The 276,122-nt window shown below is 64.9% G+C and overlaps 3 protein-coding genes across 7 annotated transcripts; 1 reads left to right on the plus strand and 2 right to left on the minus strand.

The window, feature by feature from the left end:
• Window positions 1-17,601: 17,601 nt before the first annotated feature.
• FADD (Fas associated via death domain) lies at window positions 17,602-27,055 on the minus strand. Its single transcript, XM_045854930.1, has 2 exons — window positions 26,586-27,055; window positions 17,602-23,329 (listed from the first exon to the last, which is right to left on the minus strand). The coding sequence occupies exons 1-2, from the start codon at window positions 26,869-26,871 to the stop codon at window positions 22,980-22,982; spliced, it is 636 nt and encodes a 211-aa protein (XP_045710886.1). The 5' UTR covers window positions 26,872-27,055; the 3' UTR covers window positions 17,602-22,979.
• Window positions 27,056-32,179: 5,124 nt separating this feature from the next.
• Window positions 32,180-174,651, minus strand: ANO1 (anoctamin 1). Of its 5 annotated transcripts, none has more exons than XM_045855236.1 (27): window positions 174,503-174,651; window positions 102,588-102,760; window positions 96,084-96,416; window positions 85,637-85,735; window positions 84,540-84,691; window positions 83,034-83,088; window positions 79,998-80,049; window positions 77,684-77,749; window positions 77,124-77,179; window positions 72,912-72,953; window positions 69,341-69,405; window positions 68,413-68,547; window positions 64,576-64,736; window positions 59,767-59,849; window positions 57,739-57,750; window positions 57,085-57,156; window positions 53,776-53,850; window positions 50,118-50,319; window positions 49,811-49,922; window positions 48,769-48,826; window positions 46,469-46,569; window positions 45,720-45,859; window positions 43,761-43,913; window positions 38,597-38,649; window positions 36,958-37,142; window positions 33,981-34,086; window positions 32,180-33,821 (listed from the first exon to the last, which is right to left on the minus strand). In XM_045855236.1, exons 1-27 carry the CDS (start codon window positions 174,534-174,536, stop codon window positions 33,579-33,581), a joined length of 3,018 nt encoding a protein of 1,005 aa, XP_045711192.1. In that variant the 5' UTR covers window positions 174,537-174,651; the 3' UTR covers window positions 32,180-33,578. The 5 variants fall into 5 exon arrangements, with proteins under 5 accessions (XP_045711192.1, XP_045711196.1, XP_045711191.1 ...); XM_045855240.1 differs by lacking the exon at window positions 174,503-174,651 and adding an exon at window positions 170,269-170,346; XM_045855235.1 differs by lacking the exon at window positions 174,503-174,651 and adding an exon at window positions 160,287-160,658.
• A 78,821-nt stretch (window positions 174,652-253,472) lies between these two features.
• FGF3 (fibroblast growth factor 3) lies at window positions 253,473-259,677 on the plus strand. The gene is made up of 3 exons (XM_045854735.1): window positions 253,473-253,689; window positions 255,821-255,924; window positions 259,318-259,677. Exons 1-3 carry the CDS (start codon window positions 253,473-253,475, stop codon window positions 259,675-259,677), a joined length of 681 nt encoding a protein of 226 aa, XP_045710691.1.
• Window positions 259,678-276,122: the final 16,445 nt, after the last annotated feature.

The raw sequence follows: 276,122 nt of genomic DNA on the forward strand, positions 1-276,122 counted from the left end.
AGTAGGGTCTTTGTCTGGAGCGGCTGGTTGTCAGTCTTCACTGCCGAGGCCAAGTTTATTGGGAATCCAAGTTGTATCACTCTGTGTGAAAAAAAAATTGAAAAAGGCCCTGGCTAGTGTAGCTCAGTGGATTGAGCTCAAGCTGTGAACCAAAGCATTGCAGGTTCGATTCCCAGTTGGGGCACATGCCTGGGTTGTAGGCCATGGGCCCCCAGCAACCGCACATTGATGTTTCTCTCTCTCTCTCTTTCTCCCTCCCTTCCCTCTCTAAAAATAAATGAATAAAATCTTTTTAAAAAGTTTAAAAATAGAAACATTCCTTTAAAAAAATTGAAAAAGCTGGAAAACTTTTTTTTGAGATGGGAGCGTGCAAGAGTCTGCTAATCGCGCAGCTCCACCGAGTCCCCCGGGTGGGCAGTCTGAGCCGCAGACACTCATGGGCCCGTCCTGGAGGCGGGAGTCTGAGACCCGGGTGTCTCAGGGCTGGTTGCTCCCGAGGCCCCTCTCCTGGGCATGCGGACGGCCGTCCCCTCCCCGTGTCCCCACACAGCCGTCCCCCCGTGCGTGTCTATGTCCTGATGTCCTCTGCTGGTGAGGACCCCCGCCGCAAAGCACTAGAACCCACCCCAGTGACCTCATGTGACCTTTGTCACCTCTTTCAAGACCTCGGCTCCACCTGCAGTCATCTTCTGAGGTCCTGGGGGTCAGGACGCCAACCTGTGACCTTAGGGGACACAGTTCGCCCGTCGCAGCCTCCCCAGTGTCCCTGGCTGACTGGGGCGCAGACACACCTGCATTCCCCCTTCAGTGCGAACGTCCTACCACACGGCCGCTGTCCACGCGGACGTCGGACCGGCCACAGCTGGAGCGGAGGGAGGCTCAGGGCCCACGGAATGCACTTGACCTCTCCAAGAGAGAACGTGTTTGAGAACGAGTCTGAAGACACTCCGGCGGGCTGTGGATTCTCAGATCTCCATTCCCGAGTTCTGCCTGCCGCTGCCCCGCGTACGGACTCGCTGGACTCGGGTCTTCGCCCCGCGTCCCTAAACCTGGGAGCTGGTGGTGGTGACGATGCGACGTGCGTGCAGCTGGCAGCAGACGCCCTCGCCCTGGCCACGGGCTCTCCCTAACTGGGAGTGTCACCGCTGTGCTCAGGGAGGAGCCGCTGGCTCCTGGGGCTTTGCGGGTTTTCCACGCGTCGTGTGCTTATGGCAGGCCAGTGGCGGTGAACTTAGGTCAAAATTATTGGGTGGGTCAGACCAAAAAAGAAAAAGAAAAACGTCCCCACCTATGAGGTGACCTTAATTCCCAGGAACGGAGCCTGGGCGGCCTGTGCTGGCCATCCCACCGGACACCCTCTCTCCCCCCACCTGCCCTTCCCCCCCCCCCCCGCCTCCCACCTTTCCCTGCTTCCCAGCACCCACTCTCGATGAACCTTCTCCTGCACCTGCGGTGACAAATGACGGCCCACAGCTGGGCGGGGACTGATGAGAACGCCGTCACCGTCCCCTCCAGCCCAGCCTTCTCAGGACCGGCTGGCTGGGACTCGGGAGAAAGAAGGATCCATGCCGTGGGCTTCGTGGGCAGTGGGGGGCGGGGATTTTTACATTTGGATCGGAATATTCAGCTCTGAGTAATGCACCCCTGAGTCGGGCCAGGCTACGGCAGCCTCCACGGGTGCCGGGAAGCGGGGGACACGGGCGGGGCCAGGGGTGCGGCGAGGAGAACGAGGCTGCAGCTCCTCCGGGGAGGAGGAGTCAAGGGCCAGCCAGCACCGATGCAGAGTGGACTCTGCCCAGAGTGGCAGGGAGACCCATGGCGGCGCTCCCGAGGCCGATTTCTGAGAAAGGTCTCGGAGGAGTGGCCGGGCGGGCTCCGGGAGCACAAACGCTGGGAGCCACGCGCTCCAGCCTCGAGGCTCGTGGGGGTGCCTTTCCTGTCCAGGCGCTGTGCTGGGGAGTTCCGGCGGGATGAGACCGTGTGTGCCCTCTTTTGGGGGGATCCCCAGGAGCTCCCCACCTCGGGAAGTGGGAGAGGGGGTCCTCCGCACCGAGGACCAGAGCCGGCCCTCCCCAAGGTGTGGGCCCTGAGAGGTTCTGGCAGGTGTGGACGAGGGGCCAGCAGGCCGTCGGTCCCTCCATCTGCCCGTCTGTCCTGCTCTCCTTCCAGGCAGGGGCTCCGTCACCACGTGCTGCCGCCAGAGCCTCCTGGAGCCCGCTCCAGGAGACGGCCTGCGACAGCGTCGGCCCCGCGCTCTCAGCGGCCACAGGGAAGGTCCTTGGAGCTCGCCCGGCGCCTCCCTGGGACCCGGCCCTCCCCGCAGGCTCTTTTGCACCGGCCGACACGGCCCGGATCTCCCTGGCGGGACCTCATTCTTTCCATCGCAATGATCTCTGGAGGGCCAACAAGAAAGAGGGAACAGGACAGGCAGGCTCCCGGGGAGGAGATAAGCTTCCAACAAGCAATTACCTGTCCGTCTTTAATTACAGGGCGAGACGGGCCCCAGAGCCGAGGCCGGGAGGAGCGCTGACGGTAGCCGGTAGCCGACCTCCCGCACTGGGCCCTGTGCAGGGGGCTGGTCTCTGGGGGAGGGGAGGGCCACCTTGGGGGTGGGGGTGCTGTGCATGGCAGGTGCTCGCCGCATGGTAACGCGCCTGCCCAGGCTCCCGAGAAAGCTTCCAGCAGCCCACAGACACCCTTCTCCTCCACCGCACTGAGCGGCCGGGAGAGCAGTGCCAGGAACGCCCCCACCCTGCAGGGGCCCAAACTTCTTCTTAAGTTCATCAACCTTCTCCCGAGAGCCGGCACCGTCAGCCCCGACACAGCCCCTGCAGCGTCTCACTCCTGGTTGGTGCAGCATGCGCACCGGCCTCCGCGGTCCCCGACGTCCTTCGTCCTGTTCCCGTGCTCCTGTCCCTCCGTCCTCGGGGTCGGCGGCTCCTCGCGTGGCCGTGGCCCGCAGGGCTCCTCCGTCTGGGTCCCCATCTCTGCGTGACCCAAGGGCCCGTAGAGCGAGCCAGGCCCAGCTCCCTCGCCTCCGCCAAGCTGGGTTCCGGTCCAAACACAAACGGGACGTCTGGTGTGGTCAGGGTCCCTCCGGCCTGTTTCCCTGCATTTCTGTCTCAGGCGCTGTTGCCCTCCCAGGGGAAGGACCCCAGTGACCGTTTGCTTCTGCCGCCAAAGTCATCTGTTGGCTGTGAACTTGCTGGCCCAGAGAGTTACTGTGTCATTCATGAAGGCCGCCGACCTAGGAGGGGCCTGAACGTTGAAATCAAGCATCCCGATCACTCGGAAACTTTAGAGCACCTTCCTCTCTGCAGAGAGTAAAAGGGGTCCCCCAAACACACGGCCACGTCCTGACCCCTGGGACCTGGGGGGCAGTCTTGTTTGGCGCGAGGGTCTGCGCTGGCCTGGTCAAGTTCCGGTGTCCAGGGGAGAGGCCCTGCCTGGACCCAGGGCCGGCCCTGCCCAGAATGGCTGGGTCCTTACAAAGAGAGAAGAGAACACACACATGTGTACACACACGCACACGCACACACGAGAGGACGGGTGTGTGGAGACGGAGGCAGAGGTTGGGGTGACGCAGCCGTGGGCCCAGGGGCGCCCGGGGTTTTGTCGACTGCCAGAAGCCGGGAGGGGCAGGCCTGGGGTCTCCCTCCTCCTCCAGCAGGGGCCGGCCCAGCCTGCACCGTGAACTCGGACTTCCAGCCTCCCAGAACTGGGAGCAAACCCGTGCCTGGTCACACCAATCATCGTGTTTGTCCCAGAAACAGACACTCTCTAACACACTTACACACTTACACACGGAACCCGTGCCCCATGTTACCCTCCTGTGTCCACTCCGAAACCACCGAGCAGCTGGCATGAAGCAGGAGGCACCCAGGGAGAGGGGACAATAGAGGCAGGACCGGGGGGCCCGGGTCCCTGTGGGGTGGGGTGTCAGGGTGCGCTGGGTCCTCGGTGATCGGCCCCGGCGTGCTGTGCTTCTTCAGCGCGCGCCGGCGCGTGGGCACCCTGCTGTCCTGTCATCACTTCCACCTCTGCTCCTCGGTCGGGATGAGGCATTGCATACGGAAACGTTCGTTAAAGAGCACACGGCACTCGGGGGTGGTGTCCTGCACGCTCTGGCCCGTGGCCGGGCTAGGTCTCCAAAGCTCCCTGAGCCTCAGTTTCCTCACTGGTCCCGTGGGGGTCAGTGACGGTGCCCACTCCCAGCAGGGGACAGATGGGAGCCTCTGGCTGAGGTGACCGTGCCCACCGTGGAGAGCGGCACCCAGCACGCCACCGGTCCTTGCAAGGGGTTCAGGAGCTTTGGGTGAGGTAGAGAGAGATCGGCCCTTTCTGCCTTTTCTGTCCTGCCATGTTAACACCTTCTCTCAACGTGACTTACACCTTCCGGCAAACACCTTGAGCCCAGATGAGGGCCGGCCACGCTGCTTTGGCTCCAAGTCTGGAAGGCTCATGGCACGGTGTCTCCATCCCCGTGAGTGGCCGAGAAACAGGTTCCCTCGCCCTCTGCCCCGTTTCCGGCCCGGTGCTGTTAGCTCTGGACGCCGGAGCCGGAGAAGCGCTGCTGTGGCCCCACCCGCGGGGCCCTTTCCTCCCCGTGGTGCTTTCTGACACTCGTCCCCGGCAGAGGCTGGCATCTGCGGAAGGGCAGGGGAGGCCAAGGGGCCGCCACCGCAGCTCAAGGACAAGCCCAGCTGCCGGGAAAGCTGCCCCCACACGCCGGCTGAGTCAGACCACGCTCCCCCGGCTTCTGACACACTTGGAACCAAACCTCGGCGCGCTGGGCCCCGCGCCAGCCGGCCCTCTCCGGGGCCCTCAGCCCCGCCAAGCTGGTTCCTGCCCCAGGGCCTTCACACTTGCTGACCCCCCGGGCCCAGAACTCTCAGGGCTGGCTCTTCTTGCAGCTGACGTCGCTCAGTCACTGGGTTCTCAGGCCATAAAGCCACCTCTCCTGGGGGGTCACCCTGCCAGGCAGCCCCTCCCCACTGGGCCCCCTCTCTGGGGGGGTCACCCTGCCAGGCAGCCCCTCCCACCTGGCCTGCCTCTCCTGGGGGGGTCACCCTGCCAGGCAGCCCCTCCCCACTGGGCCCCTCTCCTGGGGGGGGTCACCCTGCCAGACAGCCCCTTCAGCCTGGCCCCCTGCATGGGAGCTCTGTGCTCTGTGCTCTGCTCCTCGTTGGCCTTGGTCCCGTGGGAAAGGGAGAAGCCAGGAGCCTGGGGCAGCAGCGGGGCAGTGCGCTGGGTCCTGGGAGGGGAGGGAGGGAGAGGCAGCCAGGCAAACCACAGTCCGGCCACGGCAAGCCCACCGCGTTCTGTGAGGCCAGGCAACAGGGTGGGAAGGCACTGTCTCCGGCCCCGGGGCAGGGGGGAAGCAGGGCAGCCTTCCTGGAAGAAGCAACGCTGAAGGAAGGACAGAAAGAATGAGAGTCTGTTGTTGTGTGGGGAGAGGGAGGCAGGAGGGGCCGGGCCGGGGGCAGGGAGGCGTGTGTTCGCTGAGGCTGGGGTGACCTCTCCGCCCTTCGCCCCTCATCCCCGAGACCTGGGGGCTGCAACGGGCTCTGCCCTCAGACGGACACTAAGCAAGAGGGAGGAGGGGGCGCCCCCACTCCGGCCCCTTCTCTGGGGCACTCTGAGACCAGCAGAGGGCCCCTCTCTTCCCACAGCCCAGCCTGCAGCAGACTCCCCGCCTGCTCAGCTCCCAGGGAGCGCAGGTGAGGGCCAGGTGCCACGGCCCCCGCCCCCGCCATGGGGCCCGGCAGCAGCCTGCGAGGGATAACAGGCTTCAGTCGCTCATGAGAAAGATAACACAGACCTCCAATAAAAACGGAAAAAAAACCCAGAACACCTCCCCGCTGGCGCAGGTGAGCCAGGAAGTGTGTGCTTTCTGCCAGACAAAGCACAGGAGGACACACGGGGAGACGGCCACCTGCCGCCGTGGAGACAGGGGTCGCAGCGGCGAGCTGAAGGCCCCGAGGGCGGCCGGAAGCCCCCCGACCTGGAAGAGGCAGGAAGGATTCTCCCCTCGAACCCGTGAGAGAGCGTGGCCCCGCGGACACCTGGAACTAGGACTTCGGGTCTGCAGAGCTCCAGGGGAACGACTTTCTGTGGCTTCCAGGCGCCCAGTTTGCGGTCCCTGGTCACGGCAGCCTGAGGACACTCACCCAGGCCCCGGGGGGCACCCCACCACCACCCCACCCATCTCCTGAGCTTCACACCTGTGCTCCCACCTGCCTGCCACACAGCGCCCCTCCCTCGAGATCCGTCCCCACCGTGGGCCCCCCAGCCGCCCGAGCCTGGCCACCACCCAGTCCTCCCCGCCTCTCCCCCCGCCCCCCCCAGTGACTCAGCCCCAACCTGCTCTCGGAGACCAAACAGAGTAACCAGGTGCGACTCTGGTAACTTGATGGGACGTTCAAAATAAATAAACACACGGAAGGGTGACAGGCACTCCGGGAACAATGGGGGAAACCTGGCACAGACGGGGCAGCCCTGCCGCTCCCGCGGGACTCCCAGCGTGGGTGACACCGGTCCTGTGCTGACGGAGGAAACACCCCGATCCCAGGGGGTGCAGCGCAGGACCCGGGGACAAAGCGTCTCCGTGTCTGTGGTTCGCTGTCACGCGGTTCAGCGGAGGAAGGTCTCCCTGTCCCGCTGTCTGTCCGGGGAGGGAGCCGCGCTGGTGCCCCTGGGCCCCAGGAGGACACGGCGGTCAGCGACCCTCCCTCCAGAGTCTCAGCTGGATGCGGCCGTCAGGACCAGTCTTTCGGTCTGTCCCGTTCTTCTGGCCCCGGGCCCATGCCCTGCCCCAGACTGCCCCACCCCACCTGCCGGGGTCCACCTGGCTTCCCTGCGCGTCACTGCTGGCCCTCCACTCCAGCCACCCCGCCCTCCCCGCGGCCAGACTCCTCTCCCCCAAACCTGAGCGTGGTCTGCTTCTCCTGACTCGAAGCGCTCTGGGCCCGTGCGTGCTCAGAACACAGTTCAGATCCCTCCAAGGCCCAGAGGCCTCTGCTGCCTCTCCCGGCCTGCACTGCTCTTAGCCTCATGCTCAGCACACGCTCTGAGCTCCGTCCACTTACGTTGTTACCTCCTCCCCATCCCAGGGAGCGCACCCCACCCCCATCATCTCCCGCCCGGTCCCCCTGCAGGTCTCCACCGAGATGCCTCATTTCCGTGGGTCACGTGGGTGCCCTGGGGAGCATGTCTGTTCTGCACACCACCCGCCAAAGCTCAGGTGCTGGAGAGTCAACTCTTTTTTTTTTATATATTTTATTGATTATGCTATTACAGTTGTCCCATTTCCCCCCTTCACTCCCCTCCACGCTATACACCCCCTCCCACCCACATTCCCCACTTTAGTTCATGTCCATGTGTCATAAGTTCTTTGGCTTCTACATTTCCCATACTATTCTTGCCCTCCCCCTGTCTATTTTCTACCTACCGTCTATGCTACTTATTCTCTGTACCTTTTCCCCCTCTCTCCTCCTCCCACTCCCCTGCTGATAACCCTCCATGTGATCTCCATTTCTGTGGTTCTGTTCCTGTTTTAGTTGTTTGCTTAGTTTCTTTTGTTTTTGTTTTAGGTGTGGTTGCTAATAATTGTGAGTTTGCTGTCCTTTTACTATACATGTTTTTTTTTCTTCTTTTCTTAGACAAGTCCCTTTAACATTTCATAAAATAAGGGCTTGGTGATGATGAACTCCTTTGACTTGATCTTATCTGAGAAGCACTTGGTCTGCCCTTCCATTCTAAATGAAAGCTTTGCTGGATAGAGCAATCTTGGATGTAGGTCCTTGTCTTTCATGACTTGGAATACTTCTTTCCAGCCCCTTCTTGCCTATAAGGTCTCTTTTGAGAAATCAGCTGACAGTCTGATGGGAACTCCTTTGTAGGTAACTGTCTCCTTATCTCTTGCTGCTTCTAGGATTCTCTCCTTCATTTTTACCTTGGCTAATGTAATGATGATGTGCCTTGGTGTGTTTCTTCTTGGGTCCAACCTCTTTGGGGCTCTCTGAGCTTCCTGGACTTCCTGGAAGTCTATTTCCTTTGCCAGATTGGGGAAGTTCTCCTTTATTATGTGTTCAAATAAGTTTTCCACTTGCTGCTCTTCCTCTTCTCCTTCTGGTACCCTTATAATTCAGATATTGGAACATCTAAAGATGTCCTGGAGGTTTCTAAGCTTCTCCTTGTTTTTTTTGGAATTCTTATTTCTCCATTCTTTTCTGTTTGGTTGTTTCTTTCTTCCTTCTGGTCCACTCTATTGTGTTGAGTCCCAGTTTCCTTCCCATCACTATTGGTTCCCTGTGCATTTTCCCTCATTTCTCTTATCGTAGCCTGCATTTGTTCATCTAATTTACAACCAAAATCAACCAATTCTGTGAGCTTCCTGATCACCAATGTTTTGAACCGTGCATCTGATAGGTTGGCTATCTCTCGGTCGCTTAAAATGATGGGTTCTGGGGTTTTGATTTGTTCTTCTGTTTGAGCCATCTCTCTCTCTCTCTCTCTCTCTCTCTCTCTCTCTTTTTGGTCTGGTCGCACCTGTTACAGTAAGGGGCGGAGCTTTAGGTGTTCACCAGGGCAGGGCACCCCAGTTGCTGGGTTGTGACAGTCTATGTGGGGGTTGGGTCGAGAGGGAACAATGGTAGTTGCTCCATTCTCCGTGGGACCTCAGTCCCCTCTGCTGCTTCCCCCAAGCAAACTGGGCCCCTCTGGTGCCAATTCCCGTGTGGGTGGGCTTGTGCACGCCGTGGGACCCTCCAAGGACTTCCCCTGTGAGGCTGGGTGTCTCTCCCTGCGCCTCAACTCCCACAGGTGACCTCAATCAGCGTCCCGAGGCTCTATCTCCCAGCGCTGGGATCCTGGGTGTATGCACTGCCTTGCTTTACAATCACTACCTCACTGGGTCTGCCGGTTGCCACCCCTGGGCCGGGGTCTGCCAGCTGTCACCTGCGCACTCAGGGTCCACCCACTGTGGTCTGGCGTGCCCCAGATGCCTTACGCGCCCGGTCCCACCACTCTCTGCGCTGAGACCCGCGCCCGGCTGCTCGTCTCCGCCCCTCCTACTGATCTGGATGAACGGGTCTAATTCAACTTCTTGGTTGTCCGACTTCTATTCAAATTAGTTTTCTGTCATTTCTGGATGTTGTTCTGTTTCTAAATTGTTGTGGTCCCTATTTTGGTTGTGTGTGGAGGTGCGGTGCATCCACCTATGCCTCCATCTTGGCCGGAAGTCCGAGAGTCAACTCTTTGATGGCGTCTCTCTCCCACCTGACAGCTGTCTCCATGAGGGGAAGGGCTGGGACAGTATTGTCATTATCTCCTACCCACCCTGGCAGAGGACATGGCACATGGTGAGTGTGTAATATATAACTGATGAGTGGATGACTGTTGGGGTTGGATGTATGGATGGATGGGTGGTGGATGGGGGGGTGGATGGATGGGTGGTGGATGGATGGGTGGATGGATGGGTGGATGGATGATGGATAGATAAATGGATGGGTGGATGGGTGGTTGGATGGATGGGTAGATGGATGGGTGGATGGATGGATGGATGGGTGGATGGATGGGTGGGTAGATGGATGGGTGGGTGGATGGGTGGGATGGATGATGGATGGATGGGTGGGTGGATGGGTGGTTGGATGGATGGGTAGATGGATGGGTGGATGGATGGATGGATGGGTGGATGGATGGGTGGGTAGATGGATGGGTGGGTGGATGGGTGGGATGGATGATGGATGGATGGGTGAGTGGATGGGTGGGATGGATGATGGATGGATGGGTGGGTGGATGATGGATGGGTGGGTGGATGGGTGGTTAGATGGATGGGTGGGATGGACAGATGGATGATGGATGGATGGATGGGTGGGATGGATGATGGATGGATGGGTGGGTGGATGGGTGGGATGGACAGATGGATGATGGATGGATGGATGGGTGGGTGTGTGGATGCTACAGCACAAACGAAGCTGCCGTGAGGACGTGGGGCAGGGGTAAGTCAAGGCGGTTTGCTGGAGGGGCTGAGAGGGCAGCGTGTTGGCGACAGCTGTCATTCACTGTGCTTTTCCTCTTCCCTGGGCCCCAGACCCGGCGCTCTACGGGCGTTACCCCCTCACCCCCACGGCAGCCCTCAGTGTGAGACCTCTTCCCCTCTCCTAAGTCCCCTTCATTGCTAACTGTTATTGTATTAAAAAGTGTAAGTAAGTAACGCTTGTTGATGCAGCGTTTAAAAGGTGCAGCGAAAGTACGCTGTCCCCAGGGCTGAACCCCGGCCTGGTATGGACACAGGAGGAGCTCAGTGAAACGCACTGAGCTGAGCAGGTCTCCCTCAAAGAGACTGAGGCCACATCAGAGTGTGTCACCAGAGCCCTCCCCTGCAGAGCCACCCTCTGAGCTGAGGGGGAGGGTGGGGTGCATGGGCCGGCATGGGCGGCAGGTGCGGGGACGCAGATGAAGGCTCGGAGGCAGGAGAGTCCTGGCACATCCTGGGTACAGGGAGGAATCTGGCCAGAGCGGAGGGTTGTGTCAGAAAATACGGTGAAGCTGCCCTGGCTGGCGTGGCTCAGTGGGTTGGACACCGTCCCTCAAAGCAAAAGGCCGCCGGTTCGATTCCCAGTCAGGGCACATGACTGGGCTGCCAGATCTGTCCCCCCAATGGGGTGTGTGCAAGAGGCAACTGGTTGGTGTTTCTCTCCCCGCTTCCCCTCTCTCTAAAAAAATAAATAAAATCTTTAACAGAGAAAAGAAAGTGTGGTGAGGCTGAAGCTGGCACCAAGGCCTCAAACACCAGGCTGGGGAGCGGGCAGCAGAAAGGGCAGGTGGGTCGTTGGGGGCCTGGGGGGCGGCAGGCCCGGGGAAGAGGAGAGACCTGACGTGGCGGAGGGGGGAGCAGGCCGCAGCTGCACCGGACTGGGCCCGATGCGCTCTCAGACCACCATGGCGTCCGCCCCTACTTCCCACCACCCTTCCTTACCAACTCCTGTCTCCCAGAAAGAATGGGTCCCCCGCTGGACGCTGGGCCCAGGGGAGAGGGGACGGAGAGGTGGCTCCAGGCCAGCAGGGCCGGTGCTCTGGCGGGAGCCTGGGGAGCAGCCTGTATCCTAACACCCTGTGTGGTCCGCCCCCGGGACTGCAGCGCCGGGGGACGCAGGCGGCAGCGGTGAGGAGGGCACCGGGCACCAAAGAGCGTTGGGTCTCCTGGTGAGAGAGCCGTTCCCTTTCCAATTGTCCATCAGTCCTGAACAAACTGAGATTCCGAGTCGGGCTAATGAGGACTAGTGCTTTTATTTGATTTTGTTCTTTTAAACAAGAGCAGGTCTCGGGTTCAGAGCCTTCAAGGGCGGCAGAATCTAGCAATAGTTTCAGAATAATACTCTTTTCACAGCATTTTTTGTTACAGTTATCTCCTCCTTACTGCCAGTGACACTGTGTTTCAGCTGGTATTAGGTTGGTGGTTAAGTGTCTGAATCCCCAAATCACAGTGGTTTCTGTGGGAGATTATGTCCTTCAGACAAATGCACTCCTGCGGTAAGCCTTCCAAGGGCTGGGAGAGGCTCCGTGATCTAGGCTCCTTCTATCTTGTTGCTTTATCTCTCATGGTGCAATATAGCTGCCAGTGCTCCAGCTCACATGCATGCATTCCAGCCAAAAGGAAGGAAGGAAGGAGATGCTGAAGAGCACATCTCTCTCCCTTCAAGAATACCTGTAGGAAGTTCTGAATGGCACTTCTACTCACATGCAGAACTTGGCCATCAAATGGCCAACCCTGGCTTCAAGGGAAGTTGGGCAACAGCCTGGGTTCCGGGCAGCCGTCCGCTCATCCAAAACTCAGGGATCTCAGGTAGAGCAAGAAGGCGTAAACAGCTGCTGGGGACACTAGCAAGTCTGCCACGAGCTGCCTTCCTGTCCTGGTGGAGACATCAACTCCCGTGTTGCAGTGCAACGTTAAGTCAGGAAAGGGCATCACTTTAGAGGAAAAGCTAAGTCAATAAAAGGACAGGTGGCCCTCCGCCGGCCCTGGGCTCTCTGACGTGCGGGAAGCGTGCCGTGACGGCACAGAAACACAAAAGATAACAGGAGGACCCGGGCGGGGTGGGGTCAGACTGCATTGTTAGGATGAGATTCAGGCCCCGGGGGGAGAGGGGGTTGGAGCAGGAGAGCCCCGAGGCCCCAGAGGAGACACAGAAAGGGCCCCACCGAGCCAGGCCGTGAGCTGGGAGGCCGGAAGTGTGGGGAGAGGGGGAAGGTGGACCATCTGCCTGCCAGGCGGGGCCCAGCAACAGGCCCCCCCAGGAAAGCTTGTCAGGTCCGGGGAGGAGGGTCCTGCCACTTCTGTTTGCTTTGGGGGGCGGAGAACAACATGAGGTTTAGGAAAGATTTGGAGCCCAGGTGGTGGAGGGAAAGGTGGAAGAGGTCAAAGGTCACAGGGTCAGAGGCCACTGCGAGGCACCAAGCCCGCAGGGGTGAATGAGGGTGTGGACAAAGCCCTGACCAGGGCCCGGGGCTCACGTTGTTGTCTGCATTGTCGCCCACACCCTCCCGTGAGGACAGAGCAGCAAACCGCCACCCGTCTGTCCCCGCTGGGCAGCGAGAGGAAGCTGCTCCCCGGGGTCTGGGGCTCGTGGGCGCAAGGGCGGATGCACACGGGGGTCCGACTGCCCCCTGCCCTGCGCCCGGAACACAGCCGCGTGGCCCCGAAGCATGAGAGAGTGCGTCAGCGAGCGAGGGAAGGAATGGTGAAGGGTCGTTCTCCCGTCTCCGTCTCCGTGCGCAAACGTCCTCCAGCAAGAGTCTCCTGGAACCGGTCACCCCTCCCTCCCTCCCTCCGCGGGCAGCTCCTGGTGGGGAGCCTTTGCTTTTCCCAAAATAAAAGGGCGTGGGGACCGGAAGTGTGGCTCTCCGGCTCCGCCCTGGCGGCTCCGGGCGGGAAGCCAGCAGCCGGGCTCCTTTCCAGCGCCGGCCGGCCGGCCGTGCTCTCGCCGGAGCACCACGAGCCTTATTTAGCTGGGGGATCGCTGCTCGCCTGGCCACCCGTGTGGGCGACTGCCCGTCGGTGGTGAGACGGGACAGCCTCCCTGGGAGTCCCAGCCGGACAGGGTGTGGGCGGGGCTGGGCCGGGCTCCTCCCGACACCGCAAGCTGGGCCGCGCTCCGGGCCTGCTGCACCTGGGCCTGCTGCACCTGTCGGGGAGCCAGAAGGTCCTGCGGGGGCGGCCCCGGACTGCCCTCTCCCGCCTCCTGCTGCGAGGCCCCGCCCCTCGTCAGACGCCTCTGCCCCTCTCCCTCCTTTCCCGTCAGAAATGGGGAACTAGCTCCTCTAACCACAGTTCAAGGTTCCTGCGGGGCTAAGGCAGGAGGCGGGTCCTCAGGGTGTGTAAATACCCCAGCCTTGAAGAACACAGCCGCGTTCTGCCTAGGTGGTGTCTTTCCCCTTGAAACAGCCCTTTCAAGTTCAAGTACAACGCTTAGGAATCTAGCTGCTGTTTTTTGTGTGGTTTTTTTTTTAGAAATTATTTATTTCTTGAATTGGCCCTATTATCATTTTCAAGCATAGTGAGGCTTTTTTTTTAAGATTTCATTTTATTTTATTTTTAGAGAGGGAAGAGAGGGAGAGAGAGAGAGAGAGAGAGAGAGAGAGAAACATCAATGTGCGGTTGCTGGGGGTCATGGCCTGCAACCCAGGCATGTGCCCTGACTGAGAATCGAACCTGCGACAATTTGGTTCGCAGCCCGCGCTCAATCCACTGAGCTACGCCAGCCTGGGCTTAGCTGCTGTTTTGTTTTCTCATTTTCTGACGAACAAGCATGGTCACTAGGCCTCTAACAAGACGAGCCACACACTTCGGCGTGTCCTCGTCCCACCTAAGATCTGCTGCCGACCCTTTCTGTCTAGGAGATGAAACGCAGGCCTTTCCTTCTCTCCCAGGCTGCAAATGTTCTCCCGAACCCACCTGGGCCCAGCCCCCCTCCTCTGCTTCCTTCGCCCCCCACCACCACCAGCCCTCCACTTCCATGCCCCCTGGCCTTTGCACCTGCTGTTGTCTGTGCTGGAGCTGCTCGCCATCTGGCGAACTCCTACGTATCCTGGGAAACCCCACGGAAAAGGCCCCTTCTCTGCAGCCCGTTCGGTGCCCTGGAAATTGCACAGGCCTTGGAGCCGGAGGCGGGGGGTCCAGGCCTCTCCCCGCCTTGTGCTCTGATGCATGACTTCAGCTCTCGGGACTCCGGTTTCTTCACCTGTCACTCATTACCTGGAGCTCCGGAATGTCAGGTACCGCACTGGACTCATCCCCGGTCCTCTCCTTCCTCCCGGATGCCTAAGGCAGTCGCTGTCCCACGAAAGTAGTATGTCAGCAGTGAACTTCCTGGTGTTTCAAGTTCTGCACTTTGTCCCCGCCGCGGCCCTGGGGGAAGGTGGGGCTCCCCGACTTTACTCACAGGAAACGCGGGGTGGGGGTTCCACACCAACAGGCAGGGCCGCGTCCCTCGTGTGGGACCCAGCACTGGGCGCAGTGTGAGGGCCCAGCTGTGGGACTCTGTGTGTCAGAGGCGGCCTGAGGCCACACCCCCGCCTTCCCCGAGAGCCAGCCCAGCCCAGCCGCTGGGAGAAAGGGAGGTGAGTCACGCCCCCATTTGTTTTACAAATTAGGAGACAGAATCTCTCAGATTAACCAGAAAACAAAACCAAACCCAAAAACCCAAATCCACCATTCACGTCATTCCCAGCCGGGGATGGGGTGGGGGGGGTCGGGGCCGGCTTGAAAGGCAGGGCTCAGCCCTGGGCATTCTGCGAGGCCCCAGAGGCCCAGCCCCCCCGGGAGACATGCCCACCCTGCTCCCCGAGCTTTGAGGTGGCCAGCTGGCCTGGGAGTTGTCCTCTCGGGGCCAGAGCCCCAGGGGACCACCGGGAGACTCGGGAGCCAGCGAGCCCCTCCCGCTCTCGGCCCTGGGCCCCCCCCATCCCGACCACTCGGCCGTCCTGAGGCCAGGCAGGCCAGGCTGGTGCCCCGGGCGATTCGTCCACTTCACAGCGGGCGAGGGAGCGGTTGGTCTGCCTCGGGCAGTCGTGGGGGGACAGTTTCCGGCCTCCACGCGGGACTGGGTCGGACTGTCTGGGCGTGGGTCTCAGCCTCCTGCGGTTTGAACACATTTCCAAAGGGTCTTCCTCGGAGGGGGAGGTGCCCCTGCTCCCTGCTCCCCGGCCAACCCTCACGCCAGCCCTGCGGACGCCCCTGCGTGCCCACTGGGCCCCTCCCGTTCCGTGTCACCAGAACCGAGCACCCCTTTATGGGCTGTCCCCCTGCCCACACCGGCCCCTAGGCCCCCTTCGCAGGACACCATCACCTCCCGGGAACCTCTCCGCACCTGTCCCCCTCTCTCTCCCTGTCGTGCATGCCTGGCCCCATAGCCCGGGGCCCGTTCCTGCTCTTCCCCCACCAGCGCCCGCTATCCCACCCACCTGGGCCCCTCCCGCACCCCCACCCGGCCCATTCCAGTCCCACTCTTCCTCCGGCTTCCACTGTCGCTCCTCCAGGCCCCCTGCAGCCAGAGCAGCTCCTGGAAGACGCAAATCTGATCCCACCGCCCCCAACCCGTGTCTCCTCAGGGCCTTCCCCTGGCTCCTGGGACAAAAGCGAATCCACGGCAGGTTCTGGCTCCAAAACACAGGCCCATAGCTAAGCAAAGGTGGGCGTGGCCGGCGCCGCCACAGAGCGAGCTGCGCAAGGGTGGCAGACTGCTGGCTTGCGGGCGGCACCTACCAGGGAGCCGCGAGGCTGGCCCTGCCACTAGCCACCAGCGGCCCAGGCGATGGTGTCGCCCGAAGCCCAGCCCGAGTCCTGGGCAGGGTGGGTGCGTCCGCCCTGGGCAGCGAGGGCGGGCTCCAGGCTAGAACGTCTCAGGCGTGTGTCTCGTGATCACGGGACAGGAAGCCGCCGGAAGAGCAAGACGCCTCGGCCACCCGGCGATGCCGGTCCCTGGCCTCTGCTGCCCGCCCCAGGAATGTCCCAGGGTTGGTGGGGCGACCCCGGGGACAGAAGAGGCTGACGCGGCCTCGCTTGTGTGCCTGCGGTCTGCCTGTGAGCGAGTCACGGGGTCCTCACGGCCCCCCGGGAGGGGCGTGCCAGGAGCGTCTGTTTTGCAGGCGACACCACGTAGCTGCTACGTGGCAGAGCTGGGCTGGAACCCGGGTGTTTGGCCCCGGAGCCGGCCACACCTCGGGGCTGCAGCTCTCTGGGAGTCCCTTAGGTCTGCCTCGTTCCTTGATGTCCATCGTCTCCGCGGGGCCCCCACCGCTCAGCTACTCGAGGTCTGGTCTGTGCCGAGAAAGGTGAGTCAGGCCCCCGGTCTCGCCGACCCACGCACAGGGATTCCTTTCTTCCCACAGCCTTGGGGGCTCGGTCCGGGCTGCAGACACCACCGGCGGGGCCCGGTGACCGAGGAGTCTCCTTATGCAAAAGCTGACAGGGCTGCCGGCCAGGCCTGGGTCACGTGCTGGCTTCCCCCCTCCCCGAGGGCTCCCCAGAGCCTCCGGAGGTCTCCGGGAACACACACGGGAGAGGTATGTGCCCCCCCCCAGGTGAGCTGTAACGGTGCATGGGCAGGCTGTGTAAAACAGGACGTCCCTCGGGAAGTTAAAATGATTACAGTGAGGGACCTTTACAACCTGCCGGTCACTCACCACGCCGCATCTCAGCAGCCGGGGAGAGGGAGGGTCTTACCAGGTGACTAAGGTTGGGGAGATAGGGCTCCCCTGCGGGGCCACCCAGCGAGAGGAAGGTGACGTGGGCAGTCCCAGGCTGAGCCCTATGCTAGCAGTCTACTGAATGAATGTGAGGGTGGATGGGTAAATGGTGGATGGATGGATGGATGGATGGATGGGTGGCTGGCTGGCTGGCTGGCTGGCTGCGTGGTTAGATGGGTGGACAGAGATGGAGCATACAGCTCAGATACCCGAGCAAAGAGATGCCTGCACCACCGTGTGGCATGAAGGGCAGGCTCTGGGTCTTGGTCACCATGGGGAGTGCTGGCTGGGGCACTGGGCCTTGGTGGGTGGCGGCCTGCCCACACCCGCCCAGCAGGAACTCACACCCTGACCAGTGCACTGGGGATTCCAAAACCCTTGGGTGCCCCACCCCCACCCGGGACACCCAGGCCTGGCCCTCCAGTCTTGGAGTTTGTTTCTTCGCCCGCACATCTGCAGGGCGGGGCCGGACTGGGCAGGAGGGGCCGCCGGCTGGCAGCGAGGTCAGGCAAGGCCGCTGTCAGACTTTGGGAGGAAGGGGAGGCAACAGCTTGGGCAGGTGGCCGGCGTCGCTCCTGGGCATCAGGATGCTGCGGGCCGGCCAGGGTTGACCCCGAGGGGTCCGGGAGCACGTGCAGCGAGGCTCCTCCCGCGGGCAACCCCTCCGGACGCCGAGACTCGGACTCAGGCGGCAGTGAGGAGCGAGGCTTCGCCCCCGAGGGTGCGGCTGCGGCCGCCTTGGTGCGTTTGGACGTAAGGCCGGGTGGCGAATGCGCGTAACCCTCGCGAACTACAAGACATCAGTAAAACTGCCAGTTAGAGAGAGACGCCTATAAAATGAATACAATTTCCTTACTTTTAGAGATTTCATTTATTTAGAAAGGAAGGGAGGAAGAGACAGAAGCATCCGCGTGTGGCTGCCTCGCATGTGCCCCCAGCTGGGGACCTGGCCCGCAGCCCGGGCCTGTGCCCCGACCGGGAGCTGAATAGATGACCTTTCGGTTCACAGGCCGGGGACTGCGACCACGTCTGACGGGTCCTAGCACCTTCTCCAGACACTGCACACGTATCCCTTTGTGGTTCAGTCGTGTCTCTATCCTTCTTGCAATAACAAAGCAAAATGTGATGAAACTGTTCAGTATTCTTCCATCTTCAGTGCTAATGGCCACACAAAAATTGACCATTTTTTAGGAGTTTTTAAAAGGCACCCTGGTATAACAAAGACAATATTGAAGAAAGTATGGCATTTTTGTACAAAAATGCCATAACAATGTCATCAACAATGAAACAGCAGAAACAGAAATTAGGGGGGAAAAAATCCCATTTGTAATTCCATTGCAACAAGAAAAATAAAAGACCTGGGAATAAACCCAACGAAGGAGGCGAAAGCAGGACTCAGAAAACTACACAACACTGAAGAGAGACGTTAAGGAGGACACAGATAACTGGAAGCATATACCGTGTTCATGTATTGGAAGAATTAACATCGTCGAAATGTCCATGTAGCTCAAAGCAACTTGTAGATTCAGTGTAATTCCTATGAAGGCACCCATGGTACATTTCACAGAGATAAGATAAACACTTCAAACATTCACGGGGACCCCGGGACGGCCCCGAAGAGCCTCAGCGATTCTGAGGAACAGGACGCAGCGGGAGGGAGCACTACACCCGACACCGGACCGCATCGCAAGGCCGCCGTGGCTGACACAGCCCGGGGCTGGAGTAAGAACGGACACGGGGACCTCGGGGACAGAACAGAGAGCCCAGAGACAAACCCAGGTCCCTACGGTTGACCGGCGTGTGACAAAGTGGCACGAACACACAGTGCAGCACGAGTAGCCTCTTGAACAAATGGTGCTGGGAGGGCCGGGCAGCTCCGTGCAAACAAAGGCAACTGCACCACCAGCCCGCACTGTCTATGAGAAGAAACTCGGTGTAGGAAAGGCTGCAACAGGACCCGCGGCACGGTAAGTCCTGGAGGGGACACAGGCTGGGAAGCCTCCGACACCCTGTGCAGTGGTCTTCTCACGGCCACGTGCCCTGCAGCAAGCAAATAAAGCTTCAAGGCTAAAGAAAACGTCAGCAAAATGACAAGGGTCGACTGTATGGGAATATATATTTGCCAACGATGCCTCAGACAAAGGCTCCATCTGCAAAATATAGAAAGAACTCACACGACTCCACTCCAGGAAGACAGACAATCCAATTAAAAAATGGGCAAAGGACCCGGACAGACACTTCTCCGGAGGGGACACAGAGAGGGCCCGAGCCACATGAAGGGAGGCTCAGTGTCACTAGCCACCAGAGATGCACAATTAAACCACGACGAGATACCGCTTCACAGCAGGGAGAACGGCCATCACAGACAAATGAACCTCTCCACATGCAGTGGAAAGGACGGGGAGACCGGGAACCCCAGTGCGCCGCCGGCGGGCAGCCGCTGTGGGAGACAGTATGGAACTTCCTCAAAGCACGAAAGTTTCAACTGCCTCTTGTGCCAGTGATCCCGGGGACCGGGCTGTACCCCAAGAGCCCCGAAACACCAACTTAGAAGAACCTGTGTGCCCTAGTGTTCATAGAAGCATTAATTGGAGTTTTGGAAACAACCCAAGCCCACATCAGTAATTTAGTGGGTAAAAAAACCTGCGGTACATGTGCACACAGCGGAATGCTATGCTGCAGAAAGGAGGGGCTCCCGCCCTTTGCGGGGAGCTCTTGGAGACAGCTGCATGGGACCGGAGAGCATTGCACTAAGTGAAGTATTCCAGGCTTGTGCTCTCACTGTAAGTGGAGCCTCACCAACAAAACGAACAAGAGTGTAAAACAGAACCAGAGACGTGGAAATAAAGAAACGGACAGTGACCGGAGGGGAACGGGGAGAGGGGGTAATGGGGGAAAGAGGGGAAGGGTCAAGTCAAGGTGCACGTGTGAAGGCCCCACGGACGAGGACAGCGTGGTGGGGTGGGCGGCCAGGGGAGAGTTGGGGGGGGGGAGATGGGGACGGCCACGCTTGAACAACTGAGTGGGCGCACGAGGACGTGGCAGCAGCCCAGCACACGCTAATAAGACTGTCCTGAACCCAGCTGAAGACCGCCGAGAGCCATGAGCCTCACAGAGAAACAAAACGGACTTTTTGGTCGACCTGATGTGACCTTTCTGCCACGTTTAAATGTCCCTGAGCACGCCCATGACACTGTGCGGCTGTCCCACCCTCGGCACGTGAGTTTGGTGGGACAAAGCTGTCCCCTCGTGCCTACACCGTCATCAGGCAGCTTTGGGACACTGGGGGCCTTGGGCCTGCCTGGTGCTGGGGTGACGCGAAGGGTCCAAGATAGTTTTCTGTTCAACCCAGGAGAGCTGCAGCCACACGTCACGTGGCTCCCTCTGGGAGGACCCCACGCCCCCACTGAATCGGCCTGCATTCTTTGGTGACAATGCAGTGGGTAAATGTGTGACTTTTTTTCGAAGACTTTTTTTGAGAGAGGCAGGGGCGGCGGGGGAGCGGGAGAGAAACATCAGTGTGTGGCTGCCTCCCACACACCCCCTGGCAGGGACCTGGCCCCCAACCCAGGCCTGTGCCCTGGCTGGGAACCCAACGCATGACCCTTTGGTTCGCAGGCTGGCGCCTGGCCCGCTGAGCCACACAGGCCGGGGCATGCGTGACTCCTGCCGGTGTCTTCATCGAATCAGATTCAATGCTGAGGACTGCTCTGACGGGAACAGGTTTCAACTGCAGATGCTCCTGGCACCAGACAAGTCCTGCCTCTGTGCCCATGCACGGAGGGCCCCGGCGTGCTCGCCCGTCTGGTCCCAGAAGCGACACGCACAGCGATGCTGGAGCCAGCATCAGGACTCAGAGCAGTGATCGTGGAAATAACCCGAAACAAAACATGTGCGGACAGCGTGTGGTTCTGAGGACGCAGTCAGGGGTCTGCAGGCTGGGTCCAAGGGGTGGGCGGGGCAGAGAAGGGCAGAGCCTGGGTGGCCCAGGGAGGTGGTGAAGCTCATTCCCAGGGGGGACAGGCTGTGGGAAGATGTGCACTCTGGCCCACGGGGTCTGAGTGCTGTGGCCGCGGCGCACAAATTCACCCGGACCGCAGGACACTCTCTGAGTGAGAGGGGGCCCGACCCCCGCCTGGACCGGCCTTTGTTGCTTTTCTGGGCACGTGACATGCAGGCTGGTCCTCATTTACTATGCACGGGTTCGCTTTAGGTGGCTACCTTTTACAGATAACAAAGGAAAGGATGTTGGTAATTACTTCAAAGAGAAGAATGCTGCAGCTCAAGGGGAAAGGTGGTTGAACTGGTTACACTCCATACTTGGGAGGTTTAGCAGATTTTAAGAAGTGACTTTAAAGATACGCAGTAGACCTTTGCTGCCTCCATCCAGGGTGAGGGAGCTTTAGCCAAAGCAAGCCTCATAGCAGCCCAGGCCCAATGCAGGCCTGGCTCCCCACGGGAGAACCAATCCTCCGTGGGTTTGGGTCCTGTGTGGTGAATCACTCCCCACAGGTTTTTTGCATCAGGCTGGGCTCCATTTGCCACGCCATGTGGTTCAGTTACCTGTAGGAAGACGCTGGTGAGGTAGTTGTGAGCGGAGGAGCTGGTGCTGCGGTGCCTGGGCCGGCCGGCCCTGGTCTGTGTCTCACACGGCTGGGCAGACACAGAGCCTGCCCTCCAGGGCCCACGTCTCAGCCCCTGGCACTTGGGACTATGCTCTCGCACAGTAAAAGGCCTTGCACAGTGACCAGTACAGAGCTGGGCACCCCAGGAAAGGCGCGGCAGAACCAGGGGCCTGGGGCTGGGCACCCGGAGAGGAGAGGTGCTTCACGAGGGGGGGGTCAAGAGAGGCGCCCCATGCCCCACGGCGGGGCACGGCTGCGGAGGCGCACCAGGGGTCGGCGGCCCGTGACCCCGGCAGGTGCCGGGAGATGGGGAAGAGGACTGAGGCCAGGGAGCGGGCAGGAGATGGAACAGACGAGGCTCCCACGAGTGCTGGTGACCCTGGAGACGGGGCGACACACAGAGCCCCGTGTGGGACCGCAGAGCAGGGCCGCCTGGGGCGTGGGGGGCTGGGGGCCCTGGGGGGCGGCGGGCAGAGGGCGACGGAGCTGACCCCGCGCGCCGGGAGCACTGGGCCCGCTGCCCCCCCCCATCAGAACCAGAAACACCATCCCTCTGATGGGACATCGGGCACGTGGGTCCCCAGGGAGACGACACTGAGGACACGCCACCTGGGAGCAGCCTCCGGGTCATGGGCAGGGAGGCGCTCCGTGCCGCAGGGCAGTTCAGACCTGAGACGAGAGGCGACCGACTCCGGGGACCTCGAAGCGCGGCAACGGCCTCCGACCAGCCTCCGGGCGCGACGCCACGGCTTGTGTTTAAGGCACCGAGGAGCAAGGAGTCGTGGGTTTGGGGGGCACCTAGTGTGGCTGGAAGCTCCCTGGGTGTGGACACAAGCCCAGAGGCCAGGCCAGGCCACGGCCCCGGGCCTGACTCGGAAGCCCGCCCGCCCGCCCTCCGGCCCGTGTCCGAGCACACAGCGGGTCGGCGGACATGGGAAGGCCAGCGGGCCTGTCGTCAGCGGACGGTGGTCTGAGCCTTCCCCGTGTGCCGCGTGTCTTCCCGTGCTCGTCCTTCTCTCCTGGAGCCGGGCCGCCACGCTGGCCCTGCTCACACGGGCCTCCCAGTCTGGCCCGGGGCCGTCATGGGGGAGCCCCCCGCCACCCGTGGGGGCCGGTGGAGTAGGTGCAGGTGTCTGTCCGGCTGGGAGCCCCCATCTCCAGGGGGCAGTTTCTCCTGCTCGTTCACCCCACCCGACGGCTGACTCAGGGGCCTGCAGCTGCCCGGGGCTGGGCCCCGCCAGGCCCTGGAGCACGGGTGGGGGGCACGTTCTCGCCCCCCACCTCCCGGATCCTGCAGCTCAAGATGAAAGCTTTGGTCACGTGGGATTAGGTCACATGGTGGGTGATGAGAGGCTGCTCCAGGGGGCTGGAGAGGGGGGTCCCGGGGCGGCAGTGCCCGCCGAGGGCAGGCCTGGCGTACGCCGCGCGTGGCGCCGGGGGACAGGCCGCCGGAGCAGCTGGCAGCCGAGCTGGGGCGGAGCCCCGGGCGGGGACCGTGCGTCGTCATCAAAGGAGCCTCTGTCAGAGCGCCTGGCCGACCCCGTGGCGGGAACTGGAGCCCAGCTGTGCAGAGGCCCGTCGTCCCCGGGGAGAAGGGCGGCAGGGTCAGGAGGAGGCCCCTGGGACAGGCGCGTCCGAGTCCCACGACTCGAGGGACACGGTGCCGCTGCCACTCTCACTCCGGAGGCTCCGGGCCTGCTGCTCCTCTTCGACGAGATCCGCCACGAGGTTCAGGCGGCTGGCCCGCAGCGCCTGCACCAGGTGGGACACCTCGGCCTGTCCCCGCGCCGCTCGCTTCCAGACCCTCAGCGACTCCCGCACCTGCTCCACCAGGTTCCGTGGGTACTTCACCTCGATGGCGTCGATCTTGGGGTCGGGCACCTTCAGCTGGCGCGCCAGTCTCTTCCAGTCCTTGCCCACGTGGTCACATATGATGTCGAAGGCCGCCTGGAAGTCTAGGGGGAGAGAGAGCAACGGGGTTCGCTGGGGGCTTGGGAGGCCCCTGGGGGGATGGCCCGCTGACACCCGAGGGCTGGGGCGGGCTGCAGGGGAGCTCCCTGCTTAGGGCCGGGAACCGAGGGAGGGGCTGGGAGAGCCCGAAGGGAGGAAAGGGGGCTGCTCCCCTGCCCGGAACTGTGGCCCCGAAAGGACACGCCCACGCCACGTCCCCGGAGCCATGCGTGTTATCAGAAGAAGGTCTCTGCCGATGTGAGTGAGTTGAGGATCTCGAGAACAGGTCGTCCTGGGTTACATGGGCGGGACCTAAACCCAGCGGCACGTGTCCCCATAGGACAGACACAGAAGCCTCGTGACTACGGAGGCAGAGACTGAAGTGATGGGGCCACAGCCAAGACGCCTGGAGCCCCCACCCCAGAAGCTGGACGAGGCAGGGGGGACCCCACCTCACCCCCTACCCTCCCAGGGAGTGTGGCCCTGGGACCCCGGTTTCCGACTCTGGCCCCGACCAGCTGTGAGCGCTTTAAGCCACCGAGTGTGCGGTGACTCCCACAGCATCCCCGAGAAACTGACACGCGCCCCAACGCTCATTTGGGGAGCTGCCCTGACTGACCACCAGTGTCCGGCCCCGGCCACCACGCCCTCGTCTGCTGAAGGCACTCCGAGGTCGGCGAGCTGGGGCGGCAGAGCACGACGGGCCGTCTCCAGAACGGGAGAGGGGAGAGCGGAGGGCAGAGACGATGCTCGGAGTGCCCCTGCTGGAGGGCTGGGGGGCCCCGGCTACAGGCCACCGAGGCGCTGTCAGCCGTGCACCCACCCCGGAGCCCCGACGGCCCTGGGAGGCGGTCGCTTGTGTTACTACGACCGTGTGTACCAATAAGGGAACTGAGCACAGAGAGAGCCAGTGATTCCCCTGAGGACACACAGCCAGACAATGGCAGAGCCAGGGTGCAAAACCCTGACGGTCTGGTGCCCCGGCCCGCTCTGGATCCATCACTATGCTACAGCGCCTTCTGGAAGAGTAATAACAAACCACCCCTGACGCCCCATTCCTGCTCTTAACCTTCTGGCGCGCTCCCCCCGACACACAGTAACTACATGGACAGAAACCAGGCACACGCTCGAGCCCCTGAACTGCTCCCCGGGTCCTGCAGACCCCTCCTCAGTGTGCCCAGCGAGCACCCCCCCCCCGGACAGCCTTGAAAACACACGTCCCACGTGGCCTTCCGTCTGTCTGCTCTCCGGCAGAGCCACGCCTTCAGCCTGCCACCAAGGAGCGCCAGCTCTTATGGAGTGACACCACGGTGTCACGTTTATCTCCTTTTTGGGTTCAGTGACCCAATGACCAATTCCAGGCCACAGCCTGAAGAGTGTAAGGGGCGCCCCCAAGGTATCTCCTACCCTCCCGCCCCCGGGCTCTGAGAACACGGCTGGTGACCCAGGAACCCTGCTGGAGTCAGGTCTCACTCTTGCTCCCGGACGCTGCCGCAGGCCCCGGGTGCAGGTGGCGGGTGGGGTGGGAGTGGGGTGCCTGCGAGCTGCCCGCTGCGGGAATCTCACGTTTACTCCAGGACGCTGCTGCAGGCCCCGGGTGCAGGTGGCGAGGTGGGGGTGGGGTGCCTGCGAGCTGCCCGCTGCAGGAAGCTGCTATAGAACGCACTTGACCAGAGACAAAACAGAAACGGGAGGACACTTCATAATCCTGAAGGGAAGAATCCATCAAGAAAACATGAATGTTGTAAACATAAATGCACCCAACACAGGAGCACCCACATATAGAAGGAAAATCTCAGGAGACAGCAACACGCCTATACTAGGGGACTTTAGCACCCCACTGTCAACGATGAACAGATCTTCCAAACAAAATATCAACTAGGATATCGTGGAACTGAACTACGTGTTAGATCAAATGGAGTTAGCAGATATATATATATATAGAACCTTCATTCTAAAGAAGCAAAATACACATTCTTTTCAAATGCACACGGAACATTTTCAAAGGTAGACCCCATGATAGGACCCAAAACAAGCCTCAACACATTCCAGAAAACTGAAATCATATCAAGCATTTTCTCGGACCACAAGGGACTGGAACTAAAGACCAACCTCAAGGGAAAATGTTAAAAAATATTCAAACTCATGGAGACAGAACAGCACGCTATTGAACAATGAACGGGTTAACAATCAGATCAAGGAAGAAATCCAGGAGTGTCTGGAAACAAATGAAAATGAACTCACAACAGTTCTATACCTTCGGGACACAGCGAAGGCAGAGCTGAGAGGGAAGTTCATAGTGACCCAGGCCCACCTAAAGAAGATGGAAACATTTCATACAAACAGCCAACCCCGCAGCTACAGGAACCGGGGGAACAGCAACGAAGACAGCCCAGCGCGAGCAGAAGGAAGGAAATAACCAAGATCAGAGCTGAAGTAGGTGACCCAGAGACTAAAAGCACAATTCTAAGGATCAGTCAATCCAGGAGCTGGTTCTTTGAAAACATAAACAAAATCGACAAGACTTTACCCAGATTTAAAAAAGAAAAAAAAAAAAAAGAACGGACTTGATCGGAGGAACAGTGTTGTCCCTAATACCACCCGTTGGAGGCCACCCTGCCTCGCTCCGACCCCAGGGATCCGTTAGTGACCGGCTCCGCAAGCCGGTCAATATCCCTTCCAGCCAGTCCTCTCGCCTGTAAAAGGGGAACAATGACAAAAGATAGTCTGTAACGAACGAGGTTATTGCGAAAACCAAGCGTGCACCGCGCTTCAGACAGGGGCTGCAGGCGCAGGCCACGCATCCTCGTGATTCACTATCATCCTGGTTCTCCGAGGGCGGCGCCGGCCAAGGGCACTAGCTCCCGGGCGGCCCGCGGGCGTCGCGGCAGCCCCGGGCCGGGCCGCGCCACTCCTCTCCACCCAGAGGTCGGCAACGCGTTCCGCTTCCGGGTACTTTCTCATTTGCTTAGACGGAGTGGGGAGGGGAGAAAACGCGGGGCCTGGGACCTGGCGTGAGCTCACGGTTCTGAGGTTGGACTCTCCCACGGGTCACCGGGGGTGTTGAAAACAATCCCAAACTCGACCTTGGCAAAGGCTCGCTGCCTGGCAGACTCCCAAACGCAACCGCTGGGCAAACTGGCTCCGCCTCCCCCAGTTCCAGTCCTGGCCCGTGTCCCGCCCCGCCGCCCCCCGCCCCCGGCCCGGCCCCCAGCACAGCCCCTGTCCCCACCCTGGTCCCGTCCCCCGTCCCGCGCCCACCTTGCTCATCTGTCCTCGCTGCGATCTCCGCGCCCGCCTCGAAGTCGTCCAGGAGCCGCAGCAGGTCCCGGCGCCGCAGGGAGGTGAGCAGTTCGCGCAGCCGCTCGGGGTTCTCGCGGTCCAGGTCGTTCTGCTCGAGCAGCAAGGAGAAGAGGTCGATGCCGCTCTGCACGCGCTCCAGCTTCCTCTTGCCCAGGCGATCCTGGCACAGGAACTTGAGGTCGCTCAGCTCGCTGGACGACAGGCGGGTGGACACCGAGTGCAGCAGCACCAGGAACGGGTCCATGGCAGCGGGCGACGGCGGCCAGCTGGCGGGCGCGAACCCGGCTCTGCGCCAGCTGCCCCAGCCCGCCACGCCCGGCCCGGCCCGGCCCGCCGCCCGCTCCCAGATCAGCGCGGCGGGGATTGCCCCGGTTCCCTCTTATCAAGTCCTTCCTACCCCGCCACCGGAAGTTCGCGTCAGGCCTGGACATCCGGCGCCTCGCGAGGACTCCGAGACTCGCGCATGCGCCCGGAGCCTGACCGTAGCCATTTCCGCCTGGGAGGCGCGCGGTCGCCGCCAGGGGGCGCGGCAGGCAGGGTACCGGCGCGGGGCTGGGACGGCCTCTGCGCCTGCGCCCTCCGGACCCTCTCCCAACCGACCGGAACCCGTTTGTCCCGAGAGCGCCCGGCTGGCTGGGCGGGCCTGCGTTTTCCGGGAAATGTAGCAGTAAGGATGCTGATAATAAATGCTTTCGTTTGTGAACATTTGTGATGATTCATGTCCTGTAGTGCCCCCTGGACACGTGGTCGGAAAAGATGACTCAGGCTTATTTAGGTATTGAAGTTTAATTGATAATTGATTTTTTAAAGTCGTAGTCACTGATGCTTTGAATGCTTTTCAACGTTTATTGAGAGCTTACTGAGTGCCAGGCAGTAGGTGCTGGGGCCAATTCGGCAAGTCCCCGCCGGCCAGAGCTTAGTCATCAGTGCACCAGCTTCCGAAACAGATCAAGTGCAGCGTGCCCGAAGTCAGCGCGGCCAGGGCCCGGAGGGGAGGGGAGGGGAGGGGAGGGGTGAGCAGGTGGGCTCGCCGGGGCAGGTGCCGGGGGTGAGGGGCAGGGTGTGTGCTGGGCAGGGCACTGCGGGAGCAGGGCAGAGACGCAGAGCAGGGCCGAGGTTCCAGGAGCAGCGGGGGGGTGGGGGGGCAGCAGGTGTGCGGGCAAGGACGCAGGGGGAGGCTGGGGATGGATTAGGAGGGGCCTCACACGCCAGGGTGGAGCCCTTGCAGAGTGTGAGTGGAGGAGCAAAGGCGTCTGAGTTACCTTTATATATATATATATATATTTTAAATTGAGAGATAATTCATACCCCATGTATCTCACCCTTTTAAAGTGTACAATTCCCTGTTTTTCAGCATATTGCTAAGGTTGTCCAACCCTCACCATTAGCTAATTTTAGCACATTTTCATCACCCCAAGTAGGAACCTGGTACCCACTAGCGGTCACTTCCTTTCCCCCTCCTTCCCCCAGCCCCTGGCAACTGCTTTTACTTCCTGTCTCTTTGAATTGGACTCTCCCGGACAGTTCCTGTAACGGACCATCCACCACGTGGCCTTTTGAGCCTGGGTTCCTTTCATCGAGCAGGATGTCTTCAAGGTTCACCCCCGACGTAGCAGGTGTTGGCGCTTCGCTCCTTGTCACGGACGACAGTCTTCCATCGCCCGGATGGAGCGCACGTGCTCTTCGGTCGTCGGCTGGTGGGCGGGCCTTTCGGTCGTTCCCACCTTTCGGCCACTGAGCGTAGTAGCAGTGCTGCCGGGAACTCCGAGTAGGAGGAAGGAATCACTCCGCCTCGGGAAAGAATCCACCGACTTCACGTTCGTCCCGACGAGGGAGGAGGGTGCCGGGGCCGAGCGCAGCAGAGGGGAGGAGGAGCGGGCGGCCGTCGCTCCATCCGGGGTGGTGGGGGTGCTGGCGAGGTTTGAAGGATGCCGTGGGCACGGGCTGACCTGGGGAAGGTGCGGGCGGGCGGGCGGGTTTGGGGGAGGACCCGTGAGAGATGCTGGCTGGACAGCGGCTGCACCGGGTGAGGGTTTGGAGCGGAGCCCTGGGCAGAGATGCGCCCTGGAGAGTACTCCGCGGACCGATGGTGCGCGTCCTGGCCCATTTTACCTACGTCAACCTGATGGGGCCGAGGGCGCCCTGAGAGCCGGTAAAGCATTTCTGGGTGTGTCTGCGAGGGTGTTTTGGGAAGAGATTGGTATTTGAACCGGTAGACAGAGTCAAGCAGATGCACTCCCCCCAGTTTCGGTGGAGGGTCCCCATAGAACTAAAAGGTGGTGGCAGGGGGAATCGCGCTCTCTCTCGGCTTGAGCTGCCCTCGGCCCCAACGGCGGCCCTGGTTCCCGGATTTGGGACTCAGACTGGGACTCGCACTGCTTGCCCCCAGCTTTCCCACCTGCAGACTCAGACCGAACGGCACCAGGGGCTTTCCCGGTTCCCCAGCGAGCTGGTGGCAGGGGGAGGGACTTCCTGGCTTCCCTAACCACGCCGGCCACTTGCGATAACAGGTCTCCCTGTTCAGGTCTCCGGTGTCCCACTGGTTCTGTCTCTCTGGAGCGCCTGGACGCAGGCCGTGTTGAGTCACTATGGAGGGAGGGCAGAAAGACGAGGGGACCGGGGGCTGAGCCCTGGGGGTGTCCACGCACATGACTTGTCTGCGAAAGTGTCTGTTCAAGTCCTCTGCCCCCTTTTATTTTATTTAAAGGTTTTATTTACTTACGTGTAGAGAGAGGGGAAGGGAGGAGAAAGAGAGAGAGAGAAACATCGATGTGGGGGAGAGAAACATTGATGGGTTGCCTCTCGCCTGCACCCCAACGGGGGGCTGAACGACAACCCAGGCCTGTGCCCTGACTGGGAATCAAACCCGCGGCCTTCTGGTTTGCGGACGATGCCCAGCCCACCGAGGCACCCGGCCGGGGCCCTCTGCCCATTTTTAGTTGGGTTGCTTGCCTTTCTGTTGCTGAGTTGAAGGGGTTCTTTGTGTGTCCTGGACGTGAACCCCGTGTCAGACACCGGAGGGGCCGTCCCACTATCCGGGCCACACCCTTTGGTGCACAAATGTGTGACGTTCTGACGGAGTCCGGGGTGGGTGTTTTTGCGTCCCTGAGCACGTGTCTTCACGGGGAGACGGGGTGCCACGTTGTTGTGCTGGTTTCGTGGGTGCACACTGGCCTTGTGTGTGCAGCTGATCAGCAGTTTCTTTTCCTTTCTTTTTCTCTGGGGAGCGTCTCCGCGCTCTTTTGGTTTTCCTCTTCCCGTTAGTTCCTCTCCCTGTTTGTCTCAGTCACTCTCACGCGCGATGGCTCTGGGCTTGGCTTGGGGCAGAGTTTTTTTCTGCAGAAAAAGTCTCCGTGCTGAGGCACGGGGGTGTACGGTTGCTGGGATAATGCTCGCCCCGCCCCCCGCCACCATGCCAGCGTCCAGATCCCCACACCTGGGACTAGGTTCGCTTCCCTGGCGGAAGCGGCCTCGCGGGTGTGATGAGAGGAAGGATTTGGGGCTGGGGGGTTCCTCTGGCCTAGTCCCAGGACGCGCGTGGGAGGGGCTCCCCACCACGCTGGCCGGAAGGTTGCATGGAGGGGCCCAGCCCTGCACCCGGCACCCGGACGCTCGCCCAGCGAGACCCGTGTCAGACCTTTCCCCCACGGAACTGGAAGTTGATAAACGCGTGTCGTTCTAAGTCACTACCCTCGTGGCCGTTTGCCACGTCAGCAAACGGAAAGCCGGCCCTGGCCGCCTGGCCGGGGCTTTTCCGGGTGCTTTCCTCCCGGCGCGCAGCTCTCACGGGCCGCCAGCAGAGGGCAGCAACGCCCCGCGAGCCAAACCAGAGACGGGCACCCCAGCGGCTGGGGCTGGCTGGTGGGATCGGCACAGCCGGTGGGGACCCTGGTTGCAGTTGCGGGGGAGGGGGCTGACCAGAAGGGAGCACCAGCGGAGGCTCCTGAGGTGCCGCGACGCTCTGCTTGAGTCCTGGCTACAGAGCGCTGTTTTTTTTTGTTGTTGTTTTTTTGCTCCTTGGAAGTTGTACATTTAAGAGAGTTTTCTGTGTGTTATACTTCCATAAAAGTGGCTGGGGGGGGCAGAGAGGGTAGGGATGGGGTGCACAGTGAAGGGGACACAGTGAATAAGTAACGGCAGAGCGGGGGGAGCCAGGCCTCAGTTTGGAAGGCTGCCTTTCTCCCAGGCACGTCCTGCAGGACCCCGGGCAGCCGGGCAGCCGGGGTGCGATGCCCGAGCTGGTCCAGGCCAGGGTCCCCCGGGGCTGAGCTCCTCCGCCCAGTGCTGTGGGGGGCATAGGGGTGGGCTGCTTGCTGTGGGCGCACTGGGTAGGGGCACGCCGCCTTTCCTTCCACGTGCCCCCCAACCTCCCTCCCCAGCACGCTGCCAGCTCAAACCCAAGGTCCACTCGGCCCAAAAGTGGAACAGGTCAGTCATCTGTCTGTCCGTCATCCTCCCACCCCCTTACCCATTGGGGACTGAACCCGCAGCCTTTCGGTGTTTGGGGTGACGCTCTAGCCAGCGGAGCCACCGGCCAGGGCCTGCCTGCCGCCCCCCTGTGGATGTTGAGTGACTGAATGTCCATACCGGTCTCCGTACGGTCTTGTCTTAGATGCTCAGGAGCCTTGTGATGTGGGGCACCTCCCCTCCCTGGCTCTGACCCTGTCTCCTCACCTCCCAAGCGGGGCGGAGGGTCCCCCTGTGAGCCCTCAGGCTTCTGGGAGGACCCAGGAGGGGAAAGGGCTCCGTGGACACAGGCCCCAGGTGCCGCCCTTGGCTTGGGACCAAGGACTCCGTGAGTAAGCAGAACGCGGGGAGCTTGCGGGTTGCTGAGGGTTTCCCGGGGACGGAGGCGTGCGGGCACGAGGGGGCGCCCGAGGCTCACTGCTGGTTGGCAGGGCTCTGGAGGTGGGCCACCTCAGCTAGCCACCCAGGCACCCGGGAGGCCAGTGTCCCCAGCTGACAGGGCTGTGCGGCCTGAGGTCCCTTCACGTGTCCCTCCTTCCAGGACATTCTGGTGATCCCACCGGGTGGTGGTGTGGAAACGAGTGCCCCCACCTTACTGGTGACTCTGGGTTGTCCCCAAAAGTCTTGGGGGGAAGTTTAGCTCCATGAAACCCCAGGACTGCTCTGGTGGGTGGGCAGGGGCGGGGCCCAGAGCTGGGGCTCAGGGAAGAGGCTGCTGGGAAGGTGTGACAACCCCCGCCCCAACACACGTGTACACATTCACGCACACATGCACAGACACAGGCACATGCGAACACACAAGCACACACAGAGACTCAGAGGAGGTGTCGGGAACATGCAGAACACTTCAGGTGTCTGTCATCCAGGGAAAGGGATGCCTGCAGGCCCCTCCTGGATCTGCAGCTCCACCTGCCAGGGGCTTGGGGACCCTGGGGACAGCCTCGGGAGCTTCCTGGGGCAGACTTGGGGCGTGTTCAGGGGAGGAAAGCGTCGCGCATCCAGATTTATCCGAGGGGGGCACGTCCGGCCACGGCCCTCTGGGTCTGTGCACATGCACTTGAAAAAAAATGCTTTTCACGAGAGGATTTTTGGTAATCACCTAAGTTTTAATACAACATTCAGATACAAAACCCCGTCTCGTCTGGGACGGCTTCCTGCACGGGAGAACCGAGGCGCCGGGTCGCGGGCTGCGGCCGACCCCACAGGGCGCCCTCGGACTTGGAGCGCAGCCGTGTGCTCGCGGGCGGGCGTGTCGGCGTCAGGGCCACCACACCTGGGGACAGACCCGGCCGCCTCCTTCCTGCCCGCGCCGCGGAAGCAGCTCGCTCCTCGTCTCCCTGGGCGCCCCCCGACGCCTCAGGGCCGTATTTCAGGTTAGTCTGACGGCGGCCGCCGGTTCCCGTCACCCGCCTCACCCGCGAGACCTGTTCGCACAAGCTTTTAAAAATCATAATTGTCCAACAGTAACATTCCTGTAAGTAAAAATATAGAGAAGAGTTACCAAAATAGAAGCCTTTATTAATAAAAATCTTTGGTAGTAACAGGATTTTAAATTCCTCTCAGTGGTATTTGGTTAACTAAAAAAAAAAAAATGAGACGTTCCTTCCACCTTTGAGCTACAGAAAAAGAGAAAAAAACAAAAACCAACCCTCAAATCCACCGTAGAATCGATTTAAAAAGACGACTCAATAAATATCCTAGAGCTGCAAATGCACCCCGGACGCCCAAGACTCCTAGAAACCTCTGTCTTCCCTGGAAGGGCCCGGGGGACCCCTCACTGTCAGCCCGGCTTTGCCCCCCCCCCCCAGGAACCCCAGCAGTGGGGCGGTCAGCTCACTGCGGTGGGGAGGGGTGTGGCCGGCGGCAGGGACCCCACCGGCGCCGCTCCCACGCCCTCTGACAGCCAGGCGTCCTCTCCTTCTGACCAGAGGGACTGGTGGGCCCAGAACCCGCGGAGAAGACGGTGAAAGCTGGCCCGCCTCTCTGACCCAGAGGCAGGCGGGGCCTCTGGGGGCTGGTCTCCGCGGCTCCGGCCTCCCCCGCCTCTCCGGCCTCCCTCCCGTCGCACCAGTGCGCGCCCAGGGCCCCTGAACGCCGGTGGCATCGGTTGGGCACCAGGAGGACCCGAGAGGGTGGCCCTGCTCACCGGTCCCCGTGGAGGAGACCCAGGGTCCCCAGAGCTGCCTCTGCCAAGCCCCGCCCCTGCTGTGTGTCGCCACCCCATCCCCAGCAATCATTCTGATTAACCTTGAAAAGTAAAGATAAAAAAATTCCCTGCATAATGGTTTTGTGCAAAAAACATGGGGGAGGGAGGGAAACAGAGGAAAGACCAAAAAAAATAAAAAATAAAAAAAGGTTGTCCTATCAGAAGGTGGTCTTCAAGGTTTGCTGCAAACCCAGAAGCCACTGGGTGTGGAGGGGGCGGGCGCCGCCTGCCCGGGAGAGGTGTCCATCGGTCGGCCGGTTGGTCGGGGCGCGGCGCCGCTACAGGGCGCCCGCGTGGTGCTCGGGGCCGGCCAGGCCGACTCTGGGGCTGTGGTTGTTGAGCGGCTCGTCCTTGGCGGGGTCCCTCTCCATCCACGTGTCCAGGAGCTGCTGCTTGCCCTGCTCCTCCCGCATGAACAGCTCCACCATCAGCACCTTCTCCTTGTGGATCTGCTGGCTGATGTCCTTGGGGATGTCGGGGATGACCCAGTCCACGAAGTCGCTCATGAACATGACCAGGTTCTGCGGGGAGAGGCGGCACGTGGTGGCGGGAGGGCGGGCCCCGGAGCATGCCCCGCACCGCGCTCAGAGCAGGCCCTGCGGCCCGACCCCTGCGGCGGCCGCCGGCTGCAGCCTCCCAGACCCCCTAAGCCCCCCGCTCCTGCCTGGGGCCCGTTGTACCTGGAAGACAATGACGAAGGCCAGCCGTGCCGCCAGGACGGCCCAGAAGTCCTTGGAGATGTCGTACTTGTGTTCCGACCACGGGGGCTCACGGTAATCCTTGTACCTGCAGGTGCCGGCAGGAGTTGGGGGTCTGTGAGGGGGCCCTGGGGTTCTGCGCGGTGCCTGGGGGCTGCTGACCGCCGGCAGGGCCTCAGCCGGGACAGCTGTCCCCGGGGGACAGGGAGTCTCTCTCCGTGTCGGAGGGAGGCGGCCAGGAGCCCGAGGGGCCTTGTGGAAAACGACCCCAGGAAGAGTCCTGTGGAAGTGGGCTCTGGGACCGTGTGGTGAACCCCTTTATCTAAAAAGAAGTCCCGCCCGGAACCCCCAGTGGGCCACACGGAGCAAGTGGGACTTCCCTGGCGGAACTGGTGTGGGGTTCCCTAGGCCCGGCCCCCCTGAATCCCAGGCCAGCCCTGCTGCCCACAAAGCTGCGGACGGGGTCCCCTGGACCCAGTCTGAGAGCCACCCGTCTGGTCTCCCCGCTATTTGTGGGGGAAACTACTGGAAAAAGCTAAACATTTTCTCAGCGAGGTCTGTGGAAGAAGCTAAACAGGCCATCCGTGTGGTCAGGGCCTGTCTGGCACCTGCCCCAGGGGCGTGGTGTCCTGGGCACCCCTCTGCTGCAACCTCTTGGCCCCTATGCCCTATCTCTGCACAGGGCCAGCCCACCCCCCTCCCGAGCGCTCAGGCTCAGATGCTGCCCAGAGACACCAGCTCCCTCCCACCCTCTCCCAGGGCCCCGACCGTGCACCCAGTGGGGCTGTGAACATGATTTTACTGTCTGTCCGCCCCGCCACCAGAGGGAGCACTGGCGGACTCCTAGGAGCCTCAGGTCTCCATCCCCTTCCTCCTCCACAGGGGGGCCACAGAGGCCCAGGGCGGAGCCCAAGGTCCTGTCCCACCTAGGCCCACCCGACTGCTCCTTGAATTCGGGGGGATGCTTGGGTTTAAGGGGACTGAGCCCCCCTCTGCCTTGGAAAAGCTGTGCGAATCAACCCCCGGTTCCTGGTGTGGGGCCGCAGGGACGTTCCCGCTGGTCCCTGAGAAGTTACCGCCCAGCAGGGAGACCAGGAGGGGCGGTGCCTGGCTCCGTGGGCGCAGCAGCCCCTGCCTAGACCCAGGACCGGCCACCGCCGGCCTCTCTGGGCCTCTATCGACATTCTCTCCCTCCTTCCCTCCTCGGGCATCTACTGAGCAGCTGCCGTGTGCCAGGGCCCAACCCAGGGTGCGATTCCGAAGGGGACACACAGCCCGGGCCCCTCCCCCACACGGCTTCACGTCTGGACTGAGCTGGACGGGAGGCCGAGCTGCCAACCCCGGAGACGTGACTGGGCTGGGGACACGTGCCCGGTGCCAGCTGCCAGCAACAAGCAGGTTGCGCAGCCGGAGCTCCGAGGGGAGCTGGCGGCCCGTGCCCTCCCGGCGTCAGACGCCACACGCATGCGCCCTCCCTCTTCCTCCTGCGCTCACGGCCTGCTGCGGCGGCGGGAGGCGGCGAAGTGCGTGGGTCACCCGGCAAACTCCTACGCATCCCGCAAAGCCCGCTTACGGGCCCGATGCCACCCCCGTACTGTCCTCTATCAGAGAGGACCGTATTTTTTTTTCCTTGCTTAGCTCCCCTCGGCCACCCGCCGGCTCACCCGGGCAGGGGATAACGTCCTCTCTGGGGGCGGCTGCGGGCGCGCCACGAGACCAGGCCCGTTTCAGTGCAGGGACGAACGGCAGCCAGCAGCGCCCCCGCTTGGCCAGCTCCCTCACACCCACTGCCCCAGGCCAGGCTGGGCGCGGGGCCCGCCGCCAGCTCCTCTCGGCGGAGCGGGGCAGACGCAGGCGCGGCCGCTGGAGGGCGCTCACACACCTGCAGCAGGTGATCGCGGTGATCACAGCCAAAGGGCGGGGGAGGGGAGGCCCTGGCTGAAAGCGGGTTCCCAGGAGCAGGGCAGTCTGGCTCATGGTCTCCCACCGCCCTGCGGGGTGGGAGCCACAAGACCCCTAACGCCCTGGGTTGTTGGCCTCTTCCGGTGTGGCCAGCGCACCCCAACCGACACGTGGGGCGGGGAGCTGCTTTCCTAGCCGAGGCCTGCGACCCGGCGCCTGCTCTCAGAGCCCCCAGCTGACCCTGGACACATCGGCCGGACACTCCTGAGGGGGCTTCTGATGAGAGGGCCCTACACCCCCAGCCTTCCTTCTTCCTAGTCACGCTTCCCCTGGAACTCACTTCTAGTTCAGCAGGCCGAGCTGAGTGTGTTCTTCGTGCCTCGTTCACACCGTACAAAGGTGTCGGTGCACCTGCCTGTGGTGGGACCTCTGGAAGGGACTACTGCCCCTCCCCAGGCCGCCAGGCCCCAACACCCAGCCCTCCCCCAGGGGACCGGACGGAGGGTTGGAGCGGGTCCTCCTGCCATTCCCGGGTTTACACGTCCACCTACATGTATGTTCACCTGCGGGCCCCTCCCTGACACAGGACACGTGGGCCACCACGTCACTGTTCTCTGGTTAGTCGGGCCCGCTGGGAGTGTCTGCTGTTGCCACGCCATCAGTGCTACCCACAGAGCCCAGTAGACTCGGTCCTGGGACCTTTGCCCTGACGACCGAGAGAGACATTTTTGCCACTGGGCTTGCTTGCTGTGTGCAGAGCTGCTGGGGGAACTCTGTGCCCCTCCCCCAAATGATGCCAGCGTGCAGGAAGCCAAGCTGGGAGGCAGCACCTCCATGGAGCCTGATGGCACACAGCACCTGGATCCAGCTGTGCCTGAGGCTATGCCGGGTTTCTTAGTTAAAGGAATGGATAGATCAGCTCCTACCCCCACCCAAGGACCTTTTTTCTGGAAGATGGAGCTGTTCTGTGGCTTGCCCCGAGAGAGCCCCACCTGAGCCCGGCTCTCCCAGGAAGCCGGCGCACGCAGCCCCCACCCCACCCCCTGGAGGGCGGTACCTGCAGATGTGCACCTCGTAGCCCAGGTCCAGCGGGTCGTTGGGCGCCGTGCCCTCCTGGAAGTCGCTGACGTTGAAGGAGGACAGGGTGTGGCTGACGAAGCCATGCATGGTCCCGTTCTTGCTGTACATGTACAGGTACACCAGGCGGGGGATGAAGTCGGACGTGAAGGAGATCACGAACGCCTGGGCAGGGACAGCGGGGGACGGCGGGTGAGTTGCCATGAGGTCGCGTGCCCAGCAAACACGCGAACAGTGTGTGTGGGGGGTGCTCCTGTCGGCCACTGCGGCAGCCTGGGGAGCTGGGGACACGGGGCCCCTGAGCGGGGAGGAACGCTGGCAGCCGTCTACCGGCTGTGTGGCCCTGGGCGAGTCACCCAACCTCTCTGTGCCTCCGTGTTCTCCTCCTCACACGGGGCTAACAACGCCCACTGTGCAGCCCTCGGGCCTCGCTTTCCTGGTTTGTGTGAGAGGGAGGGCGGGGGCGGGCAGGGCTCTGTCGAGGGAGCTTGGACCCCGCCCAGCGTGGGGCCGCTGTCAGCACAGGGACCCGGGGCCTCACACCCGGGGGTGCAGCCCGGCTCCGCCCCTTTGTGGGCGCGTCACCGGACCTCTGCACCTCGGCTGCCTGGCCTGCAACGTGGGGCAGTAACTCCCAGCCCCCGAAAGCTGCATGCCCACTAGTGGGCGGGTGCACTGTAGGCGTGACTCAGGGGGGCCTGCAACGTTCTAGATGCTCAATAAATGGTAGCAGCCGGCATTACCACTGTGGCTGGGCCCGAGAGTCCCCGCCTCTGGGCTGAGCGTCACATCCTGGGCACTGGGGACCGAGTCCCACGGCCTCGCTGTGACCCTGACCTGTCTGTCCCACAAGGAGCCGCCTGCCCATATGCCAAGTGTCAGCTCCGGGGGCTCGGGCTCAGCCCGTGGGTGGAGGAGGTGTCCTAGGGCGGCACTCGGGGCACACCATGGCTGCCTAGGGCTCTTGCACCCGGGACACAGCCTTGGGGGCTGAAGCAGCTGGTGGGGGCCCACCAGACAGAGCTCGACCCAGGGGGTCCAGGCCCTGGCAGTCAGGGGGACCTCGACAGGAGGTGGTCTGCTGTGACAGAGGGCTGTGACGCCCCTAACCTGCAGGTCAGAGGTGGGGGGTGGTGGCAGAAGTGGGGGCAGCCATGTCCCCAGCCAGCTAGGCGTGTGTGTGTGTGTGTGTGTGTGTGTGTTGGGGGCGGGTGGTGCTGTCAGGTTCCTCCCCTCCCTCTGTCTCAGCGTTTCCCGAAGAGGAAAATTAACTTTTAAAAAAAGAGCAGAACCCTTGCCTACCAGGGATCTCTCTCAACGTCTGTCTATCCCTTGTTCATTCTCAGGACTCCGCCGGGGAGAGAGTGGCCTTAGGGGTCAAGGTGGGCATGGTGGAGAATTTTGCCCCAGGTGGTAGAAAAGGGCCGAGGACAGCTTGCTATTCCCGCCCAGAGCTCCCCACGACCCTCAGTACGACCAAGGGACATTTCTGAAGGGGACACGCTCGTGCCGCCTTCGGCCATACCGCGTGGGAGGCAGAGGCCCCTCCGGTACCCCGGAACGGGGGGCTGGCTGCCCGGCGGCTGAGCCCGGGGTCCCGACGGCCCGAGGTCACTCACGTTGATGATGACGGCGAGCTTCCCCACGCCTCGGAGGATGTTGTACCAGATCCCTGGGGAGAGAGAAGCAGGGCGCTGAGGGCCCCCCGCCGCGGGCGGGGCGGACGCCTGGCCGGTCCCGGAGCCCATGGCGGCTCGGGCGAGCCCGTCGGCTGTCCGTAAGCCGTCGCAGCTCCCAGCGGAGGTGCTTGGAAGCGGCCGGTCCCCAGGTGGCCCCGAACAGTCCCCCGTGAGCCTGTTTATAATACTAATTGGCTCAGGTGGTGCCTTTTGTCTAGAAAGACAAAGATTCAACTTGGAGGTGGCTCCTGCCCCGAAGGGGCCATGTGAGGGTGGTGGCGCCCGGGCCCAGGACGTTTGGGGCCCAGAACGGTTCCCCAGCCCTCTTTCTGTCCCCGTACTCAGGGACAGGCCGGAAGTAGCGGTCAGCGAGCAGAGCCACGGGGTCTCGTCCTGGGCGCGCTGACGTGGCAGCAGTGGGGTGCAGGCCGTTTGCTGCGGCACCTGAGCCCGGGTGAGCGCCTGGAGAACTGCAGGTCCCTCCACGGGGCTCCTCAGCAGCCGGGCCCAGGGCGGGAGCCCCTTAGCCGAGGGCCGGAGCAGGCTCTGCTTGTCAGGGCCTTGATGTGTGTGTGACTCCAGGGAAGGGCCAGCACCCCGCCTGACCCCTCCGCACCCTCACGGAGTCTTATCAGCCCCGTCACCGAACCAGATCTGGGCGGGACAACCCGCCTTCCCAGAAAGGGTGCGAGAGGGCCGGGGCCCGTTAAGGTGTTACTGTCATTGCTCGGAAACAAGGCGGGCGGGGCACCTCCGCCCCCGGTGGAGGCTGCGTCCCGCCAGGGGAGCGGTGAGCCCCAGGGCGCCTCCCGGGCCCTGTTCTGGGGGTGCACGCGGGTGGTCTGCAGGGACCCATGTTCAGGCCCACGTGGCCCGGAAGTTCGAAACCACGGGTAGCAGCCGAGGTCGGCGTGCGAGGTGCTGGGTTCTCACGCCCCCGCCCCCGCCGATGAAGGTGCCGGGGCAGCCGCACCCCGTGCCCGTGCCCGAGCGGGCAACCACGCCGTGCCACGTGAGCGCTGAGCCAACCCGAGAAAACAGTTCACGTGGTTTCCCGCTGGTGGGAACCGTCACGTGGCTCGTGGCCGGGAGAGCAGTCCTCAGGCACGCGGCCCACCTGCGGGGCCCACCTGCGGGGTCCGAGCTGCAGACTCGCGGTGCGGGGCCACAGGTGAGCCCGGGCGCCGTGAGGGCTCCCGTGGGAGGGAGCGCCTGCACTCGGCACGAGGAGACGGGTCTGTGGCTGGGCCAGGTGGCCGCCCAACCCACCAAGCAAAGTGATGGGGGGCTCAAATGTTGGAAACATTTTAGTGTCAGGTGAGAGCCAACAAGCTGAGGAATCGATGCATGGAAAAGCTTTTGTTCCAGGAACTGGAGGTGGGGCCCACCCTGACCCCGAGATTGTGCCTCCGGAGCTCGGGCGCGCCCTGGAGACGGACTCGGACTCAGAGCCGCTGCGCCCCGGGGGGAGCCTGCCCCAGCCCAGGGCACAGGGGACCCAACGCTGCAGCAGTTATCCGACTACCGTATTCTTCAGACCGTAAGACGCACTAGGTTTTAGAAGAGGAAACATAGGGGAAAAGTCTTTGAAGCAAAAGATGTGGAACGATCTTTAATAACATACATCACATAATATTTCACCAATGTAAATGTAAACAGAACTCAACAGCAGCATTAACCACCGTCATTCCTCCCAAATTTGGGGGGGGGGAAGGCATCTTATAGTCTGAAAAATACGGTAACTTCTCCCCTGCGTTCCGAACCCCTCACCCTCACCTACACTTCTCTTCTCCTTGTCAAAAGGGTTGGCTCAAAACGGAGCTCAGGGCGGTCCGCTCGGGTGCAAGCCCGCCCTCTCCTCACGCCGCCACCACCCAAGTAAAAGCGCCCGTGGAGAGTCAACCCTGTCTCTTCTTATGGGGTCTGGCAGGTGCCGGGCAGGCTGGTCACTGGCTTTCCTGGGTTCAAAGGGCACGGCAGGGACTGGGGTGGGCCCGTGAGGGTCCCCCGGAGCTGGGGGCTCAGCCTGTCCCACGAGGGCCGCCGGTGCTCACGGGGTGGCCGGTGGTCCTGGGCGTGATGCCTGCTCCGGGACCTCAGGGCTGGACCCCAGAGCAGCCCCCCTTGCCGGTTACTGGACTGCACACTCCTCGGGGGCGGGGGGCGTTGCTCCGAGGGCGTCCGGGAACCGGGACAGGGGGGCGGAGGGCGACGGTCATGGGGGGAACCTCTCAGGGGAGAAGCCTCCTTCAAGGCGCCACCCCCCCACCCAGGGACGCTGAGCCCTGTTCCCAAGAAGACGGCGGGCGGTGCTGAGTGCGGGGCACGGGGCGTGGGCACAGGCCTGTTCCCCGGGGGGCGGGGGGAGGCGCTGCAGAAGGAGGCTGAGGGCAGGAAGCACGCTAATCCCGTGTCCAGGGTCAGGGCCGGGAAGCCGCAGCTGGTTCCCACGCACGCACGGGAGCACAGGGCTGGGTCCCCGCGGGGACTCGCCACACCCCTCTCTCCGTGCCCAGGCAGGGCCCTCGGGTCTGTGTGGCAGAACTTCCCCCTGCCGCCCCGCCCCTCCCGGGCAGGTCTCGGGGGCCACCGGGTCCCCTGGGGCCCCGCACAGGTCACGGGAGGAACACAAAAGCCTCTTCTAGAAAAGGTCACGGCGAAGGGGCCGCAAACAAACGGGGACGGGGGCGGGGGGGCAGACCGGGCCTTCAGCCGACCGTACAGGAAGTGGGAACCGAGGGCCGAGCTGCCAGGCCCGGGGGGAACACGGGCAGCCCCGCGCCGGACCCCCGGGGACGTGCGTGCCCGCCCGGCTCGAGGCGGGAACACGGCCACCCTGGACTGTGCGGGCGACAGGCCGCCCCGGCTCCCCTCACTCTGGTGGGTTCGCAAGTTGTAGGATGTGGCCGCAGGGGACAGTGAGGGCTTTGCCAGGCACACGGTGCCAAAGCAAACCGTGGACCTGCCCGGGGCCTCCGGGTGCCCGAGAATTGGGCCTTTGTGAGGCTGGAGTGACAGGTGGACATGCTCTTTTCCTGGCTGCCCGGGGCCCGGAGCTCCGGGTTTCCTGGGGACGGTCCGGGGCGTGTCCGGCAGCCAGCAGCTGTCCCTCTCCCGGCCTCGGGTGCAGCGACCCTCTGCTCACAGCGGTGTGCGGCCCGGGGGTCCCAGCTCGGCTCTGTCGCCCACCCAGCCTCAGCCTTCCCGTCTGGAGAGTGGGACCCAGGAGCTGCCCTGCGTGTCACTGCGCTCCTCCGTGGGCCGGACAGCAGCCACCCGGGAGAGGCTCAGCGCCAGAGCCGGGCCACCCTCGGAGAAGCCCGCCACCACGCCAGCTAGGTCTCCAGGGAGCTGTGCCCGGGCGGCCCGTGAGCCAGTTCTGGCTTCTGACAGTTTAAGGGGCGAGATGGCAATGTGAGACACCCGGCCACTCGGACGCGAGGAAGTGGCCTCTGGGTCCTCAGGGACTGGAACCCCTGGGGCCTCGCAGGCAGGTGCGCGGAGCCCCGGCCCACGTGTGGGGGACGGGCCGAGGGTCAGCAGGGCCAGAAGGGCGCAGAGGGCCCGCCTGACCGCCGTTTGCAGTCGCACACAGAACGGCACAGGGACGTCCCGGGCGGGGGGAGCCGAAGTCCCCAAACACAGGGCGGCGGCCGCCCCGCTTGAGTCCCGGCCCCGACACCGCTCTCCGGGAAAAGCCGGGCCCTCTGGCCTCGCCCGGACCCCACAGCTTGAATGCGGGGCTGGCGTGAACCAGGCGAGGTCGCCGGGAGAGGACCGCGTTTGAGCTGTGGTGATGGCGGTTTCCTACAGTTCCATCTCGCCGCCGACCACACGCGTGACGGAAGCTGGACTCCACGGCATCCCGGGGGGGTGGGGGACGGTGGGGGTGGGGGTTCTGGCTGCCATGGGTCGGCCAGCAGAGGCCAAGGCTGGGGCCAAGGAGCCTCCCGCTGACGCGGGGCTGCGGACGGGGATGGGATGGCCGGAGGGGCCTTTCCAGAGGCCGCCCCCAGACCCGGGGCTGCGGGAACGCCGGCGTGGCAGCCCGACCCGGAGAGACCCTAACACTGAGCCCATGTGTGAGCGCCCTCTCCCCCACGTGACTCGATCTCTGTGGGTGCCGCGAGCTTCCCGCACCACCGCTGTGTGAGCCAGCAGATAAAACGTGGTTGTGATTCTCTGTCTCATTTCACGATAAAAATCCCAATACCTTTTTTTTCCACCCTGAACACTGGGTCCCCGTTTAAGTGGATTGACTTTAAGACGAGACGGGCAGGGTGCCTGTTGGGGTGAGCTGGCCCTGAGCCCTGTCACTCGATGCCCGCACCTCCCTCACCACGCCCAGATGGACCAGCACCCACATCTGCTTGAATGCTGCTGGTGACAGGGAGCTCACCGCTCCACAAGGAAGTCTGCTCCCCTGTTGACACCTCTGACCATGAGGAAGTTATCCCCCGCCCCGTGCTGCCGTGACGCATGGCCTCCCCCCAACCCCTCGTCCACATGGATGAGGAAGGAGCCCCCCAATGGCCTGGGTTGGAAAGCCCGGCCGCCCCACTGCCCGGGCCCCTGGGGGTGCTGCTCTTCCTTTGCTTTTCTCCCCCCACAAACATTCAACGATTAAATGGCTCCTGGTGGGGAAGGCGCTTGTTAAGCAGCTGACGAACAGGAGCCTCCCCATTGGTCTGGCTCTGTGCTTGGGGAGCCGGGGGGCGGGCCAAGCGGGGCGAGGGCAGTGGGCACACAAACGCCCTGTGTGCGTGGGGAGGGACGTGGAGGACCCTCCGGCGGCCAGGGCGGCTTGTGGGCCTCCTGGGGCAGTGGGTGGTGGGACAGACATCAGGACCCTAGCCCAAATATTCTGGTGGCTGACACATCTCGGGGGTTAGGAGCTCGGGGTGGGGGCGAAGGAGCTGCGGGGCGTTGCACCACTCCGCCCCCAGTCCCCGAGTCCCCGTCCAGGCGAGGTGCAGCGAGGAGCCGTGGGGACCCCATGCCGGCTCCTGCTCTGCTGGCTCCGGCTCCGGCGCTCGCGGCCACAGAGCAGGGTCCTTCTCCCAAGCCCAGCGCGCGCTCAGAACCCGCCCCGCGGGTCACTCACCGATGTCCTTGGCCCTGACGGCCACCGGCCGGCGCAGCTCGGTGACGAACTTCTTGGCGTCCAAGCGGATCTCGATGATGTTGTTCAGCAGCGCGAACAGCGGGGCCAGGGGGAAGGACGCCACGAACAGGGTGACGAAGCCGAACTGGATGACTGCGGGGGGGGCTGTGTCAGCAGGCAGGCTCTGCGCCCGCTCCCCCCGCACCGTGGGGCCTCCCGCACAGTGGTGGCCCCACCCCCGTGTGCTGAGCCCTGTGGCGGCCTGACCTGGGTCCGGCTGGCGCCCTGCCTCCCGTGTGCTCCCTGCACACGCGTGGGGCGGCGACCCCGGCCGGGAGGGGCCTGGGGAGGAGGACGCACGTTTTGCCTGCCTCGCCCTGGGACGCTTGCACGGCGGGCGTGAACTCACATATCACACACCCGGTCTCAGCACGCAACACAGAACAGTACTGACTGTGAACTGCGGCCGGAAAATGACCCAAATCGGCACTGGGGAGCAAGCCCCGAGGACAGCGAGGCCCAGCCCCCGTCGCCCGTGTCCGGGTGGGGCGGCACCTCGCAGGGGCCCCTCACACTCCCGCCGCCCAGAGGTTCCTGGGCTCGGCGTCCGGCCAGCGTCTCCCTGGGTGCCCAGCGTTCCTTCCCTCAGGCCCCGGCCGCCGGGCAGGGACCACCGTCCCGGACAAGGTCGCCCGCGCCCCACCCCCCTTCTCCGTGTCCTTGTCCCAGGCAGGGCACCTCTGCGGCTTCTGTGCCTGGGATATGTGGCCCCGGCACCGGGCCGGCGACCAGGAGGGGACAGGAACAGGTCGCCAAGCAGAGCCGAGCGGGGCGGCTGGCTCGGGAAGTGGCCAGCAGGCCCCGTCCATGGGGCCCCGTGCCAGGCGGTAAACAAGGAAGTGACAGAATGTCACCCTGTGCCTGGTCAGCTGAGTGTGACCACTGCCAGCACAGTGGGTGGGGTGTCCGTGTGGCCTCTGGGCTGCGGGGGGTGTCTGCGGACGCCGGTCCCCTCTGAAGGCTCCGGGGGTGACAGGGGCCCTCGGATCAGCTCAGCAGGCTCAGAGGGGTGGGGGGGGCACGGGGATGGGAGGGCGGCCGGAGCCTGGGGGGGGCACTCCTGGTCCGGCCTTTGCTTCCCGCGCATGGGTGCCTGTGCGGGCCACGGGCCCAGCCGGGTCGGCCTCGAGGCGGAGACAGGTGGCAGCCGTGGCGGGGTGGCAGCCGTCGGGCCCAGGCTGCACCCTGGTGCTCGGGTGAGGGAGGGAGGTCTGGAACCCTCAGACGGGGGCTCCCGGAGCGGATGCCCCCGGCCACCGTGGACGGCTTGTTTTCAATGCCAGTTCCCTGGCCCATCCCTGGTGGCGTCCACTCGGGGACTCCCCTTTCCCTTAGCCGTTCACTCGGCAAACACGCATTGAGCGCCCACTGTATACCCGGGCCTGCTCTATGTGTGTGTGTGTGTGGGGGGGTACGCTAGAAAGGAACAAGGTGAGCGGATGACGTCACATGGTGAAGGGACACAGAGCGGGGAGGGGGGAGCGCAGCAGCTGTGCGGGGGAGGGGCCGCCCTCTCCGAGCTGTGGGCAGCGGAGGCCCCAGTGGGCAGGGAGGCCCCAGTGGGCAGGGAGGCCGCACTGGGGCGGCGGATACTCTGAGCAGAGCCCTGGGAGAGGGAGGGAGGAGTCGGGCAGGTGTGAGGAGCGAGCGCTCCCGGCACGGCCAGTGTGAGGGCAGCGGCCACCGGGTCTGGCAGGGGGGCCCTGTGTGGCCGGGCGGAGGGACAGGGCGGGGGGACAGGGGACAGAGTCAGAAGGGCCCCCCCCAGGGGGGGGCTGCCCTGTGGCTGCACCTGGCTTCTTCCCAGTGGCCCCTTGCTCTGCCCCTGGACACGGGCGGTCCCCGGGCCCCGCCCCCTGGTGTGGGAGGCCCCCCGCCCCCCGGCCAGGCCGCACTCACTCATCTCCATGTACTCGGGCGTGAGGCCCGCGAAGGGCTCCAGCGTGAAGTCCACCTCGTACCGCTGCTTCCGCTTCGCATGCTCGTCCGACGGGCTCTGCTGCCGCAGCCTCAGCGAGCGGATGAGCTTCTTCATCTTCCTGGAGGAGACCCGCGCCCCTCAGGCAGCCGCCCCGGTGGGTGGGTTCCGGGGGCGCGGGTCTGTGCCAGGCGCCGGGGCACCCTGGGTGGTCGCACCGGCCTCGACGGCTCCGGCCGTGAGCCCCGCTGCCCTCTGCCCAGAGGCAGGGGGCGAGAGTCGTCACCGTGCTTGTGACACGAGGAAACAGAGGCGCAGGGAGGGTGACAGCCACCTCACCTCGCGGGGAGGCCCCGCGGGGGTCGGCCGGCCGGGCCCAGGTGCACTCTGGGAGGCCGGCAGGGGAAGTGGAGCAGGGAGAACCGCCCCAGCTGTCCCTGGCCCCAGAGGGCCGGCTGCCTGGACGAGGGACGGGGCCGCGGTTCCTGAGGGGAGCCGGTGTCCCCCCCGCCAACCACAGGAGGTGGCACATGGATCTGGGGTGCCCACTGGTGCCCCCCGCATCCTTGGCCGGTTGGGCGCAGAGTCACCGGCCCCTTCCCCCCACGGCGGGGTGGCTGCTGCCCCGGCCTCCCCTCTGTCCTCGCCTCCTCCCTGTGCCTGGGGCCCCCCTTCCGGTCCAGGCCCCGCCCCCCGCCCCCCAGCCCCGCGTGGCGGGGCGGCGACTCACGGGATGCCGATCTCGAACAGGTTGTTCTGGATGAGCTGCTTGCCCAGCATGATGATGCTGAGCTGGATGCAGAGCTCCATCAGGCAGCCCCCCGGGGCGCACTGCGGGGTGGGCGGGAGGCAGGCGCGTGAGTCCGTGGACCCCAGGGGTCATGGCCGCAGCCCCCAGGGAGGGGAGCCCAGCCCTCATGGCGGGGGGGGGGCGGGGCTGGAATGTGTCCTGACAGAGACAGGCCCACGTGCCCATCCCGGCACCTCAGAACGGGGCCTCGTTCAGACCCGGGGTCTTGGAGGATGTGAGCCAGTCACGGTGAGGCCCTCCTGGGCGGAGTGGGCTCAGCCCCCCTGACCGGTGTCCTCATAACAGGGGGGTCGAACTCCTTGTCACCGGGGGCCACATCAGCCTCGCGGTCGCCTCCAAAGGGCCGAATGTAACTTTAGGGCTGTGTACACGTAACTACCCTTAACAGTTAAGCGAGAGCTCAGCGCTGCCGCCGGGCAGAAACAAGGTGGAGGGCCGGATTCAGCCCATGGGCCTTGTGTCTGCCGCCTGTGCCTTATAAGTCTTAAGAGAAACAAGCACCCACCCCTGGCTGATGAGGCTCAGTGGTTTCAGGGCCGGCCTGAGAACCAAAGGGTTGCCGGTTTGATTCCCAGTCAGGGCACATGCCTGGGTTGCTGGCCAGGTCCCCGGTAGGGGGTGTTCAAGAGGCAACCACACATGGATGTTTCTCTCTCTCTTTCTCCCTCCCTTCCCCTCTCTCTAAAAGTAAATAAATGAATAGTTCTAAAAAAGAGAGCAGCAGGCACCCAGAGGAGAAGGCCAGAGTGATGTATCTACGTGCAAGGGAGCGCCTAGGGCTGCCCCGGCCATCAGGAGCGGGGGCGTGGCCTGGCAGAAGCCTGCCCATGACTTTGGCGGGGGGTGGGGGGGGCATGCAGCCCTGCGGACCCCTTGACTTTGGACTTCAGGCCTCCGCAACCGCGAGAGGATTGGTTCTGCAGTTCTGAGCTGCCGGGGGGGGGGGGCGGGGGGGGCGGGGGGGCGCAGTTTCTGTCTCGGCCCTCCAGGGAGCCGACGCCCTGGCGGCGGGCTGCGGGGCTGGGACCAGGCTCACCGGGAGGGGGCGGCGCCCAGGCCAGTGCCCTGCCCGTCCCCTGTGCCGGCTGCCGGTCCGCAGAGCCCGCTCGGCCACAGCAGGCTGGGGCTCGCGTGGTTGGCAGCCTTTGTGGTGGGACAGCCGGCCACGCTCTAAGCCTAGTGCCCCCGTCCTTGGGGGGGGGCCCGGGGGGCCTCAGGCTTGTGTGGCTGGGCAGGTATGATGGGGGAGAAGCTGAACTCGCTTGAGATCACAGAACTCGGGGTTACACGGGGTGACGCCCTGAGGACAGACGACCCCTCTCCGAGTCCCTAGCAAATCGTTTCATATTGTTGCCTGAAAGTTCATCTTAGAGAGCCGTCATCTCATGAGGAAAAAAACGATGGTACCCTTCACTCTGTTCTACAAAGGCATGTCCCCAACCTCTCCGAACGCCAGAGTCTGGCAGGGCACCGTCTACGTAAATGGCGCGTCACCACGAGGCAGTGTTTGCTGGGTTTTGGTGACACGGGGACAAGGCCCGTGTCTTGGGAAGTTTGGGGCCCAGCACTCATGTGGAACCTCCGGGCCGCGCCCCAAGCGGCTAGACTGCCCTGCCTGTGCCTGAGGCCCACCCGGTCCTCTCTCCCTGGGGCCACAGGGTCTTTATCGGGAAGACCCGGCCCCTTCCTTTCCGATAAGCTGACTTATTCTGGGAGCTGGAAACGCCCCCCGGTTCCTGAGACCGGAGCTGCCGCCGGCTCTGCAGCCCTGGCTCGGGCCGGGACTCGGTGCGGTGGCGGGCGGCGGGCGCCCTGACCAGGCCCGCGGTGGCCGGAGTGCTGCGTAGGGGCCCGAGGTCACCGGCACGGTGTCGGGGGGGCGGGGGGAGTGGGCATTTCAATGTTCAAGTTAAAAAGAGGTGTCTGGGTTGAGTTTTCTCCTTCTCTGAACTGGAGAGAAAACACGGAAAGGCTAACGGAAGAGGGAAAAAACCTGCCGTCATTGTTCCCGTTCACTGACTGGGGAGCCCGTCTCCTCCGGGGGACTCCGGTGGGGCCACACCTAGCACCCCGAGAGCGGCCCGCCCTGCGGGGGAGGCGGGGGGAGTTCCCACGGGAAGGGAGGGGACGCTGCCCCGATAAGGAGTCGGCGGGCGGCCCCGTGGGCTGAGGGGACGGAGCGGGAGGTCAGGGCGGCGTGGCGCGGCGGGCAGCCTCACCTCTTCCATGCGGAAGGACCGGAAAATGTAGACGTAGTCGCCGGGGCGTCCCACGAACCTGTGTGGGCAGGGAGGGGGTCAGAGGGCGGAGGCCGGCGCGGGGCACCCCAGGGTGGGGGCGAGCCGAGCTGCACGTCCCGGAGTGGGGGCCTTGAACGGGCCTTTCCCTGCCCTTTCGATGGCTAAAGCCCGACCTCGGCATTTTCTGTGGGTGCTCACGTGGGTCCCAAACCCACACGGGGTGAGATGTGCTAGAGGAAACCAAGCAGCGGAGGAGTGGGGTGCAGACGGAGGGAGCCCGGGAAGGGACTAAGGCCAAGCTTCTGGAGTGCAGACCAGCCACCCACCCTGGCAGGACCGCCGAACCCTGGGGAGCCAGGACAGGCTGGGGTGGGGCTGGCCCTGGGGCCGCCTCTCTGCTTCCCGAGGGGTGTGTGGGGTGGGGGGCCCTCGGGGGGCCCTCCTTGTCACGGGTGCTCTCGGGGACCTGGGCCCTGGGCCGGGCTCTGGGGCCCTGGGGAGGGAGAGAGGGAGGGCAGCTGTGGGTCTCGTGCATCATGTGACGCCGAGGACGGAGCCTGCGGCAGGGGTTCTGGGTCAGACCCGCCAGCCCCAGCCGGCGGGTGGCCGGGAGCCTTAGTGGGGGGCCCTGGGCCCCGCCAAGCCCAGGGTGGGGGTGCAGGCACGGGGTCAGCCTGCCGCCAGCATGGAACAACAAGCCGGTCAGCAGATACACTGCTTACGCCCTCTCCCCTCCTGAGTCGTCCTGGCCCACTGTGGGAGCACCTGGGGCTCGCTGCCTGGGGTCCCCCTGCCCACCAGGGTCCTTGCTCCCCGGGGTCCCTGCTGCCTGGAGCCCCCACAGGAGCTCGGACCCTTACAGGGCTCGGCGGCCGTGAGAGCCACACGGACGGCTCAGTCCTGGGCCGGGGTGCCCCCACCTGTGTGCAGGACCCAGGGAGGGGAGCACCCCCCCTCTGTGGGCGAGGGGGCACCGGGGAGAGGGAGAGGCCGTGAGGTTCCGCAGCAGGGCGGTGCCTACCGGCCCTTGAAGAAGGCCACGTAGAAGATAGGGGTGTAGGAGTTGACGAACTTCAGCAGGAAAGCCTTGAAGATCAGCCTCTCCTCGAAGCTCTTCTCGGTCTTGGGGACCTCTGGAAGGAGTGAGACGCGCGCTGCTGAGGGCCCCGCTGGCCCCTCCTCTCAGCTCGCGCCGGGGCGGGGCTTGGCGGGGGCGGGGCTTGGCGGGGGCGGGGCGAGTGGCTAGCCCAGGGCCCCACGGCGGGAGGGGGCCGACTCGGAGCTGCCCCGGGCCACCCTGGGGGCCGGGCGGGGGGGCAGGCACTCACCGATCTTGGTGAGCCACCGGGCTATGCAGCCGTACACCTCGTCCAGGAGGATGATGACCACCAGGTTGATGATGACCGCGGTGGCCGTGACCGTGACCCGGATGTTGGACCGCACGGACGGGGAGGAGTTCATGGCTAGGGCGGCGGCCGTGGAGATTCTGTAGATGATGACGCCGAGGACGATGGCGAAGGTCACCGCTATCTGCAGAGAGCGGGGGGGGGGGGCGGGGGACGCCTTGGCAGGGACACTCGGGTCTCCCCGGACCACCCCTTCGGCTCCCCCGGCCCGGCCCTGCCCCCTCAGCTTCAGAGCGGGGCGACCGTTTGCTGTGTCCCCCGCCACACGCCGGGGCTCTGTGGCATCGACGTCCGGGGCATGGACGGGGGACTCGTGTCCGTGTTACAGAAGACACTGAGCGTCAGAGCGGCCAGCTAACCAGGCCGGGTCACCCAGCCCCGGCGCTGGGACTGGCCAGCTCCGTGCGATGGAGGGGGGCCACAGTGTGGGGGCGTCTCCCCCAGCCTGGTGACGCGGCGGAGCGGTGACAGTCTCGGGTGGGGTGCAGATTGATTAAAGGAGGCACTGGGGGTGGGTGTGAGGCGGTCCCCCCCAGGGCGGCGCTGCCACAGGCCTGCCTGGGACGGGCAGGTCGGGCCCCTCCTCTCAGCCTCTGCGGGGCCACCAGCACCCTTGCCCCCAGGAGCGAGCCTCTCATGTTGTCAGACCCCCTGACGGGCTGGATGGTTCCGTCCCACTCGGGCTGGTGGGTGCCTGCGAGACGGGCGGGGGCCAGCGGCGATGACAGGTCTGACCCGTGTGCGGCCTTCTGTCGGCCTGGGCACCTGCCCCGTTTGCTCGGAGACCCCAGCTCGGCGGGAAGAGCCCGTCCTCGCCCCGCCCCCGCCCCAGGAGTGAGGCCACCTGCGAACCCCAGCCCCAAGGACACACCGCGGGGTGCAGGCTCCACCCTCTTTCCCGCCCCCTGCCGGCTCCACCCTCTTCCCCGCCCTCGGCCCCGCCCTCTCCCCCGCCCCCCGCCGGCCCCACCCTCTTCCCCGCCCCCTGCCGGCCCCACCCTCTTCCCCTCCCCCTGCCGGCTCCACCCTCTTCCCCGCCCTCTCCCCCGCCCCTGCCGGCCCCGCCCTCTCCCCCGCCCCCTGCCGGCTCCGCCCTCTTCCCCGCCCCCCCTGCCGGCTCCGCCCTCTTCCCCGCCCCCCTGCCGGCTCCGCCCCCTTCCCCACGCCCTCTTCCCCGCCCCCCCTGCCGGCTCCGCCCCCTTCCCCACGCCCTCCCAGTGCCCGAGTCCTCACACGCCGGCTCCCGTTAAGGGTGCGGCAGGCAGGCCCCATCCCTGCCGGGAAGGTGCCGCGAGGCTCTGGGGACAGCCCTGGGGCGGCACGGGGACCCGCTGTGCGTCCTCGCAGCTCGGAGAGGCTGCGGGTGGCTCCCCCCACGGGGGCCCTGCGGCCATCGGACGTGACCTAGGACAGCTCTTGTTCTGAGCTTCGGGCCAGTGGCTCTGCTCCTGCTGGTGCCAGCAGGGTGGCCACATCCTGCCCCAGGGAAGGTCCCCGGCCACACCACGCCCTGTGGAGGGGCGGCCGTGCTGAGGTGCGGGTGCCGCTCCCCGCCGGCCCTGGGAGCCAGGCTTTCCTCGGAAACCCTTGGCCCCGGCCCAGGGGCCCCTCCCAGGGGAGACGCCGCCCCGGCCCGGGAGATGGAGGTGCAGACAGGGCGGCTGGCCCGCAGGGTGACTCAGCCCGGCCCCCCTCGCCCAGCCGGAGGGCTGGCGAGTGCCCATGGCATTCCTGGGTACGATTCCCCCTGGATGGAAAGAGCCGCCAGGGCCAGGGTTTGGCTGGTGCATTCGCCCCGGTGTCTGAACCGGGAATACGGGGGCACGTGGTCGGCGTGCAGCCATGGCTCGGTCAGTGAATGGGGCTCCTGAGCGCAGGACGAAACTCACGGATGGGTCTGCCGGGGTCGCCAGCACATCAGGCGCCGGCCCCTTCCCTACCCACTCTCTGCCTTCGCTGGGAGTAACCACGTGCCCAGGTCCCGGCTTCCCTGGAGCTAGGGGTGGCCACAGGAAAGGGTCCGACCAGTGAGAGGCAGGCGAGGTTGTGGGCAGGCCTTCTGGAAAGTGCCTTCAGCGAGGGGCTGCCTCTACCAGCATTGTCTCCTTCCCCTTGGCCCTAACCCTTCCGCCTGGCTGGAAAGTGGAGGTGATGTTGGAGGTGGAGCAGCCGTGTTGTGACCACGAGGAGGCACGGGGTAGGTGGGAAGAAGGTCAGAGGAACCGGGGTCCCTCAGCAGCACAGAGCTGCCAGACCAGCCCTACCCTGTCCGCCTCCTCCCTTGGTATCACGTGAGGAACCTGAAACTCCTTGAAGGGACGAGGCAGTGACGTGTCACCCTCGGGCTCCTTGCAGTGGTGCAGAAGGGGGCCCAGCCGGCCCCCCGCCTCCTGCCACCCCTCACTGGTCCTTCTGCACGGGCACTGCTGCTCTGCCAGGCGCCTGTGTCTCCCGTTTCCCACGGGCATCCCCCGTGAGGTGAGCCCTGGGGGCTCTGGGGGGTACCACGTCTGCCTGCAGGGGACGCTCCTGGGCGTAAGAGGCGTGTGCTCCGGGGCCCTCAGGACCAGCCTGGGCCCACTCACAACAGGGGCCCCATCGAGTTGGCTCCCTGGCCTCGGGGGTCCCCACCCTGGGTTTCTGTACAGTAGCCGAGATCCCCCTCTTATGGTGTGTAAGAGCACGAGGGGAAGCGGAGTCTTTACCCTTCCTCCGATTACTCGGGTGAGGGGGCCTGCCCTCACCCCAGCCTGGAAAACCAAGACGAGCCCCGGCTCCCCGGCTCCAAGTTCAAACAGAGCCGTGGGCTCTGGGCAGACGGCCCTGCTGGCACCTGGCCCCGACACCTGCTGGCTGGTGGTCTGGGGAGAGGCCAGACCTTCAGGCCTCAGTTTCCTCCCCAGCTGCAGGGGGTGCTGCCGGGACAGGCAGGTCGTGAGGACGCAGGGAGATGCCCCCCAGGGGGCCCTCAGCCCACAGCAGGGCCCCGGGGGCCGGGAGCTGGGTCACAGGGCTGGGGCCGTGCAAGACTCTAACAGAAAGCTCCAGGCTGGATGCAGGGACAGCTGTCTCTTCAATGACCACAGGTGGCCCTGGCCTCTTGGGGGAGGGCGAGAGGAAGCACAGCTGGCCAGGGGCGGAGGCCTGTCCCCATCGGGCTAGAGCCCCACAGAGAGCTGAGGTGTGGCCGGTGCCTTCTGATCAGCGGCCCCGAGCCACGGCCCGAAGTCCCCCGGGAGGCATCGTCCTGACGTTGGTCCTATCTGTGCGTTATTTATTGATGTGTAGTCATTCTCTGTAAAAGCGTCTCAGCTTTGGCTGAAGCGCTATCTGGGACCTCTGGGTTCGAGTGACCTGTCACTTAAACGTGCCACGAAAGGCGTACATCAGGGGCCCCACGATGTCACCTCAGGGACCCCAGGGCACGTGGAGCCACCTCGGGGGGGGGCCACTGGGGAACCCTGGCTCCTTCCCATTCTCAGGGCACTGTCCTATGTGAGTACACCTGCCACGGCAATGGCCGATCCCCAGGCAGGTGTGGGTTCCCCAGGGTCCTCGAGCCGGGCCTTCTGGAACTTACCATGAAGATAATGGACACCAGGTTGGTGAGGTAGGCCGGGAAGCGGTCTCTCCAGGTCAGCTTCACCTTGTCGGTCTGCAACAGGAGACAGCTCGGGGTCATCGAGGGAGCCGCCATGGTGGGGAGGAGGGTGTGTGTGCACATGAACTTGGATGTACTTAGAAACACCCTAAAAAAACACGGGCGGGCGACGAGAGAATGCAACCATCCGGGGTTCGAAGGAACGGTGGGGTTCTCGTCACCGGGGGAAAGAGGTGCTGGGGTAACAGCAGTGACAGCCGTTTGAAAATGGGAGTCCTCGCCCTGGTTGGTGTAGCTCAGTGGACTGAACACAGGCTATGAACCAGGGGGTCGCCGGTTCGGTTCCCGGTCGGGGCACATGCCTGGGTTGCAGGCCAGGTCCCCAGTGGGGTGTGTGCAACAGGCAACCACACAATGATGTATTTCTCTCTCTCTTTCTCCTTCCCTACCCCTCTCTAAAAAGAAATAAATAAAATCTTTAATAAATAAATAAAAAATAAAAATGGGAGTTCTTGGTGTTGCGATAGTAATAATGCCACGCAGCCATGCCCCTGAGTCAGATCGTTAGACCCCGTTGGCGATAAGCCTGCCTCTGGCATCCATGTATTTGGAGGGAAGTCTCGCCTCTAAGGCGAGGAGACCCAGGGCGCCTCACCCTCCGCCCCCCAGGCCGCGGCAGCTGTGTCTCCTCGGCAGCGCGAGTGGAAACGAGCAACCCGAACGAGTCCAAAGGCGGCCGAGGCGCCACCTGGTCCGCAGGCTCCCTGCGTCCGGAGGAACCTTAAGCAGAAGCTAGTCCCTGACCTGGGACGGTTCCAGAACCGGGTGGGGGTTTAAGTGGGACAGTGCAAGTACTGGGTCAGAGAATGCTGCCGAGGACATGACCCCGAGGCCCGCTGGTTCCGGGCGGGCGGCATGCGTGTCCACCAGGAGACCCGGCCCGCTGGCAGGCGGTGGTGACCAGCACGGCTGGCAAGCTCCCCCGCCCCGCGGCCCGCCGCCATGCAGTGACGCCTCCGCGTGCCCAGCAGCGGGCTGGGGGCGGCGGGGAGGCAGGGAAGCCTGGTGGTGAGCGTCAACAACACACAACAGGCAGCGTGTGTCCGGGGGAACGCAGCGGACTGGGCGTCGCCAGCGGTCGGGAGCGGCATCGCCCCGGAGCAGAAAAGTACCAATTTCACCCCCGCCATGGCGGTCTTAACCCTCTGCTTCCATTTGTTGGTTGACTCCTCCGGAGCATTCCGGTGCTTCTGGGGAGGGGGAGGGAACAAGAGAGCACCATGGGGTGAGGCGCGACCGCGCCGCAGGCCACCGTCGCCCCCTTCCTTGGCGTGCCGGCTGCCAAGGCTGATCCGGGTTCTGGGCGTTTTAAACCAGGGCTGGCAGAGCCCCACGGCCCAACAGACAGGCTGTGACACAGGTGAGGGGAGCAGCAGACGGACCAGGTCTCCGTGGAGACCCCGCGGGCTCCGTCAGGCCCACGCTCCAGCCGGCCAGCCGCTGGGACTCCAGACGGGGTTCGTTTACGCAGAGACGCCGGGTGTGCCGAGCACTGGGTGCCACCACAGAGGAAGCCACATTGTCCCGGGTCGTACATTCACGTACCAGTGACGGGGTGGGTTGATTTTACCAAAGGAATCGGTGCCCCAGCTGGGGGAAGTGGAAACCATCAAGCCAAAGAAATGGAGGAGAAAAGGAAGGGCGTGGCCTCCACAGGTGGGCGGGGCCTGGGGGCTGCACAGCCTGCAGAAGTGACCCCATACCCTGTGGCTCCCACGCGAGCAAGGGCCTCTGGGCAAAGCCACGAGGCAGACTGACCGGGCGTCCGAGGGGCCCTCCCGGCACAGCCACCCAGACCCGCTGCTGGGGCCTCGTAAGTCCCTGGTCTGCAGCGAAGGGACACGCACCGCTCAGCCTTTGCTCCCCCCGGGGAGGGGGGCAACGCCTTCCACGCTCACACCCAGCGGTGCCGCTGCGAAGCCACGGGGAGGGCCGTCCCTGGGCCACACATCTCGACACACGCGTGGGGCTGAGGATGCCTTGCCGAGCACGCAGTGGGGCTCCCAGGCCTGGGTAGCCTCGGCTGCCCCTCAGGAGGGGACGCAAGGCCCGGAAGGACACAAAGCCACACAATGGCTGCTCGGGAGCGGGGGGCAGCGCACACTGGTGCATGCACGCCTGCTGGTCTGTTACATGGAAAAGACACTCTTCTGATTTGGGGCGATGACCCGCTTCTGTGGCTGTTCTCTTTGCACCCCTGAGCCCCGCTCGGACTTAGAGTGTGCGTTCAGAGAAATGCACCCCCTCGCTGGCTGCAGGAAGGCTCAACTGAGCCCGAGACGGGCATTTTGGTGCACCTGCCTTACCCCCTAGGTGGGGAGCTGGTGATTGCGGCCCCCAGACACTAGGAACCAGCCAATGCTGTCCACAGGACACAGAGTGACAAGGCAAGATAAACCCAGGGGACTGTCCTGACCGGCCACAGAGGCCGAGGGCAGAGGGGACAGCGGACGCTGGAGCCCGGGCGGGCACCCTCCGCACCCCCAGCCTTCCAGCACCGAGGCGCACTGCCCCAGCCGCCGTCAGGCGCCCGCCAGCCAGCCAGGGCTCTCGGGCTCCCTGCCGGGCCCGGGGCCCGCACCAACCCCTCCAGACAGTCAACGCCTCTAGAGGCCTGTGAGAGCTCAGGCTGCTCACGGGACACCGCCGACTCGAAGGACAGGTTCGGGGAGAAAGAGAGGCATTTCATACCCAAAGTGGCAGGCCTCGCCGGCATCACGCACACACACACGGCACCTCTCGCCCTCGCTCTCCCTGTCTGAGAGTCACCCAAGGACCGGGCCGTGGGTGCGGGGGCCCTGGCTGGGCAGACCCTCCCGTGCCGCCAACATGGGACGCCGCGGGTGGCCACAGCGAGGGCCAAGGGCACCGTGGAACAGCAGCAGAGCCGCCCCCCCCGCCGGTTCTGGGGGTGACGGGCTGGCTGAACAGGCAGGACAGATGGAGAAGGCAGGGCTGCAGGAGCTTGGGCCAATCACGGTCTGCGGCCAGACCTGGCTTCCTCTCGTTTTTACAAATACAGCTTTACGGGAACACGCCGGGCCCGCTCGTGTCCCCGCTGTCTGGGGCTGCTCTCGAGCCGCGGCGGCGGCGGTCACTAGCTGTGACCGGGGCCTGCCGAGTCTAAACGTTTGCTGCCCGGCGCCCGGAGGCCGGCTCCCTGTCCCGCCGGTGGACGGCCACCCAGAGCCTCACTGCGGGGGAGGCGACCCGCAGCGGGCACCGCACCTCTTTGTCCTTGGACTCCTTTCTCAGCGACTTCTGCAGAACCCGGGCTTCGTACTCGGCTCTGGGATGGCCCTGTGAGGGAGAGCGAGGCCGTCGTGAGTTTGGGATGCTCGGTCCACACGCCCGCCCTGGGCACCCTTTGGGGCCGGTTCACGGCTGGCTGGTCGTCCCGTTCCCAATGCAGAGCCCGCCGTGCATGGTCTGGGCGGCAGGGTGCCCCTTGTCCGGGACCCCGGCCCCTTGGGGAGCCCGCAGAACCGGGCTCTGGGAGCTGGGGGCAGGGCGGTGGGCGCCCCGCGGCCCGCTTTCCCGCCGTGAACCCCCAGCTGTGAACCGGCCCCGAGTGTGTTCCGTCAGGAGCCGTGTGGGGGTCAGGAGAGACGGCAGTAAGTGTCAGCAAGCGCGGCAGACCACCAGAGGCGCCAGGCCCCCGGGGGCGGCCAGAGAGGGTCAGCGAGAGGCGCTGGAACGGAAGAACGGGGTTAAGAGGGGCCCGAGGGTGGGCGAAGCGGAGACCCGGCCGGCAGGGGCGCTGCGGGGGCTGAGCCGCAGAGAGAGAGACAGAGAGAGAGAGATGGCGAGTGCGCCCGAAGGTCCCGCTCCCTGGGGGACAGGCTGTGGGAGAAGACAGGGGGGTGACAAAAAGTTCCAAACCTTCACCGCCTCCTTCGGGGAACCAGAAACGTGGGAACAAAAAAACAAAAAAACTGTGTTACTTGCGTTGCTTGTTATGAGACAGGCCGCACCCTGCAACGAGACTTTCTCGTGAACCCGGACGGAACTGACCGACATGAGTGGACAAGGGGCCCTCGGGCCCGAGACCCGCCAGTGGGCGTGGCTACCTTGGTGTGACCGTGCGGTGGGTTTTGTGGCTCAGGGATTTTGGAAACTCCCGGGCGAGTGCTGCGCGAACTGCCTCCACCTGTGCGGGCCGAAGGGCACACAGGCCGAGCGGAGGCGGGGGGGCACACGGGTCCCCCACCCCGCTCCCAGGGCCAACGGCTGGGCCTCCAGCTTCGTGCACAGGCTGCCTTTCCGACTCCAGGCTCCTCCCCCAAAGGGCCCCCGGTCAGCCACCCTGAGGTGGTGGGGACACTCGCCTTGAGGACTGTGTTCAGTGCCCTTGGCCTCGTGCCCAGGGAATGCAATCGCCTGCCACCCCAAAGTCAAGTGCCCGGTCGGGGGCAGGGCGAGGAGCTCACGGGATGGGTCCCCCATGGCCTCAACAACTGGGACCGGCCCCTCCCCGCAGCGGTCCCCAGCCACAGGGACATCACGGGAGGGACCTTCTAAACCTCCTTCTACCATGAAATGACCAACTGCTTTTTGTCGTGTTGGAATTTCCTCGCTGACCCACGAGGCAGGAACCTGCCCCGGGGCTAGCTGACCCAGACTCCGCCTCGGGGGGGGGGGCCAGGAGGCCCGCCGCCCGGCTCACCCCGGAGAGCTGCGCGTCCAGAACGGGCTGCACGGGTCTTGGTGTCGCCATGTGTGACAGGGGACACTGTGACCCCTGCGGAAGAGGGCTGAGCCCAGAGGCGCCGGCCGAGTGACCGGCCACGGGGTGGGGGGGCGCTTGCCAGTGCCGGGCCCTCCCTGATCTAAGTGCACGCTCTCCGCTGACCCGCTGAGACCCCTCCGGCTCTCCGCAGGGAGAGCGATCCCACTGTCCGCACTGGAGAAGTGAGGACACCGAGGCACAGAGAGGTTAAGCAACTGGCCCCAGGTCACACAGCACAGGCAAGGCAGAATCAGGATGCAGCCCAGCAGCCCGGCGCCCTGAGGCCCCCGCCGCCCAACCACCCCTGCCACCCGGCCCCGAGTGCGGAGCCTTGTCCAGTGGAACCCATGCCCCTCACCCCCCAACAGTGTTGTCAGCCTGGTGCCTGCGTGCCAGCCTCTCCGATGGCACTGGGGTTGGCTGGAGCGTGGCCCGCAGCCTCAGGAGAGAGAGCCCTGCACGGGGCAGGGTGGGGGGTGCACCCGGAATGTACAAAACACGAAGGGAGAGACGGTCACATTCCAGTGGAAACCCACGAGGGCTTATAAAAGAGGTGAGGCATCTGATACAATGTAGCGGCGAGCAGCGTGGCCACACCTCACAGCTGGACTCTGCGCGGCTGGCTGTGGGGACTGTCCCCATCATCCCCACTCATCCCAGGACGGGCAAGGCCGGGAGCCCCGCGGAGAGGGCTCACCACTGTCCTGGGGCCCTGGGTCCTGACCGCCCCTCCTGGGGCGGCCGGTTCTCCCCCCTCCCCCCATTAGGAAAGGCTCTGCTCTGTCCGGTTCCCAGTGGTGCCGAGTCACTGGCTCTGAGGAGCGCGGCTTTGGCACCGGGGCAAGGGCTCCGGGCCGCTGTGGCCTCCTGAGCGGTGGTGATTCCCTCCCAGACCCCCCCCCCCGGCCTCCCCCGGATTCGATGAGGTCAGGGTGGTGAGCCATCCCGGGCCGCTCGAGTGGGCGGCGTGTCCCTGTGAGCAGGGAGATCGGAAACACTCGGACGGACATCAAACGGTCGCCCCGGCAACCCAGGGTGAGTCAACCGCCAGGGCGGTGAACGGAGGGAGCAGCCCGGCCTGGGCGCCAGGGCTGCGGGCTTCCTCTCAGGATGTGGGGGGGGCCCGGGAGGTCGTGGGGTGCGGGGCAGGGGAGGGCTCCAGGGAGGTGCCGCCCGCTCACCTCCTCCTCCTCGAAGCCGGTGAGGTCCCAGCGGTAGTTGAGCCGCATCTGCTTCCGTTTCCAGTGCTCCATGAAGGTGGCGGCTGCGGGTGGGTGGCGTGGGAGGAGGGAAAACCACAGAGTCAGGGGCTGGGGAGCCCCAGAACCCTGGCACGCTCCTCCCCCGCACCGTGTGCTGAGTGAGGGTGACAACGTGCCAGACTGAGAACGTCACACGAATCAGCCCCTCCAGGCCCCCGCCCCCCACACCGCCACCACCCCAAGGCAGAGATGGCCACGGTCCCATTTGATGGATAAGGACACCGAAGCTCACAGAAATCTCGTCCTCGCTGTGGGTACTCCTCCAGCTGGTGCAGGGCCAGACAGGCCAGTCCCACAGCCTGTGCTATTAACTGTCCTGTTCTGTTGATCCTGGGGACCCCCCCGGGGCACAGGTGGGGGTCCTTCACTCAGAAAGTGTGAGGGGTGGGCCCAGGCCATTCACTCAAGCTCCACACGCACGCCGCTACATCCTGACTTGTGTCCCCCACAGACTAAATGCGGCTTAAACGCCGCCTCCTCCAGGAAGCCTCTGGTCATCCTCCTCAGCATCAGAAGGGAGCTGACTCCTCTAGGAACCTCTCCTGCTCACGGCGTCCACGCTGCCTTCCACCGAGACCCCTGCCCCACGCCCAGTGGCCCTTCCGGTGTGGGGGGGCAGGGGCGGGGCCTCATTCCCCGGGACCCCAGCGCACAGCCCAGCGCCCGGCACGGGCAGGAGCTCCGTCGACAGCCCTCACGGGAGGAGCCAATGGCTTCTCTGAGCGCCCCGCCTGCTCGTGGAGCGGCCCCAGGCCGCACCCTGTACCACGAAACTCCTCCCCAGCGGCGGCCGGGGGGGCGGAAGGGTGGGTGTCCTCAAGTTAGAGCCCGGGGGTCTCGTGCTGTCACGTGCCGGGCACGATCAGACAGCTGTCACACGAGAGTGGATCTCACTTCAACCTGCCAGTGCCCCGGGGGCGGAGGCACCCTCCACTCTCCGGGTCACAGAGGAGGAGACTGAGGCTCGGAGCAGACGTAAGGCCTTGCCCCATAAGGGGCGGCGTCAAGTCTCGGAGCAACAGGGACAGGCCTCGCTGTGCGTCCACCGCCGCCCACCGGAAAGCAGAGAGGACGGGCCGGGCGGTGCGGGCAGTCTGTCCGAGTCCCCCCTGGGCTTCTCGGGGCGTGGGCCTGGGACGCGGTGCCAGGCTCCCCTGGGGAGCTTGTTGAAGCACAGGTTCCCGGCCCCACGGACGGAGTCACTCATCAGGTGTGCTGGCTGCCCACCCTCCAGGCGCGCCCTCCCCGTGCCCTGGGGCCCTGCCTGGACCTGTCCGCTCTGCGCTGTGCCTGGGCCTGGCGCTGGTGTCCCTAACCCTGGCTGCCTCTCCTCACTGGCCACTGAACCCCTCTCCTGAGCCCCTCCCCTGAACGCTGCCGCCGTGACCTTGGCGAGACCTTGTAGGATCCATGAGATGCCCTTGGCTGGGCCTTCCAGCCACTTCTGACTCCAGGAGGGTCATCGGAGCCTCTCAGCCGGCCCCGACCCCCTGGTGACCCTGGGGGCGGGTGGGGCTCAGTCACTGGGACTCCTCCAGGGCCAGGGCCAGGGCCACGGCCTCCTTACAGTGCAGCCCCGGAGTGGGGGACCGGCTCCTTGTGCAGAGGCTCCCAGCGGTCAGCCGCCTGCCCAGCACGTGGCCCTCTTCTCGGAGTCGAGAGCGGGCAGGTGTCGACTCACCCCGGACGCGTGTCGGCTCGTGAGCCTGCCCCGGCCCTTTAACTCCGGCAGAGAGCCCCTGTCCCTCTGTCCCCACCGAGCTCAGGGTGACTCAACCAGGCCGCCTGTCCACTGCACTGGGCCCCGGGGAGGGGTCTCAGTCGTGGCCCTGCCGTTTCCTGGAAGCCGGGACCGCCTTTCTCCGGCTTCCGGCAGCGGGGCTCGGACCAGGCCACCTCCCTTGTTCCGCGCCAACCGCCCGGCGGTGGAGAAACCCCTTGCTATGCCACAGTGTCAGACAGCTGATCCCGTGGGACAACTCGGGGTGGGGGGGTTGTCCTTGCTCCACGTGACACCTCCTTTGAGGCCTTGAAATGTCACACGTTCTGGACAGCAGGGAGCTGGGGTCTCTGGGGACGGAGGGCCAGCCCCGGGGGGGACGGGGTAGGGAGCCAGACCCCTCCCCCGCCACCGCGGAGTGGGAGCGAGGTACAGCAGCGGCTGCGGGCCCTGCTGCTGGGGACACAGCCCGCTCCCCTCCCGGCAGCCACGGGCGTGGGGCCGCTCCCCGGCCCCGTGCGGACAGCGATGCTGGCAGTGGGGGGACAGAGAGAGAGGGGACGTGTGGGTGCCGGAGCACCAGCGGGGAGGGGACCCCTGAGAAGGTAAGGAGCGAGCACTCGAGCACGGGATGGAGAAAGCCCACACGACGGTCTCTGCTAATTACGTCTGACGTCTGACGTCTGACGGCGGCGGGAGTGAACGCCCGGGGCAGAGGGGCCGTCCCCCCCCCCCCCCGCGCAGGGGCTGCCGGGAAGCGGCAGGCACACCTCTCAGCCCAGCAGGCTCTTCCCCGCCGCTCCTGTCCTGAGGCGCAACAACCCCTTTTGCCTAAAGGAAGTGCTCCACGGGAGTGGTGCGGCTCTTTTGGTATTTTTCACCCCCAAGGGGTAACGTGTAGACTGCCCCTGCACTTGACTCTGACAGCCGGGCGCGTCTGTGGCTCCCCGGCCGGCAGGGGACCTGGAGGAGGCCCGGGGGGGGGGGGAGCGCAGGGAGACAGCTTGGCCTTCGCCCCCCTGGAGCGCGGGGTGCGGGGTGGAACCGTTGATTTTTCTCCCGAGGATGGGACTGTGGGTAAGGGCTGGCCAGCGTCTCTGAGGGTGTGCCGTGGCACCGCTCTGCACACAGTAGGTACTCAATAAAGAAGTGTGTCTCGAGCACACTGGCCACAGGGAACGGGCCGCAGCGGGTTTGACGAGTTTCACTGAATTCCCGCGGTGCTGGCTGGAGAGCAGCGTTCCTGCTGGGCGCCCCTCACTGCTGGCTCTGGGTGACTCTCTGTGCCCCGGGGGGCACAGACCCAGGCCTGCGTGGGGAGGTGTGACCTTGGGCGCATCCCTTAACCTCTCGGGGCTTCCGTGTCTGCCTCGGAGAACATGAACGGAGCCACCCCCACCTGCCCCTTGCACACGGCGTGGGCTCACTGGGATGAGCTGTCAGAGCCCCGGCCAGGGGCGGGCATACACGCAGTCCCCAGCGCAGGCTCCGGAGGGGAGGGCAGGCGTAGTGGGGACACAGGAGGGAGCTAGTCCTGCCCATACGTGAGGTGGCCCCGTCTGGAAGGGGCCAGGCAGGCGTGAGGTGGAGTGTGGCCACAGCCGGCGAGACTCACCAGTGGAGGGAGCGGGGCCCAGCGGGGGAGGACCTGGGGGTGGGGGGGAGCAGGCACTGGGGTTGCGTCTCGCTCTGCCTCTTATTAGTGGGGTCGGCTTGGGAAAGCTGCCTCCCTGTGTGCACCTGCCAACCGGGGTCACGAAGATGTCACCTCCTATAGCCACTGGGGGGACGGGTGGGCCACCCCCGCGGGGCACTTACAGCGGCGCCCGGCACACAGCGGGGGCCCCACTTGCTGAGGCCGGTGCTCTTTTGTGAAGGGAAAGTCACGTGGTCCACGGAGGGCCCCGGACACGGGGTGGGGGGCTCCATCCGGGCTCTGGTTTCCCAGGGTCTTGGCTGCTCTCCCACGCTCAGAAAGCAAGCACTCATGGAACGGACCTACCGGCCAGCTCAGCGTCATGGCCAGCTCCCGGCGAGGCCCCAGGGATGGCCCGGCGGGGACGCACCCGAGGTCCCCAGCCAGCCTGTGAGGGGCGCTACTACTCTCTCCACTGGATGGGGAGGGGGAACCTGGGGCCTGGGGAGTAGAAGCCCCTTTGCCAGAGGTCCCGCAGCTGCAGGGGACAGCGTGGGAGCAACCCCCGGGTCTGGCTGGGGGACGGGCACGGCCCTGCGCACGGCCAACCCAGCTGAGCCCGCCAAGCGGCTCGGCCGGAGGTCCACACTGCACTGTGGGCCCGTGCCCGGCCGGGGGCCCTGCCAGTTAGGGCGGGGCACCCCGAGGCCTCAGCTGGGCCTCCTGGGCCCAGATCAGAGGGGGGCGGGCGGTACAGGGAGTGCTGCCTGGGGAAATGGGGGCTCGGTTCCTGGACCGGACCTCTCAGTCCATGCCTCCGAGGTGCTGAGGGACCCCAGGCACCCCAGGGGCCTCCGAGGGGCACCCAGAGCCTAAGGGATACTCTGCAAGGACCTGCTGAGACACGTGCCCGGGGTCAGCTCAGGTCAGGGAGGAAGGCAGGGCCCCAGGCCCTCCCTGTTCCAAGCGGCCGCCTTCCTGGGCCTGCAGGTCCTGGTCCCGGGAAACAGGTCTGTGTCTAAGAGCAAGGCACCCACCCCCCCCAGGCGTTGGACCGGGGGCTCCCGGCTGGGTCGGGGCAGCTGTCTGCATGCGCAACCCAGCTGCGACCCTGGGGACCACAGGGAAACGGGACTGTGTCCATGCCCCCCTCCCCGTGCATCCCCGGCACACGCTGCCGGTGGTCCTCCCGAGATGGAAACTAGGGGCCCGCCCCACGGCGCCTCCTCGGCCCCCGCGGCCCGGCGGGTGGGCGGGCGGGTGCTCCGCTCACCCCAGAGGACCATCAGGATGGGGAAGAACTCCCCCCAGAGGGCCATGAGGATGGGGAAGAACTCACCCCAGAGGGCCATGAGGATGGGGAAGAACTCACCCCAGAGGGCCATGAAGATGGAGAAGAAGACGGTGGCCGGGTTGTCGAAGAGGTGGCTGGCCCGGGCCGTGGCGCAGGCCGAGCTCATCTTCCAGTAGCTGCAGGTCTTGTCGCACAGCGGGCACATGGTGATGTTGTGGGACTGGTCGCACATCTCCTTGCTGGAAGACAGGGGGCGCTGAGAGTCCCGGGCGGGGACCTGCGGGGATTCCAGGGTCCACAAGGACGGGGGACGCCTCCCAGGAGGGGTGCCGGGGTGAGGAGAAGTGCTGGGCCCGAGCGGGGGGGGCCGGCGGGAGCCCCTTGGTCCCCACCACGGTGGACGCAGCCATGGCCACACCCTCCTCTCCGCCCAGGGCCAGCCTCAGAGCCCCGCCACGTGCGCCCTCACATGGGGCCCCACGCTCGGTCTCACGCTCGGCTCTACTGCCTCAAAAGCCTTCGTGACTTTGGAACAATGGTCCTGCTGCCGCTGCAGCCAGGCCTGGGCGGGACCCGCCCAGAGCTGCCACGTGGCCAGAGAGCGGCCGGTGGGCGAGCGGTCCCCTCCGAGGCGAACCCCTGGGCTGCGGCACCCACAGCCTGCTCTGGGGGCCCCTCTAGGAGAAGCCGGGGTCCCGGCCAGCCTCCCTCGGATGACCGGGTGCCGTCATGGCTCGTGCGGTGCCGTCAGCAAGGGCTGTGCCAGGCCCCGGAACGGAGAGGAAAGGAAGCAGGGTGCAAGGACGTCGCGCCTCCCCGAGCCCCCGCCGTGTGCCGGGCACCACGCGGTCTCCGCCTGTGCCCTCGGGGACACTGCGGGGTTGGGGCGGACCGGTCCGTGAGCTACAGGGGTGGCAGACACGGACTCCCTCCCGGGCAAGGGCCGGGCCGCTGTGGATGGGCGGAGGAGGGGGCTCCGTGGACCCGGAGGCTCGGCTCCTGCCCACCCCCAACACTGGGGCTCTGCCCTGCTGACACGGAGAACCACCCCCACACAAGGCCATGGGCTGGGCGAGCAGCAGCCTGAGCCTGGCTTGGAACAGCTTCGGGACTCACGGTCCCCCTTTCTCGGGTGAGGACGCAGCCCAGAGAGGGTGGGCCACTCGCTCGGGGCCACACAGCGGAGCAGGGACCGAGCCCCCGGTCTCCGTGTTCTCGAAGCCCGGGGGGCTGCACGGCCCGTCTGCTGCTCTGAGGCCGCGGGAGGGCTCCCTGCTGAGCCCAGGAGACCCCAGGGCCCCGGCCAGGCCCTTGAACCCCAAGCTGCTTCTCCTTCTGGAAGACGAGGGGAGGGGTCAGAACGAGGCCCCCCCAGCTCCGGCCCGCCCAGCTCACCCTCCGGACTTGTGGACTTGGGCGACACTTGGCACCAGCAAGGACCCCAGGCAGGAGCGCCCACTCCCTGGTGGCGGGGGGTGGTGGTCACCTGGGAGAAGCCTGGTTGGTGGGGGGCGGGGGTGTTGTTTTGTTTGTTTGTTGGTTTGTAATTTCTGGTGCCTGACTCGACGCGCAGGACCGCGCCCGGCCCACGACGGTCGGTGTTTGGGGACATCTGCTGACCGGCTCCGGGGGCCTGGTTCTGCCCTTGCGGCTGCTTATTCAAAACTGTGCAGTGGATGGCGGGCGAGGCTGATGGCCCGGAGCCCCTGGGGAACCGTGTGTGTGTGAGTGAGTGTGTGCGAGTGAGCGTGCGAGTGAGTGTGCGAGTGCGCATGAGAGTGCGCAGACGTGAGGGCCGGGTGTGTGCTGGCGGTGCAACGTGGAACCAACCAGCTCTGACTGGCATCTCGGCTCCAGCGCTGGGGGTCTCCGTGCCCTCGGGCCTTGGTGTCCCCATCTGCACCCGAGGGTGCTGACAGCGGAGTGTGCCCAGGTTACCGCTTGTGGGGAGGGTCACCCAGAATGCGCGTGAAGCCAGGCGCCACGCTGCCATTACGGGGATGAAGGCACCTGGCGGCTGCCGGCATTTCAGGACAGGAGGCCCAGAAGCCTCCCGGAGGGTTCACCTCTCGCCCTTCCCCGCCTGAGCTTCCTGTCCCCCGGGGCCCCCTCCTGGGGGGCGGGAGGACCAAGTGTGTGAGGGCCCCGGGGCCCGCACCTCGGCCACCGTGAGCCCCGCGGCTGCCAACGGCCTCCTCCCTGCCTGTGCGGATGCCAGCCAGACAAAAAGCCTTTTTTTCTGCTGGTTTGAAACCCTCTGCCTCCCCCTCCACCGCCGTCAGCCAAGATAAAGACAAGGAGCGGACGGCCTGCTCCTTGGAGCTGGCGGAGGGGCGGGTCAGACTCCCAGGGGAAGGACACCTCCCTCGGCTCCGAGACGCCAGCCGGGCAGGGCCTGCGGTCGGACGGGCCTCAGGGCCGCCCAGGAAGTGCTGTCTACCTCTCCAGTGGGATGGGAGGCGGTGCCCCGGCTGGGGACCCCACGCCTCCCTGGGCAGTCCCTGGGCTGCAGCTGCTGGCTCTGCCCCCTGCCCCCTGCCACGGGAGGTGGGGAGGTGCAGCCCCCAGCGGCTACCAGGGGGACCTGGAGGCTCCCCACCTTCCGCCGGCCGTGCCCCTCGGGGTGCAGCCCCAACCAGGCCCAGGCCACAGTCCCGCCCAAGCACAGTGACCTCACCTCACATTCACAAACAGAGGGACAAGCTTTCTCCCGCCTGCGCCCAAAATAGCCCCGGAGGGGACCTTAGCCAGATTCCTTCAGCGTCGGGTTCTGAGTGGGCGGAATATTTTAGGTGTTGTTCATGCATTAAAACACTATTTACGCGGAGGTTCCCCGGGTACGGCCTTCTGCACTGCAGGTCCCGACGAGCCAGCCTGCCCGTCAGGGGGACACTCCCTGGCTCTCCTCGGGCCGGAACGGGGACGCCTTTTCAGAGTCATGGCTCTGCTCTGGAGACGCGGGCCGACCTGACGTCTCAGGACTTCTCCCGAGACACGGGCAGCTCCCGCCGGGCGGGGCCAGCGGGCCCCCACCCCTGTAAACGCGGGTTTGCCCGTGGGCGCAGGGGCCAGCAGCCCTCCCACACCATGCACTGATCTTGGGGTCGGCGGGGGCAGGTCGAGGGGACAGCTAAGGAAGGATGGGGGGCGTCCACGCGCTCGAAGACAGCGTCCTCCAAGCTCCTGTGGCCTGACTCACGCCCTGGCCGCCATCTGGGGAGACTCGCACCCCTGCACGAGGCCGGCCTGCTTCCCGGGGCCCCAGGCCCGTGCCAGCCCCGGGTGGCCGGCCAGCCCGAGGCCACGCTCTGTGTCCAGGGCCTGCTCTGCGGGGCTGGGGGATGGAGTCCCCCGACTCAGGCTTCTGAATGTCACTCGTCTGGCTTCCTGGCCCCACAAGGAGGCAGTGAATTTCCCCATCGCGCAATTACTGAGAACACGAAGAGGGGAAAGACTTCAGAGGATGAGACGGGGCTGGGCGTCTGTGCTGTCTGCTTTCGACAAGAAAACGTCCCCTTGGGCAGGGGTCCCCAGCCTCGGGGCCTCGGACCCGGGCCGGGCAGGGCCCGTCAGGAACCTGGCCACGCGGCAGGAGGTGCGCGTGAGTGGGACGCGCTGGATTCATCCCGAAACCCTCCCTGACCCTCGGTCCGTGGAAGAACTCTCTCCCACGAAACTGCTCCCTGGTGCCACAACGGCTGGGCGCCGCTGCTGCCCGAGGGTGTCTGTGCCAGAAAAGGAAACCCACCCTTCCAGTGGCACGAGGCGCCTCGCTCTGGGCCCCTCGCAGGGGGCCCCTGGTCCTGACCGCACGAGCCGGCCTGCTGAGTCCGGTCCAAGCTGAGCGCGAGGGCCGGAGGCCTGCCACCCGGTACGAGGGGGAGTGGGGTGCGCCCGGGGACAGGGCCCGCCTACCTGGGGATGTTGTCATCCACAGTGGCGCATCCGTACAGGAACACGATGACGCCGACCACGGAGGCCGGGATGAGCATCTGGGTGTACACGCCCAGCCAGGCGAAGTACAGGCCGATCTTCTCCCCGAAGTACTTCCTGTGTCACGGGGCACAGCCAAGCAGAGACACATGTGCTCTCAGGCTGCGCCTGTGGGGAAGCGAGTCCCGTCCCCTCCTTCCCAGCTCCCCCCGCCAAGGAGCAGCTCGAGTCGGGGAGGCCCCCGGTTCTCTGGACCAAGCAGCAGGGAGTGGGTGGGGCTCTGAGCCGACCGTCAAGTTTGGGGGCGCTCTCTGCTTCTCCTACGCCCGCCCCCCTCGCCTGCACCCCGGAAGGTGGTTTGTGGCGCCCATGCCGGTGGGCAGGAGGGACGGCCTGGGAGGCTGCCCGCTCCCTTCCAAGCCCGGCTCAGCTCCGGACGGCAGGGGCCGGGAGAGCGCACCGCCCCGCTCCCTCAGCGCGCCTGGCACCGTGACGGGTTTACGTGAATTTTCACGGGCTGAGTCCCCAGTGGACACACATTCCTCAGCCTGGGCCTTCCCCGCCGCTGCCCTCCGGACAGAGGGCCTCTGCGAGGGGACACTTTCTGAGGCAGCTCTTTCCTGCTCTTGACCAGCAACTGGAGAGCCCTGCCGGTGGCCCCGCTGGGTCCAGCCGGGCTGCTCATGGAGGAGGGGGAGCTGGCCCGTGGGACGAGGGGCCCACCCTCCGGTCAGTGGGAATAAACTGCTTAAACTGGGGCCGCCGGGCCTGCTGGGAGCACCAGAGTCCCCCGCACAAGCTCCTCAAGTTCAAGCGGGTTCCCGGGGACCGGGCAGTCAGCGCCGCTGGAGCGCGCGGGGACACGGGTCCCAGCGACGCCCACAGCTGGGGCCGGGCCTCCCCATCTCACCTGACCAGGTCGATGGGCTGGTACTTGTAGAAGACCCCGTAGCTCGCCCACTCTTCGTACAGGAGCTGGGGGGAGAGCGGGCGGTGAGCCGCAGGTGACCTCACGCAGCCCCGGCTCCCACCCCAGGACACGGCCGCGCCGGTGCTCCCAGCTGGAGCGGCCCTGCGGGTTCCTTCCATGAACTCGCACTGGGGGTCGGCCGAGGGCCCGGGCCCGGGCCCGTGCCGGGCGCTGGGCGCGCTCGGCAGACCCAGCCCTGAGCCCTGGCCTCCTGTTCTGGTCGGGGGACGGGGACATGGAAAACCTGGGCCCCCGAGAAGCCGCCCTCGGTGGGCACGCAGCCCGCACCGCAGGAGGCCGGCGAGGCGGCGGTAGCGGCAGCTCCCTGAACAAGAACGCGCCTGCGTTCCTGGATCCAGGGCCCTCACCCCCGAGCCTCATCTCCTCCTTGACACTGGAGGACGCTGTCCTCCCTGCCTGGCACAGAGGACAGCCGGCAGAGCTCACGCACAGGAGGGGGCTCTGTGACAGGCAGGGGGCTGGTCCCGAGAAGGGGCGAGAAGCCCGCAGCGCCCTCCGTAAACGGGGGCGGCTCAGCCAAGCCACCCAGCCTCGGTGGGATCGCACAGCACCTCCCCAAAAGCCCAAGGGCCCTGGCTGTCCCTGCGGCTTCCTCCCCGAGACAGACGTCAGGTCGCTGATTCGTGTCACAGACAGGCTGAGGGTGCACGGGACGGAGGGAGGGAGGGAGGGAGGGAGGGGCAGGGCAGTCCCGGGAGGGGCAGGGAGAGGGAGGACTGGACTGGGAAGGGAGGGCACGGGGTGGGTGGGGGGAGAAGCCACGAGAGCCTCCCGCGGGCATGGCCATGTCACACCGGTCACCGTGTTCCCAGAACCGCTCAGGGGGTCTGGCCCACGGCAGGAAGGCCACCACCCACTGACAGCTGTGACAAATGGGGGTGTACCCGGCTTTCTACCTAAGCCCCTTCTCCGCGGCCAAATCTTCTTCCCGCCAAGGACAGACCACCAATCACGTCATTACCATTGCCACAATTCTGGGGGGGGGCCTTTCACCTGGCGAGGGGGCTGGGACACGCCAGGGCCCCGGGTGGGCCCAGTCACAGTGACCCAGGGCCTCCCAGCGCCCAGCCCTCTGCGTGATCTCGGCTCAGCCGGCCAGTGTCCCTCCTGCCCGGACCCGCACTGGGGACCCACGCTGGGCACCGACGCCGTCCTTAACGGCTGTGCACATGCCGGCCCCCAGCCGCGTTTCCCCAGAACAGAGGCCCCAGGAAGGACAGGTTCGTCTGGACTATGTCTTCCCTGATACCTTGACCGAGGCCTGGGGCGGATGACAGGTTTCCAGTAAGGAACTGTTAGAGAGAGGGAGGGAGGGAGGGAGGAAGGGAGGGAGAGGAAGGAAGGGAGGGAGGGAGGGAGGGAGGGAGGGAGGGGGCTGGACCCAGGGCCCATGGCTCTCGGGCCAGCCCAGGACGCACCAGCTGCGTCCACACCCAAAGGAGGCGGCGGGGCTCGGAGGGGGGGCTGCACCCATCCCTCAGCGCGGGCCCTGCCGGCCTCTGCTCGTGCCCTGCTCCCCCAGCGCAGCACGGGGCCCGGGCCTGCGCATCCCCCTTTCTGTCCTGGCCCCGGGGTCGGGCTGCTGGGGCGCCTGCCCCGGACGGGGTGCCCTGACTCTCGCTAGAGCGGCAGGACACTCAGAGACAGGTCGGGTCAGGTGGGGGCATCGTGGGAGAAGGAGAGGTTCTCGAAGGCTCTGAGTCAGGACTCAGACACCCGTCTAGGGTGCCCTCCCTCGCTCCCTGCCTCCCTTCTGTCCCTCATTCCATGCGTCCCTCTGCCTGAACTTCCGTCTGTCCATCCATCCACCTGCCCATCCACCCACCTGCCCATCCATCCACCCCCCCACCCATCTGATAGTCCCCGACCAGCCCCACGGGCCAGGCCTTGAGCTCACTGCCGGGACACACCGTTAGAGGGGGGGCGGGCAGAGCTCCAGGCAGGGGGCCCCCGGGAGGGGGGTGACCCTGGCCCTGTGTATGCTGGCCGGGTGCTCAGCAGTGACGAGCGTGCGGTTCTGGGGGGTAAGGCACCGCTTTACCCCCCAGGGGGCGGTCCTGGCACTGACGTGCCCACCGGCGGAGTGGACTCCGGATGAGCACGGCGGCCGCTGTGGCTGGGGCACGGGGATCGGGCGGGGCCTGGGCCGGAGGGGCCGGGACCTGAAGGGTGGACCCGGGCCAGAAGGGGGTCGCTGGGGCCACCGGGGAGCAATGAGAGAGAGGCCTCGGAGGGCCAGGCCGGGCCCGTGGAGGGGCCGGGGGAGCTCCGCAAGTCATCAGGGTCTCCGACGCATGCCAGGGGTGCCACGAAAAAGAACCAAATATGCGATTCCGTGCTAACCCCGATAGCATCTTCAGCTGGGTGCCCGGGCGGGCAAGTTGTGTCAGGTACCAGAGGTTTGAAACCGCGGACAGAGGGCTGGAGGGAGGCGGGAATGGAGGGCATTCCGGCCCCTGCGACCTGGGACAAGGCCCCCATTGTGCGGACCCTGGGGAGGCGCCTCTGCCCACCACCTTGGAAGGGCCCGCTCCTGGGGGCGAGGGGCAGGACTCAGGGCTGAAAGAGACGCAGGGCCCGGGGTGGGGGGCCGCTCCCCGAGGGGAGGGAGGTCTGAGCTTGTCTGGGGAGCCCAGGGGAGGGGTAAGAGATGAGGGTCTGGGCGTGGGCGCATGTGCAGGGTGGCAGGACAGAACCTTCCAGAGCAGGACGTCCAACCGGGGCCCGCAGGCCGCATGCGGCTCAGGGCGGCTGTGAATGCGGCCCCCAACGCAAAGTCGCCAATTTACTTAAAACGTGATGAGATTTTTCTTGCGATTATGTGTCGCAATGTATTTAATGTGGTGCCCCGAGACGCCAAAGGTCGGACACCCCTGTTCTGAAGTGTGGAGGGCAGGAGGAGAAGTGGCTGTGGGGGGGAGATGCTTACACGGGGGGGTGGAGGAACAGAACTTTCTGGAAAGCCCAGGGGCTGGGATCAGGAACACCCACGGCATCGCCTGGCGTTGCCCGAAGGCCTCAGGCTCAGCAACTGGTCCGCGAGGAAGGGTTCCAGGCCAAGTGAGTTTGGGAAGCACTGGGCTGACCACCACCCAGCAGTTTCGCCGGGGTGCCGCTGGGGGCTGGGGCTCTCGGGGCAGGGGGTCCCCAAGTTCAGTGGCCCAGCGGCAGGGCAGGATTGGACTCCGGCAAAGACGGCTGGAGTGCCTGTCCCGGTTAAGATGGTTACGATGCCGGGTCCGGTGGCCTCTGGGGGCACACACCATGCACAACCACCCGCCGCAGCCGCCACTGCCGAGAATCAGAGGCGCACACCCACCGACCGCACGGAGCTCCCCGACGCTCTCCCTCACACCTGGGAGCAGACGCCCGGGACCCCGGTGCCCCTTGTGTGGCCCGCCCTGAGCGCCCAGTCCCGCTGCCCCTCCCGCGGCCCCGGGGGCCCTGCAGGCGCCCCCAGAGCACCTCCTCGCCCTCCGGGGCCACTCACCTTCCTGTCGTTGAACCCCACGTTCTCGCCTTCGTAGTCACCCTGTTGGGAAGGAGAGAAGGCACAGTCTCACCCAAGGGAGCTCTCTCACGGCTGACTCCCTCCCGTTCCTGGCATTTCCAAAGGAGCGCCGCAGCAGTGACATGGTTAGGATGACCCTGGGACGCCAGGGCCTGTGGCGCAGCAGGCGGGCCCAGCCCGCCCCCTCAGAGCAGGTCCTCTGAGCCGCCGGCCCACCCGTGTGCCCTGCCCCACCTGCCCCAGAGGCAGAGCCTGGGAAAGGACCCTGGCTGGTGGTCCTCGGGACGGCCTCTGGGGCGGGAGGGTCCCACTCTGCCGGGCGTTCCCGGTGCCCCATTCCCAGTGCCCCGTCCAGGGGGTGCCCCCTTCACTCTCAGGTGTCCCAGGAGGGGCGGCAAATGACGTGGTCCCTGCACACGGACACCGGTGGGCCCAGGTCTCCCATTTCACAGACGGGAACAGTGAGGCTCGCTGACTTGGCTGAGGGCAGGAGGCTGGATTTGATCCGACCTGGGACTCAGGTCCCGTCTCCAAGTCATCAGAAGAGGAGGGTCTAAGGGCCGAGAGTGAGTCCCACGCACCAGCGCTGACACCCGAGACTGAGTGGCGGCCTCAGGAGAGGGGTCCTGGGAGCGCCTGGTGGGACTGGCCCTGAGGCTCGCGGGGCGGACGAAGCTCGGAGGCCTCTCGGGGTCTGTCCGCTGCCCGTCCCACTCGCCAGCTCCTTCCACGACCCTGGAAGCCCCTCCAGCCCCCTCTGGGTGGGGAGGGCCTGGCCGCCAGCCCAGCAGCCCGATGCCCTGGCCTCGGGATGCAGATGCCCCGAGGACAGTTGAGACAATTTCCTCCGGAGTCTGCAAAGAGCCCCCTGCCCCCAGCTGGCCTCTGACCCTGTCCCGCGGTTCTGCTCGTGGCTGAGACAGCCGCAGGGACCCGGCAGCACCTCCTCTAGGCAGAGGCCAGTTAGCAGGCAACCGTGGGTGGGGGGTAGGTGCCCACCAGGAGGGAAGCCCAAACACTGCCGAGCGGACAACTGAAATGCCAAAGTCCTTCGCCTGGAGCGGACTCGCTGATCCCGGAGCCCTCCCAGTGGTCCCGCTCTGAGCACACGCCGTCTCGGCGGGTGTCCTGGGGCCAGAATCAGCACCCAAACCTTATCGACACCTGTTCTCGCTGAATGAATGGCTGAGTGAGTGAATGGCTGAGTGAGTGAATGGCTGAGTGAGTGGATGGATGGGTGAGTGGATGGATGAGTGAGTGGATGGATGGGTGGGTGGATGGGTGGATGGATGGGAGAGTGGATGGATGGGTGAGTGGATGGATGGATGGGAGAGTGGGTGGATGAGTGAGTGAATGGATGGGTGGGTGAGTGGATGGATGGGTGGGTGAGTGGATGGATGGGTGGATGGATGGGTGAGTGGATGGATGGGAGAGTGGATGGATGGGTGAGTGGATGGATGGGAGAGTGGATGGATGGGTGAGTGGATGGATGAGTGAGTGGATGGATGGGTGAGTGGATGGATGGGAGAGTGGATGGATGGGTGAGTGGATGGATGGAAGAGTGGATGGATGGGTGAGTGGATGGATGGGAGAGTGGATGGATGGGTGAGTGGATGGATGAGTGAGTGGATGGATGAGTGAGTGGATGGGTGGGTGGATGGATGGGAGAGTGGATGGATGAGTGAGTGGATGGATGGATGGGAGAGTGGATGGATGGGTGGGAGAGTGGATGGATGAGTGAGTGAATGGATGGGTGGGTGAGTGGATGGATGGGTGGATGGATGGGTGAGTGGATGGGAGAGTGGATGGATGGGTGAGTGGATGGATGGGAGAGTGGATGGATGGGTGAGTGGATGGATGAGTGAGTGGATGGATGGGTGAGTGGATGGATGGGTGAGTGGATGGATGGGAGAGTGGATGGATGGATGAGTGGATGGATGGATGAGTGAGTGAATGGATGAGTGAGTGAATGGATGGGAGAGTGGATGGATGGGTGAGTGAATGGATACGTGAGTAAGTGAATGCAGGTCAACCCGGGGGCAGAGGGTGGTGAGCAGAGACGTCAGACAACGCAGCGGTGAGTGACACGGGGGACCGGAGATTCGGAGCCAGGGTTACACAGCGCCCGCGCAGCGCCCTACGCCGCCAACCAGGGGCGAGGGTGCGCCCTCGCTGTGGGCAGCGTTCTCTGTGGAAGAGCACAGGGCGCACCTGGCCCGGCTCAGGGTGACGTGTGAACATCGGTGTCAGTACGTAAGGACACGGGTGTCCCCCGATGGCATGGAAAATTCACGGAGGTGAAATTCTGCATTTCCTCAGGACTCCCCAAGTCCATAATCTGTCTGGAAGGAACCCAGGGGTCTGGGGTCGGGGCTCCGCTCCTCGGCTGTCCGCCCCAGCGGCTCCTGCCTCGGTTTCCCCGCCTGTGAGGTGGGAGCAGCCTGCGTAAACTGCACACAGGCTCGGCGACTGGCCCAATGTGGCGAAGATGAGAGGGGGGCGCACTCGGCCTCCAGGGACAGAGGCGCAGTGCGGGGTCAGAGGGCTGGCCTCTGGTCCCGGCCCCTCCCCCACCCGGGGGCTGTGGGACCTCAGATGAGTTACTAACTCTTCCTGAGTCTCCAAATCAAATAAGGTAAAGCTCCTACTAAATTTGGTTGTTTCCACACAGTACGTGCTCAGAAAGGTTGGTTTCTCCCCGTTCCCTTTCAAGACTTAAAGGGCTGGTGCTGGGCAAGGCTGCATTCCTGGAGCCCGGGGGCTGAGCTGCCCAGCTGGGCACCTGAGGACAGGGTGGGCCCTGTGGGTGAGTGAGACCTCCCACCCCACCCCCCGGGGCCAGCTTTGTGGGAGGAGCCCGGAGTGAGGGCGGGAGCTGCCGGGCTCTAAGCCCCGCCCTTCAAACATTCGTCCAGCCAGGACGAGGCAACCCGACTGGATCCAGCCCACGCCGACACCACGTTAACGGAGCACCTGCTACGCCAGCAGGGGGCTTTCGTGAGACGCACATGCCGTGAACGGTGGCTGCTAAGTGGTGTCTCGGTGGGACGGGGAGCATCAGAAGAAGCCCAGAGGAGCGAGGGAGAGATCGCGGGTGTGGGGGACCAGGGGAGTAGGACGGCTCGGAGTGGACGTGCTGGGGACACCTGGGGAGGGGGCAGGCAGAGCGTGGCAGGCAGGAGCAGCAGCCTGTACGAGGGCACACGGTGGGAAGTCCAGTCGGCCTCAGGTCCCTACTGGGAGGGGCGAGGGGACGGAGAGCCGGTCAGCGCCCTGGGATTGGGGGGCGGGGGGCGGCCCTCTGCGGGGCTGGCACCCTCGGCCTGTCCAGCGCTGCCGAAAACCCTCTTGTGTCTGTGTCCGCCCTGACGGCCACACCGGCCCCGGCAACGGGCAGGGCGGGCGTTCTGCCCGATCTCAGGCGGGCACCCTGGGGCTCAGGCAGACCCAGGGGCCGATTCCCCTGAGGGCTGCCGAGGACTGGAGCGAGGGGCCGGGGCTGGGGTCCGGCCCCTGGTGCCCCAGGCCCACGCTCTCTCTCCCTCCTGCTCCTCGGACCCCAGTCGGCGCAGCAGCACACACTGGGAAAGTTCGAGGTCCTGTGTCTGGGGTTCCCACACTGCTCGGGCCCCACGGCCGTTCCCAGCGCCCCGCTGAACTCTGGTCCCCGTTTCCGTGGAGACAACGAGGGATCATCTCCCTCCCTCCGCCCCAGCCAAGACGACACCGGCCTCGGCCACAGGCTATATTTGTCCGGGGGCTCCCAGGGGGATTTGGAGATCCGGCTCAGGAAGCTGGCCGCTCGCTCTGCAGAGAGACACGCACGCACGGAGCCCTGGTCACTGTGCCAGAACCGGGTGGGCGGGGCGGGCGGGGCAGGCTGGGCGGGGAGACCGAGGCAGGGGGCGGGGGCAAGTGTCAGGGACCCGCCGGCCACAGGGTCTAGACAAAGCCGGGCCAGTGTCTGCCACCGATGTCTCTGGCGGCACTGGTGTGCAGGAACGGAGGGTCCCGTCGCTCCTTGGCCCCCACTCGGGGGAACAGAGCAGGCCTGTGCGTGGTGACATTTAAAGAAGAGCCAGAGCAGGAAGCGCAGACCGCAGGATAATTAGAGCTCCCGGGGGGGGCGTGGCCCGTGGGGATTTGGGGAGTCAGGTGACGCCAGATGGACTGCGTGTCAAGGTCACTTACGTCGTGCAGGGGGTAGGCCGCCGAGTAGACGCCGTTGGCCAGCAGGCTCGTGATGCCTTAAAAATAAAGGCAGAAAGAGGATTACGGACCGGGCAGGTGTCCGGCCGCCGCCGCCGCCGCCGCTGCTGCGTGTCCCGGCAGAGACTCCCGGCACCGTCTCGGCCACCGGGGACCCCGTCCACGCAAGCCACCGCACCTGGCCGCTCCGCACCCCGCCACCTGCCGCGGGGCTTCCTCCCCGCGTCCGACTAGCTGACAAACACATGCTCTAGTGGCAGGATCAGGGGAGAGACAGAGGAAACCCCAGGAGGAAGTTGCGGCGAGGGGGGAGCAGGGACCCCACACCGGCGGCTCACCGACTACCCCGCCTGCCGGAGGGCAAGCCTGCAGACCGGAAAGATGGGCTCCGAGTGGTTAGAAAAGCCGGATCACGGGGAAGTACGGGCGGGCACGCGGACGGCGTCAGAAACACACGCACAATTTGGAATTAGGTTTTAGGTTTGATTGGAGAAGCCAGAGAGGAGGCCTGCGGGCCCCCGCACGGGGGCAGAGGCACTTACCGTATTTACCACATTTTCGCCTCTTACTTAAAAGGGCAGAGTCCTTCTTTCTTCCCTCTCCTTGCCCTGTTTACACAGCCGGCTATTAGTGACATGCGGGAGGGCCCGGGAGGGTCAGTGACACGCAGGAGGGCCCGGGAGGGTCAGAGCTGCGTTCGGGGGTGGGTGGGGGGGAGAAGGCGCCCCGGGGGCCGGCGTTCCTGTTGGTCCCTGCGGGGGCCCCAGGCCCTGCCCTGATGCCCTGTAACCACGACCGCACCTGCTCCTCCTGGACTGCGGCTGCGGCTGCGGGAGCCGCGCGGGGAGAGGCGAGGGGGCGCCTGGCTGTGCCTGGTGCCGGGGGGGGGGGGCCTGGCACTCCGGTCTTGCCTCGCACGCTTCTGCGCGGGGTCCAGCGTGGCTGAGGGGCTTCGTCCGTGAAGCCCCTCGCTGGTCCCAGAGCCCTCTGCCTGGCCCAAGGGGCTTGCCGGGGCTTTGATGGGTCAGAGTTTTCGGTGGTCGGCCCGGCCTGCGCTCCGCCACGGCGAAACGGGCGGGCAGGGGACTCAAAACCGACCGTGTCCTCGAGTAGCAATCTGAAACGGTCAGGCTGCCTGAGGGACACTGAGGAGTCGGGACCGGGCGGAGGCGGGAGCTCTTGAGTGAGAGCCCTTGAGCCCGTCTGAGAGAGACAGGGGCGTGTGGTCTGGTCCGGGACACGGCCTCGGGCCTGGGGCCTCGCCCTCAGCGCCCGCAGGTCTGGGCCTGCACCACCGCGGCAAGGCCCGGAGACCTGCCGACCTGCGGCGTCTGGTTGTTTACCTTCTACTTTCTCCTCCAGAACAGGAGAGAGCCCTGGGGGCGGGGCACACCTGGGACCCAGCGGGCGGTGGGGGGGACAGATGCAGGGCTCACGGTGAATGGATGACTTGGAGGCCAGCGGGGCTGCCGGACACGGCGCCAACGTGACATGGGGGTGCAGAGGAGCCCCCGGTCCTTTTCTGCTCAGACATCGGGGGCTGGGAACCAGCTCAGAGGGCCCACCCCAGGGAGCACCCCCGGTGGGCGCCCGGGCCCAGACTCTCTTAGCAACCGTGCGAACCCCCTTGGGGAGGGGCCCTAAGGGAGACCGAGCTCCAGGGGCTAGAACCACGTGCCTCCCCCAGCTGGGGTGCCGGGCCATTCTGCAGGCTCCTGCTCTACGGAAGGCCTGTGGGGAGCCCTCTCCTGGGCCCCTCTTGGCCCCTGGATGAGGCCCCGCTCCCTCTGGTTTGGGCCCAGAAGGGTGTCCTTGGGGCCAGCATGGGTCATGCGGGCCGGGGGACCTGAGTCAGCCCGGCCCTGCAGGGGCCACCCTCTCCGCCCTGCAACCTGGGCCCGGCCTGGGCCAGCCCCAGCCGACCACGTCACTCCTTCTCCTGCCCCCGCCCCCGCGGTTCCTCCCGGGAAGCAGGGGAGCCCAAACTCTCCGTCCCGGATGCACGGACTCCCCTCCTACTCGACCCACCCAGCGGCCCCGAGCCACTGCCTCGGACCTCAGGAGCTCATCCAGCGCGACCCTCTGCGCTGCCGGCACGGCTCTCAGCGGGCACAGCACAGCTCAAGGAGGGCAGTCGGCTAGGAAAGGCCCTGCGGCCTCGGCTCAGAAATGCTGCAGGGTGTCCACTGGGCCTGCAGCCGTGGGCAAGGGACTCACGGCAGGGCAGTGCTCCCCTCCCCACGCTTTAATCAGTCAGGTGTGCTATCTGTGGCCTGGGCTGTGCTGCGTCCCGGCCCCCAGGAGCCCAGCCGGGACGGCTCTGTGGCAGGTTCTAGAATCAGGCCCCTGTTGAGGGGAGCCCCTTCCAGCAAGGCCTGGCGTGGGGCTGGGCTGGCCCGGTGGGGCACCTTCCACCCTCTGCCGGCCTTGAACCTGTCTGGCTGCCCGTGGCCTGGGGTGCTGCTTGGGGCCGCCGCGCTGCTGGAACCCTAACTACTTCCTGCTGGGCTGTGAGAGTCAAGGGAGGGTGGAGACGCCCGGTCAGCCCACAGTGTGCAGCGGCCGGGGTTTACCGCCGGAGGTGGAGGCGGCGGAGGAGGCTGCGGACTCCAGCAGAAACGCCTGGGGCCAAAGCCAGTCAGACCTGGGTGCTGGGGAGCGGGGGCAGGGCCACGAAACTGCCCCACAGACCCAGGCCTGGGACGGCTGTCCTTCCAGAAACCGTCACCATCAGGCTTAAATCAAAACCCTCCGAAGAAGACGCCCCAGCCGGCCGGCCACCCCCCACGGAGACGATTCCGAGGCGAGATCAGCGCCGGAGCCGGTGCTGAGGTCAAGTCCCGAGACTGCCCTTACCCATGCTGTACTTGGCTTTGCTGCAGGTGGTCCTCTTCAGGATCTCGTAGACCTGGTGCGGAGACAAGAGCAGGGTGGGCGGTTACTCCCGCTGCAGCGACGCGCCGGCACGGCCGTGCGTGTGATCGCCGAGAAGGGGCGGGCCCAGATGGCGACCTGTGGCGACCTGCCCCCTTCTCCGGGGGCTGCAGCCAGCCCTGCTGAGGACGCTCGGTGGACAGTGTCGGGGCCGGCGTGCTCCGGGATGAGCAGTGCGCTCTCGAAGGAGCCCCGTCTCCCCTTCTGGAAGCACCGACTCCCTGCCGCGCTGTCCCCTGCGCCCTGCTGCTGGGTCACTGTCCCTCTGGCTGAGAGCGGGGCTGGAGTTCAGGGCCTCGAGGCCCCAGCCCACAGGACCACACCTGGTGTATAGCCACAAATGTTCCAGAAACCCGGGCGGGCGGGTCTCGGTGCGATTTGACACAGTCAGGATGCAGCAGAGCACGGGGTGCCCGGCAGAAGCCCCCCTGAGGGTCCCGCCGCACCCCAGCTCGTGACGCATTTACTGACAGAACGTTTCGCCTGGCGGCCTCCGGAGCCCCGGCCGGGACTGAGTGCAGGCTCCGCTGGTTGCCGGCTCTTGGGCAAGCTACCTCGCCACCTCGTGCCTCAGTTTCCCCTGATGCAAAATGGGGTGACAATGACGGATCCCACGGCACAGACGTGTGAAGGAGGGCGCGCCGCTCGCCCGCCCAGCCCTCCTCCATCCCACTCCCCCCCGCAAGGCCGACAGCCGGCATTCCCGTGGCCCCTCCGCCTGACCATCCTCTTCCCGTCCCGTCTGTCCCGGTGAGCCGGGCCCCCCGCCTGCTCCTCTCGCCCACCGAGCCCTGTCGCACGCCTCAGGGCCTCCTCCCTGCCGTTCCTCCCACCAGACGCACTCGTCCTGAGATCCAGCGCAGAGGGACCTAACCCAACAGGCCACAGAGCACCAGCCGTTCCTGTTACTCTGCCTTCTCACCGAGGTCTTGTCCCGGAGTGCGTTTCCCCGCCGGCCCTATTGCCCCCCCCCGCCCCCCCCCCGCCCCCCAGTCCTGGGCGAAAGCCAGGTGCTGGGTCACTGCCCACTGAACAAACGAGTGAATGAATGAACGAGTGCCCACTCCGTTGGCCCCCTCCCTTCGCCCCCTAATCTAGTCTTCCTGACCGAGCACATTCTGCCGTAAATGCCCCCTCCCAGCCACACACCGTCATGGCCCCCGTTCACGGCCACCGCTGCGGCTGTGCAGCTGCCTTCCATCTGCCCTCCCACGGTGGCCCCAGGCGGCGAGCTAGGAGGGACAGATCTGACCTCTTCTTAAACCTTGCTCCACAACCTTCTATGGCTCCCTAGGGCCCCAAGGCTAAGGGTCCCAGTCCCAAGACCAACACATCGGCTCCTTCCCTGCTGTTCCCAACTCCCACCCGCCTACCACGACCTCATTCCAGCTCCGGACACGGTCGTCGCTCAGACACCACGGAGCCAGGCTGACCGAGGGCAACGCTGTGAATCAGCACAGAGGCCCCCCCTGGAGCGCGGGCAGCTGCCAAGCTGACCCTCAGGGTCTCCGGGAGAAGTGACCCCACCCTGGAGGTAACTGGAGTCATGGGCAGTTCACTCAACACGGACCCCCTGTCAGCGTGGCCGCCTGGGACTTGGGGATCGGGGACGGGACTCAGTTCCACGGAGATCCGCAATGAGACGCAAAAAGGGCTTCTGAGTCTCGTGCGCCCCCCCACCCCCGCCCCCCACCGCGGCCACCTCCCCAACAGCGAGAGCGAATGTAACACATCTGTGTCTGCCCCGTGCCCGGGGAGCATTTTGGCAACCCTCGATAATGTAAAAAAGTTGGGGTGCGCATACATCTTGAAACACAGGCTCGTGACTCAGTTGACCGCGCTGCCGTAGGAAAGGGGGACCGTCCAGCTTACGGCTGGGAAGAGGGCTCTCCCAAGCAGCGGGCGTCCCAGGGACCGGGCTCCCCTCTGCGGACACACGTCAGCCCGCGCGGCACCGGCAGCCGGTGTCTCTAGCTATGGGAGTTAACGGCTGAAACCGATCAGCAGGGGCTCTGTCGCCTGGCGCTGGGTGCAGGCGCCCCTCGGAGGAGGCTCCCGAGGCCCTTGGCGCAGGAAGCCGGCGCGGGCCTGGCTCTCGAGCAGCCTCGGTGACTCCCAGAGCCACGAGGCCGGGAGGCGGAGGGGGGTGGACAGGCCCGGATCTGCAGCCCCCGAGCCCCCGATGCCCAGGTGGCCCGCCGCACCGTCTCTCGCCCGGCCACCTTCCAGGCTCAGGATGTGGTGCCTGGGGCAGCTCTCAGGTCAGGGCCGAGCCCTGCCCCCCTCCCTGCCGGGCTGGACTCTCTGGGCGGGGAGGAGAGGGGACCATGGCCGCGGCTCAGCGGCGCTGGGCTGAGAGGCTCAGGGGGTCATGTTTAGGTAAAAGCCGGGTCCTGAGCCGCGAGGCTCAGCTTGGCTGGCGGACGGACTGGCAGCCGTGGAGAAACACTGAACCAACACCTCGGGCAGGGCAGGGTGCACGCAGCTGGCAAAGACTCCGGTCTCCGCCCCGATCCGCACGGCGGTGCCGCCACCGCCCATCACTCCCGCCTGCCCTGCCGGCTGGGCCACCTCTGGGCCTGGGGCCGGGTGACTGTCAGGAGCTACGACTCCCACAACGGGGGGGGGCGGCCAGGGGCCAGCGGAAGCCGTTCGGGGAACTGGGGCAAAGACCAGACTCACAGAGGGGTCTGGAATCCTGGAATCCCCCCCTCCCCTCTCTCCTGCTGGTCCCTGCTCCCCGCCCCCCACTCCCTCCACCAACCGCTGGGCTGGGAGGTCCCTTGGGCCCCTAGCAGCCCTCTCGGTTTTATTATTCTAATTATTTCTATCACAGACAATTAGAGCCTCTTCCACCTGGGGAGCTTTTCCGGAATGAAATTACGGTCCCTTTCCCCGCGGGCCATCTCGCTGGCCGGCCAGCGACTCCCGCGATTCCCGCAGACGGAGGGTACTCACGATCGTGCTCCGGGTTTTGCTGTCGAAGAAGGAATCCTTGTCGGACAGGTCAAAGCTGCAGAAACACGGGAAGGGGGAGAGGCGAGGCTCGCTGGGGGCAGCCCTCCTGAGCTCCGGGGCCCCCCTGAACCGCACTGCGCTGTCCTCCCCCCGAGCAGCGGCGGCCGGGAAACTGGCGCAGCTGTCTGTCTGCCGCCCAGGCGTGGCCGGACCCAGGGCGTTGGACAGGGTCAGTCCCCCAACCCCACATCTCGCCCCCCACAAAATCCTCCAGGAGGCTGGGAGACCCCCTGGGGGTGGGGAGCGTGCTCAGACCCCCCCTCGGGGACCCTGCCTGGTTTGGAGGATGCCCTCCGCGGGCTGGGTTCAGTCTCTGCCGCAGCACTGCCGGGGGTGGGGACGGCATTGTTTCGCCGTGACGCTCGGTACTTAAGATCACCCCCTTGCCCCTTCCAGGTGGCTTTGGTCCTGGGGTCTTGGAGACCACCTGGAGGTTGCCTAACGCTTCTGAGGGCACAGAGCCACCTGAGGCATAGGTGACCCACTTCCCAAGCAAGAGCTGGGAGGTTGCAGGGGGGCTCTCCCCACGGAGCCTGGAGGTGAGCCTGGGCTGGCCAGGCAGGGGGTGCCAGGGAGACGCAGGGCAGGGGGGTCCTAGGAGGAGGGTCTCCCGCTAATGCCCGGGAGCTCTGCCCTGAGGCTGGCGGAAGAAGTGGGACTGGGGCCACGTTCTCTCTTTGTTCTTGTTTCTGATCCCCAGGAGGACAGGGACACGCGGGGAGTGGGGCCCCAGACCTCTGCCCTGTGACTAACACACGTGCCACATAGAGGCCCAGGTCTCCGCACCCCACAAGGACAGGGATAACCAGGAGGCTTCGTGTCCCGACAGCGGGCCACCAACGCCCCACTGTGTCTCCGAGCCCCCCCTCTAGGTCTGCCCCCCGAGGTCTCACGGAGGCCAGGTGGCCACGCCCCGAGGGAGCCAGGACGGGGGCGAGTTTCCAGAGCAGGTACGGCACTGCCAGGCAACGCCGCGGCTGCGGAGTCCCTGGGGCCGGGGCCTCCAGCTGGGGCTGCTCTGCAGCTTCTGTCCCCCCCCCCCCCGCCCCCAGAGAGCTCACAGAGCCTCCGGCGGCCACTGCGCCCTCTCCCCGGGCACTTCCGAGAGGGACGGAGCCGGGAGGAGGGAAGGGCGCCCAGACCGCTGCTTTGGGGCTGAGGTCCAAGGCCCACAGGCCCTACTTGTGACCTCGAGAGTGTCCCTAAGTGTCCCCAGGCAGAGGGACAAGACTCTTTGCCCCCTTAATTCCTCAGTGGGCGGTGACCTTAGAAAGCGTTGGCCAAGGCCTCAGCTGTGCCCGAGGACCTGAGCTCCTCTGCGGACAGGCTCCGGGGGGGGGTGGGGGGGGTGGAAACACCCCCTGCCCTGAGGCCGCGTCCCCACACCCTGTGTCTGCCCCGTCCTGGGCGACGGCGGTGGGGGGAGGGGCTGGGGCCCCCACTTACAGGTGCTGCTTCTCCCTGGAGAAGGGGTAGGACAGCCTCTTCACCGACTGCGGCCTGTGCTCCGCCACCCTGGGCTGGATGGGGGCGGTGATTTTCTGGAGCACGGAGTTGATCTTTTTCAGGAGGCCCCTGGCCTCGTTCATGTGATACAGCTGCGGACAGACCAGGGGGAGGGGGGCCCGGGTCACCGGCTGAGCCGCGACCCCCGTCTCGGCCGGTCCCAGAGCCGTCCCACCCTCCTGAGATGGCCGGCCCTGAGAGGGCGTGCCGGGACCCGCTGCCCTGCACGCCCGGGTTCCAGATAAACCCGAAAGCCCCTGCGGTTTCGGGAGGGGCCCGCCGCTACCCCCCCTCCGAGGTAGCGATGATAGCACGTTGCTGAAAACCTCCTCCGAACTTCCCTTTTGTTCTGGGAGAAGGAATCCCAAGGATCCCTGTGGACTTGGGATGCCGGGGTGACTTAGTCCTGGCACACTTCCTCCCCTCCTCTGGCCTCACCCAGGAAACCCCGACGCCCAGCTAAGCCTCAGGGGCGCCCTGCTGGCTGTCGGAGCTACACAGGCGCCGGAGCCTCATGGTTTTCAGAGATTAATGAGAAAACACCCAGCCCTGGCTGGTGTAGCTCAGTGGATTGAGCGCGGGCTGGGAACCAAAGTGTCCCAGGTTCGATTCCCAGTCAGGGTACATGCCTGGGTTGCAGGCCATGGCCCCCAGCAACCACACATTGATGTTTCTCTCTCTCTCTATCTCCCTCCCTTCCCTCTCTAAAAATAAATAAATAAAATCTTAAAAAAAAAAAAGAAAACACCCAGCCAGCTGGGAGCTGCAGCTCAAATGATTCCCGTGGACCAGCCGCCGAGAGACAGTGCTCCCGAGACACCGGGGCGGGAAGGGGACGGGCGTTCGTATTGTGCACTGCGTGGCCCGTGGCGCGCGCCTGTGCCACACCCCCAGGGCTTGGGCTGCGGTCTCTGCAGGGCCCAGCGGCCACCGGCTTTCCCGGGGACGCAGACCCTCCCGCCGACACCTGGCAGACGCGTCCGCCGGGTAGCCCTCGGCCCGCAGACCGGCCTCGGGGCAGACGCGTCCCCACCAACCTTCTTGGTCGGCATCTTCAGCTTCAGGAACTCCGCCTCCCTGCACAGCACGTTCCAGGGCGCGTGGATCTTCACGAATCCGACTCCGTGGATCTTTGTCTGGGGGGGGAAGGGGAGGGGGGAGGGGAGGCCCGAGTCAGCCAGCGCAGGCACGGCCGGAGGCCGCCCTCGCCTCCGCGCCCGCCAGCACCTGCAGGCTGTCGGGAGCTGCCGCGCTGGGCGGGTCCCTCCCATCCCCTCGCTGGCCCCTCTCCACGGCTCTCCCAGTCCCCTCCGTGCAGGGCGCACGAGAGCGCGAGGGTGGACGAGTCTGGCAGGACGATCGAAGGAGAGCCAGGGGGGCCTGGAGGGAGGTCCCGGACCCCAAGCACCTGGAAGAGTTTCGGGGGGCTGAGTCCAGAGCCCCCTGAGGAGCAGCGGCCACACAGGAAGCCCTCGGAGAGCACAGAGCCCCCTGGCCCCCACCCACATGAACTCGGCGCCCCCTCACCCTGGAGCGGGGACGAGGAGGTCGGGGGGCAGATGGCCCCTCTGGGCACCCCCCCCTCCGTGGGGTCAGGCCACACCTCTCCCTGTCCCATCCTCCCGTGCGCGTCAGCAGCCAGCCCGGCACGGGGCACGGGGTCCAGGCTGCCCCCTGACCGAGCTGCTGTGAGCCCGGACACGGCCCTTCTCCCGGGGCGGCGTGTCTGAGGGACGGGGATGCTCCAGGGCTGCCCGGCCGGGGGGCTGCGAGAGGCCCCGCCACGGGTCCCTTCGCAGATGGGAGCACCCAGGCTTGGGGCAAGTGCGTCCCGGCCTGGGCTCCTCGGAACCCGAGGACGAGGAGGACCACGTGGTCCGGCAGCCCCACTGCCGGGAACGCACGCGAAGGTTGTGACTCTGGTTCTAGAAGACGCACCCACAGCCCCACGTTCACGGCAGCGCCACTCACAGCAGCCGCCAGGTGCAAGCCAGCCGAGTGCCCGCCGACAGACGAGCGGATAAAGAAGGTCTGGCCCACGCACACGGCGGGGTTATTACACAAAAGGAGGAAGCGCGGCCCTTCGTGACAACGTGGGTGGGCCTGGGGCACATGATGCTTCAGAGAGACAAGCCAGAGAGAGAGAGACTCTGCGATCCCACTGACACGTGAAATAAATCTCAAAAAACGAAACAAAACAAAAGCCAATTTCATGGGAGCAGGGAGCAGAACGGGGTGGGGGAGGGGCGTGGTGGAAGCTTCCGGACTGTCCGTTATGAGATGGTTAGGTTCTGAGGATCTAACCCGCAGCAGGGTGCCTGCCGTTACCGCGCAGGATCGCGCACTTGCGTGTGGTCGGAAGCCACACACGCGTGTGCACACAGGCACACACACGCTGTGCACTTTAGATACACACGATTCTGGGTCTCCATCACCCCCCAGTCAGGCTGGGGGTGGGGGGTGGGACCCAGCGTCACGCAGGCAGCAGACGTGGGCACCCGTGTTACCAGCAGGCCGTGCGGCCCCGCGTCCTTTTCCCCCCGTGCCCCCTCGACCTGCGTGTTCAGGTGAACAGCGTCGGCGCGGCGACGACACGCTTCCTCACCGAAGGCGCAGGCCACGCACACAGACCTCCCAGCCGCCCGAGACGACCAGGGTGTGCGTGGCACGGCGGTCCTCACAACAAACGGCAGAGACCCACGAGGTTCCCCGGGCCCCCGGCCGGCAGGAGAGGTCCGACCGTGAGGGCACCGAGCCCCCGGGCCCCGTGACTCAGGCCGCCCCCCCCCCGCCAGCAGGGAGGCGACCGCGGGCAGCCCACGTGGGGTGGGGCCTGTCCTCCTCCGCTGCTGATGGGGTTACTTCCGTGCACAGCCCGCCCGCACGCACAGACCCAAAATACACCCGCCGGCACGCGGAGATTCCTCTCGGGGGTGGTCGGGAGTCTCGCTGTGGCCCGCCTCCCTGGGAAAGCACGCTCCTCTGGTGACGTGAGCAGTGGGGTCTCTCCCAGGGAGACCGTGGGTGGACTTGGGAAAAGGGTCATGGGACCAGCTCGGCAAGCACACGCACGGGCGTTTGGAAGCATGGTGGTGCCCGGCCTCAGCCGCCTGCCCCTGCCTCCCGGGGAGAGGCCGTGAGACCGGGAGGGGCAGGGGCCCTTTCTCAACAGCCGGAGGCCCCGGAGCAGGGACCTCGGTCGTGACTGAGGCCCCTCGCTAGAGCTGGGGAGTTTGGAGGCCACTGACCGGCCAGGGCCAGAGCCACGGTTGTGTGGGGGCTCTGTGGGGGACAGGGCCAGGGCTTGGACGGGGCCACCGATCAGACAGGGTGGGGGGGCGGGCTGAGGGTGCTCCCCTCGGTGCGGAGTCCTCCTGGCACAGACTAACGTGTGCACACCTTCATTCTGAGCCGCCTCGGGGAGCCTGGCCTGCCCAGAACTGTCTCCGGCATCTTCCTTTCTGGAGGCAGAGCTTGTCTGTGGCCCTTTTGTGGTGGCCGAGGATGCCCAGCCGTCCCCTCAACATTCCCTGGACCTTCTAAGTCACTGGCGGGACCGCATGCTCCTGGACCCATTCCTGGCCACCTACCGTGATGAAGTGCGGACTGGGAAATTGCTGGAAGGTTCACATCAATAAGGGCAGAGCATGGCCCTTTCTGGGGGACCTTGGCTGCCCGGGGCACCAGCCAGCACCACCTCCTCACTCCCACCCTCGCCCTGCAGGCTGCCTCGCGCCCTGAGGGCGACTTTTGCTGTGGGTGCAAAGCCCTGAACCCAGGGAATTGGGAGCCCCCCCAGGGCTCCCCCACCGACAAAGACCCTGGGTGTGACTGTCCGGGGTTAGGGTCAGATGGGAGCCCGGGGGCTCGGCCAGGGGCCCTGACCACCTCGGGGGGGCACACTCCCTCTCTCGCTGTCCTCAGCTTCCTCAGTTCCCACGGAGACACGACCCCCGCCTCAGGGGTCAGGAGGCCCGAGGAGGGGAGCAGACCTCCCCTGGACCCAGCACTTGGAACCCCTGGGCTGCCCGCCGGGAAGGTTCGAATTCCCTGCAGTGAATAGGTTTTCACGTCCCGGACGCTCAGTGCCGTGTCCCCACCGGTCCCTCAGGGCCAGGCAGGTTTCCGGTGACCCTGGCATCCGGACCCTCACACCGTCCTCTCCCTGACCCCCGAGCCCATGTCAACACACCAGACGAGGTGCAGGGAAGGCCTGTCGCTTCCCCCACCCCGGGGGGCTGGCCCAGAAATGCCCATGCCACTCTCCTCCCGGGTGGCTCCTGCGTGGGCAGCAGGAGACGCTCCTAGCGGGGGCCGGGGTCTGCGTGGAGAGGCCGCCTGCTGACCTCGTGTACGCTGCCGGGGCGGGGCAGCTGCCCACCGCCCGGGCGCGGGCACGCCAGGCACTGCTGTGCCGTCACAGCGCTGTCTCGACTTGTCTCAAGAGAAACTGGGACCCAACAGCCGCTGACTCTGTGGGGGCCCAGAGTGGGTGCAGGGACCCACCGGGGCAGCTTACCCCCCAGCCCTGGGCCCAGGCTCCGGCCCCCAAGACCTGGCCCGTTCAAGGAATAAACGGTACCCAGGTCAGCAGACACGGTTCCCTTGCAGCCCCGCTCAGGACAGGCCGGTCGGTCACTCAGATCCCCCTCCCATGGCAAACGATAGAAAATGCTAGGCCGAATGAAATACATAAATGTGACTCGCGTCACGGCCTTGATGTCGCTGAAGGGCTGAGAAGACCGCAGAGCTGCCACACCCTGAGGAGGGACCCAGGGGCAGCCAGTGACCCAGCTGGGGAGTGTGGGCGTGGCGGGGGGAGATGGCCGTTTCGGCCCCAGACCCTCGGAAGGTGGGGAGTCCAACAGGAGACCCCGTGGAGCTGGGCCCGACGCGATGACACTTTCCCGTGACCCAAGGGATTGTAAGGACCGTCGGGGTCCCGGTGTGAGCAGACCAGAAGGGAAGGTAGAAGAGGGGGTGACAGCCACCTGTGAGCCTTGGCCCCCAAAGGCCGCGACCCCACCAGACCCAGAACCTTGGTTCGAGGTGGTCCTGGCTGGAACGCCCTCAGATGTGGGGGACCACGCGCCGAGTCTTTCTGATCACGGGCACCTTCCTCCCGGGCCCTGGGGACCCCCCCCCCCCGCGGGTTTTGCGAGGGTGGTGGCCAGTGGACGGGAGAGCCAGGCCCGCCCGGACGGGGGACGGCCTCGGGTTCTGAAAGGCTCAGGCGGGCGATAAACCAGAAAGGCTCTGTGGGGGGCGGGGAACCAGGACAGCACACAGCCAACGTGCCCATGAACCTGACAGAACGCCCAGAAATAAAGTGTCACCGTGGGAATGGCAAACCCAACAAGCGTGTTTGAAAATACTCAACCCCTCGAGGCAGGACAGGTGGGGCAGAGCGGGGGGCGCGGCCTCCCGGCTCTCCCGAGAGGAAAACCAACCCGTCCTCGGTCCCTGGTTGGGGCATCTGCCCATTTCCGTGGTGCAGACACCCTGGTGCCCCACTGCAAGCCACCAGCGGTGGGGCAGCCGGCTGGCAGATGCCCGATGAGCCAGAAAGGGTCGATGCACGGGGGCGCCGGGGCCTGAGACGCACGAGGACGCGAGAACTGCAGCCAGAGCGGCCCAGCAGGGACCCGGGCGGACCGGTCTGGGCCACCTCTGAGGGTCTCCGAAGACTCGGCTTTAAAAGGCATGTCCGGAGTACACCCTAGGAGAAGCGTGTTTCCACAAACCGAGTCGGGTGGGCGTGCAAAACCCTCGGCAGAAGGCTCACAGACAAAAAGCCTTTGGTGCGTGCTGCTGGGATCAGGAGCGGAGAGCTGACAGCTTCAGGCCTGGGCCGGCCGGCCCACACATCCCTCCAAGGCAGAGGCCCGCCAGGGCGGCGCTGAGCCTGGGAATGAGGGGGGGCGGGGTGCGAGGGGGCGGCCGGAGACTGCACGGTTTGGGGCACAGAGCAGGAGGTTGGCCGCTGGGACCCAGGCTCCAGAGCCAGCCCCGCCCCGCCCCGCCAGGCCCTGCGGCCTGGGTCTCCCTGCTTCGCCTCCCACAGCCTCAGCTGCGTCCTTTCCATCTTTAAAGGGACCAGCCCCCGGGGCCACCCGCTCACGGTGGGGCTGGGCAGCTCCCACGGGGCGGGGTGGGGCTTGCTTCCAAAGTGGCAAGTCCCCCCCTAAGACGTTTGTCACTCATTTGTTCTTATGGATGGAGATGGTGGGATGAGACCAGGCTCCTCAAAGTCGAGGACCCCCCCCCCTACCGACCCCCAATGCTGGGGATGTGAGGAGGGCCCGCCCCACCCAACCCCTCCGGTGCTGAGGGCCCGGCTCGTCACCACAGGGAGCCGAGTGCCAGCACCGCCGGGGACACCTGCCGTTGGCTCGAGGCCTCAGCGGGAGGCTGCCCGAAACAACCCTGCCGGCCCTGCCCCTGCCCTGCCCCTGCCCCTGGCCTGGCGGCGCCTCCACCTGCAGGGAGACCCCTCCCCCGATCTGCCTGCTGATTCCCAGGCGGGAAGAAGGGCCTGAGCAACAGGGCCCAGGGCTAAGGGCGCTCCATCCCCCCGCCCTTGCCCACCATTTTCCGAGGAGGGACCTCCCTCACCTCCCCCGCACAGATGGGAAAACCGAGGTCTAAGGGGAGAGGGTGGGGGTGGGGAAGCCCCTTGCCCGTGGTTGTTCAGCCAGAAAGTGGCCGAGGGGGCCTGAGCCTGCGTGGGGTCTCCGAGCCTGTGCCTCCACCGGCCCAGGACGCGCCCCAAACACGAAGCTCCGTCTGGGAGCTGCCCCCACTCTCTTCCGCGCCGCCCCCCCTCCCCTACTCGTCTCTCGACAGGAACGCCCACCACGACGGAGACGAAACGCAGATGCTGCCGAGGGGCCACGCCGGCTCGGCGGGAGGGACCCCGAGCAGCCAGCCGGGCGCCGGCTGGGCTCCCGACGGCAGCGTGAAGGCGGACAGACTTCACAGGGTTGCAGTGTCCACGGCCTTCGAGGTGCCGCCAAAGCCGGGGTCAGGGTCACCCTCAGGGCAGCGTGGGCCTCGGCCGCCCCCAGCACGCGCAGCCAGGATGTCCGTGTGTGGCCTTCTCAGCAACGACCCGGGGACATAAATAATGTCCAGCGGGCTTTGAGGCTGGACTTGAAAAACACTGATGGGTTCCAGTTGTGGGGAGACAGGCCAGCCAGGAGCTGTTCCTGCCCGTTTCTCGGGGCTCAGCGCTGTCGGAGCGGGGGCGGGGCTGGGCGGGGGCGGGGCCGGGGGCGGGGCCAGGCGGGGCGGGGGGCGGGGCTTTCCTTCAGGAGGGAGGCTGGGCCTCCTGCCTCAGTGAGTCTTCCCTCCTGTCATGCCCATCGTGCGTGCTGTCCTGGGGGGTCTCTACATGCGACCCCTCTGAGACCCTTCCTGTGTGAAATCTTTCGGGGCTGTCCTCTGGGCCAAGGTGACAAAGGGTCACCCAGGGTCTCTGTCCTCCAGGTGTCTGGCTTCTCCGAGCGCACAGGGCCTGGGCCGGGGTGGTCGGTGGGGACTGGGCGGATGGGGGACCCGCGGTCACAGCCGAGGACCAACCTTCGTCTGTCCACACACACATGGGGGCCATCGACAGTGCTGTCCCTGCGTGTCCAGCCGCTGGCACACTCCCAGACACCGTCCCTCCTACTCCACAAACCCTCGGCTCAGCGCACCCAGGGCCGGGCTCTGTGTCCAGGCCACCTCTGGGGGCCGACGGTGGGTCGGGGGCTTGCACGCCAGGAGGCGTCTGCTGGCACGTGCAGAAGACAGCCCGCACACTGCTCACGCCTCCGAGCGTGGCCCGGGGGGCAGCGGCCTCCCCGCGCCCTGGGAGCTGGCCAGGAACACCGTCCCGGGCCCTCCCGAGACCTGCTAAGCAGTCCTGCACTCTGACAAGGCCGCAGGGGGGGTCCTGTGCGCATGCTCGGCCCCGGTGCCAAGGCTGGACCCCACCCCCGGACCACCATCCCAGTCTGCCCCCAACCGCAATCGTGCACCCTGGACAGCACACCTGGGACTGGAGGGGGCCTGACTGGGAATCGGGTCCTTGCAGGTGTACGCACGTTAGCATGACCTTGTGCTACATAGCGTGGGCCCTAAGCCCGACGACAGCGACCCTCTGAGAAGAGAGATGCACACGGAGATACACACGGGGCAGAGTGTCCCCCGTGGGAAGTGTCTCGGCCTTGGCCCAGGGACGCCTGGAGCCCCAGAGGCTGGAGGAGGGAGGGGAGAGGAGCCGCCCCCAGAGCCGGGGCCTTCGGGACTGGGAGAGAACGCGTCTGCGTTGCATTGCGCCTCCCTCCCCTGCTGGTGGTCTTTGCTACGGCCGCCCCGGGACATTAACAGTGTGGGCTCCTGAGAACCAGCCCCCACGGTGCCCGGGCCAGGCTGCCCTCTCATCACCACGGGATGTCTCTGCCACGCCAAGCCTCCGGACTCAGGGTAAAAGCCTAGCACAGAGTGGGGGCCCTCTGCAGGGGGCTCACAGCCCACCCTCCTCAGGAGCAGCATGGCACAGCACACCCGGCCCCTCGGGGAGCGAAGGTGGGCCCCATCTGTGCTTCCGGGGACCACCACCCTGCTGCCTGGACATGGCCGCAGGGGGCTGGGCCGGCAGACAGCTCCAAAGGGGCTGCCATGGTACCTTGTGGGGGGCTTCTTTATTTGCCCCACTTCTCTCCCCTCAGCTCCCCTTTTCCCTTTGCCCCCTACCCCCAGCCTTTAAAGCAGCACCACTCAATATTAGCGGGACGTTTAGCAATGTTTGGGGACATTCTGTGTTGCACGATGTGGGGGTGCTACTGGCCAGAGATGCTGCTAAATCACAGACGCTGGCAACAGTGTGGAGGGTCAGACACCTGCTTCAGAGCCCCACGGTCCCTCATCTGCGGGCGTCCCTCAGTGGGTGAGGACCTCACGGACTCCGTGGATTTTCCTCCCCAGGAGAGTGAATGTGAGCCCCCAGTGTCACTGCACCGTGGGTGAGACTGCATGAGTGGGCTCTCTCCAGGCTATTCGATTCCCCAAACCGCAAAGCCTCTCAGTCTCTGTAACCCGAGTGCACCGGGGCAGATTCATTGACCAGGGCGTCCCTCCCCCGAAATAAACACAGCACGGCTCCCTGCTAAGCGCGCTGGCAGGAGCCCGCACACAGCTCAGAAGCTGCAGGAGCTCAAGCCTTGGCCTTTGCGTGGGTTCTGGTGCCCCAACCGGGGACAGCTGCTGGGAGCACCCGAGGAAGGCTTCTCTCAGCACCCCGGCCTGCTGGTCTCTGGTGAGAGCCCCCGATTCCGGGGCGCCCTGGAAACTGCGGCGCACAGTGGGACAACCCCACGGGGCAACAGTCCACACCCAACTTCGGCCGCTGGGGAAGTTCGCACTGCCCAGGCTATACCGCCATGGCATTGTCACGGAAAAATGGCCAGTCGGTGGCTGAAAAGCCCCTTTTTAGCCACCGAGGCAAATTATCAGTGACATTTTGGGGGTCCCTTATCGGGAACACGGGATCGTTTCTTGGCGTCAGTAACCAATGTTTACTTTTGCTTTTCACTTCTAAGCCACGGCGGAGAATACGGAGGTTTTGAAGAGATGCCGCTCTCTCCTCCTCTCCTGCGTGGGCCCAGCTGTTTCCCGGGCCGAGGAACAGTAACACCGGACGGGATGGTACTGTCGGTCGGTAAGAATTCGCGACGCACCAGACTCCCAGTCGGGCCCTTTGTACTTCACTCACGATGACGCAGTGATGGAAACACTGCATTTACCTCCCTCCACGGGGCACTCGGTGACACTGAGGCCTAAGCAGCGTGGCCCGTCTTGCAAAGGGCAGGTGGAGGGCCTGGGATGGGGCCTGGGCCAGTGTGGATCACCCAGCCTCGGCGGGTCCTTTCGACCATGAGATTTCACAGCCGTAGCGACAGCGACAGAAAGTCCCTCGGTGCACAGACCAGGCCCCCATGGCACGGGGCCCAAGATGGCGGCTCTGCACGCCCCGCCCCTGCCGGCGGCCTCTCCCGCCCGATGGAGCCCGGAGTGTGTGCTCCTCCCAGCGGAGGGAGACGCGTTGCGGTTCGCCCTGCAAGGCGGCGGCACCGTCTCCACGAAGAGCCGCAGGGCTGGTCCCGCGGGACAGGGCGAGAAGTCAGCGAGAACGACTGCGCCCTTCGAGGGGCTGCAGCACAGGCCTGAGCCCCCGAATTCGGGAGGGCCAGGGCACACCCGTCTGCCGCTGCTGCCCCGAGTCAGGGGCAGAGGCGCTCGGCAACCTTGCCAGGGTCAAATCCTCGCTTCCCGGCCATCAAAGCGTTCGAAGGCCCCTCACACGTCCTCGCAACCCCAACATCCCTGCGGCGGAAGTGGCCCACGCCTGGCAGGCAGCCCAGCCCCCGAAGGTGAGCAAGACCCAGAGAGACGCTCGGTGCTGAGCACACGGCCTGCGCGGGCTGGTCAGGGTGGAAGGAGGTCCCCTGGGCGTTTTCATTGCTTTCAGGGGACGTCCTACGGACTTGTCACGAAACAGACAGCACACTCCCTGTGGCGGGGTCCCTAGTTCACTGCCACAGGCGTTCGCGTCCCCGGACCCAAAGCACTCATTACTGATCACGGTTCTCATCAACGGCAGATGGATATCGGTTTTATCTCGGGCACTGCTAGCGTCCTAAGGTAACGTGCTGACCACTTGTCCTGTTCTCAGTGTGTTGCACAGAACAGCTCTGCGGGCTAAGGGGCCTGTCCCCAGTGTTCATGGAAGGCAGGCAGGCCCCGTGCACGGAGAGATGAAGGGGTGGACAGGGGCGCCCCAGCAAACCACGGAGGGTGGAAGCCGCCAGGGCAGCCTTGCTCGCCAGGTGAGTGCACCTTGTGCTCTGCGCTTAGACAGGTTCTCGGGCTTTGCCGGGGAGCAGGGCCCCAGAGTCGCGGGATCTCAGAGCGCCAGGTCCCCAGGAATCAGGCCACACTCCTGATTGGAGAACCTGAGTCTGAAATAAGGGCCACTGTCGATCACCGCAAGACTCCCAGGACAGCGCTGTCCTCTGTCCCTTGACTGGGACCCATCTTCCCGGGGAACAGACTGACCAGAGCAGGAAAGACCTGCGCCCCGAAGGTCATCGCTGGAAGGTCAGCCCTGCCCCAGAGCAGACGTGGCCTGGAGGAGGGTGGTTGGGGGCTCTCCGGAGCCACCCGGAAGCGATTCCTACCCAACCTTAACCAGACTGGCGTTGTTTGCATAGCCCCTTCCTTAGAATAGGTTTAAAGCCAAGAGAACAGGTCCTACAACCGCTTCTGAAAACGTTACTGCACAGACCCGCCCGGACGCAACCCGTCCACCCATGCCACGCCCACCTGTCGCAACCCCGTCAGTTTATGCCACGCCCCACGAATGCCCCGCCCACCCGGCACCTTGCCCGCCCTCCCGACGCCCCGCCCACCCGACGCGCCAATAAGAAGCGGGATAGTTACCTCCTCGTCGCGCTCCAGCTCCAGGCCCGCCTCCAGGAGGTTCCCTTCGTACTCCGCCCGGCGGAAGCGCTTGTCGTCCTCGTGGAAGTCCTGTGGGGACTCCGGCCCGCCCGGGCCCTCTGGGCTCCCCAGCCCGGGCAGGGGCTGGTCCTGCCTGCCGCTGCGGGAGGACAGCGTGGAGTCCTGGGACTGGGACCTCCTGGCCAGAGTCCTGCTGCCCGAGGGCCTCTTGTGATGGTACACGAGCACGTAGTCCACCTTGCGTTTGCCGTCCCGGAAATACAGGCCATACTTGCACTTGGCGTCGGGGTCCACGGATAGCGAGTTCAGCAACTGCGGGGCAAGAAGAGGAAAACCCACTCACCGTGAAGTTCTCGGTGATGGGCCCTTGGAGGGATCACGTTTCAAACGGAATCGGTCATCCACTCGATCCCTCAGTCATTCAACAAACCCGGACTGCAGGCAGGCACCGGGGCAGCCGCGACTTAAGTCCCCCTGCCGGGCTTCCGTGCCGCCAACCCTCGGGAAGGAAACACTCGCTGCTCAGGACACACGACGCCGCCAAGCAGGCCACCAACCCTAGGAGCACCTACTGGTTCCAGGAGCCGGACCAGGCTGGCTCAGAGGGACCGGGTGGTTTGCCAAAGGCGACCAGAGTCGACCCCAAGAAGTGCTTTTCACATGGGGTTGCAGGGAGAGCAGAGGCCCCAGCCCCCGAGGTGGGCGCTTCCAGGGTGACAGACCAGCCTTGAACCCCCTCTGCATACCCAGGGTGCTCCATCCCTCCGGAGGAACTGAGACTTGAGGCGGTGCTCTTTCTCAGCACGGAGTGAGGAAGGGGCCACGAGGGACAGTGGCTGAGCACCGGCCAGGCCCTGCGGACTCAGCCAGACCCAGCTCTAAGTCTGGGCTTGGACCCGTTCCATCTACGGGGCCCGGGAAGGTTCTCTACCTGCTCTGGGCCTCAGTATCCACCTCTGTAAAATGGGAGGGCTGCCCATGGCGGCCCGCAGGAGTTTCTGAGTTAAAGAATGCCCGTGCTGGGCAGAATCTCCGTCTGAGTCCCTGGACAGGCACCCGGAGGCCATCCCGTCGCCCTGCCCTGGATCCCAGTGCCGTCAGCAGAGGCTCGGTCCCCTCAATATCTCAGGAATGTCCGAGAAGTGCAGAGTCACATGAGCTGGCGGCTGGAGGTTAGGGTTTCTCTTCCCCTGGCGAAGTGGACAGAACAGCCAGACCCGAAGGCTGCCGGGGGCAGCCACCAGCCGGCGCTCAGAATGGGCCGCTGCCAGGCAGGGCAAGAATGCGGGACGGGGTCAGGCCACGGTGGACACACGATCCCCGGGGCGGGCAGGGCTCGAGGGCACCGGCCTGCCGCCAGTGTCCCGGGCACTCCAGACTCTGAGCCTCCGTATGGGGCACTCACCCCTGTTTTCCAAGTGGGGAACTGTACCTTCAGAGCTAAACCGGGTGCTGTGTACTGGCTTGGGTGTTCATCCTCGGGTCCTGCCCACACCACCTTCCCTAACCTCCTGTCCCCTCAACGTCCGCACACTCCCCTCCGGCCCCCCCACCCCACAGCCTACACTGGAGCCAGGACATCCTCATCCCCTTTGCACGGACTGCGCCCCCTACCTGCAGGCCCTCCCTCCTCCATGCTTGGTGCTGGTGCCCAGCAGGGAGAACTGCCCGGCAGGAGACACGTGCCCTGTCCTCCCTGATCTGGGGGTCCCCGACCACGCCAGCCGGTGCAGGTCTCACATGCGGGGACTGCCTGGGAACCCCCCATCCAGGAGCTCTTCACTCACAGGGGTCTCTGGCCAGGCGGCAGGATGCCCGAGGCCGGGCCGGGAGCTGCCCCCGGAGCCTGCTGCGCACCCGGTGGGCCCGGCACCTGCAGGGCGCCCCTACGTGCCCGTGGTTGGCTGAACAGAGGGCTCAGACAAACCCCGAGAGCGTGGGAACACAGTCCAGGAAGTCAGAGGGCGGGGAATAACCCTAAGGAGCAGCCCCAACTTGCCCCCAACCCGGGACAGGCAGACCCTGGCCCCTGAGGCTGATTGAGGACCCACAAGGCCAAGGCATGACGGTCTGGGGAGCACGGAAACACCCCCAAACACCGCCCGCCTGGGCCACAGCGGCACAGCGGTCTGCTGGAGCGGGCGTCCTCCTGCCTGAGTTCAAAGACCGGCTCTGCTGCTACCACCGCCTCACCCCAGGCACACCGTCCCCTCTCTTCGGCCTCTGGGTCCTTCTCTGTAAAGGGAGGGCCCGGTGGCCGCAAGACCTGCTCTCCCCTCTGACACGCCTCCCCTCAAAGTGCCGTCACAAGGACGAAACGTGTTCCCGTGTGTGGAGCGGTCACAGCAGGTCCTCCCGCGCGAGGACACGCGGCAGAGGTTGGCCCTAACTGGGGAGTGACGCGGCACACGGACCGAGCGAGGGGAGGGCGGTCTCGCGGCCAGCGTGGACCGCGAGGGGAAGAGGGCGGCAGCGCCAAATCTAGATAGCAGAAAGCTATCGAAGGAGCTGGATGCGCTGCCGGGACATGCAGGGGACCGCGCCCAGCGCTGGGGTGAGTCCCGGCGCTCTCCCGGGCCTGGCACTCCTCCGTGCTCCCAGGGAGGTGTTTTTTTTTCCTTTCTTTTTTTTGCGTGCATGTTCACTTGATAAAATGGGGGCGACCCTACCTGAGTGAGGGGGAGGGGGTAGCAACCTTTCAATGGGAAGTGTGGGCTCCCTGCCTGCTGCACTGGACCTGGGCTGGGAGGCCCCCAGGGTCTGGAGAGCAATTCTGAGCTGGGCTTGGAAGGAGCTGGGGAGGCAGCCTCACGGGACGACCACAGAGGCTGCCGCCGTGGCCCTGGGACTCCCCGGGGCCCTTCCACGGAGCAGCAGAGGGGGTGCGTTTGTTGTGCCGGACTGCACAAGAGGGCGGGTTCCACTCGCACTGCCAGGAAGGGGGTTAGCCTGGATGCAGAGCCTCCGCTTCAGAGGCTGGAGAAAGCTCCAGAATGTTCCCCTTCCCCATGCTTAAGAAAGAGGCAGGTGAGTCCGTAGGGAACCCTGGTTGCGTGGGTGGTTGCAGAAGGAATGCACGCGTGAGTGAGTGACCACGGCTGCTCCTGGGGGGGGGCCCTCGGGGAGAGACACAGAGCCGAGACCCAGCCAGGCCAGCGACTGGAACAGGACACTCCCCGGCTCTGAGCGTCCTCAGTTTTCTCACGGGAGACACAAGGACACAGCTCAACCGAGGTCACAGGATTCTTGTGAGGACACAGGGTGACTGACGGGAGGCTAGAGAGTATTTTGAAGATCACCCTCCGAATGTTTGGGGGGGAAGTGCTCCCGGAAGGCATTTCCCCAAGGAAGATCGAAAAAGTGGTGGGAGAGAAATGGCTCGCCGAGGTTCCGTGGGAAGGGTCGGGGACAAAGGTCCTGCACAGGAGGGGTGTCCTGTCCCAAGCGCCGCACACAGTGACAGGGCTGTCCACATCTGGGCCACACCTGCCTCTTCGAACCACCCCCCCCAAACCCTGAGCACCTGTGTCCCCAGCGGGGCCAGCTGCCCTCATCTGTTTGGCCCCCAACCTGGAGTGGGCGCTCTAGGAGCTGAATTACACACATCCGTGCGAATCAGCCCCAGTCCCCAGGAGAGCTCCAGGGGCATCGCCTACCCTCACTTTTTTTTTTTCCTTCTGAAAATGGGGACAATGAAATCAGGGACCTGCCCAAATTTCCTTTGGTTTTGAATTTCAGATCCAAGCGGGACATCACTCTGAACTTCGTTTTATTCCAAAAATATTTCAAATTCCTCCCGCCACCCCCCCACCCCAATTTTAAAACCACTAGCACTGTCTATCCATTTCTGATGACCAGGCAGCTTCTGTAATCTGCACGCCCATCACCTGCAACTGCAGATAAGCAGGGAAGCGCTCTTATCTGGGCAGGCTCCAGCGTCAGGTGCCTCTGGGGTGTCTGGGCTTGTCTTGGCCACAGACGGGGCCCCGGCAGCCGGCAGCGTGCGGGGCAAAGGTGGGAACCTCCACGGTGAGCACAAAGATCGTTTCGTGCAATAAATTGCACCCACCTTGGCCTCTAGCCTTTGAGTCATGGCTCACACCTCATTACTGTACACAGGAACAATAAAGCGACTTTCACCCTTGAATTTGGGAATGAGAGAGAGCGGCGAGGCAGCGAGTGCGCCGAGTCCCGGCCGGGAACGGCAGCCTGCCGGGACGGGCTCATTCTGACGGCCGATTAAACTGCCTCCACGCCGCACAGAGCGGGTGCATCGGGTCTGGGCACCCGGGAGGCACCCTTCGACAAGCAGCCCACGCCCTCTTGCCATTTGCCTGCACGAAGCCACTGTCGCCGGCTCACTCAAGACGATGATTGAGCTACAGTGATTGGCTTCAGCTGTGCCAGGGATGCCCCGGCAGGTTCCCCACCGCCACCCCTCCCCCGCTGCTAGCCTGTCCTATTCAGGGCCGGAGTCAGTCACGGCCCTCGGGGGAGCTGTGCCCGAAACCTGCCCGCAGGGAGCGGGGAACGCAAGGGAAGAGCCAGGAGTCAGGCCTGCGCCGGCCTGCATGCTCCCAGACTGTGGGCACCTTGCGGGAAGGGCCCGGCGGCCTCTCGGCAGACTCTGCGGCCCTCCCCGGGGCGCAGGGGGAGGCAGCTTCTGGACGTGGACACGCAAGGGGGAGTCCTGGGACTGAGACTCAGAACGGGGGCCCGCTGGGGTGAGGGCTGCCCTTCTTACTCCGAGTCCAGTCTGGTCTACCTCCGGAGGGACCGCTCTGTCCGTGTCCTCGGATGGCCCCTCTCCGTGGCGCCCCCTAACTGGTGTTCTGCGTTCCCAGCTCTGGGCCCCCTGTTAGTCCAGTGCTTTGTCTGACCCCCTCCCACCCAACACACACACACACACACACACACACACACACAGCACAGGGATAACTAACTAGCCTCTTCTCCAGAATGCCCGTTCTTTCAGGAGGCTGCCTGCTTTCTTGTCTTGGCTCTTCCCAGCCCTCTCCCCGCGCCTCCCCCCCACCCCCGGCTGCGGGCGGTCTGGGGGCAGCGCATCAGGCTGCCCTTGGCGCCAGCTTCCCCATGGGGAGCAGCGGCACCTACCCCACAGGGTCCTTGGAGAGTTACGGGAGCTGACGTGCAGCGAGGGGCCCAGTGGTGTGGACGTGTCCCTTGCCACTGCCCTGGGGAACGTTCCCTCACTGCTCCTTCGGGCCCCGATGGGCGCGGCGTCCCTGTCTCAGTCCCTGGGGGGTGGGGTGGGGGTGCCCGGGATGCAGCCCGGCCTGGCACACGGCCCGCCCGCAGGGTTTGTCGAAATGATGACCCCGGAGACCTGGAGCCCGGTGGTGGTTATGGCAGGAAGACCCCTCCCTCTCCACCCACACCGGTTCCCAGTGCTCCCCACGCCTCCGCGAGAGCCTGGAAATGACCTCGAGGTGCTCCCGTGGTGTCCCCAGGGCGTGTGGGGCCTCCCAGCCTCTGCCCTGCAGGGATCCTACCTGGTAGGCACCTCCCTAGATGCCAGTGTCCAGCCCTGAGGCTACAGGCAGGCCAGGGCGACCCAGGGCTTGGTCCCGGCCAAGCACCGGGCCTGGGGCGTTGGCACCGCCCGGGGAGAGGGGGCCTCGGCCCTGGGGGAAGGGGAGTCTGTTCTCTGATGAGTGAGCAGCCCCGAGGCTCTCCCGGCTGAGGGCGTGGACCTCAGACCTTCCCTCCCTGGGCAAACTTTGTTCCAACGTGAAGCCATTCCCCTCACGAGGGATCCCTATGACTGCTGGGCCCCCGCTGGACGGAAGGTGGGGGTTAGCGGGGACCCCGAAGAGGTTCTCCAACCACATGGCCGGCTCAGCCCTGGCTCACATGTCTGGGCTACCACCCCGATCAGCCCGGGTGCTGGGTGGAGACAGGGACCAGCATGGAAAGAAGTCTCAACGCAGCCGAGCCAGCCTGCCGCCCCGGGCGTGGGGAGTTCCCGTGCCAGCTGCAGGCTCTGGGAACTCCCTGCGTCCCGGGCAGGTGAGGGAGACTCCGGCGGGTCCAAGGCCAGAGGGGCGCAGCTGGGGCCAGACAGCGGCAGCAGGAGGGGGCCGGGAGGCTGCCACCTTCCTCCGGAGGACCGGCTCCCCCCACCCCACCCCCACCCTGGCTGCCCCAGTCAGCACCAACAGGAAGGGAATGTCCCATCCAGGGGCCCAGCCGTGCTCTGGGGCTTGTGGGCTCCAGGCCCGGGCGAAGTGACTGGGAACTGAGACGCGGAGCCCCAGGGGCTGGGGCGAGGGGCGCCGCGTTGCGCGGGCGGGCGGATCCGGATCCCGGACCCGCAGACCGCGCGCTTGCCGGCGGCCGCGCCCCACGTGCGCGGTGGGCGCCCCCGCCCCCGTACGCGCCCCCTCCCTTCCGGGCCGCCCTCTCCCGGGGCGCGGCGCAGGTGCGCGGCCCTCCCGCCCGCTCGCGGCCGCTGGCACTCACCGTGCCCTCGGAAGGCAGGTAGCCGATGTCCTCGATGGCGCAGATGTTGATGATGTGGACGCTGCGGTCCTCGGCCGGGAGCGTCGAGTACTTCTCGTTGACCCTCATCGCGGCTGCCTGTGCGCCGGGACCGCCGGGCGGCGCGCCCTCCCCATCCACGGCCCCGGCGGCCTCTGCAAGCGGACACGGCAGCGTTCGCGGCAGGCGCGCTCGCTCGCAGGGGGCCGGGCCTCCTGCTCCGCCCGCCGCCCTCGGCCGCCTGCCGGTCCCGCGCCCCGCGCGCCCACCCTGCCGCGCCCCGGGGGGCCGCCTGCCCTGCTCTCTTTTCCTTAAAGATATAAGCTCCCTGAGCCCGCTCCGGGCAGGGGCGGCGGCCGCGGGTCAGATTTTCCGTAGAAATTTAAACACAGGAAGAAAGTATTGCATTCCTGCCGGCCCCCTCCAAGTTTTATTTTTATCCGGGGAAAATGCCCCTTGGATTTTTTTTTTTTTCTTGAGGGTGGCCAAAGTTGCAAACGTGGGAGGAAACTCCCAGCAGCCCCCACCTTAAATGAAAGTCTCAGCACCACCGCCGCACTCCTCTGCCGGTCGCCTTGCAGGGGAGAGGCGTCTGAGAGTGAAGTCAGGAATGCACGGCCTGCCCCTGCCCCCTCCACCCGCTGTCAGACTCCTGCTGTCATTCGGCCTCACCTCCTCCTCCGGGCAGCCTCCCCAGCTTTCTGCAGGCCCGCCCTCCCGGGCTTGCCCTGGCCTCCTGGGCGTCTCCCCGCGCCCCCCCCCATAACCCCCTAACGTTGCCGGCAGCCCCCATTTATGGAATGCTGAGCAGTCTGTGACCGGCCCCATCAGAGTCCCCCGTACAGCCGGTCTCGCTTAACCCTCACAGCCGGGTGGGTCCTCTGGTTGCACAAGGGGCAGGGGGCTGGAAGGCCAGGGGAGGGGGGCGGGGTTTGCCCCCTTGCCTGCACTCCTTGCACGACTCTCTACTGCCTCCCTGAGGGAGGGATGGTGTCTTCGATCACTCTCCTCCTGGGATGAGCAGGAGCCTGGCACATAGTAGGTGCTCTCAGGACAGGTTTTTAATCCTGTATCCCTGCAGGAGGGTGGTGGTCTCCAGGGGCAGTCACACCCAGGTTTAGCCTGGCAGGGGCCACACTGGCAACCCTACCCACTGGGAACTAAGTCTCCTTCTGCGCTGCTTCCCTGCATCCTGTGAGTTCCTCAAGTTGTGTGCTAAGGCCACCTCCTCCAGGAAGCTGTCCTGGATTGTCCCTCACCCAAGCACAGGCCCCTCTCCCTGCCTGCCTGTCCCTCAACTACAGCACTTCCCTCCTCCCCTCCACCTCACTTCACGGAGGGTCCACACAGTCGGCCCTCCACCACTGTGTGCTGGATGGCCCCTGAGCAGCATTCAGGGCCTACGGAAGGGGTTATGGAGCCGCCTTCCAAGGCCGCGACGTCACCGGCATGCCAAGGGTGGGTTCTGGAATCGGACAGGACGGGGAGGGGGACAGGGGATGGAGTCTGCTTCCAGCTCCGGCACTTTGCAGCCCCGTGACCTTGGCCGAGGCTCCTGGGCCCCACAGAACCTCTGTGGTCTGCGAGCCTCAAGAGTGTGCGAAGCCGCAGCGCCGTGCCAGGCCCCGGCACAGGCTGGGCCGTGGTGGCTGCTGGCACCAGTGCTGTCCTTCTGTCATTGTGGTGGCCTCCCCTTCCCACCTCTCCGCCTCCTCTGGGCTCCCGTTTGTTTCTTGAACTTGGAGAGGGGCAGGAAGGTTACTCTGTCCTTGGGCTGGCCTTGCCCACGGGCACCGGTGGCCCTGAAGGACCCTTTGTCTGCACCCTGGACAGGGATAACAGGTTTGGAGACGTGCGCCAGGCTGGCCAAGTCCCCGCCGGAAACTGCCCTCCCCGGTCTCCGCCACGCCCGGGAGAGCGCGCCCCTAAAAGTTCACGCTGTTCAGAGCTGGGAGGAGCCACGCGGGGCGATGCTACGCCATTCTCGTTCTCGTTGGTGAACCCCCACGACGGGACGACCCTCCCGTTGTCTTTCTGAATTTATTTTCAAGACTTAAGGGTCTCGAAGCCTACGAGGTGTGATTTCTGAAAAAGAGTACATAGGCGATTCCTCAGTCCCGGGCACACTGGCACGCCCCGAAGTCTGGGAAATCGACACTTGACCTCTGACCACGAGAGGGTGCTGAGCCCTTTTGGGGGCTCCTGTGCCTGCCTGAGGTTTTCGCCCTTAGCCAGCTGTTCAAGACGCCCGCCCGCCTGCAGAGTGTCCTTTCTTGGCCACGCGACAGCGGACTTCCCTGCTTTGCCCCCCCCCGCCCCCCGCCTCCTCTCAGCTCCCCATCCTGCCCGGCGGGCAGTGTGGAAGTGCTCCTGCACGCGGCAGGGCGACGCTGGCCGCACCGAGCGGGCAGACGGCCGGCCAGAGAGGGTCACTTCCCCTCCCAGACCCTTTATGGTCTGGGCGGGGTGGGGGGGTCCTTGGATCCCGGGGTGTCAGGGACCAGCCAAAGGAAAACCAACAGTGCACCCGAACCGGGGAGGGGCGACGGGATTCCCCACGTGGAGATAGCGTCCGAGCTAGCGGATTTGAATGGGGGTGGCTTCAGCGGCCCCCGTGGGTGGGACACCTTCTCGGGGTCGGGGTTCCGGGTCTGCTCTCAGGTGCTAGCTGCCGACGGGCTGGCCCCCTGCATAGGCCGCCGGGTTAGTTTTGCACTTTCTGTTTCTCGACTCAGGGAGTCCCCTCATTTGCAAACCCACAGGGACAGATTCCGGCGGCAGGATGAACTCCCGGCTCAGGAATGAGTAAAACCCCGTCTCGTTAGCCTAAACTGTGCGTCTGGCTAGGCGAGTCTGGGCTCGACAGCCCGCCCCGGTTTGTCAACGTGTTGCCCTCGGTGTCCCGGCGATGTCACCCACCGTCAGGAACTTCCGTCCTTGCTGACATGTTAATGTCAGGCGAACAGGCGCCCGGTGACAGGGGACGCGGGACAGGGCTGCGCGAGCGTCCGAGGACGTTGGAGGCTTAGCAGGGCACCCTCCCCATCCTGGCTGGTGTTCAACACGGCCGCCCCACCACCGCCCCGTCGCCTGCCCACGAGAGAGGACACCTCGCTCTCCTCTCCGCCGAGCAGTGCGTGAGAGTCTGAGAGCCCGCCTGGCCGTGCGCAGCTCACCGACAAGGCGGCCCTCCTGGGGGTCTGCAGAGTGGGGCGGGACCGGGCCCTCTGACACCCCCCCCCCCCGGGCCTGGGGGCCGGGCAGGGGCTATTCCAGGGTGGCCTCTTCTAACATGCTCATCGCTGACGGTGGGGTTTTCTGGGTCGGTCCCACCCTGGGGGCAGGGCCTGTGCACTGCAGGGGGGTCAGCAGCATTCCAGGGCACGGGCCCCCAGTGCAGGCGGCACCTCCCTATCTCAGGGAGACCACCGAAGTGTCTCCAGACACTGTCGCACGCCCCCTGGGTGCCCCCCTGGGCGGGGGGGGGGGCGCGTCTGCAGCCTCAGGGAAGCCCTGGGGGCTGGTCTCACCAGCCCCATTTCTCAGATGAGAATGTGGAGGCCTAGGGGCGTGGGGTGCTTGGGTGACATCACGGCCCAGAGGGACCCCTCACGCCGAGACTTCAGCACGAGCACTCTCGTACACGCACACCCTCGCACACACCCTCGCACACACACACTCTTGCACACACTCACACACCCTCGCACACACACTCTCATACACATTCTCGCACACACACTCTTGCACGCACATCCTCGCACACACACTCTCATGCACTCTTGTACACGCACACACTCTCATACACACTCTTGTACATGCACACGCTCACACACACACTCTCATGCACACCCTCGCGCGCACACACCCTCGCACACCCTTGCACACACCCTTGCACACACACACTCTTGCATGCACATCCGTGCACACACACCCTCGCACACTCTCGCACACAGAGCTACGAGGAGGCAGCTGGTCTGGCTCGCCCTCACAGAACACACAGACCCCCGCCACGGCCGCCCCTGGCTGGTGGAGGGGCTGCTGCCGGGCAGCGGGGCGGCTCTGTCCCCGGGTTCGGGCCACCCCTGCCCGGGGCAGCTTTCTCCCCAGGACGGAGCTCCAGGCTCCGGGTGCTGAATACAGGCCTTTGACTCACGGGCAGGACAGCCCGGGGCGGGGCGGTGGGGGGGGACATGGAAGGAGTGAGCAGCTGTGACTCAGGGCTATTGTGAGCCCCACCGCCGCCGGCCCCCGCCCGCTCCGGAGCTGCTGGCTCCCTGCCCTTTCCCAGTCTCCGGGCGGCGGCCCCAAACAGGTAGATGACCTAACGTGCTAAAAGGGACTCGGGGGTAATTGTCCCGGGGAAGACATGCTTGGGGGATTCACAACGGGAGCTGGTGGGTGGGAGACGGCCACTGTCATTTCCTTCCCTCGATGATGTCAGGGCTGCGAGTCGCCGCTGGCTGGTGGGGACCCCTGCGGGCACGGAAACCGCAGGCCCAGCGTCCTGGAACGCGGCCAAGGCGCAAAGCTCTGTCCGGGGGGTTGCTTCCCCCCCGCAGGACCCACGCGGCCGTCTCTGGCCCGGGTTGTCGGAGGCCCGCCTCCCCCTGAGAATTCCTAGGAACTCTGAAAACACGCCCGGGGTGGGTCGGAGCCCGCCAGCGCCAGCTCAGCACGCCGCCTCCTCCCGGAAGCCTCTCCGTCCCGGGTCACTGGCATGACTCACGGCAGTTCCGCCGCCTGGCTCCCGGCTCCCGGCTGCGGCCGGCCCGGCGGTGGGGCTCGTTTCTGCCCGGCCGCCCTCCCGTCTCCCGTGCTGTTTCTGCGCCCCGAGCCCCTCCCTGTCCCGCACGTCCCAGAGCACGCTCGTGTTTGCACTGGACACGCCGCCGTCCCGTGCTTGCCACGGCTGGCACTGGCTGCACACTGTCCCCCACAAACCCTGACGCCCGGTCCCACGTCCTGAGGGTGACGGCCACCCTCAGGCGGCAGGTGGCCTCACACCGGGACCCCGCCACCCGCCACCCCAGTCCAGGGTCCTTTCTGTGCAGGAGCAGGGAGAGGTCTAGGCTGGGTCTCAAAGAGCTCCCTCCTCCGCAGCCAGGCAGGCATCACGGCACTCGCCCCGACAGACAGACAGACAGACGGCCGCCTCTCCTAAGGAAGCCCACCCACCTGCCCGGGGGTGGGGGAGGGGGCACAGAGCTGAGCCAGCAGCTCCGGACCAGGCTGCCCGGGACGCCGTGGAAAGGCTGCGTCGCGAAGCCCCGTCCGCTGGTTGAGTTCCGCCCCCCGGGGGCTTGGGCCCGCAGACCGGGCTGCTCCGAGGAGCAGGAAGTGCCTTTCCACGAGGCCCCATGGCCACGAGGGCTGCCACGGCCCCGGGAGAAGGGAGCTCCTCCCGGAGCGGAGCCCAGCCGGTGGCGGCCAGGCCCCCCCGCCCTCCGCCCCCAGGTCCACGGAGCCTCTGATAGGGAAGGTGCCCCTGGCTGGAGGCCGCTTGGGGCCCCAAGGTCTGAGCGGGGAGGAACGGAGCAGTTCTCATCGCGCACGTATGTGCGTGTGCCGGGGCGTGTGAGCACCGCACCCCCGGGCCGGTGACCACGCTCAGCCCTTGGGTTCCCTACAGACCCCTCCCCGGGGAGGCACTGGCTGCCCTGATGTCACGGGCCTGGTCACAGGCACTGGGGGGACCCTCCTGGACCGCACGGCCTCACCCCCCTTCCTGGAAGACCGCACAAAGCCAGACCCCCTGCACGGACGATGTGGCCGAGGTTTCTTTCTGGGACGATGCCAACACCTTCCTGAGCCCCCGGGGCTGGAGTGACAGGCTGTTTGCGGGACCGCGGCCGGCCTGTCCTGGGAGCCCTGGTGCCCGTTCGGCTGGGTCTCCACGGCTGCCCGACTGGGTGCCAGCATCGGTGTCGTGTCGGGGCCTGCGCTGGGTCTGGGCTCTCTGTCCCGAGCCGAGCCACCGGCCGGCAGGTTCTCTCGAGGGGCACACTGCGTCCCGTACGCCCGCTGGGCGTCCAGCCACAGCGGCGGCCCGGTGTTCTCAGGGCTGGTCAACCGGCCAGCGGACCGGGGGCCTCACCAGTAAGCCAGCGGGTCTCCCCGACCCAGGGCGGGGGTCGTGACCTTGAACCCCCACCAGCTGCCACCCCTCGGTCCTCACGCTCCTGAGGGACTTTCCCGTGCGCTCACGGAGGGACTCTGGGACCCCGCAGCTCAGACCCCCCAGCAGGACGGGACGCAAACCACAAAACCACACGGGTGACCTGAGTGAGGTGTTCCATCCAGCAGCCATGTTACAGAGGGAAGTAATGAAGTATTTGGTGTAGCCTAATATAGGAAAACACTGTCTTTCCGGCGTGTGACCAATGTGAGAATTATTGCTGAGGCGTGGGAGAGTCCTTGTTGCCCGGCATGTGTCTGAGACCTGGAGAGGGTTTTGCTCGGTGCAGACCGGTGTCCGAGCCGTGTGTGGGCAGGACCACGGCCGCCTGGCTGAGCCGCAGGCCTGGGTCTCCCCAGACGGCAGCTCATGGGTGGCTTTTACTCTGCGGCACGCGGGTCTGCGTGTCTGAGGCTGGAGCACAGATTAGTTTTAGCATCGGGAGAGGAGCGAACGCCGTTAACAACACCGACGAACCAGACGCCCGGCGGCCTCCCGTGGGACCCTTTCACGGTTTCGGGAAGAATGGCCGATGGACAGAAGTTTCGTTTAGAGAAAACCAGCTTTGCCTGAGGCCCGGCTGGAGGCGCCCTCCTGAAATACATGGACAGAACAGTCTTCGGTGACAAAGGCTGGTCGCACGGGCCGTCAGGGGCGCAGGTGAGCGAGCTCAACAGGAAGGGCGCCGGTCTTGAGGGTGGCCTCCCAGGGCCCCCCGTGTCCTGCGGGCAGCACGCGTCCACGGCTGCCCGACTGTGTGGGCACGCGGCGGAACTCCTCGCTGCCGGGGTAGGCCCCTGGCACGCCGCGCCAGGGGCCGCCTCCTCGAGGACTCCTGGGCGCTGGGGTCAGGCCGGCGCTCAAGCCCGTGGGGCCCCAAGAAGGCGCTGTCTCAGGCTCCTGCCTCCGGCTCTTCCGAGAGCACCGTGCTGGCTGGTCAAGGGGTTCGTTCATGTGCTCACCCCACGGCTCACTCCCGTGTTCATTCCCTGGCTCTCGCACTCGGTCCCTCCCCGGGGCCGCTCGCCATCGGCGAACCGTTAACCCATCCGTGCGCTCACGCGTGTGCACGCTCCCGCACCCATTCTCCCGCCGCCTCTGCCCGCCCTCACCCCCTCCCGGCTTTGTTCGCCTCCACCGGCTCCGCCGCTGCCACCCACGGCGCCGCCGCCTCTCTGTTCTGACCGTGGCCTCCAGGGCCAGCTCCAGGCTGCTGGTCAGAATGTGGTGGCTTCGGATTTTTATGCCCGAGAACGACACCAGGCGTGAGCCGTAGGGACCCAGGAAAAGGGCACAGAATGGGGCCGGATATTCGACAAGTGTGGGCCCCAACGCATTTTTTTCTTTAAAAAGGAACACCCTTGGGGGGGGCGGAGAGAAGCCGCGGTCCCTGCAGACGGGGCGATAACCGACCGTGAGCCGGCTCTGCCCTTCTGCCTGCTTTGCTGACGCCGACGCAAGCCCAGGCCCCGTCCTGTGGACGCACCCAGCCACACGCACGCCGGCCCGTCCATCACACAGGGTGAAAGAGGGACCCGAAGGTGGCCTTGTCCCTCACGTGCGTACCATCGGTGGCCCCGAAATCCGCCCGGGAGCTCGCCCCAGTGACGGCAGCTCCTCCCTGCAGATCCCGCAAGACCGCGGCCACACAGGTGTGCGAGGGCCACGGGCCACCTGCCCTGGCGCCCAGCCTCTGCCTCCAGCTGGCCGCTTCCCAGAGCCGCCGTTCGCGCGGAACCGGCAGGTCTGAACTCAGACCTTCTGGAACACCGAGCCTCCCCCTTTCCCCCGCTGACCTTCACCTGCTCCCAAGCAGCAAGAAGACGGGGAGGGGCTATTATTCTTTCCACTCCACGATTTTATGCTCAACAGGAGCACCTGGAGATGCTGCCACCCCCGGGCCGCCCCCTCCTGCCTCCCCGGGACACCTCGCTCTGCAGAACTGCGGCAGGGCCTCCCAGCCACCCAGCCTTTGTCGGGGGGACGCCGGTGCCCCAGTTCCCTCCACAAGGGAAACGAGGGGAAAAGGAACTCCGATCGTGCCGAGAGACGGATCGGGCAGAGTCTACAGGGGCATGTCCTCTGTCCGGGGGGGGAAAGCGCCGGCCCTCCCAGCCTCTGTGAGCGCGCTCTGGAGAGGACGTGGGCACGTGGCCGTCCGTCCTCGGGGCTGGCCGGGTCCCTGCAGCGCCAGTGACGCGTGGGGCCAGCTTTCCGGGGAGGAGACGGTGGCAGCCTTCCCTTCCTGCCGCTGCAGGTCACAGCCCACAGCCTGTTTACCTTGGGGACCAGACAAAGGGGACTGTTTTCCCTCCAGTGACCACGGGGGCCGCTGGGGTCCCCTCCCACGGCGGTGAGACATGTGCTGATGGCCTCACGGGGGGTCAGGTGTTCCCCTCGCGTCCCCTGACCAACGAGCGCCTTTCTGGAGAACTCTGCGGGCCCTCGGGCCCGGCCCCGAGTTCTGGCATGGCACTTGCCCCCTGACCTTTGCCCCGCCCTGCCCTGGGAAAGCGGGGACCTCTGTGCACACGCTCTGCCGCCTTCTCAGCGCCCAGCAGGGCTGGTGCGCCGCGGGCTGCGCAGGCCTTTGCCAGAAGCACCAAGGAGCACAAAGCGTGTGCTCTGCCGGTGTCCACGGCTCTAGCACCAGGCGGAGCAGGAACGTTTTCTAGCCGATGGGGCCTCCGGAAGAAATTTGGGGGGGCCACCCGTCCAGCGGCCTCACAGCCCCCGTGACAAGCCGCCTCTGACTGTGAGTCCTCGCCCAGGGAGGGGGCAGGGCTGGGCCCTGCAGGCAGGAGGGTGCTGCCCCTCCCCCGGGCCATCAGCACATTTACCGAGGTCCCACTGCGTGCAACCACAGAGCTGTGAGCTGGGGACACTCAGGGGAAGGCGGGCCCACCTGCTGGGGTTTATAGTCACCTGGGAAAGTCAGAACACCGACGGGCTACCGGGTACGGAAGGCATGAGAGAGAGAGGCCATGGTGGGTTCTGGAAGGTTCCCCAGCGGGGGCAGCTTCATAGCTGAGGCCTAAGGGACCACCAGGAACCAGGAAGGCAAGGGAGGGGGAAGCTGCTCCAGGAAGGGGGGGGCCCAGAGGGGCGGGCACCTGGGGCCCGGAGGAGGCACCTGCCGTTGGCAGGGGGCGCTGGGACATCCATCACACAGGTGCCCCTCAGCACTGCCACCGGGTGACACAGCTGACACAGGCCTTAGAGAGCTATAAGGGTTGCTCCGGAGCAGGGCAGAGGGGATCGGAAGTGACCACCGTGGGCAGTGCCCGCAGCAGCTGGCCTCCCACGTGGTCACACGGCCTCTCCTGGCTTCTCGAGGGTGGGCAGGCTTTTCTCCTAGGAACCAGCAGAGCCCTGGGTCCAGGGCTGCAGGGGAGTCTGTGCTGTGGGTGCCTCCTCCTGCCGTGTGCCTGGGGGCCGCAGGGACCTTTGGTCCCATGCCCAGTGGACTGTCACAGGGATGGGCCGGCCTGGACCCTGCCCGCTCCTCTCACCAAGGAGAGGGGGGCCGTGCCCTGCCTTTGGCCCGGACACATGGCAGGTGCTCCCCAGGTGGGTGTGGAGGGGGTCATCCCAGAGGACTTCAAGGAGACTCTATCATCAGAATGGAACTTTCCAGAAAATCCAGTGACAGTGCCAGGCATCGGCCTCCTCCCTCTGGGTCCCTGCATGCCCACGGCATGTCCCTGGACACATTCTGGGGCCCCCATTTCCTCATTGGGCCCGTCGTAGGCCGCTGGGACGTAAGGGTCCCACACATAATGCCGCAGCTCGGCGCCTGGAGGTCACCGCTGTGAGGTCACCACCGTGAAGTCACTGCTGCGACGACAGGGGACGCTTGGTCGCTGTTCATCGGGCGGCCATCCCAGATGCGGGGAGGGGGGGCACAGCCATCTGGGCCGGCAACTCCCAGCCCAGGCGCCCAGCGGCTCCTCGTCCACGGAGGACATTCGTCCATTCCTCCACGGAGCTCCTCCGAGCAGCAGGTGTGGGGCAGGCTCCGAGAGAGGCCGGCCAGGCGGAGGGAACGGCTCCCAGGTTCCCACGGGGCTTACCTTCCAGTGGGGTGGGGGCGGGGTGGCAGACAAAGAACAAACTCACTGGTAAACAGGAACTCCAAAGGCAGGGACTGCCGTGGGGGAGGCGACACAGGAGGAGGGCTCTCTGCGTGGGGGTGGGGCCCGGGACGTGCCTTTCAGCCGAGGGCCCCGCGGTCTGGCGGGCTGCCCGCAAGAGGCCCCAGCCCCTGGGACAGAGAGCACGTGGCCTGGGTGGGGGTGGGGGGGCAGCTCTGCTCGCCTCACGGGGACCCGCTGCACAGCACCGGCCCCCCCCGGGCTGCAGTCCTGGACGTGTGACCGGGAGTCCTGAGGGCGGCCAGAAGGACTGTCCGGGGGTTCACAACCCCCCTGTTGCAAGCCATGAGGGCACCCATGCAGCCTGAGAGCCCATTCCACCGTACCCACCACCCAACAGCCCGTGTGCTCGGCAAAGGGCGTCGGCGGGCTGCACCCGCACAGCATGCCCCGGCCCCTCTTCCCATGCGTGCGAACCACTCTCCAGGCGGAGAAGAACGGGACCCACGAAGGCACGGGAAGAAAACAGAAAGGAAGGAGAGAAGGAGGGAGATAAAAGCAAAACAAGATTCACGGAAAGAGAAAAGCCTGATCCCTGAGAAAAGGCGGATGAGAAGCCCCCTCCCCTACCCCGGGGCCGGTTCAGGACCCTCGATGTCCTGCCATGATACTGGCGGTGGCCTGATTCGGATTTATCAGAAAACGACCGAGGGAGGGAGGGTGGGAAGACTTGATAGGACTGGGTAGTATTTCTCCAGAACAAATGGGGCTCTGAAGGCCGGGGTGGGCGGGGCATGTGCCGCCCGCTCCCCGGAGCTGCCCAGGATGCTCTCGGGTGGACGGCACTCTCCTTATCACGGTAAGGGAACACCGAGGACCCGGCGGGGGAGACGCCTGGGGACGGCTGGGTTTCCCCGCCGCGGGCAGAGCCTGCCTGGCCAGACTCCCATCGATACAAGTTCAGCCTTATCTTTAAGAGAGGCAGGACCCCCTCGGCTGAAAGGCCCACCTTTGCTGCAAGGCCACTGGTCAGCAGCCCACAGTGGAGGGGGCCCTGCTGATGGGTCTGGGGCCCTAGGAGCTGGGCTCCGATTTCCCAGGAGGACGCCCCCTGCCCCTCCCACAGCCCCCCAGAAGCCTTCACGCGAACATACCATGCCACGGACGTGGTGGCCTGTGGCAGGTTCCCGGCCCAGGGAAGGGCAGTGTCCTGGCCCGTGTTTATCAGACGAAGGTCCAGGTAGGCCTGCTTCACGGGGGTCTTTAAACCCGCAGCTGCGGGACTTTGGGTTCAGAGACCTCCTGCCGCCACCCCCAGGGGCCCGAGGCAGCCAGGCTGACCCCCCTTGTCCAGGCGCACAGGTGGACAGGCCAGCACACAGGTGGCCGGCCGTGGGGCCCCGGGGCCAGGAACCCCTCACGGGGACAGGCGGGGAGTCCGTGGAAGCCCCCGGGAGGGGACGCCGGACAAGACTCCGGAGAGAAGGCGACTTCCAGACCCTCACCTGCCTCACTCCACCTGACCTTCCGCCCCACGCGGGCACCCTGTTCCCAAGTGTCCTGCTTTTGCGCGGCGGGACAACAGCTTTGGGGTCTTCTAGAAGGCCCCGCTGCGTTTCCTCTGTTACAAAGGAGGCCACTCCTCTGTCCTTTCTGCACCCTTGGCTGTGTCCCAGCGGCTCACCCTCCCACGCAGCCCATGAGGGGCACGCTCAGGTGTCATCAGACCCACTTTGCAGATGAGGAAACTGAGGCCGCAGCAGGGCCGGCGGCTCGCTCAAGGCCGTGCGGTTGGAGGCGGCAGGGGTCGGGACCCTTCCCGGTACTAGACCCCAGAGCAAGCCTTCCCTCGGCTGCTGGCCCGGAGGCCCAGCCCCCCCAGCCGCCCCTCGGGGCAGGAGGGTCTGCAGCACGAGGGCTCCGCCTCCACACACGGCAGAGCAGTGGCTGAGTCAGGTGCCCTTCCCACCTGGAGGAGGACAAAAGCAGAAAAACGTGGGTGCGGGGAGGACCTGGGGGACAGCCACGGGGGACTGAGCTCAAGGGCCCGGATCCCAGGGAGAGAGGAGGCTCAGACGTACCGGCTCCACGCCCTGCCCCGTCGGCCCCGGCAGCCTCCCGGTGCCCAGGAGCCCAGGACCGGGGCCGGGGGCCCGCCAGGGAGGCGGGAGGGTCCTGGTAAACCCTCCACTGTTTCATCGAGAGCCCCGTAGCTCCACTCCACACGGAGACCGGCCTCCCCCCAGCCCTGACGTCCAGCCTCAGGTCGTCTCCAGACCCGGCAGGAGCGGGCTGCCCCACCCGCATCCCGCCTGCCGGAGAAAACGGGGTCCCCTTCGGGGGGGGAGCGAGCGTCATCCGGAACCCCCCTCGCCCCGTTTTTCACACACGCCACATCTGCGCGTCGGCGAAGTTGACCACGAGAGCCGGGGAGCAGGGCTGGGCGGCGAAAAGCCAAGCGGATGGGACCGAGGGCAGCAGTGGAGACAGGAGGGCTGCGGACTCAGACGTGGGGGTCGCCGGGCAGGTGGGCTCCTGGGCCGGAGCACGTGAGTGAGCCGGGGGTGGGGGGCGCGGGGGGAGCGTTTCACCAGAGAACCGGAACCCGCGGACGCCGCTGAGTGGACACTCCGAAGTCGGATACAAGGATTCGAGAGACGGGCAGGAGGGCAGAGTGGCACGCACGAGATCTGTCCCCTGGGAAACCGTTCGGGAGAAAATAGTCGATCTACAGCCCGACGAGAAAAAAAAGTACACGAGACAGAAAGACGGGTGGAGATGTGTGGACCCGGGGGAGCACCCGGGTGAGCACCCGTGCGGCGGGCGTTCCCCGAGACAGAGGGGAGGGGGCAGGGGCAGGGGCACCTGTTGAAAAGAGTGCGATCGAGAGAACTCCCCCCGACGGGCGAAGGTCGCCAGGCCGCGTTTAGCTGGGGACGTGAGGAGCTCTGAAGGCTCGAGGGGACGCACACTCAGAAAACCGCAGGTCCCGGCCGGCGTGGCCCAGGGGGGCGGAGCCCTGACCTGCAACCAGGAAAGGTGGCAAGTTCGATTCTGCGGAAGGCACACGCCTGGACTAACTAAATACACGGATAAGAAGACCAGGTGGAGGCACGTCACCGTGAAACGGGTGGAAACACAGCAGAAAAGAACCTGAAAAGCAGCCAGAGGGAGTGTAAAGGGCGGACGGTCGGGCCCACACGCCCACGGAGACGGTGGGCGCCCAGTTCACCCCGACGGTTAAGGTCTAGGCGTCACCCAGAAATGAGCCGTAAAAGCGCTGTTTTCAGACACGCTCTAAAGTGGTGCGTTTGAAAAGAGTAACAAAGGCCCGCGTGACTCACCAGGGAACAGAGGAGAAACTGGGATCAGACATTTGACCCGTGGAAGAGAAGTTCAGACAGTTCAGACAACAGCGGAGACGAAGAGAAACCAAGAGTAAGGGCGGGGAGGGGGAACCCAGCTAGACGGAAAAATAATTATATTAAACATAAGTGGGCTAAATACGCTGACTCCACGACAGACATCAGACTAGGTTTTTAAAAACTCAAACTTCCTGGCTGGCGTAGCTCAGGGGATTGAGCGCGGGCTGCGAACCAAAGCATCTCAGGTTTGATTCCCAGTCAGGGCACATGCCTGGGTTGCAGGCCATGGCCCCCAGCAACCGCACATTGATGTTTCTCTCTCTCTCTCTCTCCCTCCCTTCCCTCTCTAAAAATAAATAAATAAAATCTTTAAAAGCGAACAAACAAAAAAAAAACCCCTCAAACTTGACGCCCTCCCCAGAAGATACCCTTTCACGGGACGCCGGGGGAGGGGGGACCAGCGCGGGGTGGAGGGAACACACGGTGAGCAGACGCAGCCGAAAGGAAGCCGGCGGCGTGGCTACGCTAACATCGGATAACGTGGCTTTCAAAGTATGGCATTTCCCGGAGATCCAGAGGGGTGTTCTATAAGGGTACCTCAATCCAACAGAAAGACGGAACAAATCTAAATTACAGTTACCTCCAAAAGCGTGAAACAAACATGGACAGAACCAAAATACATAAATCATAACAAAATACGTAAATGTCTTTTGCCTACCGAAATTCCACAAAACTCTTTTCGTAAAAGTGGCAGAATTGCAGGCAAAAAGGCATCGGCCTGGACCGCAGACTCCAGAGCCGCAGGGCACGCCAACCCTCTACCTCGACGGCCCGCGTGGGGCCAGCGCGGCTCGGAGGACCGAACTCCGTGCTCAGACGGCAAGCGGAAACGAAGACGAACAGTAACCAAGAACACCTATGAAAATTCCCAGGTACTTGGAAATGAAGTGTAACCCTTCTAAATAACCACAGATGTAAGAGGAAGTCACTGCGAAAATTCGAAGGCCTTCTGAACTGGATGTAAATGGAGACGCGGCATCTCATACCGCATTGTATTTCCACACGCAGATAACCCACCCCGTGCCGGAGTGGTGGGCAGAATCGGACGCACCGAGCGACAAGAAGGAGGACCGAAAATCAGGGACCTGCGTGCGTGCTCAGATGGAGGAGCCAGGCGAAAACAGCAGCACCTCAGACCCACAGGAGAAGGAACCAACTTCGTCTTAAAAAAACGGGCGGCGGTGATTTGGAGAACAGATGTGTCACGGAGAAATGAACAGCACGAACCGCTAGTTCCTTGAACAGACTCGCGAGACCGACACCCCTCCCTGGAGACTCACGTCTGCCCCGAACAAGAGCAGGCCCTGCTGCGCCCCGTATGTGGTGCTCAGGTTATAAATCAAGCTAACAAACTTAAGTGAAGCATTTTCTGTTCTCCTATCTCGAGAAACACGCCTCCATACAACAGGGGAGGAAGGTTCAGATTTAGAGGTCGGGGCCTCCTTGGAGCTCCGTGCCCGAAGCTGGGGAGACGTGGGAACAGTGCCTGCCCCCCCACTCTTGGCACCCTGGCACCCTGGCACCGCACGAGGGGCTTGTATACCCCGCTCCGACCCGGGCCCCTCAGCCACCCACTGGGCCTGCGCAGCGCATCCAAGCACCCTCTCCCCCCCCACCCCGAGAGGGCAGCCCAGGAGGGGCCGGGCGGGCTCTGGACCTGGGCTGGGCTTTCGGGCCGAGGCCTCTGGAGCCCGAGCACACATCTGGGTGTGGGCCTGGACGCTAACAGGGCGTGGCACGAGCAAGGTCAAGTTCAGCACAGCAGGGAGGCCGGCGACGGACCGGCAGGTGTCCTGTTATTTGAGACACTGCAAAGGCCCCACCGGGCGAAAGGATCGTCTCTGGAATCAACACACAGGTGGACCCCTCCCCCACCCCCACCCCCCCGCCACGGGGAGAAGGGTGAACTCTGACCTCTTCCCTCACACCACACACAAAGCCAGTTCTCGGCATGGTGACTAAAGCAGCAAAGCCTCTAGAAGATACCACAGGGGACGGCCTTGGTGACCTCTTCAACAGGACACAGAAATCGCGGGCCACAAAGGGAGAGGTTCATGGACCCTGTTAACCCCTAGAGCTTGCGTGGATCAGAGCGCATCGCCGAGTGGGTGACAGTCCCGACACCCGTACCTCTGAGGACCTGTGTCCACAGGACACACACACAAAAAAAACCTTACGAAGAAACAGAAAAAGACAAGCCCGATTTTAAAAGCCACTGGTACAAGCAGCCCCCCAGACAGGCCCTCCTAGAGGCCCGAGTGCGGGTGACGCGCTGACGGCGTGCTCAGGGGGTAAAGGGCAGCCTGGCGCGGGGCCACGGCTCGCTCACCAGGCCGGCCCCGCAGCAAGGCAGAGCAAGCGGGAAGTCCAAACCCCACGGCTCCGCGTGTAGGGAGGGTGTGGGGGCCCAGCCGCCCCCCCACGCCACCCACGGACACAAGTCTCAACTCGGACATCAGCTCTGGGAACGCGGGGGGTCGTGGCCGATTTGGGGGAGGGGAGCACAAGGACAAGGAGAAACACCAGGGGTGGCTCTGGAAGGAGGCGGCATGGGCATGGGACTGGGCTCGGAGCCGACTCGGGGCCAGAGGAGGGCGGCTCTGCCTGCGGGCCCAGCAGAACCGCGGCCCCGGCTTCGGAGTGAGGGGGGGGCGGCCCACCGCTGAGCTGGGAGCCACCCCTGCTCCCCAGAGGAGCTTGACCCTCCCCACCCGGAGCCAGTGCTTCCCAGCGCCTCTGTGTCAACAGCCCCGCGATTCAGACCCCACCTGTCCTGGGGACAGAAAGAACGGTGTTGTCACAGCTGCCACAGACCCGCGGATCAGGCCAGCGTTGTCCTCAGGTCACTTGCTGCTGGTCTCCACGTCCGGGGCCCGGGGCCCGGGGGAGAACCTCCAGGCAACGTTCGGGGGGTCTTCCCAGAATGCAGCCCGCCCTCCGCGGGGACGGGGCACTTGGCCCTGAAACAGGCCGGGTACCGCCGCGGCGGTTGCGCACAACGCAGAGGCGTGTGTACTTGCAGGAGACCAGCAGACATGTCGCGCATTCACTCACCCGCTCCCTCACGCCCCCCCGGAACCGTCATCCCGCCCACCACCTTTTAGCGTTTGTCCAGTGCGGTCAGTTCCAGACTAGTATTGATGACCCCCGCCCCCAGGGCCCATCGCGGTGCGGGGGACGCTGCCCTTGTTCGAAGAGCCACCGGCTCAGGGGGCGAACCGAGCACCGTTCACAGAGTGCCCACCCCACGACCAGCATCGAGCCTTGTCCCCGCCGCCTGGTCATCGTCGAGGAAATCTTTAGGCAGGGACTCTTGCCCCCATGGGGCAGATGAGAAAACCGAGGCGCAGAGGGGCAAAGGACCCTGGCCTAGGTCACCCAGCTGTCAACAGCCCAGTCAGAGCTGGAGTGCCAGGCCAGAGGTCCCCAGGGTGCCTGCTGTCCCTGCCGGGTGACGCAGGACTCGGCGGCCAGCCCAGGCCGGGGGGCTGAGGTCCCCGATCCCACTGCATGCCGGGTCACAGCCCACCGTGCCGCGCTGGGCTCTCGGCACCTTGGGTCCCCCCCCCCCCCGCCCCGCCGGGTGTCGCAGCCAGCTCTCAGCCTCGGCCACCCGGCATCCATCAGCGGTGGCGCCGGGGACAGTCGGTCGTGGTTCAGCAAGCAGGCACATCCTGCTGGGCCGGGGAGCCGGGCAGAGCCCTGCCGTGCAGGAAGAACCCGTTTCCCCTGGCAGACCCGGGGCCAGGGTCCCGCCCGCCCACTTTCTGGCGTGGCAGCGAGCCCCAGGTACACCATTTCCTGGTGAGCGGGAGCCAACTGCCAGGTGAGAGGGCCAGCCGGCGCCAGACAACACCTAGTGGCTGGGAAGGTAACTGCGTGTCACCTGGGGGGGTGGCGGAGGGAGGGAGACAGAGAGAGACAGAGAGAGGGAGAGAGAGAGAGAGGGAGGGAGGGAGGGGGGAAGGGAGAGAGAGGGGGAGGGAGAGAGCGAGCGAGCGAGAGCAGAAACCAAGGACAAAGTTTATTTCAGATCTTGGGTTTCCTGGCGCTCAGCCCCACGGCTAATCAATAAACCACACCCCACCCGTCGCTCAAGCTCAAACACTCGATTAAGCACCGGCAGAGGCGGCTTCTAGAACCGTTTCTGAAGCAAGAGGGGAAAGAAAAGAACATGACCTGATCTTTAAGACACTGTTCTCCATGAACCTTCAACTTTATCCAACCTCCGAAGAAGCGAAAACATCTACCAAACTGATACAGTTTGGAGAAACCAGATAGATGATGAAATTAGGAAAGTGTTTACTATGCTTCAACAATCCAAATCCGCCAGGTTCATCCACTGGGTAAATGTTTAGCCCAAAGTTCAGGGGCAAAGTTAAACAGTTGAAATAAAATGGAATTAAGCCTTAATATTTTGTTTTACTCTGAGTCCAGATGGAAGACAAAAATAATATCTCATAAAACGGAAAGTTTCTATTTTCACCAAAATATTTGGGAAAGTGATTTTATTTTTAATTCGGATGCTTCGGTTCCACGTAACGTTTCCAAGGGAGGTTTCAGCGGGATCCTGAGCGGGGCTCGATCTGGGGACTGGCTTTGGCTATTATTTAAAACATTTATCCCACAAAGATACATTTTGTTTCAAAGAGTGTCAGACCGGCCAGAAAAAGCAGCACTCGTTTAACGCCAGACGATTTAACCACGCAGGGGAAAATTCCAGGCCCCTGGCTCCATGCGGCGGGCTCCCCGAGGCAGCAGGCAGGACCTCGGCTTCACACCCCGGGGTGCCGCGCCCGCCCACCAGGTCCTCCCCATCATCCGAGGTTTTTTCTGTTTTTTTTTTTTTTTCCACGAGAATGATCTTACGCGTAACCATCGGAGTTATTTTAAAGAGTGCCATTGAGAATGCTGAGGAACAAGAACGTGTCATTGGAACTCCGGACGGCAGGCAATTTTGTCTTTTGTCTTTGTTTCGAGTGGAGGAGAAAGTCTTCGGAGACCCACGAAGGAAACCAGTGATTCCCGTGGTCTTTCCCCCTCCCCCCGCCCCTCCCCTCCCCTCCCCCCCCCCCGACGGCAGAGAACGTTCCTGGCCCCTTCTCCCTGCTTTGTGCTTCGTCAGGTCTCAGCCTCGCCACGCTAGTGTCCCCTCCGACGACCGGAAGAGTCTTGTACCTTCAGTGTGTTCCAGTCTGTCCCGGCCATTATTCGGATTCTTCTAGAATGACCTTTCTTAGGAGAGCTGTAGCTTTACAGAAGAGCGGAGGAGACAGGACCGAGTCCCCACGTCTCCGGAGCCCCACTTTCCCTGTTACTAACGCCTCCCATTGCGGGGTGCGTCTGTTACAATGGAGGAACCAGTATTGATACACGATGATTAAATACCGTATCAGATTTTACAGTTGCTACTTCATGTCCTTTCTTAGGTTGATTTCCTTAGTCGTTACTTAATGTCCTTTTTCTGTTCCGGGATCCTCCCCGGACCCCATATAATAATATCATTTTTCTTTCTGGTGTCCTGGTGGCCTCCTCTCTGGCCAGGGGAGCCCCTGTGGCTTGCAGATGCCCCCCTCCCCCCCCCCCATTAAGCTGAGAGCGCTCCTTTGCCGCGTGGCCCGACCAGGTGCTGCAGGCTTATTTGGGTCCCTTCTCCCTGGGACCTGGAGTCAGCCAGGTGGTGTCCTGGCCCTTAAACCAGGTGGTGTTCCCGGAAAAGCTGGAGGGGAGAACGCCCACACTGCGTCTCTGTCCCCCCAGTGTCGGAGCCGCCCTGGCGCCTTCTCGCCCCAGTAGGAGCCGCTCCGCTGTCTGGGACCTGGAGGCCCCGAGCCGCAGGCCCTGTTCCAGGGCTCCCGGGATGTCGGCTGACACCCACTGCCGTGTGGCCCCCTGGCACTGGAATAAGTCACACGAAAGCCTGTCACCTGCTGCCCAGGGGACCCCAGAGGGCGAAGCAGCTGGGCTCCGCCCCCTTCTCCCAGGTGCCCCCCCCCGCCCCTTCCTCGGGCCCCTGTCTTCCTGCGCCGCCTGCGTGGCCACGTTAGCGTGCATCACGGCCAGACTCACTCCGACCGAGGGGGCCTGTGATCTGGGCACCGGACTCCCTGTCCCTGTCCCACGCCTGGGCTCCGAAGCGAGCCGTCTCTTTGTGCCACCTGTGCCAGGCCGGGAGGGACAGGGGTGGGGGCGGCCAGTCCCCGGGGGGAGTGAAGACCTGAAGACCTCACGCCCCGCACCGAACCTGTCCGGATTCCTGTGACGTCACCTACGGAGCTCCCCTCCCCTCCACCCCGCCCCCCCCGCCCCGGCCAGCGGCCTGCGGCTCTGCTGTGTGGCCCCCGGGAGGCAGAGGCACCTCAGAATGCTTTTCACGTGTGGTGGGAGTTTGTGGGGGGGGGGAGCGGGAGAGCAAAGCTCTGGCCTTCGCATCCCTCTCACGTGACACGGACAAGACCTGCGTGTCCGTCGTGGTCGACCTCACACCAGGATCTCAGAAGCTCTGTCTGGCGATGAGCTGGCTGACCGCCCGCCCCAGAACCTCACTGATCCTTCAGTGTCCCGACCGGGGGGGTGTCAGGGCCACGCGGAGGGCGGCGTGACCACCTTTTGCCCTCAAACGGCCTATGGTTCAGCTTTGCTTTCGTTCTGCACGGACACAGCTTCTTAAAGTGCAGCCAGCTCCAGAAATTCTGCTTCTGGGGTGGGTTTGAGATGAACCCCCACTTACAAAAAAGGGAGGGCCCGCTCCCAAGGGTTGGATTTTTTTTTATCCTCACCTGAGAACATTTTTTTTCATTGCTTTTAGAGAGGGGGGGAGGGAGGGAGGAAGGGAGAGAGAGAAACATCGGGAGTCGGTGGCCTCCCATACATACCCGGACCAGGGATCGAACCCACACACTAGGTGTGTGCCCTGACCGAGGATCGAACCCGTGACCTTGTGGTTACAGGATGATGCTCCAGCCAGCTGAGCCTCACTAGCCAGGGCTAGATTTTTTTTGTTTGTTTGTCCTTGTTTTATTTTGAAAAAAAAATTAATATTGAAAAACTTCAAACACAGAGGCGGCAGGAGGGTCCCAGAACAGGGTCCTCCTCGGCCCCGGATCAAACACATGGCATCGGTGTCCCGTCCGTCTTCACCTGCACCCACCCCTGCCCCTCCCTCGTCTGCACCCCGCTGCGCCTGCGCTGCGTCTCTCTCCTGAGCCCGCGGGAGGCTGAGCGCCCTTCCTGGGAGTGCAGGCGGTCCCACCCACTGCCACAGCACGGTGACGGAAGCCGGGACGGTCGGTGGCCGCTGACCCCAGACCGCCGCGTCCCCCACGGCCTCCCCTCGGGCACTGGCGCTGCCTCCAGCCGCTGGCCCCGGGGGGGCACAGACACCTCCCCAGCTCTCTCCGTCATTCTGGGTCGTGGTGACCGTGTGTGCGAACGCAGGCCAGTCGCTGCTTCCTCCTCCGGAACCGGCGGCGGAGAAGTGCGAGGAGCCGCCCGATGACCTGTGTGTGTGTGTGTGTGTGTGTGTGTGCGCGCCGTTCCTCATCGGACGCCCTCCACCTGCAGCTGCTTTGCCGCTGCCACAGTTCCCATCCGGCGTGCGGCTGGGAGAGACGTCCTCTCTCCCTGCCCCTCCCGCGGGGACCTTGAGCGCCCGGCTCTACTCCGTGACCTGTGATTGCCGCTGGCTCACTGATCTGGAAGCTCTAGTCATTTTAGACGCCGCCCACAGCAAGGGCCCTTTATGCCGGGCCACATTCTCCTGCGGCTTTGCTGGCCCGGCCATTTCGGAGTAGACGCCAGGTAGCGGGATTGCCCGCTGCTGGCTGTGGGGTTTGGTCCTTTATTCCTTTAACGCGTCGGACTCCAACCTGGGGTGCCGCTCTGCCGCTTAGCATCGGTGGGGGGCCTCCTTCCAAGATTTGACAGCCCGGGGCCAGAGCGGCCCTGAGTCCAGGTGACACCCTTTCGGAGGGCCCTGCTGTGACACCCCAGGGGTTACGGGACCCCCAACTGCAGCTGGTGGGAACGTCAGGTACTCCCGGCCACTACCGGCGAGCCCCCGGAGGCGTCCGACCCAGTGCTCTCTGGGAGTTTCCTCTCAAGGCTGGGGAGAGCGTGCTGGGCCAAAGACCCGAGGGCCCTCGGCCGACCTCCGGGTCTCCTCGTCTCTGTCTCTGTCTCTGTCTCTCTCTTCTGCGTCCTCGGCTGCACCACGCCCACCTGCCCTGGCCCCCTTCACCCCTGGTCTCTGCATCCTTCACTCGGCCGGGCTGCTGGGCCGTTGGGTCCCCACCCCACGCCCTGAGCTGCAGCCCGGAAACGGCCTCCAGGAGGGAAGGAAGGAAGGAAGGAAGGAAGAAAGATGGGGGGCTCAGCGGGGGTTCCCTTTGTCGGCATCCCTCCGACCAGGAACCAGAGTCCCGGGCTGCCCTGGTCCAGCCCTGGAGAGGCAGTGCCCCCCCCACTCCGGCTGGCTCTCCGGGCGTGCCGGGCAGAGGCGGGCCCGGCTGGTCGGGCGTGTCGCTCCGTCGCGGTCAGAGTCACCGTCCTTCCCCGAGTCTGGTCAAGGCTCTCATCGCCCTGGAGCCCTGCGGCCCTGTCCCAGCGCCGAGACCGGCCCTTTCCCTGAGAAGCCAGGTCGCCGTGAGTGGGGAGCGGTCTACGTTTGGGAGCCGAGACCCAGGGAACCAGGCGTGCTCGTCCCTCTGGTGTGTCGGCACAGTTTTAAAAATAGGGAGTGAGGACCCACGAAGGGGGACACCACCAGGGGCCCCCAGAAAGTCCCACGTTCCTTGTCCTGCAATGAGAACCCTGCCAGGTGGGAAAGTTCCTGCAGCGTTCTCCGTCGGTGGAGGAGGAGGAGCCGGGGACCCCGCGCCCCACAACCCTGCTTGGCGGCCTGCCGCGCCCAGGTCTGTCCTGGATGCCGGGGGCCCAGCCCCCATGACCCCCAGGACCCCCACGTCCCCCACGACCCCACCGCGGCGCTCACACATCAATGTTGCTGCTGTCGCCGCCACCCGAGCGTCCCCCTCCCCCCAGGACAGCCAGTGGGGCCATCCCGCCGCCGTTCCAACCTCTCTCTGCGGGAAGCCCAGCCGGGTGAACAGCCGCAGAAGCACGTGCGCACGGAGCCCCTGGCTGTGAGGCCGCACGGCTGGGCGTGTGCGTGTAGAAACGTCAGATCTCGGTGTCACACGTGCGAACAAGTGAGTGGAACTCCTTCCGGGGCTGGATCCCGAGCGGACAGGGTGAAGGTCGTCGTCATGGTGAGGAGCGAGCCCGGGCTCCGTGGGGAGGGTCCGGGCTGACCCCGAGTGAGCGCCCATGTGCTCTCACTCCTGTTTGCGCCGAGAGAAAGCCCCGTTCTCTGCTGTCCAACGGGGAGAGTGGACGCAAGCGGTGCCGGTGACTGGAGGGGCCTCTGGGGCGGGCACCCCTTCTCCGCCACGCCACAGCCACACGGAGTGGAGCCACCCACCGGGACGCTGTCCTCGGGGCCCCCACCCAGCGCCTGGGACATCCCCGCTGATGGAGCCCCCCGCCGCCGCAGCTGCCGTGAGGTCTAGAAGGTTCCTCCTCCGCTTACGCACGCATTGGCTGACGGCTCCTTCTCCTTCGTAAGGTTTGCCTGCCCTCCAGCGTCCTGCTTGCGGGGGCCAGGTGGGTGCCGGCGGCTGGGCCACAGCTCATCCTCGGGGCGGTCCCGTCTTCTCCCTCACAGTGGGGGGCGGGGGGCCTCGGTCGCTGCTGCCTCGCACGCAGTCTCCGTGGAGCCTGGTTCCGAGTCCCCTCCGGCGTGCTCCGTCTCCGGAATGTCGAGATGCTCTGACCGGGCTCCCAGCGGCCACGCCACGGCCCCTCCCGCAGCACGGCTGCCGCCCGACGCTTCCTCCTGGGGTTGGAGCCCCAGGCTCTGCCACGGGGCGACTCTGCGACTCAGACGAGTTTCTTACTGCCCCTGACTGCCTCGGTTTCCCCCTCTGCCAATGGGAGTGACCCTGCTCGCCCCGGGTGGGTGCGTGGCAGCGTTCCCACCGCCCCCCCCCCACCCCAGCAGGCGCTGGGCAGGTTAGACTCCCCGACCATGTGCTCTGGGTGTATTGCTTCGAGTCTCCCAACAACCTGCCAGGAGCTGGAGCAGCCCTGACGCTGCGGCTCCGTGGGTGCGGCGGCGTCCCACAAACCGAGAAGTCCCCGCTGTGACTCCCACCCGGGGGGCATGCTGGGGTTGGGGCCAGAGCCCCCGCTGGGGGTGTGGGAGAGCAGAGACCGATGTTTCACACGTGGAGGCTTCTCTCCACGCTCTCTCTCTACCTCCCTCCCCCTCTCTCTAAAGACAAATAAATACAATCTTTAAAAAAACAAAACAAAACTCTGGCTGGCGTAGCTCAGTGGATTGAGCACGGGCTGCGGACCAAAGTGTCGCAGGTTCGATTCCTAGTCAGGGCACATGCCTGGGTTGCAGGCCATGACCCCCAGCAACTGCACATTGATGTTTCTCTCTCTCTCTTTCTCCCTCCCTTCCCTCTCTAAAAATAAATAAATAAAATCTTAAACAACAACAACAACAACAATGTTGTAACAGGCTCCGAGAGGCCAGGCCACTCCCCCAAGCGTGCGTGCGGTGGGGTGGGCTCACCTGTGCCCCCATCTGACCTCAAGTCACTTGCTCTTCCCACAAGGCCAGCACCTTGCACGGTGTGGCACCTCCCACCGGTGACTTCCTGGACACAGGGGGCCCCTGGGGCTGGCCCTCCTGCCCCTCCCTTTGCACAGTCTTTCTGGGGGACCACGGCTCCCCCGGGGGCCTGACCACCCCTGCATATATCATCACACTGGATCCAAACCCTGCTCCAGCTTCTGCAGGGCTCCTGGCCCCTGAGCCGAAGGCCAAGGGCGGACGGCTGGGACCCACCCTCTGGGTCCTGGCAGGAGGGTGGGATGGAGGGTGACAGACGGGGAAGGGGAGGGGCCTTACGCATCACCCCCCTGCTCATCCACCTGTCCACCGGACAGAGGGCCAGCAAGCGCCAGCCACTGCCCTAGAGGCTGGGACACAAAGGCACCCATGACGTGGCTCGTGGCCGCTGAGAGAGAAGGCAGGTCAAAGCCAAGGGCAGCCCCACGTCAGGGCCGGTGCCGGAGCGGCAGGGGCCTCGGCCCTTTCCATCTTCACCCCCAACAGAAGGGGTCGCTGGCGGTGCCTCTTAATGGGGGGCAGGAATAGAGGCAGCGGGCTGGAGGGTGGCCCCCCAAGGAGACCACACACCCTCGCCCCTGGCACTTGTGAGGAGGACCTACATGGGAACGAGGGTCTCCCCTTTGAGGACATAATCCAGTTAAGGGTCTCCAGATGAGACCATCCGGGACTACCGAGGTGGCTCTAAGTCTGATGACAGGTGTCCTTATGGGAGACACGCAGGGAAGACACGGAGAAGGAGAAGGCAGGGTGACCGCAGAGAGAGACAGAGGCTGGGCGACGCGGCCACAGCCCAGCAGCTCAGAGCCCCCGATGCAGGGCGGGGCGGGGGGCCCTCCCCGTCAGCTTTCGGAGGGAGCACGGCGCTGGGACTCCCGGATGGTGGGCCTCCGGGCCCCGGAACCACGAGAGGAGAAGTTCCTCCTGTTTCAAGGCCCTCGGTGTGTGGTCAGGGCGACGGCCACCCCAGCACACCGACACGGCGGGGTCACGACAAGCGGAAAGGTCCCCAGCGGCAGAAGGACTTGTCCCCCTTGGCCTCCCCTTGACGTGCTCAGCCCGGGAAGTCCTCCTGGCCTCTGTCAGCCATCCGCCGGTGACAGCATCCACAGGAAGCGGACACGAACCTTGTGCAGACTGCCCCTGGGCACCTCTCCCGCCCGATGCCAGGCAGCTCTGTAGGGGCGCAGCCCCGGGCTGGCTGGAGGGTGGCCCCCGTTCCCCTGTCCCCTGCTGTCCTACTGTGCACAGCTCCCCCGGGGCTCACGGGGACAGAGGAGAGGAGAGGCTCGGCCGAGGCTGGACCCCGGCTCCTCAGAGCGTCTCGGACACCTGAGCCCCACCCGGGCCGCTGGGGGGCCGGGAGGAGAGTGTGGACACTGGCTCCTCTGGCCCCGCCCCTTCCTGGTCTGGGATGAGCCGAGGACACGCATTTGTCACTTCAGCAAATATTGACCGAGCAGCTGAGGATGCTCTCGGGGCCCCGCCCCGCCCGCGGCCGGAGCTGTCCTGGCGGCGCCCCACCCCCGAGAGAAAATGCACCGCGGGGATGCAGAAGCCCCCACTCTTTTGAACCGCTGCTGCTGCCGACACTCCGGCTTCTCCCGCGCACCTTCTGGGAGGAGTGCTCCCCGCGCCCCCTCTCGGGGTGGCCCCTCATCCCGTCCATCCTGCAGGGGGACCAACCCCCGCCCCCCCCCCCCGGTGGCTGTCTCGGCCAAACAAATGCCCGGGGAGGGTGCAGAAATCAATGCGTGCTTGCTCTCCTTTTCCTTGGCGATGAATAATTTACGCGGGGTTTGGATGCAGCATTGATCAGGGGAGAAGGGACGCTGACTCCTCCCGGCCCGGCCCGGCGGTGGACCGCTGACTTTGTCTGGGGCCCCCTGTGCCCCCCCTGCCCCCAAACTCTGGATGCCGGAGAGGCCGGGAGGGACTTCTCTGCCCTCTGAGCTCCTGCCACACCGTGCTGGCCCTCCTAGGTGGCACCTGACGCTTTCCACCTTGAGTTTGTCACGAGCAGGGTGCTCGTCTTATTTTCCAGACTGGGCACCGGCCACCGTTTCCTGCAAAGGACCGGGCTGTCGGTCGTGGGTGCGGTGGGGCAGGGCAGGGTGAGCGGACGGGGCGCTGCTCGGGGTCCCTGGGAGGCTACGGTGCTGCCAGAGGCGGAAAAGAAGCCGCAGGGCCCACACAGCCCTGCCGGGCAGCGGGGCTGACGCACCTCTGGCCGTGGTGCCCAGAGACTGAGATGCCCCAGAGCCGGCTGGGCACCCTGGCCGGGGCTCAGCGCCATGTGGCTGCTTGATCGGTACCTGGGATGCCGGCCACGGCCACCCAGGGCATCAGAGGGCCTTCGGGGAGTCTCTGAGTCTCCAGCCCTGTCCAGCCCACCTGCTCACCTCCCGCTGCGCTCCCCACTGTGAAGAGCGAGAAGACACACCTCCCTCCCCCGCCCGTCTCGGCCTCCTGGGACCTCGCGCCCAGGGGCCTTTCCCCTCTGCACCTCCTTCTCCTGTCCCCGGGGGTCCCTGCCATCGGGAGCAGTGGCAGCAGCCAGCCACTGTCCCCAAAAGTGTCTCTGTCCTAATCCCTGGCACCTGGGAATGTGTCCCCCGATGCGGCAAAGGCCCTGTGAGGACGCGATGAACTTCAGGGGGTGTTCCTGACGTGGGGGCCTTGCTTGCCACCACATGCGGCCTTGAGAAAGGGGGCAGAGGGACAGTGACTGCAGATGGAGGCAGAGGTGGGGGGGCACGGCCCCTGGCCCAGGAAGGCCCTCCTCCAGGAGCACTGCGGCCGTGTGGCACCTGGATTCTGAATCTCTGGCCTCCAGGTCTGGGAGAGGACAAATGTCTGTTGTCCGCAGCCACCGGTTTGTGGTCACTTGTTCCGGTGGCCACAGGACGCCAGTGCCCAGTCCCAGCAGAGGCCCGTGCCGTGGCCGTGACCTTCGCAGCTTGGACCTTGCGGGCCGCGTCACACACTGCCGCTGCGGTTGGGACTGTCCTCGGGGAGGGTGTCTGCAGGGGAAGCCGTGGAGGGGCTGCTGGTGGCCTCCGGGGGCCCCCCTCCTCCACCCCTCCCATGGAGGCTGACCCCCGTTCCTGGGCCCTGCTGAGGGCCCTTTCCTCTTGGGCCCGGGGTCTGCGTGCAGGGGGGGGGTGGGGAGGGGAGAGGAGGGCCGGCCCTGTGAATCTGAAGGGGGGGCACCTCACCCCTCAAGAGCTGTGCGCGCTGACCTGAGTCAGGCACCCCACCGTCCACGCATCGAGCCCAGTGGCCGGGCCCCCCGCCCCCCGGGGGGCTGCGAGGGAGCAGGCGCTCCTGCCTGGGAGAAGCGGGGAGCTGGCGGGCCCAGGGCTCCGCACGCCGCTCTGGCTGGGAAACGGACGTGGCGCCCGAGACCCACCTGTTTCTCGGGATGTTGTCCCAGCCGCCATGGAAGGTGTCGTCAGGACTAAACTCTGGACTCCATCGCATTTTGCAAATTTTTACAACAACTCCCACTAAGACAAAGACACGGGGGGGACCCCGATGGGTTCCAGCTGCCCCGGGACACACGCATGTGCCATGTGCGCATGCACACTCACACACGTGCACTTGGCACGCTCACTGCCCTTCACCTCTGCCCGGCGTTCTGGGAGCCAGAGAGGGGAGGCGGCGGGAGGGAGGGGAGTGGGCCTAGCAGCCCCCCCCCGCGCCCGGCCCCGTAGCCGAAACCCAGGCCCCGGCACAGCCCGTGAGTCGCCGCGGTCTCCGGGCTGTGACACAGCCGATGGTCCCTCAGGGCCGGCCGTCTCCCCACCCCGCGACCCACACCGCCGCCCGCCGCTCCCCGGCACATGGCTGTGTGGCTCCGGCACGGTCCCGGGAAACCTTAGTAGTGCCTTCCGTTTCGATGAGATGGTCTATTTTTTTTTAAGAAGAAAAATACTTTGTCTTAAAATAACAGGCCGACCATGAGTGTGTTTCGCTGCTTTAACTAACTGCACGTGAAAACCACAGAGGCTCAGAAGCCAGACGCCTTCCAGGGCCACAGAGGCCGACATGGGGGTGTCCGGAGACCGGACTTTCACGGTGTGCTCACGGCGTGCTCACGGCAGGTTCGGGACAGCGTGCCGCATCGGGGGCCTGACCGGTTTCCACGGGCACAGCGACCCGAAGACCGGGAGGCCGCCGGCCTGCCCACCTCCCGGCCGCCCCCCACCCCCGCCCCCTGCAGGGGGCGCTCCGCAGCAGGGCCTGCCGGGTCTGCATTCTTGTTCCGAGGTTGCAGAAGTGACAGCTGCTGCTGCTGCTTCAACCACAGACTGTGGGCCCACTATGTGCGAGGCACACTTCCATGTGCCGGGGAGCAGAGCCCCGCCTCCCTGCACTTCCCCGAGTCTGTGGGGCCGACGGCCGATCGGGCCCCCGCTCTGTGGCTGAGTGGGGGTGAGGACCCCCGTAGAGGCAAGCAAGGCAGGGAAAGCCGGTGGCGGCTGTTCAGTGGGGGTGCAACTCGGGGTGCTGCGGTCACACCGAGAGGTGTCGGGGGACACCTTGCTGAGGAGGGGACCTTTGACCAGAGACCCGAATGGGCCAGGTGGGCATGAGCCACGAGGATGACTTGAGAAAAAGTGTCCCGCGCAGAGGGGACGGCAAGTGCAAGGGTCCTGAGGTGGGGACACACCGGTGTGCCTGAGGGACCGCAGGAGCGGGAGCTGCCCTTTCCCCGTGGGGTGGACTCAGCCGTCTGCGTGGGGCCCGCCACCCAGCCCCCACTCCCTGACTCCGGCTGTGGGCGCTTTGCTTCCTCGAGGAACCCCCGCTGTCCCCTCTCGACCCACATGGCTGAGGGACAGCAGGCTCTCCCTTCGCTCAGGAGCAGCCTGAGGTCTGCTTCGGGGTCTGCTTCGGGCCAGTCACAGCTCGGTGTCCCCCAGGCCATGGTGGCCTACTGAGAGATGGCCATAGCCCCATGTCAGCACAACCAGGGCCAGCCTTGGAACGCCCACTGGAGGGCCCAGGGGACAAGTACACTCTGTCCATGGGGGCTGTGGCTTGAGGTGGAGGCCAGAGTGTGCCAAGGGCCAGACCCAGGCCAAGAGATGGAGGAAGATGGGACTTTGGAGACAGTGAGCCCCTGGATCCAGCCATGCCTGAAGCACGCTGGTTTTCTGTTGCTTACACCCCAAACACTCCTGAGTGGCATGCATGGGCTGCCGAGAGCCACCTGCACCTACTCGTCCAGTCTCCGCATGGGGAACTCCCCGGAGTCAAGTGCAAACTTTAACTGCAGGCCCGTATCCGTCCTGGTCTTCCTCTCAGACGTGGCCCATGGACGGCCTGGGAGAGGGACACACGCTTCCCCGTGAATTCTGGGAGGCCGCGTTCTCTGTGGCTTCGTCAACAGAGCCTTTATTACTGTAAGGCATCCAGAGGCGGTTTAAATGTTTGGCATTTCTTAAAACAAACCGAGACCTCCCCAGATGGGTCGTCTCACAGTCTGGGCGCGAGGCTGCGACTCCAAGCCCGGGAAGGAACCGCAGCTGACCCCCACGCGCCCTGACCTCGGCAGCGACCCGGCCATTGAACCTGCCCAGCCTCCCCCCTGGAGGAAAGCCAAGGGACCCTCGCCCCCTCCCCAAGGGCCCCGAGGTCCCCCACATTTGAAAGAGGCTGAATTCGGCCCCTTCCCCGTGAGCCCTCCCTGGGCATGCAGCGAGGAGAAGAGGTGCTGTGGAGGCACGGAAGCCAGGCCCCCCCCGGTCCCGGCCAGCGCCCCGCGGTCCTGGGGCACAACGCACCTCAGGACGGGGGAGCCCCGGGAGCCTCTCCCCTCCACTCCCGATACCGCGTGAGTCTCCTGGGCCTGTTGTAACAAATCCCGGAATCTCGGTGGCTTCAAGTAACACACATTTATCGTCTGCAGTCCCGGAAGCCCGAGGCCGACACAGGCTACACTCCGGGCACGGGTGGGCCCTGCTCCTCCTAGAAGCTCCCTGTGGGGGGGGTCCTTTCCTGGCCTTGTCCAGCGTCCAGGGCACCTGCAGCCCTTGGCTCAAGGCCCCTTCCTCTGTCTGCACAGCCAGCCACACTCCACGGAGACCCCGCTCCGACTCCCACCTCAGACCCCAATCCCTCTGCCACGTGAAGGGGCCGGTGGTTCCACCGGACCTGCCAGAGCGCCCCAGGTAATCTCCCACACCAAGGTCGGCTGATTAGCTGCCTTCCTTTTAACTCTCCTTGGCATGGAGAGTAACAGAATCCCAGGCCCCAGGGGCTGGCACGTGGGCACGTTTGGGAGGCCTCATTCTGCCCGCCACACCCACCGAGTGTGACCACCTCCAAACGGCGGGGAGAGAACTGAGTAGAGGCTGGGTAGGGCCAACTCATTCACACACTCACTCACTCACTCATTCAACAAATATCCACCAGGGAACTAAGTACTGTGCGCCAGACCGCTGTGGGTCCTGGGACACGCAGCAGCAAAGAGGCCACACCAAGTCCCCGCCTTCCCGGGGTCCTTTCGTGAAAATCAGGAGGTGGCCTGGCTCCAACCTGAACTCGGCCCCGAGGGCCAGCGGCCAGTCTCACTCGGCCCCCGAGGCCACGCACGGGCCAGCCTGGGAGACCCTTGTTGTCCTTTGGGGGCTCTGCCCCAGAGTGACGTGGCCGGGGGCCCGGAAGGGGTGAACGCAGGGAGGGACCGTATCTGGGGAAGGCACTGTTTCCGCAGGTCGGGCTGGTCGGACGCAGGGCAGGACGGCACACCTGTTCCAGGTCCTGTCCTGTCGTGTTTCCCAGCATTCCGGGCTTTGCGGGGGGACAAGCCCTAGTAAGACGGAAGCTCGGATCTGAATCCTCGGAGCGCTCCTCCTGGCTCGGTTCACACGCCCCCGGCTGGGGATGTCAGCGCGGTGGGAGCCCAGGGGCCTGGGGGAGGGAGGGGCAGCGGCCGGGCTCGGGGTCAGGGTTCCACGGGCTCTCACTGCGCGTCTCGGGGGCCTTCCTGGGCCAGCGCCCGGCTCCCAGGCCGCGCCCGGCCACTGGCGGGCGTTGAGTCCCTCTCACCGCTGGGAGTTCTCAGGCGCTGGACATGGGAAAAACCGAGGGGCGGGCGGGCGGGCGGGCGGAGGAAACAGACGCATTAAAAATAATGAGGCTGCTTTAAACGGACACAGGTTCCGGGGAGAGTGCGGACCCAGCCCGAGCCGTGGGTTTATTTTAAAATATACTTTCTTTTCCATCCTGTGTCTGTTTAATCTCTTCTGCCAGAGCTAAAAAAAAAAAAAAAAAAAAAAGTCCCAACCCTTTTTTATTCTAAAAACTGATTTACAAAGAGCTGAAAAAAGAAAAACGAGGGGCCAAAATACAGCTCGAAATAGCTCCAACCAGCGCCCTGTCACGACGAGACTCTCCGGCGCACGGAGCCTGGAGAAGGCTCTCGGGGTCGGCGAGCAGACCGGTCTGTACCTGCAAATCCCGACGGGGCCCGGGCCCCGGCCCTGCCCGGGACCGGCCCATCCCAAAGTTCCATCATGTCTCTTCATCTTTCCCCAGAACCGTATTTACTTTCTAGACAATTCTCTGGCAACACGGTGACGATAAGCACTCACTGTGGAACCGGGAAGATCGGGGTTTGGCTCCTGCTCCCCCTTAGCAGCCGAGGGAGCGCGGGCGAGTCTTGTTGCTTCTCTGCCCCATGGCCGCCGTTTCCCACGGGCGCGCCCCGGTGCCGACAGACGCCGCGCCGGCCAGGGAGGCGCTGGGCACGTGGCCGCAAGACGGACGGTTACTACCATCGGCGAGGATGGTGCTGTGACAGTATTAACGACCTAGCCTGCTTCCTGATCACGGCGGCTCTCGGCTGCTTCGGGGAGAGCAGGAGTCTTTCCGTGCACGGAGAAGGGTTTGTTCCCGGGCCTCGTCCCGAGTTAGGCCCTCGGCCTCTGCTCAGACACAGCTGGCTGAGCGGGTGACCAGCCTCCGTTGGATGACCCGCACCCGGACCTCCAGGGACTGGGAGAGACTCAAGGGGCTCCCTCGGGGGGCTCGGCTCCGTTTCCCGGGGTTGGCAGAGGGGGTGCCAGGGAGGGACTTGTGCCTCTAAAGCGCCCCGGCAGCAGGCTGGTGGGGGAGGTCTGGGTGGGCGGCTGGGGCCGTGCTGAGCGGGGGCTGCCCCCGATGACGATGGTCGGCGGGGAGCGGACGGGGCACGGCTGTGGGAGAGGGTCCCAGGGACCAGACTCGGGCCTTGGGGGGGAGCAGCCAGGAGAGAGGAGACCCCCTGTGTCACCGTCAGCCACCCGTGCTTGGGGGCTTCCAGGGGGATGTTTTCATTGCACCTGGGTCTGAAAACCCTCAGAAGTATCCTCAAAACATCTTCAAACATCTACCCCAGGTGGGAGGTACAAGCCCACCGAACTCGTGCCTCCTGGCCCTCCAGGCTCCGTCCCCTCGCCCCCGCGCTCGAGGGTCTAGGGGCCGAAGACCCGGTGCAGAGGGAGGAGCAGCCCAGCAGGGGCAGGAGGGCAGGGCCCGCACCCGTGTCCTCCGTGAGGCCGCACCCGCAGCTGCCGGGCTGGTGCGGGAGAAAACTCCACCACCCCAGGAACCCTCACCCGGAACTGGACGTTTTCTCTCTCCCCGTGAGAACTCACGCTTTTGTGGCCGCGCACGCCTGGGAGAGCTTTTATTATGACAGTGACCAGAAAGTCACAGGGCCTGCCCTGGAGTTACCCAGGGGCGGGGAAGAACCAGCCCCAGACAGGGGTGGGCGGGTCTGCCGGCTCTGGGAAACAAACACATCAGATCTGATTTACAGTGTTTGCGGGTGACGTGGGTGCTTATTCCCACCGCAGCCGGGTCCAGGCTACCAGTGTGACATCACGGTGCAGAGACGAGCTGGTGCCAGCTGGTGTGAGCTGGTGTGAGCTGGTGTGAGCTGGTGAGAGCTAGTGTGAGCCAGTGTGAGCTGGTGCGAGCTGGTATGAACTAGTGTGAGCCCGTGTGAACTAGTGTGAGCCAATGAAAGCTGGTGTGAGTTGGTGTGAGCTGGTGAGAGCAGGTGTGAGCTGGTGTGAGCTGGTGCGAGCTGGTGAGAGCCAGTGTGAGCTGGTGAGAGCTGGTGAGAGCTGCTGTGAGTTGGTAAGAGCCAATGTGAGCCAGTGTGAGCTGGTGAGAGCTGGTGAGAGCTGCTGTGAGTTGGTGTGATCCGGTGAGAGCTGGCAGCCGTGGGGAGAGAATGGGGCCTTTCTCACTGTGCCTCTGGAGCTCCACTCCTTTCCTTTCTCTCAGGACACTCCCACCCCCACGTTTTGTGTGTGCACGTGTGTGTGGGCCTCCTTTCTCTGCCCTGCCCCCCAAAGTGCTTGAGAACAGGCACACTATTTTGTAACCCTCCTGCATAGGCTGCAGGAGCCTGGCTCTGACCTGGCTCTCAGTATTTGTTGAATGAATGACTAAATGAGTAAATGGGCCGCCTCCCCCAGGAAGCCCTCCCAGATCTACGACAGGTCTTCCTGCCACACGCTGGCACAGAGCCATGGCTCTGCAGCACCTGGCGCAGCAGCGTCGAGCACTTCTGTGGGCTCTGGATGTGTCCGTCCTGCTGCAAGACCTCAGGCAGAGACCACGCTGCCTGATTTTCGGCCACATCCCGGCGTGTGCTCTGTGCCCTGCATTTCGTAGACCCTCACTAAATACCCCTGGACAGACAACCACGTGTGTAACTGACACGTGGTCTCTCGCTGGTATAGACACGACCACGGGCTTCCGCGTGAGCCCAGACGGGGCCTCGGTCTTGCCATCGCCAGGGCTATGGATCCGACGGGTGATTCTGCTGTGTAATGAGCGAGCCCGGCCCCCAGGGCTGCACCCAGCACTTCATTTCTCGCTTCTGTGGCCCGTGCCCGGCCCAGGGCGGCGGGGGCTCTGCTCACGGGAGTCACGCAGAGACCGGGGGACCAGGGCAACCAACACCCCGAACGCTGCCGGCCACTGCACCAGAGGGACGAGAACTCGGCGGAGTCCGGAATCAGCTAAGGAACGCTCCCGCCCCGAAGGGACCCGATGTCACGGCCACTCACGGCTGGGGAGCCAGACTAGTCACGGCCCACCCCCCAGGAGGACCCCGAAGCACGCTCACCATCCAAGTCCGGGAAGGAGAGAGACCTGGAACAGTGTGGAATGGCACCCTCGCTGTCTGAGGCCCAGGCAGGCCTGGCGGGGCAGGCAGGGCCCGGGGCCCAGGCGTCCAGGGGCAGGGGCAGGGCCAAGGCCGGCAGCCCGGCCCAAGGCCACGGCGGAGGTCTGATGGTGGGGCCAGAGAACCGCAGGGCCCTGGGGGCTGCTCACGGGCGCGCCCCGCACAGGCACGAGGGGCCCTGGACTTAATCCTCCGTGGTCGTCCCCTTTGAAATTCATCCTCGTTTTGGGACAGAACCCTACATCTTCTCTTTGGAAAGGGCCCCCCAAAATTAGGCAGCTGGTCCTGAAGCAGTGGCATCGCTGGGAGTGTGGTGTTTCAGGAAGGGGGTGCCAGGGTGGTCCCGGAGCACCTGGGTGTCGGCCGCGCCCCTGGCAGGGGAGAGGGGCTGGCACGGACAGTCCCTGCCTGGGAGCCGCCGGCACACGGTTTTACACAGAATCAGCCTCGTGAAAACTGGGGAACAGCCCTGGCTGGTGTGGCTCAGTGGACTGAGCGCCAGCTGGTGAATCAAAGGGCTGCAGGTTCGATTCCCAGTCAGGGCACATGCCTGGGTTGAGGGCCAGGTCCCTGGTGAGGGTGTGTGTGAGAACCAACCACACAGTGATGGTCCTCTCTCTCTCCTTCCCTACCCCTCTCTCTAAAACTAAATAAACAAAATCTCTAAAAAACGGGAAACATGCCCAGAACTTAAGGAGAGGTCTGTGTGGCTCCTGGGGAGTTCGCTCTCGGAGTCATCGTGTCGGGTGGGTGGGTCGGAGAGAGACAGACGGCAAGAAGCGCTCCGCTCGGGTTTACGGGAAAACACCCCCGGACACCGGGCCTCTGTCTTGCTGCGCCGGCCCCCACGCACACCTCGGACCGAGGACCACGCATGTGCAGCTCCTCCATCGGGCAAGGATGGGCTCAGCTCAGCACGCGTCTGGGAAACAGGCGGCGAAGAACGTGACTCTGATGCCGGCGGCGCTCTCTCGGTGAGAAGGGCCAGGACCAGGAAGAGGGGGTGAGGCGAGACGTGTCGGGTGAGAGGCAGGGCAGGGACAGGGCAGGGCGCGCCGGGGGCAGGGGCTGCCGTCCGGCATGGGTGCCCGGCAGGGCCCCACTGCCGGTGGAACATGGCACAACCCCTGTGTCGCCGGCTCCGTCTGGGCTCCTCTGCCCACCACATCCGGGACATAAGTCATCTGGAAGCTCACAGCCCCGTGCAGGGGCCTGGCCCGGGTTTTGTCCCCTTCCGTGGTTCCGCAGGCCTGGCAGCCTGGCAGGGGGTAGAACATCGTGCAGACGAGGTCCTGGCCCTGAGGCCACCCTGGCCCCGAAGGGTGGCCCAGTGGGACCCTCACCTTGTCCCACCTCTGCTCTGTGCGATGCCCCCTCCCCAGGCCCTGGGCCTGCCTCCGCCCTTCAGTGGAGATCAGGTAAGCGGAGGGGGACAGGACGGCGGGGGCTCGGGCACCCTGTCCCCTCTGGTCCTCCGACGCCGAGGACGGGCACAGGCTGTCGCCATTCCCCTCCCCCAAGTCACTCCCGCAGCACCCTCCCAGGCCGCAGCCTCGTTGCTGCTGACAGGCACGTGGGAAAGGCCGTGAAGTAAAGCCAGCCAACCTCCGTGTCACTGTCTCCAGAGCAGGCGGCTCAGAGGTGACATTCTGCCCCCTCACGAGAAGGGACGGGAGAGCACATGTCCTCGGAAGGGTCCTCGCTGCTGTGTGGCCCTGCACGCATCTCCTGACCACTGTGGGGTCACGAGGCCCCCGCCTCGTCCCTGGTCCTATGTCCTTCTGCGTCCTGGTCCTCAAAGGGCTGCAGGACGATGCAAACCCCAGGGTGTGATGGCTGTCGTTCCCCTCCGCACTGTCACCGTCCCCATGCCGAGCCGAGGGCAGGGCAGCGGGTTCGGAATCCGCCCGGCACCGTCCGACACCCAGAACCGAGAAGACGGAGCGTGAGCAGAAATGGCCGGCTGGGTGCTGAGGTGGGGGAGGGGGGCGCTGTGGCCGGGCCTCGCCGGGAGCCAGGGGCGTGGCGCGCTCAGCGGGAGTGGCGAAGAAAGGCGAGGTCCCGTGCGTGCGCCCTGGGGAGCGCCAGAACCGTGGTCCTCCCGACGGCCCCAGCCCGGGTGCCGCTCCCTCGCGGCCAGTGAACGGCGCACGCAGAGACGATGTCCCACTCTGGGGGGCCGTGGCCTCACCCTTCAGTCCCCCGGTTTACCCACAACACACCCCGCACCCGGCAGGCCCTCACGCAAGCAGCCTCTCGTTACGGGGCCGTTAACTCACGGGGTTTTTAGCCTGCGTTTCACCTGGGCCTGAGGATCTTAAATCTCTAAGAAAACTCAACGATGGCTCCCAGACCGGAACAGAGAACACACGGACGAGACGGGCAGGAGCCCCGAACTCTGCAAAGAGCTGGGGCGGCCGGGTCCAGCTTGAAACACAGCATGCAGAGCCCTGGTCACGAGGCCTGCACGTGGTCCCGGGGTCCCGGGTCTGGGTCCCATGGCCACCGCCCCTCCTCCGCTGGATGCCCGAACAGTCCCCGCTCCGGCCCCGCCCCCGCCCCCGCCCGGCTGCCCGCTGTCCGCACAGCCGGCGAAGCGACCTTGTAAGAAGGAAAGAGGTGGCGAGGCCGCGGAGCATCCGGAATTCCCCCTCGGTGCAGGTCGGGGCGTCCCCTGGCACAGCCGCTTCGGAGGAGGATGGGGTGTCACCCCGGGCGCTCTCCCTGTGCACACCTGTGACCCGGACGGGGGCGGACAGCGGTGTTGGTGCGTGCTCGCCCACAGACCTGCACAGGCACCGCAAGGGGCGTGGTCCCCGGTCCCCACGCCGCGTGCCCGTCATCGGGAGGGCGGGTCGGGATGTCTGGAGTGCACGATCGATCGCAGGGGGGAAGGGCGTGAGGCGGATGGCACAGAGCAGCGCCAATGGCTTTGAGGGGAACGTGCAGGGCCTCGGGCAGGTTTCCCGGACCCCGAGCGGGGTCGGGTCCCCACGATGTAAGCCCTCAAAGCGCCTGCCCTCCCCTGCACTGCACCCGCCTCGCTGGGGGGTGAGCGGGACGTTGCTGCCTGTGGCCTGTGGTACCCCCTAGACTGTGAGCTTCCCCCGGGCAGGGGCTGCTCCTGGCCCCCAGCGAGACCACAGTGCCCGTTGTGGATGAGAGGGTGGGTGGGTGGGTGGGTGGACAAGTGGATGGGTGGATGGGTGGATGGATGGATATATGGGTGAATACATAGATAAGTGGATTGATGAAGAGATGAACAACTGGATGAACAGATGGAGAAATGGATGGATGAATGAATGGATGGATGGTTGGATGGATGGATGGGTGGGTGGGTGGATGGGTGGATGGTTGGATGATGGATGGATGGATGGATGGATGGATGGGTGGGTGGGTGGATGGATGGGTGGATGGATGGATATATGGGTGAATAGATAGATATGTGGTTGTATGGATAGATGAACAAGTAGATGAACAGATGAAGAAATGGGTAGATGCATGGAGGGATCGATGGATGGATAAGTAGATGAATAAACAGAGGGATGGATGGAAGCATGGATGGATGGATGGTGGGTGGATGGATGGGTGGATGGGTGGGTGGATGGGTGGATGGATGGGTGGATGGATAGGTGGATGGGTGGATGGGTGGACGATGGATGGATGGATGGATGATGGATGGATGGATGGATAAGTGGGTGAACAGAAAGAAGGATAGATGGGTGGATGATGGATGGATGGGTGGATGGATGGGTGGGTGGATGGACGGGTGGATGGGTGGATGGATGGATGGATGGATGGATGGGTGGGTGGGTGGATGGATAAATGATGAGCAAGTTGATGGGTGGGGGGATGTGTGCCCCCAGCAGAAACATCTCCAACAGGCAGCGGCTCCGGTCTCGGCCGTGTGACGAGAGCCGCCTCCTGAGCCCCCGAGGGTGCGCGCCGTGAGAATGAGTCAGCGCTCTGCGCTCTGCTGACCTGTGGGATGGCATCTAAGAGTCCATCTCTGAGGCTTTCATCGATGAGACAAATGGTGGCCTTCTTTAAATATTTATGCTTCTAAAGTGCTAAAATTTGGAAACACCTGAAAAGCACTCCCCACCATGACGCCCTGCCTTAGACTGCAGCTCCACGGAAAGGGGAAGGAGCAGTTTTTGGAAAGTGGGCGGAGGTCACCCCTTCCCCGCACCAGAGGGGGAGTGCGAGAACAATTCTGGTTCTTGCTCCCCGGTGTGGGGGCAGCGGCCAAGCCGGGGTGGCGGCTGCTGTGGCTGTCAGAGCCCCAGGGGCGCTCTGCTGAGGACCGCAAGGTGAGCCCTGGCTGCTGTGGCTCAGTGGATGGAGCTCTGGACTGCAAAGCAAAGCATCGCCGGTTCGATTCCCAGTCAGGGCACATGCCTGGGTCGGGGGCCAGGTCCCCAGTAGGGGGCGGGCGAGAGGCAATCACACATTGATGTTCCTCTCTCCCTCTCTTTCTTCTTCCCTTCCCCTTTCTCTAAAAATAATAAATAAAATCTTGGGGGGAAAAAACCCCTGCAAGGTGAGACAGACAGTGGTGCGGGTGGGTCCTGCACGTGTCATCCGCTTACGAGGCACTGAGTGTTCCGACGTCACTTTCTACCCCCGCCCCCCACCCCCCCACCACTGCGCCCCAGGAAGACTTGCCTTTCAGTCCCTCCAGCCTGCTGTCTCCCTCCAGGCCTTCACATGTACTGTTCCCTCCCCTTGGAACGCCCTTCCTGCACCTTTCAGCCAGGCTAACTCCCATGCATGCTGTGCGTTGTCAGCTGGAAGCCCACTGCCTCCAGGAAGCCCTCCTGAGATTCCCCCCAGCATCACATCAGCCTCTCCTTCCACTGTTCTCTGGCCCCGGCCCTTCCCCTGCACATTCGATCTGCACCCGGAGAGCGCCTACTGTGCACGGGACGGGACACAGTAGGACGGCAGTGAGCTTATGTTCTAGTGGAAGAAATAACAATCTAGAAATACAGCACGGCATGCTGGGGAGGCCCTCCAACTACAATCACCCAGGCCGGAGAACCGCGAGGAACAGGGTCGTCCACCCCGTGGGTGGCCGGGAAGGGGTCCGAGGCTGTGCCGTGAGGGGTGAGCCGTGCACACCCCCGGGGGGGGCGTGTCCCAGGCAGGAGGGGGCACAAGGACCGGGGCTCGGGATTGGAGGGGCGAGGAGGCCCGTGGGCCCTTCCCACCTGCTTCTGTTGTAGCTTGGCTGTCTGTCTGTCTGTCCGTCTCTCTGTCTGACTGTGTCTCCCACGACAGGGCAGCTCCCTCGGTCCCTGCTGCCCTGTCCCAGCCAGTGTGGCTGCCCTGGGGGCCAGCCCGCCACTTGTATATGGAAGCCCCCCACCCCCACTGGCCTTTGCCAAGAGTTCCTCCCGTGCCCCTTCCTGTCCCCACCCTGCCACACAGACGGTCCCCGGGGGGGGGGGAGGGAGAAGGAAGCCACTTGCTGTTCTCAGGCGCTGTCCGCAGCAGCTGCAGGAGGCCCCGGGTGAGGCCTGCGGACCCCCCACATGCGTGTCCCCCACAACTACAGGTCCCGAGAGGCAGCCCCGGGTAAGTGGGCGCAAAGGCGCCAGTGAGCAGTGAGAGGGCAGGTCCCCGCGTGGCTGAGCTGTGTCCCCTCAGACGTCCCATGTCAGAGTCCCAGCCCCCGGCGCCCCCGAGCGTGACCGTGTCGGGAGGCAGAGCCTTCCCAGAGGAGAGGAAGGTGAGAGGAGGTCGCCAGGGCGGGTCCTCCATGTGACGGGGTCCTTGTGAGAGGACAGCAGGACCCAGACACACACGGGGACAGCCATGGGGGGACACAGGACGGGGACAAGCGTCTGCACGCCCAGGGGAGAGGCCCGGGCGGAACCAGGATCTGGGTCGCCTGGTTCTGGGACTCCGGCCTCCAGGACCGGGTCGGTGTCTGTGGCTCAAGCGGCCGTCTGGGGGGCGTTGGTACAGCAGCCCCAGCAAAGCCGCGCATTTCCCCGTGAGGGAGAGGCGGACCCAAGATGCAATGCTCCCAGGAGGCTGGGGAGGCTCAGGGGAAACGGCCCCTGGCTGGAGCCTGCGGGGACAGAGCCCACGGTCCCGCTGTCCTTCCGGAAGGCTGCGAGCGAGCGGGCCAGGGAGTTCCGGCCTCCGGGGGCCGAGTGGTCACAACAGCATGGATCTGTGGGGTCAGCACCAGCCTCCGTGAGGGGACCCCCGACCCCACCTCGCACTTCAGGGGCCGAGTGCTGGGACGGAGCAACTGCCAGTCACGCGGGAGGGCGGCAGAGATGCCCCCCCCCCCACGCCCCGTCCCCACCTGGGGCTCTGCCACTTCCCTAGATGCTGCGGCCTCCCGGAGCGCCCCTGCCGTCTGCAAAGATTTTCTCACGGCCCTTCTGGCAGAGCTGCGCTGGCCCCTGGGAAGGAGCCGTGGCCCACGCACCCGTGTCCGGGGCGGCTGGAGACCAGGGGATGACGACGCCACTGCCCCGAGGGGTCTGGCAAACGCAGACCCTCCCCACTCCGCGGGCCCCCGCGGGCCATCCCTCAGTCTCGGTGACCCAGGGGAGCCGCTCCGCTGCCCCTGCTGTCCTTCGGTCCCCAGCTGGCATAAAAATTCTGCTGGGTGCTCAGAGAAGGAAACGATACCGCCTGCCAGGCTGACGTCTCCATTCCCAGACGTCTGGGGCACGCGTGGGAAACGCCTGCAGTGTCTGGCTCCAGGGGGACCGTCTGGGTGCCCGGGCCCGTGGCGAATCGCCCGTGGAATGCGGCTGTGACTCACTGGGGACCCTGTGGCCGGGCCGGGCTCCTCCGTCCACTCCCTGACGGCCCCTCACGAAGATGGGCGGGATGTGGGGTGCTGCGTGCTGCATCCAGGTGAGCTTCCTGGAGGCGGTGTCCCTGCTCCCGGGGGAGGGAAGGCTGGGAGATGCTCCACTGTGGACAGGGACCAGGACAGCGTGCGTGCAGGACGGCACTGGGGATGGGCTCGGGCCCCTTCTGTAAGGTCTCCGTGGCCATCGACGGACACCGAGTCCGAGGGGCGCCTGCTTGGTTCCGGGCTGGAGGGATGGAGGGAGCAGGTGAAGGCGTCTGCTGCCTACGACGCAGGCAAACCCCGCAGCTTTCAGGACGAGCCAGCTGCCCATCAGCGGCATGGCGGTGGCGCAGAGGGACACCCAGGCCTTGGGACAGAACGGAGAGCCCAGAAATGACCCTTGTGTATACGGTAAAGTGGCCTTTGGCAAGGGTTGCCCGGACCGTTCGGCGGGTAACAGGCGGCGGTCTTGTCAGCAAACAGACTGGAGACCCACAGGTCCCCATGCAAACGGGGGACCCTGGGCCCTGACCTCACCCCGCGTGTGAAAATCCACTCCAAAGGGATCCCAGACTTACACGTCAGACTCAAAACTATAAAACGCCAGCGAGAAAACGGGGAAAAGCTTCATGCCATAGGATCTGGGGACAGTTTCCTGAGCAGGGCAGCAAACACAGGCCGCAGAAGCAAAGCCACACCAGGTGGGACGGCGTCAGACCTGAGGCCCCCGTGCGTCGTGGGGGGAGCCGGCCGCGGGGGGCCAGGCTGCCTGCGCGGGAGGAAGTAAGTGCCTGCAGCCCACTTCCCTGACACGCAGGGCGTTGACGTGCAGATTGCATTTCAAAAACTCCTCCAGCTCAGCATTGAAAATCCAGAGAGTCGGATTAAAATTTGGGCAAAGGCCCTGAACAGGCATCTCTCCCCGGAAGAGGTTCAAACGGCCAACACGCAGATGAAACACGCTCCACACCGGTCATCGTCGGGGAAACGCAAACCGCAGCCGCACGAGGGATCGCCTCCCACGCACCGCCACGGCTGCGGCGAAAAGACCGGAAAAGAGCGGTATTGGTGAGGACATGGGGTGGCTGGCACCTGGGGCACTGCTGGTGGGACGGTTACGTGGCGCAGCCGCTGGGGAAGAAGACGGTATGGAGGATGCTCAAAAAATTAGAGAGCGCCCTGGCTGGCGTACCTCAGTGGATTGAGCGCGGGCTGTGAACCAAAGCATCGCAGGTTCGATTCCCAGTCAGGGCACATGCCTGGGTTGCAGGCCATGGCCCTCAGCAACTGCACATTGATGTTTCTCTCTCTCTCTCTCTCTCTCTCTCTCTCTCTCTCTCTCTCTCTCCCCTTCCCTCTCTAAAAATAAATAAATAAAAATTAAAAATAAATGAGAGAGAGAGCCACTGTACCAGCCAGTGACCCCACGGGTGGGTACGTGTCCAAAAACTCGGCAGCAGAGGCCTGCACGCCCGAGGTCATTGCATCATCATTCACGGTAGCCAGGGAGGGGACGCCAGCCACGCATCCCTCCATGGGTGAGTGGATGAAGACCACGCGGCCCATCCACGTGATGGACGGTCGCTCAGCCTTAACACGGGAGGGCGTTCTGACCCCTGCTCAGTGTGGGTGGACCTCCCGCACGACCCCATTCACGGGGGGACCTGAAGTGGATGAACTGTGGAAACGACGAAGAGGAGGAGGGTAGCGCTAGAGCTGGGGGGTGGGTGGGGGCGGGGGGAGAGGGGCTGTTCTGGGGGGACAGAGTGTCAGTTCTGCAAGGGGCAAACGTCCCAGAGGCCCCCGCACCGTGGCATGCACGCGGCTCGCAGGACCCCTGCACCCTGCAAACGGTGCAGACGGTCCAGGTGAGGTTATGTGCTTTCTACCCCGATAAAAAGAGCGAGCTCCAGGCTCTTTGGAGGGAGGACCCCAGTTTGTTGGAAAGGGTGGTGCCTGGGGGTGGGGACAGGGAGCAGAGCTGGGGGGGGTGCAGGTGGGGAGCGAGAGGCATGCCGGCTCGAAGTCCGAGGCAGCATGTGGACACGGGCAGAGGCCGGCACAGGCCGTGCCTGGGCTTGGCAAGCCCTAGGCTGGGGTCAGGTGAGGTCTGAGTGACCTGGGAAGACAGAGGCAGGTGGGAAGCAGCCACGGGGGTGAGATGCCTGGACAGGAGGGAGAGAGCAAGCTCGGTGACCGGGACACACGCTCGGCTGGGAGAAAGTAAGGGTGTCGGGTTGGACTCAAACCCCCGCAGCACCTGTAGGTGCCGGGCTAGGTGCACAGGCGGCAAGTGAGCCTGCAGGTAGAGACGACTCGGCTCAGGGGACAGGTGGGCGAGGCCAGGTAGGGACCAGGGCTCATCTCCATGGCCCTGCAGTCTCCAAAGCATCTTTGGTTCCTTCGTTAGTGGCAGCGGCAGCCAAGAGCTACTGCACAGGCCCCACCAACGTTTGCTGGAAGTCTGTAGGTGGGCTTCAACGGCCGAGGGGTCAGGGGGGCTCGGGTGTGTGGCACGGGGAGGGGGTCCACTCTGGGGTGGCCCGGAGCCTCAGAGGCCTGTGCTCTGTGACCCCGCATCAACACAAACTGGTTTGCAGACGGCAACGTGGAAACAGACTTGTCACTGGGTCGACAACGGTTCCCCATTTTCTAACACACGGTCCTCACTTGGAGAGTTACCCCTTCAGTAACTCTCGTTAAAAAGGATCGCAGCGCAGGACGGGACCGGACGGGGGCTGCCGCTGAACCGAGCTCCCGTGGCGCTCAGGCGGACACACGCTCCTGAAAGACGCAGCAGCCGGCCCCTGCACGTGACTCACGGGAACTTTCCACTTCGAATTCTTGGGAGCCGGCGACCGCCTCTGATTGGCCGACTGACTTGTGAATCGTGCACAGGAAGTAAAAAAAGCGGGGGAGGGAGCTATGGCTGTATTTATAGAAACTTCATTTTTGCTATTTATCAAAAAATAAACACAGCCCACCTCACCCTAAAAATACGCCTATGAGGGTCGACAGTGAGGCTGTGTTTGGCTGGCGCCGTGGAGACGTGGAGGTCTCCAGCCCGGGGACGTTCTCACAGAAGCTTCTAGCGTAACCCGGGACCGCAGGCCAGCGGGCCTCTGGTCCCGCGGACACCTGAAGCACCGTGTCCCCTCCTTCCCGACCCTGAACCTGGCCGGGAAAAGCCTCCTGCTCCCATTTATCAGTACAAGCTGTGTGGCCGTGGCCCGCTTACTCAGCCTCTCTGAGCCACAGTTGCTGTGTCGAATGAGGGTCCTGAGAAGCGCCCCCTCAGGAATGCTGTGAGGAGTAAATGAGAAAATAAACCCGTAATAACGTTCTGGATGCAAAAGAGATGCTCCGTAACCAGTAGCAACAACGCTAACGCATCGTGGTGGGGATTTCTGCCACCCGCTCTGACCCCCCAGTGGAGGGCGAGGCACAGATGTGCTGGCGGGGGTCAGCCTCCCGTGGGGCCCCCGTGGCCAACCTCTCCCCACGGCGCTGGAAGGCGATCGCTGAGTCTAAAGAAGCCGGGGCAGGCCCGTGGCTCCGTGGTGACTTTTAAAGGCAGAGCAACGGAACCCTGGCTGGAGTGGCCCAGGGGGCCGGAGCATCGTCCCGCACAGTGAAAGGTCACCGGTTCAATTCCCAGTCAGGACACATGCCTGGGTTGCGGGCCAGGTCCCCGGTGGGGGGTGGGCGAGAGGCAGCCGATCGATGTTTCTCGTTCATGTCAATGTTTCCCACCCTCTCTCTCCCTCCCTTCCCCTCTCTCTAAACAATAAGTAAGTAAAACAGAACAAAACAAAACAAGACAGAGCGAGGGAGGAGCCCGTGATTGCGAGCCCGGAGGACAGAGGGTGCTGCACAGTGTTCCGCATGTCACGGCCCCCGCTGCCCTCTGCGAGGGGACCCGGAGGGCAGCCGTGCGTGGGGTCCCGCTGCGGGGAGGCGGGCCCTGAGCTCGCCACCTCCTGGCCCAGCGACCCCGGTTGTGTCCTCCTCCCTGAGCGGGGGAGGAGCGGCGCCCCCTCGCCGGGTTCCGTGGCTGACGAGCGAGGAGGTGGCCCGTGCGAAGGACACACACGCACGAGCGTCAGGGGCGGGGTCAGACCCGGCGACCCCCGGCCGTCCTGAGCCTCCGGACGTGGCTCAGGTGACGGCACTTCAGAGTCTGTCCTCGCTCTCCACGGAGACCCATGTCTCTCAAGCTTATTCGTGGACTATTTTTATTTTTTCCTCCTGCCTCGGTGAACTGGATCTTCCCCTGTTTTAACTCCGACAGTTTCAAAAGCCCGTTCAGGCCGCCTGTGACCTCCGGAAGAGCCGCCACCAGACCGGCTTCCTCGCCCCCCCCGCCCCCCGGCCCCTGCACGCCGGCAGAGGCCCCGACTCCCCAGGGAGGCCGCCGTTCCACTGGTGATCAGTGATCACTTCAGTGCCCTCTTTCACGAGCCATCATGGTTACTCGTCCCACAGAACATTCTAGCACTTTCTAGAACTGGTAACAGAGCTGGTCACGGCCTCCTTGGCACGTCCCCAACGTAAAGGAGTCCACTGTTCCCTGTCACCATGCAGGGTGGTGGGCATGCCTCTTGGCTTGGAGTGGATACTTGAATTCTGTTACCAAGGCGTCCTTTTTGTTTTTTTTTTGTTTTTTTTTAAGAGTTCTGAGTGGAGACGCTGAGTTCTAGCGGAGGTCTTTCCAGCGGCAGGTCACGGAGGCCGCGAGTGCGGCAGTGTGCAGAGAGGCCCGGGTCCCCCTCGGGTGCCGCCTGTGTCCACACCCGTCCCCGTCCTGCCGCACGGCTCCTGGCCCGCGCTGCTTCGGCCCCTCGGGTTCAGCTGCCCGTGGCTCGGTTCGGCCAGCAGAACTGGGCACAGGGACAGGGGCAGAGCGACAGGCCTGTGCACACACCCTCCATCCTGGACCCCGGCTCTGCCCGAGAACCAGCCCGGGCCAGGCTGCCTGCCCAGAGGGGAGGCAGTGCCACCGCCGTTGTCCGGCCCACCGCGGCTTGTCTGGGACCCTGTGGCCACCCTCCACCGGCCAGCCCGGCTGAGCCGCTGCTGACTGGGGGGGCGGGAGGGAGCCCGGCAGGGCCCACCCCCCAGTTGACCCACAGCACACCGGGCAGTGCGAAACGGTTGTTGTCTGAAGCCGCCACGGGCCGGGGTGTCTGTCACGCGGTGACGGGAAACTGTGCCGCGGCTCCCGCCCCCTGACCTACTTAACTGAGCTGATTCGCCGCCGCTCCCGGTGCCCCGGGGACTCCGCACGCGGACGCACCCCACCGCTCCGCCATCCCGCCGAGTCACCGGGTCCTCGGCAAGCGTGGCCAGGCGCCGGGGCAGAACCAGCCACCGGGGCCCTCACCCGGTTTAGGGCTCACCCATCCGTGTGCCGTTGCCCCCACCCCGACCCCAGTGGCCCTACAGTCACCTCGGAGCGGGTGGGGGAGGGGCTGATTGTGGGCTGTGGATTTGCCCACGGCCCCGGGCCCCCGGGCGTGCCCAGGTCGGAGGAGCACGAGTGTGAGGTCCCGCGCGGGGACAGGTGGCCGACGCCCAGGACGTCGGGCCCCCCAGGACAGGCTGACCAGCGGAAGCCACGTTCCGTGGGTCCCCTCAGTTCTCAGGGGGCAGTCGGTGACGTCCTGAGGTCGGTCACAGAATCTAAGCCGCGTGGAGCCCCCAGGACATTGCGGCCCCTGCGCTTGGCATCGGTGGTTATAAACGCTGTCCCCCAGTTCTCTGAGATCCCTCTGTCCTGCACTGGGGCCTGAGCACCTCACCTTGCGGGTCCTGGGCTCAGTGGCCGCTTCTGAGTGGGTTAGAGGTGACGGGGGACCGTGCGTGTCCGCCTCCGCCTCACTCTCCCAGGCCACTGGCCCCGGGGGTGCCGGTTGCCCCGCTGTGGGGACAGCCCTGTGCAGGGGGACCCCCGCCCCACGTGCCCAGGCTGACGCCCTGACCACAGCTAGCCAGGCCAGCCCGGCGAGGCCGGTCCTGAGCCTCCAGCCCACATGGGGAGACACGGAGGTGACACCACGTACTCATCGAAGCCACTAGGCTCTGAGGCGCTTTGTCACATGGTGCAAGACCACAGGACACTCTGCACCGCAAGCTCGCCCGTCTCACACTCCTGTGTTCGTCCCCTCGAGGGCCCGGCACAGTCCCCTCACCTCCCGCCGGCATGGGGTTCTTAGGTTACGGGCACTCGGCTCAGAATGTGAACCGACAGTGTGCCAGACGCGGGCGGAGCAAGCCTGGCCTTCCCAGGCCGGTGGCAGCCACGGCGGGCAGGTCCTGACCACGGCCCTGCCACAGGACAGGTCCTAGGGGCTGCCGAGCTTGTGTGCCAACGGCCCCGGCACGGCCTGTCACCCTTCCGCAGCCGCTGGGGTGGGCTGAGCTCCACGGGGGTGGGCCGAGCCGGGGACACCCTCACGCACACAGCCACGCCAGCTCCACGGGGGCCTCGGGCCGCAAGGACGCTGCCCTCCAGAGCTGCCTCGCATGGCTCAGAGCAGGGGCGGCTCCTGGCACTGCCCTCTCCTCGCTTCTTAAAGGCACGTCCCAGACGAGACGAGCCACCCACATAGGGAAGTCCACGGCTTACTGTGCTTTCTAAACACACACCTGTGCCGGCCCCCAGACGCCCCTTCCTTACCCCAGAGGGACGCCACGGTCCGGGTTCCTGTCCCCGCACGCACTGAGCCCGTCTCCGCGTGCCACGGAAATACAGCCCGCTCCCCGGCCCCCTTCCTCGTCACAGCCTTTGTGATTCTCCCCCCACGTTGGGGGCTGCGGCGGAGGATTCAGCCCCACGGCCGTGGGACGAGCCGTGGCAGGATGGGGTCACACATGCGTTCCCCCTCGTGCACGTGGGCATTCCCAGAGCGTCCAGGGCGGGCCCCGGGGGGGCCACGCTGCCAGGGGCGCCCACAGGTCTGCGGGTGAGCCAGTGTGTGGTTCCAGTGGGGGATCCCCCCGCAGTGGCTTTTTTGGGGGGCGGGCCCTGAGTCGGCCACGGCCGGCGATCGCCAAGGCCGCCGGTCGGTTGGTTGTCCGGAGTGGCTTCACTCCGCACGTCCTGAGGACCGGGGCCGGGAGCCTTTTCATGTGCCCTTATCGGGGCCCTTCATTCAAAAGCCTTCTAAGGACCCGACACGGTTTTTGCACTAATGGGAAGCCGCCTCTCGGGAATGCGCCGATAAGCGTCCCGGCAGAAGCAGGTGACACGTTCCACTTTCCTCCTCAGCCTGGGGCCCAAACTCGCAAATGAAAGTTCCAGCTAATTATGGACAGAAAGGGGGCTTATCTAGGGACACGTCCCCCGCCCCGCAGGACCCGTTCTGCATAGCTGTGCGCCGGCTCTCATCTCCCCCCCTCAACGAGTAGCCTCCCTTTAGTTCCAGTTACAAAAGCCTTCCCCCAGGCAGTCCCCCGAGGGCTCTCGGCGCTCAGAGCCTTTCAGGACTGGACAATGCGGGCCAGGCCTGGCCGGGGAGGAGGAGGAGGAGGAGGAGGAGGAGGAGGTCGACGCAGGGCTTCTCTGCCCCTTTCTCCTGGGGTAAACCCTCCGCACAGTTATCAGACACTCCCAGGCCGCGCCTGGTGGCCGTGGGACAGCCCTCTCCCTATCTCCACTTTCGCCCTGGGGTGGCGGGGACGGGGGAGTGGGGGGGGCGGGGGGGGCTCGGCCCATTAGCAGGGAAGAGCTGCAGGGCAGGCGGTCCCTCCCTTCGGCAGACCTGGCTGAGTGCGGGCACCGTGCTGGGTGCCGAGGCTGGAGGGGGAGAGCCGTGCCATCCTTGACCGCCTGGCGTTTACCTGGCCGGGGCTGGGGTGGGGGGGGACACGGAAATTAGTGCAGGACACAAAAGCCCAGTTACGTTCTCAGACACTGGGGGGGGGCGGGGAGGGAGCACTTGGGCAGTTTCTTAAGCAGATAAACACAGTTCTATCCTCTGACTCACGAGTCCAGTCACTGGCATTTATCGGAAAAATGAAAACCTAGGTCAGCCCTGGCCGGGGCGCTCAGCTGGCTGCAGCGTCGGCCCGACACCCCGGGGCTGTGGGGTCCCTCCCCCCGTCATCGGGGCGCACACAGGAACCAAGGGAGGCAAAACTCGGTGGGCAGCACGTCCGTGTGTCTCTTCTCTCCCACCAATCAATACACATGATTCTTTGAACTTATGTCCAGTAAAAGCTTTGGTCCTCACAGCGTCCATCACAGCGCCAAACGGGAAACAAGTGGTCTTTCCGGAAGGACAGACACACGGATGACGGTACACGTACACCACGGGGCACACAGACTATGGTCCATCCATGCCACGGGGCACACAGATAGCAATGTACCACGCCATGGGACACATGGACTAGGGTCCACCCACGCCACGGGGCACACGGACGGTGATGCACCCACGCCACAGGGCGCATGGATGGCGATGCACCCACACCACAGGGCACACAGACTGTGGTCCATCCACGCCACGGGGCACACGGACGGTGATGCACCCACGCCACGGGACACGCTCAGCAACAAACCCACTCCTGGGTACACAAACTGCCAGGCTGGACACCAGAAGCTGGACTTGGGCTGGTCACGTGGGAGGAACTTACGTGTGTGACACTAGAAGAGGCGGGGCTGTCCCATGGATTGGGGGTGTGAGGGGAGGCGGGGGACCATCACGAGGCCGCTTTCTGGGGGTGACAGGAAGTTACGTCTCACTGGGGTGTGGGAGCCACAGCCGCACGCGTCTGTGTCACAACCGACGGAGCGGAGCACTGAGGGGCAGGGCGCTCTGCTGTCAGCCACGAAGCCTGGTCAGAGTTATGGGGAGAGGAGCATGGCTGACGGGCGCTCCCGGCCAGTGCAGGGCCCTGGGAAGTCTCTGAGCAACGTCCCAGTGGCTGCCTTCTGGGGGTGGCTGCTGTCTGGGGGTGGCAGGGGGTGTGGCTAGCAGAGCCCAGGTGAGTGCCACCTGCCACGGACATGGGCCCACTCTTGCCTCCTCAATTACGTTATTTTCTTATATGTTACCCACATACGTAAGTGGATTGTCCTCTTTTATCTGGGAGATGGGAGGACAAAGCTAGGTGATATTTACTTTCGTTTTTTAATACATATTTTATTTATCCATTTTTAGAGAGAGGGGAAGGGAAGGGAGGGAGAAAGAAAGGGAGAGAAACATCTCTTTGTATTCAAGAGATGCATCAATGTGTGGTTGCCTCTCATGCGTCCCCTACCAGGGACCTAGCCCACAACCCAGGCATGTGTCCTGACTGAGAATCGAACCAGCAGCCTTTTAGTTTGCAGGCTCGTGCTCAATCCACTGGGCCGCACCAGCCAGGTTAGAAAGCTGGGTGTTATTTTAAAACCAGAGTTCAGCGTAGAGTGTGAAGCAGCCTAGGTGTGCCCTCTGGGGCCCACCCCCACTTTCTGGGAGGGGACAGCGGACCCCTACAAGTTCAACTACCATGGCTGTCCCCCACCCCCTCGAGAGCAGGATGGCGGTGAGTGCACTGCCCCTCGCAGGGAGCCCGGTGGAGGGCCGTGAGCCCACGGTTCCTCACTCGGGTCTCAGGGCCTCACGCCTCGGAGCACGCGGGCATCGTCCACTCCCTGGGACCCCAGCCTCCGGGAGCTTTGCACATTTTCCGCACCAACGCCCTCTAAGGCGGAACTTCGGCTTCAGCGGGAGAGACAGGTGGCAGGAAACAGGTGTCACTGCACTGATCTTACAGGGTGGCGTCCAGGGTAGCCTTCCGAAGGGACTGTCCCGGGGGGGCCCTGCTCACGCACCGGCCTCCTCGCTAGAGTAGGGAGGAGGGGAGACAGCACCGGGCTCGGAGTGAACGCACGTGAGCTCTAGCGCCGTCTGCCACCACGCCACTGTGTGACCTCAGGGACAGCACTCAACCTCTCTGAGCCCCAGGTCCCACCTGTTCCCCGGAGGCTGGCCCTGGCTTTCTCAAACTGGGGGGGTCTCTGAAGGAAAGACGGGACTTTCATCGGCCCCTTTAATGGCAGAAAAGCACCTGTTCTGACGGACGAGTATGAAAATCGATGGCAAGTATTTGAAGAGGTCCCTTTGAAGTAAAAGCTGGAGAGCCGCGTGTGTCCGTGAGGCGGTCGGTTGAGGTCGAGGTTTAATTCATCACCCAGCTGGGTGCTTCTGACCGCCCTGGAACGCCGGCCAGGCGGGAGTCTCCCAGTCGTGCTCCTGGTCCGGGATCGTTTAATTTATCGCTGCGCGGATGCTGATGTTACAATATCCGTTAACAAAGAGCCCGCGCGGGGTGGTAACTCAGCATATTCAGTCCAGGACGGCTTCATAAATTGATGGCTCCGATCTAAAACCTTCTATGGCCCATTAATACAGCCACAGAACTGCAAACGCCAGCGGTCAGAGGAGAGACCAGCGCGCCTCGGCCCGGCGAGCGGGGCGGCCGTCACAAGGCGAGTGGCATGGGGAGCGTGCACCCTGACGCGAGGGGCCCCTCCCCACCCCTGGGCTCCCCCACACCCACCGCCCCAGGCCAATGGCGACAAAAAGAATCCAGTTAAGGACATTCCACAAAAGTGCTGCAGGGCCCTCCAAACTGTCCCGGTCCTCACAGGCTGTCAGAACCTGCCACGGCCCAGGGGCACCGCAGGAGACTGGGGGGGGGGGCCACCGAGTGCAGTGTGGGTCCCGGAGGGGGTCCCGGGACAGACAGGACCTCAGGTGAAAGCCAAGGAAACATGCATGGAGGACGGACTTGAGTTAGTGCTGACGTGTCCACGTCGGCTCACAGGTTGTGACCATGTCCGCCACGGGTGCACGGTGTCACGGCAGCGGGCACCTGCCGTGGGCGGTTTGGGAACGTTCTGTGCAGTCTTCACGATGGTCCTGCAGACCTGAGACTGTTCTGAAGGGAAAGGTTTATTCGAATGGCAACGGTGACAACGGTGACCATCGTCCGGCTGCAGCCGGCGGGGAGCACGCCCTGCTCACCCTCTGCGGCTCCTGGGGGGGAGGGGGGTCTTGCAGGAGACAGCCTGCACCGCCCTCTCAGGCCGCCGCGGAGGCCGACGCCAGGCGGGACACGCAGAAAACCCGCCGGCTGAATTCTAACACGCGTCGTGCGAGGTGAAGAACGCCGTTTGGAGCTGTTTTTTTTTAACGTGATAACGTGGTCCCCAAATCGGCCATAGTGAAGACGAATGTCAATTCATTTATTCATAGAGAAAGATTATCTGTCGCACAAAATCATTCCACAGAGACCCACCCGCCCACCCACCCACGCAGCGGGTGGACTCCCCGAGATACCGCACCAACGTCCACGGGGAAGGGGCTTCCACTTCGCACGGCGTCTTCCTCGCAGGGCACGCGACTGAGACGCAGCGGCGTGTGCCCCGCCCAGGAGCCCTCCGAGAGCACCGAGAAAGGGTTTCCTGAGCCCCTGTGGGGGACGCTGAGCGAGAAGGGAGTCCGAGAGGCAGTGAGCCCCGCTGCAGGCCCGGGGGGAGGGGAGGGGGGCTGAGGATGGCCAGGGCAGAGGCAACGGTGAGGTGACAGGCACGGGGAGCCTCGGGCAGATTTGGGAAACGCGCCGGAACCGGCATGCCCCAGGCCAGGCGCAGGGCGGAAGGTGGGGGTGCAGAGAGAACAGGGAGTAGCCACAGCGCACAGCCTAGTGACTTCCGCAGGCGTGGCGGTGGGAGGGGCCGGGGCCCCCCGACACAGAGGACACGGCTGGGACTGGAAATGGAACACTCCAGACAGACTCCAGCGCAGACCACCTCCAGAGCACGCATGTGGGAACCGGGAACCAGGGCCCGTGGGGGCCTTTGCCCCTCTGCCCGGCCCCCATGCCCCGCTCCCCGCCTGCTCCAGGCCCCGCCATTAGTGGCCCAGGAAACACAACGCAGTCACCGCTGTGGGCGACCCCACCTCCGCCCAGCAGCGGGCAGCAGCAGCCCCGCTCCCACACGGACGGGCGTGCAGACTGGGACACGCGAGCGCCCTGTCGGCACATGAAGGCATCACGACACACCGGAGGCCGTGCGTGGGCACGAGTCCTTCCGGCTGAGTGTGGAGGGGAAGCACCAGCCCCTGGGTGTCAAGGGTGCTGTGCACACAGCACGCCCAGCGGCAAACAGGGGTGCGGCCCGGCTCTGGCCCGCGGGCGGGGCTGTGACATCTGGGCCCGGAGCTCCGGCCAGTCGTGTACGGGAGCCCGGAGCCCAGCCCGGGCTCGGGGAGAGGCCCAGAGGGCAGCAGGGCGTCCCCTGGGCTGTGCTCCCGACCCGTCGCTGGTCTACCTGGTGGCCGCGAGAGCACCACCGTCCAGTGGGACTCCGAGGGCCGGAGGGCGTTCCGTACTTCGTTAAACAGCGGAAACGGCTGAGGGCCGTGACTGATGGTGAGGGGGACCCACCTGCCAGACAGGGGTCTCCTGAGCCACCCAGCTCCCTGCTCTTGGGCGACAGCAGCAGGAAGCCCCTCCCCCCGGAATGGGGGGGGCAGCTGGGGGGGCAGCAGCTGGACTGGGGAGGACAAGGAGGGCGGGCTCTGGGGGGGACCCAGTTCGGGTCCTCGTCTGAGGGTCCTCTGGTCTAAGTGCCAAGGTCCGTCGGCACAGCCAGGCAGGCCCCACCCACCCCTCGTGATTGACAGGGCATCCTAGCATCCTGAGTGTGCATGTGGGCATGTCACTTGCTCTGTCCGGTCCTCGGCCTCCTCATCTGTCCAAAGGGGCTCGTCACAGTGCCAGCTGACCCGTGAGTATTCGAGGATGGGACACAGAGGGCTTGCCATGGTGCCACCCACCCACCCACCCATCTATTCGTCCACTTATCTGCCCATCTACCAGCTCACCCACCCCTCCCTCCGCCGCCAGCCTGCACCCCACGCCGGGCGCTGTGCTCCGCCGGGAGCAATGAGTCCCTCCAGGGAGGCTGCTGAGATGGACGCGGTGAGCAGAGGCCAGAGGCCTGGCCCACCGCGGGCGTGATGGGGGGCGACCGCTGAGCACCCACGTCAGCAGCCGGGAGGCGAGCAGGGGGGGTCCGTCCAGATGGACGCGGCCGCCGCACCCGGGGCGCACTTAGGCAGCATCGGGAACCTCCCACAGCACAGATCACAGCGTCGTAGATCGACTCCGGCCGCAGACCCGTGACAGCGAGGACGGTGGCCAGCCTGCCCCTCCAGCTCCCAGCACCCACTGTGACCGGCCCGAGGAAGGGGACGCCCCTCCGTCTGCCCAAGTGGAGCGGGACCGGGCATCCCACGGCAGCGGGACGAGACTGCTTGCTCAGGGGTTCCCAGCCCAGCAGAGGTCGCGCCCCCCCCCGCGTGAGCACAGCAAAGGTCACCACTGCCAGGGTGCAGAGACACCCTGAAGGTCACCACTGCCAGGGTGCAGAGACACCCTGAAGGGGGCGAGGACACGCTTGCAAACCACAGAGCTGGCGAGGTGAATGTCCCCAATATAGAAAGAGCTCCTGCAGTTCAACAACAAAAAGACAAGCCACCCTTAAGCAACGGGCAGAGGAATGGAGTCAGTGTATGAAGAAGAGACACACAAACGGCCAATGAGCTTGTGCAGAGGCCCGACGCCACGGGTCGCTGGGCAAACACCAATCCGAACCCCAGCGAGGCACCGTCTCGCACCTGCCAGCGCGGCAGCAGTTAAGTGAAGACACGAAATAGCCAGCGTGGGTTGGGACGCGGGGAAGCCGGAACCCTCGTACCCGCGGGAGCTGGGGCCGTGGGAATGTGAAACGGTGCAGCCGCGGCCCCGGTCTGGTGATCGCCGAGAAAGCTGGAGATGCCACCCAGCGAGCCCACCTCTGGGTGTGCTGCCCAAGGAACGGAACCCTGGGGCCGGGACACCTGGGTGCAGATGCCCATCACGGCGCCAGGGACCACCACCAAAGGCAGACACCGCTCCCGTGTCTGCTGGCGGGCAAGTGATAAGCCCTCTGCATGCACTGGAGTATTACTCGGCCCTGAAAAGGGATGCGGCCCCGGCCGGGGAGGCTCCGTCGGCGGGAGCGCTGCACCATAACCAAAGGGCTGGGTGTTTGGTCCCGGTCAGGGCACACGCCGAGGGTGCGGTCCTCCGTCAGGGCGTGTACAGGAGGCAGCGACGGATGTTTCTCTCTCACCCGACCTCTGTCTCTCTCTCTCAGTGTCTCCCCAGGTGAGGATTTTAAAAAACAAACAAGACATCAGACAGGCAACCCCTCGCCCACCCCCACCCAAACCCGTTTGTCCTGTGCAACCTGGACACCTCGGCAGTATCTCCGACGCCCCTCTTACTCTCAGGACCCCATCCAATGCCTTCCAGCACACGCCCAGACTCTGACCACCCCCCCCCACCCACACACACACCCATGGGCGCAGCGTCTCACACCTGGACGTGGCCAGAGCCTTGCAGGCAGCCTCTGGCCCTCCCCAAGCAGCCTGCCGTCTGCGGGGCAGCCCAAGGGAGTCGGCCCCAGCCAGAGGCTGCTCCTGCCCGCCCCCGCCCCAGCCCCCCCAGCGGCTACTGCCTCACCCCGCCCACATCTCCATGGTGACCGGAGACCGGCCCAATCCGGTTGCCCCTCCTGCTCCTTCCCGTCCCCCCTTCCCCCCAAACTGTCTCCTTGACCACCTCCCCCCCAGCATGTTTCAGGCCCTCTGGGTAACTGGCTTTGCGCTGGCTGTTCCCTCCACACAGAATGCTGTTCCTGCTGCAGAATGCTGTCCCCCCGCTCCCCCACAAAGTGCGTTGCCCTGGGTAGGATCCCCCCTGTTCCGGTTCCACTGTTTTCATGAGACACATCGCTAAGCCAGCAAGTGAGATGTTTAACGAGGTATTTCTGATGGTCAAGAAAGCTTCCCGAGGGCCACTCCTTTGCGCTGTCCCTTGCCACGTCCTCAGGCCCGAGGGGGCCCAGGGTCAGGCACCCAGCTGGCCGTCACTGCCCGTGAAGCAGGCTAGTGGAGGAGTCTGGAGAAGGAGCTCTCCCGTCCCCAACCCAGGGGACAGAGGAGCAGGGGGCCCGGGCTCTGGTTCTGCCCTGGCCACTCGTCAGCTGCTTGACCCCGGGTGACGGCTTCACGCCTCAGGTTCCCCCCCCCCAATGGGGGGGCAAGCAGGGCCCACTGCAGGCAGTGCCTGAGGACTACATGCACTGCTGGGGTCTCTTGGACGCGGCTTACTTCGAGTTCTCATGAGAGGGGCGCTTTGGCCCAGCCGCCCTGGGCCGGCGTCTCCAGCCGCCCCCTTCCCTCCAGCGCCCTGCTCTCCCCTCTGCCTCTGGCCGGCGGGACCCTCCCGCTGCCTCTGGAGCCCTTTCACCTGATGAGTACACAGGGGCGCTTCTAGGCAGAAGCCAACCTGGGCTGTTTGTGAGTCAGACCTCGGGCTGAGTTTCTCCTCCGACATCCAGAAAGAAAAGGTGGGGGGGTGGGGAGGGGAGCGGGAGAACGAGTGATGAACGGGAGGGCTCCCCAGGCTGGAGCGGGCGGCTCCAGGGGGAGGGGCCCACTGTGATGGAGGGACACAGGGTCCCAGCCTGGCACCTGGTGGGGCCGCTCAGTGACCCGGTCGTGGCTGCAGCCCTTCGTCCCGGGCCCGGCCGCTCCCAGGTTTACTTAATAACCTCTGAACTGGGAGGGGGAAACTGTCCAGGAAGCATGGCCTGGGTCATTTATTTTAAAATTATTGGTACAAAAATATCCAGGGTCGTGATTTATGGGCAGGGAGAGGCCCAGGAAGCCAGGGAGTCCCCCCCCCCCCAGCCCGTCCCAGCCTCATTTATCTCCACCCCTCCCACCCCTGTTCATCTGCTGTTTCCATTATGACTTCGAGTCATAGTAGTTACTTTATATCGCAAACAAATCTCCAGAGCCGCACGGAAATGTTATGTGTATTAATAGCGCCTGTAAAAACATCCGAAATCCTTCCTTCCACCCGGCGGTGCTCTCCGGGGACTGGGAAACCTCCAGGCACCCCAGCAGTGGCCCTGGCGGGCGCGCTGCCCCCCAGCCCAGCGGTTGGGCTGCCACCTGCCTGTTTGTGGGTGCCCCCAGTGACCTGGGACCCACTAAGTGCACTCCTCACCCAGGAGGAGCGCGGGGACGTCCTTGCTCAGGGGACGGCGCCCTGTCTCCCACCCCCGTGCGCCCCTCGGTGCTTGGGAAGCCGCCTGCCCAGGGGTGCGACCCTCGCTCCCCATCCCCTGGCGCTCCCGCACCGCCCGGATACTCACCGGCCGCGGGGTCTTCCTTGGGAGACAGCCCCTCGAGGCCGATGTCGTCGCTCTCCAGCATGGCTGGGCTCACTGCCCGGCTCCGGCGTGCCCAGCCGCACCGGGTCCAGGAGAGGGGGTGACTGGTCTTGGGGGGCCCCGAGGGCCGGGGTCCGAGCGCAGCTGGTGAGAGGACAGTCCCCCTCCTCTCTAGACGCAGGACGCGAAGCCGCGCGCCCGCGCGCTCGCTGGAGCCAAACTTGGTCGCCCTAGCGCACCGCCGCGCCACTCCTCCCCCTCGGCTTTTTGGGCTGGGGGTCCCGGGCCAGCCTCCCGCCCCCGGGGTGCCTACCTGAGGACGCCGCCCTCGCCTCGCCCCGCCCCGCGCAAACCGACTCCCCCGCGGTGACCCAGACACCGAGCGAGCGCAGGGGACGCTGGAGACGAACAGCCTCCGCACGGCCCGCGGGTCCGGCCCGCCCCCGCCTTCCCTCCGCCGCGGGCGCGTCTCCACCGGCTCCGGACCGTCTTATCAGGCGCGGCGGCCGGCGGGGCCCTGGGCGGCGGTGCCGCGGAGCGCCCCTCCGCGAGGCCCCCGGGGAAGGGCGCCCACGGGGGAGGTGGCGGGGGTATCAGCCCAGCCCCTGGGAGGCACAGCGTGGGGCGATGCCTGGGTGGCCCTCGCTTCAGGGAGCCCGCTCCCGCCCCCTCCCCCAGCCGGCCGGACCCTAGTACTTCCCTCTCCCAACTCGCCAGGGAGGAGGAGACAGCGAGGCCCCCGCATGGCAAGGAGAACTGGAGGTCACAGGGCAAGTGCCAGCCTGAACTTGAACCCCAGCCTGGGAAGCTCTTGGAATCTGAGTAAAGAGAGAACTGCCCCCCCCCCACCCCCAAAGCGGAGAAAAATCCTGTGAGAGCAGGGCTCCGGTGCAGTGAGGCTCAGAGAACTCCGAGGGGGTGGGCAGGCAGGGGCCTCTGACCACATCCTGCCCGGGCTCTGTGCTGGCGGGCGGTGCCACCGCGAGGCCCGGTCTGTGTGCAGGAGGCCGGTCTGGGCCGTTCAGCGTCCGCCCTGGTCACAGAGATGCGGGGGGCGAGGAGAGCTGCAGGGAAGCCCCCCCCGCCCCGCCCCGCCGGGTCTGCACAAGCCTCACACCCAGGACACCGCAAATAGATTCAATAAGTGCTGAGCAGCCCTGCCTGCAAGAGCTCTCTAAATTAAGCCGCTCCTCAACCACAGCACAGCGGTGGCGGGATGGGGGCAGCCCGCATGACATTTCAAAAGGTCACCTCACACTTTCTGCACCACCAGGAGGAGCCGGGCTGGTGCGGGGAGCCCTCCTGTGCCAGGGACCCCTGAGTCACCTGCCAAGTGAACCCTCCCCAAGCCACCAGCTTTGGCTGGCCCCTGGTGGAGACGGACCCAGCCGCCCCGTGGGGACAGGCCAGGTCCACATGGGAGGGGTCTATGCCTCGTGGCTGTGGGGGGTGCCGGCCTGACCCACCCAGGCCTGCTGGGGCCGGCACCATGGCACTGCTCTGGGCAGAAACTCCTGGTCGCAGCAAAACCACAAAGAAATGTCTCCGTTCCAGAACGTGCTTCCCTGCGCCCCCCCCCCCCCACGCCGTGTGCTGCGAGCAGAGAGGAGACTCAAGTGCCCCTCCTCCCGAGGGGTCAGGGACAGAGACGACCTGCCCTCGCCTCTCGCGCTTGTCCCCTTCCGGTCTGGACTAAGAGCTCGGGAGGCTCCAGGTGGGGCGTCTCCACCTCTCTCCTTAGCCTCACAGGGAGCTCACCTGTGAGGGGTCTGCCGAGAAGCCCCAGGCTCCCGCCCCAGCGGGGCAGAGTGGGGCCACGTGCGTCTCCCCCCAGCGTGTCCACGGGGCCCAAGGCACTGTTGTGTGGGAATCGAGATCAAAACTCATTTTTCTTGGAAAGGCCAGATAGCCGGCGTGACACATAGAGACAGCTCCGCTGTGTAAATACACAGAGAAAATTTTAGAATTCTAACCCCTGGAATGATGAACTATAAACCGAAAAGGCTCAGGGGGAGAAAAATGTAAATACATCCTGGCTATTTTTAACCACTATTTACCTTTTTGGGTCAGAGATGGGCTACTGCACATGTAGCCAGCCTTACAATGCCCATTGTTGAGTGCATCATTATTAGCAGAAATATGCTAAACAGCCACTCATAGGTGCTAGTTCCCTCCCACGGAAGCCATCTTTCTTCCCTTCCGTCTCCTGGCCCTGACGAACCCCGTGGCCAAGCCCCGTGGCCGAGCCCCAGCCCCGCAGAAGCGCCCTCGTGGACCGGGGCTGTTTCGACAGCTGCTTCATGCCATCCAGTTTAAAGAGATATTTTAGTGAATGCCTGAACCAGCTCATTTTCGCAAAGATTGGTTTCAGCTGCTATTTTGGTGCGTGTGGCCGGGTGAGGAGGGTGCCAGGCTGGGGTGAGCTGGGGCTCCCACGTGGCCGGGGCAGGGGCAGAGCCCTAGCAGGAGGCGGAACCCCAGGGCCCGCGCCCGCCCTCCAGGGAGCCCCTCCAGGCGGTCGGGAAGAGCCCGTGTGTGCCAGGGAGATGTTTATGTCGAAAGCAGACCGGGGCAAGTGGGCTGGCGCGGGGAGGTGGCCCGCCTGTCCCCCGAGGCCACAGCCATCATTACAAGACCCAGCCATCACGCCGCCACACGATGCTTATAATCATGGGCCATGGTTCTCCCTGCCAGGGAGGCGGGGAGGAGGCGAGTGGGGGAGAGAAGGCAGCTCCTGGTGGTCGCACCCGGGGCAGCTCAGGTTTCAAATGGGCTTTTCTGGGGGAGGACACCAGGGCCTCCTCAGACGCCAAGTCCTCGTGGAGACCCTGAGCGGGCCCCTGACTCAGAGCCACCAGCAACAGCCCGAGGGTCACCAGGGCGCCCCGCCGCTGCTCAGGAGCCAGTCAGAGGCCGCAGCTGACCCAACACGCAGAGCAGTGTCGCCAAGGCACCCCTCTGCAGCCCTGCAGCACGCCCCCTGCAGGAGTAGCGCAGCCCCTCCAGAGGCCGGGAGTGAAACCCCACCCCCGCACGGTCGGCCCCGCCCCACCCCGCCCCGCCCCCGCCCGCCCCGCCCCCCACGGGCTTTCTGCCGGCGGATTGGTCCGTTCAGACAGTTCAGGTAACCAATCCCGTGCAGTCTCTGGTTTCTGTGTGCTGCTTCTCTCTCAGTCAGCGCTGTTTCTTCCCTGACTTATCACGTGCCCGACGTCCACCCCCACCACGGCACGTGTCGGGGCCTCACTTCTTTCAGCGGCCGCGTAACCTTCCGTGGGGTGGTGTGGCCACAGCTGTTCACCGATCGATGAGCATTCGGGATGCTTCCACGGGGTCCCAGCGAGTGTCCTTCAGCGGCCAGAGGGTCCCTGGCAAGGCTGAGCAGAGGGCGCAGTGCCTGTGCCGTGCAGACGGCCGAGGAGGAGGGCAGATGCCCAGGGCTGCCCCCAGGAGCTCCTGGGCGGGTTGAGGGTGTCGGAGCCGGCCCAGCCCGCACTGGTGCGGGGGGAACCCGCCGTGAGTCCGCAGGCTTTGCCCACAGCGGGCTCGTGGGTGAGACTGGCGGCCGCCCGGGCTTCCCCTCGGGGCCTGTTTCTTTGACCGGCGCTTACCCAGCACTCCCTGCAGGCTAGGCCGGCTCCCGGGAAGCCAAGGCTCAGGGAGGCGGGGTCCCTCGGGCGAGGTGACGCCCCACTCGGGGCGAGGGGAGTTGGGACTCACACCCAGGCCCTCCAGACCCCCGGGGTCTGTGGCCGAGCTGCATCTTCCCAGCCTCCCAACTGAAACTCTGACCCCACGAAACTGGGACTCCCCTCCCTTTCCCGGGTCCCCGGCCCCGGCCGTCCTACTTTCCGTCTCTGTGACTGTGACTCCCCCAGGGACCTCCTGTGAGTGGGTCACACAGGGTTTGTCCTGAGTCTGGCGTTTCTCACGGAGCCCAAGGTGGTCACGTCCGTCCACGCAGCAGTGGGTTTCAGAAATGTTTCATTGTATTTAAGTCTCATCACACTTGGTGTTCCAAGAACCCACTATTGCTCTCGGACACGGAAAAAGTCAGACCCTCTGGCCACAAACAAGAGGCCCGTTCCGCAGAGCACAGTGAACACACAGCAGAGGGCACGTCTGCCCGGTGGGGGCTCTGCCTGGGGGGCGGGCCCTGGCCCTGTGTGGCGCCGCTCAGCAGGAGACTCGAGTGGCAGAGTGGCAGAGTGGGGACGGACCTCCTGACCCCAAGCCGAGGCCTGGCCCTTGACGTGGCCGAAAGTCTGCGGGAGGACCGGAGGCCGCCTGCTCCCTCTGGCGTGCCGCAGCTCCTCATGCCTCCTGAAACCTGCACCCTGTGCATGGAAGACGGCTTGGGGAGCACCAGGGGCTGGGGGCACGCTTGAGGAAACACCCAGAACAGCAAGGACCCCCTCTGTGCATCCCACGGATCTGCGAGGCGACCCTGCGGCCCGTCCCATTGGCTGTCTTCCCTTTTAGATGCGGGAGGCGGGCTGCAGGCTCTCAGACGCCAGATTAAATAGCCAGGCTGTGTCAGTGTCACCTGTTACCCCCGCCACGTGGGGTGAGACTTGTCATACCCCCTTACGGCTGAGGAAACGGCCACCCAGAGAGGGGGCCGGGCTCGCCACCGTGCACACAATGTGTTCGTGGCGGAACCAGGAGTCGAACCCCAGAGCTGCTGATCCTAGAACTTCCTCCTGGTCCACTTGGGAACTCCGTCCGCCTCCCATTAGCCTCCGTCCGTCTCCCCGGAGTGCGCACGAGCATGGATGGGCCCACCCTCCAGCTGCAGCAGGCGATGGCAGGAACCATAGGAAGGTTATGGAAACAATAGGGGGAAACCGTATTGCGTCCTTTCCCTGTGCTACACCCGTCGCCCAGGCCCCGGGGGCCCCTCGGGGCCTCCTTAGCCTCCCCCACGTGTGTGTGTGTGTGCATGTGTGTTCGCGGGGCGAGGACTCAGCCCGCAGTGTTCCAGGAATGACTACCATCTCGAGGCCCACGCACCCTGCAGCGGGGGGCGGGGATGAGGGGGTCGCTGCCCAGATGGCTTGAGTTTTCGGAACTCAAGGGATCTAATTAAGGGGGCAGATCCGGAGGCTCCGCGCCCCGTCAGCGGAGGCACGGCCTGGTTCACTCAGAGTAAACATCGCCGACGCCAAGGCCTTGGCCACAGCCTGGAGGCAAGATGTCAGGCTCCAGATAAGTGTTTGGAGCTCTTTGGGGATGGTGGATTTGGACAGAGTCCCGTCTGCGCTTCGACACACCTGAGGCTTTGTTCACACCCCCCCCCGGGGCCTGGGTCCTTCTATTCAGCCCTCTCCGAGCACGACCCCAGGCTTCCTTTGGAGCAGAGCCGGCCACGAAATCCCTCCCCAGAGGAGCTCCGTTTTGCCTGCGGTCATTCAAAAGGAAAGCAGCTGTGCAGTCTGTAATCGCCGGGGAGATCGGCTGCCCAGGGCTGGGCCTCTCTCAGGTGCTTTGCCAATGAAAAGGTTAGACGTTGCCCCCCGGGCTGCATGGGCTGCCCACGGCGGGGGGAGGGGCCCGCCCATGGGGCCTTCTTCTACGCAAGGGAGCAGTGTCGCCCCAGATGCCTGACTTGCCCTCGCCTTCCGTGTGGGTGGGTGGGGGGCTGAGTCCCAGAGAAAGAGAGCGCGGGGTAGGGCCACCCTTGGGGACGCCGCTGCCCGCCTCTGCTCCCAGGACCCTCCGCGGGGCCGCTCGGGTGTCCCGCGGACAGAGGGCCCCCGCGGAGCGAGGGCAGCGGCTCCAGGAGCGGACGGCGCACACACCCGCCCCTCCGGCGTGATAAGGCTTTCCCAGACAGTCGCAGGGAACCTGAGACGGGAGCCGGCCTCGCCCCCATTGTCTCCACAGGGCGGGGAGCCCCCTGCCACTGCGCCCACGCGCTCTGGGTGTGGGGTGCACAGAGCCGCCGCAGTCATCTGAGGGGGCAGCCTGCCAAGGAGTAGGTGTCCTTTGTCCTTGCAAAGCACCGGGCGAGCCCCGTCCCCAAGCTACCCTGTGCCCCACTTACGGTGCATTTGGTTTGAAACGCGCACTCGGCCCAGGGCTGTGTGTGCCCGCCCACCCACTCTTCTGGTCTGCCGTGACGGCCGCACAGGCTGTGGCGTGGCCCCCAGGGAAAGGGCGACCCTGCCACCCAGCCCGCTCTTGCCCAACCTAAAGCCCATGAAGTGTGGCGGCCTCACCAGGTTAAGGTGCACCCGGACCGCAGGCCACGCCAGGCTGGGGCGCAGGAGGCTGTGGCAGGACCACCCACCCGCGGCCCTGTCTCGAGTCTGGAACATCCGCTGACCGTTGGCGACACGGGTTCCTGGTCCCACGGCCTTTGACGGTGACGTCCCTTGCGGGTTGAACCACCTCCTCCAGCCTGTCCTGCGCCAGTGTTCGTCTGACAACTTGGGGAGCCCCCCCCACCCCAAGCTGAGTACGGGCCCCTCCTTTCACTTCTGCTGAGAGGACTTAGTGCCATGGTGGGGGGGCGCCCCACTCTGGACGATGCTGAGTCCCATCATGCTCTGAGGAGCAGGACAGGGTGGGAGGGGATGGGACCGCCCGGACGGGTCCTGGCTGAGCAGCTCACCACGGACCCTGCCCGGCCTCTCAAACTCGCCCGTAGTGTAGGGGGCGGCAGCAGGAGGCTCCCATACGAGGGGACATGCACGAAGAGGACCCTTACAAGGGGCGCTGGCCCGGCGCTGTGATGGCCCCCGCACACCCGCGTTGTGGTGGGCCCGTCCGGGTGGGTCCACCACAGCCAGGCTCGCAGCGGACAGACGGCTCGCCCCTCGGGGCTCCAGGCGGGCTGCAGTGAGTCCGCTCAGCTGCATCACAGACACCACAGACACTCCCGCCCCCTCCTGGAGGCTGGGGGCCGACACCCAGGTGTCCCGGGGCGGGTCCTCCCGAGGCCCCTCTCCCGGGCGTGCAGACGGCCGTCCCTCCCGGAGTCCCCACACCGTTGCCCCTCGGTGCGCGTCTGGGTCCTGGTCTCCTTGCAAGGACACCGGTCCCGTTAGATCACAGCCCTGCTCCACGAGGGCCGTCGTTTCACCTTCATCACCTCCGCAGAGGCCCTGTCCCCCAATGCTGTCACACTCTGAGGCCCTGGAGGTAGGGACCCAACGTAGGACTTATTTTTTGGGGGGGGTGGCAGGGAACAACACAAGTCAGCCATAGTAGGGTGTGATGAAAGGGCAATTTCAGCCTGGGCAGGCGTAGCTCAGTGGATTGAGCGCAGGCTGCGAACCAAAGCGTCGCAGGTTTGATTCCCAGTCAGGGCACATACCTGGGTTGCAGGCCACAACCCCCAGCAACCGCACACTGATGTTTCTCTCTTTCTCTCTCTATCTCCCTCCCTTCCCCCTCTAAAAATAAATAAATGAATAAAATCTTTTAAAAAAAGAGCAATTTCAGGGGCATGGGTCAGGTTAGGGGAGATTGACAGGGGCCGTTGAGGCCCCAGAACCCTGGCTGTGCAAGGAGAGAGGGCGCAGGCGGCACCAGAGGGCTGCCTGGTGGGTGCTGTGGCTTTGGGAGAGGGGCCGGCCGGGCAGACGTGGCCCGAGAACAGACGCCGGCGTCTCTGTCCTCTGGTCCCAGTGGCTGAGCGTGTCCAGAGTTCAGAGGGCGGTGGGGACAAGTGGGCGCAGTCTGTGACATTCGCCCCCGGCGCCAAGCCGAGCGGGTTGGCGGGCGAGGAAGCCACGCCGCAGAGGAGGCCCTGGCACGGCATCCCAGGGCTTGACCCCGGCTGCACGGACAGCTTCACAAACCAAACACGGCCGAGCGAACTAAAACAAACACGCTGGTCGCCGGCCGCCTGGTCCGGCCGCCGGCGGGGTCTGAATGAACCGTTCTGAGGGCATGTCAACCCCCCACCCTCCCACCACACACACCTGGTAGAGGCCCCAGCTTCTCACTGGCTCCCGGGAAGGACGCGGGTTCCAGGAGCAGGGAGGCTGCAGGGCAGGGGGTGCAGCCCACAGCTGCCCTGCGCTGGCGAACCCCACAAAGATGCTTCTGCATGTTTCCAAGGACCAGAGACGGGGGGCCACCTCTTTGGGGCCTGAATCACCCACAAGTCTCTGGGCCAAAGGAGCCCGTGTCCTCCCCGCAGGGGGATTGAGGGTCTGCTCTCAGGGCCCCGCAGCCCCCTTGGTGCAGGGCCCCCCTTGCCACAGCGTCTCTATGTTGGAGCCTGCGGTTCCCAGCGGCCCCCAGGGGCAGCTGCGCTGGAGGGGTCCTCGGGGAGGGGGCGTCCCAGCACCTAACTCCCCTTCCTATTGGAGGATCCCCCCCGACGTAAGGTTGGTGGGTACAGAGCCCCAGCCTGTGCAAGGGGGCGGGAAGTCCTTCAGGTCCATCTCCCTGGCAACGGGACATGTGACCCAGGCTTGGCCAGTCAGATGCCCCTGCAGGTGGCTTGGCCTCTGGGCCAGAGAGGGCAGGGTGAGGGTTCTCCCAGGACAGCGTGGCGCTGCCCAGGGGGTCTGGTGGCCGTGTGTGGGGGCAGGGGCCCAGGAAGGAGAGGGACACCCCACACACAGCTCTCCCTTCTCAGGGGGTCTCCCATCATGCTCTTCACCAGCCGGGGACCCAGGCTGGGCGTCTGTCACTACAGCCGGGAACTCCAACCCACGGACATCGCAGTCTGCATTCCCACCCAGAAGCCCGTGGGTCTCGGGCACCTTCCTTCTGAGCAACGGGTGGGGTCTCGTTTTGGGGACCCTGGGTAGTGCACTGACCCCTGTTTCCTCCTAGACTGGGCTGCTGGGGCGCTCGGAGATGACTTGGGGAGGTGTGTCAAGGCCAAGAGCTCTGGTGAGCCCCCCGTGCTAGGGGACCACCGGCCCTCTGTCAGCCTGACGATCTTGGGCAAGGGCCGTTGCCTTCCTGAGCCTCAGTTTCCTGATCTGTAAAATGGGAATCCACTATGGTGCCCCCCCCCCGCCACGGACGGCAAGTGAGCGAAACAACCAGCACCCTCCGTGACTTGCCCACGGTGCCTACTCAGTGGGTGCCGACTCCGGTTTTGAAACATCTTGTTTTCCCGGGGTCTCATTTTCCAGACAAACCTGCAAACGATCTTATTCCCTGAGGACTGTTAGGGGCCTGCTGAGCTGCCTAACGCCCTTCTGACCAAGGCGGAGCCGCAAAGCATCCGCTCCGGCAGCACCCATGGGCCACCCACCCCCCTGGGGGTGCCGCCCTGAGACGGCGGAGGCAGGGAACCGGAAGTAGTTTTCCTCTTTCAGAGAGTCTTTTCGGACCCCCGTGCAGTGCTCGGGATCGTGGGAGGCTCCGGCAGCACTTCCGGAGCGGCTCAGAGAGCCGGAGAGCACGGGGGACTCCAGGAAAGGAGACGCGGGGTAAGGGACAGAGAAGGACCGGATGGGAAGGGACACGAGCACGGAGGCCTGAGTGAATCCAAGGCAGTCCTGCCGGCGTCTGGGGAGGGCCACTCGGGGCCCTGGGCGCAGCCGTGCCCAGGCCCTGGAGGCAGGTGGCCGTCACTCACAACAGATTTTACTGCCGTCGGCGTGCCGGTGCAGAGGAAGCACCGTGAACCCTCCCGCATGCACGCACGCACCTCCAGGCGTACTTGCAGGTGACTCTCGACACAGCGCGTTTACACAGGAGCATCTCATCCCAGTACAGTGTGAAATTGCCTCCCAGTCCGGCTGGTCCCCGATTGTGCTACAGTGCCGGAAAGGCAACACACGTGATGTCAGTTACTGCATTTTACGGTTCCCGGGGGGAGGAAAAACACACAGAGGTGTGTGCGGGACCTCCCCAGGAAGTGAGCCGGCGCAGCTGTCCGTGCGGCCACTGTCCCCTCACCGGTGTCCCCTTCCTGTGCGTGTGAGGGAACACCCACGTTTTGCCAGGGTTGACACACACGATTCCAAACCACCATGTCCCTACCCACCTGAAAATAAAGTGGCGAACCTCAGCACACAGGGCTCTCTCCAGCCGTCGGAGGCTGAGAGAACGCCGGCCTTTCCGAAGCCAGCCTGGTGGTCAGACGCCCCACCACCGTGTCTCCGAGCTCGCCTTCCCTTTCCTCCTGGGGGGCAGCCATCCATCTGACTGCTAAGAGACCGGGGCTTGGTGGGAGGAGGAGAATCCTGGTTAAGTGATGGCCTGCCAGCACCAGGACTAGAAATCGCCCTGAACCTGTGCCACAGACTGCCAGTCGCCGCCCTCCCCCAATATTTATTCTTTGCCTTTTCCTTAATAAAAGAACACCAACGTTTTAGCTGTACCACGTGACTACCCAGAACAAAGATTGTACTCCTGGATGCCCTGCAGCTCGGTGAGGCCATGGAACTCAGTTCAGGTTGATGGAAATGAGTGAAAGCGTGTGGGCAACTTCCAGGAAGGGAGAGCGCCTTCTCTCTTCCTGCACTGGAAGGAAGGTGTGATGGCTTGAGCAAAAGCAGCCATCTTGGGCCATGAGGCAGAGCCTTTGCCGAGCATGGCAGAGCAGTCTGAGAGAAGGACCCTGGGTCTCTGACACCTTTGTGAATGAAGCCTTCTGCCCACCCTGGAATCCCGAAATGCCCACTTCTAGACTTATACGAGAGACAGTTACTCCCACAATTCTAAAGATAACTTTTTTTGTCCCTTGCTGCTGTGCTAACAACAGGCCTTGCTTGGGTCTCCTCGCCCTGCCATGTGACTGTTTATTCAACTCCTTCATGATGACAGAGATGAAGGAACGTCCCCAGAGAGGGGGCGTGAACTGTCCGGGGTCACAGAGCCCTCTTACACAAACATTTCACATGGGACCTGCGTGAAATAATTGCTACAGCACATGGTCCCTGCCCTCCAGTGAGTGAGCCAAGACCGAGGCCCGGGGAGCATTTCCCAACAGGATGTTCACACGAGGACGAATTGATGAGACTGGTAACACTTCGAAGGCCTTGGCCGCGGTGGCCACTGTCAGCCGGGCTGCACCCTGCCCGTCTGGGGACCGCTGCAGGGCCCGGGTACGCGATCCCGTGGCTCCGAGGAAACAGGTCCCCGAGGGTCGGCCTCTGGGACAGGGGGTGCCCTGCTCCATCGCGCTGTGGTCAAGCTTCAGATGTGCAGCCTCACCTGTCCCTGGGTTCTCCCTCAGGAGCGAAATGTCCCTAAGGCCGCCCTCCCTCCCCCTTCCCCATCTGTCCACGGTTCCTACCTCCTCACAAGGACCCCTCCTCTGATCAAGGGGGAGAGACACCACTCATCCTGCCACCGGGGACCACGGAGCTGCAAGCTGTCCCCTCCCCTAACCGTGAGACCCACTGTGGCCTTGTTCCACCCACTGCAGCCTCGAGTGACCCATCCTCCGTCCGGGTGAAGAGAGGCCAGGCTCGAAGTGGGGTCCGATGCAGGGGACCCCTTCGGAAGAGGAAATGGGGGGCAGCGGCGGGGGTGGGGGTGGGGGCGGCCCTCCCTGCTGCCAGGTGAGACAATGGGCGTCCCCCGGGGAAAATGCGGCAGCCCTAGCCACCTGTCCTTCCAGGAGACCTCTGCGGTGGGGACAGACCCATGTCCCAGAAGAGGAAGCCGAGAGCTGGGAGGCTGTTCATTCCGGGTCACAGCGGCCAGGCAGTCCCAGCTCCAGGGCACGGCCCTGCCTCGGACCGGGGCCGGGGTCTCCCTGTTGCCCTTCCCGCCCTTCCCGCCCAGGGAGGCAGTCGCCACGGGTGGCCCTGAGAGGGAGCCCTGGACCCTCGGTGCCGGGGGGCGAGCAGCTCCTCCCTGCAGCTGTGCACCCCCACCCCGTGCTGCCCCGTGGCCGCCCAGTGTCCCGTGTGCACCCGTTTCCGTTCAGCCGCAGGCACCAGAAGAGGCTCTCACCCGCCCTCTTTAGCTTGGGCTGTGACTGACAGAGGACGGTCCAGCTGTGTCCCTCTGGAGACCCCGGCGCTGCGCCCAGGGCTCTGAGAACCTGCAGCGTCTGTGACCGAGGAACGAAGGCGGAGGATGTCTCTTCCCACAGGGCAGCCTGGGGTCCTCCCCGGGGACCTCTCCGGGGACCCCTCCAGTTACAGCCCTGTATGAATACAGGGGCTTAGGTCCGGGTCAGAAGTCCCACCCAGGAAGTGCTCCCGGGAGAGGCCGGTGCTGCTGTCTGCACCCGCAGGTGGCCCTGCTGGTGCCCCCCATGGAGTTGGCGAGGGACCCCGCACGGCACCCTCCCGCCGAAGGGCTCCAGGAGCAGCCCCCACCCCGCCTGCCTCCACCCTCTCTCAGCCAGCTCCGGCGTCGGACCTGAGATTAGGCATTTCCCAGAATTCCCAGCCCCAGCCCCACCCTGGTGCACCTGGCCAGTTCCTCCCACCTGGGGAGGGCCAGGCCCTGCCTGACAGATGACAGTGACAGCGCAATGCCACATGCTGGAAGGGGGGGGCCCCGGGAAGGACATGGGTTCTTGGTCAATCTTGAGTAGGGATCTCGGCATTTCGGCAAGACTCGGTTGCTCTTTGAGGGCTTCTCTGTAAACACGTTATCACTCAGTTCCCGTCCCTCCTCCCCCTGTCTTGACTCAGGCACTTCCAGAGCAAACCCAAAATAAAATACAGTCCTCTTCCAGCTAACTCATTCATTTCTCAAGTCCTCGCTCTGTCCCTCTCTGCCCTTGGAACGTGGGTCCCTAAGGAGGCCGGAGGGCCCCAGAGACGAAGGGTCACTCCTGGGGGGGTGGTTCCAGCTGTGGCCAAGGACGTCTCTGGGAAGGCAGCTAACCTCTAGACTCTGACCTCTGAACTGTGACCTTAGAGGGGGAGCACCGAGGGGGGCCACTGAGAACCAACCCCTGGCCCCTCTGTCCTACAGGGGAAGACACCGCAGCTCCTGCCCTGGAGTTCCCTTTGGAGCGCCATGGAGGTGCGTCAGTTTCATTCATTCATTCATTCATTCATTCATTCATAGATGGAGTGGTATCATTCATTCATAGATGGAGTGGTGTCATTCATTCATTCACTCACTCACAAAGACCAAGACTGGGGCTGGTCTTGGACTTGGTGGCTGAATTCCCGTGAGCCGAGAGGAGGACCCTGTCTTTAGGATCACCCTCCCCCCCGCTGCTCCAAAGTGTCCCCAGCCAGTCCCTGACGACAGGAAGGCCCTCTGAGCTCTACCCCCTTTCCAAACAGGGTTCCCTCTCGAAGGGCGAAAGCAAGACACTATTGGCTGGAGACCGGCGCTCGGAGCAGAGGCTGCTGTCTTGACAGAAGCGGCGGCTGGCAGGGAGGGGCAGGGCAGGGCAGAGATGGGCCCGGCCCCATCACGGCACCCCCGTCCTGTGCACAGGGCGGCTCAGCAGCTGCAAGAGGGGCTCAGGAGAGAGGCCGTCACCAGCCTGATGCCCCCAGCGGACCGGGGGTGACTTCCCCTCTGGGCCTCAGCATCGCCCTTACGTGACATGGGACCGTGACAGCGCCTAGAGGTGCGGGCTCTGTGCTCAGAGCCCTCAGCAGAGCTCAGGTGCTCCCCACCCAGAGTCCTCTGGGGCAGCCAGACTACCAGCCCTCTTTCACCGATGAGGAAACCAGGACCAGAGAGGCACAGCAACCCGCTCTAGGCGGCCCAGCTGGGGAACGAGACGGGGGCGTCTAACGCAGGGTCCGGCCCCGAGCCGGGCATCGGGCCGACCTCGCAGGCCCTGCAAGGCTCAGAGGCGGGGCAGCTTGCAGGCTCCCCCGGATGTCTGGCTCGCATGTAACGCCTGGTGCAGGCAGTGCGGCGGCCCTCAGTGGAGGGAGGTGGCTTGTGCCTTCGAGGGACACTGGCAACGTCTGGAGACATTCTGGGTCGTCACCCAGAGGGCAGGGTGTTATTGTGCGGGGAGGCCCGGCTCGCTGCCCAACGCTGACGGCACCCAGGACGGCCCCGCGGCAAGGGCAGTCCAACCCCGCGTGCTGGCGGCTCCCGGTCGGGAGGACCCGGGTTGCCGTCCAGGAGGCTGCTCTTGTTAACAAGCCCACCCGTGGGACTTCCCCCCCAGAGGTGCTTCCCCGCAACCCCTCAGGCTGGTCTGGCACCAAGGGCGGCCGAGTGCCCCGGGTCCTCCCTGCCACCCCTCCCAGGGTCCCAGAGGGCAGCCCCGGGGGGCTGGCAGCGAGCGGCGCTCCCCCCGGCCCCCACCTCTGCAGACCCCACCCACTCCTTACTGGCCAGCAGAGGGTCCAGTGCGGTCTCCTCCATGTGAACGCCTCCCGTGCCCGGGCCTCTGGCGGGCGCTGCTCCCTGCGGCAGGTCGGACGTCGGGGCGGCACGACACCTCTGTGTCGGAATCTTGGGCGAGGTGTCAGAGGCCACTCCTGAGGGCGAGCGGAGTTTGCAAAGTGAGTCAGCGGGCGAGAGGGTTCACAGCCAGGTGTTGCACTCGGGTTAATTATTAACGGGCAGTTTGGACACTTCCCCGGGGTCCCTGGGTGGCATCTCCCGGCCTCAACCCCGGCCCGGGCCCTGCTCGGAAGGGGAGGTACCCAGTGCCCAGGGACCCTCCCACTTCTGGGATAGTGGGGTACGGGGCCGCTCCCACTATCCACTCCGCTTCAGCTCTGGAAGGTCAGGGTCACTGAAGGGGAGAGGTCCCATTTCACAGCCCCCCTTAACCCCATGACCAGCGACGGGCCATTCAGGTCACCCTGCTGTCCCTTCCCAAGTGCCTCCTCTGTCCCCCAAGCTGTGCCAGACACTGGACATGCATCCTCTCCTTGAATACAGAGGCCCGTTTGGAAGAAGCCCAGCCACTGTTACTATAACGAGAACGGTTCTCGCGACATCGATGTAACCCGGCAGCCAGGGAGAGCGGACTGGAGTGTGCACGTGGGGACAATGACGACTTCACTGTGCTCATCGGTGGGGGCGGTAGACGCCATTGAGTGAGCACGTGTCCTGTGTGGCCGTCGCATTCAAAATGACTGAGCAAGTAAAGCAACGAATCTGCACCAAATTTTGTGTTAAACTTGAACATCCCTCCATGGAATCTATTCAGATGATTCAGGAGGCCGCAGCTGTGGGCAACTGGGGATTGGCAGCTTCATCACAACAATGCACCTGCTCATGCATCACGGCTCGTGCAGAGTTTTTTGGCAAAACATCAGATCACCCAGGTGACTCAGCCCCCCTACAGCCCATACTTGGTGCCCTGAAACTCCTGGCTTTTCCCAAAAACTAAAGTCCCCTTTGAAAGGGAAGAGAGTTCAGCCTGTCTATGAGATTCAGGAAAATACGACGGGGCAGTTGAGGGCGACTGAGAGAACTGTGTGAGGTCCCAAGGTGCCTCCTCTGAAGGGGATGGAGGCATCATTGTCCCGTGGGCAATGTTTCTTGTATCTTCTTCAATAAATGTTTCTATTCTTCATGGTCCGTGGCTGGATACTTTCTGGACAGACCTTGTCTTCTCGCCAACCCTGCAAGTGGAAGATTGGGGTCCCCACGTGCGGGGGGACGGGGACGAGGCCCAGGCAGGTTGCTGTCCGGCGACAGGCCTGGTGAGCAGCCAGGAAGAGAAAGAGGCCATGTCCTCTCTCGGGGTCTCTGTTTTCTCGAGTGGCCCGTGAGCGTGCAGGAGTTTGCAGGATGAAGGAAGGCGGGGATTGCAGAGAGGATGGGAGCAGAGATCTCTGAGCACACAGCAGGTGCTCAATCAATGCTGCTGCTTCTCTCGTCAGTGGCCGTGTCTCCAGGCCGAGGGTCCTGGCCCGCTCTGCTCCCTGGGGAGCCGGCACGCAGCAGGCGCTGGGTGACCGGTCCTGTCAGGGGACTTGGCCCGAGCCACAGGGCAGGGTGCAGTCTCAGGCAGGCGGGTCTGACTCCCGGGGACGTGCCCTTAAAACACAGGTGTGCTCGGGCCCCCAGGTACGTTTCTCCCCCTGGGAGAGTGAGTCACACTTCCTTCAGGCGGGCAGGTGGGACAGCAGCCGTCCCGGATGTGGCCATGGGGCTCCGTCCACGTGGGCTGCTGGTCACGAGCCGCCTGACGTGCCACCACGTGTAGATGACAGCAGAGCCCTGGCCCTGGGGACAGCGTGGCTGCTTGGTGTGCCCTCGTGTTGCTCTCCCGACCGGAGGAGGGTGTGAGGTTGAGAATGTGCGGGACCTCCCTTGGTGAGCTGGGGGGAGCTCTGAGTGGCAGGGGACGTGTGGGGGCGGCAGTCGGCCTCCCCAGAAGTCAATGCGGGGCTCAGGCATTTCTGTCTACAGCTGGTCCTGGCTCGCACGGCCGCTGCAGACCCACCCCACGCAGCCTTGAGTGACAGTCAGGGAGGCCAATCGGAGGCTGCCATTGGAGAGATGGCTGACGCATGCAGTGCATTCGTTTGTTCTCGCTCACCCATTCATTCCCGCCGTGCTTTACTCACTCACTCACTCACTCATTCATCCATTCATTCACTCACTCATTCATTCACTCACTCATTCACTCACTCATTCATTCACTCACTCATTCATTCACTCACATAGTCTTTCACTCATCCACTCAGGCATTCATCCACTCAGTCTTTCACTCATTCACTCGTTGATTCACTCAGTCATTCATTCATTCACTCAGTCATTCACCTATTCATTCACTCAGTCTTTCACTCATTCCTTCATTCACTTGGTCTTTTACTCATTCATTTATTCATTTAGTCTTTCACACCTTCCCTTAGTCATTCATGCCTTCCTTCATTCACTCCTCCCTTCCTTCATTCACTCCTCCCTTCCTTCATTCACTCCTCCCTTCCTTCATTCACTCCTCCCTTCCTTCATTCATTCATATTCGTTGCCCCTCCATAAAACACAGGTCGAGCACCCAGACATCCAGACCAGAAGCTCTGGGGTGGAGAGCAGAGGTGAAGGCAGTGGAAGGTTCCCCACATCCAGCGGTGCCCGGGGCGGTGCCAAGGGTGGGGAGAAGGACAGGTGGAAGAACCCCAGCTGGAGGGTGAGGCGGTCGCTCTCCTGCGGCCCACCCTGTAAGACCTGCCCCCATCGGGTCTCCCGGTGCTCACGCCGCTACCGACAGCACTGCCGGTCCTGCCCGAGCCCCAGGCTCAGCAAGGCCTCGGCGGTAGGTTGGGTGAGCCCACATGCAGGGCGCCGATGCCAGCAAGTTGACGCTTTGTTTAGCGCTTAAAGCCTCCTAATGGGTTTCCAGCATTTACACTTGTCTTATTATTAACACCAAGGGATAAGACTCGGCCTTGGCAGCTGCGCGTACCGTTTTATAAATACCGTCGGCACGGGAAGGCCGCCCACGGCTCTGAGCGGCCGCGACAGTCTCGCGTGCGAAAGAAAGTCTGAGACAAATTCTCGGGGTGGAAAAAGGCACCTCGCCGATGGAGCTCCAAGGTTTGCCCCTCGGGCCGGCGGCGACACTCGCAGGGGCTCCTGCCACCGTCGAATCACGCGTGTGGCCGCGTGGACGTGCAAAGCCAGGCTGGGCCAGGGCCAGGGCCAGGGTGCCCGGGCGAGACCGGGTCGCCGCATGGGCTTGTGTTGGAAGCGTGACGGATGGCTGTTTCTGTGAGGGCCCGGTCACGGCGTCTGGGCAGGGCACTGGTGTTGGGAGAGGAGAGGCAGCGAGCAGTCGGCCGCCCCTCCGGCCCTCCGAGCCGCTGGCTCGTGGGCGCTGTAAACAGTGACATGTAATAATATTGCCTTATTTGGTCACGGAGCCCGGTGATCACTGGCAGAGTGGCCTCTTTGCCTTCGACTGTGTGAGAAAGGAGCAGGCAGCGAGAATGGGGGGCTGCCAGGGCTGACCCCGAGCGGCTGCAGGTCCCCGCCCCGTTTGGATGCAGCCCTCCCCCCCCACCGGGGTCTGGCGCCCACGGGCTGCTTGTGCCGGGCGGGCGCTGCGAGAGTCAGGCAGGGGTCTGGTCCCCGAGTCCGGGCCCCCGGGAGGGCTGTGTGCTGTGGACGAGGCGTCTGGTGCAGGGACTAGACAGCAGAACCCCCGGTTTCTTCACGGTTTGTGCAGCGTTCAGACAGACTTTACACAGCCGGCCCGATGGCCTCCCAGCAGCGAGGGACTGAGGAATAGCCGTGCCCCCAGGTCTCAGGGGTATCGATGCCCCAAGCGCGGGCAGGGACAGCAAAGCGGGGTGTCCGCTGCGGTTGGGGTTGCTGGGGTGCCAGGCTCGGGCGCAGCACCGGCCACGCGTCCTGACACTGCAGGGAGGGAGGTGGCTGTGCTCACAGACAGGACGGACCACACGCTGCCCAGCTTCTGTGAGAGCCGGGATGCTGGCGTCCTTGGGCTTGAACCCTAGCTCGGTGACAGCCACCACGCGGAGACAGCCCCCGTGGAAATGCCCCTGTGGAGCCAGCGGCCCGGGGCCCTTGGTGCAGGGACCGAGGGCTCCGCCCACCGACCTGGGAGAGGCGGCTGTCCCAGAGGTCACCTGCTCAGGGGCCGGTCTCCCTGCCGGCGTTTCCCCGAGGGGCGATCGGGGTGGGCCAGGCGCTGAATCACAAGGAAACGAAGAGAAAACTCGAAGGGGCCGTGACTACTGACCGGGCGGCCCTGAGCGGGCAGGGAGCCCCAGGCTGGGCCATGCAGGCCACGGGGAGCAGTCCGGCGAAAGGCAAGTCCCAGAGAGGGGTCAGCCGACGAGGTCTCGCGCACCCTCCCAGCAGGAAGCCGGCTGCTCCCGTGCCCCAGCCCCGCCCTCCGCCCCGGCTCCCGGTAAGGTCCCGGGGAGCAGATGAAGGTGCCTGGCCTGCCCCTTCTTTCCTGCGCCTGGTGCCGGCTGTCTCAAACCGGGGACGCATGGGGAAGGGGCCTGCGGGGGACCCCCGGCACTCAGGGGACTGTCCCCGGACACTGCTGTCCTCGGCTGTCAAATGGAGAAGCGACAGTCCTTGCTCCTGGGGACACCACGTGCCCGACCGGGAGAGAAGGCACAGTGTGTGGCTCAGGCAGAGCTGGCCGGGCGAGCTGCGGGGAAGGCGGGGCAGCCGGCGGGGTTGGGGGGGTGGCCTCAGCACGGACACCTGCCCCCGGCCCCCGCGTCTGGACCCCCGCGGGGCGGCACAGGCGGTGGGCAGTGGTTCTCTGTGAGCCTTTAACGGGCCTGCCCCCACCCCCCACCATGTCCTCATCCCGGGTTCAAACCCATGACTCCCGCTTGGCCGGTGGGGAAACTGACACCTGAAGAAACTGAGTAACTCAGCTGAGGTCGCATGGACCTGGACTCGGGTCTCCAGGGTCTGGGGGAGGTCTCGGGGCCGAGCCTCCGGGGGGCCTGAGACCACCCCCGGCCGGGCTGGACTCCTGCTGGGTGAGCAGAGGAGGTTGGGTCTCCAGCAACATCTCTCTGGAAAGTTTTAAAAGTTCCCGTCATCAAGCAGCTCAGCGGGCGTGGGCGGAGGGCCGGCGGGATGCGGACCTCGGGTCTGAGGGTGGCTCCTCCCCCAAAAGCCCGTCCAGGGACTAAGAATAGTGGGTCCTGTCCTGCCCGTTGAACCCGGGCCCCACTCATCACTCCCCGCCACGTGAGGCTGCTGTCTGGACGTGTCGGCGAGGATGCCCGCCCGGAGCTGCGGGCGCTGGCGGGCATCCCGCTGGGCACTTTGGTTTGGGCCCAGGGACAGGACCTCCGCTGCCTTACAGAGAGAGCGGTGGGGGCTGGGAGTGGGGGGGACAGGGAAGGAGCGGCACTTCCCCCTCCGAGATGTGCCCCGAGTCTGCCCCGGGGGCCGGCTTCCTGGGGAAACGCAGGCACCGGCGGCCTTATTTGGGATTACTGAGTTCCTTGGATTCTATGGGCATTACACACTCACTCCCGGCGTGGGGCCCGAGCTCCGGTTTCTGCAGGCGGCGACGGGGGTCTCGTGGGAGGCTTTGCGTGACATGACGGGCAGAAGCCGGCAGGCCGGGTCGCCGGCGGGGCCGCTGGGTGGCTAGGCAACACTGCTTGACCTCTCTGAGCCATCTCTTCTCCTGCAAGGCAGTCGCGGTGGCAGCCAGGTCGCAGGAGCAGATGAGACGCAATGGTGTGTGTGTGTGTGTGTGTGTTTGGGGGGCAGAGGGCACACGCCGGCCTCTAGCGCCAGGCCTGCAAGGCGGGCCGAGAATAAACAGAGTGGAGGTTCTCCCAGCCCCCGCCGTGGGCCCGGCGCCGACCCAGGTGGTGCAGGTGGCCCGCACAACAGTCCCGCTGGATGGGTGAGGGAGTGAGGCTCAGAGAGGGTTAGGCGCTCCCCAGGGGCACACAGCCTGCCGGCAGTCACGCCGCGCAAGCTGTTCCCGCAGCCCTCTCTGCTGCGTGTCGGATGCTCCCCGACCCCGGGCCGGGGCTGTGGCGTCGCCGCTGGTTTCCCTGCAACCGGACAAGCCGGGCTTTAAGACACCAGCCCTCGGGGGGACGAGAAACGGGTGCGGCCTCTCCAGGAAACAGCTGGCTCCTCAGGGGGTCAAACAGTACGAGCGCCCCACCCAGCGACGCCACTCCTGGGGAATACGCCCCCCAGAATCGAAAACGGGTTCGAGCAAAGGGTCACACGCTGATGGTCCCAGGGGCATCCCTCACGGCCGCCAAAGGCGGGGGCAACCCGGGGTCCGGCCACCGCTGGTGGGCGAACAAATTGTGGTCCTTCCAGACCGTGCGGTGGCCCCCGTCCTCCGAAAGGAACGCAGGCCTGCCACACGCATGACACTGATGAACCTGGGGGGCGTTCTGCTGAGTGGGAGAAGCTGCCCGCAAAAGACCGCAAACGGCGTGACTCCAGCTACGTGAAGTTCCAGGCAGGTCCGATAGGCAGAGACAGACGGGGGGCTGCCTGGGGCCGGGGGACAGGCCGGGGAGCGGCTGCTCGGGGGTCAGGCCTCCCTTTGGGGCGATGATGAGGACCTGGACCTGGATGTGGGGGGGGTTGTAGGACGGGGAAACTGAGGCTCGGCCCCACACCAGCAGCAGTTCGGGGGAAGGCTGGGACGACGAGCCTCTCACAGGCCCCTCTCACAGTCTCAGGACTACACCCCTCCTCACGGAGACCTTGGGGCCCTGGCCTCCCTGGACCTCCAGCCTTCCCTGGCCTCAGGCAAGCCTGGGCGTGGCTCCTCCCAGCCACCTGCTCCCGGGTGACCTTGGGCTGGACTCGTGTCCTCGAGACCTCCGTGCCCTCGCCTACAAGCAGGGGACCACAGTGTCCAATACCAGGGGCCATAGCCCTGAGTGCCGCTGAGATCCTCGGGCAGCCTGGCCAGCTCCTGGCTCCCTCTCGGACCCCCTCCTGCCTCGGTGTCCCCATCCGTAAAGTAGGGTTCATACTGCGGTGCCCGTTCCCTGGGGCGGCAGGGCAGCAGAGTCTGTGAGTGGTAAGTGCTCAGCACGGCGGCCGGGTGACCCTTGGTGAACAATCAATCAGCCGCCGCTGGCCCCTGGCGGGGCCGTGGTGAGGACAAAGGGGACCGACAGGGAAGAAGGGCACGGAGGTGCCTGCCGCACATGGGTCCTCCCCCCCCCCCCCCCCCCAAGCCGTTCCAAGAGTCCTAGGTGGCTGGGGCTGGCCCCCCTCCAAGCAGGCGGGTGGGTCCCCCGGTGCCAGCCGAGCCCGCCGCCCTGCCCGGCCCTCGGCGGTGATGCCAGCGTCCAGGAATTCCGCATCTCCCCCCTCAGGCTCGTCTCTGGGAGCTCGTGCGTGGCAGCCCACAAGATAAATAAATGGCGTAAGCGGCGCTCCGCTGCCGGCCGCGCCGGCGGGGCCTCTGCAGACGGACGGCCGGGGCCACCAGCCTCTCGCCAGCGCCGCGCGGCAGACGGGCCGGCTCCCCGTTACAAACGGGGTGTGAAGGGGGCCCCAGGGTGGGCCGGGGGCTGGGCACTGGGGGCTGGGCACTGGCCTGACTCGGCCTGACCCTGGCCTGGTGAACCGGGAGGGGGGGGGCCTCCAGCAGACTCTGGATTGCCCCTCCACCCTCCTAACCCCCTCCTCTGCCCCTCCCCTCCCCTCGTCTGTCTCCGAGTCTACCCGTCTCCGTCTCCCTGTCTCCGGCTCCCTGTCTGCCTCTGTCTCTCCCTGTCCTGCTCTCGGTTCCACCCAAACGCCCCCGAGACCTGGGTGCCGGCGGCTGATGGAGAGAGGACGGAAGAGTCCCCTGTCGTCCGCAGGAGTTTGGATGAAGGCGGGTTTGAATTAAAATAAGACCTGACTAGGTCTAGAAACCTTGATGTTAGGAAAAGAAAAAAAAAGGAAGACGTCCAATTAAGTCAGTGCCCCTAATTTCACCGCGGTGGGAGGGAACTGTGCTCATTAACGGAGGCACGTCTCCTTCGCAGGCCGGTGACCTAGATAGGCTCCAAAGGCGCTGGGTCTCGAGAAAACCCGCCGCCGCCGCTGCCACCGAGCACAGGCCCGGGGCTCCGGGAAGCGGTGGGGCGGGGGGAAGGCCTCCTTCAGAGCAGCGACTCCTCCGTGCCACCGAGCCCTGCGCTCGGGAGGGCCCAGGCCAGGCAGTGTGGTGCGGGGTAGTGGGGCTTCCCCCAGAACGAGGGGGAGGGGGTGGGCCCTCCGGGCCCCCGGGGAGCGTGCGTGCGCACGCGCCTGCGCGCGCGGTCTCCGGGAGAAGGCACTGCTGTCTAGGAGCCCGCTGGTGTCACTCCTCTGCACCCTCCAGCCGCGGGGACCCTGCCACGGGGGCTGAAAGGAGAAGAAGTGACGCGACACCGCGGAGACCCGCGTACAGGGCTCCCACTGGTCTCGTAACCACAGAAACGCACCTGCGCGCTGAGCTACGAGGAAGCGTGGGCGGCGTAACTTAGGGGATTCCGCACGCTGGAGCGGAGCGGCGCTCTGGTGTTTGCGTTCAGATCCGGCACCGCCCAGGGTCCCGGCGAAGCCAAACCTCTCCCCTCCCCTGCCCCTCTCCCTGCCTGTGGACCCTGCGCCCCCTCTGTCCCCACTCAGGGCCCCTCTGGGACGGGGTTCCCCAGCAGTCGAGGTCACCACGGGAGTCCAGCTCAGCCCTGCAGGGTGTCAGCGGAGGAAGTGTCCGGCTTTTATCGTGGGGGAGGCTGGGAGGGGCCGCCTGCTTTCCTGACCCTGTGATAGAAAGGGCAGTGGTGCAGATCAGGGGCCTGTGAGTGGACTGGGGGTGGGGGATACTTCAGTGACTTGACCATCTCTACCCCGATCTGTACCCTGAGGGGTGGCGCTGGGGAGGAGGTGGGCACCCATGGCCTCCTGGGGTGGGAGCCCCGGCCCCGGAGACATCTCAGGTGGACGGGGACGTCTCCAGCTGAGCTCAGGGACAGACGTGTCCTCAAGGGGACCCGCCATTCAGCTCCTCACAGGAGTGGACAGAGAGGGAGCTGGTTGTGCAAAGTTGTGGTCCTGAAGGGAGCAAGGACGGCCTTTTATTTTATTTTATTTACTTGTTTTTATTGATTAGGCTATCCTAGGGCCTTTGAGCCCAAGCATGGGGCCCCCGAGGGCTGAGAGGGTCTCCTTGGGGCAGGGGCCAGGGTGCACGGGACCACGTGTTCCCGGGCACTGTGTGTCAGCGACGGGGCTCTGGGGACCGGCGGCGCTTGTGGGTGCAGGCCCTCGGCCCCCCTTCCCGAGCGCATCAGACACCCGCTGCGGGTGGGCTCGTGGCTGCGCTGGGCAGGAGACCGGTGGCCGTCTTCACCTGGGCAGTGCCGGTCACGTGGGTCGTGCCTCCGAGGGAGGGGCCCTGGCCTGGTGTGTGGGGTTGGCCAGGGCCCTTCACCGACACTCGGGCACAGAAGCAGGAATGCGCTTTCCCTCTGGAGGAAACAGCCCTCCTGAGACCTGTGGCATCGGCCAGCAAGGGCCCCGGGCACTCACGTGCCTCTCGAGCCTGAGCCGTGGGCCGACCAGCCTGGCCCCTGCCTCCCCCGGCTCCCCAGGGACCGTGGTGGGTGTCCCCTGCACACTGCAGCACCCAGATCGGGGCCCGTCCACCCGAGGCTGGGACTCGCCCGGCCTTGCACGGGGAAGGAAGGTGCATTTGCTCTCAGGAACGCCCCCCACAGTGTCCCCTTATCCCTGCCCGGGTTTGTTCCGGAAGACCTGCCGCCTCGCTCCAGGGCCGTGCTGGTCTGTCCGAGTCACTGGACGTCCCCGGTGGGGTGCTTGACCCCCAGTCGTGGGGGTGGCTGTCACTTATTAAGTCTCACCGGAACCACAGGCCTGACGGCCACACCCACAGGGAGCCCCGGGCACACAGCCCCCCACACCCCCAGTAGCTGGAGTCTGCGCTGGCATCTTGCACCCACAGGGCCAGGACTTGGCTCGTCCCAAATTTGTCCCACCATCGGGCGGGCGGGACAGGTCACCAAGGCCCCCCACACTCTTCCGGACGCAGGTCAGTGGTGAGTCAGAAACCCTCTGGCGTCCCTCAGAGCCACCCGTGGCCAGCCCAGTGCCTAGGGGCGCTGACCTGAACGGTGGCACACGGGCTCCTGTCCTGGTCCCTGGCCTCCTGGGGGGTGTGGCGATAGAGGGCCTGGCAGGGGTGGGGGCAGGGAGGCTGGAGCGGGCCCTATCTGAGGGGGCGGAGCCTTAGGGTGGCCCTACCCGCAGCTAAAGCTTCGTCCTGTGTGGGGACACGCCCTCTCCGGCCTCTTCCGTCTGGGGACACAGGGGCTGCCCACCCACTGCTGCCAGCGCTGGGCACCCTGGGCACCCCCATCACTGGTTTCTCTTTCCTCTGTTCCCATCTTTCAAAGCGGCCCGGGGCACGACTGGCTCGGATGCCCCTCTGGGAGGGTGCGCCCTCGCTGAGCCCGTGGGCATTTCTGGGCAGCTCTCGGCCCTGGGGACGCCACTCTGCGGGGGCTGCGCCAGGCAGGCTACGGAAGGGCTCTTTCTCAGGCTGTTGAAGCCACCCCGTGTCACTGCCGCTCCCCACCCCTCCGCCCTGCACCTGAGTCGGCCCTGCAGGTGGCCAGGGACCCTGCGGGCCCTTCCCTCCTCCGTCCTCCGGTCTGGCCGCCCCCAAGGTTCCGGCCCCTCCCAGCCCCTCCCCACCCCTCCCCGCCCCGGTCTTTGTTCTCCGAGCACACCCGGTGGGTGACTCAGGCCCCTGGACGGGCAGGCCCGGGCGTGAACATGGGTCCCTCCCGTGTGGTGTCAGAGAGAGGATGTGGGGCCGGAATCTGTAGGGACAGCCACGGCTGGGGGTCGGGCGAGGGGCCGGGCTGGGGACGTCCCTCCTTATCATCGGTTCGCAGGCGCAGACCCAGGCGAGTCCAGGGACCTCCCCCACCCCAACCCCGATGGTCCCAATGGCAGTGTGCGCAGGGTGCCCCGCACAGCCACTGTGAGGTCTGGAAAAGCGGAGAAGCCCAGGGCATCTTGCAGTCCCACAGAAGCAGACTCGCCGGGGATTTCGAGGAAACAGCCTCTACGGCTCCGGGCTCGCGGCCTGGGCGGGGCCGGTCAGCCCGGGGGGCGGGGGGGGCGGCACCTCGGGCTGGGCCCAGGCAGGCGGCCGCCCCGCGTTGGAACACCTGAGTCAACCGGGCTGGCGGTTACTCAGAAACACCGCTGTGGCCTGGGGGCATTTCCACGAACGGTGATGCTTGGAGAGCAGGGACCGGTTTCCAGAATGTTCTGGAATGTTCCAGAATGTTCTATGTGCCTAAAGGGGACCATAAACCAGTGACTTTGGGTGTTCACCTCTTTTTTTTAAGAACTGCAGAAAATGTGGAGATGCTGGAATCTGGATGTGTGGGTGGCCCCTTGTCCACACCGCCGGCTTCGGTCTCGGGTGGCCTCTGGCCATGTGGCAGCTTCTGGCGAGTCAGGTTTGGGGGCTCCTCCCCCCAGGCGGGTGATGCCGCGGTCGGTGGCATCCCCGAGCCTCTTGGTGGGAGTCTTCCGCTGCCGCTCCCTGCTCAGGGCCGTCCCAGAGAGACTCCCAGAGCCGGCTTCCAGGCCCGGCCCGGGTCAGCCCTGCAACAGCCTCCCCGTGGGACCAGGTCTCCGCACCGCGGGAGGGGGTGGCGTGGGAACCGGCCAAGCAGCCACGGGGCGCGCTCCGAGGCAGACCCCCGCCCCCCTCTGGCCCGGTTCCCGGCAGGGGCGGGGGGAGTGGGGCGGGGAGGAAGCCGGGCTGAGCGAGGGTTCTGTCCTCCACGGTGTGTGTGTGTGCTGTGGGATCCTCCGGCCCCACGGCCCCAAGGCCACTCAGGGCCCCGGGCCCCACACTCAGGGGCAACTGCACACACAGTGTTCTCTCGCAGGGCCCCGTCCGGGCTCCGCCCCCGCCTGCAGGACCTGCCTGGCCCGGCCTGGCCCGGCGTCCACCGGGGCTCAGCAGTGGCTGAGCTTGTGCGGTGCCCTTGGGGCCCGCCGCGGCCCGCCCTCTGGGGAGGTCCTCTGTAGATGCTGGGCTCATCCTCAGCCCTGTCCTTGGCCCGCTGGGACCCGCCGGCCGGCTGATCGGGCCTCACCCTCCAGCACCAGCCCGTGGGGGCCTCTGTGGGTCCCCAGCAGGCCTGAGGGGCCGGCGGCCGGGCTGAGCAGAGCCTCGAAGGCCAGGGCAGCCTGGAACCCGCCCTTGGCTGCCGGAGGAGAGGCTGCGCTCGTCACTATTGATTTTATTCCTTCATTGATCCGCCATCATTCATTGATCCGCCACAGAGCTGTCGGTCCTGGGCGCAGCCGTGGCCGTGACGGGGGACGGGCGTTGGTCACAAGGACACACAGAGTGATGAGAATGGACACGGGGGACCCACAGAGATGGGGAGATCCCAGGGGCGACGAGGGGGAGGCCCACGGAAACGGACCCTCTCCACGGAAGACGAGCTTGCGCCGAGACCCGCAGGCCATGCCGGAGGCGGGGAAGCGAGCCGCCCACAGGAGCTCCCACCCCAGGGCGGCCGGCGCGCCTTTTGGGTGGAGCTCGGGTTGGGGGTGGGGGGCCTGCGTGCAGGGGCGAGAGCCGCCGGGCAGCGGGGCAGGTGGCCGGGCGAGAAGCGATGGGTTGTGGGCGGTGTGGGTGCAGAGGGGGGAACCGGCACGTTCACAGTGTTTCCGGAACCGAACGCTTTCCGTCCTGTGGCAAACCGGGGGCTGCGGGCCGTGGGTCTGGCGTGGTCTCCGGCGCCGCGCAGCCCGGCCCACCTGTGCCCCCACCTGTGTCCTCACCTGCTGCCCCTCGGCGCCCTGGCCCTTGCTCTGATGGCTTCTCAAGGGTCTTCTCTGGGTGGGTTTGGACCTGGGAGGAAACCGTTGCTTTGGCTGTGAGGGCACCAAGGCCGCCTCCTCCTGGGGGTCCCGGGGAGCCGACGCCCGCTGTGCCTCACCTGGTGAACTGGCCCTGCGTCTGGAGTCTTCACCGCTCTTTCCGGGGGAGGTCTTTTCCCCTCGCAGTGGTTTCGTCTGAGTCACCCCTCCGCAGGTCTCCGGAGGGGGCGCCGAGGTCCCAGGCAGGTGGGGTCGGGCCGGATTCACACCTGCTCCGGGCACCTGCCCCGCCTGCCCTGCCTGCCCTCAGCTTGCTTCCCAGCAAGGGGCCCTGGACGTGGGGGGCCAAGCTTGACATCCAGAGGGACACCCCTTCTCTCCCTCCCAAGGGACAGGCGGGCTGCTCTGGGGCAGTAGTTCTGGATGGGGGGGTGGGGGACAGCAGTGTTCGCCCCCAGGGACACTGGGTGAAGTCTGGAGGGGTGTTGGGCTGTCACCGCCGGGAGTGGGGGCACTCTAGGTGTCCAGGACGCTGCTCAGCCCCTGCAGGGCACAGGACAGCCCCCTCCCCTGCAGCGAGGAGGGTCCTGGCCTCTATCGTCGACGGTGCGGGGGGCTGAGGACCTCCACGGTGGGCTGATCTGGGGGTTCCTGTGGTCCCCAGCTCCAGCACTCAATCTGGCCCCCCGGGGCTGAGGCCCCGACCCACAATTTCCCATCCTCAATAAAGACTCGCCGGGGGTCCACGCTGTTGGGGTGCACAGGAGGGTGAGAGCGGAAACTCAGGCAGGGGCAGAGCCCGGCGCGGGGCAGCTGCGGCTGAGTGTGGCAGCCTGTGGGGGGGGCCGGGGGCAGCTCTGCCCTGAGGATGGGGCTTTGGGGTGGGCCGGGACGAACCAGGGCAAAGGGCAGAGCACAGGCAAAGGCCCGAGGAGAGAGCCCTCGATGGGTGACCCCATCCGTCCGAGCCGAGAGGCTGGAAGAGGGAGAGAGCCCCCCACCCTGGGGCCGCGGGATCAGGCCCAGCCTGGGAGCCCGCGGCTGCTCTGTGGGACACCCTGGTCCCTCCGGGGTGCCCAGGGCCCCCGGCCCCCACACCCGTCCAGCCCCGATACTCTCAGGCCAGAATGCCCAGGGCAGCCCAGCCGGCAACACAGGCTTCGGACATGAAAGAAAGGGCCAACTCTGGGACCGCCGCCCTGGTGACATGGCCAGGACATCCCCCGGCCCTGTCCTGTGGCCGGAAATACTAACGAGCCTTGGAGTCCGCCCAGCGGCCCTGGCCTGGGCCGCCCGTCCTGCGGTCGCTCCCAGGGCTGAGTGACCCGCTCTCACAGGCACAGGCCGGGGTTGGCCGGGATGGGGGGGGGCACGTGCCTTCTCTCCGCGGCCGCCTCGGCCCCGCTGTGGGTCTTCTTCAAACTGGGCTGTGAACTTCCCAGCAGAGATAATATCCTAGCAACCCGCGGGGGAACTGGGACACCCAGGGCCCGAGCCGCAAAGTTGTTTACACTGTGTTTTATGGCATCGGAGGGAACTTGGCTGTTCCTCGCAGCTGAGCGATGGCCCCTGGGAACCTCCATCGGCCCGCCCCAGGGCAGCGGGGTCGGGACACAGATGGGCTGAGTTTCTAGGGCTGTGCACTCGCGACGTTCAACTCGGCCCCGGGCGCTGGGTGGCTGCCGGGCGGGGGGCTCTGGGTCCCGGGGGAGAGCCAGCCAGGGCTGCAGGCACTGGTCCCCACCCTTGGCTAACGTGTGTGTGTCCGGGCTGGGGGCAGGGGTGCCTGGGGCGGAGGAGAGCGGGCCACGGGAGGCTCTGCGGACTTGGACTTGGAGAGCCGCGGGCGGCGGTGAGCACAATGCGAAGGAGGCACTCGCTGAGTGACCGCTGGAGGCGAGAGGACCGAGTGGGCTTTTAAGGACGACGACCATCCTGAGGAGGCGGTGACTTTATTATTATTGTTTTTGTACTGGTATTGGTGTTTTGAAGAGATCTGGGGAGCGTGCAAAACAAGAAAGCCCAAATAAGTCGGTAAGAACGAAAGTAAGTTCCAGAAGAGGAATCACGGAGGCAGGTTGGCAGATGCTGCCCAGCCGGTGTCCGATGGACCCTCGGGACCGCGATGAGCGGGTGCTTCTCCGAGTCGCCCCCAGTGCCGCGCGCCAGCCCCCTGGGGTCTGCCGGGCGAGAACGTGTGACCGTCCCCTGCGGTTCTCCGACTGCGGCCGAGGGCGGGTCTCCTCCCACACCGGTGGGGGGATCGCCAGCCCGCAGGCATGAGGCCCCCGCAAACACCCTGCGCCTGTCTCCCCTGCCCCAGGTCCGCACTGGCCGAGAGGTTCCGGTTCACGCCCCGTCCGGGCACGCGGTGAAGACACCTCGCCGGCCACGCGGTTAGGGCCTGACCGTAGATTTTCAGGGGAAGTCCCTGTGTCCCTGCCAGCGTGAGCTTCTCATCGCCAGTGTGAGGCCCTTGGTCACTCCTTTCTGCCTGTCACGCCGGTCTGGCAGCGCTGGAGCTGGGTCCCTCGTGATGACGACGAGCCCGAGATGTCCTCAGAGCCGAGAGGGGCGCGTACCGTGGTCACTTTCAGCCACCGCCATTTGCGGGCTGTTTCATTACTGCAGCATAACATGTCCTGGACTGACTAGTCCGTGAAAGCTTTTTATTCATTCAGGAGACTAGCTCTTAATCGAGGACACGAATGGCAAATACTTCATAGTTACTTTTGACATTGTGATGTTTTTGCCATTCAAAGATGATCATTGTTGTATGGCCAACTTTATTGATCTCTTCGTCATGGATTTTTTTTTCGTATAGGGAGGCCTTGTCTATTCCAAAAAAAAGTTTTTAATAAATCCTTCCTGTTTTTGTTTCTTTTTATTTTACGACTTTATTGAGAGACAATTCAAACACCACAACATGTACGCATTTAGAGTGTGCAGAGCTGTACGAGGTAACCACACCCTGGTTTTAGTATGTCCTCATCCTCCCAAAGAGAAACCCGGTCCCCACTGGTAGCCACTTCCTGCCCCTCCCCTCCCCTGGCCTCGGGCAGCCACAGTCTGCTTTGCGGCTCTGTGAAACCCTGGACCAGAGGGAATCACACTGTGCGTGGGGTCTGTGACCGGCTTTTATCACTCCGCATAGCATAGCGGGTACCATCAGTCCCGTGTTCCTTTCTGTGGCCGAGTAATACCCCACGTCACCGGCTGACAGGCCTGGGCGGTATTTCTGATTTGGGGCCACTATGAATAACGCCATCATGCACACGCACAGACAAGCTTTTGCGTGGACACAGGTTTGCCTTTCTCGTGGGTGCCAGAGTCGCCGGGCGAGGGGTGGCTGTGTCGGGCGTTTTGAGGAAGCGCCAGACTGGGCTGCCAACCACCCGCCCTCTCCGCTCCCACCTGCAGTGGCGAGGGTCCAGGCCCCCCACCCCGCATCCTCACCGGCTCCCATTCCTGACATTGCATGAACGAGGGTGCGCTCTGACCACGAGGCGTGTGTCCTGGGAATGCCAGGCTGGCCCGACAAATGACATCGACCGAGGTGGACTCACATACTGGTAGAACGAAAGCTCAAAACCCAGCCCTGGCTGGCGTAGCTCAGTGGATTGAGCGCGGGCTGCGAACCAAAGTGTCGCAGGTTCGATTCCCAGTCAGGGTACATGCCTGGGTTGCAGGCCATGACCCCTAGCAACCGCACATTGATGTTTCTCTCTCTCTCTCTCTCTTTCTCCCTCCCTTCCCTCTCTAAAAATAAGTAAATAAAATCTTAAAAAAAAAAGAAAAAGTCTGGAAAAAAAAGCTCGAAACCCCAAGTTCATCTCGCTGCACAAAGCACAGCGCTCTGTCACGCCGAAAACATGGGGCAAACCGCGAAGAGAAGAGAATTTCTATGGCAGGAATAGAAATTGGAGGACCTGGGTTGAAGCCCATGTAAATCACGAAACGTAACCCCCGTGTTTAAAAGTCGAGCCGTCGCGGTGAGCATGACGTTGTCTCTCACCGTGGTGCTGGCCGGCGCTTCTCCCACGAATCGTGAGACGCCGCATCTTGTTCCGTGCCCCTTGGCCGAGGTCCTGCGCCTTCTTTGGCAAGACGTCCGTTCGGATACTTTGCCCGTTTCTGAACCGGGTTCTCCGCCTCGTGCTTTGGGGCTGGAAGCGCCCTTCGCACGATTTGTACACACCCCACCCCCCCCGCCGCTCCGTGGGTCGTGCACTCACCGTCGTGAAGACGCGGCGCACGGCGCGGGAGGCCTTGGCTCTGGCGAAGTCCAAGTTGTCTCTGTTCCTTTCGTGGCTCCTGCTTTCGGGGTTGTTTCCGAGGAGGCTTTGCCTCACCCACGGCCACGAAGAACCATCCGGTCCCGTGTTTTCTCCTACGGCTTTTCCCGTGCTCGCGCTCAGGGGCCGCCCAGGGTCTCCGTTCCGCTGCGGACGGTTCTGTGTGGTGTCAGGAGGGTCCCGCTCCGTCCTTTATGCACGCAGACGTCCGGTGGTCCCAGCACCGTGTGTCGCAAAGATGACCTTCTCCCCCGAACGGTCTGGGCACCCTTGTCAAAGCCCCAGTGACTGCAGTGTGGGGGTTGGCTTCGAGACCCCATTCTGTCCCCACGGTCCCCGAGTCTGCCCTCATGCCAGCGGCGCTCCGCCCCATCCCAGTGGCGTCGTGACACGTTCGACGCCAGAAAGCGGGACTCTGCCAGCTGTGTCCTCCTTTCCCAAGTTTGTTTTGGCTCGTCTGGGTCCACGGGAGTGCTGGGATCAGCTTGTCGTTCTGCAGAAAAATGAAAAACAAAACCCAGCTTGGATGTTTAAAAAACACTGTCTTATTATCTTTGCATCTTTTTAAAATCCTTGTCTAAGGGTGTTTTTCCATCGCTTTGAGAGAGAGGAGGAGGGAGAGAGAAAAGCATCCATGTGAGAGAGAAACCTGGATCGGTTGCCTCCCGTACGTGCCTGGACCAGGGATCGAACCCACGGCCCTTTGGTTAGAGGCTGATGCTCCAACCAACTGAGCCACATCAGCCAGGGCTCCAGCTTGAATGTCGGTAAGAATGACATTGAGTCTGTGGATCAGTTGGGGGAATATTGACACTTAACAATGCAGAATCTTTTTTTTTTTTAAGATTTTATTTATTTTTAGAGAGGGAAGGAAGGGAGAAAGAGAGAAAGAGAGAAACATCAATATGTGGTTTCTGGGGGTCATGGCCTGCAGCACAGGCATGTGCCCTGACTGGGAATCGAACCTGCGACACTAACGCTGAATCTTCTGAAGCATAAACACGGAGTGTCTTTCCATTCATGTAGATCTTTAATTTAATTTCTTACATTTCCGCCATGTTCCAGTGCACAAGTCTCATGCTTCTTTTGTTAAATGTCTTCCTAAGTGTTTTATTTTCTTGCTGCTGTTACAAATGTTTTTTTTTCCCTAATTCTATTTTTGAACTGTTCATTTGTGGTATGTAGAAATACGGTTGGCTTTTTTGTGTATTGATCTTGCCTTCTTGCATTGATGAGGTAGATGATTAGTTCTAATATTTTTTAGTGGATTCCTTCCTACTTTCTACGGACAAGACACCATCTCATCTCGTCCGTGAACAGAGGTAGTTTTGCTTTTTCTTTTCTAACCCGGATGCCTTTTCTTTCTTTTTCCTGCCCAGCTGCTCTGGCGGGAACCTCCAGGATAAAACCGGTCGCAGTGAGGAGAGCGGGCCTCTCTGTCTTCTTCCTGATCTTGAGGGGAAAGCGTCCCGTCCTCCACTGTTACGTTCCAGTTAGATGTGAGTTTTCATGCATGCCCTTATCAGGCTTTTCTCTTCTATTCGGACAGGACGGTGTCTCACGTGGGTCGGCTTTCACGTGTCAACCCGACCTGGCATTCCCGGGACGGACGGCCCGAGGCCACGGCACGTAAGCCTTGCATGTGTTCTGATATGTTGCTGAGTTGGGTTGGCCAGCGTTTGCCTGGGGTTCTTTGCATCTGTCGCCCCGAGGATTTTTAGGATTGACTGATATTCTGTGTCAGATGTCTGCACTACTGTTCTTGAACTTGGTCTATGGCTTTCAAAATTTTGTTCTATCTTTATCGAATGCAGTGTCAGGGTCACACTAACTTCATCTAAGGGCTTTTAAATCACGTCCATTTTTCCACCCCCTGAAACAGTGTGAGCGGCGTTGGGGGGACCTGCTCCCTAAAACCGCGCTGGAATTCCCACGGGAATCGCCGCCCAGGTGCTGTCTGGGCACGGAGTAGAACAATCTATTTAAGAACTTCATTATTTTTTGTGGTAATTGGGTCAGTCTCCCTTTTCTGTCTCTTCCGGGGCTAAGTGTGATAATGCACATCTTCTTAGAAAAAATCCAACTCCTTCGCATTGACACACTCATTTGCCCCGAGCCGATCAAAACATCCTCTGTGGTTCTGCTCCTTTTCTCCGTCTGCCGAAACGTCTCTGTTTGCATTTTCTCATTGTGTCCGCGGGTGCGCACGCACATCCCTTTGTTTCTTACTGGGCTCCTTGAACTGCCCTTTCCCTCCTGGGAATCCTCGTGGCCGGCCCTTTCCCGGAACGGGGCACGGACCTCGAGGCTCCCCCTGTGCCCCACCCCCCACTCAGTGCTCCCGCCTCCCCTCACTCCCTCTCAGGTGTCAGCCTCCCTGTGACCGAGGGAGCTTTGCTCTTCCTCCTCCTCCTCCTCCTCCCTCAACAATTCCCAGCCGGCTCTTGGCCGACCGATCCTTTCCTGGCTGGGATGTGGAGGACGGACCAGAAGGGGCAAGACTGCCTGGCGGTGGCCGTGGTCTGGGAGCCAGACCCTGGCCGACCCCAGGACGCGGGCGGTGGGGAGGAGTGAACAGTGAGGGGCGAGGCTGAGAGCTGTTCGGGGTCCGCAGGACGTGGGGGTCAAAACGCATAGTGTGCCTCTGACCACTGATTGTTCTAGACATTCCTTCCGGGATCATAGCAACCAGAAAAGCTACGGAGCAGGAAAGAGGATAGACATGTTTGTTTTTTTTTAAGATTTTATTTATTCATTTTTAGAGAGGGAAGGGGGGGAGAGAGAGAGAGAGAGAGGGAGAGAGAAACATCAGTGTGCGGTTGCTGGGGACCATGGCCTACAACCCAGGCATGTGCCCTGACTGGGAATCGAACCTGCGATGCCTTTGGTTCGCAGCCTAAGCTCAATCCACTGAGCTACGCCAGCCAGGGCAGGATGGAAATGTTTATTCACAATCGATCAACGTTGCCTTAAACCTCCCGTCAGGTCTCCACAAAATCTCACGTGAGAAAGAAAGAGACCTGGCTTTCCAGGCGCCCGGGAATGTCACTGAACAGGCTGGGAGGGCCACACCCCCTGCCGGCCCCGCTGAGGGGGGTGGCGTCTGGCCAGCTCCAGTGAGGCCTGGACCAGGCCCCTGCACCCGGGGTGCTGACCTGGGAGGGCTGGTGGGTGGCCAGAGTCCACCTTCCCCCAGATGCTAAAGGAAAGAAAAATCTAGAAAACCCCAGTACTTTCCAGCGGTACTTCATATTGCTTGTCTAGCTTTGTTTGGGGTTTTCTGGCCGCCCTACACATTGTCTCGTTTGGAAAGAGAATTTTTTGTTTAAGATTTTATTTATTTATTTTTAGAGAGGGAAGGGAGGGAGATAGAGAGAGAGAGAGAAACATCCATGTGCAGTTGCTGGGGGCTGTGGCCTGCAACCCAGGCATGTGCCCTGACTGGGAATCGAACCTACGATGCCGAGAACCTGGGATCGGGGCCTCGGCTGCTGGGAGACCGAGGAAGGTGGGGGGCGCACAGTGCAGGCTCTGGTCTCGGCCCAGCAGAGCCGGCGCTGAAACCCTGAGCAAGGCCTCGAGGGCACGTCAGACGTCACAGGGCCCCGGCACCCCCTCCCACGAGCGAAGCGGCTTCTCTCCCAGAGCAGCACCCCCAGATCCCCGCATCTGAGTCGCCTTCGGTGGCAGCGCTCCCGACACGAGCACGTGAAATCGAAGAAGAAGAGGAACCCCGATACGTCTCGTAAATAGCCCTCTGCCTTCACCCCTGACTTCCGGCAGGACGCGTCCTCGCAGGTGTTGAGGACATGGGACATCCTCAGACAGGGTCGCACCCTGAGGCCTGGGGCGACAGAGTGCAGGCGTCCCCACGGCGAAGCTGCAGCTAACGCCCGGCCCCCTGCCTGGGGGCGGAGGGCAGAGGTTCCTGGTCCCCACGGGCACCAGCCGAACGCGGCTGCCCAGGCCCCGCCCCACCAGCCTGGACCTGAGGCCGAGCAGGTACACCTGAATCTCTAGCGGGTGTCCCCCGGGTGTTGCTGGCACAGCCCGTCCACGGCCTGGCCGCAGGGGACAGTGGGCCCAGACGGACATGCCCTGTCTGGGGGGGGCTGGTGGTGCAGAGGGGAGGGCAGGGCGCAGCCCCTAGTCAGAAGCAACACCTGGACTCTTTCTCGAGTCCGGCCACTTTGTCTGAGTGTGATGGCTTCGTGGGTCACCGTGTTGCAGCATGCCGCGGGCCCCGGGCCTCCTCAGGACCCGGGCCTCCCTCCTAGCGCCCACCTCCACTCCCAGGTGAGCATGGGGGCAGGAGTCCGGGGGATGACTGCGGGGGGCCACAAGCTGGGGCCCCACCTCCGGCTTCTCCTCCAGGCCAGGGGGTGCCACCGCTGCCACCACATCTGCCCTTTGTCTGAGAGCTGTGCTGGGCGGGAGCTCCAGCCCCACGGACCCTCCAGACTTATTTCCTCCCGAAACTGCCCTCCCCGGGGGCTGGGCAGCCATGCTGTGGGATGTGGGATGGCCATCATCCCACCCGATGGGGCACTGGGATTTTACCCAAATCCAGGCCGTGTTCCCAGGGGGACTGGAGCCTGGCTTCCGGAAGGAGGGCCACGCCACGCACCTGTCCCACAGCGTGGGCACCCTGCCCCAGCTCCTTCCCTTCTGGGATCTAGCTGGCCTGGGAGGCCCTCAAATCCCACAGCCCGGGGCCAGGCAGGATGTCCGAGCTGCCCGTCCCCTCCGTGGGGACCGGGGGTAAGATCGGCGCATCCCGGGGCCTGGAGATGCAGCACCGGGGGGTTCTGGGCAGGAGCCCCTCCGGCCCCGCTCTCCTCTGGGGCGTGGATGGGCCACGGGTTCCAGCCATTTGCGAGGCGTGACCCACCCCCCCACCAATGGTGGCAGGAGAGAGCCATTCATCATCACGGAACGGTCTGGCCGCGGGCGTGTTTATCTGCAGGAAGGAAATGGACTCTTTTCATCTCCTCCCCGTGGCGTCCGGCCCGCTCGCCGCCGCCCCGTTGCCGGGGATTTTAAATAGTGCGTGCGCATCCGTCGGGGCCTGTTTCGTGTCTTCCACGGATCCCTCCGCTCGTCGCCCTCCGGGTGTTGCGCTTTATTGCTCCTTCCTCCTTTAAATAAACTCGGTCATACGTTTAATTCTTGTCGGAGCTGCATCTGGAAGTCTGTCCGGGGCCCCCGGGGCTGGCCGGGCCTGACTCTGTCCTTGGCCGGCGTCCCCAGCAGACGGGCCAGGACACCTGGGGTCGGCAGGGTGCCCGCCGGGATGGCGGCTGTGGTCCAGGAGGCGGCTAACCCTCCGGATTTCCAGGCCAGGGAGGAAGTGGTAAAAACAGCCTCCCCTGCACCTGCCGCGGAGATCGCCACGGTGCAGCCGCACCTGCCCGGCAGCCTGTGCCCACCTGCACGCTGCCCGCCCCCCGGGGCCCTCCGCTAAGAGCGCCTTCCGCATGAACAGCCACGCCAAAGGCCAAGGGACATGGGGGTGGGACCACAGGGCAAGCGGCCTCCCACCCATTCATCCATCCATCCACGGAGCCGCCGTCATTTCAGATGTCTCCGTGGGCTGACACATCGCAGGCTGAAGGGGAGGACGCCCCAGGGAAGCCCTTGGCTGGGGGGGGGGCCCTCCATCCTAGAGAGACTGATAGGGGTTTGGGGTGGTGCGGACAGCTGCCAGGCTGCGCCCAGGAGGGGAGGGGGCTCATTCTTCGGCAGCTCTCAGGAACCATGGACCCCGGTGGCCCAGACCATCCCCCTTCCCCGCAGCGGGGCCTCCCTGGCTCTGGGCCCGGACAGGTGTAAAGCGGAGACTGTGGCCTGGGAGAGGAGGGAAACTGCGGACGAGTCACAGACGGTCCGGCGGAGGAGCACTGCTGGGACTTCACGTTAGACCCAGGCTGGGAGGCCGGGCCCCACGGCCTTTTTCCCGGTGTTCATTTTGGGAGCCTCGCCTTCGGTTTGTGGGAGCCGGAAGTGGGGCTTGGGAAGGGCCAGGCGGACTTGCACCGCCCCCACGCGGTGCGCCGGAGCCTCTGCCCTTGCCCAGGGTCTGGGCGCCTGGGCCCGCGGAGAGGACGCGGAGGTGAGAGCCGATGCCGCCCCCTGGTGGTGGGTGCGCCTGCCTCCTGCGGCCGGTCGGTCGTGGAACACTTTTCACCGCCCGGCTGTTCAGCTAAGGTGCAGAGACTTGGACAGAAGGGGCGGAGGTAGTACCCCAGACCTTCCGCGCATCGGGGGCCGGGGGAGTGGGCGCGCGTCGCTGCTGTTTCTTTCCCACACACCCTCCAAAGCCCAGGCTGTCTGCCAGCCTGCCCTGGTGGCTCGGCTGATAGCTAACCGAATCCAGACTTGAACCCCAATCCTTCCACCAGTCCCCACCGTCCACTCTTCACATTTGGGAGCAGGGGCAACTGAGGCTCGGGGGGCGGACCGGCCGTCCGGGTCACCAGCATGGGGCGCTGCCCTGTCCTGAAGCTGTTTAACCCGGTGGCTCAGGGCCCCGGGAATCGGGCGACAGAGCAGATGTCCCCTGCAGGACATCTGGTGAGGTGCGGGGACACGCTGCAGGGGGCCGAGTTCCCCGCCCCCGCCAACAGGAAGCGTGGAAGAGGTCCCGGCGTGCGGAGGGTTGCTGTTCCTGCCGCCGCGCCTGGGCCTGGCTGGGCCTCCGTTTCCCCTGAGGTCAGGACCCCCACGACCTGCCTCCCCCACTGGTGTCCAGACAGAAGCCCTCGGAGGGGAGGGCCCCCGCCTGCAGTGGGTGCCCGTCCCCCCGATAAACCCCTTGAGCACCAACTGTGTGCGGCGGGGGGGGGGGGGCTTTGGCAGACCGAGAAACGGGCCCCGCCCCCACCAAGGACATCCACACCTTCGCTCCCAGAACCCGTGAGCGCGTGGCCTTGCGCGGCCAAAGGGCCTTGCAGGTGTGATGACGTCAAGGATGGCGGATTGTCCCGATTTTCTGGGGAGACCCCACGTCATCACAGGGGCCGTCCTCAGTGGGAGATGGGAGGGCCGGAGTTGGGGGAGAGAGGTGACTCTGAAGCAGAGACGGGGCCTGCAGTGCAGGCGCCGAGGCCGGAGGGAGGGGCCTCCCGCCCAGGGATGCGGCGCCACCCTGCAGCCCCGGAGGAGCCTCGGCCGTAGCCCACGGGACTTCCGGTCTGAGGACCGTTGGAGCGTGGACCTGCGGTGCGTGTGTGGTTGGCGGTGGCAGAGATGGGAAAGGAACACGGGTCCCGTTCTGGGGTGTCATTCAGTGTTTCCTAAATGCATCGGGGCACTTGGGCTGACTCCACAGCACCCACAGACCCCCACACGGGGGCGAGGCAGCCCTGGGGGTGGGGGGTGAGCGCTGAAGCAGCCCCAGTGTCCGGGAAGGCAGGCAGTTGCTCCTGACTGCTGCAGGAGGGGCTGGGGGCAGGACCCTACGGCTCAGAGCCCCCGAAGAGCTCTCCTCAGCGACACGGCCGCGCCCCAGCCCACCCTGCTCCTCCGGGCCAGAACCCCACCCACCCCCGGCACAGCGGCCCGGAGGGAAATAATAGAATGCTCTGTTTGAACGAATTTCCTCCCGTTTTCAAACCATCACCTTCTTTCCCATAACTTTTAGTGTGGAAAGGGCTGGGAACAGCGCCCCCTGGCTGTCTGAAATGATCTTGGGGGGCACATACCCTGGCCCTTCATGCCCACGGCCTCCCCGGCCTCCCGGGCCTGGCGCAGACGACTCTAGCCCCCGTTTAGGGAGGGGGACAGCGAGGCTCAGGAGGGGAAGTGACTGGGCCCATGCCACTCGGCTGCTGGAGCTGCTGGAGCTGCAGGGGCTGGATCCAGACCCAGGTCCCCTGGAGCCAGCCTCGGGCCTTTTCCCATGACGCCCTGCTGCCCCCTGGAGTTGAGTCTGGTTTTCCGGATCCCGCGAGGCTGCGCAGAGCAGAGCGGTGTCTGGGACCGCCCCTCCCCAGTTCCCCCAGCTCAAACCAGCGCTGGGTATGCAGGCCGGGTTCGTCAGGGCACAGAGTGTATTGCTGGAGCACGGCCGGTCACAACGTGGAGTGACGGGGGGCCGGCACCCCTACTACATGGGGGACTCGAGGAGGGAGCAGAGCGAAAGCCCAAGGAGTCTGGGAACTGGGCCGCAGTTTATTTCCATAGCGGGGCTTAACAATATGACAGTGATGCCGCAGCTGCTGTGGCTCAGTGGACTGAGTGCCGGCCTGCGAACCAAAGGGTCGCTGGTTCAATTCCCAGTCAGGGCACATGCCTGGGTTGTGGGCCAGGTCCCCAGTAGGGGGTGCACAAGAGGCAACCACACATTGATGTTTCTCTCCCTCATTCTCCTTCCCTTCCCCTCTCTAAAAATCTTTTAAACATATGACAATGATGGCTTTGTGTCTTTGCTTAATGAAAATGTCCTGCTGTGTGCTAGGCCAGGACCCAGAGCAGAGCGTGGCCCCACGGCAGGTAGTGGATAAGGCCCCAGAGGCTGCATCATGGAGGCTGAGAGGCAGAGGGTGAGGGAGGAGCTAAGCCCAGCTGCGGGGGGAAGCTTTCTAGGCAGACGGAACAGCAGGTGCAAAGGTCCTGAGGCAGGAAACACCCCCCACCCCACCCCCCGTTTGAGGGTCAGCAGGCCAGTCGGTGTGGGCGTAGGGTGGGGCACACCTGGGGTGTGAGGTAATGGAGAGGGGGCTGGGCCAGGGTGGGCGTGGGGCTTGGAGGCGCTTGGGGCTCCACAGGAGGTAGCCAGGTGTCTGGTAGGCCTCTGGAGCTGCAGGCCCGCTGGGGCGCTCAGATTTGGGCGGTCCTGGTGAATGCAGCCCTCTTCTTGGACTTTGGGAACGTGGGCTTCCCGCTCCCAGCCCTGCCTGCCGCGCTAAAATTCCCACACGAGGGACACCATTTGCTTTTCGAATCCGACCTCCTGCAGCTGCTCGCCCTCCCCCCACGGAAGGCAGGCTTTCGGCTGGTGGAGTTCCGTCACGTGGCGTTTTCTCCCAGGGCAGTTCCGCTCTGGCTGGGCCGGTGTGGGATTCCTTGTGCCCCCCCGCCCCCCACGGCTCCCCACCGTGGCCGTGGAGCCGGACGTGGCTGAGCCTTCTACCGGAGGGCGTCCCCTAGGTTTCCGGGCCACGCCTGCCCCACTCCCCACGCAGCTGTCTTCACTCCTCCACCCGTGCTGACACGAGGTGGTGAGCCCGTGCCAGCCCAAAGGTTTGGGGCGAGTGGACAGGAAGGAGAGCTCAGAGTGGGAGAAACTTCAAGTTCAAGGCCAGACATCAGCATCCCCAGAAAGAGCTTCGGCTCACCGTGCACTTGCCACGCCCCAGGCCCCAACCTAAGTCCTTTGCCTGTGTTACCTCACGGAATCCTCACGCTGGCTCTTACAGACACTGAGGGAAACTGAGGCACAGAGGCTCTCGGACTGGCCCAAGGCCTGCAGCGGGCGGTGCCTGGCAGTCTGGATGGAGAATGCAGACGTCATCTGTCCGACACGCAGGGCCAAGACTTTGCAGGGGCCGAGGTCCTGGCCTCCCTCCTCCCCCAGCCCCTCCCCATCCCCCCAGGCCAGGCCCTGACCCTTAGTGGCTCTCACTCTCCTGTCTGTCCTCCCGCTCTGGACGTTTGGGGGCCTCGGCTCCCCCAGGACCGAGTAGCAGCGGATCGAATATTTGATGCCATGTCATTGTTTCTCTTTGCATTATTTTTTTTCCCGTCTTTTTCCTCCGTGGTGGTTAGGTCCCCGCGGGGGGAGACCCACCCCCAAGGATAGAGGCCGCACCTGGCTGGCTGCCCACGACCCCCTGGCACCCAGCGCAGGCCTGGCACAGAGTAGGGGCTCAGCCTGTGTTTGCTGAACTGAAGGGTGTGCGGACCCACACGCAGGGACGAAAGGGACATTTTCCTCTGTCTCATTCTTCCGGAGGACGCTTCACGGCAGGGAAGGCTGACGATAGTGCGGATCCGTGAAACAATCTCTGGCGAATGTTCTAAGTGCCCAGTCTCTGGTACCACCTGACCTTCATTCAACTTCTTTTCCTTTTGCCTTGGCTGCTGGGAAGCTCAGCGCCGGCTTGTAAAGAAGGGCTGTAGTAGCTCCCTCGGGCCCTGGAGGACTCGCCCCTCTCTGCCTCCCCTGCCCTCCCTGCCTCCCCTGCCCTCCCTGCTCTGCTGCTGCCCTTTCCGATGTCCTTTCTCACTGCCTTTCCTTACTGGCACCTGCGTCGCTGCGGAGAGGAGGCAGGCGGCAAACAGGGCCGGAGGAACAGGCGTGGAGGGAAGCGGTGCTGGGGGGAGGGGACGGAGCCCCCCTTCCCACCCCAGGGTGAAGCCTCAGCAGCCTGGACTGTCCAGCTGGGCCTCCCGGGCCTCCTGGAGCCAGCTCCAGAATCCAGCAGGGACGGGCAGGTATGATCTCACCAGATAAGGATCATTGACCCCGGACGTGAGGGGTCACCCCGTACACGCGCCTTGCCCCACACTCTCCTGGGAGTAAAATGCCAGGTGCAAGAGGGCGTGGAACCTCCAGGGAGACTCCCCGGGCCGGGCCGGGCTGGGCGGGGGACACCAGGGGAAGGTGAGGAGCAGCAGGAAATTCCAAGCTGGGCCCCGCCCAGCAGGAGAGGAGGCCGGGGAGGGAGGCTGCCGTGGCCTTCAGCTGCTGCCCGGCCCCCCGCCCCCGCCCCCCTGGGCCCTGGGCCCCGTTGGGCCCCGGGGGGGGCATGAGGCTCAGGGGGCGGGGCCCCAGGGAGGTGCCTTGTGAGTGAGGAGTCTTGTGCCTCTGCTATGGGCCGGCCCGGGGGGACCCCTGGGAGCCTTGTCCCAGGGCTCCTAAGCTCAGTGGACCGGCCCAGCCATCTTCACTCTGAGACCCTTTGTCCCCCCGTGAGGGGCTCCTCTGCCCAGCCGGGATGCTGCCGCCTCACTTCAGGGGTCTGGGCGGGGGGTTGAGACTGACGGCCACTCACAGAGACGTGGGCTTTGGGCTCGTGGGTCGGGGCCGCCGCCCCACTGCATTGTGGGGGGGTCGGGGGTTAGTCCATCTCCTGCGCCTTCCCAGCTCCCATCCCAGAGGCGAGGAAGGGCCCGCGTGTGCCAGCCCCGGTGTGAGTCCTGGCCACGCCCCCACGCGTGAGCAGCCCCAGGGCACAGCCCTGCACACGCCCATCCGGCGGGTGTGGGGGGGCCGGGCTGCCGGCGTCCCTGCGCCCCTCCGCCGCCCGTGCCCCAGAGAGGGGGGCCCCGGGGTGTCAGGGAGTCTGAGGACTTTTTTTGAGGTCCTCTGGCAGGTGAGGGGCCTTGGGTGCTCACCTGGGAGTCTCCTGGGCAGTGGTCGGCAGCCCGCTGGTACAGGAGCCCAGGGGAGCGGCTCTTCTGGGTCCAAGGACCCTTACCGGGGCCAGGCCCCTGGTCGTGCAGTCCCGAGACTGCCCTGCAGGGGGCAGTGCCTGCCTGGGGACAGGCCTTCAGGAGGCCCCTGCTCCTCCTGCAGCGCTCAGAAGGGTGGAGCCTCCCGGGTGCTGGCAGCCTCTGTCCCAGCCCAGCAAGGGGGGGGGGGGGGGGCGGGGAACGTGTCCAAATGGAAGTGCCCAGAGCCAAAGGGCCTGGGGACCCCGAGGGGGGCACCTCTCTCCCCACTCCCAGGCTTGGCGGGGTGGGCAGGGGGAGCCGGCTCTGCAGGCCAGGGCTCCCCTTCCACGGAGCAGTCTGTGGCCCGTCCGGGGTGGGGGGGCGGGGTCGGGTGCTCTCGGAGGGAAGCCCGCCCTCTGGGCTCAAGGCCCCTCCAGCTCTGACTCTCGCTGGCCCCCACGGCCTCGCCCCCGGGGTCCCCCAGGCTCTCTGCGTGTCCCCCACTCACACTCACACCTGCATCTCGTCTGCCTGACCCGCTCGAGGCCCCCGGGGGAGACCCCTCACCTGTGCTCGCCAGCTCCAGGCCCAGGCCCCTCCCATGCTGCTGGGCCCGCAAGGGGCACCCGGGGTCCCCTGGCTGCACGCCCCGCCCAGCCTCTCCAGGGAGCCCGGGGGTCGGCAGTGTTCAGTCTCCGCACCTGCCCTGTCTGCTCCCCACACGAGGCAGGCGGGGACTGTGCTCTGCCTACATGACTGTCACCCCTCTTGTCACTCACGGCCCTTGGAGGGGGTGCCCTGGGGGCCCCCACCTTCCCCGGGAACTCCTGGGCTGGTTGGACTTTTCTGATGCAGGGGCAGAAACTCGGGGGCATCGCTCGACCTGCCTACGGAGGGGCAGCCCCAGGACCTGCCCAGGCTGGGGCTTCCAGGCCTCGGCCTCCCGTCCCTCCCCCGGGCACACACCGCCGGCCGCCCATCCGGCTCGCTGAGCAGGGGGCCCCTTGCAAGTCACCTCACAACATCTATGCGGTGACCTCGGTGTCCCCCACTGGTGAAACACGCCCACCCAGCTCCGGGCTCAAAGGGAAGACCCTGGGCCCAGCCCCAGTGCAGCGTCCTGGGGCGGCTGTAACGAGGGACCGGGTGTCAGCCCGATTAAAGCATCAGAAATGAGCCCTGGCTGGCGTAGCTCAGGGGATTGAGCTTGGGCTGTGAACCAAAGTGTCGCAGGTTCAATTCCCAGCCAGGGCACATGCCTGGGTTGCAGGCCACGGCCCCCAGCAACCGCACATTGATGTTTCCCTCTCTCTCTCTCTTTCTCTCTCTTTCTCCCTCCCTTCCCTCTCTAAAAATAAGTAAATAAAATCTTTTTTAAAAAAGCATCAGAAATGTGTCTTCTCGTTGGCTCTGGAGCCAGAAGTCCCGTCGCGCAGTGTCACAGGGCCACACACTCTCTCTCTGCCTCCTCCGGCCTCTGGGACTTTGGGTGTCCCTGGGCTGGCGGCCGAGGCCCTCCAGCCTGTGCCTCTGCCGTCACCGGCCACCCCCGCGTCCCTACGCATGGCCTCCTGTCCCATCTCTAATGAGGACGCTCATCATGGGAATTGGGGGGGGCGCCCCCAGTCCAGGATGAGCTCATCTCGAGGTCCTGACCTCAGCCACCCCTTCAAAGGCCTTCGGTCAAGGTCGCCTTTCCTCCGGGGAAGAGGACGCGGGTGCCACACCATGCTCGCCTCGTACGCCGTATTTTTGCTGCAGCTTTCCCGTGTTTAGATACATGGTACTCCCGGTGGCGTCACGGGTGAGCCTCGGGCCGTGCCGCGCAAGCGGGCAGGCGTGCCCTCGGGGACGTCCGCAGAGTGACATCGGCCTTCTCGGGACGTGTCCCCGTCAGTGACGTATCTTGTGGGGACGGGAAGGATGCGATCCAACCCACTGTGCCGCAGCCACACAACAAACCCAGCTGCGGAGATGTTTGCGTTTGTGGGCGTGTCCTTTTCTTAACCCTCCCCAGGGAAGGGGGTCGTTGATGGGAGAGAGGAACTTCGATCGGTTGCCTCCTGTCCACGCCCCGACCCGATGGGGGGCTGAACACACAACCTTTTGGTGTTCGGCGTGACGCTCCCATCCACAGAGCCCCCTGGCCAGGGTTGTGTGTTTTGTTTTTTTTTAAGATTTTATTTATTTATTTTCAGAGAGGGAAGGGAGGGAGAAAGAGAGAGAGAGAGAAACATCCATGTGCAGTTGCTGGGGGCCGTGGCCTGCAACCCAGGCATGTGCCCTGACTGGGAATTGCACCTGCGATGCTTTGGTTCGCAGCCTGTGCTCAATCCACTGAGCTACACCAGCCAGGGCCTGAGGCTGTGTATTTTTAAAAACACTTTTAAAATGCTTTCTCTTTTCATTGTTCTCTTTCTGGTGCATTCTCTCCCTCGCAGACATGGCCTGTTGGACACCGTGCAGGTCAGAGGGGGGCGGAGGTGAAACGAGAACCCGCCTTTGAGACACCCCGCACTGCGCCCGCGTGTGGAGAGTGATCAATAACCAATGTCCTGGGAGGTCACTGTCGTGTGCAAGCAACGAGGGGTCTTGGAGAAGGAGGGACCGAGGGACAGGGACCCGTCGCAAAGGGACAGTCCCTGAGCATGGGCACTCCGGACACCGTGCTGAGGACGGGCCACCACCGCTGGGGTGGCCTTGCAGCTCAGGGCGCGGGCTCTGGGGTCAACTTTCAGCCCTGTAGCCGCTCTGTGCCTCAGTTTCCCCATCCTGAAAGAGAGGAGACCAAAGGGGGCTATAATCAGAGGCCTGGGGGGACTGGGACACCCCAGGGTCTCCCTCCCAGAAGCTCCACTTCCTGTCGTCTCCCTTGGCTCCGCGCCCACTGCTGGGCTGGTGACACGGCACCCCCCCACCCCGGGGCCCGTGCAGCTGCTGAGCCAGGGCTGGCCCAGGGCCCATCCCTTTGCCAGGAAGAGCTCTCAGCCACCCCCACCACCAGGCGCCTGGGGAGAGGTCCCACTTCCCCACAAGAAACGAAATGCTTTCACAACAGCATAAACCAGGGCCCGGCCTTGAGAGGCGCTGGAGATAAGACGGACGTTTACGACCAGATAAGCGGGCAAGAGCATCTGGCCTCTGGCGTGGCCCCGCACCAGGCCCAGGGCGCAGCAGGGCCCAGCTGGGCCTGTGAAAGATGAAAGGGCAGGCGTGGGCTTCCTGGGCTGGCCCTTCCCAGGGACCGGGGCCAGGGGGGTGGGGCGCGGGGCCCACAGCAGGCCTCTGGGGGGCCTGGGCGCTCAGGGCCCAGGGGAGGGCAGGGAGGACAGCCCTCTCTCCGCCCCGCTGTGTCTGCACGAGCCCCAGCAAAGAGGGCACCCCTGACCTCTGTCGGGTCAGGAATGCACCCCACCCAGTGGCCTTCCTGGGCACGGCACGGGAACAGGGAGGGGCAGGCGGTCCACCCCCCACCCCAGGTCAATCAGGGGACAGGCAGGAGACAGCACCTCTGACTGCTGAGCAAGCCGACCTCAGGTCGAGGTTGGCGAGGTCGAGGCTGGCGGTGCGAGGCGCCCCCTCCCCCCACCCCCAACCCGGGAGTCAGACCAGACACGTGGGAGTGGCCGGGGGAGGGTGCCCAGCCCTGGGTTCCCGAGGACTGTGGGTCAGTGTTTGCCTGGCGGCACTGGTGAAGGGTCATTGTCCTATCTGAGCCGACTTCCTCGCTCACGGCATTCCTGGGCTTACAGCCTTGGGGTGGTTCTCAAACTAGCGCGCCCCGGGACCCCCACCTGGTCCTCATTCCGAGGTGGAGTCCTGGCTGCAGGCCCGAGAGGTGCAGGTTAAGCGAGTGCATCTGACTAACAGTGCCCTGGGGGTGCCCTCGAACCACCGGCGAGGGGCTCTCTCCGGCCGTTTCTTTCTCTTCGTATTCTCCTTTTCAAAGGGGACTCGGAGGGTTCTGACAGGCAGCCAGCCCCCACCGGGGGGCGGCTACGGTAGCCCCAGCCGTGCCCCGAAGCGCGCAGGGCAGAGGGCAAGTGCTTCCCCCAACACCCTCGAGGCCGGAGGCACGGCTCCCGTCCTGAAGGAAGGCAACCGAGGCCGGAGAATGAGAAAGATCTCCCCTAGGCCCCTTGTTTACACAGGGTGCACCTGGGGTTGCGCCCAGCGCCCGCACATTGGGGCCCGATTGGGCATGGACCTTGCACGTCCCAGCCCCGCCCCACCCCTCGACTCTCCTAAGGGAAAGAAGGCCCTTCCCGGGGCTGCCCGCCTGTCTGCCCGCCTGTCCTACCCCCGCACCTGGCTCACAGGTGCTGAGTCATTGCGGGGCACGGCTCTCAAGGGCTCCCCCTGGAGGAGGCCGAGGGCACAGCAGTGCTGGAGGCGGGCCTTTGCCGCTGGACACAGGTCATTGCATGGTTTACGGAAAGTAAATCCATATTTTTTAAAGGACCAGAAGTAAATAAGCTGACGGGTTAACATGGGAAGTCCTGAGTGGGAATATAAAAATGATGACTACTTGTTACCCAGCTCTTTTCTGAAGTAGGCAGGTTGTAAAACACACTGTAACAACTCCCCTTTCTCCGTCAGCCCCAGCCGGCTGCCCCCGGGGCTGAGTTCCTGGAGACGGCGGATTATTCATTAGCCAGCCCGTCTGCGCAGGGAACCCAGCCGGGGTCAGGAGTGTCCTTGTAGTGTGGCCCAGGAATGCCTGGCTCCCGTGACTCAGCCAGGGCTCTGGGCACCCGGGGGTGGCCAGGGACACGGCCTGCAGGTCACTGATCCCCACCAGCCACCCGGGAGCCCAGTGCGCAGCCACCCCAGAGCCAGCCCGGCTCTGAGCCGGCTCTGCGGGGCCACCCCAGCGACGTCCTGGTCACTGCTGTCTGAGCAGGGGCGCCAGGGGGGGCCGGGGGCCGGGTCCGGGCAGGGCGTGCCCAAACCAGGGGCAAGGGGCATGTCTACCCTCCCCCTCCCCAGGGCTTCTCTGGATGGTCGGCTTGCTCTCTAGTAGAAACCAAGTGGGAGCTTCAAGGCAATGTTACAGTTTCTACAAGCCACGGTGAACAACAACAAAAAAAAGGTACGTCAAGTGAAGTAGGCGACATTGACTTAAACAGTGCGTTCTACTCAATCCCGCACGTCCCACACGCTGGCGTCCTGACACGGAGTCGACACGGAAACACGGCTCCCCGGCTGTTTCACATGCTGTTCCCACCCGGGTCCGTGAGACCCGAGGCCTGTCCACGTGGGGCCCGAGGGGCCGGTTCACCATGTCCAGAAAGAGCAGCGGAGAGGGGTTAGGTTGTAGCGAGAGACACAGAAGACAGAGAGACAAGGCCGCAGTGGTTATCCAGTGCTGGGTGACAAACGGTCCCCAGCCTCAGTGGCTGACAGCGGTTGCCACCCTCCAGGTCTGGTGGGGCGGGACTCCGGGGGCGGCCCGCTGGGGACCCTCCGGCCAGGCTCACCCAGCAGGCAGCGGGCCGGGGGTCAGCCGGGGCCGCGGCCACGTCAGTCAGGGCTGACTGGCGGCTCTCGGGGCCTCGGTGGCGACTGGCCAGAGACACTCGTGTCTTGGCTTTGCCGGGGGTGGGGAGGCGGGGCAGGGCCCCGCACGGGGCAGCTCACCACGTGGCAACTCGATTTCTCCAGAGTGACGGCTCCCAGAGGAAGAGGGCGCAAGAAAGGGCAGAGCAGACACACGGACAGACGGGACGTGTCTTACTCACTAGAAGAAGGCGCTGCTGCAGGCGGAGGGCCTGCACGGGGTGTGAGCCGCAGGGGGCCGGATCGCCGGGGGCGGGATGCTTCCCCCGCACCCCAAGCCGCACTTCCAGGGACAAAAACAACAGCATCCAAGGGGCGCTGGGCGCTGGACGGGATGAACAGATTAGACATGGCCAAAGAGAAGATTAGTGAATCTCATGATACAGCAATAAAAATGATCCAAGATGCAAGGAAAAAAAACAGAGCCAAGAGTCAGTGAGTCACGGGACCAATAACTATATCACATCTGTGCACTCAGGTGTGAGATACGGGAACTAAAAGTCCCCGAAAACAAGGGGGAAGGGGGGTAGAGGGGGAAAAAAAATGAAGAAGTGATGACCCCAAATCGTTCTAAATTGATACAAATATAAAGCCACGTTTCCAAGGAGCCTGACGCACTCCCAGAACGAGAGACAGGAAGAGAAGTGTGTCGTCATCAAACGGCTGGAAACTGGCGAGAAAGGGGACCCCTAACCACTGGCCAGGGGAAGACACTGGGGACAGACGGACAGCTGCGGGGACGGCGGCGGCTTCTCCGCGGAAACGGTGTCGGGGAGAGGGCCGCGCAGCCTCTGTCCGAGAAGCACAGGGAGAGACACCCCACGGCCTGCAGCTCTCCACCGAGCGGAAACATTTTTTGAAAATGAACGGGACATAAAGACTGTCTCAGACATACCGAAGCTGCAAGAATGTATCGCCCGCAGACCCGCCCTCCGATAAATGTTGAAAGAAGCTCTTTAGGCAGAAAGAAGGTGGTACCCGATGGATGGCTGAATTTATGGAAAGGGACAGTGAGCATCAGGAACGAAAGCTTCATGAGAAGTGACTGGATTGTTTCTTACTACTTAAACACCTTTAAAAGGTGATTAACCGTACAAGCAAAAGTAATGCAACAATGGGAGAAACAGGATAGAAATAGACCATTGTCAGATTCTTTTTCCTTTTAAAGATTTTATTTATTTATTTTTTTAGAGAGAGGGAAAGAGAGGGAGAGAAACATCCATGTGTGGTTGCCTCTTGTGCACCCCCTACTGGGGACCTGGCCCGCAACCCAGGCATGTGCCCTGACTGGGAATCGAACCGGCGATGCTTTGGTTTGCAGGCTGGCACTCAATCCACTGAGCCACACCAGACAGGACTGTAAAATTCTTCTACTAACTAAGTGATATAATGTCAGATGAAAGTAGATCATGGTAAGTTTAAGACACATACAATAAACTGTATAGCAACCACTAAAATAACAAAGCAAGCAGTTATAGCTAATAATGCAACAAAGGAGATAAAGCCAAATCATTGAAAGCACTCGATTCACCAAAAAGATAGCAGGTAACGAGGGGAAGGGAAGAAAGATCAGCCGGGACAGGTAGCTGTAAGGCCAACCTTGTCCATGGTTACATTAAACATAAACGACAAAATCACCCCCCATTAAAGGCAGAGACTGTCGGTGTGAGTAAAGACCCAACTCCAACTCCACGCCGTGCACAGGAAACTCTCGTGAAACAGAAATAGGTTGAAAGCAAAAAGACGGAAGGAGACACACCGCGCCCTCACGAACCGTGATAAAGCCGGAACGGCTCTCTGCCGACCCTAGAGCGGTCAGAATGGACACAACTCGCACCTGGACACTGCCAGTCGACCTGACACAATTCCCGTTCATACGGTTCTGCACCCCCAATCCAGAGCATGCACCCACCTGGCCCGGGCAGGTGCGGGGACTCCGGTGGCAGGAGGTCCGCTGGATGCCCCCATCGGGCAGCGTGCTCCGGGGGGAGGGGGGCAGGGCCAGGGCTGTGCTGTCCGCCAGCGGAGCCCCCTGCCCGGCAGCCGCACGGAGAGAGCCTTGCTGTGAGGCGCTGGCTCGTGCGACCCCGGGGGCCGGCGCACCTGGTGGGGTGGGGCGGGCTGGCCGGCTGGACGCTCGGGCAGCGTCCCTGCGCTCCAGCCTTGCGGCAGAGCCCCCTCCCCTCCAGGGCCCTCCGTGTTTTGCTCTCCGGGCCTCCACCTGGCCGGAGGGGCCTCACCCCCACGGCTGAGCCCAGCACCTTCAGGTAAAGTCCCTCGACTGCCACTGTTAGTCACCAGGGCGCACACCAAACAGTGGGCGGCTGGTCAAGGTGACTCTTGAAAAGAACCATCGGAATAGTGAGCCAGGTCAGGCGGTGCGGTGGAGGGTTTGCCCACCGGGCTCCGGCCTCCCCAGACCCTGGCCCAGGCATTCCTTGGCTGCAGAACTGGGGTGTGCGGAGGGGTGGCCCCCAGGCGCAGGAGGGTCCCCGTACCCACACAGTGCTGTGCTGTCCATTTTCTGCTGGGCCCCCAAACCCAGCCACCCCAGGTTGCCTGCCCTGTCTTTCTGCCCCGGGAGGCTGACTGGTCACCAGTTCCTGCTTCTGGGTTCCAGCAGAAAGGAGCCCTCGGAGGGTCAGAGTACTGGAGGAGGGAGGGGCTGGCGCCTTCCTGCTGGGCTGGGTGGGCGGCAGGGGCCGGGGTGGTGGGGGGTGTTGGGTTAGGGCAAGGGTTAGGGTTACCTCCCTGTCCTGCCCCCCCGGCCCTCTCTCACTGGGTTCTGAAACAGCTCCCTCCTGGTCAGGATATAACTTGGGGTTCACCATCGATCCCCCTCGGGGGCCCGCCTGCCTCTGCCAGGACCCTGGTAGACATGTGTCCCCGGAACTAACAGTAACCACGGCGACAATAAAGATACAAATGTTTGCAAATGTGGGTTCTAGGACGGGGAGGAAGCCAGGGGTCTTCTCCCCGAGTCCAGACCCTCGCTGGGTCCCTGGACCTTGACCCTTGCCCCTGGCTGGGCTGGGTCCGCTCACACGCCCGTGCCCTAAAGGGCCAGTCAAGGCCGGCCGGCTGTGGCGGGGCTGTCCCTGGCGACAGCTTGGCCTCCAGGGCCTAGGCATTGCCCGAAAGTTACCCCGGCATCTGAGTGACGTGCGTGTTTCTTTCTGTTTCGTTTCTGCTCGGAGGAAGGATTACAGTGGAAGTCCCAGGGGTAACAGGGTGCGAGCTAAAAATAGCCGCCCTAGACAAACAAAGCAGGTCCGAGGTTGGCACCCTGGACGCAGCGGTTTATGGCCGCAGGTCTGGGTCAGCTGCCCCGGGAACGCCGTGCCCGAGATAACGGTGGGCGGTGTCCTGTTGGGTAAGGACCCCGTGCGCCACGGCGAGTCGTTGACCTCCTCGGGAGCCTGCGCCGTCCGGGGCCGGGACTTCTTCCACGTGCCTTCGGGACAGCGTTCCAGGCCCTGACTCAGGCGGGAGGCCAGGCGGGAGGCCCCCCGCCGAGATGGGGCGCTCGTCGGCTGGCGGGGGGCGAGGTCTGTGGTCTGCACCAGGCGGCGTGATCACAGAGCCGCAGCTCCGAGACCCCCTGGCGGGTTCTGCCCTGAACCCTGGGGGAGAGCGCCCCTCTGGGCCCCAGGGGCGGATGCCGTTCAGGGGGGTGGGCCGGGGGATTCCCGGAGGGGCCGCATTTTGTCTCCAGGATCAGGGTTTCAACTCCAAGTAAAGGCGCTGGTTCTTATTTCAGGGGGTTGATCTTAAATCCCCTTGGAAAGCCGGTGGGAGCTTTCGGAGCCACACTGTGAATCCAGCTGGGGCAACAACAGAGCCTGCTTCCTTGTGCCTTTGAGAAGATTCCAGAAGATTCCAGAAGATTCTGAAGGCTTAGTTAGCGCCTGCACAGAGCCTGTTCCTGGATTCTGTTTTGGGCATGGCTCTCATCTTCTGACTTCACAGGCTTAAGGCAGGCAGGCTGGGTCACGAGGGGCCCCCCCATGGGGTGTCTGGTGGGAGCTGAGATGGTTCATCCGTCTGTCCTCGACTTTATTTCTCAGGCCAGGCCTCGCATTCGCCTGCGTAATAACAGGAACCCCTTGGCCCTGGGACTTCCGCACGCTCCCTCCCTGGGGACCCTGGTTCTCTAGAGGGGCCAGGGATAGCCGTGCTCTCGGGGAGGGGCTTCTGTGTCCCCTGGGGGCCAGGCCAGGCATGGCCGGTGCCAGTGGTGGCGAGGGTGGCACTGCCAGGCCCGAGGGAGGGGCCTGGAGCTCCGAGCACGGCCCCAAGCCTGCGCATCCAGGGGGCATCTGCCCAGTGTCCAGCTCCCAGCAGGGTCACTCTCCTTGGGAGAGGGCCGAGGGGCCTAGGTCTGTGTGGAAGGGGACTGAAATAGGGACACTTTTGGAAGGCGGAGGTGAGCTCTTTTATTTGTTTGCTCGGAACCGCTGGCAGGGACTGGGGAGGCCGGCCAGGGCCACCAGGGGCCCCCGTAAGGCTGCCAGATGGTCTCGCATGGACGGGGGCGTGCGCGGTGTCTGCACTCGGCGCCTGCGGGCATGATCGCTGAGATTGTTCCTGGGCACTGCTGGAGAGCTCGGTGCTGGGCCCAACGGGGCCCTGTACTCCACGAGCTGCCTGTTCGCGGCCCTGCCGGCTTGCAGGCAGGGTCCCGAGGCCCACACAGGCGGCGCTGCGCACCCTCTGAGCAGAGAGAGACTCGGCCAGGAGCCAGGGCAGGCGGGAGACCGGGAGGTCCCGGCCCTCACCTCACGGATGTCGGGGGGAAGGGGCTCTCTGTCCCCCGGATATCAGCAGAGAAGACGCTAGAACACAGGCCTCCCAGCATGCTCCAATTTGTCCTGGTCATTTCCCTCCTCCGGCCCAGTCGGCACAGAAGCCATCGGCCGAGCCCGCGGTGCCCGCCGGCGTGTCCTCGTCCTGGAGACGAGCGCCCGCGCCGCTGACGGGGACGTCCTCCGGAGCATCTCAGCGCCCGCGTCGGCGCTGATTGGCAATTAGCGAATGTCACAACCTCCCTGGCGGCGCAAAGGCAGTTTCCGATGTCTTATTCTGAAACCTCTTTCCGGGGGGACTCGGGGGAAATTAACATCATGCCGGGCGAGGAGCCCCCCCACCCCCCAGCCTGAGCGGGCCGGGTTCCTCGCCCCCCCCCCCGCCCCACCTGGGAGGGGCTGCAGCCGCCCCAGGACTGCCGTGCGCGTGCGCCGGCAGCGAGAGATTAATTGGCGCGGAGCAAATTATGGAAATGTGCGAGGCTGTTCCCACCTCCGATGCCTCCGCCCCCGGGACCCTGGTCACAACGCGGCCCACGCCAGGCCCACCGCGGGGCGCCCGGGGCCTCTCCGAGCGGGCCTCCCAGGCTCGGGAGGTGAGGCCCAAAGCAAAGTGTGTTTAGAACTGCGGAGGGTGGCGAGACGATAGTGCAAGGCCGGCACTGCCTCCGCCCGCCGGCATTTATGGTGCGCTGACTGTATACCACGTGCTGGGCTGAGCTGTCGGCACAAATTAAATTTCATTTAATCCTTCTGACAACTCTGTTGGTTCGGTTCCCACCCCGTGGGTGAAGACGCACGTGCGCAGAGATGTCACCCAGCTGGGGGGTGGGGGCGGGCGGAGCAGGAGCCACCGGGCAGCTGTCTCCAAGCAGGGCCCCGCCCCCCTCTGCCGGGTGTGTGTGAATGGGCAGGTGGGCGGACACCTCCGTGCCCATCGTTCAGGCTCCTGGGTCGTCCGGCCGCTGAACTGGGGGCTGGGGACGGGCGTGGGGAACAGAGCCGCTGCCCTGGGGCCCGGGGTGCCATGGCGGCAGAGGGTGCCCGGAGGAGCTCAGGGTGCCACGGGGGCAGTGGGTGCCCGGAGGAGGTGAGGGGTCCTGCCCAAATTTCCTGCGGTCAGAAGGTCTGGGTGCGCCCCACTGCCCGCATTTCTCCCCAGCTCCCAGGGAGTCTGCAGTAAGCAGACCCCGGAGCTAATGTCCAGCTGGTCTCTACCCAGCCCGGCGGGGACCCCCGGGTAGGCGCGGCCTCAGGCCTCGTGCGGGGTGGGTGCAGGCTCTGTGTGGCCCCAGGAAGTCCCGGGTCAGGACAGGGAGTTCCACACACGGGGGAGTGTCCGTGTAATTAATGGCCCACTTCACGGAGCAGGCTAGTGAAGTGCAGGGAGAGAGGAGGCTTCCTAAAATCCCCAGGTGGACCCAGGCCCTTGGGGAGCCAGTGAGGGGCCGCAGAGGGGGGAAGGGGTGTTGCTCCCAGATAACAGGGTGGCCAGGCACCCGCCCCAGGGCCCGGTCCAGCCTGGTGACAGCCCACTCCGGAGGGGCTCCAGGAAAACCGTCCCCCAAGGGAAGAGAAGGCCGCTCGCCTCCGGCCTGGCCCCGCTGCCACCACACGGTGGCGCTCTTTCGCGGGGTTTGCCGTCTTTGTTTCTTTGCAACAGGAGAGTCTCCCGGTTACAGGTTAGCTGGGCGAGTGTGAGTGTGTGGGGGGCGGCTCTCTGTTCGCATATGCGGTGCACGCTCGTGTGTGTGTCTGTGTGTGGCTGTGTGCACACACGCATGGCCCTGTCTGCGTGTGCGTGTCTGCTGTGCTCATGCAGACCGATGTACATGTGTGCATGTGTCTATGTGTGCTACATTGTCACGTGTGTGTCGGTGCACATGTGTGAGTGTGTGCCTGAGTGTGCACACACGTGCGCTTCTGTGTGTGGCCACGTTCCTATCTTGCATGCACATGTGTGCAGGTGTGTAGGTGTGCATATTTGTGTGCACGGTGCACACTCCATCCCACTGGCCTGTGCCCTGTGTGTCTGGACAGCTGCGTGTCTGTTTGTGTCTCTGTGTGTGTGTGAGCACGTGTGTGTTGGAAGCAGTGACGCCCACCTGCTCCCTTCCCTGCCCTTCCCGGGCTCCTCGCGAGACCAGGGTCCCCTCCCCTGGGTCCCCACCGCGTCTTCCCCGCTGTAGTCCACACTCACCGGGGCACTGGGGTCTGGGCGGCGTCCGACAGGCTCCCAGGTGAGGCCCCGGGACCCCGGGACCAGCCGGCACCGATGACCCAGTGGTACTTCCTCCCCCCCAAGGCCCCTCCAAACCGTCTCTGAGGTTCCTGCTTCTCCCGACAGCCCCTGGAGGTGGGTTCCGAGATCACCCATCTCAGGAGGGGAAACTGAGGTCCGGAGAGGTTAGGGGACTCACCCCAAACCACCGGCTAAGTGGGGAGCTGGCCTCCCACCCCGGCTTGCAGGGCGAAGTGGATGAACAATCCCACCAGCCGGGACAGGTGTCTGATCAGGAAACGCTTCATGGGCATCTTGTCGCTGCGAGTGTCCTTCCCGGGCGCTCCTTCCTCCAGGAAGCCTTCCCGACTTCGGCAGATTGAGTCCGGCTTCTTTTGCATTCCTGCGGCCTGCGGGTTCCACCCAGTGGCCCCGGGGTGCATGGGCTGCCTACCAGCCCCAGGGCAGGGAACCAGGGGCTTGGGGAGGGCCGACCCCTCTGAGAATCCGTCGGAAGCTCTGGACACTTGGAAAATTCAGGCGCCCCACAACTCGCCCTGGCGTTAGGGGTCACCGAGTACAGTCTCCCAGGCCCTGCTGGCCATCAGGGTGGCGGGGGCGGTGAGAGGAACGGAGAGTGAGAGCTAGGGGATGAGGGAGGGGCGGCTGGCCAAGTCAAGGGTGGGGGGTGTTTCGTGGGGGCGGGGGGAGGGGGGCAGAGAGGAATGCCCCCCCCGGAACTCACACGCGGAAAGCCTTCCCGGGTCCCTCTCCCCAGAGACAGCCCCTGCCCTCAGCCCTGCGACCCGCCCTCCACGGGCCTCCTGTGCGCATCACCCCTCTTTCTCCTGCACTCCCTGAGTCCCTGCTCTCAGGCCACCGACCCCGAGAGGTGCCGGACTCCTGACACCGGCCCCCGCACGCAGGCCTGGGGGTCCGCAGGTCTGAGCTCTCTCCCCCGGGACGGGATACGCCTGGGGCCTAGCAGGCAGCGGGCGACTGATATGTGCTGGTCGATCGAATGCAACGGGGGGCTTGAAGACGTGTCCCAAAGCCCGGAACATTCCGCATGCACGCCCTCTCCGGGCCTCGCCAGGCTGTGGGGGGAACCCCGCCAGAGAGGGAGGCGCCAGCGCCGCGGTCCCCGGGCCGTCGGCGGCGGTGGAGGACCCTGCAAGCCCTGCCTGGGGGCCGCTCCGGCCCTCGGAATGTCCCGCTCGGTATAAATTAAGGGTTTGGAGGCCCCGAGTGCCGTGTCTGGACGCACGGGAAGAGGCGAGCTAAACCGAGGCGCGTTCTGACCCCGGACTCGGAGGCATTAATTACTTAAATGAATAAGGATCGAATCAAAGACCTGGCCTCAGAAATTAAACTCAGATTAGCCCCTTGCTCTGCTTCCTGTGAAATCAAAACCATTTGGTTGAAGGACGGACCCTCGGGAGGGGGGCGAGGAGGAGGAGGAGGAAGCCCTGGTGGCTGGTCTGGTCCCCCGAGGCTGGGCCGTGGGTGCCTTCCTGGGCGGGGCTGCTGGTCCCCACGCCCCTGCCGCCCCCCCCCCCCGGGAGCCCTGAATGAAAGCCGACCCCGGAGAAGTCGGTTCGCCACAATGGCCTCGCACCCCGCTGCCCTGGCATCGACCAGACCTGAGGGTGGAAGTTTCTGGAATGGCAGGGCAGGAGCCAGCTGGGCTGCGGGGTCTGGCGCGGTGGTTCAGCGGATGATCGGGCTTGCAGTCTCTGCCTCGGGGTCCCCGGGGGGCACAAGCCCTCTGCGCTGGCCCTGTGGGGGCTGGGGCCAATGGGGACAGTGTTTCCGGGCCACCGTGGAGCCCCGAGGGAGCGCGCCTGTGCCCGTGACGGCTGGGATTCCGTGCTGCGAACCCGCCTGAGCCGGCGCCCAGTGAGGGTGAGGCGCCCACGGGGCGTCCACGGGGGTGGCTGCGGCGACCCACCCAGACTCCCCCGACACCTCTGAGGAAAGCCTGGGTGCCGCGCAGGAGCCCCTCCCGGGGGTCTGGCCAGAGGAGCCGGCCGTCTGGGGGCCACAGGGGGCCTGGGAGGCCAGGGGGAGCGGTGGCGGGCAGGCCCCAGCTGTCCTGGGCTCGGAAAGCTCACGGGCTGTTGTGGAGGAGACCGGGGGCTGCCAGTGGGAGGCGAAGGTGAGTCAGGACAGGCCTGGGTGGGGCAGGGGGTGGTCTCAGGCCCCCCTTTCTGCGGGGTCCACGGGGTGGGTGGGAGACTCCGAGATGGGGAAGGTACAAGGTCTGGTGGGGAGAGGGTGGGGAACGACCCGGCCCTCCCATCTCGGAGGCCTCGGCTTCCCCATCTGCGAAATGGGCCCTGCCCACGCACCTCACGGCACCCCAGGAGCCCAGGGAAGGGCCGGCCGGCCCGCGCCCCCCGAACAGACCAGGCCGGGCCCGCCCACGACCTCAGCCCTGGCTTCCCCTGAGACCCTGGGACAGACCCGAGGGGCAGCAGTTAGGGTTTTTTTAACAAACGTTTTAGTCCCTTCGAGACTGCCTGCCCCTGCTCTTTTGAAGAACCCCTCCCCAAAAAGGCAGACCCTGACCCCCGAGCCCTGTGAGGGGTCAGGCCTGGCTGCCTAGCCCCCTGCTCTTGGAGAAAGCCTGGCCCTGGGCAGGGTGGCAGCTGTCCTGGGCAGGGTAGGGGGTTGGGTTGGGGGGCGGACAGGGGGCTCATGAAAGAGTCCCTTCCTGCCCCTTCCCTGGCCTGGGTCTCCACAGGATGCCATGCCTGCTGACGAGGGCCGTTCTGATACCTCCCTCCAGAGAAACGCCATTTGGTGCATCAAAGCCATTTTGGCCCTGGCTGGGCCCCGTTTGCACCTGGCTGCAGGGCACCGAACAGCTGGAGGAGGCGCTGGAACGGGTTTATGGGGGGCAGTGCGGCCTCCCCACCTTCAGCCGGAGGGGGGGGGCCTGGGCCCCGGGGGCCGCAGAGCCGGCACCTTTTGGAGCCCCAGGTTGGAGTCCACCCCTTTCCGCAGGTCCCTGCCCCCGCCCCATGCCGGCCAGCGGGAGGGAGGCCCTGGGAGCCAGCTCTCAGGATGCACCCTGAGGGTGGCAGGCCCGAGGAGTGGCCACCAGGTGGGGACGGCAGGCGCCGCCCCTGCCAGGTGGGGGGGGGTGCCCCTAGTTGTGGCCCAAGGCCTCTGCCCCTCAGCAGGTCCCCCAAGGGGCAGCCAGAGGGGTCTTGCCAAAGATGACAATACCCCCAGCGTGGAGCCTTCCAGAGCCTTCCATCAGGCTCACAGTCCTGGCTGCTGCTCCTGCTGCTTCTGACCCCGTCCACATCCCCTGCCTGCCCCCCCGCCCCGCTGCCCCGGGGCCCAGAGCCCTGCTCTGCCGCCACCAGCGTCAGGCCTGGAACACCGTCCCCAGCACAACTGTCACCCCCCACACCCCCCAGGTAGGTCCTCCCGCCTCTCCCTGCCCGGCCAGCCCCCGCTAAGTCCCTCTCAGCCCAGACTTCGGGGCATGGTCATCGGCTGTCTCCCCAGCTGAACTCGGGGCTCCCTGGGGGAGATGCCCTGCTCTCTGCTGTGTCCCCAGCTCCACAGCAAGCCTTGGGGCACCGCAGGCCCCCCTGAAATGTCTGGGGGAGGGAGGGCGGGAGGGCTGTCTGCAGGTGTCTGCAGGAGCACTTGCGGACGGCCTGCCGTGCTCTGGCAGGCCGAGGGGGCCTTGATGGGGACCCTCCTGCAGAGGACCCTGCCTCTGCGCCAGCGTGGAGCTCCGGGTTCCCGCAAGAGGGCCTCCTCCGGGTTGTCCTCCACCACCAGCCCAGCTGGGGTGACGAGGGCTGGGGGGCTGGTCAGTTTACACGGCACCCCCAGGGCCCCCACGAGGAGACCGCGGTCAGTCCTGGCTCTAGGCGAGTGCCGGTCAGACACAGGCCGGCAGGAGGTGAGTGGCCCAGGCCCCAGGCGGCCGCGGGTCTGCCTCCGGTTGTAGATCTGTCCGGTCTGGGCCCGGCCCCGTCCACTCAGGAGCATGTTTCTAGGTCCGTCCACGCTGTGGCTACGTTCCTTTTTCACGGCCGAGTAATATTCCATCGGGAGGGTGGACCAGGTTCTGCTTGTCCTTTGTTAGTTGAGGGCTGTCTCCACTGGGGGTCTCTGCTGGGTAGCACTGGGAGCGACCGTGTCCACGTTTGGTGGGGGACCCCTGTTTCCACTCCTCGGAATGGAGGTGCGGAGTCACGGAGTCGCTCCCGATTCCGCCATTTGGGGGCTCCCGGGCTGCTTTCCCAAGCGGCGGCTGCGAGTGCCTCACGCCCTCACCGACCCCTGCTACCATCCGCCTTCTTGATTCTGGCCGTCCGAGTGGGTGTGAGCCGGTGGGCCCTCACCCCGGCGTGGGTCGCAGCACCCGGCAGGGTCCCTGGTCAGGGTGGGGCCGAGTGTTCCTCTCCATCATGAGACGGGGGCCCCCCACCCCGGCACCACCGCGGTCTCGGAAGCCTTCGGTTTCCAAACTTCAGCGAGAACCTGAACGCAGCGTGACCGAGTGCCAGCCCGACACCCAGCGATGTTCTAGAATCTAGAGGTTCCGGCAGACAGGGAGGTACAGGCCGGGATTCCCGGGACCCTGCAGTGTGGAGGGGAGGACAAACGGACACGTGAGACCGGTTCCCACGAGGAAGGCGCCCAGGCATCGCCGACAGCGCATGACAGACGAGCAGAGGCCGTCTGAGGCCGGGACCACCGGGGCTGCGGCGCTGGATGGCCACGCTGGCGTCCCCGGAGAGATTCAGCAAGGTGTCCCACAGTGCAGGTGGGGCCCCAGGAGGTGGGCTCTGAGACAAAACGGCCTTCTCAGCAGCAGCCAGGCCTGCGAGCCGTGGACCGGACATTCCTGGCGTCGGAGCTCCGGGCCGTGAGTCCGAGAGAGACCGAGCAGGTGGGCAGAACTCGCGATCGGGCCGGGATTGCCGCGGCTGTCCCCCAGGACATGTGCACGAGGGGCCTGGGGCTGGCCCGGCCGTCCGTTCCAGTTGGAGCCAGGTTAATAAATCGCTAAATAAAGCCACTGAGAACGCTTCACAATTAGCCCAGATTCCTCGCTAAGTGGTAGGTGGCTTCCCCTTTTCTTAAAATAAGTTCTTTCCATTCTTTCCGTGGCCGGGCAGGAGCCCCGAGCAGGACAAAAGCCCCTCCTGGCTGCCGTGACGCAGCCGCTGGCCGAACGGCCGGCTGGATGGACAGACAGATGGAAGAAGGTTCCCTGCGGTCGGAGCAGAAGACGGAGTCCGGCTCGGTGAGCCCTTCGGAGGTACAGACGCGCCCGGCCGCACTGAGCCCTTCACGCCCTCCGGCACCGAAGGGACCCGGGCGCCCGCACCCACCACCTGCCCACCCTGAGCTGCTCCCCGTGCCAGGGGGGCGCTGTGCCGGGAGACCCCTCCGGAGCAGGCCTGCCTCCCCTCCAGAGTGTCCCCGGTCAATCCCACTGGCAGCGTGAACCCGGGGCAGTCGCTCACCACTGGCCGGCAGCCCGGGACCCCGGGACTGGCCTTGGGCCTCCGGGCCTGGGCTGGCTGCTCTGCAACGTGGGGGCCTGTCCCAGGGGCTCACGGGAGAGCAGGTAGAAGCTCTCCTGTGGCACCTGTTACGTGGAGGCCTGAGCCAGCTCCCACTCCTGGTGTCTGCTGTCCTGATGCCCGCAGGGGTTCTTGGGCTCAGGACTGTGGTGCTGGGAGGGAGGTCCGAGGGGTGGGGGGGCAGGCTTGGCCTGATGACCTCCTGACCCCCTGCCTTGGGCGTTTCCCAGATGCTAATTAATACTAAGAGTCCTGCCTCCCCTCTGTTCCACGATCTATTAGGCTCTCCTTAGCCCGCCGCACCTTTGCAAAACCCCAGGGAGGCCCGGATGAGCCGTGGCCCCCTCCACAGGAGCCGGCGTGGCACACAACAGCCAGGGCCACGGGGCGGGCCCCGGTCGGACCCAGGACCGGAACCAGCACCGGAAGGCCTTACTGTTCCATCTCTGCATCGTCCCACCCCACCCCGGACGAAGCCCATGGGAGCCCCTGCCCCTCACCCCACCAGGCCCCCAGCGGCTCACTGCCACCCTCCGGTATGGGGTCAGCCCCACGGGTGCAGCTGAGGAGCTCCCCGGTGTTAGGGGACCAGCTGTATTCCCCCAGAGTCCTGTTTCGGGGCCCTGACCCCTAAGCCTCAGAATGCGATCACATTCGGAAACAGGACCTTTGGAGAGGTGAGGACGGTAAAACGAGGCCCCTAAGTGGGTCCTGATCCAACGTGACTGGTGTCCTATGAGAAGACAGAGGACACAGACACGCACCCGGAGGGCCGTCCACGTGGGGACACGGGGAGCGGACCTGCCAAGGGGCGAGGCCTCGTCGGTGGGGGCGGGGGGACCAGCCCTGCCAACACCCGGGTCTCGGGCTCCAGCCTCCAGGACACGGACAGCAAGTGTCTGGGGTCCAAACCCCCCATCCTCCCTGCCACCACCCCCACCGTGGCACCCGAGTCGTCAAGAGGAAGGACACGTGCTGTTATGCAGTCCCCTAGGTGTGCTGCCCCACACTCCTCATTGACCCGGTGGCCCAGGACCCCCCTTAAATCAGACCCCAGCGGAGAGAGGCCGGGTGCCAGACCGGAGGGCCGGGTCAGGGGAGGCAGGGCCGGGGCCGCTGCACCCCCACTGCGTCCCCCAGAGCCGGCTCTCAGGGTGCCTCTGTGTGGGCCCCTGCACCTCGGCACTGGTGGACATGGCAACAGGGAGGTGTGGCTGTCCTGGAGTGACCCTGGGGCCAGAAGTTTCTAGAAGCTCGCTCCTGCCATCCCAGGATTATCAGGCACCCCGACCGTGTACCCGCAGGCTGCTTGCTGATAAGCTGCTTGTAAATGGGGAGGAGCTGCAATAATGAATGCAATTAAGTGATAAGTGTGGAGGTGTGCGGAGGAGCTCGGGTGAGCTTGGCTGAGGATCAGGACGCCGGCGGCTGTGGCCCTGGTCTCGGCTGCACCTGCGCAGGGGGCTGGGGGGCTCCTCCAGCTCCCAGCTCATGGCCTGTCCCCCTCCCGGCCTCAGACTCTGTGCTTTTATCAGTTGGTTTGTTTTTAAACAATGAACAGACTATTTTTACAGTATATTTTATTGATTATGCTATTACAGTTTTCCCAATTTCTCCCCTTCTTTCCCCCGCTCCACCTTGCCCCCCAACCCTCCAGCATCCCCCCCCCTTAGTTCATGTCCATGGGTTGTACGTGTAAGTTCTTTGAGTCTTCTGTTTCCTGCACCATTTTTTTACCTCTCCTTGTCTACCTTATGCCTGCCAATTATGCTGCTTCTTCCCTGTACCTTCCCCCGATCCCTCCCCTCCCCCTCCCCACTGAACTCCCTCCGTGTGATGTCCGTTTCTCTGATTCTGTTCCTGTTCCTGTGGTTTGCTCAGTTCTTGTTTTCATTGTTTGTCTTTTCTTTGGGGTTCATTTGTTGATAGTAGTGAGTTTGTTGTCACTTTACTGTTCATATGTTTTATCTTCTTTTTCTTAGATAAGTCCCTTTAACATTGCATATAATAAGGGCTTGGTGATGATGAACTCCTTTAACTTGACCTTATCTGAGAAGCACCTTATCTGCCCTTCCATTCTAAATGACAGCTTTGCTGGGTAGAGCAATCTGGGATGTAGGTCCTTGCCTTTCATGACTTCAAAAACTTCTTTCCAGCCCCTTCTTGCCTGCAAGGTCTCTTTTGAGAAATCAGCTGACAGTCTGATGGGAACTCCTTTGTAGGTGACTGTCTCCTTATCTCTTGCTTCTTTTAGGGTTCTTTCTTTATATTTAATCTTGGGTAACGTAATGATGATGTGCCTTGGTGTGTGCTTCCTTGGGTCCAACTTCTTTGGGACTCTCTGAGCTTCCTGGACTTCCTGGAAGTCTGTTTCCTTTGCCAGATTGGGGGAAGTTCTCCTTCACTATTTGTTCAAATAAGTTTTCAATTTCTTGCTGTTGCTCTTCTCCTGGCTCCCCTATGATTCGGATGTTGGAACGTTTCAGGTTGTCCCAGAGGTGTGTAAGACTCTCTTCACTTTTTCAAATTCTTGTTTCTTCATTTTGTTCTGGTTGGATGTTTATTCCACCCCCCCTTTTGTTCCAAATCATTGCTTTGAGTCCTGGTTTCCTTCCTATCACTGTTGGTTCCCTGAATATTTTGCTTTATTTCACTTTGGGTATCTTTCATTTGTTCTTTGTTTTTTTTTTTTTTCATTTTTCAACCAAGCTCAATCAGTTCTGTGAGCATGTTGATCACCAGGGCTTTAAATTCTCTATCCGATGGGCTGGCAACCTCCTCATCACTTAGTTCTGAGGTTTTGCCCTGTTCTTCCATTGGGGCCGTATTTCTTTGTCTGGGCGCAACCGTGAAGTTGTAAGGGGGCGGGGCCTTAGGGACTCAAGGGGGCGGGGCAACCCTCTCGGCTGCGCCGTGGTGCTGCCTGGGGGGTGGGGCAGAGGGGAACAGTGCGGCCACCTGCTGGGCTCTAGCCCACTTTCCAACGCACTCTCGCGCGAGACTGGGAGTTTCTCCCACTGCGGCAACCCCGCCGTAGTCCACAGGGGGCTCTGAGGCTCAGTTTCACCTTCAGCCAGCCCCGCCCACGCGGCTCTGCCCCTCCCCTCGGGTTTTTCTGAGTCAGCCAGCGCGGTCCCGCCGTCTTACCGGTCTGGTTGTTCTGGTTGATTTTTTCTTTAATTCCTTGGTTGTCAGAGTTCCACGCGGTTTGATTTTCTGGCTGTTTTGGTTGTTTATTGGTTTTAGATTGGTGGCTGTCGTCCTTCTGGTTGTGCGAGGAAGCAAAGGGTTTCCCCCCACGCGTCCCTCTTGGCCGGAACTCCACGGACTGCTTTTCACACGGTTTCAGACTTACAGGGCAACCGAGCTAACAGGACAAAGAGCTCCACCTACGTCCTGGGTCTCCTCTGCTGTTAACGTCTGGCCTTAACCCGGTGTTTGTTACGACTGCCGAACAGATACTGATACACCGGGTTCGCTGACGCCTACGGTTTACGTGAGCGTTCACTCCCCCGGTCGTACCAGCCCCTGGGTTTGCCAAATGCAGGAGGGCGGCACCCAGAATATTTCAGCGCCCTCTGTCTCCCCACGCCCCGCCGTCCTCGAGGTGGGCAAAAAGCCGGGCTCCGGGGGACGTGGGAGCGGCCTGCTGTGTCACCCGGGCTCGCTGGGAATTTCTAACGGGAAAGGGGCGACTCGTGCCTTGAGGAGCTGGGAGGGGGCGGGGCAGCTGCGAACACACAGGTCTGGGGTCCCACAGTCCGAGCGCCAAGAGCAGCTCCGCCTCTTGTGGTCCCTGCGGCCTTGGGCCGGTCACCCCATCTCCTTAAGCCTCAGCTCCTCCTTCTGTAACCTGGAGGGAGCACGTGATCCCCCGACTCCGCTGGTCAGGGAGGCGTTGCGGCCGGCCGGTGGGGGGCGGTCTGGATACTCTCCAAACACAAGCGCAGGTGGCGACACCAGGCGGGGGCCACTAGAGACGAGAGAGTAACTGCTGGTTTTCCATTTCGTTTTGCTTTGTTCTCCATGGAAAAATGGCCAGGCAAGCAGTGCGCGGCAGCGGTCAGCACTTCGGGGCGGGGCCTGCGGCTGCCCCGCCCACAACACGGAGCAGAAACCCAGGGGGCGGAGTCCGGGCAGTGCTTGGTCCTCCTGGCGGGGTCCGGGACCCCAGAGCCCGAGACAGTGTCTGTGCTCTTCGCTCGCCGGAGGCGGGGGAGGGGGGTACTGGGGAGGAACACGAGAGCAAGGGGCAGCCATGGCCTGGGGGGATGGGTGTCCGGACCCGCCCCCCCGCCCCAGCGCACCCCCGGTTTCCTCTGCTCTGTCTGCTATTGCCGTTTTGTCTGGGAAACAGGCCCTCCTGCCAAAGAGACACAGTCACGTGCCACCTAGTTTTAAAGGGCCCCTTTTACGGAACAGAAGACTGAGTCTTGAGGACAGGAAGTGGCTTGACCGAGGCTCCGAAGGGCTCACGTTTGGTGGGGACCTGCTACGTGTCAGAGTCCCTGCCGACACCTGCTCCTGGGTGCCCTGATCCCGGTGACCCCTCAGTGACACCGACGACCGACGCGGTGAGGTAGGCTCCGGAGCGACTTGGCCCCGGGCCCGAGCCCTGAGCCCCAGGCAGCCTCGGGGGCCACGCCCACCCCCCCCATCCGGCTGCATGAGCTGCGCTCCGCCTGCTACTGCGCCGTGGAGCCCAGCTCTGCTAAGACAACCTGTCGGACCTGCGGACCTCCTTGTTTGTCCTCCTCCTCCCCTGACCTGCGGGCCACCCCTCCTCCTCCACCGCAAGGGCTCAGCACCCACACCCCTGGGGCCTCCTGGGAGAAGCTCAGAGCTAGGCTCACCGCACAACACAGGGGGCGTTTGGAAACCAGGTCCTGCTATGCCACCCGACCAGCTGGTGACTCGTCACTCTGAGACCAGAGGGCCCTTTGCAGCCACCCCACCTCTTGCCACGCTCCTCTCTCAGCCTTTCCCCCCTTCTCTTGGTCTCGGCTGCGACCGCACTCTGCTGCCACAGGGCCTTGGCACGTGCTCGGTTCACAGCCCATCCACCTCACCTGGCTAGCCCCTTCCTTCTAGGATGCAGGCAGCTTCGTGTGTTGTGTCCTGTGCCCCCAGGGCTCCCTCCTCACCCATCTCCTCCATTATCTCATCTCCCCCATCAGACTGCTGTTTGGGGTCCCCGGACGTGGGTGCAGCTATGCTACTCGAGGGGAAGCCGGCGCTACTCAGATGGAACTAGATGCCAGGCCACAGGAGGCGAGGGGCCTGGAGCAGGGGACCGTCACCGGCCCGGCCACCGGGAGCTGTGGGCGCCCCTCGTCATTCACTGGCCACCCCACGACCCTCGCAGGGTATGAGTGTTGGTGCCTCAGGAGTTCGTTGTCACCGCTGGGTGACAAGGGTCTCTCCCCTGCCAGCCTGGGAGCCACCACAGAGCACAGGTGGGGGGCGGGTCCTGGGCCAAGGCACTTGACCACCCCGAGCCTCGGTTTCCCCGTCTGTAAACTGGGGGTGATGATGACTCTAGTCTCACCACAGGGGGTTGATAGAGATATCGGGGTGAGGGGGTCGGCCAGCTCAGTGCCCGGCCTTGGGAACATGGGGAGCATTCCATAAAATGTGTCCCCAGCTTTGATAAAGGGGCTGGGCCCCCCTGGGGACAAGACAGCGAAGGGTGCAGGCCCCTGAACGGCAGGCTGCCCCGCCCCCACCAGTCAGGACATTGGCGGTGGGGTGGGGAGGGGGGAGCTGGTGCTGAGGGTTTGGTGTCTGTCACTTTGGTGCTGTGATGGCCCCTTTGAAGGTGTTGAGACTGACAGTCTCTTTCTGGCCCGTGTGGGGCTCGGCCTGGGAGCTGGTACCTTGTCACCGGGGTGTGACCAGGGGCGAGGGCCTCCGCTCCGCGGCCTGGGGCCCCGTGCAAGGCGCCCGCGCGCTGGCTGGGCGGCCGGAGACAATGGGGGCTGCGGCCGGGGGGCTGGCATAGCGGGCTGGCGGGGAAGCGGAACCTTCCTGTCCTCCGCCCCCACGAGAAACCCAATCCCGGGGGGGGGGAGCGGGGCCACAGCCCGGGTGGGGGGCGCGCGGCAGCCCCCAGGCTGCGGTATGTGTTCACAGTAATTTGAGGGCTTCCACTGGGGGGGTTCCCGATCATTTGATGTGGCAATTAGCGAGGGGACTTTTGTCGTCCGGAAAGACACGGCCGCCCACTTCAATCACCCTGTTTATGCCCCGCACAAGCCAAACAGCCCCGGCACCGATAACGGTGGACTTCAAACGGCCCCAGGTCGGCCGCCCCGGGGACCGCCAGGCCGCGCTGCGCCCCCCGCCTTCCGTGCAGCCAAAGCGTTACTTTTCCCATGAGAAACTCCGGCCTTAATGGCATCAGATGACAAAGGCAAGGCGGTCGCCCACCAGAGCGCCCTTTTCATGTGGGGACCTGGCTGCTGAGGTGGGCGGGGGAAGGGCCGAGGCGCTTCTCCCCGATGCAAAGGGCCTGTGGCCCCTCCCAAGTGGGGCAGCCCCCCCGGGCCCCCCGCCCCGTGCAGGGGTGGCAGCGCTGGGCTTGGCTTTGCTGCCCACCCACAGGGAGCAGCCCCCCGGTCCCGCCGTGAGTTCCACTGTGGCTCGGATGGTGACAGCGACGAGGACGTCATCCGCCTCTGCTTCGGTGGTGCCAGGCCCCGGGCCAGCGCGGCACGCGACCCTCCGCCCTCCGCCCAGAGACAACCTCTCGCCGACGCCGCAGGCTCCCAGACCCCGCGGGAGGGGCTCTGGGGACTCGCTGGAGGTCGACACCCCGCAGCGGTGGGGGCGGGGGGCAGCCGGTGGGAGTCCGTGGGGCCACGCCCAGCCCGCCTCTCGGCGGAGCGTCATCACCAGGGAAACGGCCCATACGCCGGAGCCCCGCCAGCGGCTGGAGCGTGGGGGTGTTTCCAGGGCTGGGCGGAGAGACGCCTCGGCCCGCGTTCCACAGTTAGCGGAAACGCCGTGCCTGTCCCCTCTGGGCCTTGGTTGCCTCCCCTGCGAGCTGGAGCCCCAGGGTGGGGACCGGCCGCCGTCATGACGGCCTCTTGGAGCTCTGCACCCTCTGCCGACACCCGGCTCCGAGCCCCTGGCCCCGCACAGGCTGTTGTGGCCGGAGCACGAAAGGGGAGGAAAATGGCGGCTGGGCCAGCCGTGCCCCTCCCCCGTCCCTGCCAGGGTCCCCACCCCCCACCCCCCAGTGCTCATGAAACAGACACAGATGTGTCCTCATTGGTGGGGTAGACCCACCCACCCACTGATTGACTTGTCCCTTCTAGACCACCCAGGGTGCCGTGCTGCTGTGAACAGGCTGGTGACAAGAGAGGAATGGGACCTACTCCGCTGGGAGTGTCACTCCATGCGGTGACTGCAGCCCGTTTCTGAGTGGAGGCCCAGTTCACCGTCGCGTCCACTGGTGGGACCAGAGGGAACAGGAAATAAAAGACCCCGGCAGGAGAGGGGAAACTGCAGGAGCTCCCCGGAGAACCAGCGGTGGGGGGTGGGGGTTCAGGTGGGCTTCCTGGAGGAGGTTACTGTGGCTGGGTGGGCTCCCATGAGCAGGTTGGCTGCACCAGGCGTGGGGGGCTCTGCACAGAGAGGCGGCTGGGGCTTGCTCGCCGTGCCCTGGGCTCCCCCCGCTGGGCCGTCCCTGGCAGGACCCTCGGTCGGCTCGGGGCTCTGCTCCCGGTGTCGTCAACCTCCTCAGCCGTGTTGGGCGGGTTGAGCGTTGGGGTCTGGTTCTCCCCCCACTGGGCGCCTGCTGTGTGCTGACTGCCGTGTTCTGTCACGGCCTGGGCAGGAGACCGGAGACAGGGGTGACTGGCCTGCTGTGTGACCCCAGGTAGGAGGCCGCCCCTCTCTGGGCTAGCGCCTTCTCTCTCCCTGACACCTGGAGAATAAATTGTCAGTAAATGAGGAGGCGGGGTGCTGATCCGGGGCTCTGACCCCAAAGACCCCACCCCCCCACCTTGTGCCAGGTGCAAGGGCTCAGTGCCCACCTCAGGGGCCCGGCACCCCGCCGGTCCTGGCTTCTGCCCTGCCCTACCTGCGCCCCGCCCCACCTGCGCCCCACCCGGCCCGTCCTGCGCACGGCTGGTTTCTTCTCGACACTTAGGAGTCACGTGAACAGAGCAGCCTCTGTATATCACCTGTCTGCTCCTCGCCAACTCCAGCAGGGCGCCCACCTGAAAGACACTCCCGCCTGTGGTGGGGGAGGGGGCACAGGGAGTCTGCCTGGCCCCTCCCGCTGTCTAAGCACACCGCCTACCGCTCCGTGGGGACGGCGGGCGGCCGAAGGTTTCCTGCAGGGACCTGACTCCCCGTCCCTGGCCTCGGCAGGGCGGTGGGGGGCGTTTCCCTACCTGTGGGGCTACACACCGAAACCGCAGGCTGGTGGATCCCACCCCGTCCCCGTCTGGGCAGGAAGGTCACATCTCGGGACTAGAACCGTGGTGTTGAATTATTTCTAAGGTCCATGACAGACCTCCCACCGGGCGGCGATAACCGCTGGACAGGGGCCACTGTGGCGCACCCTGCCAGGGGCTGGCTGCGTTCCTGGGGACTCTGTCCATCTGTCTGTGACCAGAGGCCTGGTGCCTGGCGGACGCTGCCACCGTGCCCCTGGCGCCCGGCACACAAGCGCCAGCCCAGACTCCCCGCGCACCATGGGAGGTGTCCATCCGTAACTTCCACAGGCCCAGGCCCCAGCCTGCCCGCCGGCCACTGCCTCACGGATGACCCACCCTGCAGCCCTGCTGGCCGGAGGGACTGGGCAGGAAGCTGGAGAGGCCCCACCCACCCCCACCCCCACCCCCACCCAGGGGAGTCTACAGGAGGTGGGGTGGCTCCAGGGGGCCGTCTCCCAGCTGGTCACGAAACGGTGCAAGAGCGTGTGGGCACCGGGGCCTGGGGGCGGGTCTGGGGTTGGCTCTGCCACCTGCTCCGTGTCCGGGCAGCTCACTGTCCCTTTCTCGTGTGTGGGGTGCAACAGCACGGCTCACCCCCTGGGTGGTCAGGAGGACTTGCCGTGGTGACATGCAGAGGGCTGGGGTCAGAGCGAACAGGGCTGGGGCCTCCCCCCAGTTACCGTCGTCACCGTCGTCCTCAGCGTCACCCTCGCTGTCATCGCTGGGGACAGGTCCAATGCCGGCGAGAAGGGCTCGGCCGTGGCTCTGCTGGGCGGCGCCCATTCGGAGCTCTGGGGAGGGAGAGCGCCCGTGCAGCCAACCCCCACCTGGGTGTGGAGGGGAGGGAGGGGCCGGGCCACCCATAGGTGCAGCCCGGCTGGCGGGACTTGGGTGCCGCCCACTCTGACGTTAACAAGGATTCAGTGCTTTGGGTGTCCTGAGGGGGGGAGGGGGACAGACATCTCTGGAAGCAGTGGCACCCCCCACCCGGCAGCAGCCAGGTCCCCAGGGGGCCAGGGAGCTGCTGGAGGTCGCTGCCACCTCTTCAGGGACGCGTCAAGCCTCCCGCATCCTGTCCCCGGGGCCAGGCCTCTGACACCTGCCTGGACATGGGCTGGAGGAGTCAGCTCTAAGACAGCAATTTGTCACTTCACTGTGAGTTTGATGGATGAGGGCAGGGCTGGGACAGCCGCCCCTTTCGAGGGGCAGCAGCTCCTGGGCCGCCCAAAGGGCCGGTGACGTGCGGGACACAATGAGATCGGACCGCCTGCCCGGCGCCGCTGACAGGCCGCTCAAAGGAAATGCAGTGGCTGCAGAAGCGACTCACGCCCCGCCTTTCTGCCGCGCTGAGGTCGGCTTCTATTTGGCGGTTGAAGAAAGGACCACCGGCTCCTCCTTGTCTCTGCGGATGCCGTCCCCGGGGGCCACCAGCCCCGTGACCGGCACGCACGAGGCCACTCCTCGTCTTGATGAGGCTTCCAAAAGCCCTGGCTGTGGTGGGGGCCGCCCCCCACCCCCACGCCCCGGGCCGCATGGGGTTCCAGAGGAGAGGGAGGGGCTCCGGCCAGCACAGCTGGGGCAGGAGTGCCAGGATCCCCGCAGTGCCTGCCCCGCCCCACGGCCACCCAATGGCGAACTGGGTCATGGGATGATTGGCACCTGGCTCCCACTAAACCGTCACCTCCAGCACCCCCCCCCGCCTTGGGTTCTCCTTGCTGGGACACTTCGATCAGCTCCAAAGGCTCCTTCCCTTGTCCCCAAGGACCTGGGTTCTGGCCTCCGCTGTGGGGCGGGCACACGGGTCTACAGAACTGGACACCAGGGGGTGGATTTTACCGTGGACACGTTTAAAGAACGCTTCTCTCTGATGGACTGGGTAGGGGGAGCGGGGGGCAAGGATAGAAGCCAGACGTCTTTGCACACGTCTCCTGTGCTGGACGAGATGAAGGGGTCCCCACAGGGGCCCACGCCTTGACCCCCCGGGACCCACAAATCATGACCTACAGGCCGGAAGGGACTGTGAGGCTGTGCTCAAGTCAAGGACGCCCAGAGACCGCCCTGGGTGTCCCGGCTGGGACGGTGCCGTCACCGAGTCCTTAAAAGAAGGAGGAAGGAGGGCCAGCCTGAGCGGAGTGTGGGGACAGATGGCGGAGGCTGGAGAGATTCAGGGAAGGGACCGTGGACCGGGGACGCCGCAGCCTCGAGCTGGGTGCACGCTCTCCCTGGAGCCTCCGGGAGGAGCCGCCGCCTGGCGGACACCCTGGTTCGAAGGCTCCCGCAGGTCTGCAGGACGGGGAGAGAGTGAATCCGTGTCGTTGGAAGACGCTAAGTGTGTGCTGTCTGTTCCACGAGCCATAGGAAGTGCACAGAGTCTTGTTTTCAGACCTGACTCTGCAGCCAGGTGAACGTTTCGCGTAATGAACAGAAGCCAGGAGGAACCGCAGAAGGAGTCCCTCAGAGTCAGGAACGAGGGGGAAAAGCAGAGCAGCTGCAGGCGCTGACCTCGCCCGCCGCAGGCCACAGCCGCCGGTCCGCGGGCTGAGCCCCCCTTCCCCGAGTCCACGGCTCTGAGTGGGAGAGGCAGCCGAGGCAGCGGAGGACCCACACGAATGAAGACACAGGCAGGGTGAGCGTGGGGCCGCCCACTGGGGTGACTTTGCCCCGCCTCTGGGGAAGGGGGTGCTGAGACCCCCCCAGAGCAGGGGACAGCAGGGTGCCCAGCTCCTGGCAGCTCAGCCGGCTTGAGCAGACTTGACGTGCAAATGCCTCATCCCAGTGCTGAGCGTCCCCCCACCCCGGGCCGGAGGGCCTCCTGGGACAGCCGTGGCCTGCTGCGGTGTGGGGTCTCCCAGAGAGCTCCAAAGCCGGGGTCCTGGCTCCAGACGCCCAGTTGCAGCCTCCTCCGGGCCGACCGCTCCCTCCGTGGGTATCGGGTCAGCCTCGGCTGCCCTCGGGGCCGGGGGCGCAGCTGGGAGCGGGGCAGACTGGGCGCAGAGGCACAGTCCCCAGCCGGGACATGGGCTCAGTGTCTGGTGTGGTCAGTGCCGGGGGCAGGCCACGCTGGGGGCTCGCGGCGCCCACGCTGGGGTAGGCAACCCATCTCGGGGGTGACGAGCAAGCGGATGGAGCTCCCCTGCCTCTGTCTTATAAGGACGTTGGCGGTTATATTAGGGCCCGCCTGGATCATCGGAATAACCTCCCATCTCAACGTTTGACGGAATGGGACCTGCGGAGTCCCTTTCACCGTATCAGGCCCCACCCCCAGGTTCCAGGGGTCAGAACCTGGTCCTTGGGGGCCTCGACTCAGCTGCCCACATGCGGGGCGTCGCCCCCTCCCCCACAGTTACGTGCCCTCCCTGGAGGCAGGGCTGTTTCTCTTTAAGCACAGCAAGTGCACGAAGGACGAGGGTGCGCCGTGGCGCTTTTCAAACGGAACCCACTTGTGTTGGAGAATCTGGGCTGTTCCGGCCCCGGGGGCCCTCCCTCGGGAGGCAGGGTCAGGGTGTCTGCGACGGTCACTCCGCTGACCTTGGGGGCGGGGGCCGTGGACACGTGGAGGGCGAGGGGAGCTCTGGGCCGGCGGAGACGGGCTCGTGGCATCCCCGCAAGCCCCCGGCCCTCGGGCCTCAGGTCCCCCCTGTGTGAGGGGGGTCTCGGGGGGCTCCTGTTTTGCACGGAGTGGTGAGAATTGAGGGACGGGACTCGTGCAAAGCCCTGGCACAGTGTGTGGCACACGGTGGGCATTCACACGTGTGAGCGTGTGAGGGTTGCATAAGACACGGGAAGTCCCGGGGGGCCGGGTGGAGGAGAGGGTGGGCGTGCCGGCGTGGGCCGAGGCTCCGAGCTGCCCTCAAAAGCTTCCCCAGGGCTGGGGGAGGGGCACCCCTTGGCCAGAGCCCCCGGGTGCTCCCCCCAACCCCAATGGGCTGATCTTCTCCCCTTCCTGGGTGGCCCACGGAAAGTCTTCTTGCACTCACAGCCCAGGGTGCCCGAATTCTGCACCCACCTCGGGCATGTGCCTGCCCAGGGCCCGGGGTCGGACAGGCGAAGAGTGAGGAAGAGAGAGGGGGTGTGAGTAAGGCGAACAGGGGGAGGGAGAGGCAGGCAGATGGATTTCCAGCGAGGCACGGATTTCCTTCCTCAGCCCACTGGGAAGTCCTCGGATCCCGCTTGCTCGACAAGAGCCTCTGCCTGTGGATTCTCTGTGTCTCCGCTGGCCTTTGTCCCCACAGCTCCGCGGGTGGCCGCGCCTCCTGGGCTCCGAGGCCCGGCTGAGCCCAGGTTCTGTGGTCCCGTCCCTGCAAGGCAGGCTGCTGGTTGACGTCCACCCTGCCCCACCCCTGGCCCCCGGGGTCACTGACCCGCCTGTTCGTTGGCATAAAAAACGATCAGGTGTTACCGCTTTGTCATTCAAAGATTCATTCAAAGAGGAGGAAGCGAGTTTTTATGCGAACCCATCACACCCAGTTTTCTAAATATTTACACACAGCCGAGTGTCTGCCCCGAGGGCCCGGGGCCTCCCCGTCCCTGTTAGACTCACCTGGGCCCGAGGGGCTGATCAGAGGCCCGGCCAGGCCCCCCTCTCTCCGCCCGGGCGCTCAGGGCACCCTGGCCTGGGCTCCTGCAGGTCAGGGCCACCCTCTCCGACCTGGGTGACCGCAGATGTCTCCTCTCATCACATTCGCATCTGGGGTCCTCAGGGTGGCTTCCCAGGGCCGGTGTGGTTGTCGCCCACCTCAGTCCCGGCCCCCAGCCCGCCACACACCCTGTGGCTGCCGGCTCGCACAGCCACAGACTTGGTGGCTTCAAACAGTCCCAGCTGATCCTCTCGCCGCTGAATTCCAGCATCTCTATGCAGGTGGTCAGCACTGTCACCGGGGCTGTGCTCCCCGCCAAGGTGCGGGGGGCGGATCCCTTCCTGCCTCTTCCAGTGTGCTGGCTCTTTGCTGTCCCCGGCCCCGTCTCTGCCTCCGTGGGCAGCTCGCTCCCGGCTCTTCTGTCCTCACTTGTGTGTCTCCCTTCTAAGGACACACGTAGCTGTGCTCAGGACCCACCCCGATGCCCCAGGACCGATGTCTCATCCCCCGACCCTGAACTGCGTCACACCGTTCGCCGTATAAGGTGGCTCGCACAGGTCCCAGGAGCTGGGACAGGGACATGTCTCTTGGGGGGTCACAGTCAGCTGCATGCACACCCCCAGCGTTCACGCAACCTCAGCTCCCTGACCCCTGGCTGTTCCTCCGACACAGGAAGCGCATGTCCAAGGCCCTCCTCCTCTCCATGGATGGACTGCCCCTCCCCCACGCTGCCCCGCCCCCAGTGGCTCGCTCCAGCCCTTTACACAGGACTCAGAGGTCACTTCCACTCCTGAACAGCACGGCCTGGCCGCTCTCCAGCCGCTTTCTCGACTTCACCACCCCACAACCTGAACACATTCGCGCGTTTATTATTTTACCTCCTGTCTCCCTCAACCAGCAGGAATGCTCCACGGGGCAGGGACCCCGATGGGCGCTTCGGCGCTGGCCTGGCGGTCTGTGGCCCTCAGTAGCCCCGGCGCTCGCTCTCCTTCTGCTCCCCGCTCCCCAACATGTGACTTCCCTTCCTGTGACCTCATGACCCAAGGTGGCTGCCCTAGCTCCAGCCATCCCGTTGGCATCCCAGGCAGGGGAAGAAACACAGAGGGAAGGGCAAGGAGAATTTTCTTAAAAGCCCCATCCAGCGACTTCAGCTCACACCCCATTGGTTGCAACGGGCGACGGGGCTGCCGTGACTCCAGAAAGGGACACAGGATGGAGGTGGCGACGGGCTGACTCGGCACATCCGGGCATCTAAGCCCAAGCCACCCAATTCTGGGCACCCGTGAATCTTGGAGCTCCACCTCAGGATTAGAGCAGCGGCTCCCATCCAAGTTGGCTACCATGGCTACACGCTCCTGGGACAGGGAGCTAGGCTGGGATCGGGACCTGGGGTGCAGGTCTGGCCCCACCACCAGGAGCTTTGCGACCCTGCGTCTGTCCCTCCTCTGCACCTGTCCAGGGGAAGTTGGAGTGGTTATTCAGCCGTAGCAGCGGCTTACTCCTCACCCCCCCTTCATCATCATTGCGCTCACTATCACCGCCCTGGTGGTCAGCTTCGCGTCTTCATCGTCATCGCGGTCATTACGTCCGTCCCCCTCATCAGCATGGTCCGCCTCCCCGCCGCGCCGCCATCCTCCTCACATCGCTAGCGTCTTCGTCATCATTACCGTTGCCCCCACGGTCACCGGCAGCGTCGCCGCCATCCTGGTCCCGGCTCCGGCTGGGCACCCGGCATGCAGAGCAGGTGTGCGAGCGGCACCTCGTTTAACCCTTGCCGCGACGGTGTCGGAAGCTTGGACTTGTCTGCCACAACTTCCGCACCCAGGGTGGGAAACTGAGGCTCGGGAGGGGTGCGTGACCTGCCACGGGCATGCGGCCGGAGGGTTCCGGAGCCAGAACGCAAACCAGATCGCCCCATCTCCACCCGACGGCCCAGGGCCAGGGGCCGGGCGCCCTGTGGGAGGTTCCGCGTCAGCTGCCACCCACCCTGAGCCCTCCCCCGCCCCGAGACCCCGGAGCTCCGGCCTCACCCAAGTGCTGACAGAGCCTCTACGTGGAGACTACTTTGTCGCCAAGGAGCCCCTCCCAGGGCCTGCCCCTTTGCCCCCCGAAGCTGGAGGCAAGAGCCCCTTCCTTTCTTCAGCGTGGATGGGAGGGCCCCTGCTTCAAAGCCAGCCTTGCCCCGGCCGGCCGGGCTGCCTATTGACGAGGCCGCGCAGTCAAAGGGCCGCATCAAAGCCTGCCAAGGTGGCTTTCAGACGGGCAGCCCACAAAGCGAGAGAGGAGGGCTGGGCTGCGGTGGGGCGGGGCGGGGCAGGGCCCTGGCTGCCGAGCCCGGCCCGAAAGTGCTGCCTCAGAAGTTGGTTTTGCTGCTGAGAGTGAGAGGTCACAGCGCTGTGCCCCTCGCCCCCAAACCCCCCCCCCCGCCACCCGCGTAGCTTCAGGCATGGGCTCTGGGCCGCTCCTGTCCTTGCGGGGCTCCGGGCACCGGAGGGGGCACGCCTCTGGGTCCGTGAGAGCAGGGGGCTGTGCACGGTGCGAGGCCCGCCCCTGCTCTGGGCCTGGAGGGGTGGCTGCACCTCCCTCAGCCCCCCTGCACATGCCCATGGGTGCAAGCGGCCCCAGGGTCCCAGGGTGAAGGCCCCCAGCCCGTGGCTCTCGGCAGTGGCCGTCAGGGTGCTGCAAGCTGGCTCCTAAACGTCCCATCTCCTCTGAGCACACGGCGGGGCCTGCAGAGCTCACTTATCCCCCCCACCCACCCCTAGTGAAGAGCCAGGTGCTGCCAAGGCCGGTGCCTGGACTGGGGTCCCGAGGGGACCCCATTGGCAGCCCGGCCGGCCGGGGCAAGGCTGGCTTTGAAGCAGGGGCCCTCCCATCCACGCTGAGGCCCCCTGGGGACCTCAGGGTTGCCCTGCGGTCTGCTTCCTGCTGGCCGTCGACGGCAGCCATTGCTTTCTGGGAACTTAAAAGAGGCTGGACCTTTGAATCGTCGTCATCATCACCACCATCTTCACCATCACTGTTATCACTATCACTGTCACCATCATCACCACCGTCACCATTGTCACCATCACTGTCACCACCACCAGCATCATCACCATCATCAGCAATGTCATTATCATCATCACCATCACCATCACCACCACCACCACCACCACCAAAGCCATCACTACCACCATCACCACCATAGCCATCACCACCTCCACCAGCATCATCACCATCACCACCAACATCATCTTCATCACCGCCATCACCACCATCACCTCCATCATCACCTCCATCATCACCTCCACCACCAAAGCCATCACCATCATCATCACCACCACCACCACCACCATCACCACCACCACCACCACCACTATTCTATTATTACGACTGTGGCTGTGACCAGCTAAGGCCATGCTTACTCCCTGCCGGCGCCGTTCTGAAGACTGCGTGTGGATAAGTCACTGACCCGGACGACAGCCCTGGAGGCGGGTGCCATCGCCCAGACGCCCACATTGTGGGCAGGGAACGGAGGCCTGGACTGCGCAAACGGTCTGCCCCAGCCCACTCAGCGGCTAAGCAGCAGGGTCAGGGCTGGAACTTGGGCCCCTCGGACCCCCAACACCCGCTCTGTGGCTTTCGGGCTCGGGCTGACGCCCCAGCAGACTCAGTGCTGGGGGGGACGTCGGCGGAACGAGCAGGAATGGGCGGTGTCAGCAGAGCCGCCCGTCTCACCCTGAGAGGACAGAAGGTGTACTCTGGCCGGAGCGTCAGAGACTTGGCACCTGGGGGAGGACCCGCGGGCCGGGGCTCCCTGGGCCCCTGGGGGTGCTGCCCCCTGAGCAGCGTGAGAAGTGCCCCATCGCAGTGGACTCGAGTGCCGGTCGCCAGGCTGGGAGCCGCGGCCGGGGCCCCGGGAACCTGTCCGTTCGGTGCCTGTATGTCGATCGCCGAGGAAAATGACCGCACAACTAACCTACAGGGAATGTCAAGGTATGTGTAGACACAGGGGTATCCTTGATCTACCCGAGAAACCGGCTCTGGTGACCGCGAGGCTGGCGAGTCTGACAGCCAAGGGCAGGCCGGCCCGGGGGCCCAAGGCCGGAGCCCTTCTGAACGGGCCCATCCCCGGACAGACAGCTCCTATGGGCGCCTCAGCGCCGTGGTCAGGGCGCCCCGGGCACAGGCTCGGGTTAGCTCTGCTGGGCGCCTGCCCCCTCGGCCCGCCTGGCTCACGCACCGGGGAGGCAGCCCGGCAGCCCGGCGCGGCTCGGGCTCTGCAGCAGGTGACCTGCGCCCAGATTCCGGGTGTCTGACATCACAGCAAGGGTGGCCTCGGCCTCGGGGGGCCTCAGCGGCGTCCGCCCCTGTACGCCAGGAACTGGGACGGCAGTGCGGCCCTCTGGAGGGGACGCCGCTGGCCGGGGTTTAGAGCAGGGTCCGGCACAGGGCAAAGGCTTACGCGGCATCGGCTGCCCTCCGCCCACATGGTCCTGAGGGCTTCGTTCTGATTCAGGCGCCGAATCCTGACGACAGCCCCTCGAGGCGGGCCCCTTGTCACCATGCCTGTCACAGAGGTGGGGGCGGGGCGGGGCCGGGCTGCCGCGGCTCCTGCTACCGCAGGCGGTGCGGTGCTGTCGTTTTGGTGGAGCTGCTCCTGGTGTGGCTTTGGGCGGTGACGGCGGCCCTGCGCCGGCAGGGAGCTGGCGGCCGGCGGCCCGTGGGCATTCCACTGGGCGGTGGTGCCGGGCTCCAGGGGGTGCCGCTGCTTGGCTCTGCGCGTGACCCCACTGTTCTGCTCTTCCTCCCACCTCGGGGGTTCTGGAAACTCGGGGCTGCCGGGGAGGCAGTGGTGGCGGTGAGGGGTGGGGGCTCGGCCGCTGCCAGCGGGCTCCGCGGGCCAGCCTGGCACGCCGAGCCGCTCAAGGTGCTCCAGACTGCAGCTGGCCCCCGCCCCCGGCCCTTTCTTCTCCCTCCTTTTTGTTCGGGGCCCTTTTGATTGGGGAACAAGGCCCCTTTATGTGGCGCCGGGCCTGGCCGGGCCTCGCCTCCCCACCCAGGGCCGGGGATTTCCTTTTCATCTGGCAGCGGGAGCCCCGAGCTCGGAGTGAGACAGCAGGAGGGACCTGGTGGTGTCACAGGACCTGGGTGACTCAGCTTTCACGGGGCATTGTGGCCCGGCGGCTCGGATACTCCGAGGGGGACCCGCGACAAAGGGGAGCCGGGGGCCGCGGGAAGGTGACGCTGCCCGCGGGGCTCTCGCCGGCCCAGCCTTCTCAGGCTCGCCCCCTGAAAGGCGGCCTCGCTCCCAGGAGGACGATTCCGTTTCAGGGGGAGGACTGGCCTGTGACCCCAGCCTCTCAAGGGCGACATTGAGCAGGGCTGCCGTCTGGGCGTGGGGGGGTGGCGGTCAGCTGCCGGCTCCTTGCCCCCGCCCAGCCGGCTCCTCGCCTGCGCTTAGCTCCCGGAGCTTCCCACGGGCGCGGAAGGCGGCTCCGGCAGGACGCTGCCCGCCAGAGACCCGCACGGCAGGCCTCCAGCCCCGGTTCGGTGAGCCTGCCTGCCGGGGCCAGAGCTCCGGGATCCCGGCAGCCAGGGAGCCTGACCGGGCGGCAGGCGGGACCCTGGCGGGAGGCCGGCCACACGGACTCAGCGACTCCTTGTGCGAGCGAGACAGAGAGGGCAGGGGCGGTCTCCCCCTTGGTGGCCACCTGTGCCTGTGAGTCGCTCAGGCGGAAATAAACAGGGACGAGACCCTGACGTCCTCTGTGCCTCCGTTTCCTCAATGCGCGATGGGGTCCCCTCGGGGCGCGGTGAGGGTGGGTGATGTCTTCCCACTCGCCACTCACAAGGCACACGAGGGGTCCGCAGCACAGAAAGACACGTCTGGGAACGGTTGGTTTTTCTGCGTTTTTATATCGTCCCACCTTTCTGCTGCCGGGGGTCACGCAGGATGGCCCAGCGACTCGGGGCGGGGGGCCGGGCGTCCAGGAGCCGCCCGCCAGGAGCCCTGGGCTGTGGAGCCGGTCTCTGCCTCCGGCGCCTGCTCTGCAGGGCAGGGTGGGGACCGAGCCGGCCGCCAGGTGCTGGAGGACCACACGGGGTTCTTTGACAAGCGTGTGCAGTGGGGTCTGGCCATTCAGGACACACGACCCCCGTGGGCTGCTCCCGTGTCCGCGGGGCTGTGACCTGACCTCCGGCTGGTTGCAGGAAGGACAGCGGTGCTGCGTGTGCTGGCTCAGGGTCACAGGCCTGGTGCTCCCTTCCGGTGGCCCAGCGACATGGGCTGGCCCCTCTGCATCCCTGTGAGGCAGAGGTGCCGACGCCCTTGGGGGGGATGGAGGACTCAGCGTGGCCACCCCGGGTGTCTGTGGACCCAAGGGCACGGGGAGGAAAGGAGTCTGGGGTGCACCGTCCGTGAGGCAAAGGGCCCCCCACCCCCACCCCGTCAGGCCAGGGGGAGCCCTCGGAGGCGGACCCCGTGTTCCAAAACGGCTCCCGGAGGCAGACAGCGCTGAGTGTGGGAGGGTGAGTGCCCGCCTGTGGCCGGAGGGAGCGGTGCCGCCTGCCCACCCGTCGAGGGCAGGAAAGGCAGTGCGTCGGGGGGACATGTGTCCGTGACGGAGCGAGCTCTGAGGCTCCATGCACAGCGGGGCGACGTGGTGACCACGGGGCTGCGCCCAGACAGTCCCGGAGGGACGATCTCCAGCGTTCTCACCGCACACACAGAGCTGCCTGGGTGAGGTGGGGGGCGGGGAGGGGCTGACCGCTGGACCCTGGAAATTATTCCATAGCATGCTCATAGGTCAGACCATCGCATCCCACAGGTCACGTCCACGCGACGACATCTGTGGACGATTCCTCAGCATCGTTAAAACTATAAACAGGGAACGTGCAGCAGCCGCCGCCTGGCGCCGCTCCGGGAGCCTCCTGCACAGCCAGTGGCTGCGCGGGGAGAAGCTCAGGGCGCACAGTGGGGCCGCACGCCGGCGCCCCCTCCGCAGACCCCGCCAGTGACCCCCACCCAGGCGCCAGGTGCATCCGGGGCCCAGCCGGCGTCCCGTCTCCCCAGCTGGGTCCCCAGACGCAGAGAGGAAGACACCAGCCTCTGTCCTGTGTCCTGTCGGGTCCCTGACCCCCGAGACCCGAGAGCACAGGGCAAGGGCCGATGCTGCCCCTGAGTGCGGGGACGCTTGTTACGCGGCACTGGGAGCGGGGACTCGTCCCCGCGGAGCAGAGCAGAGCAGGCTCTGCACCAGCCCTCAGCTTGGCCTTCCCATCGCGGGCAACCCCGACGCCAGGGGGAACAGCCCAGGAGGAGCTGCCGGAGTAGATGGGGTCCCGCGGGTGGGCCACCAACGAGGGCGGCGAGCACCTGAAATTGCACACGTGACCCTGGGTGTACGTTCGCCCCGGGTTTGGAGGAGGCGGGCCCACGAAAGACCCCTTCCCAGGAGGATGCGTGGGATGGACTGTGAACAGAGGAGCAGCTGCAGCTTTTCAGCCCCTGCAGCCACACCCCTTGGCCAGGAGACTCGGAAGCTCCTCCCAGAAGAGGCGGGGCCTATGTCCTGCCTTGCCCCCACCCCATCCCCCCACAACCTGGACAGGCCTAGGACTAGTTTCCACCCGCAGAATGTGCTAAAGGGATGACGGGGGAGGTCAGAGGTCTTCGGGAGGCCGGCAGCCCCCACTCGGTCACCTTGGGGTGTGGCTCTGAGACCGTGTGCGGCCCCGCGGCCGTGAGGAAGTCAGGGCTGGCTGCTGGTGCCAGGAGGAGGCAGAGTCCAGGACTGGCCCAAACAGTTAGAAAGCCACTGCCCGGGGACCTTCCCTAGTCACTTAACCCTCCCTGCCCTTCAGGCCTCGCCCGCAGGGGACAGGCACCGGAGGGCGCCGCACGGGGGCGTTGGAAGGGGTAAAGAGTCCAGGCTTTTGACATTGTTCCCAAGTCCACCACCCATGGGGCCGTCCCCAGGGGCCTGTCACCAGAGAAGTCCCACGAAGTATGAGGTCTGTCCACAAAAGCCCAGCCATTGTTACTATAACGAGAGCGGTTTGCACACCATCGATATAACCCGGCAGCCAAGGAGCGTGGACTGGAAGGCGCCCGTGGGAACAATGAGGACCCCACTGTACCGGTCAGTGGGGGCGGTAGACGCCACTGAGTGAACACGTGCACTGTGTGACCACGTTCAAAATGACTGAGTGAGCGGAGCAATGAATCTGCATCAGATTGGCGTTAGGCTTGAACATTCCTCCATGGAAACTGTTGAGATGACTCGGAAGGCTGCAGCTGTGGGCAACTGGGGACTGGCAGCTTCATCACGACAGCACGCCCGCTCCTGTGTCACGGCTCGTGTATTTGTTTTCTGGCAAAACATCAGATCACCCAGGTGACTCAGCCCCCCTACAGCCCAGATTTGGCGCCCTGCAACGCCTGGCTTTTCCCAAAACTAAAATCACCTTTGAAAGGGAAGAGATTTCAGCCTGTCGATGAGATTCAGGAAAATACGACGATGGGGCAGCTGAGGGTGATTGAGAGAACTGTGTGAGGTCCCAAGGTGCCTCCTCTGAAGGGGACGGAGGTGTCACTGTCCTGTGTACAGTGTGTCTTGTGCCGTGTGTCTTCTTCAGTAAAGGCCTCCATTTGTCACATTCCATGGCTGGTGCCGTGTGGGCAGCCCTCGTGAGTGTTGCTGCGTGTGTCTGTTTACAGTGTGGAAACTGAGGCACAGCACGGGTGGGTCACAGAGGGGGTCCGTCGGAGGCCGGAGGCTGACCGCTCCGTGGAAACCGTGTCCAGACCCACGTGGGCACGCGGGCGCTCACCCGTGCACCTGTAGCTGTGACAGGAGTTCAGTCCCCGAAGTCTTCACACCTGAGTCAACAGCGCTGCTGGCCACAGCTCCCTCACACCCTGGACCCTGCAGAACGTCTGGGGGCTTCCGAGGTGCAGAGGCTGAGCCCCAACCTTCCCCAGACCGCAGCCAGCCCGCCGCCCCACAGCTGTGCTTAGGAGTTTTCTCCTGGCGGGCTGGGCGCCGGGGAAGCGTCCGAGGGCGCCGGGGCCTGCTGCGGCCGCTGAGCGTGCCGCCTCACGCCGGAGCGCACGGTACGCCTGGGCTGTGGCTCCCTGGTCGTTCCCATGTGCCCGGAGAAACCCCATTTTGCCTCCGGGTGAGGCACTCGGAGCATCTAAGCCCAGCGCAGGCCGGTGGGGCTCTGACCTCCGCCCTGAGCCGGGACAGTGGCCCTCGTCCTCCTGGTCCTCCTGGTCCGGGCACCCGAGCGAGCCAGAGAATCCCAAAGGAATTTTCAAGTGACCCCTTAAAGAAGCCCATTCAGGGGGAAGCGAGTTATTTCTGCTGTAAAAACGACGGGAGAAACAATAAGAGGCCCCTCCCACCCCCATCCCCCCACGCTGGTCACTCTGGCGGCCGGCGTCTTGTGTCTGCCCCGGCCGGGGCCTGGGCCTGGGGAACAGGCCCACAGCAGCACTTTGATGTAAAATCCATCTGTGTTTTCTCCTGTTTGCTAGCAAACCACTGCGTGTACAAGGCTGGACGCCGCCTTCCGCTGGCTTTATCACGAGCTTTCCCCACCCAGCCCGTAATCCTCGCACTGCCCTCTGAGGCTGCGCGGCAGACGGCCCAGGGGCCTGGGGGCCCAGCACCGCCTCCGGGCTGCCCGCCTGGCTCTCGGCCTCTGAGTCCTGGCGGGGCGCGGGGGGCCCCTGCCGCCGGCTAGCCGCCTGGCCTCTCCATGCCTCCGTTTCTTAAAATTTTTTTAAAAAGATTTTATTTACTTATTTTTAGAGAGGGAAGGGAGGGAGAAAGAGAGAGAGAAACATCAATGTGTGGTTACTAGGGACCATGGCCTGCAACCCAGGCATGTGCCCTGACTGGGAATCGAACCTGCGATGCTTTGGTTCGAAGTCCAAGCTCAATCCACTGAGCTACGCCAGCCAGGTCGTTTCTTAATTTTTTAATGGAGCTCCTCGTAGTCCTCAGTCCTGTTTGAGGACTGAGTGAGTTACTATCTATAAAATGCCTGGAGGACCCCAGTGTAGCCAGCGCTCTGAGAAGTGGGTTTTCCTCCTCTGTCCAACTCTGGGCGTGGCCGCCCCCGCTGGCACCGCCTGGCCTCCTCCATCGCGTGGCCGGGCTCCTCATCCGTGGAGCGGAGCGCGCAGACTCTGCCTTGTCTGTTGCGCAGCACTCAGGTGTCGTGCAGCGGAGAGTGGGCATGAGAGGGAAGGTGTGGCCCAACGTGGAAACTGGGGGGAAGTGCAGGTGGAGAGGTCTGGAGCGGAGGAGGGGCCCTCGGTGCTGGAGAGCAGGTGAGCAGGGTCCAAAGCCAGCCAGCGTGCGGGGAGGGGGGCTGCCTCCTCACCCTGCCCAGGCCAGTTCGAACCCCCTGCCGGGCCCAAACAGCCTGAATGTGTCACTCACCTTTGTCACCCGCCTTCCCCGCCCCCCACCCCCCAGCTGTAGAAGGTCGCTGGCTTCTCCACCTGGCCTCCCGCGAAGGAAACAATGTATCCTGCTCATCCTTGGGTCCTCGGTGCATGGGGTGCACAGCCCTGCAAGAAGGGGGGACTCAGAGCAGTGGCGACTGAGTGCGCGCGCGCGCGCGCACGGATATGCGAACGGGCGGGCGAACGAGCGACAACGTGTTCACTACGGAGGACTGTCCCACTGTGTTTCCATCTCACAAGTGGCCTCGGACAGCCATTCCCGTACCAAGAGGGCGTCGGATGGGCCCGCAGACTCGTGTCAGACACTCAGAAACATCAAAGCCTAGGATGCTTGTCTTGAGGACTGCAATAGCTCCTTCGTGCTCAAAGTATTTAAGGCGGCGTTGGAGGACCTGCTGCCAGTGGGGCCTGCAGGTGGGTGTGGCCTTTAGGCGGGCCTGGCCTCCAGGTGGGTGTGGCCTCCAGGAGGGTGTGGTCTCCAAGAGGGTGTGGCCTCCAGGTAGGCACCAGGGCCTCGGGAGCCGGTCTGTCCGATTTCAATCGCACCTGTGAGCTGCCCGTGGCTGGAACAAACACCCCCGAGCCCGCCGTCACACGGGCACTCTGCAGGGTAATCCCAGCGCTGGACCTACAGAGACAGAGGCCAACTGGAAGGAACTAAGGTCCGATGCTCTTTTTAAAAGATTTTATTTATTTATTCTTAGAGAGAGAGGAAGGGAGGGAGAACGAGAGGGAGAGACACATCAATCGGATGCCTCTCGCACGCACCCCGACCCAGGACCGAACCCGCGGCCCAGGCACGTGCCCTGACTGGGAATCAAACCCGCGACCTTTCACTGTGTGGGACATGTCCACTGGACCGAGCCACGTCGGGCAGGACCAGCAGCTCCGATATTCTGAGTTCGCTCGTACGGAGGCTTCGTGATAAGAAAGCCACTTCCTTCCTCCCTGGGCCATCTGCCCAGGTGCCCTTGCACCTTCTCAGGGCCAAGGTCAGAGGCATTCGACTTGGATTCTGCACCTCTTCACCCGGCACAAGCTGAGAGCTGCCAGATGGTGGGCTCTGAGCCGGGGGGGGGGGGGTGCTCCTTCGTGAGGACGCGGGTCGCCCGTAATGACAACGTCATCGCGGCTGAGACACATTCGCTGTGTCTGCGTGCCAGTCCCCAGCAGAGAAACAGGGCACCGCCAAACGGCCTGGCAGCGGCCTTGCCAGCACTGTCCCCAGCGCGAGGACAGCGGTCTCGAACCCAGCCCTTTGCCCTGTGATGACCTGCGTTGCTAAAGGGATTTAAAATTCAGGAGGGAAACGTATGGGGTCCGTCGGCTGTCTTGCGCAGGCCTCCAGCAGACGGTGGCCGAGGCTGCCTGGGCCCCGTAGTCCGCTCTCACGCCCAGCGCGGGCCGCGCTCAAGCCCCGCCCACCGTCCGTGCGTCTGTGCGTCATCAGCCCCGCGTCCGACCTGGTTTCATCCTGCTGGGTCGGGGCTGTGCGTGTGAGCTGGGAGAGCGGGCGCAGGGCGCAGGGCCCAGTGCCCACCTGTGAGCGCATCACGCCAGCGGCCAAGGTGCGGGGCGGAGATGTCCACCAAAGGCCACCCGCTGGGGGGGGCTGGTCACGCAATTTTCTGCCCACGAGCCGCGTTGACCGTGAGCAGGCAGAGTCTGACCAGCCCGCCCCCTGGGCTCCCCCCAGCCTCAGCGTCCTTTCCCGGCAGAGCCGCTCGTGGGAAAGAGACAGGGCGGCCAGGGCACCAGGTGGGAACCTGCTGTCCCCACCCGCTTCCTGGGAGATTCCCGTCATGCGCCCACTCATTCGTTCACTCGCGATCTGGGGGCGTTGGCTCAGGCTCACCCCCAGGAGGGGCGCTGAGCAAGCGGAGAAAAGCAGGGCAGCTCCAGCCTCCTTCGGACCTCGCCGCCTGGGTGCAAGGTGGATGCAGGGAGTGGGGGACCCCTCACCCAGCCAGGGAGTCCAGGAGCGGCCGGGGTGCAGGGAGGCCCCCCCCAGGGCGGGGACTTGCCCAGATGGCTCACCCAGAAGACTCCAGACAAGCCCATAATGGGAGCAGGGGAGGGGACAGTTGCTGCTGTGGGGTGGGGACAGGCAGCCCAGCGGCCCCGAGCTCCGGCAGAGCTCCAGGGGGACTGGGCGGTTCCCCTGGGTGAGGCAGCGGGAGGCAGAAACTGGGCGGTGGCAGGGACCAGAGCAAGTCCAAGTGCAGGCGGGGGCGTGGCCTTCACCCCGAAGCTGAGGAGGGGCAGCTGGGACCCAGCACGCAGGGCGTGGCAGGCTGGGGGACAACGGTGGCCACTGGCCTGGCCACTGGCAGAGACGGAGAGGGACCCGCGGGTGGGGGAAGGAGGCCGCTGGGTCCATCCTCCTGTCTGTGGGAGGTGGGCGCCTACCCCGGCCTCTTGAAGTTGGGGGGAGGAGGACCATTTCCCACTAACGAAGCGAGCGTGCACCCAGCCAGCTGCTTCCTTACCCGGGCCCTCGCCGCCGCGGCTGCACCGGGGCTTGCGGCCGCAAGGGTGCCTCCCCCACGAGCCCAGGGGGCCTAGAAACCTCCCTCACGGCCACAGCCACAAAGTCGGGGTCTTGGGGCAGCCACACGGGAAAGACTTGCCTTTGATTTGTGGAGCGGGTGGGGCTGGGCCCCACTCACGGTGAGACGTGTGTCCTCAGTCAGCCCCACGGTCCGCCCAGCTCGCCGGGCCGGCGTCTGTTACAGAGGGGTGGGTGCCCTTCACACCTCTTCGAAGAAGCTGAAGGAACACCCGTCCCTGCAGCTCAGGCACCCACGGCCGGTCCCAGGGACACAGCACCCTTCGGGTCCCGTGGCCCCGAGGGCGGGGCCGGGTGCCCTCCCGGCACTCCTCCCCAGCTACGGACGCACCCCAGAGCCGGGCCCGGCCGGAGGGTTCTCAGCTCAGACCGCACCGGAGGACGGAGGACGCGGGAAACGGAGGCTGAGGAATTCTGGAACATTCCAGACCCAACCCCTTCCCTGGGAGAGACGGGAGACCCCGACTCAGAGCCCACCTGTCCATCCATGCCGGCCACTGTGCTTGGACTTCAAGGCCCGCTGCCCCCGGCCCCCTGCAGTAGGGGGATTAGGGAAGACCCCCAACACGGCCCCTCTTCCGGGGCTCCTCAGGGGAGACAGCAGTGCCCAGAGAAACTGGGGGGCGTGAGAGGCAGGTGAGGAGCATGGCCGTCCCTGGGGAGGGGACCCAGGGCCCGTCTCCCTGCCAGCGCCCTGAGAGCCCTTTCTAATACACCCCCCCTCCCCAGCCAGCCCCCAGAGCTCCAGCCCCGAGCCTGCCTCCTGCCTACGGGTTCAAGGTTCCTGCCGCCTGCCCCCAGGACGGCACCGGGACAGGGTCGGATGGAGCCTGCCTGCCTGCCTCCCGCAGCACACCCACCGGCTGAGCAGGAGATGGCCGACCTTGACCCCAGCGGGCCTCGGGATTAGGACCCCCCGAGGGAAGGGGGGGGCCCTCTGCCTGGGGAGGTGGAAGCCCCCAGGTGTGATGCTCTGGGTCTTGCAGGAGCAGCACGGGTTTCTAGAAGGGAAGGGCGGCCGGTGACCAGCCTGTGCGGATGGAGGCCAGGGCGGGGCTGGGATAGGGGGTGACCTGCTGGCTGCGGTCTGCATCCTTAGCCCTTGTCGGGCCCCGCCGGGCCACAGCCGGGGGCGGCAGACCCCCGCCCCATCGGCAGGCTTGGGGCGCACTGTTAGCACTTGCAGGCTGAGCTGTGTCCCCAAATTCTTTGGCTCACTCCTGACCCCCGGTACCTCAGAAGGTGACTGCATGTGGACAAGGGGTCTTGGAAGAGGTGACAGAAGTAACACGAGGTCCCCGGGGTGGGTTCTAGGGCTTTGTGACGGGGTCCTCACCAGCAGAGGACATCAGGACCCAGATGGGCACAGAAGGACGACCGTGTGGGGACACAGGGAGGGGACGGCCATCTGCATGCCCAGCAGAGAGGCCTCAGGAGCCACCAGCCCTGTGACACCTGGGGCTGGGACTCCAGCCTCCCGGGCGGGGACCGTGAGTGTCCGCTGTGTAAGTCGCCAGCTGTGGGCGCGTCAGGGGCGTGGGGACGACGCAGCAGCCTCGCTGTGCCATCATCCTGCCCACCCCCCTGGGTTGCCTTCCAGGGGGGTCTGGGGGCCAGGGGGTGGAGGAGTAGGGGGTCAGCGAAGGGGACTGGCTTCCTCGGGGTGCTGAGAGGTTCTGGAATCGGCTGTGACCTGTGCCTGTATCGAAGCCATCAGACTCTGTGTTGTAACGGGGTGGATGGTGGGGGACACGGGTTAGATCTCAATAAAGCTCTCAGAAACACATTTTGAAAAGGCTCAGCTGAGGCCCCCTGATGACGAGACCCCTGTCCCGGTCTCTCGTCCGCCCCCTGCGGCGAGCTGCTGTGCCCTCAGGTGCCCCGGGCCTGCGACAGCACTCGAGCTGGGCCCACCCCGAGGCCCTGCTGACAGACAGGAGAGGGGTCCTGCACCCAGGGGGGCTCACTGTCCGTGGGCTCGGCAGCGCTGGAGCCCAGGGTTCCTGGGACCCTTGGCACCACGGGAGCCTCCCTGGCGGCATCCAGAGCGGCCTCAGAAGGGGGCTGTGCCCCCCTCCCCCGGGGAGGCTCCCGTCTGGTGCTGGGACCGTGCTCTGCCCTTAGCAGTGGGGTGGCCCCAGCTGCAGAGGGAGGCCAGCTGGTCTACCCACAGGAAGCACCTACCGGGCAGAGGACTGGCCTGAGCTGTGTGTGGAGATCCCACCATAAGCCTGGACCCCACCCTCAGCCTGTTGGGGACCAAGGGCCAGGTGGACAAGGTGAGGCCAGATGGAGGTCCCAGCTGCGTGACCTTGGACGGGTCTCCTTGGGTCTCCGGGCCTCTGTTTCACATCTGTAAGGCGGGGCTGAGCCGGGCCGCAGCAGGACTTCCGGTCCCGCTGGCTCCGGCCGCCACGGCAGGCTCTGCTCCCTCCCGCTGCTCCTGGGGGGCACGATCAGAGGGACTGTGGGCCTGGGGCCGGCACCCCCGGTGGCGGGCTGGGCCCGCATCACAGGTCCCCGCTCTCTGTTCCAGCCCCTCCCCCAGCTCCCTCTCCAGGGGAAGCACCTGAAGGTGGGGTCACAAGGTGTCACCCAGGCACCAGCCGGGGCTGGAAGGCGACCCGGGGGTGGGCGCATCAGAGCAGAGGTCTCGGGACTGTGGGTGAGGTGGGCTGGGCCAGGCCTGGGGGTGTCCGGGCCGGGGTCTGGAAGAGACCAATTAGTCAAATGGTTGCAGTGACCATTTGGAAGCAATTAACAAGGTCGCTATTACCACATTACACCCCCCACCTGGTGCCGCGGGGCGGGGGAGGGCGGAGGTCACCGCGTGTGGGTTGTGGGGGTGCCTCCCCCCCCCCGGCCCGGCCCCGCGGGGTTTCGTGAATGGGAGCCACGCCCCTCGGGGAGGCTGCCGTGGAGTCAGGTCCCCCTACCGTGGCCAGGCCTGCCACCGAGGCCCTCGGGGGTGTCGGGGGTCTTCCTGGGCCAGGAAAGAAAGACAGGGGGCAGGCAGATTCAGATGGAGAGGAAGGCCTCGGTGGGTGGGTAGGTGGGTGGGTGAGCAAAGGCCAGGAGCCTGGAGGGAGAGGCTCTGGGCAGAGGACGGGGTGCAGGCGGGCGGGCGGGCGGGCAGGCGAGTGTCCCCAACACCAGCCAAGGGCAGGGCAGGGCCTGGTCCACGGGCAGGAAGCGGCCCCAGGTTTTCGACAACACCCTCGGGCTCCGGGGCACTTCGGGGGGAGGAAAAAGGGGAGAACACGACCCAGAGGACTTTGCTGCCGCAGCAAAGTCACACAGAACGGGACCTGCAGCCGTGGGTGTCCATGGTCCCCACGTTACTGTTAACAGTGCCCCAGTCCCCCCTCACAGCCACCACCACGTCTGCGGTCCTTACGGACGGGGTGCACTCGGCGCTGGGGCCTCGTTGTGTCTCCCTCATGCACCTGAGGCCTCTGACCTCCGAGGAACGTGGCCGCAGGGCTGGGGCCCCACGGCGAGGCAGTGGCCAGGCCGTCCGTCCATCCGTCCAGTCACTCACTCACCATTGTAAGAGTAGGCACCTCGTGGCTACCGTCCGGGTGTGGCAGGCACAACAGTGAACGAAGCCAGCAGACACCCCTGTCCTCCCGGCCTCCCGACACCCCCAGAGCCCGGCTCCACGGCAGCCCCTCCCCCAGGTCCAGGGGCGAGCAGCCCCGGGGTGCGCACAGGCTGACCCCCAGAGGGCAGCATGGAACCTAGTTCCAGGCGCCCTTGGGGCAGCCTGGAGAGGCAGGCGGCTGCTCACTGGGGCTGGCTCCTCCCCATCTTCCTGATGGGGCCCGGGGAGGGCGGCGGCTGGGGCGTGTGCTGCGGAGGGGGTTGGGAATCCTGCCCACCCCCACCCCGCAAGGGGCGCTGACTCTCTTGCCCCCTGGAACATGGCGTCTCATCTTGTCTCCTCCTGTGGCGGCCTCGGGAGGCACCTGCCTGGCTCCGGAGCAGAGCACATGGCCTGCCCGGCGCCTACAGCCCTCACCAGGTCCCTTCCGAGCTCCCTGGGAAACCCCGGTGGCCAGCAGGCTCAGGCCGAGTCTGTGGGCGGAGCCTGGATCAGAAAGTTCCCCTCATGGCTCTGTCCCCAAAGGCTGTCCTGTGTCCCCAGAAAAGCAGGCTCCATCATTCAGAGTCTGGGCTCCCGGCAGTGGGCAGCCTGGTCTTTGGATAATTCTGACTGGGCAGAATGGGGCCACCGGTCACCTCCCCAGGGACTGGGGTTCTGGGTGACGCCCTGGGGGGTGCCCCACCCAGGACCCCCAGGCACTGGCCACACGGGGGGAGGGGGCAGCTCCGTGAGGACACATCACCCCATCTGTGTTGGGCCATGGAAGTGAGAAATGTCTCCAGGGGGAGCAAGGCCCCTGCGGCTCCAGGGAGCCCCGGGCCTGCGCGCCTGCCCCTCCCCTGGGGAGGACCAAGGTGAGATGTGAGGCCCCAGGCACTCCCCCCCCCCACCGTCCCACCTCATCCCTGAACCTGGAGCCAAGGCTGTGGCCTAGACTGCGGGACCCCACGGTCAGTCCCCATTGCTGCCGTGTCCCCCTGCCCCACCCCCCTTGCTGGGGCAAGCCCCCTGGCTTGAGGCTGTGCCAGTACCTGCTGGCTAATTGGGGGGAGGGGGAACCAGGCCACAGGGGGTGCGGGGACAGAGGCCGAGGGAACTAGAGAAGGGCGTGAGGGTGTGACCTTCCAGAACACTCTATCCGCAGCTCCTCTCCGGTGGGTCCCAAGGAGAGAGAGAGGGCCTGGCAGTCAGTCGGAGGCCATTGGGGCACCCACTCCGTTGCCCGTGAGCCACCGGGCAGGGGGTCCGCTCCCCCTCCTCTGGCCGCGGCTCTCTCCTCTCCTGTCCCTTCGCTGCGGCCGCCAGACCCCCCGCTTCCCTCTGGGGGTCACTCGCTGCTCCCCAGGCCTCCCTTTCGGCCCCTCGGCTTCTCTCCTCCCCGCCGCGCGCTCTCCCGTTTCGCCCTGTCTTTCTCTCTGCGCCGGTGTCTCTGCCCTGCTCTCGGGGAGGGGGGGCTCTCTGCCTCCTGCCCCTTTCTCTGGCTCTCCCGTCCTCCTCTCCAGCCGCCCCCGCCCCCGCCGCAGCCCCCGACTCGCGGCAGGGACCAGACCCTTGGAGACCCCCCGACGTTTGTAAGCCTCGCGCTTCCGGATCTGCCCAGCTGGAGCGCGAGGCAGGATCCAGCCCTTCGCGGCCGGCCGGGCCACCTCGCCTGGGCCGCCAAGGACAGCGCCGCGGCTCGCCCAGGGGCCGGGGGGACGCAGACACGAGCCCAGGCGGCGTCCCCCACGCGCGCTCGCGCCCAGGCCCTCTCCGCCACCGCCCTCCGCGGCCCGTTCACTACGCGCCGCCTCCAATGGGCGTTTGTCAGCGCGACTTCCCGCAAGTTGTTTTCGCGGACATCAGTCAGCGGCGGCGCCCCCATTGTGCTGGGGGATTGATGGGGGGCGGGAGGGGGTGACAGGGCCCGGGGCGGCTGCCTAGAGGCCTCGCTCTATAATTTTCGGAGGCATAATTGGTCTGGGGGAAGGGGCGGAGGCGGGGCGGGGGAGGGACCTTTCAGAGCCCGCAGGGCGCGCGGGGGCGCGAGGCGCACGGCGCAGCGGAGCCGCGGCTCGACGGCCGTGCGCGGGGGCGAGTGTGCACGGGCGGCCGCCCGCCGGAGTCCCGCGCCCGCCGCGCTGCCCACGCGCCCGGGCTCCCGCCCCTCCCGCGCCTCCGCCGGGGGACCACGTCGGCCTTTTGTTGCCGAACCGTCTTTTCTTTCAGCGCTTTGCGCAGCAAGGGAAATTTCACCCGATCCTGGGCGAAAATTAAAGGAGATTCATTCCCTCTCTCTCTCTCTCTCTCACAATCTCTCCCCCTCCCTCCCTCCCTCCCTCTCTCCCCTCCTCCTTCCGCGTTTCTCCCCTCCCTGCCCCCCTTTCCGCGGAGCCGGAGTCGGCACCGCCTGGCGCGGGAGCCGGCTCTGAGCGCCCAGCCCGGCTCCGCTGCCGCCCCTTCCATGGGAGTCGCGCTCTCCTGCAGCCGCTGCCGCCTCGGGGCGGGGCGCGATGCTACGATGGGCCTGATCTGGCTTCTGTTGCTCACCCTCCTGGAGCCCGGCTGGTTGGCGGGCACCGGGGCGCGGCTGCGGCGCGATGCGGGCGGCCGCGGCGGCGTCTACGAGCACCTCGGCGGGGCACCCCGGCGCCGCAAGCTCTACTGCGCCACGAAGTACCACCTCCAGCTGCACCCGAGCGGCCGCGTCAACGGCAGCCTGGAGAACAGCGCCTACAGTGAGTGCGCGGCCCGCGGGGTCGCGGCCGGGGTCCCGGGCAGGGGCGGTGTCCCGGAAGGGTCGGCGCTCCGAGGGTGCGGGGAGAGCCGGTCTCTCCCGCTGCCGGAGGGCGGCTGGCCGGCGGGGTCCCCTGCCCTCCCTCCAGGTCCAGGGGAGCGCGAGGGGGCCCTGGGGGGTGGGGTGGGGCTCACGTCCCAGGAGGACCAGGGACGCTGCCAGCCAGCGGAATCTGCCGCTCCCCCCCCTCCCCGCTGCCCCCCTGGCTGGTCGGAGGGGCGCGCGGTAGGCGGCCCCGGGCTCCTCTCTCTGCAGCACTCAGGGGCCCTGACAAGTTCGAGCCCTTTGAGTGTTTCGGAGAAAAGACGCCGGACAAGGCATTTATCATTCTCTTTATTATTTTGACGACTTCTTCTCCTCCTCCTGTCGAACCCCCCCACCCCCGCACGCACCCCTCCCCGCCCCCACCTTCTGCCCTACCAGCTCGGGGCCGCCCAGGTGGCGTGCCAGCGCCGCTGCCTCTGGGCTGAAGACGTTCTCCCGGGGCCGCCGCCGCCGCCGGTACCCCGTCTTTTCCCCGGGCGGAACCTGCAGCCTCTGGCCTGTGCCCTTGGCGACCGGGCGCTGGCCGGGCGGCGCCTCGGGACACGAGTTAGAGGCTCGGAGGGTCTTCCGCTTGCGCCACCGTCCAGCGCGGCTCCGGCGCCCGGCTCCTCCGACCGCCCGGCTCCTCCGACCGCCCGGCCCGGAGCTGGTGCTGTGGCTCCGCTCGGTGGGGAGCCGTGAGCTCGGGGCCTGGCCGGGCCGCCGTGGGGCGGGGGCGGCGGGGGAGGGGGAGGGCGGCCGAGGCCGCGGGACCCTCTGACGGTGCGGCGGTGCGTTCAAGGTGGCGGCGAGAAACCGCCGCTTCCCCGCGGGGAGCCGCGGCCGCGCGAGGGCATTTTCGGAGGACGCTTCCGGGCGCGCAGTGCAAACCAAGTGTCGCCCGCCCGGTGCGCGGGATCGGGCCGCGGGAGCTCCGCACTCGCCCCACCGAGGTCTCCCCGATTCTCTCTAAGTCCAGTCCACCCGTTGGAGTCGCAGAGCGCCCAGATCCGCGGGGTCTCCGAGGCAGGCAGCGGGGAAACGGAGTAGGGCGAGCGCCCGCCGCCGCTGCCGTCCTGCACCCCGTCTCCAGTTTCTCTGGCCCCCGGGCCTGAGACTTGGGGGCTCGCGGCAGCCTGCACCCCGGAGCGCTCCCGCGAGCCTCCCGAGGCTGCGTCTCCGTCCCTGGGAGCGGTCCTGAGGAGACTCGCCCCGTGGAGAGGGTGCCCTCCGCACCCCAACCCCCTTGTAGCACCCCAACCCCCTTGTAGCGGTTCTGGGGTAAAGGCCCCCCACCCCCCCCGGGCCTTGGGTGGCACACCCTGCCCCCAAGGAAATGCGCTCTTGTGTCCAGAAGGAAAGGGGTTCGGGGGGACGAAAAGTTTCTCGGGGAGCGGCTGAGCCCAGCCTGTGTCCTCCGTGAGCTCTGGGCTCTCAGCCGGCCGCCTGCCCGACGGCCCCTGCGACGGCATGGGACGGGCACCTCCTGCCCAGGTCTGCTGCCAGCGGGCTTGGGCGACACCCTCCATGTGCCGCCTGGAGGGCATGGTCCGCCCGCTGCCCCAGGGCCCAGGCAGTCCCACTGTGGGACCCCAGGGCCCCATGGCGGGGGCCGTGGGGCCGGAGAGCCCAGGCCGGCGTCTGCCGCCCGGCTTCGGATTCCAGCTCACACATGCGTGTGCATGTTGGGCGGGGCGCTGGACCCCGGCGGTCTCCTGAGACTGGCTGGCAAGGCTGTCCCCACTCTCCACGTCCTTCAAGGCCACACTCCCTGGCAGAGAGTCCGAGGGTAGAAATACCAGCTTCCTTGCCCCACCCCACCCCGCCCCCCAGGTTTGAATTTCTCTCCCTGGGGCACCGTCTCTGGCACTGCCCCTTATCGTCTCCTGCCCAGGCATTGCTCCCTTTCCCCTGAACGCCCCACGCCAGCCTCCTTGGGTGGGTGCGCGTTTCAGCTTCGGGCGGGGCCCACGGGCGCCCAGCCCCGGGCCCTGGCCCCACTTGCCGAGGGCGGCAGAGGCGTGACAAGCCCTCCCCACTCTTCCCAGGCATCCTGGAGATCACGGCGGTGGAGGTAGGCGTCGTGGCCATTAAGGGACTCTTCTCGGGACGCTACCTGGCCATGAACAGGAGGGGACGGCTCTACGCTTCGGTGAGTCCAGCCCCTCGAGGGGGTGGGCAGGGGGGGAGCTGGGAGCAGGGCAGAGGGGGGTCCCCCGGTTCCCGCTGGAATGAGGGGACCCAAGCAAGGGAGCCTTGGGTGGAGCAAATGTGAGCCGCGGGCAAGAACTCCTCTCCCCGACGAAGACCAGGGAGGAGGAGGAGGCAGGGCAGGCAAGCCAGGTCTCCCCAGGGGTGCAAGGAGCCGGCTGATAGTTCTTAGGAGGGGAGCCAGAGGAAGGGAGCCAGGACCCAAGTCCCAGGCACACAGGCTGGGACCCGGCGTATCCTCCACCGCTGGGGCTCCCACAACAAAAAAACGGGTCTGTGGCTCTCGGGGTGTGGGGGGGCGCAGGGAGTGAAATACGCGCACTGGGAAATCTGCCACCTCCAGCTGGTCCTGGCGCACGCACCGGCCCGTGCCTTCTCGGGCAGTGAGAGGGGTCCTGTCCCCAGGAACCGACCCCACGGGGCCCGAGGGTCTCGCCCACGCAGGCCCCTCCCCCCGTCCTGCGTCTGCGGGGGAAGTGCACCATTTCGCCCTCTTTGAAGCCGGGCAAATCACCCTGGAGAAGAGTCACAGGAAAACCCATCTCTGAGCCGATCCTTTTGTCACAGATGCCCCGCCGCTTTGCTGGAGGAAATGCAAAGGGCTGGAATGCGCCCATCTGCGCCCCATGACGCAGGGGCCCCCGGGTGGGGCCCGGCCGCTCAGACCTCAGCCGTGGCTCGTCCACAGGGCGTGCCCTCGGCCCCGGGCTCTGGTCTGAGCTGCTGTAGAGGCGGAATGTGGCTCTCTAGTCCCTCGGCGCCGCGCCCCGGTGTCGGTGAGGGGCGCTGACTGTCTGTTCCTGAGAGGAGGGGCACCCAGTGAGGAGGGCTCACCGGCCTGCACTCACGGTGCAGGGCTTCCCGGCCGCCGAGGACCCCGCAGCCACACCGGGGACATCCACAGAGGGGCAGGGGAAGCTGAATTGAGAGGAGAAGCCTGAGGCTACTGCCGCTGCTTTTACGGGCGACTCAGGCCCGGGCTCTGGAGACAGAACAAAGAGGGAACTGAGCTTCCGTCCCCAAGAGCTGACTGCGTTGGCTTTGGGGAAGGAGGAAGAGAGGGCCCTGGGTCACCGGGAGGCAGCCAGGAGGTCTCGCTGAAAGGCGTGGACCCTTCCCAAGCACCAGCAGGCGAGGTCTCACCGCTCCGCAGAGCCCTGGAGGTGAGGCAGCCAGGTGCCACCCCACGTCCCCGTCCCGGGCACCACCAGCTGGCTGGTGTGCGCACTGTGCCCACTGCCCTGCCTCTTGGCTGTGGGGTCCCCTTGTCTTTTCGTCGCCTCCCAGGCCAGCTCACCCACTTCTGTGGCTTGGTGGCCTCTGCACCCTGACAGCCCCCAGTTGCAGCCCTGACCTCCCTTCTTAGTTAGAGGTTGCCCCCAACGGCACAGAGGACAGCACACCCCAACAGGACAGAGCAGCTCCCCAAACACCCCGATTTAAAGATCGCTCCCCAGCTACTCGCTCCAGCCCACCACCGGCTGGGACTCACGGGGACACCAGCTGATTCAGCGCCGCGTCCAGTCCTGGGCTCTAGCCCCGAATCCTTCTCCTGCACCCGCTCCTCTCGCCGCCTGCCTTACCCTCCCAGCCGGAGCCCTCATGACTTGGGCTGGCCCCTCGGCAACCGTGGGGCAGGGCTGCTGGCCTCCAGCCTTGCCCTCCTCCTGTCTGTCCATCCATCCATCCATCCATCCATCCTCCCTCCCTTCCTTCTGGCGTTAGTCCCTTCCTTCATCAGGGGTCCGTCATGCCCCAGGCGAGGTGCACGCTGAGGGTCTTCCTAACATGCAAACCCCTGGGGAAGGCCTCCAGGACCTCCCTCTTGCCCACGGCTGTCACTCAGGTGCCACAGCTCCGCCCCCAGAGCAGCGGCCCCCCACCCCCCACACCGTCACTCCGAGCCGCAGCCCCTCCCGACTCTGGCCCCGCCCCCCTCGGTTCTGCAGAACAAGCCATGCGCCGCCCTGTCACTGCGCGCAAGGTTCCCGTCCCCAAAGCTGCCCGCCGGAGAGCGCCCACCCCTCCCAAACGACCCTCTCCAAGTGTCACCTCCCTGGGGACGGTGTCCAGTCGGCTTCCTCCTGACACCTGCGTCGTGCCTGCCCACCACCCTCCCTACACCCTGAGCGCTCAGCCCCCCCAAGAGCCCCCGCAGGAGGGCTGAGCCCCGTGCTGTGGCCAGAGTCCACAGGACTGCATCCATTCAGATGGTTCCCTCCACCCCCCCACCCCCCCACCCCCACCCCCACCCCCACCCCCGCCAAGTGTCTCGGCAAAGAGACAGCCCAGCCTCTGGCTTCCTGGTGGGTGGGCCTGAGCCCTTGGGGACGCCCCTTCTCCAGGACAGGAGATGGGAGAAGAGTCACAGTCTGTCACCGTCCAGCGTGGGGGACAGACACTGATGCAGCCTGCAGGGGGTGGGGGTGGGGCCGGTCGGCCCTGAGCCCACACCACGCAGGGGGCGGGCACCGGCCAGCATGACACCTTACCCTTGTGATCTGGGAACTGGCACCTCCCCGGGCCACAGTTTCCCCACCTGCAAAGTGTGGCAGTTGGTCTGGAGCACCCCAACTCTGAGCCTCCACTTGCAGGCTGAAGAACAGAGAGGGGCGTGGCTTATGGGGACAGGCAGGCCGCCCCTGAGTCAGCCGCAGCCTCCCCCGCTGCTGCCACCACCCAGGGCATTGTCGCTTAAACAGCTTGCTTCCCCAGTCCTTCTAGGTCACCCGTTGCTGAATTCCTGGTCTGGTCCCCACCAGCTTGGGCACCCTGAGAGTGGGCCGCAGGCCCACCTGCACTCAGGGACAGACCCCGAGGGTCTCTGGCTCCTGCTGGGTGGCCAGGCCCAGGGGAGACGCCAGGTCCCACTGCCCGCCTTCCCCGGTGCCCAGCCTTGCCCTGTGGCGTGGTTCAGGGAGGGGAAGTCTGAAGGGGAGGCGGCCCTGGGCACAGCCGCCTGCCTGCAGCTGGGCCTGAGCCCCACCCGGCAGGTTGGGCAGGCCAGGGAGGGGCGTGGGAGACTGGGGAACCCCCGAGGGGAGGCAGGGGGAGCCACTCTTCCCAAGGGGCTCAGGAAACCTTGCTGGAGGGAAGGTGCTTGCGCTGAGTCCCAAAGGCCAAGTTCACCAGACAGACACGGGTGGGAGGAAGGGTGCGCGGGCGTGAGGCACAGCCCAGGCAGCGGTGCAGGGAGAGCCGACAGGGCGTGGGTCCGGGCGGGGCGCAGACGGGGTGGGAGGCAGGGCAGACAGGAGGCTGCCCCTGGGACCCTCGCCCTGCGTCCGGTGGCCCTGCGGGCTGCTGACCGTGGTGCCTTGCCCCGAACCCGCAGGAGAACTACAACGCCGAGTGTGAGTTTGTGGAGCGCATCCACGAGCTGGGCTACAACACGTACGCCTCCCGGCGGTACCGCACGGGACCCAGCGGGCCTGGGTCCCGGCGCCAGCCCAGCGCCGAGAGGCTGTGGTACGTGTCTGTCAACGGCAAGGGCCGGCCCCGCCGGGGCTTCAAGACGCGCCGCACGCAGAAGTCGTCGCTGTTCCTGCCCCGCGTGCTGGACCACAAGGACCACGAGATGGTGCGGCTGCTGCAGAGCGAGGCCGGGCTCCCTGACGGCCTGCCCGGGCCTCCCGGCACCGGCGCCCAACCCTGGCGGCGGCGACAGCGGCAGAGGATCCAGGCAGGCACTTAGCTACCAGCCCGGTGGAGTGGAGGCCTCATGTATTCCGGCCGCGCGGCCAGGCGTCCACTGCCCAACCCGGCTGACCGCCACCGCACAGCAGCTCCCCAGGACTGGCTCTCCCCGCTCGTCCCTGCCCCCGCTCCTGTCCCGCACCGGCGGCTCCTCTGAGGGGCTACAGGATGGTTCCCCGGCCCTTCCTGGTTTCCTCGGGCAAGCGCCCATCAAATCGGGGCCAGGGCCAGAGCCGGCCGAGTGCGGGCCCCCCGCCAGCCAGGTGGCTCCCCAAGTATAGCCGTGGGACCACGCAGGGGACTATATGAGCAAATATTAAAGCATGTTATTCTACCTGTTATTTAATAGAGGATAGTGCAGTCTGAGGGGATGGTTCGCGTGCACGGGCAGAAAGGCTGGTGCGTGCGGGGCCGTGTGTGCGTGCACGTGCTTGTGCATTGCTGTGACTGCAGACATCTGTGCGTGGACCTGTGTGCACGCAGGCGTGCACCAGTACCTGTGTGTTCTGGTTGTGTCTGAGCCTATTGTGCACGTGTGTGGCGAGAGCGAGAGAGAGAGAGAGAGAGAGGTGCTTTGTTTGAAGTTCCAGTGAACGCTGTGCAGTGAAGCCGGGTGCTTCTCCGGGACGTCCTGAGCCCCCGCCCAGGCCCGGGGTGCTCTCCCGGAGTCTGTCCCTGCAGCCCCCCACCCCGGGGCCCCAGGCATTTCTGTCTTTGCCTGAGAAAACGGGGCTCGGAGGGCTGTGGCACCAGCAGGGGGCCGGCCCAGCTCCTCTCCGTCCAGGTGACCTCCCTGCCCCCTCCACCTGCTTCCCCAACAAGGAGGGTGGGCGGGGCCACCTGGGGCAGGCCCAGGTGGGAGCCAAAGGCGGGGCAGGGTGCCCTCTCCTCTGGTCCTCGGTGGAAGCAGCTGCTGGGGCCTCGGGGAGGGGTGTGGCCGGGGCCTCCGCTCTCTTGTCCCCGCTGAGGTCAGCCCAGACACGGGGGTGCCGAGGACAGGGCCATGGGGAGTCCAAAGATAGGCTGGCACCAGTGTCCCTGTCCCTGACTCCTGTTCACCCCCGGCACCTCCCTCCAAGCCAGCTTTTTGGTTTTTAAGCATAAAAGCGAAGCCCACCCTGGCTGGTGTGGCTCAGTGGATTGAGCACCGGCCTGCGAACCGAAGGGTCACCGGTTCCATTCCCAGTCAGGACACATACATGCCTGGGTTGTCGGCCAGGTTCCCAGTAGGGGGCACACAAGAGGCAACCACACACTGATGTTTCTCTCCCTCTCTTTCTCCCTCCCTCCCCTCTCTCTGAATATAAAGAAGGAAAATCTTATAAAAAAAAACAAACAAACAAAAAGGAAATGAAGCCCAAAGGGAAGAAAGAGAGGGCGTCAGAATGAAGCACTTAGAGGAATGCAGTGACCACAGCCCTGGTGGCAGGTCAGAGCCACCCAGTCAGGACCCCGGGGGACCGCCTGGAGCCTGAGCGCACTTTTCGGGGCAGTGGCGGCCACAGGTGCCACACCCGGCGCACAGCCGGGGAAGCTGAGGCTCCGGAGGAAGGCTGACCTGGCTAAGGCGCCGGGCCCCTGGACGGCCCCTCCCGGTACACCCTGGGTGCCTGGGTCAGGCTGCGGGGGGAGGGCCTGGGCCAGGTTGGGTCCGTGGGGAAGTGACGTGGCCGACGCCCCGCTGTACTCCACCTGCTGACTAGCAACGTGGTGCCCGGGAGGCCCAGGGGCCCCTCCTGGACGGGGCCCCACCCCAAAGCCACCCGCCTCCCTAGGGATCTGGGACCCACAGGGGTGGGAATGCAAAGTGGGTGGCCACTGTGGAGCCCGGGGTGGCAGTTCCTGAGACAGGGACACACTGGCCCAGCGTGCGACCCAGCAGCGGTGCCTCTGGGAACAGCCCCCGGACGTGCGGGAAGCAGGGGCTCCCGCAGATGTGTGCACACGCGTGCGAGGCCGTGCTGTTCACACTGGCCACACGGGGGACCCACCGTGTCCCTCAGCGGGTGGGTGTGGACGCGACATGCCGCCCATCCGCACAGCGGACCGCCGTCCAGCCTTAGGCAGGAAGGGGACTCTGACGCCTGCGGCCATGTGGCTGGACCTTGGGGACAGTTCAGTTAAGCCAGTCACCAAGGACAAGTCCTGTGACTCCTCTCCTAGGAGGCCCCTGGAGGAGCCAAGTTCATGGGCAGAAAGGAGGACGGTGGTGGGGGGGGCTGCAGGCAGGGAGGGGGGTTAGCGAGTGTTCAGTGGGGACAGGGGTCCCTGGGAAAATTAAGCTCTGAGTCGGCGGGGGTGAGCGAGGGCCGCGCAAAGCTGTGAGGGTCTCCACGGCACGGCGCCGCCCACGGGGAAAACGGGTCAACGGGCCAAATGCCGGAACACGCGGGCACAGCCCCAGCGGAGGGTCGTGCGCCTTCCCGGTCAGAAGCAGGCGGGCAGAGCGTCCGCGCCGCTCGGTGGGCTGCGCCGAGTACATGTGACTGAGGACCCTCTCAGGAGCGGCCAGCCGGTCAGCCCGGCTCTGGGGAGCTGGCGAGGGCAGGCTCCGCTCGCCCGCACTGCCCCCCAGGAAAAGGTGGGGCTGCCCGGCCGAGCCCCTGGCCCCAGCTGGTGGGGAGGACGCGCCGGCCCCGGGGGGCGGGGCTTCAGCTGCTCGGAGCGGGCCTTTGAGCCCCTCCGCAGGTTCAGAGGCCTTCCGCCGCCCCGGGGGCTGAAGGACCTGGGACGATGATCGAGCAGGTCTATAATTAGCACCCACCCATTGAAGGGTGACCTTGCCAGGGCTGCATTCCGGGGCTGAGCCAGATATAGCCCCCCGGACTGACCCCGACCCTGCCAGGCTGCAACAGCTGGACGGCCGAGGGGCTGCGCTCCGTCCGCACCTCCGAGCCGGGTCTGGGGACAGAGGCGGCCCCGCGCTGGACTCAGACCCGGCCTCGGCCACTCCCGCGGTGTCACGATGGGTCACCAGAGCCCAGGACCATCTGGGCCTCTCCCCAGCCTCAGTTTCTCCATCTGTCCACGGGCTCCCACGGTGGTTGCTAGGATACGCTGAGGGGTGAACGGTCTATAAGTAATCGCTTCACAGCCACGAGTGGAGTGGGGAGAAGGCAAGCTTTACTTTTTCCAGAAAGATCTGGGAGACCAGGAGCAAAGTGTGCGCCCCCAGGAACCTGTTCCATGGGGATCTCGTGAGGAGGTGGAGGGCAGGGCCAGCGGAGAGTCTGGGGGGCTCAGGGAGCACTGAAGCTGGGCTGGGAACTCCTGGGGGACCCCGTGCCTCGGGAAGTCCCGGTCAGAGTTAGAGACTGCAAAAGTTCATTTATTTTTGTCAATACAATAAATAAATGCATGTATCTGCCTTTTGTACAATTCAGGAGAATGGCACTGTAATTCTCCCTCCACCCACCCATGTGTCTTTATTCATTCATCCATCCACCAGCCACCCACCCAGCCACCCTCCCATCCACCCAGCGACCCAGCCACCCATCCATCCATCCATCCATCCATCAACTCACCCACCCATCCAAACATCCATCCATCCTTCCATCCAGCCATCCACCCATCCATCCACCACCAACCCACCCAACCCAGCAACCCACCCATCCATCCACCCATCCATCTACCCACCCATCTATCCACCATCCATCTATCTATCCATCCACCATCTGTCCATCTGTCCATCCACCTACCCACCCATCCAAACATCAATCCATCCATCCAGCCACCCACCCATCCATCCACCCACCCAGCCACCCACCCATCCATCCACCATCCATCCACCCACCCACCCATCCACCATCCATCTATCCATCCACCATCTGTCCATCCACCCACCCACCCACCCACCCACCATCCACCCACCCACCCATCCATCCACCATCCATCTATCTATCCATCCACCATCTGTCCATCTGTCCATCCACCCACCCACCCATCCATCCACCCACCCATCCATCCACCATCCATCTATCTATCCATCCACCATCTGTCCATCTGTCCATCCACCCACCCACCCACCCATCCATCCACCCACCCATCCATCCATCCACCCACCATCCACACACCCTCCCACCCACCAGCCACCCACTCCTCACCACCCACCCACTGAGCGTGGGCCAGCCGGCCGCCAGACCCCCTCCCTGCCAGTCAGGCAGCCGCACCGGTGAACAGCGTGTCCTTGTTCACGAGGGGCTCACAGCCTCACGGGTGACGGAGGCGCGGCTCCAAGTCCCAGGGCGGGAGCAGTGACCTGGAGCAATTCGGAGACAACTGGGGCCGCACCCCGTTAGTGAGGACGACGGGGACGACAGCCGTCCGGACCGTGTTCTTGGGAACCAGAGCCCAGCCACCATCTAGATGACAACACCCTCATCCGCCTTTAGAGCCGGACCGGGGCGTGGAAAGGCCCAGACTGAAGGGCTGGGGGCTCGGCAGGGGGGAGGGGGAGGGGGCAGGGGAAGGACCGGCTCCATGGTCGGGGTGATCAGGATCGCAGGCCTTGGGGTTCGGGTCTCCGGCAGGGCCAGTCCTGGTTCGACGGCCCCTCCCCCACCCCGCCAGGCCAGGCGGCCCAGACCAGGCGAGGCCGGCCTCCTGGGCTCTCCGAGGGGAGCAGAGCCTCCCGGAGCCCCGCCCCCGCCCTCCCAGAGTTCCTGGCGGACTTGGCGGAAAGCGTCAGCAGGGGAGGACGTCAGGGAAACCGCCCTGTCTGTCTGATTCTCAGGGTGGGGGCTCGTTTTCCTCTGCAACACATTTCTCTCCGACCTCCTCCCTCCATGCGCCCTCACCAGGCAAGAGCCGAGTTCATGGGCAAGTTCACATTCTCATCTCAGGCAAGCAGGCCGGCCCTCCAAACACCCGGGGGGCCCTCGGTAGTGCTTTCTGGAGTGGCCTCAGTGCCCCCACCCCATCCTGCACCCTTCCCCCCCCCCCGCACCGCCCCAGGACCCGCCTTCCCGCTGGCTGCTTTCTCCTGGCCGCCGCCCCGCCACCTCCATCCACTCCGCAGGTGCCGCCGCCGCGGGGGGAACTTCTGAGGCCGTCCTACCCAAAGTCGGGTCCCTCTTATCGTTTCTCACGATGCCTTGTTATTTTGTCCACAGGTCCCTACGCCATCTGTAATTATCTTCTTAATTGTGCAGTCACTGCTGCCCGCCCCCCGCCCCACCGCCCACCTGAGGGGCGAGGCACCTGGCCTGCCAGTCCTCCGAACCACGTGTGCCTTTGGTTGGGGGCTGCGCACAGCAGTCGGGGACTGCTGCCTTCGGGGACATCCGACCCTTCCCCCCACACACACTCCGGGGCAGGAACCGGGGGAGGAAGGGGGAAGCTCTGGGGTCCGGGTGCACTGGACAGTGAGGGCCAGGGGGGTGTGGGCGGGCCCCTGGCGGCCTCTGCTCCCCTCTTTCATGACCTCTGGCAGGCGAGGAAACTGAGGCTCGGAGAGATGGCGCAGTTTTCTTAAGGGGCACATCAGGGCTGGCGCCAAGCTCTCTCGGGTCCCTTAGGCGGGACACGCAGGGGTGGGCGGGGTCTTCAAGATGTCAATCGCGGAGTCCCCCGGGGGCCAGCAGCGCCACCCCGCGGCGTAACCCCCGAAAGAACGGAAAACAGGCCCACTTGAGGGCCCGCCCACAAGTGTCCACGGTTCCTGGCCGCCAAGGAGTGGAGACCACCCGACCGTCCACACGGGGTGGGCGGACAGCGCAGTGCGCTCCCTCCGCCCGTGAGGCCGTAGTCGGCCACGAACAGCCAAGAGGTGGCGAGACATTCTGCGGCGCGGAGGAGCCCCGGGAACCCGCCGCTGAGCGAAGGCGGTCGGACGGAAAAGGCCGCAGACTCAGTGCTTCCGCTTCTACCAACAGCCCCGACCTGGGGGATCGGTGGGGGCAGCACGTGGGCTGGCGGCTGCTGGGGCTGCGGGGAAGGGGAAGTGGGCGGTCAGGGGGCCAAGGACGGCGCGGGGGCCCTCTGGGGCCATGAGAACGTTCTTGGTGACGTGCGGAAGGCTGCGCGGCGCTTTGATGTAGACCCGGTGAACTGTACGCCCTGGGAGGGGGGCTCGGGCGGTAGGAAGACTATGTCGCAGTGAATTTTATTGGCATAGCCATGTCCGTGAGAGCGGAACTGGTGGGGCCCTCCCCAGGCTTTGGAGCCAGGAAGTGGGGGCTGGGTCGTCCCGGTGGTCTGGGAGCGCACCCCCCGGCCTGCAGTACTGGGGCGTACCAGCAGGTGGCAGTGACCTCAGCGACAAGCCCCAGGTGGACCCCACTGACCAAGGACTTGTGGTCTGCCCAACCCTGGTCTGTCCACCGGGAGTCGGGTACCGTGGCACCTCTGCGACGTGCTTACAGCATCTACCGGATCGCCACGATGACCCTCCCAGCACGCCTGCCTAGGGTGGTGCATGGAGGCAGAGGGCCCCTCCCCAGGCCAGAGCAGGGCGGGGCCCTGGGCACACAGTGGGTGCCCGCTCTTGCGGACCCCGGAAACAGGGCTGCAGCCCGTGCTGAGAACGAGTCTATCTGCACGAAACAACCATGGCGGGAGACGAGGAGAAGCGACCTGGCTCCTCCAGGCCTGAGGCTCTCAGCGACCCCAGGCGATGCTGGCGTGGCGGGCATGGGGCAGCAGTGGTATCTAGCCCAGACAGCCCCCCGCCCCCCGGGGCAGTTGTCCTGGGGCTCCCTTCCGGGGGCAGCCCTGCGTCTTCGGCCGAAACCAGTGAACTTTGGTTACCATCCACTAGTTTCTCCCTGGCAAAGGGGACAGGATAGCCCCCCTTGACCTGGACATACTGCCAGGAACCCGGAGGGGCAGGGATGGGCCTGCGGGGGGAGGGCCTGGACCAGCAGTGGGGTTCCCATCCAGCTGGCCGTGGTCATGGGCCTACGAGGTGCTCACCCCACAGAGCCCAGGCCTGCTCGGGCCTCACGTTTATCCTAGGAGGTAGGTGCCGTTACCCTCACCCCTGCTTTGCCAATGAAGAAAAACGGTTCAGAGAGGTGAAGCCACCTGCCTGAGGTCACACAGCACTCTCTGGGTCTTCGTGGCCAGAGTGCGGCTGGACAGACAGGTGCGAGTTCCAATCTGGCCCCACCACCCTCTCTCCGCGGCGTGCTTGGGGCAGTCGCTCTGCCCCTCTGGGGCTGTTTCTCCCTGCAAAATGGGGGCACCCATTTGTGCCTCACCCGCACAGAGGGCCCTGTGACACACTCGGGGGAGGGAAAAGGAGAGCAGGTGTGGACACGGCAGGTTCACGCTGACAGTCGTCAGAGCCACTCAGGCTTCTAGAAGAACCATCGGGACCCCACGTGATGCAGGGCCTCTCCAAAAATAAATAGATACATCATCTGTTTTAAAAGAAACTGCCAAGATCATTACAACAAGGCAGGTCCGAGAAACTGCCACCGCAGGAGGGGCGCAGGGAGACCTGACAGCTGTGTGGCCTTCTGGGTGGGGTCCCAGGGCGGTCAGAAGGGACCTCAGGTGCAAATGACAAAAACCCACTTCATGCACAGTCACCGGTTAACAACAACATGTCACCGTGGGTTCCAGCCGTGACAAATGTGCCCCTTGACTATGCGTCACTAACGGGGGCCCGAACATGCCCAGGAACTCTCTGTCCTGTTCTGTAACTTTCCTGGGACTCTAAACTCATTCCGAAATTAAAAGTTTATTAACGAATGAAATAGAATACCGGCCCGTCTGCTCGCCGCCCGGATGGGCAACGGCAGGAAAGAGACAAAACAACGGAACCCAACCCCCAGCGCTCCCCGCGCCGGCGAGGACGTGGTTAAACAGGCCGCCTCCTCCGGGTTGCCGTCAGCGTCAGCGCGCGCTGGCGAATTTACGGGCCAAATTCTTGGCTCGGGGCCAGAGATTCCGTCTCTGAAGATCCCATCCCCAAGACAGGGGGACACTGTTTACGAGCCGAGATGTTCATCACGGCATTGTTTATGGTAGAAAGGAGGAAAGAGGCTCGGAAACGGCCTAACATTAGAAGCGGAGCCAAGGGTCTAAACAAACCACGTGCATCCCTTCTCTCTGGGCTGTGAGGCCCCGCGGCCCCGGCAGGATGCTGTGGGAAAGTGGCGGCCTGTGTTTATCAAGTGAAAACAAAAGTTGGGTTTGCTCATGGCGCGATGGTTGATTCTCCCCTCCAGCAAGCGAGCACATCCTGCGGCCCCGGGCTGTGCCGGGCGGCCCCCACCCCTAGGAGCTCAGTGTCCCAGGACAGGTGGGGCCAGCCCAGCCGCTGGGGCCTCCAGGGGAAAGGGTGTCGACCACGGTGACCACACTGGGCCCCGGGGTGGGGGGTGGACAACTTCTGCAGATGAGTTGCCTCTGAGGCGGCCTGGGCCTCACGGAGGAGGTGGGGTGGGCTTTGCACAGGGGCCACAGAGGCGGTGAAGTCCCATGAGCCTGGCAGCAGTCCCCTCGGGTGGGGACTGGGCCAGGAAGCCAGGTCTGCAGGCACAGCCTGGGCTGTCGGACATTTCCCAGCAGGCAGAGGGGCCGGGGAGGGCTCAAGAGGCCATGGCCGGATCGGATTGCTTCCAGCGTCTCTCAGAAGCCACTGCCCAGGCTCAGGCCCCCGGGCCAGCCTCCCGCATTGTGGCGGGCCCACTCACCGTGACCGCGCCCTCGGCCACAGGAAGCCGCCCCTCCCCCCCGGGCCTATCGGGACCTCCATCTCAAAGGGCCTTTCTGCGGCCGGATTCCTGGCCTGGGCAATCAAGATGGACAGAGGCCGGCCGGGCCCCTGCGGAGTGCCACGGTCACTGCTCCTGACACGTCCGCATCCCCTGCCCCCTGGGACCACAGTGGCTCGTGAGAAACCAAACATCCCGGGGGCTGCCCTGACGGCCGTCCGCAGCCCCGCCCTGGGTCCTGGGAAGCAGGGCCACCCAGTCGGGGGCCCCGGAGCCCGCTCCCACGGCCACAGAGCGTGTGCACGGAACAGGGCTCGGGGCCCCCGTGCTGGGTTCCGACACAGGACCCTGCCTCCAGCAAGCGCCATGCCACTCCCAAGGGTGCCTGGCGAGGAGGTCAGACCCCCAGCCAGCCCTCCTCAGGGGTCTCGCCGGCTGCGCCAGGTTCTTGCGGAATCCCCACCTCGAGGGCAGAGGGGGTGCAGGACTTGCCCGGGGCCCCCCAGCAAGGGATTAGCGGAATGGAGGTCCCCGGGGTCCTCCCACCGACAGGCTCAGGTCTGCTGGCGGCCACAGTTGGTGGTGGGTGAGGGGGGCTGCTCCCAAGCTGGCCTGCCACTGTCGTCCTTATAAGGGCAATCAGGAAACGAGGCAGGACAACGGGAAGTGGAGCAAGTTGTAAACAGCGACAAAACACAAACGCCAAAGGAACGCGGGTGCGCCCTCGAAAACATCGCTTCGCCAAGACTGGGTCAAGGTTCCTAAGCCCCGCCCTGGGGTTCAGCGGGTGGGTCGGAGCGTTGCCCGTCTGACTCCCGGTCAGAGCAGGGGCCTGGGGCTTCGGGTCCCGTCCCCGGTCAGGGCACGTGGGAGAGGCAACTGGTTGGATCGATGGTTCTTCCTCCTCTTCCTCCCATCGATGGTTCTCTCCCTCTGTTTCTCCCTGCCTCCCCCTCCCTCTAAAATTAAAAAGAGAGAGAGAGAGAGAACTATACAAGACAAGCGAAACGCCCGTGAGACGTGCCCTACGCAGACGGCCATGGAGACCCATGCCAGTGACGCTGATCCTGGGCCGTGAGGGGGCTGCAGAGGCGGAAGGGCCACTCCGAGAGGCCGGGGCCGGCCAGTTCCTGTCCCAGGCGTCTTCCGGGAGCGGCCACACCCATCGTGTCCATGCAGCCTGTGGCAGAGCCCAGCGGCAGGGACAGAGCTTGTGTGGCCCCCAAAGCAAGGAGTGTATCTGGCCCCGCTCTTTCCAGAGGAGGGCGGCTTCGGCCTTGCTCCTCGGCCCTGAGCTCTAAGACAGACGGGCGGGGCCATCCTCAATTCTCCCATCCCTTCGGTTTGCTCTCAGGATTCCGAGCCGCTCCCAGGTTTGGGGGCTCCCCACCCCCCACCCCCCACCACCGCCTGAGTCTGCAGCCCCAGGGATGTCCCGGCCTCCCTTTCCTGCTGGGCAGCCGCACCGCCACCTTTCCCTTCATCGCGCTGGCAGGCCCAGGCCAGCCATTGGGTGGCACAGGTCAGGGACAAAGGCCAAGGCCCAGCCTGCACCCCTGGGTTCCAGCAGGACACTCAGGCATGGGCCCCCACCCCCCGGCACTGCAGGGAGGAGACAGGACTGATGGGCATCAGGGGACCGGAGCCCACCACAAGTCTGGTTCAGTGCCGGATGACAGGGAGAGGCCTTTCCGCTGGCCCCGGCCAGGCCCTGTGCCGGGAGCCGGATCGCCGGGCTGTGCCCCACGCGACGGTGCTGCCAGCGGCCAGAGAGCCCTGCCTCTAACACGCAACCGCCCCCAGCAAAGGCCCACGACGGCCACCCGGGCTGCCTGCCTTTTCCCCAGAGTGTGGCCCCCAGGCTTTGCCCACGCTGTGCCCGGGTCGCCCGCCCGCCCCACTCCAACCACAGCTGCCTCTCCCCCTGCACACCCCACCCACGGGACCCCCGACTCCCCCTTCTGAACCCGTGCGCTGTGGGTCGCTCCTTGCTCGGTGTCCGCCTCTCCCACCGACAGGGCAGCTGCGTCTCTGCCGGGTCCCCGGGCCGGGAACAGGGCCCAGGCGAGCAGAAGGCGGGCTGAGGTTTGTTGAATGACTACCTGAGCTTCACGCGGACAAAATGCTCCCCGCACTGCAGGGCCGACACCGGCACAAGGCCCCCGTGACAACCAGGCCAGACACGGGGAGGGGGCGGCCGAGATGGTGAAATGCCTAGTGAAAGTGAGCGGGTTCAGCGGAGGGCCGGCGTTTCAGGTACTGGCCGGCAGGTCCCCCACCCGAGCCACTCGGCGATGTGGTGTCTCTGGAAGTCGGCCCGACACCTCCGGGAAGATGGGAAGCAGCATCGCTGTGTCATCGGCGTTCCCGATGGAAATGGTACTAAGGGGACCCAAGCAGTTCCGGGGAGCAAGCGCCTTGCCCCTCTGGCCGTGGGACTCGGGCGCCGTGGGCTCACGGACCGGAGCTGCGTGCCGGGAGCCCGGCTGCCGTGAGGGCGTCTGGGACGCGGCGTGGCCGCCCGACGCACCTCTGGGCAGGAGACCTTCCTCCCCGGATGCACGCCCACAGCTTCTCATTGGAGCCGCCTCCCGCGGCCGGCCCCGGGGTTCCACCACCAAAGGGAGAGCGTTTGAGAGATGGAGACGCTGGCGGCCGCTCAGTGGGTCGGCCGCACGGTGCTCCGGTTCCGGCCCCACGTTCGCGGTCGGTGTTTCGGTCACTCCTGCGGGGCCCGGGCTGGACGCCGGCGAGCCGCTGCGGGGAAGCAGCCGGGCCGATCTGACCTGGCTCTCAGGGAGCGACCTCGGGGCCCGCAGCGTCTGTTTTAAAGGACGCCGCCCGTCGGTCTTTGCCGAAACAGTGGAAAGAAGACCCCGGAATAGCGGGCTGGGTCTGTCCCGGCTCAGAAGCTGCGTCTCGGGCTGAGAGGCCGGCGTGGGGTGGGGCGTGGACGAGCGGGCCTCTGGTCACTGAGGCCGGAGGCCCAGAACGGCCTTCGGGCCCCCTCGGGTGGCCGGCGTCCCTGGCCTGGAAACGGCAGGAGGTCCCAGGGGGAACGTCAGAGGCGAGACTGGCTCAGGAGAGCAAAGGTGCGTGGAGAGCCGCTCCTTTAGGCGTGAGCTCCGGTCGTGTTCTCGATGCGGCCCATTTCGGAGACGGGAAGACCAAGCGGGAGCACCTGCCAAGGCCCCAGAGCCAGAGTGAGGGGTACAGCCCGACGCCCCCAGCACCCCAGGGGGCCCCTCCATGGCAGCAAGAGCCACGGTGCTGCCAAGCGGTGGGACAATGACTCACCTGCCGGGGGGCCTGGAGCCCCGGGGGTCCCTTGTGCCCCCGCCGGGAGCTGGGCGCCCCGACCCGGGTAGGCGGCCAGTGCGCAGCAGGGGGTGGGCGAAGCCAGTGAGACCGGCGCTGGGGGACCGCGGCCCCTGGGATCTGGCCAGTGCCGGCTTCCGGAGGGTTTTTCTGGGACGCATTTGACCCGGTGAGTGTTCGCTGTGCCCACGGAGACCGCAGACCGCCGGAAGGCACAGCTCAGGGTACCGAGGGACCCGCAACGCTGCCGCGCTCTGGGCCTCGGGCCCCTCGCTGGTGAGTGGGCCGGATGACAGGTGCCTGCCTTGGGGTCGCCGGGGAGGGGGTGAGACCGGGGTGCCTTCTATGGCTGCACTGGCCCCCTGGGGCCCTGACGCCACTGGCCCCAGTTCCCACTGGCTCCTGTCCTTTCAGCCCAGGCCCCCTGGTCCCTCTTCACCGCCAGCCTTGTGGCCGGTCCCCCAGATGGCCTCCCCAGCCCGCCCAGGCAGAGCTGGTCCGCAAGAGGGCCTGCTCCCAGCCAGGGAAGCAGCTGGAGCACCAGCCGACCACCGGCTGCTCTGGGGGACGAGCACTGCGCGGTGGGCGGCGATGGAGCCGGGGAGGTGACGTGCGTCCCCACCTGCCCGGAGCTGCCCGGGTGTGCGTGTACGTGGGTCCCAGCAGCGTCATCAAGCGTGTCCCCTCTCCAGTGACGGCAGCTGGACTGGAGAGGTCGGGCACAGCCTTCCTGTAACATCAAGGTCGAGCTGAGGTCTGAGATGGACAACTAGGTAAGGAGGGAAGGGACGCCTCCCCAGACTCTGCTCTGTTCCCCCACAGTCACTCCTGCAAGCCTCCCGTCCTGGTCGGCGGGAGGGGCAGATGACCCGATGCCAGATGCCAACGGGGAGCTGCCCCGCGACAGCCCCCTCCCTGCGAGGCTCCGAAGCCCACCCATGGGTGCCCTCGCCCACTTCCCTCCACAGCACCCTTCCTCCCACTTTACAAGAGAGAGACCGGGCCTGCGCCCTGCCCCGCCCTCCAGGGAGCTTTCTCCTTCATTTCAAAAGCCTGCAGGCAGCCGACAAAGGCGCAAGGTGACAGCCCAGGGGACACTCCCTGCAGCTCTCCTGGACCGGGAAGCAGCCCCTGGCCCGAGGGGGGGAGCGGGGGGGAGCCAGCTGCAGGGAGAGGGCTTCTGGCCTCCTCTGGGGAGTGGAGGGTGGGAGACCTGAGGATCCCATTCAACGACCTTGTTCCCCAGACCCCACACAGCTGGCCTCTCTCCTGCAGGGGGGCCAGGAAAGCAGGCCGAGAGGGTGGGGCCCGGAGGCCAGCAGGCCCCCAGCTCGAGGCAGGGGCCTGGCCCCTCCTCTGGGTCCACCCGCTCAGAGTGGGTGGGAGGGTGTTGGCTGTGGAGACTCGCATCGCCTTGCTTCTCAGAACCGAAGCACGCAGCCACACGTCCCCGGGGTGTCACCGCAAGTGGCCTCTGCCCCGGCTGCTGGACTGGGCCCCCGGTGCCGCCACTCGGCGGGGGCGTTCTGCGTGTTGGGCGCATGAAGTGTGCAGCTCCCGGGTTTGGGAGGAAACGCGTGTAGAACTCAGGGTGCGTCGGGTGCTCTTCATCACCACGGGGTCGGCCAAGCTGCATTCAAATTAGCCACAGATCCACCTCCAGGCCGACTGCCCGCCCCTCCCCCACGGTGCTGGGTGGGGCAGGGTGCCCTCAGTAGCTGGTGCAATAATGGTTCTTTCACAGGCGTCCGTGAAGGTGCCTTGGACCAACCATCTGGGAGCTGCAAAAGGTCAACTCCAGCACCGATGAGAATCCCTGTGCTGACCTGGGTGGGTGGGCACTGCGTCTCCGCTGTCCGCCATCCGCAGAGCACCCAGGGGCGTGTCAGCAGACAGAGCCCATTGTCAGTGATGAATCGTATGGGATTTTTATCTTTTGTTAAAGATTTTATTTATTTATCTGTAGAGAAAGGGGAAGGGAGGGAGAAAGAGAAGGAGAGAAACATCAATGTGCGGTTGCCTCACATGCACCCCCCACTGGGGACCTGGCTCACAACCCAGGCAGGTGCCCTGACTGGGTATTGAACCTGCGACACTTCAAAATGCCAATATTTAGAATACCCTCGAGATGACTTTCTTTGCAATTATTTTAGGACAAATTTAGGATTGCAACTTGAAAAGAGACACGGGAGCCAGCTCGTTCACCCCCAGAAGGAAAAAGCGACCCTGAGGATGGGGGGCCGGCACAGAAGCAGAGCCGGGGTCCCTGGTGGACCCCTGCCGCCTGCGGAGGAAAGGAGTCGGCCTGAGGTTGAACCAAGGCCCCTGCGGGGGGCAGGCTGCCCGGCCTGGGTAAGTGCAGCTGGAGACGCCCTGGCCCTCCCGGGGCCCACTCCTGTGGCTCCTAAACAGACTCACTCAAGTGCACCTGTCCAGGTGCCCTGCCCTGGGGTTTGCTCCCACACCTGGGTCCCCCAAAGCCCCTCTCTGGAGGAAGGGGTTGAACCCCAGGGCCCAATACAGCGAGGCCCCAGCCCCACGCCCACTGGCCCGTGCAGGGGAGAGACAGCCAGGTCAGGCTCCTGCCGTCCCAGCCTGAGAAGCCAGGGGTCTGGCTGTGGAAACCCACCCGCGAGAGCACGGGGTCCCCCCCTCCCCCTCCTGCCTGCCGGCTGTTTGGACAGAAGAGTTTCACCTGTTCCACTTGGGACAGCCCAGGATGACAGACAAGGTCGGGGCCACAGACTCTAGTTTCCAGAAAAGGAAACCGAGGCAAGGAGCAGAGTGGCCTGGAGCCTGGGCGTGGCGTTCAGAGGCAGGCTGGGTGGGAGCACTGGCTCCCTGACCTTGACCGAGCTGCTGGAGGCTGAGCTTTGGTTAATTCTTCCGCAAAACGGTGCCGAGAAGCTGGGTCCCACCCTCCAGGGCCGGGAAGGAGCGGCGTCAGGCAGCCCGGCAGGACACCTGGCTCCCCGCTGCGGGGGTGATCGTCCTGGGGGTAATCGTCTTATCCGGATTACCCGGAGAGGTGCTGCAACCAATCCCCCCACCCCGGCTCAGGCCCGGCACGCACACGGCTAATTCTCCTAATTCTCCGCACGGCGCAGGGAGGGAGGGGCGCAGGAGGCTGGGAGAGCTCAGCCCGGCACCCGTGGGGCAGCCCAACCGCTCCCAGAACGGTGCTGCATCCTGGGTCCCGGCTACCTGCGGCCAGGTGCTAAACACGGACCCCTCCTGTACTTCTTCCCCCAGAGCTGAGGCCTCGGTTTGCAGATGAGGAAACTGAGGCACGGCCCCCCCCAACCCCCCGCCAGCTCTCCCAGGCTGGGGCATGTCGCAGGTGCAAGACCGCCCACCCACTCGTCTCTCTGCGAGCGGAACTGCTGTGTCGACTCGCCCTGGTGACAACTGTCTCCAGGCCTGTCCCTCAGCCCTGGCCGGGCCCGCTCCTGGGTGAGAGGGACGCCGGGAGAATTAACAGGAGAGGGGACGACCCAGGGGACACAGAGCCCAGGACGCCTCTGGGAGCCAAGAAGGACCTGCTGTCCCGTCTCCTGGATGCCCCCCGCACCCCGTCAAGGTGACTTTTAAAAAGCCTGTGAAAAATAGCATGGTGGTTCCTCGAGAAATTAAACAGAGTTACCACATGCCCCCAGCGATCCCAGTTCTGGGTGCAGACCCAAAAGAACTGAAAATGGGGATGGAAGGAGACAGGCACACCCAGGTTCCTGGCCGGGTCACTCCCAGTGGCGGAGGCGCAGGCCACCGAGTGAGCACCCCCGGGGGGCCGGGTCAGCCCGGGGAGCGGTGGACGGGGTGGGCAGACAACACGGGAACTAGTGGGTCACCACAGAAGGGCGAGCCCCAGGTTTCGCCCACTCACGACTGTAAACCGGCTTGTAGCCACCCTGTGCCCGCCTCGGCCTCATAGCGGAGGGACATTCCGACCCCTGCCACCACGAGCTGGGGCATCAGGGGCGTGGTGCGGAGCGGGAGGGGCCAGACACAGAAGGACGGGTCCCGTGTGGGCTCGTCCACCAGAGGTCCCCGGAGGGGTCGGAGCCACCGAGCAGGAAGTCGGACAGGGGTGCCCGGGGCTGGGACGCGTGTTTCTCAGGGACAGGGCGCCAGTCGGGAAGGTGACGTTTCGGCGACGATGGTGGTCATGCCCAACACCACTGAGCCCGGTACTTAGTAATGGTTACATAATAGCGTTAGCTTATGTGCATCTCGCCACTGTTTTTTGAAAAGCTCTAAGACCCTGGCTGAATCTCCCCTTCCTTTGGGCATTCTAGGGGAAAAGGCGAGAAGAACAAAATGGACTTCCCAGGCTGCTTTGGCCTGGTGTCGGGGGTCTCTCCCCGACGCCTCGCTCTGCTTGGCTGTGCAGAGAGGCGCCGTCCCAGGGCCCCCCCCACCCCGCCCGCCCCCTGCCCAGGCCCGGGACAGGAGGCTCAGCAGG

This window comes from Phyllostomus hastatus, unplaced genomic scaffold, assembly GCF_019186645.2.
Source record: "Phyllostomus hastatus isolate PE091 unplaced genomic scaffold, TTU_PhHast_1.1 phas_scaffold_11, whole genome shotgun sequence".
In the NCBI taxonomy this organism is placed as follows: Eukaryota; Metazoa; Chordata; class Mammalia; order Chiroptera; family Phyllostomidae; genus Phyllostomus; species Phyllostomus hastatus.

Coding starts and splice junctions, on each gene's coding strand:
- ANO1 (XM_045855235.1), bottom strand. CDS start 160,347: ATGCTGGAGAGCGACGACATCGGCCTCGAGGGGCTGTCTCCCAAGGAA. Junction 83,089..84,539: donor TCCAGGGAGAAGCAGCACCT/GTAAGTGGGGGC, acceptor GTGTTTCTGCAG/CTTTGACCTGTCCGACAAGG. Junction 69,406..72,911: donor TGGGGTTCAACGACAGGAAG/GTGAGTGGCCCC, acceptor CTCTCCCCCCAG/CTCCTGTACGAAGAGTGGGC.
- FGF3 (XM_045854735.1), top strand. CDS start 253,473: ATGGGCCTGATCTGGCTTCTGTTGCTCACCCTCCTGGAGCCCGGCTGG. Junction 253,690..255,820: donor CCTGGAGAACAGCGCCTACA/GTGAGTGCGCGG, acceptor CACTCTTCCCAG/GCATCCTGGAGATCACGGCG. Junction 255,925..259,317: donor GGGGACGGCTCTACGCTTCG/GTGAGTCCAGCC, acceptor CCGAACCCGCAG/GAGAACTACAACGCCGAGTG.
- FADD (XM_045854930.1), bottom strand. CDS start 26,871: ATGGACCCGTTCCTGGTGCTGCTGCACTCGGTGTCCACCCGCCTGTCG. Junction 23,330..26,585: donor AGCGAGGACAGATGAGCAAG/GTGGGCGCGGGA, acceptor CTCTCCCCCTAG/ACTTCCAGGCGGCCTTCGAC.